The sequence below is a fragment of the Grus americana genome, chromosome 8 (genome assembly GCF_028858705.1).
Source record: "Grus americana isolate bGruAme1 chromosome 8, bGruAme1.mat, whole genome shotgun sequence".
NCBI classification, from domain to species: Eukaryota; Metazoa; Chordata; class Aves; order Gruiformes; family Gruidae; genus Grus; species Grus americana.
This window is the reverse complement of record NC_072859.1, coordinates 12,888,272-13,176,629: the sequence shown is the minus strand read 5'-3', so window position 1 is coordinate 13,176,629 and position 288,358 is coordinate 12,888,272. Positions and strand designations below refer to the sequence as shown.

General features: G+C 40.5%; 1 protein-coding gene and 1 long non-coding RNA gene across 8 annotated transcripts; one reads left to right on the top strand and one right to left on the bottom strand.

The window, feature by feature from the left end:
- The first annotated feature begins 120,507 nt into the window (after window positions 1–120,507).
- On the top strand, window positions 120,508–279,059 carry NTNG1 (netrin G1). Of its 7 annotated transcripts, XM_054833880.1 has the most exons (10): window positions 120,508–121,119; window positions 127,201–127,908; window positions 189,286–189,926; window positions 218,661–218,833; window positions 229,175–229,201; window positions 239,278–239,343; window positions 241,233–241,292; window positions 246,430–246,597; window positions 252,173–252,310; window positions 277,802–279,059. In XM_054833880.1, exons 2-10 carry the CDS (start codon window positions 127,663–127,665, stop codon window positions 278,026–278,028), a joined length of 1,746 nt encoding a protein of 581 aa, XP_054689855.1. In that variant the 5' UTR covers window positions 120,508–121,119; window positions 127,201–127,662; the 3' UTR covers window positions 278,029–279,059. The 7 variants fall into 7 exon arrangements, with proteins under 7 accessions (XP_054689855.1, XP_054689857.1, XP_054689856.1 ...); XM_054833882.1 differs by lacking the exon at window positions 252,173–252,310 and having other exon boundaries at window positions 277,802–279,058; XM_054833881.1 differs by lacking the exons at window positions 239,278–239,343; window positions 241,233–241,292 and having other exon boundaries at window positions 277,802–279,058.
- Window positions 205,678–207,229, bottom strand: LOC129209458 (uncharacterized). The gene is made up of 3 exons (XR_008578084.1): window positions 207,206–207,229; window positions 206,165–206,249; window positions 205,678–206,094 (listed from the first exon to the last, which is right to left on the bottom strand). It is a non-coding gene; the product is annotated as an uncharacterized LOC129209458 (long non-coding RNA).
- Window positions 279,060–288,358: the final 9,299 nt, after the last annotated feature.

Sequence of the window (288,358 nt, the reverse complement as noted above, 5' to 3'; positions counted from 1 at the left end):
AGAAGGAGGCTGGGTAAAAGCAACAATACTTTATACAAGCCCGCTGTACTCATCTTTTAACTCCAACCACAGCTGAAAGCAGATCGCAGTGCTTTTGTATTACATTGAAAAGGCAAAATAATTAGCAGAATATGATTTGTATCCTAATATTGTTCCCTCTGAAAAATCAATACTCCCATATATGGTCTCAGATAGTATTCAAGGGAGATTCAGGGAGTCCCACAGGGGAAGCTCGACACGTGCAGTAACGTTTGCAAGGTCAAGACCCTGTTCTTTTAACATATTCCACCAAGGTTAATGTGTTCTTGTACAAGATCCAGGACAAGGCCTATGAATCACTGGAGTCCTTCTCAAACCCCAGCTGCACAGAAAAGAACATTTAAGGCTGTAGATGCACAAACTGGTTATGACAATATATCTTTTAGCACAAGAAATATAAATGTTTGGGGGTTTTATGGTGAAAAGCTCAAACCAGTACGCATACCTCCAAGTAATCTGCAAGTTCTACATTTGCAAAAAAGCTTAGACGATCTGAACTTACGTTGAATGTTAGTGATAAAATATCTGATATATTTTTAGAGACAAAGCTACTTGCTGGAATGTTGCTTTCTCTGCCACTTGTAAACCTGTTTTGCTGGGAGTGTTTTATCACAGCAGAGATAGTGCTTTCCATTCTTTGTGGCTGCCTCTATATGAAAACCTTAAAGACAAATTAGTTGATTGATTTTAACAGCCCTGCAATTAGATATTGATTTATTGGCACTCAAGCATAGTTACAAACCTGATATTTAGAAAATGTCCCTTCCATGCAACTAAATTGAAGGAGGAAGCCTGTGAGCTAGAAATAATCCAGAGCCCATGACATGAAAACCTATGCTCTAACTCTTTAGGTTTAGCCACTGGTTTGGGTTTGCATGGCAAGGTTTTGGTAGCGGGGTGGGGCTACAGGGGTGGCTTCTGTGAGAAGCTGCTAGAAGCTTCCCCTGTGTCTGACAGAGCCAATGCCAGCCGGCTCCAAGACGGACCCGCTGCTGGCCAAGGCCAAGCCAATCAGCGCCTCTGTGATAACATATTTAAGAAGAAAAAAAAACAGTTAGAGAGAGCTTTTGCAGCCAGAGAGAGGAGTGAGAAGATGTAAGAAACTCTGCAGACACCAAGGTCAGTGCAGATGGAGGGGGAGGAGGTGCTGCAGGTGCCCAAGCAGAGATCCCCCAGCAGCCCGTGGTGAAGACCATGGTGAAGCAGGCTGTCCCCCTGCAGCCCATGGAGGAAGGATGAGGGGGTGTAGAGATTCCACCTGCAGCCTGTGGAGGACCCCATGCCGGAGCAGGTGGAAGCACCTGAAGGAGACTGTGGCCCATGGGAAGCCCACGCTGGAGCAAGCTCCTGGCCGGACCTGTGGACCCGTGGAGAGAGGAGCCCACGGCAAAGCAGGTTTGCTGGCAGGACTTGTGACCCCGTGGGGGACCCCACGCTGGAGCAGTTTGCTCCTGAAGGTCTGCACCCCATGGAAGGGACCACGCTGGAGCAGTTCATGAAGGACTGTAGCCTGTGGGAGAGACTCATGTTGGAGAAGTTTGTGAAGGACTGTCTCCCGTGAGAGGGACTCCATGCTGGAGCAGGGGAATGATGAGAGGAGTCCTCCCCCTGAGGATGAAGAAGCGGCAGAAACACCGTGTGATGAACTGACCGTAACCCCCATTCCCCGTCCCCCTGTGCTGCTGAGGGGGGCAGAGGTTGAAGCCGGGAGTGAAGTTGAGCCCGGGAAGATGGGAGGGGTGGGGGGAGGTGTTTTAAGATTTGATTTTATTTCTCATTCCTCTACTCTGTTTTGCTCAGTAATAAATTAGATGAATTTCCTCTCTCAGTTCAGTCTGTTTTGCTCATGACGATAATTAGTGAGTGATCTCTCCCTGTCCTTATCTCGACCCATAAGCTTTTCATTATACTTTTTCTCCCCTGTTTGGTGAATGAGGGGAGTGAGAGAGCAGCTCTAGTGGGCACCTGGCCCCTAGCCAGGGTCAACCTACCACAGCCAGCAACAAGAGAGAGGTTCTAAATCTTTGGTTTTGTTGTTTTGGCGTTTTATTATTATTTTGATAGAGACGGTGGATAGAGTTTCCTCCAAGAGAAAAAAAATGAGAGGAAAAGTAAATAAGTCATGAGGGCATGATTTAGTTTGGAAGAGGTCATGTAAGAATAGTACCCTGGTTTGCCCAAAGCTAAAATTTAACTATCATAACTGTAAGCATCAGATTTGAAAAGGATGAATGGGTGAGAGCGCTCAGGAGGGGGTTTCTTCCATTTTCTCTGCTTTTGGGAAGAGGGATATGTGAGAAGAATACAAATCTACTGATTCATACCTATCTATTAGTCATACCTCTGTTGTGCTAGTTGCTTATTCTGTAGACATTCTCTGTTGTATAAATAAGGTGCACTGCCTCAGGGCTTAATATAGTTTGTCTTTATACCTTTGTTTTCTAGTTTTCCTTCTAACCCCTGATCATTCTGCACTTTCCTTCACGTATTCTGTAATTCAGCTAAAGAATTTGGTAACACAAAAAGTTTGCGGCATTCACTAGTACTTTCCAATTAAGAATTTCTGGATTTTTAACTAGTGGATGGCCATCCATTTCCCTAAAGGAAAATATATGTTTCTTTTATTATTTTTTCAAATATTTTCATTGAATGTAACAATAGAAGTAATACAGAGATATTGCTATCTTTTTAAAAAATGTATTATGAGAACAGATGTTTACTTCTAAAACTACTCTTCATGAAAGGGTCATTTGAAATTTCTCCATGTACACAACCTTTAAAAAAAAAGAAAAAAGTTTTGCATCTTGACTAACACATGAAGCAGTATGTTTTTAAACAAGTTTTAACTTTTTTTTCCTCTTTGAACAACCAATTTAAGGAAAAATATTTGCTTAGCTACAATTTTTGATGTAAAAAAAACCATTCTGAATTACACTATACATTTGAGCAAGCTTCAAAGAAAACATTGGGGAGGGCCATATAGGACAACATTCAAAACTTCCTTGCTGGGGATTTCTAATCTCTCTGCATATATTATTTAAAGCTTTGCAAAAGACTAGTCTGCAGTGCTGAACAATTATTTTGCATGTACTAGTTCAAATATTCCATCTTCTGGTTGATTGTGTTTTCTTTTTTGATTTACTAGCAGTTATTTTTTTTTAGTAAAAAAGAAAATTGTATGCATTAATTTAACCTAAAGCACAGAAGTTACTATAACGTCGGTATTTTTACCCCAATATCTCCACATACTGTATGAATGCCGAAGAAATCTGATGATTTACGTAGCCAAACTTGCAGTCAGAAACTCATTAGCGATACGTGATTTGACAAGGAAGAGATTTAACAGTGTTAAGTGATTGTTTCTGCATTAACCTTTACATTTCAAGTCAAGGGTACAATAACCTTAGCTGATGTGTTTTTGAACTTATTAGTTGTGATTGGTGCAGAAATATAATGCTGGTGTACTTTACCTCATGTTGATACTGAGGTTTTCTAACTCCAGTGTGCTCTGTTCTTTTAACCCTGACATGAAAATATGTAAATAAAAGAGTTAACATGCTAATTTGCTTCTGGAAATTATAGCATTTTTTTTCAAGTAAAAACATGGGGGTACAGGCATTGCCTTTTTCTCAAATTTTAATGAAACCTCATAATAGGCCTTGTATAAATATTGGCAAATCAATATTTCTCCAAAGCAAAACAGTCTAAAATCAGAAATGGTTATTCAAGGGAAATATGCCCTAGCTTCATTCAGAGATTTGTCCAAGTACAACTCAAAAAACATTCTTTAGGATTTAGATCCATGAACATTCACCCATGGCAAGAGCTCCCCGATGACCAGGCAGACCAGTTTTGTGTGCCAGTTTTGTAGAACACAACATTTATAACTATGCTGATAATAGTATCATCATGTTCTTGGTTCTACCTAGTTAAAAGGAAAGAATGATACAGTACTAATCTGAAAGTGAGTTCCCTGGCTGGGAAACATATACATAAATACTCCTCTCTCCAATGAATACTGCACAGTTGCAGTCTCCTGGACTTGGAAGCAAGAGTAACCATCTAAGCATTGGTGGTACTCAACACAGACCCTTCCAGTGACTACCTGATTTCAGATGGAGTAGATCTGAAACCAATGAAACTTCCAACATCATCCCTCAGAGAGGGGGATGTCACAAATTTGGCCAGATCATTACTGCTTCAGCAACATTGAAGTCAATGGGAGTTTCTTCCACTTACTTCAATAGACACTGGATCAATTATATAGAAAGACACTGAGTGGAAGCCAAAATCTTAGACTTAGAGAAAGCATGCTCTCTCTTCATCTGGTCACTTTTTCCTTTGACTCTTTGCCAGGCACCAAGCTGCTGTTTCCAGACTCTCTTTATGAAAAAAGATACACCTCTGTTGTATTTGACTGGCTTCTGATGTGTTTAATAATTGCTACAGAAATTGCCTATGCATTCATCCATCATGTCTCAGTCTGGTTGTGTCCATTGTATGTAAACCTAGTCATCTTTTACTGCAGTTCCCATTCTTGAGGGAAAGGGGAAAGTAACATTTTTAGTTTAGTTTTCCTGGCTTTATTTTTTTTTCCCAAATAAAATTTCTCTCCCTCATGACAAGAGCACCTGATCTTTGAGTCTAGCCTAAGGAATATTCTTTGATATATTAATTGTCTTGGCTAGAGGTATTCAACTCCCTGCCTGTTTTGCGTCCTGAGTTTAAAGAGAAAAGGTTTGCCTATTCTTTTAATTCTCTTAACATTAATTCAAGTCTGTGTCAAACATGATTCACTGACAGATTAAAGTAAGTCTGTCACAGTGAGATTACCATGAGCATAAAAAGTTGCTCAGCATGTGCCATTTTCCTTTGCTGTGGGCTCAGATGAAAGTATAGGAAACACAAAGATAGATTTGGCTTGGTACAAGATACAGGGCATCTTTTATTTATCCAACGCAAACTAATGGGGAAAAACCTGAAATCATATTTAACATTTTCTATAATTCATTTAAAGTCTATTTAAAAATCCTGTGTCTTTGCCAAGGTCAGAGGGGTTTAGTTTGAGAAAGTGGTAGGGTACAGGGGAGGTAGGCTTGAGGGTTTCTTTAATACTGTTGAAACTGAACTGAAATACACCAATCCAATCTGAACCGGGATATCTCCCAGGAAACATTTTATGAAAGCAAGTAACAATATTTTACATTTATCTGATAGAATATAAGAATAAAATTTGAATAAAATAAAAATGTGACTAGTATTAAGTAATATTTAACCAGGCATTAAATAGTAAGGAAATTTTAAGTTTGAATCTTTCAGCAGAAAAGTTATGAAATAAATATTGAACTACAAAAAGAGAACAATGATGAAATACCTTACCATAGTTTTTATTTCATAAATATCAAAGTTTCCTTTTAAGTCTTTTCAAACAATATGGTCTCTTCTTTGTATAGATTTTGTTGGGTTTGCTTTGTTTTGGGGGGGGGGGGTGTTAAATGATTATTGAAATAAGCAGAAATACTCCCAATATTTACAATGAGTTTGGAATTAATTTGATCAGCTGGAATTTCAAAGTAATCAAACTAATCAAGAAAGTTCTGAAACTGATACTCTAGTGCACTGGAACAGCCACATCTCCTTCTATGTTCCATTAAATACTCAAACTGTTTACCTCTGACAAAATCACTTTCATTCAAAGGAATTATTAATATCATTAGAGCAAGAAACCTCATAGACAAGTAGTAATCGTCATTACTAGCTGATCGTATTTCATATTGCCAGCAACATGTCAGGTCATTTTGACACTAACTGTAAACTACTAGTCCAGGGATAATAGCTATTAACACAGGAGCTATGAGTCAGGATGAAAAGGCTTTTGGTGTCACTCATTTGCATCTGCGATTCACCCCCTGGTACCTGCTTTCCACAGAGAAAACATGATTGGATACATTTGACCTTCCTCCATTCCTAATGCACAGAAAAGAAATCAGAGAGGCATTATAATTCAATCTGGCTCTAATCCATACACAAAGAGAAGAAAAAAATCCATTATAATTACGACCTAGTCAAGTTGGTTTTCACTGCTCTGAATCAGGGTATAAGATGATCAAAAACAATTCCTATCTTCATCAAACCATGCCCTGTTAAGAAATGTGCCATTAGACAGAGGATAACCTGTGACTCTGAACTTTGTCGTTTACATGATTAAGTTTCCTTGTAGTTTAATATGTTAGCAAAATGCCTACACCTTTGAAAGTAAGTGTATCAGTACAAAAAAAAGCACACTGAGAGGTAAGATGAAAGTTTGCATTAGCAAGACATTTCATGGAAAGGAGACACTGAGTAACCCCATACTGTGATTTGGCAGGTTGGTGGGAGGAATTTGAAAATATCCCTGGGCCATCTATGGAAAACAACAGAAAAGAATGTTTGTAAGAATTCATTCTATATCTTCCCATTTTGGATAACATTCTCCCTCAGTATAATTTCTTTGATTCTGTAACATCTACGTTGCCTACATGAGAGACTTCAGGCAGGTTTTGGTCATTACATGATGTTGTTCCACACTGCAGAGAAGCAGCTAATGAAAAATGACGAGTCATGTTCCAGTTCTTGTGCTTCCCTTTTATTCTTTAAAAGTTTTCTTAACTGGCCTCAGTACAGGATAAGATGGGTCTTAGGAAGAAATGACTTCATGTCACAAGAGACTGTGACTGCTCATTAACTGCTTAGGTCATTATGGAGGATTCCCTGTGCTGCCAAAAGAGAAATCTACATAGACTAATCTGTTTTTTCAGCCAATTATAGGAAAAAGAAAATTCAATTTAACAACTAATTTTGAAAAAATTACTTTCTTTTAAAAATGTATTTTCCCCTATTTTATTTGTACTTAGGAATGAAGAACACTTTTAATTTATCAGAAAAAGGACAGGAAAGGCAGGGGTTTTTTTATAGCTTTCTAATATGTATGGGATGATAATATATTGTACTACTGACACCTCTTAAGATCAAGGGGATTGAAAGAACTACTACAAGCACCAAAAGATAAACCATAATCATTGGCTATAAATAAAGGCAATTTCCCTCAGGTCCTTAGTGACTATTCTAGTTTTGTGGGTTTTTCTTTTCATTCCCTCAAATGTTTATAATTTTTTACTTCTCTAAGTTTATAAAATTTTCAAAGATGTCAAGTCTCAGCATGGCACCATTCAAAATACAGAAGTTTTGTGGAAAGTATCAGGCAGGGAGCAAAGGTCCTATTTTTTCTGATCAAACTCTATGGCAGACCTCTCACTGACTTCAAATGCTCAAGCTCCATCTCCTTACTTGTTAGTCAATCTGAGTGGTAGACTGATCCAAGCAGTAAAGGTGTTAGCACCATATGGTTCCCTGAATAATACAGCACATTTGCTTTAACGTTTGTTATTTTCAGCAACATGTTTAGACTCAAATTATTAAACAAATATGCGTAGGCTGTACTCATCCTACCATTGCGTCCATTTTCTCACTTATTCTTCCACTAGGTTCTTTGTAATGCAAGTTTTTGCAAGTCTTATTTCTCTAGACAAAAATCTGAACCCATTAAACCCCAAGCTTTTAGGACCTGGGATTCTGAATTTGTGAGAATGAGTTTTGATGAAAAAAAGAATCTGTTGAGTTATGCTCATAGAAGTGGGAAACAGAAATATATCAAGTGACTTCTATGTTTAATCAAAACAGTCATATTTTGGTTTTGAAATGCCAAATACTGATAATATTCAGTACTGTGCTTTATCACCCATTCCATCCCATATTAATATAAAATTCAGTACTCAAAGTACTGTACAATCTGAACAAAAGATATACAATGGAAGATGAGAGTATTACCATATTCAGTAGCTTTTCTTGCACAATATTTTTTGTGAAGACTTGGTTTTTTTAATTCACTTAATATACTCTGAATTACTCCCTTGTTCCAACAATGAAATATCTAGAAACTTTCAGAGACTAAAACCAACATACTACATAAATCAATGATGTTTGCAAACTTGCTTTGTCTTAGTAACATTTCTCTTCCCCAAGGCTGGACCTTCATGAGGCAGTTGCCCTAAAAGAGAACAAGCTTCAATAAGGCAGCAAAGAAAGGGTAGATATCCTTAGGATATCTTAATTTGATGAAATCTATAATTTGGTGACCCAGATAGGGCTCTATATAAATGTGAAGGTCTGTCACGTAGTTGGATCAGAGCTGCACTGCCCATAGTGAATGCTGTCACAATCAAAAAAGGCCAGGAAATTCCACATTAATCTGGTCTTATTTGAGACTACTGTGAAAAAAGTCATTCACATAAATGAACATTCTTCTAGCCAGATTCAAGTCAGTGCTGCTTGAAAACATAGACGACGCAGAAGGTCAAAGAATGGTGCACATATATATATTACCCAATTCTCTACTTGCTTAGTTCTTATTTAAGATTAAATATCGAATACTACCTTTAAATAAGCATGAAATATTGCAGGTGACAACAAATACAGAAGCATTATCATATGGCCCAATAATATTTATCATCATTTTAACTATTCAAGTAGCTCGTTTAAAGTCTGGATGTAGTCAAAACACAATCTTCACCTGAGATGAGCATAAGAGCCCTGGCTCTGTCTTAATTCACAAGAATGAAGCCTTATTCCTGGATGATTGCTTCATCTAATAGCTGACCTGAGATCCACTGGGGTTGTATAGCATAAGGAGAGGACTGGTTAGCAAAGAGCAACCAGACCACGCTGCTTCCTTAGCTAGAGGAAGAGCACTGCCAGTCTGACTGACAGCCACCCTACACCAACAAGGATAATGTCTTTCATAGTGAAAAGTTTTGAAGGAAAATAGAGAATAACAAATTCATAGGAATTAATAATTTAAAACCTAGTTTGCTGTGAATTCTCTTCTTCAGCTGCTGAATGTTATAGCTTTCTGTATACTCAGAGCAATTATTTTTAAATTCAGATTACATATTTCCACTAGGGTCCAGATTCTGAAGTGCTTATTCAGAAACTGGTTTAGGTAAAAGTCCTACTGAAGCTGCTGGGAATTTTATTTCAGTTGAGACTGCATAAATATTGAGTGCAGATTTCTGGATTTCATCCTCTAGAGTAATGGACTGTGTAAACTAGAATGATTGGAGGGTCTAGTAAGTAACCAGGCTCTTTTAAGTAATTAATATTATTCTTATGAAAACACTTATCACTGTGCTTTCTTTTTTCATTATAAATTACAATCTTGTTTCTCTCTAGAAATTTAAAATGTTTCTGCAGACATAGAAAATTTAAATGAACATAAAAAGATAAGCTTTTTTCCATTTATTTCCACAACAGAATGTCAACATTCTGTTGTGAATTAACCTGAATTTCTTATCTGCTTATCAACTATAGAAATATTGTTGAAATTTATAAGCTGACTTTATATTAAACCAATTCAACACTTTAAATTTCATCATGGAGTTATATGATCTACCTCCATACTTACTACATAAAAAAATTAAGAGAAATTCCTCTTTTCATCTGCTCCCCTGATTATAGCTTTAGTATTCCCAAAACTAGTTCTTCCCAATGAACAATTGTAACTTCAAGGAAAATGATGTGGTGGGAACCATGTGATATCACAGATAATTAATCTCCTTTGCTTTCCTTGGATCTTCTTAAATCCCTTCTTCCTATAGAAATATTTGCCCCAGGAGGAGGACAGGGGAAAAGCATGAAGAAGCTGAAAATTCTGCCTGGAATGTCTTAGTTCATTGATGGTCATCTTCCCACCTCCTTCATTACGTTATACACAATCTATATACTCTCTATTTTGTATCTATCCAATTCACGACAGAGAAGTAGCATTCTACCCATCTCAAAGTGGATTTTTATTCTCAGAGACCTGGCATTACTGTTGTCCTAGCCATGTCTGATGGAAGTTGTGTTTGAATTAAGCAACTCTGCTTACCATAAGCAAAACTTGACTGCCTCTTGCACGTGCTTGTTTATTAAATGTTAAATCAAGGAACATTTTCCAAAGTCATTGCAGGGTTTTGTTGATTCCCCTCCTCCCCCATATAATATATCTTGAAATTTAGTCAAAGTGTAAATAAATGTCAGCATAAGGCCAGAGATGTAAACATTGACAGGGCAACTATCATTGTGCTTTCTCTCAGCTGTTGCTCAACTGTGTGCAGTCACTAATGGGCCTGAATAAGGAAGGGGGGGGGGGGGGGCAGGAAGGCCCTAGAGAACTTGGTGTGGTTGTTCAAAAAGTTGTGAAACTTGTCAGCATTACATTGGGACGGGGAGTAAGCCATCAATGAAATATTACAGGGCAAAAACCATAATTCCTCAATTTGTGTCGTAAGCGTAGGGGTGTCTCTTACTTTCTTTTATCCTGAACATAGACAAGCATAGATTTTGAATTGTATCTCAATAACAGTTAAATCAGGGATCAGACATCAAGAAGAGGATTGCTTTGTGTAAATCTTTAAACTAAATTAGTCTTTTTTCCTCACATCCAAATATTATAGAGATTTCAAATTCTTTTATTAACATATAACATGACGAGCTGGCATGCTACCATGTATCATATTTTAAAGATGATTTCATAACCATAACAAATGCAAGAAAAATGTTGCTTGCTTGCTTGCTTTCTGGAAAGGATGAGCTTGAAAAGCCTCTCTGCTGTAAGTACAATAGCTGTAATTTTTTTCTGTAGCTTGCATTGATCCATGGGTACGAGCAAAAGAAAGCTATTTTAAAAAGACAGTGTGACCAAATATATTTGCTTTTCTTAATTTGTCAATAAATCAGAAATGTAATTCCAATAATTTTCATTAACAAGAAATGCCTACTTTCCAGCAGGAAAGTACTTCTACAATTTAGGTTGCTCAGCTCTGGCAACTACACATTTTTCAGACCTGTATATTCATTCACAGATATGCTTACCAAAGCAATACTGAGCTTACCTGTGCACACAGATTTGAGACCAAAGCCACTATAACTATCTTTTATTTAAGAATACTTTGTTGGGGAACAGAACTAAGAACATATTTCTCAGGTCTTTATAAAGGATTTATGAGGTAAAGTAATAGCCAAATCATTTCCACACAGCTACCAATATGACTCTTTAAAACTTACTCTAAAAATATTATTATGCAAGTAACTGCTTAGTAAAACTATTCTCCCTAGCGTCGAGGTCATCTTGGCATAGAAAGTGGGAAAGCCATCACAAACACATTGACAATTACACAACTATGAGGTCACAGCTGATGATCTGTGAGGAGCTGGGTATAAGCTGGAGAGCACCAGAACCATCCCTTCTCTGCTCCTCCCTGGCTCACCGTGCTCTAGGCTACCATAGGAATTGATCTTACTTTTGTGACATGAAAGAAGAAAATATATTGTTACCAATATCTATAAATGAAGCAATACTAGCAGATTAGATTACTGAGCTAAGTATTTTGAAGGATTGGTATTTTACAAGATGGTAAAATATTGCTCACATAAAATGGAACAAAGACAGCAATCAACTGTAATAAGTATTTGTTGTTTGGACATTCTTGTTTATTTTTTAACAATGCTCTGGTTCACCTTATCTTGAAAACATTGTAAATATTTGCAGGAAAGTTAGCATGCAAAAATACAGCAAAAAGATATGTCATTCTAAACCAAATAGTACTTCCCTAAAAGCATACAGCATTGAAGTACTTCAACTCCAACTCCTCTTGAAGCAATTACATCTTTTGATTTAGTTTAACGGTAACTCCATTAGGCCTTTTTCTGGTTCATTAAGCAGCAAAAGACTAATCACAGGCTGTCTAGATTTGAACCAAAGCTTCCCAAAATATGGAGAATGTTTCAAAAACAGAACATAAACCCATTTAATCAGAGATGTCTTTCAGGTTACATAGCACTGTTTTTAAAATTGGCTTTTCTCCATCTAAAAATAAAAGTGGCTGCACTGGACTGAATAGAGAAAGGCCAAAGTGACCAGGGACCAAGCAGAATAGAAGCAGAAGGGGGTTGTAAGCAGCTCTGTTTGCCGGAGTTTCATGGCTCTGAGCTGGTTCCAGGTGCTCTCCCCCATTACAGCAGACTGCACAGACCCTCAAGTGCATCCTTACAGAAGCTGCAGGTTCCCAGCTCCTTGCTGCCACCTCCCTGCTGATAACTGTGGGCTGAGAGCTTCCCTTGGCCAAGGCCGTCCCTCAGCCACACAAGACTCCTGAAACAAAGGCAACAGCCAGGAGGAAAATATGTAACATGATGATGTGCATTTGCCTGTTGATTTGGCACCCAGAAGAGTAGCATCAGCTGCAAGGACTGCTCAGCTCCCCTTCCCAGGTCACGCCACTGGCCCAGGCCTATGTGTTTCTGGGTGCTGAATTTGGTAGTGTTCCAGGCTTAGCTTCAAGTGGCCACCCAGGCTTAGACAGGAAGGTGGTGGGCATCCCAGTGCCTCCCTTCGCACAGTCCCCTACCCTCTCGCTAACCAGCCCTGTGAGGTGTGCCAGTGAGCCCCAGCACCGCAGGATGGGTGTGGAGCGTGAGCAAGGCACCAGGAGCACCGAGGCTGTGGGGTACACTGGTACAACGGGGTGCTGCAGCACCAGCCAAGCGGGCTCCCTACGCACAGACGTCAGGTCCACCAGCGTGGGGCACCTTGCTGAGATGCACTCACAGACAGCTGAAAAAAAACCAGTTTAACATAGCCATGGATATTAGGTGTTTTCCTCCCATAGAGTGTGGGGAGCCTCTGGGACCCTTTTACCAAGCTGCTACCACTGAAAACCTGAGGAAGAAGCTGGGGAAGTGAAACAGGGTACCTGAGCTGGAGCCAGGGTGATCGTCAGGTCTCCCTTGGCACCAAGTCCTCTAAGAGGGAAGCAGCACCGATCTAAAGCTGACCCACCTGAACTGTATTAATTTACTGCAGTATCAAAATGATACCAAAGTCTTTCATAGTAATATACTTTTTTCCCTTATATCATTCAGTTTACAGTGCATCCACATATGCTTTCCAGAAAAAGACTAAGCTTTTTATCCTTCGAATAAAGTTAGTTGTTGCCATCTAATTGCAAGAATAAATTTTAAGTTGCTTCTTATATTCTTTGTCTATAATTTAACTATGCTGAAGATTTCAGAGCAGACCAAACTAGACAGGTGGATCATTTTTTTGTGCTGTATATTTTCAAACGTTAATAGTATCATTTGCATGCTAAAGAAATGAAATTTTGATTTTACAGAGGCCACTAAGGATTAATTTAATGATTTGGGTAGAGTTTAGACTGCTTCCCAGGGGGAGTGAAGGTTAAAAGGTACATCTTGCTAAATATTTAAAATCTTCAACCTTTTCGGTAGAGAGCCAACTGATTTGAAATCCAATGTTCTGTTACTTATATAGCAAAGTTTTAACTTGCTTAGAGTTTCTACTTCTGATCTACAAAACCTGAGGTGTTGTATGTGCCTGACTTTTTATGTAGCCATTTATATTTTAAACCATCACTTGATGCATTTTCAGCATTCTTATCAAATTCCCCGAGACTTTCTGCTCCCATTGTGAAGAGACTTCTCTCTCCCATCGTACCTTTTCCCTTTCAGTTCAAGATACAGCTCCAGTCATAACCAAACAAATGTAGCTGTTGAATAGCTCGTTCCAGCAGCTCACAGAAAAAAAAAATTAGGAAAAAAGTAACTTCGTATTGGTAAATATGTGTTTTTGGAGCTTCTGTATACATTGATTAGTTGACATCTAGTATTCCCCTCCAACACGCTGTCAAAACACAGAGTCAGTCCATATGCATGAAGTTTTTGGCAGCAAAGCACACTTTGTAGAGCATCAGGTTTCTTTTTCTATCAGACAAACTCTCCTTTCACTATAAATGATACATTACAAGAAATCTGTCAAAAATACAACTGAGTCATCTTTGTAAATACCTCCAGGGGACATCTTTAGATTAGTTTATAAAGAATGTACAAGTAAGTTATATGTACAAGCAAGACATTATCTTCTTGAATATATGCAATGATCTCATACAACAAGTAGCAAGAATATTTGGTTATTCAGTAAAAACACTGAAAGGACAACAGCCCAAAGAGAAAAACTGCCTGCTACCGCTGATTTGCACCACAGAAAGACATTACCATGTAATGCCTAGTACTGATTTCATGTACTCCAGGTGCATAGATCTGGCGTTTGTTAAGTCTCAGCTCTCTTCACGTGGTATCTTTCTTGGCCCTTAACGTCTCAAACACAGCCAGGTTTTCAGACTTGGAAGCTTTCATAACTTCTTAGAGGGGTTTTCTTTGATAATAAGCTAAAAAGTCTACCATTTAGCCTACTATGCTTTAGTCTTTGTGCAGATTTTCAAGATAATTCTCTTCTGACAACCTGTAACTCTGAAGTTCTTGGGAGTTACACCTATTGAATTCAGTGGGTGAACACTGGAGGGGGGTGCCATGCTGAGTAAGATACAGATGAGCTATTTGTAGAGGAAGGGGCCCCCTCAGCAATAACACCACAAACAGAGTCTGTCCCTTCGAACACACTATCCTATGTGATTTAAAACATACGAAGGCATTCCCTACAAGAGTTCCAAAATCAAGAAAATTTGGCACAGTACAAAGGTAAAATTTTGGTCTTTTTCAGACGCTTTAGAAAATCCAGCTGGGCGCATACCTACCTTTTCTAAAAATAGTTCTCTGGTCTTACCACCCCCAAAGTAGCATAAAAATGTACTGTCATACAAAACTGAAGTACAAGTACGTGAGATTGTATGTATTATTAGTAATGATATTCTATAATAATTATTCTAAAAATACAGACATTGTTATTGAATTCTGTGGCACAATGAGTCCATGTAAGTTCCCAAATACTGATTTCCTTACATTTTTGCTCACAGCAACAGCCAAAGACAAGGGTGAAGAACCATCCTTCTATGGCTGAAACACATAGGGAGCCATGTCTTTGACATAAGCTTAACAAGAACAATCATGATGCTTTTGAATCATCTTTAAAATAAGTCATAAATTAAGATGATTGAACTTTAATATTTTCATTTTTACTAAGACTTCAATTTTACTTCTGTGAATATATTCTGGGAGTGACATTTATGAAAAAAGGTTTGATGATGGAGCTTATCATATCAAGGAAATTCAGGACATAATCAGTAATTAATTAGTAGCAGTTAATTTTAAATAGTTTAAGGTTCTTTGGTAAAGACATACTGTTGTTATACTACGTGCTTCCTCCTTCTAATGCAATAGATTTTAATTCTTTGTCTTGACATTAAAATGCGTATTTCCAGAATTATTAAAAAAAAAAATCAGGATTTTTTTCTTTAAAAGGAAAAAACGCATACAGCCATTCTGATTGCCAGAATTTGAGTCAGCTACAATATGCTGTATGTGATACCTTGATAAAGTCCATGAGCCAGGAACTGCAATGAACAGAATCACAAGTTGAGTCATGAGAGAGGGCTGAAGTGATTTAAGAATCTTTTACTTTCCAAACAAAAAAAAAAAATTAAGCCTGCTTCTAATTTCCTAACTAAATTCATTGTGATTAGTAGATGGATGGCAGAGCTAGCTTGTAAGCCAGGGTGATTTGTAGATGGATGGCAGATCTGGCTTGATATTAAATACATCAAGGAGGAAATTAGGTTAGAAAAATCAATGGCTGCTTATGGATACTAAAATCAAAATAAAACTTTTGGGGAATAGAGGCATGAGGCAAGCTTCCAAAACTGCCCTATTAAGAACTTCTGGACCTAGAGTTGCCTTTATTTAAACAGCCAGAGAAGTATGCCTGCTCCTGTCTTTGGCAAAGGCTACAGCAATGTCCACTGGTCATTTAAATTAATCCCAACTGTGCAATTCTTTTAAAATATAAATTCACTTTAAAGAGTAAGTAAATATACGCAAACTAAATCTGACTGTCCTCTACTTATAGCAATGGAAACTAGGAGTAGTTTTGTTAAATGCACGTAGATTATAGGAGATGAAAGCCTGACACAGTCAAACTTACTATCTGATCAGTAACATCAAAAAAAAAAAAAAAAGAAAAAACAGAACCCCAAAAGACTCGCCAAACAGCCTCACGCATACAAAAGCAAAGTATTACTGCATTGCGTTGAGACTGCCAGAGATACCTCTGCAAACCTAGAAATGCTTTCAGAATAGTCGCTCTAATTTAAATTTGGTTATCAGTACTTTGATTTTTAAAGTGTTGCCTGTGGTCAGCAACTGGTAGAGCTGCACTCACCAGATCCTAAAAGGTACGCAGAGTAAACCAGTTTGCACTCTATGAGCTAAAACTGTGACAGGCTGCTAGAGGGTAAGTCCCAGCTTTATCCCAAATCGTCCTTACCTGCTTTAGAAAATGAAGTAAAACCATCCTAATTGCTGGTAACGAATACCTGAGATATGAGGGTGTGAATAAGCCTCTAGCAGCAAACTAGACTCAGGATTAGTGGGGAAAACCCCTCCCCTTCCTCTCTGTCCAAGTGTTTTCCACAGAAACGGAAGCTTTGCTGTCTTTTAAATTCTGTCTCTCTGGACATGTATTCCCTCCTAATTTTGTAGTTCACCTGGCTCCAGATCTACTGACTAGAGAGAACCCTAAATTTAATCAACTTCTGATCAATTCCAGTATTCAGAGAACATAAAAGGAAGCAAGAAACCAACTCTCAATTCTGTTACTCAACTTCTCTAAATGCAGAAGCACATTGCAGAAATTGTATGCTCAGTGACAAAGATTCAGAATTACTGAGAGCTGAGCCACACATGACAACTCATAACAATAATGTTAGCAACTGAGAATGGGAAGTGTAATCTGTCATTTTTGAAATATTGTGCCTATATTCAGCATTTGCATTTCATTTCAGTTGCAAAACAATGCTTTGCAAATTTGTTTTTAAATGACTGTATACTGTGGATATTTCTGTTAAAATATGCTCAAAACCCTGTATCATTTATGATGAATGGATTTCTGCCTTCATGAGAACATAGAAATACTAAACAATATTTAGCAAATTCAAATTAAATGTTCAGTTGAAAAGCATGGGGGAATAAATGTCATAAAGATCAAGACCTGCTGCTTTTATGAAATAATCATTCCATAAAAATGTGGATTTACTGTTCTGCAGACATAGATTTCATCAGTGCCTCCATACCAGATAACAGCTGCACATTTAACATCACTTGTTTGTATAAAAAGATTTTGTCAAGCTTTTGAATTCATTTGACAGACTTATTTGTCCAATGATGTATTCTTCAACTGAAATTGATTAGCAAATATATGAGAATCATATAATCATTTAATCAGCACAAATGATCAGTCCACAGCCTTCTATCATAATGCTTAACAACAAAAAAAGAATCCCAAAAAACCACAGCAAAACCAGACCTGTTGCTAAGCTAGAATTGGATCAGAGATGGGAGAACATGAGTGACTTTTAGAAACCTAAATAGATATATATAAATCCCAGACAGCTGCACAATGCTTAATATTCCAAATTGGATGGAGCAAGTTCTGCTTATCCTACTCCTGAATACAGTCTAACGGAACTATAGAAAAACACTGTAAAGTAAATTAGAAATTTCTGATTCTGAGATTCCTTGTGTAAAGTAGTCATTATAGGGAAGCTAACTCTTAGGTCAAATGTGAATGAACAAAATGTATGAGGTTCCATTTCAATCACTAACAGCCACAGCACCAACTCAGTAAAATCAGACTAGCAAGTAACATAGCACCTAACAGACTGGAACATTGAGAAGCAATGAAACAGGATAGCTGGGTCTTGCAAAACCTCTTCATTTTGATTTTTTGTGCTTTCTTTTATAGAATCATAAAACCATAAAGGAACATTTAAAAAAAAGATGCCTGGAAGACATCTCAAGCAGTCATCTGCTGTACTGCTGGGCCCCACCATCAGTCCTGACAGGCTTCTGTTCTGAAAGTCTCCATCACTGAAATTCCACAACCTACAAAGGCAACCGTTTCCCATGTCAAAACTGTCTAGCTTTGACACTAACAGGATTCATCCCCATGCCTAATGTCAGTCTTTCTTGCTACAATGTAAGATGATTATTTCCTGTCTCATTCACTGTGGACATGGAGAATGGATTGTTCCTTTCTGCTTTGCAGCAGCATTTTCTGTCTTTTAAGATATATCCCTCTTCAGTCTTCTCTTCCCCAGCTCATTCCATTATTCTTTGTAAAGCTTGTATTTCCATATACCCAATAGTTCTCTTTTCTGTTCTGTCGTATCTCCCTTTTTGTCTGTATCTATCCTGAATTGCAGTGTGCAAACCACCTCACTGCAGCTGAGGCTTGCTTAGTAACTCCAAAAGATTACCTTCTACATCTGGCAGGGTGCATTGCTGCTCATAGCAGTTTCACAGCCTTAGCTGGATTGTGTTTCCCTACGCTGCTTATGACAACTCTTTCCAGCCACAGCAAAAGTAGCAAGTTTGCCTTTTTAGACAAACTAGAGCCATGTTCATCTCATGATCCACTGGAAGCCCATAATTGCTTCCTGCAGAACTTCTTAGTAGCCAGCTGTTCCTGCTCCAGCTTTCACTCCCACAGAGCATAACCATCAGACTTCATCCATCATCTTCACAGTATTTATCCAATTTTTCAAGATAATTTTTGGATTCTGTTTCCATCCTCCAACACATCCAGATTCTCTTCCAGATATGCTCCAGATTTAGAAAGCTGGCACACCATTCTGTCCTCTAGCTCATTCATTAAAACCTAAATAAACGCATACAGGAAAGAATCAGACCCAAGACACATAACTGAACAGCCGTGTTGAACATTGCCTTCCATTTTGACCCTAGACCACCAAGTGACTCTGTGGATATCAATTTCCAACCGGTTTTGCACCTGTCTGTAGTAACTTCATCTGCATTGTGCTTCCCTAGATTATCCTGAAATTACTTTCCTTAAAAGATCTGCTACATCATTGTAACTGCTTTTTCAATTAGACCAGACTTTCAGAAAAAGTCATTTAGGAGTTCTCTGTGGCAGCTGAAAACTATCTTTGCAAAATGTCTTGGTTCCTTTAGTGCACTTGTTGGAGGTGGGTTTTTTTTGATTGCTTGGGAGGACCAGGTTGTTTCTGCTCTGAAAGGTAAGAACCTTTCCAGAGATCACAAACTCTATCATTCCTTGGCTGTCCTCATTCAAACTAACTCCAGCTTTAATATTAATCAGCCAGAATTTGCCTAGCACATACAATCAAGTCTACAAAAGTATCTTTCTCTAAATATTTCTTTTCTCTTATGAAGTAAAAGAAGAGACACCATCAGATTGAAAGAATCTGATTGATTTGTACCCTACTATACTCCTTTCCCAACTCAGTCAGTTAAACCTCCCCCCATCACACCATTATGTGCCTTGGGTTACTCTGTCCACTGCTCACCAAAATCTTCACCCTGACCTTTCTGGTTTGGCAGTTCATAGTGAACCCCCACCCCAATAAGTGCTCACATTGCTCTTCTCTTTAGCTGTCACCCAAAGATCACTTTCACAGGTGTTTTGTCCTCCTTGTTCTCTGCCTTAGAACAGATGTACACATATTTGATACATAGAGCAACGCCTCCTTCCTTGCAGACCTCTTTTTTTTCTTTCAAGGTTTGTCTGTGTTGAATAAGCTCCTCATGTATTACATACTTGTCACATAACTTACTCCATAAACCCAAACATTCTCTACTTTCTATAGGTCTAACAAAGACATCAAAGGTGATTTGAAGACTGACCAGCTATCATTCTCTATCTCTTCCTTGAGCTTGTCATAAAAAAAATATAAACTTCTAATTTTTAGTCCTGGTCCAGGCGTAATCCCACTTACTTGCAGATTCTTATAATCTTTCCCCCATGGGCCTTTAAATTAAGGACTGCACTGAGGTCAGGGAGCTCATGAACACTGGTGTAATTTCCAAGCCAAACCAAGGGATAGTGCTCCAGCAGAAGAGCAAACAAAAATGACGATTTAAGGTGAAGCACTATCACTTTACCTGTGGTTATTCGCCATCTGCTACTTCTCTCTGCTTTATCACACCTGACATATAAATGACAGAAAAATGCAGCAATATACAGAAATGAGAAAAAATTAGAAGGAACTAGTGGTCACAACCCCCTAGGCTCACATGTGTTATAGGATTCCATTAAAAGTTCCACCAGCATGATATTATTTACATCACTTCTGCATTCAGTTAATCACTGCAGGGATATGAGATTTATAGTATTCATTTTGAAATTCACGAGGTTGCTTTCTTGTTAAAAATGGGAAGAAAAAGAAATTTTATACTCAAAGTATTTTACAAAATGTGTGTATAGATATTGAATAGATATTGGTTTATTAACTGAAAAAAATGAAGTGTTCATATGAAAGGCGTATGAAAAGACTTATTGACACAAAGTAGTTAGGACAAAAATATTGATTCTGTACACCGCCAGCAAGTTTAACCTCCTACTGCATTATACTTCCACAATGCCTGTGAAAGCATATGTGATAAGCTCTGTGCCCAAATTCTTCTCACATTACTTTTGTTGGGCTTTTTTAAGGAAAGATCATAATGGAATAATTATGTTATTGGTTGAAACAACACTTTCACCTAGTTCAGAGACTCCACAGATGGAGCCAAGATTGAAGTCAGACTTTTAATAGAAACTCACGGACAGAAAACCCCATTTTAAAAGATTGCAAGCAGAAACTCCTCTTCTTTTCAGAAATTGTGAAGTTCAAGACAGGAGTACCACCCCCACACATACTTCCAGATCTCAAAAGCATCAAAATAAGCTTATGCATCAGCCTTCAAATCTTGCAACAGAAAAACTTTAAAGTAAAATTCTTGTCTTTCATTGACTCGAATCAAAGAAAATTCCAAAGAGCCACAGCTTATTTAAATTTAGCTTCTACCACACAAAATTTTTTACTATATTTTTAAGTCCATTAATGCTGTAGGAGTGAATCCACAGTATATGCAAAATTATAGCAAAACAAACAGCATTTAAAATGAAGGTGCAGATGCAAAAATGAACAATAATTTTGTAGTAAAATAACCCTGGAAGTGTGCACACAGGCAGGGCAAATAGAAAAGCAGGCAGAACTTTCTCTGTACTTCTATTTCCATTCAAGTCAGAGATTTTTTTTTTTTTTTTTTAATAGGATCAGCATTACCTTATATATTGCTTTTCCCTCACATAGGAAACTAGCCTGGGGCTGATAGAGACATTACTTATGCATGAGGTTGAAAAGTGAAGGCACCAGCCTCCCCATGAAGCCCCCTGGACAGGTCCTCCCTGGCCCCAGCTACCGGAGCTGGCTGGCAGGAATGCCTCCTGGGGCCCCTGAAAGCCCAGCCACAGCTCAGAGCCCTCATCCTCACATCAGGGTCTTCATGCTGCATAAAAATCAACTTGAGAAGTTTTTAAATTCTCTTTCTCGTGGAATTATAATTGCATGGCAACCAGAAGACAAGACCACCACCACCATCTTTTTATGTGGTTTTTTTTTTTTTTTTAGGTAATCATATTAAAAACAAGCAAATGGGCTATTTCACAAACAAAGCAACCCTGATTACAGGGACCACTCCTCAGCTACAGAGCACAGAGTCCACATTAGTTTTCTGCTGCTTGTCCTGCTTTGATTAAAAGCTACAACCACTAAATCTGATGATGAAAATCAGAGTAAACCAACACTGCTTACTTAAGCCAATTAAGCCAACTTAATTTTCACCTGCTGAGGATATAGTCTCAATAATTTTTATTCATTTAAATTATCAGACAAGTAACTCATTTATACCCACATATTTATCACCCACTTTGTCTGTATTCTGTGACCTCAGGCTGTTTTATGAAAACCATTTTTTTTTTAATATTATTCTAGTACCATCATTAATGACAAAAAGTATGATCACTGTTTCCCTGTCTGCTGAAAAGCCCATTTAGACAGGTAGTCCTCCTGAGTAGAAAAATCACTTATCTGGTAAAACTATTAATTTCTTTTCATCTTGCTCCACCTGTGAAAGACACTGTGTGAATCATATGTACAGAGATAATTTTTCACCACCATCACAGCTGGTATTGTGCTATTTTAACCACACCCCTCATGAGGTAGAGTTGTTTCCCAGTGTGCCATTATAAAACAAAGTAAGATTATGTTACTGAAATAAGTTTCTGTAAAACAGAAAACATTTTGTATTTCAGTGATCTGAAGAACATGTCAGTTTATGAATATTACAGCCTGCTGTGACTTGCTCTATCACTTCTTCAAAATTTCGATTACTTCCCATCGAAACAGAAATCTGCAGGAGCCTAGGATCTCTACAACGTCTTCCTTTGAAGTACTTTATGCAGCACTTTGCAGTGCTTTGCATTTGGTGTTTTCCAAGTCAGGTGTTTGTGTCAGTAGTTTTGCCTTTTAATTACTCATCATTTCCCTTACCTGGGTAGGTCACAAGGGGCTAGTGGCTTTATCTGACCCTATCACAGGGCCACATAAAGATCCTGAAACTGAGGCAGGGTGATCTTCACAAGAAACCTTGTTATTTCACAAGAAGTGGATTGATTTCTCCAGCATAGAGGCGCACAGCAGCATCTACAAGAAGAATAGAAGAAAACTGGCAAACTGACATTCTTTTGAAGTTTCACAGACAACCTACTTCCTTGATTTCCTACTACAACAACGCAGCAGGGTGACTTGTCTTCCTGTCACCAGCCTGTTCCACTATTTCACCTCTTCTATCTTAAAAACACAGCGTGTCCCCAATGCTTCCAACAGTAGCTCTGTTGTCCCAAACACAGAGTCAGTCATCTTTCGGTACATGATGCACTCTGGCACAAGCCCCAAGATTCACAAGGCAAGGACAGTGCAAAGGAAGGAGGTGAGGGCTCTTCTCAAAGACAGGGAGAACTGAAGAGCCCACGTGTGGAGAGTTACACTGCAGCTGAGAAAAGAAACACCTGACAGCTCTGCAAATCACTAAATGGAGGAACCTAGGAAAATAAATTGAAGCAGTGCTTAAACAAAAGGTGACATTCAGGAAGAATTTTGTGCTGGTTCTTAGGTACAAGATATCTGTTCCTTGTGGCCAACAACATATCTGAGGTAAACTATTAGAAGGGGCAAATCACACCTTTCATCTCTGAGTTTGCCACTTTCTTTTCCCCTTCCGTCAGTTCCCTCTTTCTGCTTTGGCTTATCTGCCTTTAATTACTATGGATTTCCATCTATTATTGCCCAGTCTCTCAGTTTTGCAACATTGAGTATTTCAAAACTCTGAACAAAGTTTTAAATGCTAGAATCTGATGATTTTGTGAGAAGGTCAACTTCTAGTTTACAGGAAAAAAGAAAAAATCCTCATAAGTACAGAGAGAAGCTGAAAATACATCCCCTATAAAGCTCAAAAGCTCCATTAGAAAGAACAGGAAGTTTCTTAAACATCCTGTAAGTTATGGGCTCAATTTTGAGGTCCTTATTAATTTTTGAATGTTTGTCAGTGGCTACATTTTCCCTGCATAGTTTTCTGCCTCATTTATAGCTCACCCAGCTGCATTCCAAAAAGTAGATTAAAAGCAGTAAAAACACAAGTTTGCAGTTTCTTTCCTGTCCTTCCCTCTTCTCTATTATTCAGGTTTGACTGCTTCAAACATAAGCTCATGCAATACTTTTGCATACTCTCCCTAGTACTATGAAAATAGTGTGTTGTAATGTAAGTCGCAAATAATTGTTACTTTGATCAGAAACAAACAAGATCCAGTCATGCCCCTATTTTCTTCCAAAAGGGGGGAAAAACCCCACACCAAAACCAAATAAAACAAGACCTTGCAATCATAATAAATGTTACGATGTTTCTGTGATGAGAGCACATACTTGCAGGGCTGTTCGTTTCACTGGAAAGCAGAGGGTAACTCCTGGCACCCTGGACTGCCACACGCGCTGGACGGCCTCTGCCAGCTTCCATTCTATGGCCGTTACAGAACACAGGGTCCTGAGCATTACAGGAACTAAGTCTCAGCTACTAAAACTACGGAACTTTTTTTTTTGCATTCCCCTAGATACAAGGATAAACCAATGATACCGCTTGTTAAAGCCACTGGAATCCTCTCTTTATATGAAAAATGTTAATTCTTCTCAAAATTATACTTTATATGCAGATGAATTTTCACAGCAGAGTTCATTAATGAGGATGCTTTTTTTTTAAGCAGTTACTGTCAATTGTGAAGTTTCTGAAATTACAGTTGACAACAATTTTGCATTTTTATTCCTAACATTTTATATTGTCTGTATGCTGTTTTGGCAGTCATAAAGCATGGGTTCAGGTTTCATAATCTCTTTGTAATCACTGCCTATTAAAGTCATGATAGTTGTATTCAAAACAAGTCTATTCATACATGTGCTGAGTGCATGATTCTGCAATTTCTCTCCTTTGATACATTTGAGGAGAGGGGTATTGGTCCATCTTTGTGTAGAATAACTCCTTCTTCCAGGAGAGACACGCTCAGTTCTGCAGAAATGTCGTCACCTTAGTAATGATTCGGAGGGTCAGGCCTATAATGTCATCCTGCACCCTGGTACATCACAGCACTAATGGGTTCCACATAATAATTGCTGAGTCTTCAGGCTAAAAACTACTTATCGCTTTTCTTTCACCTCATTCCCTTCTTATGCCTGGATCCACTTTTGTGCAGAACAGGATCATTTATGTTTGGAGCTCATTCCCCTTTGCTTTATTACCTACCTCGGTAGCACCTGGGTCATTCTTGGTGCCATACAAACAAGAGATAATAATGCATCATATTCATTTTCTTTGATGGAAAGCATGATTCATCCCCTCATCCCAGATGCAATGATGTGTCCCTGAACAGATGAAATCATGCGGGCTTGGTTAGGTAAATTCTATCAGAGAAAGCCAATTAGTTCGAGGTATATTTGTGGGAAGAATGCTTTTAATCACAGCTTTTAGAAGCCTAAACTATGGTGTTAAATAATAGTCAGAGACAAAGCAATACTGATTGCATGGGCTGATGTGGAAAACAATGAATCCATTTGAGAATCTGAAGGACATTTTACATTGTTACATATTATACTCCAATATTCATGTTGCTTTGCATGTTCAAAATTTCCTTTCCCAATATCTGTCAATAGCTATTCTTCCTTCCGTCAGTGGGATGATATATGTTAAAGTATAACTCAGATTGGCTACACACTATGGGTGGAATTTACATACATTTTTCTTTTATAATCTGATAAGATCTTGGTATGATACATGGGTTTTCAGTAACAGTAAAACAGAGGATGAGAAAAATAAAACAAGAAACCAGACCAAAACATTTTCACATTGGGAAAATTAGCAGCAACTCTGATTCAGTGGAGTTCAGCAGTGCTGCTATAGATCTGCAATAAGAAAGATCAGAACAGGAGTAGAGTCACATGTGATCTAAGCTTAGCTCTTTTGAAAATAAGTATATTTTACTGACCAATCGTTATAAATTGTCACAAATAGATACAATCTTAGCTGAAATTTCTCCAAATGCTAACTAGGTTTAGGGAAAAATTAGAGTTTCTATTCTATAGTACATTCTGAGGTTTGGGTCTATAATCAAACGATGCATGAAGATAACATCTATGTCATTTTAGCTTTTTCAAAACATTTAATTTAGATGTGACCACTTTGATATTTATTACAAAAATAATAAAAGAGCTGAAAGGAACCTTAAGAAGTCATCCCATTTATGCCCTGAAACTTGATACAAGGTCAACTATAACTATGCTGTCCATGCAAGATATTTGCCTAAACTATAATTAAAATTCTGCAGTAAAGGGCACTTCACAGCCTCCACATCTAGCCTTTTTTGGTTCTTAAATATCCATATAATTAACACATTTTTACTTAATCTAAATCAGATTTTCTTAAAATTAAGGTAATTACTCCCTTTTTCATAGCCTTTTAATACTTTTAAACTATTGAAACTTCTCCCTCCGGCCTCTCTTTTCTGGGCTAAACAAATATAATATCTTTTACTTTTCAAGCATTTTGTAAATCTTGAATATTTTGTGTGGTGTGTTATACATATATATTTGTATCAACCCTAAAATTATAACAGTGCAATAAAGTGGTTTTTGAACTTGCTGAAAAAAAAAAAACACCCCACAATTTTATAGTATTCCAAGTGTGTTGGGTTTGCGTGGCAAGGTTTTGGTAGCGGGGTGGGGCTACAGGGGTGGCTTCTGTGAGAAGCTGCCAGAAGCTTCCCCCATGTCTCATACAGCCCATGCCAGTCAGCTCCAAGACAGACCCACCGCTGGCCAAGGCCAAGCCCATCAGTGATGGTGGCAGCATCTCTAGGATAACATAGTTAAGGAGGGGAAAACAACATCAAGAGCAACTACAGCCAGAGAGAGGGGTGAGAATATGCGAAAGAAACAACTCTGCAGACACCAAGGTCAGTGAAGCAGCAGGAGGAAGAGGAGCTCCAGGCACCAGAGCAGAGATCCCCCTGCAGCCCATGGAGAAGACCATGGTGAGGCAGGCTGTCCTCCTGTAGCCCATGGAGGTCCACAGTGGAGCAGATATCCACCTGCAGCTCATGAAGGGCCCCACATCAGAGCAGATGGAGGCACCTGAAGGAGGCTGTGACCCCATGGGAAGCCTGCACTGGAGCAGGCTCCCAGCAGGACCTGTGGCCCCACAGAGAGAGGAGCACATGCTGGAGCAGGTTTGCTGGCAGGACTTGCACCCCCCTGGGGGACCCACACTGGAGCAGCCTGTTCCTGAAGGACTGCACTCTGTGGAAGGGACCCATGCTGGAGCAGTTCATGAAGAACTGCAGCCTGTGGGAAGGACTCAACATTGGAGAAGTTGGTGGAGGACTGTCTCCCATGGGAAGGACCCCATGCTGGAGCCAAGGACAGAGTGTGAGGAGCCCTCCCCCTGAGGAGGAAGAAGCAGCAGAGACAACGTGTGATCAACTGACCACAGCCCCCGTTCTCTGTCCCTCTGTGCCGCTTGGAGGGGGAGGACAGAGAAATAGGGAGTGAAGTTGAGCCCAGAAAAAAAGGGAGGGGTGGGGGAAGGTGGTTTTTTAAGATTTGTTTTTATTTCTCATTATCCTACTCTGAATTGATTGATAATAAATTAATTTTCATAGAATCATAGAATGGTTTGGGTTGGAAGGGACCTTAAAGATCATCTAGTTCCAAGCCACCTGCTGCAGGCAGGGACACCCTCCACTAGACCACGTTGCCCAAAGCCTCATCCAACCTGGTCTTAAACGCTTCCAGGGATGGGGCATCCACAACTTCTTTGGGCAACCTGTTCCAGTGTCTCACCACTCTCACAGTAAAGAATTTCTTTCTAACATCTCATCTAAATCGACCCTCCTTCAGCTTAATTTTCCCAAGCTGAGTCTGTTTTGCCCATGACAATAATTGGTGAGTGATCTTTCCCTGTCCTTATCTCAACCCAGAAGCCCTTTGTTATATTTTTCTCTCCCCTGTCCAGATGAAGAGGGGAGTGACAGAGTGGCTTTGGTGGCTACCTGGCATGTAGCCACGGTCAACCCACCACACCATAAAAAATGTTATTACCTAAGTACGTTCCTGTGAAAACCTGCAAACAGTTGGCATTTCTGAATTGGTATTTTCCAATGAAAAACAAAGCACCAGAAAAAAACCAAAACCCACAGGAGGTGCTCTCTACTGGCAACATTTAAAAGGCCCAAGCATATCTTCAAATATAGATTATTTACTCAAACTTGGTATTATTTGTTGCAAACATTAACAGTTAGGCCTGCATCAGGCAATAAGCTATTCAGATTCATATGCTACCAAAACTGTTTGTAATAACAGTCCTACATCCTGGTTCCACTAGTGCTAAATCACATTGCCTTTTCTAAAGGAAATTACCCTTTCTTCCTAACCAGACTCTTACAAAAGACAGTACTGCTTAAAAAAAGTTTGCAGGAATACCCTCAAATTACCTCAAATTCAAATTATTTAATCATTTTTTCCACCAAAATCAAAGGGTTTTGACTAAAACAAAAGCCTGCCTCTGAACAATTTTCTTTCACAAACCTGAACTCTGGCTAACAGAATTTCACCAAGACAAAAGCCATCACTACTCCAAACTTCTGGTCTATTATGCCATAAATCATATATTTATATAGACAGCCTCTTTCTTTTAGGGTTCAAAGAGGAAAACAGAGGAACTAGACAATTTTAGATGAATTGACTTAACATCAATGTACAGAAAAAATCTGGAACTTTTATTAAAAAGTAAGTACTTGGACAGTAACAAGGAGGTTAACAGCAGCCAACGTGTTGGTCAAGAACGAATGTCAAATCAGTCGAGTTTCCTTGCAGGACAGACTGTGTGAACAGGAAAGAAAGAGTAGGTGTCATATACCTTGTTTTTAGTAAAGCTTTTGACACAGTTTTGCATGGCATTCTCATAGGAAAGCTTTAGAAATTACTATTAGATGGATGCAAAATTAACCAGATAACTGACACAGAGTCAAGAGGGACTGCAGGTAACATTGACAAGCAAGATTAGAGTTTGAAATAATCTTGACAGAGGAAATAATCTTAAAAAGACAACAAAATTCCAAAGTGACAAATACAAGTTGCTGCATGTACGCAAGAAAGATGAGCTGTGCGAAGGGAGGTGCCTGCCCAGGGAACTGTGTTGCAGGGAAGGATCTGGGAGATGCTGCAAGTTCATAAACCGAAGGGGAGTCAATACCACTACAAATGCTGTTTCAGGATGTATGAGGGTAAGCAAAGCCTGCAAAACACACCACCTGGGATTCCTCCCACCTAACCTGACATAATTAATAGTTGGCCATCTACACTATTCGCACAGGTTCTCATAATTTTGAAGATGCTAAAGAGATCATATAAAAAAGAGATAAGCTCTTTCTTTTACCTGCAGCTGGCAGTTCCAATGAGGCTATCCTCTCTTCAAAGTCAAGGAAGAGAAACAGAGTCCTGCAGTCACTTGGAAATGTATCACTTGTATGAGTGACTGAAACCCTTTCAATATTTATTCAGGCACCCTAGTTTTTATCATCACTATCAAGTCCAGAGTAATAAAAAATTGATCACAGAGCTAATAAAATAAAGTTACTATGTGTTGTTTGTCTAAGTTGGTCATAAAATCTGACCAAGGGGATCAGGCCCCAGATACAGAGTAATTAAGTAAAAAATGGATGTCCTGTTTGGCATTAGAATTAAGTGAGCAAGGTACGAAGGAAAGCTCATGGCTTGTGCCAGGTTACGGGGGAAAGGTTAAAATTCAAGCTTTTCTTGGAAAGATTATGTAGCTCCTTTGACCTATTGTCTAAAGTGAACTGATTTCAGTGAAAAAGCACTGAAAAAATTTAGTATAGGTCAGATTCTTAGCTCATTTTTTTCCTCTCTCATTTGCTGTATTTCAGTCATCTTCCTTTTAAATCTGATCTTTTCAAGTGGGTCAGATAAAGTATATCTGTTGCACTCAAGTTCTTGTGGGCTGATTCAACCTGACCCTAAATCAACAAGTCTGAGTCACTGCCTGTGCAATCCTTTTAAATCTGTATTACAGGACCAGCTTCACTGAAGCTAGTACAGAAAGCTGGAAACTGGGACTCCAAACTCCATAGGTTGTGTTTCTACTCTCGCCCTCACCAGGGAGGCTTCTTCTGGGGCAGAAAGGGGCATCTCTTCTTCAGTGTGTTCAGGAGGGAATGCATGTGGGTCTGATGATGTTTTCCCACAGCCACCAAAATCTGCTGATGAGCTGTACTCTGTGTGTGCTGCGGAAGAGCTCTGACTCAGCTTCCCTATGTATTCTCCTCTAGGCATCTGATTTATTGTTGCATGACTTGAACTTGGCTGTCTGGTAGGGCAGAGAGGAGGAGCAGGTTTAGAGGTGAGGCTCAAATACATATGGTCCTTAAAGAAAAAGATAAAAATCACATCTGAAGAGTAGGGTTCAGCAGAATAATCTTTCATTTCATACCCACTGAGCTGGAGGAACCGGAGCTTCACTATGTGCCAACAAACACACAAACACCCTTGCCCCAGGCACTGTGGGCTGTTGGAGCAAGACACCTGAACAGTGTGAGTTTGCCACTGTCCAGTCATCTTAACACACCTTTGCAGCTTACTTGGGGTTTTGAATAAGTTTCCAAGGATCAGGTGGCTCCTTGTTAAATATTTCCAACACAGGAAAAAATTAAAATATACTTTTTTCTTTTCATGACATCATTTTTCCTGATATGCAGATCAAATTGGCTCATATTGTATAGCATGACTCTACCATCTTTTTTCACACTAGCTAATGTCATATTTTTTTAAGCAAACACTGTTGAACTCATGTTATCTGTACTCTTTAACATTGGTAAAGCAGCAGAGTTTAGCTCTTAGTCAAGATACTTTAAAATGAAAAGCATCAGACCAAAAATCAATCCCAGCACAGACAGTGGTTAAGTATATCCCATTCACAGCTACTCTGCTCCTTGGAAGTCACATAAATTGTCAGGTCATATAATTTGGCCAAACAGTTATCTAAGAGTGACTTGGTCTAAAATACGAACGATACTCAGCAGCTCCACAGTTATTTTCAGCTGCTGAAAAAGTTGTCAGTGACAGTTGTCTTACTATACTTCATTTGAATGAATTTACTTGGACAGTAAAAAAAAAAAAAAAAACAACCACCCCAAAAAAACTATACTGCATTATTTCCTCTGGAAAGCTCTGGAGTCTTAATATTTGCTGATGCTATACATTTAATTGAATAGAATTTGGTGATAGAAAAGATGAAATATTTTGGAAACTGTGTTGACATTTTGCACTTGGTGGGGAGGATACATCAATAAAATAGGATTTGAGCACTGGAAGTCAATAAAGAATGTGAGTGGAATTAAAATTCTACATTGCAGAGAAGTACCTCTGATTTCTATTGAAACTGGAAGAGGAATCATTATTCTGAGCATGATGCTGTTATACCACAACTTTATCCACCACGGTCTCCTCAAGGTGGCCTTTGACTTGGTTTGAGCTTGTGCAGGTAAAAGATTCCCCTGCAAGAACCAAATGAATGTCATAAAAGACCTCACAAATTCAGAGTGGAAACATTTTGTAGGTAAGAACAGAATACTGAAAGAAAGTGAAACAACTTTCAAAAAAGTTCCAGTACTTCACACAAAAACACAGAATACATTTCTCAAAGCAAAAAAGATTTTTATGCTATGACAATCTTGCTGTCTCAATAGGGCAGCTGGACATAGTCACAATACCAGGGCAAAAGTACCACCTCAAGCCTTCCGCACTCTGAGAGAATAAAGAGTTGTCATTTCTGGGACAGGGTCACATACACTTGGTTACAATGGAGGAAGCATGACAATTTCAGAGCTCCTAACGCACTTCCTGATGCCCAATCTGCATGCAGTACCAAGAGCAAGAACTGCTGCTGCCTTTGCTGGAGGAGAAACCACTGGGGCAACAGCTGTTACTACTGGAATGAAACTAGAAAAGCACAATATTGAAAGATAGAAAGATACAAATATTTACATCAAACAAAAATGAGGTAGAAAAAAGACCTACTACTACTTTGTGAGGCCCCAGGCTGCCAGAGCAGATAGTTCTCCATGCCACATGAGAATGTACAGGCAGTAAAAGTCAGCTTGCAAATATGAACCATCACCAGTAATAATAGTTTCCTGTTAAAACTGGCAGGAAGGTCAATTTAATCCTTTCAGTATTTCACATGGAACAAAGTTAATAAGAGAATCGGAAAAAAAAAAATCTTGTCTATTCTGTAAATTAGGCTACTGTCAGCATTGTTTTGCTGTGCTCTAATGTTCTGCTCGCTCTTCTTTAAAAATGTATATTTTAATGAAATAATAATTGAAATAGAAATAATAGTAATATCTGTCCTGACAGACTATGCAAGAAGGAAGAGGTTCCTTGACACTGGAATATTTCTGATATGATATATGTGAAGTTTGTAAAAGGATCTTTGTCATTTTGCACTCCTTTCAAAGCTGGGTTATGTTTGAGGTGTCATAGCTGGTCCCGGTGAGCCAAATAAGTGTCTAATAACACAACAAAGTTTCAGCTACTCAGGATAAATAAATCAAATTCTCTACAATACAAAGTTTGTAAGTATGGATAACTAAAATGTGGACCCAAAGACTGGTGAGATGTTCCTTTATTTCAAGCATGCAAGAACTTGAATGTGAACCATGATATTTCACTTTTACCTAAAAGAAAGGCTTCTCAGTGATATTCAATTGCCATTTAATCAACTGGAATGATCAAAGACCAAACAGTGCTACCATGCAGTCAAATATGAAAAAAATAAGAGGAACACATAAAACAAAACAGCAAAGATCCATCTGCTGTAAAGTATCAATTTTTTCCACAAAGCTTTTGAAGAGCCTTTTCATTTTTAAATGGCTTCCACCAGTGAATTACAACTTTTGACCTTTATGTGTACACTGCCTATGTTTCAAGGTACAAATACAAAGTAGCATTAAAAACATTAATAACTTCAAGCTCATTTTCAGCAAAGCACGCATATGTTTCTATGAGCAAGCTTAAGCACAGCTACTACATTCTACGAGTTAAGCACGTGTCAGCATGTTTTGCTAAAGCAGAACCTGTGTGCATACTGAAATTCGCATGCATATAGCTTTGATTCAACCCTCATAATATCAATTTAATCTGGATCTAATAGAAGTGGATCAACACCAAATCAAGACTACTTGTAATTATGCAGGACCCAGAAAGTACTTCCTTAGACTTTCCATTTTCAGACTGAGATTGCAGGGATGAGCATGAGGGGAAAAAACCCTCTTTTTATTTTATAATGTGAGATGGCCTGATAAGAAAATGAGGAAGACTATCAAATGTAGAAATTCACGCTACAGTTTTTAAATGAGCAATTTGCACTGAACTTTTAGTTTTCCAAATATTCTCTATATCTGAGTACACTTCCGACTTTTCAGCACCACAGGCCTTTGGTTATTCACATCCAATTCCCTTCACATGAGTTAACACCTGCAAAAAAGGAACTGGCCTTTCCTCCACCATGTTGTGGCTTGCCACCTACCCTCTGGGCTTGTCCAGAACTGTCTCACCTTCTCTGCAGATTGCTAATGACTATTCCCAAATTCCACTAAACTCTTGAGTTTATTAACTCACTGGGAGGTTTAGTGCATCTTCATACAAGAGAAATACTCAAAACTGCCTGTTATGTGAATTTCTATTTTTCATGTGAAATTTAAAGTGGCAATCATACTTTGTCAGCTACAGAACACATGTACATGTGATCAGTCCTGACAGAGATCAGCCACGACAGCCACTTTGTGGTGATAATGGTCTCAAGCAAATGAACTTTGCAGTCCTGGGCTCATATACCAAATAGGAGTTAAATGGCAATCATCATAAATACAGTAGTATATAATACTCTTCATATTACTAACAAGGGGTTTAAAACGTAAGTAGTGTTATACAGTTTTCAGTGCACTGGAATCCAGCTAGTAGCAAAATAACAGCATTAAACCTTCCTTGTTGAAACTGCACTCTCTAAAACAGTCTCACGTAGGGACCTCTGAAAACGAGCCTCTGAAGCACGAGCCATGCCCCAGCACCATGTGCTCTCCTCCACTTCTATTATCTTTCCAGCTTACATCAGTGAGGAAACTAAGTTTGATACCAGTCATTTAAAAAATACACACCACTTGGTAATACCAAGTCAGGTTCTTCTGTCAGTAATTTTTGTGCAAGTCCACATAGACTTCACTGACTGAAGCAGTAATTCTAGATTTCTAGCAGTTCAGCTGAGAGCTAAATTTGACCAAATTCTCAGCAGGACTTTTAGCAGAATTGGACCCTTTTTGTTAGGTGTAGGATCAAGAACAAATGCGTTAGAACAGACCCTGTAGGCTGAAAAGCTTTCTTTCTTTCCCAGCAAAATTAAGTAAATATTACAGTATTTGCCCTGTATCAACTATAAATCATGGATACTTCAGGTCTTTTAAAAAAGATTGGATAGATTCAGATCTGCTAACAGTGTATCAGATACCATTCTTACCATATCCTTGTTCTCAAAGGACCTGTCAAATGATTCTTAGAGAATATCTTCTGAAGCCAAATTTACCTCAGGGATTATAGTTTTCTGTCAACACATTATATAATTTGTTTTCAGAACTGTCCTATTCAAGGGCAGAACCAGAGCATATGCTGTAGCATACCTCCCCCATGCACTGCTTCTCCTGCTCCTTCCAGTTGGTGGCTTTCACAGAGATTAATTTAGCAAGTATATAGTAAAAATCTGGATAAAATAAGATTTTACTGGATTTGGGCCAACTGACTAGATATAGCACTGCTTTGTCCCTATTCAGCAACTAACATACTTGACAATCAATCTAATATTTACTCCTGTCTAGAACTGATGAAGGCCAAACCTTTAAAAGTTTTTGGATGTGAAATATCTGAGGTCTGCCTGATTTCTGCCCCAAACACCTGGAAACAGCACCTTCCTTAGTATAAGGGTTACTAATATCAGTCTGGTGGTTTATCCAAAAGGAAATAAACCTTTAAAATTGTAATGTTTTTTCCTTACATCCTAGCAAACCCATGCACAAATTTTACATTGAAAACATAAATATCAGATATCTACACATAAAAACATGAGATATTTTTGCTTTGTCTATTTTTCTTTAAAACCTCTCTTTCCAAGGCAAAAGTCTCTAAAAGTCACCCCCATGCCAGATCTTACTCTACTCACATTTTCTTTAATAAGTCAGCTACTCATCCAATAGCTCCAACCCAGCAAATTAAAACCTGAAAGGCTATCATATCATGGTTTCCCTTATTCCTGCCTCTCTAGATTCTCTTCTTTCTCCATTTAATCCTTCACAGTCTCATCTCTATTTGTCTCCAAATTTCTGTGGTCGTTCCACAAGGCTCCTTTTGTCTTCAGCCCTTATTCCTGCTGGTTTGATCAGAAGTGCTAGTTTAGTTTTTGCCTTGATACTGACAATCAAAAGCTATGGATATAAGGGGTACAAAAGGCGAGCTAAAAATCTTAATCACTAATAATCTTAACCAAGTTCTAGCTGTCAGATGAAGCTCTGGTGAGAAATTCACTCTGAGCAGGTACAACAACAGACAATGCTGAAATGCACAAGTATTGGGAGAATAACAAAAAAAATCTACGGAAATTAAGATCCCATATTATAACAGGTTATGACACATTGCAACTTGAAACATGGTTGAGATTTCTCTTTGTTCTCTTAAACCTCTGTTTTGTTATGCCACCACCACATACCCCTATTAATAAAAATATTTTAAAAAATATTTCAGCAAATTTAATAAAGTTTTGGTGGGAGCCACTATCCTTTAGCTGAGAGCCATCTAGAATCACTGCATTCTCCAATCAGTTTTGGACAGAGTTTGGCCTTTTCAATCTCCAATTACTCTGACACCCTTTTTTTTTTTTTTTGGCAGGGGGGCGGGGCTTGCATCCTACACCCAGCCAGAACACTCCTGTGAAAATAATTCCATGCCTGGCACTGTACTCATTGCTCTTTGCACAGTAACAACTATCTCCCTATTCAGATATTTATTTGAACACAACATATCTATCAAGGCTATATAATTCATTTAATGCCTGAGCTCTATTAAGTAAGTGCCCTATAACATGATATAATTATATAATTATATGTAACACAGCAAGATCTAACTAGCAGGTACCTAATCCTGCAAAAGCATAGTTCTTGCCCTCCACTCCTCCATCTGTCATCCCAGACAGACCAGCTGGGCGTTTCTTTTTGGGGCGCTCTCTTTCACAACAGGACCAACATCATCCCCTAGCCAATCTCACCTTCCTGGGATCTAAGGGATATCTCCAGATTTGATAGTCCCTAAAAGATTTCTAATTACATGAATTTGCTCCATCATATTTAGCATCCACAGTATCCCACAGAAAGAGTTCAAGGGCTTAATTCCCTTCATAATGCACAATTTTTAAACTGCCACTTGATAGGGACCCACGGCTATTCAGCAGTATGGAAATCAGTAGCTCAAACAAGAAAGCACAGTTTTCACAGTAGGGTCTGTCCATTCAACAGCCCAGCCCCAATATCTGTGACATAAAGCTCATCTTCATATATACTGTATATCATTGTGCAATAACTTGTTCATGCAGATACGCAGCAAGACCACAAATGTCCGGTCCTGGGCATGTCTATTAGTCTGACAGAAGCCTCAGTGCATGTAATGGTGTATCCTGATTAACGTATGCTCCGCTACCTGCTCCCATTGCTCCCTCAAAATTTTCATCATCCCAACATAGAGATAAAACCCTGTAATCCTTATACCTCGCGTCCTACCTGTCAGAGTACAACAACTTTACATCTGAAACAGTCAGTTACCGGCTTGCAACGGTGATGCATCATTTGATGATTACACCAAAACTTTCAGAGTACTACTGGGCATTTGCCTTCATGTCGTAACTTTAAACTCCATTTCTTCCTCTTTGTGAAGACTTTTCCATATCAAGCATCCCACTAGGTGTCCCAGGTCATCAGGGCCATGTCCCTGGATCCCTTTGCATGGGAAGGGCTGACATGGGAACCTGCTGCACACAGGGAGCCAGGGGCTGCCAAGGGCCTTCGTACTCCTCCCTCCTTGAAACCTTGCTCATTGCCCTCCATCGCAATTAAACACTTCTCCCCATGACATACCTTTGTGCAAAATTAAAATCATTACAATCAGACACATTGCATAGTTAAGTTATGAACTGTAGAAACTACCTACGGTATTTCCAGTAATACTTTGGGTCTATAAAATGATCATTACTGAAGTTTTTACCTGCCTATGCCACTCCTTATAACCTTCTTATTTTGCAGGCTTAGTATTAAGAGGATATCACCAGTTTCTTATTGTAACCTATGCAAAGGGTTTATTATCTAACTTTCTGCAACTGGCTTCAGAGCCAATATTTCTGTTAGAAAAGACACTGACAGAAGCAGTTTCTTGGTTAAAAAAAAAAATTTGTTTAGTGTTTCTTCACAAATGAGATCACTTTATATCCTATTTATTCTGTCTCCCCACTGAGGAAGCCTTGGGACAGTATTTGTAAACATTGCTCACATATGGAAACGTTGGTATCTGGGGGATTTTTTGTTTTCTTTTGGAGGGCGTGTTGTTTGGGTTTGTTTTCAAGAGGTTTATGTTTAGTTTTTACTCTTTCGGCTAATACTCTTGGACACTACATTTAATACTTAAATCTTTCACATGATGATAGTAATAGGAAAACTTGGCCAGTCACAGCTGAGCGAATTCACCTTGAACTTTCTCTCTCTAAATGCCTGTCACAAATGTTAGTTTGTAAAGAGGGCAGTGAGCACAAGGACTGCTTTCCATCCCTAAACTTAAATTTGTTTTGAGCATGGCTTAGTCCCACTGTAAGACCTTCTTAATAAACCACTGAGCATTTGTAATTATTGGGATTTTATTCAGGTTTTTCTATGAAGCAGTCCTTCCTTTGAGATAACAGGATGCTCAAAAAGAATTTAATTCTCTACAGCTCAATAGGTACAGCAGAGGGATCTTCTCTCTCTGTTTTGCTTTAGCTTTGCATTTTGAACAACACAGTGTGAAGCAGACTTAATTACCAGCTTACATGCCCTCTTCTTGGATTTCTTTTACAGAAGGAGAAAGTTTGGAGGACGGTTGTCCTTGCAATCCCATGGGGGGTGGGGGGTAGAGACAGAAAGAAAAAGCAATCTCTTGGCTCATTTTTTGGAAACTAAAGTTTAGTTACTCTTAAATTCTTAGTTTTCTTTTTTCCCCTCCCCAAGATATGAACTTTATTTGGCATAATATGAAGAACACACCTTCAAACATGCCATGTATTTTATTTACCTCTCTTTAAAAAACTCAAAAATTGGTTAGTCATTCAATTTTAGGAAATAAAAAAAAAACAAACCAAACAATACCTTCTTTCTTTTATTAACTGGGCAACTTAAAATTATTTCATTTCCACCAAGCTCTCATCTTCTTCCTTAATACATGTAAGAGAGTTTTTAAAATCTTAAGTTATATTCATATAGATCATTGCCATACTCTCCTTCAGACCCTTAAATCCACTAAAGCTCCCATTGCTTCAGCACACTCATAGCTCGATCCCCTCATTTATGCACCCACAGTACCATTTCTTATTAATTCTTTATTCCCAACACCACTTGGTGCATCTGTCATGGGTAGGTGCTGTTAATGAATCTGAGTGGGTATAAGGCACTATTTCCTTCTCTTAGATCCCCTTAGGGGTAATTCTGATCAGAGTGAATTAATGAATAATGATTTGTATGATCACAACATTTATGCATCAGAAGGGAAAAAACAGAATACAACAAAAACATGCCAACTATTACATGTCAAATTCTAACGTGGAAACATTTTGCACTGATCTGTTGCTCTGCATTTTTCAATTCTTTTGTTGGGACCACTAACACTGGTTAGAGTTCCAGTGATACTGCCAGTTTGCCTTAGAATCACATGATTACTATCCTTCTATTCCTAGGATAATTTTTAGTGCTTGATGTGGGGGGGTTTGTTTCTTTTTTTGGATTTATACACAACAGAAAAATCCTTTGCAGAGCCATCCCTTTTTAGTTTTTCATCTTCTGACTTAGAGAGACTGTAGCTCTGAGTCTTATAGTTTGAGGTAGAAATGAATTAATTTATTTTGTGATTTAAAAAAATTAATAATTAAATCAATTTATACTACAGGTGTTACATCATTTGAGACTTTTTTAAAAAAACCTACTCTATTTTTTGCCAATCTTCTCATATCTCTTACTCTGCTTATCTTTGCATATTTAAATCTGCAGAATCATGTATTGCCATACCCATCAATCTCAATTCCCGGGGCCCCTGAAAGTATTAGTTATTTATTCCACTCAAGTCTGTCTTCAGGTCTTACTGAGAATTATTATCAATACTGCTAGGAGATTCAAGACAATTCCATGAAAGTGGCATAAACATGGTATCCCAAAGCTGGGTTTGGCTATAAAAATATTCTGAGACTGACTTGTACACATTTCACAGCCTGAAGAATTTATAATTTTCAAGTTTTTTCTGCCAGCATGAATTTTCAATTGTGGGGTTATGACAGAGCCTTTGAAAAAAGAAAAAAGTGGTGGACCATTTACTTTTGCAAGAATCCAAAACATCCAAAACAATCAATGCAAAAGAAATGTGAGAAGTAGTAGTTTCAAAGAGTCATATGAGTGAAAAATGGGGAAAAAAGTCGTAGGACTACATCTTTGATGGGATATGGTATACATTGTGTGCAGTTTTGAGCTCCAGAATAAAAGGATATAAAAATATTAGAATGTGTCCAAAGGAGAGCAACAGAAATGATGAAAGGACTAGAGGGCATAACTTATGAAGACTAGCTGAGGATACTAGGTTTGTCCAGCTTAGAGAAGAGGAAACCGAGGCGTGACCTCATTGCTGTGTACGACTTCCTTATGAGGGGGAACAGAGAGGGAGGTGCTGATCTTCTCTCTCTGGCATCCCATGATAGGATACAAGGGAATGGATTAAAGCTGTGTCAGGCAAAGTTCAGATTAGGTATTAGGAAAAAGTTCTTCACTGAGAGGGTGGTCAAGCACTGGAGCAAGCTCCTCTGGGAAGTGGTCATGGTCCCGAGCCTATTGGTGCTCAAGAAGCATTTAGACAATGCTCTTAGATATCTGGTTTACTATGATGCCCTCCGTGGAGTCAGACTCAATGATCCTCATGGGCCCCTTACAACTCAGGATATTCTATGATTCTGTGAAGAGACCACTGCTACTTTGGGCTTTATATGCAAATAATGTACCATAAGCACAGAGCTGATAGTCCATTTCTTGATGACTAGTCAGACTGCACAAACTGGACAAGGTCAGAAAGCAAAAAAACCCACCACAAGAAAAACCCCCACCAAACAGAAAACCAACCAAATCCCGAAACCACACCAAAGTGTAAATTACTAGTTGGGAGATTTCTTAAGTGATTAAATAGCAAATCTCTAAATAGCCTAGTTAAGTACTGTTCGTGGCAGAAGTACCTCAGCATGTTCAAAACATGTAATCCTAACTGGCTATCAACATATGGTGGTGATGATTTTGTTGGGGGTTTTTTGTTTGGGGTTTTTTTTTTTTTGGTTGGTTGGGGTTTTTTTTGGGGGGGAGGGAGGGTGGTTTTGGTTTTTAATCCTTTCTTGAAGGTGTTGTTTCCTTTTTCAAACCTAGTTCATTATTTTGAAATTCAGTTTACTGATAGGAGCCCAATGACTAGGCTCAGCTAGGAAGTCTTTTTATCATGTCTAAACACTAGAGAAAAAATTGCAATGACATGTGTGACATATGACACAAGTACAAGTTGGATCAAATTAAGAATATGATAAAAATAGCTGAATACCTGACAAAGTGTCCTGAGATAGAGGGAAATAGGTCATCTAGACCCCCTGCATAAACTAGACAGACTCAAGAGAAACCTACAGATAGTACAGCAGGGAAGGGAAAAGATAAACTGATTGACCTCTTACACACTCTTCTTTCATCTCTAATATTTTTAACTCAGTATTTTCCACAGAAACAAACTCTGAAAATGGGTGTCCTGTTTCCAGTTATAGTTATTTGACTGCACTGTACTTCTATTTAAATTAAGTACTTGGAGTGAAGCTAGTGTAAAGCCAGTCAGAATCAGGATGGGATTCCTAGAGTTGTGAATTTGTGATCATATATTTCTCCCCTCATGCCAAAAATGAAGATTCATGACTTTGGCTCAAAAAAACCCAAAACTCAGAATTAATATTGTAGAGGCAAATGAAAGTATTCCCATTAGCTTTAACAAACTTAAGCTACTCAAGATTTCTTTTATGAAGTTCTTAAGGTTAGAGCTACAAACAGAAGACAAATAACACACTATAGCATGGGAGAAATTGATTAGTTATTAATGACTTGAAACAGTTAAAATTCTGTTAATTGAAGGAAGATTCAGGGAAGGAATATGCAAATGTATACACATTTGGTGGAGAACTCTTTAATAGGGGTACTTGCTTATAAGTGTATACAGATGAATAACCTTGAAAAAGTTCCTGAAAGTTTTTTTGCCATAATTGAGGAAAAAAAAAAATTGAAGAACATCCTGCAATTGCATACCTCAAAGTCTTTCTGAATGCAATTGCTCATCATCCTTCCAAGGCATGGTTTTCAGTAAAAGATAAGCAATCAGTAATAGTAACTGTGACTTTCTGGAAGCCCCAACTTAGAGATTCTCTGGGAGTTATGTGATAGTGCCAGAAATTCTAAAGGTCTGGCAAGAAAACCTAATTAGTAGAGCAGTATTGCAGTAGTTCATAGTACTATAGTTTGATTTCGCCAACAACATAGAGTATGAAGGGAATAATTCAAAATGGATCTAGGTAGAAGTAAGCAGCAACTTTTTGTTGTTACATTAGATTTCAAAAGGGTAGGTATAAAAATATATATCTTGTGATAAGTATTCTTGAGTGGCAATATCATAGACAAAAATCTTTATTTTGACTCTATAACTTGAAAATACAAGTATTTTATGAGTAAATATTTTAAATATAAACATTCCCAATTTTTCAGTCCTTAAACATGTCACAAACGTACTTTTATAATTTTAGAATTTTTACTTTGGGAAAACAACTCTGATTATTAATAGCATGGTCTACATCTAATGTTCACCAAGCTCTTACATTCATTGCTTTAGAGAGAATTTTAAATACAGATTATGTGGTCTCTACCTTGTAACAGTTTCTGCGTAATGACCTTGTACTGCAGGGAATTTCATTAGCATGTGCCCTGATCTTGTCCTCCAAACCCTCATTGCTTTAGACAAGCATGGATTTAATTGAGAGAAAACCAAGCTGTGACTGTGGCTCAGGTGTGAAGGCTGTTTCCCTCAGCAAATTAAATCCAATGTAATGATTGAGCTTTCTTTTCCTTACTGTCCGCTTACAAGATATTTAATACTGCATATTAATTATTATGTTGGGCTGTCTTACTATGATGTTGTTTTTCCAATCCTTTTGTGGGAGATTGATGCACAGATAAAACTGACTAGTTAATGTACTGTGAGGATGATTAACACCTTGAGGATGGATCACAAGGTTATTATAAGTCACCGATTTCTATGACTTCTACTTTAAACCATGATACTCAACAAATGGTAGCCCCTGATGATACCATGTTGTATTTGACTGAGCCCTGTAGTCCTTGCACCACAGGCTTCTGCAGAAAGGTCTGATTATCTCCTGTCCTCCATACTTGTGGGGAGCTCTCAAAGTACCATCAACTCCTACATTCATATCCAATTCCTATTTGTCAGTAGCACTGATCAAAGTACTCAGAAGTAATAGCCTCAATCAAAACTTCATTTATGGCACCTCCAACCCTTTTCTGTACAGCTGTATAAACTGTACAGCTATGATCCAGCTGTCCGCCTTTGAAAAAGCTGAGAAAGGATGCAGCCTACTGGAGATATTGCCCCAGCAGAATGGATATAATAAGTCTGAAAAAAAGCCGGGCGCTTTCAGTATGGAAGTGTTTCAGTAGCATGAATCTGAACTGCCAGGCCTGATCTACCGCAGATATGCATTACAGCCGCTAAATGTGCATGAAAGAGCCAAACATCTCTAATATACCATATGAGTATATTCCATGCATGCACACATGTACACAGACACACACACACACACCAAATTCATGAATATAAAAGGTGGAGTACTATTTCTCAGTTCCAATCATCTGGAGCAAAACAATATAATCTTTCTGCTGGAAATGTAAGCAGTAGCTATACCTGCATGCAAATCCTGTTTATCACTACTGCCATCAAGTTTATGGGCACATAAATTTCTTTTCATAATACTTTTTCATCAGAGATCAATAAGCAGCCAGTAGCAAATCACCAAAAGAGAAATGAATTTATATAATTGACTTGCTACATTACGTCCAGGAAATCATTCTAAAAAGTTTCCTATACAGCATGCAAAGTCTCAATTCTAAGGAATTTAGTAAATGACAGGAATTTAAGGAAGATCAGCTGTAGTAAATCTACAGAGCCTTTTATCTCTAAGGATTGAACCCAAACACATTATTTATCTTACACGGCAAGATCTTTGGTCCATGGACAATATCGTTAAGCATGTTAGAGTCAAGCAGATAGGGCCAGCTATTGATAAGATTATTATAAAATAAATGGATTTATAATCCTATAAATTATACCCCAGTACACTGATATGTACTTAATGGTAAAAAAAGGAAGTTTATTAGCTAGCCTATCGCCATGGAGTCATAGTGTTTAGACAATATGGCATTTTTGTCACCCACTGGGTCAGAAACTTACAAAGGGACATAGTGTTAACTGTTGGCTGGAAAGAGAGGCTCTTATTCTGTCCTGTGTGCCCACTTAGCATCAACCATTAATAAACAGCCAGAAGCATTAAAAATACTACAACATATTTCATGCCTTTTGTGAAGAAGAGTAGTCCTATAAAAAAGAGGTGGGACTAAAAAGTACCGAGATCTAGAGAGAATGGGACTGGCAACTTGGAAGAACCCTAGGCTGAGTTGCTCTAAGCCAGACTCTTGTAAAACCATTTGAGCCTTGACCTCAGTCACTCAGAGAACAACCTGCACTGAGCAAAGATGTGCTGTTACAGATGGAAGCTTAGATGTATCCAAGCAGTTTTAATGCAAATCTTCATGCTCTTTGTTTTGTAGGGTGAATTTAAACTGAAACTGAAGTTTAAAAGTTTCCATATTTCTGCTCCAGAAACCTGTATTAAAATAGAAGTCTTCCAATAGAAACAGAAAGAAGCTGAGAACAAAGTGAATGGCTCTAGAATGCCAATAAAATACTCTTCTCTCCTGAGCCAAACTCTAAGGAGTAAATAAGCTGTATACTCTTAAATACCTGAATTGACAAAAAATAAATCTCATCATAACCAGAAAGACTGTTATAAACTCAATTTCATTCCTTCCCCACTTCTCTAGTGCTCCTCTCCATTTCACTTTTTCCATGTGCATTCTGTGCTTGCTATTTGGTAAACTCAAGCCTTCAGAAAAAGCATTGATCTTATGTTGTTTGGGTTTGGTTTTGTTTTTTTTTTAAAAAGTCTTTCAGCATTTTATTTGCCTCATTTTTCTCAATTCTAAAAAAAGGTGTTTCTACACATCAAATGACACATTCCTAAAAAGCTTAGCAAGAGCTACAGTTCTGAACGGACCTCAGTGAATAAAATCCTCAATGAACAGAACTGGTCTTAAAAACAAACAAACAAAACCCCACACACCAAAAACCAAAACACACCATCCAAAAAAAAACCCCAAAACCAAAAACCCCTCCCTCCCCAACAAATGAAAAAACAACCAAATTTTAAAAAAAACACAAACAAATGCACCCCAATTAAGACTCCATTGGCCATGGGGCGGCAGCAGCCATATTAAACTGGTATTTATTTATAAAAATTGACTTGGATTACTCAGCTGACATAAGTGGCATAGGCCATTGCTTTCAAAAGGAAAGAGACCAGTCTGCCTTCGCTGAAAATCTAGCTCTATGCTTCAGACAAACTTGCTATGCACTCCGTATAAGATGACGGTATCCTTGCACACTACATTACAAGTGCTCCTCCTCTCAAGTTAATCCCCTAAACTACGCAAAAGGCTGTTTGTAGTCCTACTAACAAGAACAGCACAGAAGTTGGCTGAAGTGACCTTAACCATGCACCTCCATCACTCAGAATTCTCTGCTTTCATTGACATTCAGCCTTGACAGTGCATTTGACAGCTTTTTAAACTTTGTGACAATATTGCAGGGTTTTTTTAAGCATATATAAAAATATATATAAAAAATACACAAAATCACAGACTATATATATACACATAACATGTATACAATGTTCTTTTAATGCTCTTCATCCTTGAATTACTCCTGTGTTCTCAAATTTCTTAGCACTTTAACAAGGTCTTCTGGCTGGGAATAATAGAAATTGCAAAGCAAAAGATCAGATACTTCCTCTCTGAGATTTCCTGAAAAGCCCCAAGTGACTGAACTGAAGGACAACAGAGGAAACTAAAGACAAGGAAAGCAAGAAATCCTGTTGAATCAATAATAGACTATTTCACTCAGAAGTACTCTGAAGAGACTGCTCCTGGGTCATGAGCCTAGGCAGGTTTTTGAACACCCTCCTCTTTGGAGGATTTAGCCTTTTGGCTTTCCCAGTTCAGTGTAAAAGTCATCTAGCTGCCAAGACTGTAAGGTGGTATCTCAATCAATATCTGCTTTAAATATTTCTGGTAGGCACTCTGCTCTGGTTGACAACAATCTAATATTTGTGTGTGTGTGCTGATTTCAGCCACAATTTTCATGCTATTGAATGTTCCACAGGGAAAAAATATTTATGGAAGATTAGTATTCTGGTATGAGGCTTATTTTTAAAAACTTCTTCAAAACATTTTCATAGCATCTAGAAATGAGTTAAGAACTTCCTTTTTCTTTCACTACTGTCAGGAAGAAATAATAGCTTTTCAAACACAAGTTTTATATATATATAAAATGTAGTAAAATGTTTTACAATAAATAAAAATAGCATATTTTCAAGAAATAAAAGAATTATTTTTTATTGGCAGCCCAGTCCTTGTTCGGGCTGGCAAAATGTAAAATTTAGGCTGGTCTTAAAGAGCTAAGGATCTAACCTGTTGTTTCCCCAGAGTGGAAGAACACTTTTATACTTCTAAAATGCAAAAGGGAGGTATCTAACAACTCCACGTGCCATTAAGAAGCATAGGTTTACTCTTCATCTCAAAGAGGTGGGTGACAACCAAAGTTCATGGAATTCCTCCTGGATTAATGACTAGATGGGCAAGGCCAGCGGCCTTTCACTAATCCCAGGAACATATCCAGCATCAACATTTTATTGATGGTTTTATTCTTTTAAAATATTTCTCTTATTAAATGCACTTCTATTTTTACTCTTATCTCCAGGTAGGTGGAGAGCTTTAGGTCACAATTTAGTAAAGCATTTAAATGGGTATGCAAGTCCTAAGATATTTGGTGAGAATGCTTAAACATGCTTAAAATTAAACATATACTTTCCTGTACCAGAATGTTTTCCCGCATTTGTTCTTCAGTGCTCTTTACAGGTGAGTCGCTGTTTTGCAGTATTTTCAAGTAATTGTATAGCTGTTATCAGACTAGTTTAATTGGCATGTTCTATGGTAATAGCTAATGTGGGATGCATAAATGTTTACATCTATATATATTTTCATCTATTCCCCTCTTTTTTATCAATATTATTTCTGTGTACATTTTCATGGCAGAGAATTGCTGAGCTATGAGAAAATAATGGGAACAAATAATGACTACAGGAAAACTGCAGGTGAGTGGCTAAAATGGGGCTACTGTAAGCATTTGCAGTTTTAATACAGCTAGTAGCACGTCAAAAATATTTATCAGTATTTGAAGCTTAGTGTGCTGCTGTCCCACACTGTCCAAGGAAAGCAAGCTGCTCTGAGGAATCTGGGACTAGCCATTTATTTTAGGCCACAGTCAACCACCTTCCCCAAAACACCCTTTCCGCAGAATTACAGCATCCATTTAAAGCTTCAGTCACAAATGTATCTGAGTACAAGTTATGTTTACATCTTTAAGAAGGAACTAAAGCAGGACAGTTTCAGACAATGCCACTAAACGTGAAGCCACACAGGACGTACATTTTGCTGGCTTACTGCACTTCATTAGCACTCAGAATTGAATATGAGCTACTTCGCCCTTTTTTGGAAGCTGCAGGAACAGCCCAGACTTCCAGGCCGGTGGGATTTCTCCTCCTTTATTATAAGCCTGACTTTATTATCCTGTTAACTGTTGCTCCAAACCAACTGCTTATTGCTCAAATACATAAGTTTATACAACCTCAGGGATGCTGCTTAAAAATAAGTTGCTCCACAAAACGTTTAGATATCATGCCACTGGCTCCAGAATCATCATCTCATTTGAGCTAGTTAGTGAAAGGAGAGACAAAAAATTCCAGTTACTTAGAATACAGGATTAGATTCACTGCCCAGTCATCAATCCCTCTGCTTAGGTCCAGAATCACAAATATCCTGCAGCCTCTCCATCGCAGAGGAGAGACCAACATCTTCACCAGGCAAGGACAGTGCTGGTACAGAAGCAGATGGCTCCTGTTTGACCAAGAGAGACGTGATTCAGCACCTGTCCCTGGGCAGAAGAAACTCATTTGGCAGAGTGCTGCAGCAGAGCCTTGAACAGGCTTGTAAAGCCACCCTCCTGTCAGAGAGCAGCTTCTCTGCAATGCAGCTGCTCTCCAAGGGTGCAAACTGGTGCCAAATTGCTTAAGGCCAGATTCATAGCTAAGATTCAGTTTGCGTTTGATTTATTTTGTTTTCCATTACACTCTTGCTGCTCTTTCTTTTTTCCAGACAGCAACCTATGATTTTAATAGAAGATGCCTTGTTAAATGCTGTTTAACACTATGAATACACCCATAGGATCTATTTTGCCTATTTTAAAGTGGTGCTATAAAGCTTCTGAACCTGTATCTCGATTATTAATGCTTTCTTTACTTAATAGATTACAGGTGAACTAGTCAGCCCAGGTTCCTGCAATAACTATAGGGAACTAGTGAATATACATTTATAAATATTTTCTACAAATGAGTTGTTATACCCATACAGTCACACATCTCCAACATGGATGTGCCTAAATGAAAACCAGAAGTTCAAGAGGCTTCATGCTGCTGGAGCACTTGAGGAACTAGTTTGAGAGAGACCATTTCACAAGTCCCTTGGTATGTGTTAGCATGCTGCACAGAACCGCACATGTACATGTGACAAGGATTCATATCTGGAAACAACGTATGTTGCACAGTAAATCACTTGTGGAGACACACCCTATCTGTCATTATTGGAGGATATCTATAGTTCTTGTCTAGTTCACTGGAGGATGCGTCTCCTATGCAAGAGCACTTTGTGTGGCTGCAGACTTTGAGTATATGAGAAATACCAAGTGGTGCTGCACGTGTTCATAGAACTCATTCCTCAAGCTTGCTCCGCAGGAAAGGAATAACTGCAGATAGCATTTTTTTTTTCCTCTCCTTTTTTTGCCAACCGTGGAAGCAAATTAGAACACACTTGCCTCAAGCATTTGTCAGTGTTATCTGAAATTGTTAAGCTGAAGCTTAATTTGTTGCAAAATTTTTATGTAGTAACAGTAATGGCTATTTTATTTTTAACCAACTAAAACAATATTATAATAATGCTATAAGTCAAACAAAACACACTTTAAAAGTCATAGCAGATGTTTTTTCCAAGCCGATTGTAACCACTTCGAAAAAAGATTGGGAATGCTATGGAATGCAAGAGTAAAAAAGTTCCCATAGTGGTATCCTTTGAAAAGATATCCAGAATTACTGCACAAAGAATGATAAACTATTACAGTAACATTTTGACAGCAGATGTCAAAATCACATGTAGAGGCAGTGGCAGAGAAAACTTATGTTGTGCATTTGAAATCCAACACCGTAACAAGCAAGGCAGGCCCTGGGATTAGATCCTCTCATTTCCAAGGCTGATTATGAATGAAATCATGGGTTTGTTTCTTGCCTGTCAGAAATACTTTTGTTTCTGTTTTGATTGGTATTTTGGTTTCCTTCAATTCTGGTTTTCTCCTTTTGAAATGACACCACATGGACTTATTACTTATTCTGGGCTAGGTCAGTACAAGCCTGATTACACACTGCACTCCAGGAGTTTCACCGACTTCTACAAGTACCCCTGCGTTATGTCAACATTAAACCCACAATATGATGTGAATCTCTTAAGTTTGTGAAACACCAAATCCAAACTATTATTTTTATTCTTCACATTTTGCTGCCTGAAAACTAAGATGAAGTTTTCTCATCCTTTCTCCCTATCCTTCTTCTATGAAAACCACAAGAATGGGATTTTTGCAAGTACTATCCAGTAATAATAGCCTACAAAAATAACCCTTTCAAATAGTGATCGACTTAGAAAATTAGTCAAGACCTAGAAATGCAGAAGATGCAGGCAAGAGCATAAAACTCCATGGGTTTTCCTGGAAGAGGTAATTCTTCAGTCACTTACAGCAAAACTGAGGCATCCAACCATCAGAAGCTACTTTTTTTAAAAAGTCATAACTAACCTCTCTCTCTCATATTCCTGCATGTAAAATAGAGGTAATGACACTGACCAGTGTTTGTAAAGAACCTGAGATTCCAAGAGAAAAAGCTCTCTCCAGGTGCCAGGCAGGACCAGGTAACCTAAGTAACCACATCATCTACCTTTTACTGCACATCCTTATTTAAAGGGAGAGATGGGACCGTACAGTTATTCCACTGACAGCCTTCCCTGTTCAATAAGGAACTACAGAAGTGGGGAGCAATGTTATTTCTATTCTCTACAAAAAAAAAAAAAAAATCACAAAACAGGAAAGACTATACCTAACTTTCAGACAACCCAGGCTATCCATGGGATGTACAGAAGTTAGAGATGAGAGGTATCTATTATACAGAGATACAGGTTATGAGTGAAAGGGGTCTCAAAAAGAAAAACCTTTGGATTTAACGGATGGCAGGTTATCACTGATTAAGCTAGGTGACCTAATCTTTGAACCCCAGGCATCAAGATGGATGAGTAATTATTTGTCAGGCAGATGTTGCTCTCTCAATACTCCTGTTTCTCCAGGTATTAAAAGGTTCACCGTAAGACAAATTTAGGATATTCCCTTAGGTTAATGAATACCCACAGGAAAAATGTGATCATTTTAATGTACTTCTACGTAGAGAGGATGATATTCTCTATTAGGATAAATCTAGTGAGCCCAAAGCTGTGCCAGAAGAGAATCTGACTCCCAGTGTTTATCTTACTGCAAATTGGAGATAGCATAGCAGAAAGTTCTGCTTGATTACTGTACTGGCTATATTCAGGCAAATTATTCAACAATGCAATAGAAACTGAGAAGTAATGCACACCATATAAGCTGTATGTAACAGTTTACATCTAAATTGTTTAGCAACGTAATTATAAGAATCTACAGAACGAAATTAAAAGTTTTTAAAGACTACAGCTGAAGTCTTGAAAGTACATATTGAAAGCGTGTTACGGTTTTCTACGAGTCAAAGCACCGTTTTAGCAAAACCACAAATTATTTATAACAATGGGTAAAGTGTATCATTAATAATAATCACAGTTCTATATATGGGTTGAACTCTTTCAGCCAGAGGATCACTGAGTGTTTTACTGTCTCTATTCATGGCACAAACCCACTGTCTGCATAAGTGGGCTTTCATTCTGGAAAACGTTGAAGAAATAATTGATTGCAAGGCTCATCCTCATTCTCGATTGTACCGATGACTTTTGTGCATGACATCAGCTAAGCTATTAGCTTGCCTGCATTCTCCCCAGTGCAGGCTTGTGCTCTTAGGAACTCCTCATGACATCCCAGAATTTTTGTGTTGTTACAAAGGAAGTAACAAACTAAGTTAAATATAATAAATTGAGTAAAGGCAGACCACAGTCTGCCACAGAGAACCCTTGGGCCCTGTGGTGACCTCCTGACTTCTTGCAGCTGAAAGCGAGTTTTGAGCAGAGTTTTTTTGTTATCAACATTACCAGGAAGTAAAACCAAGGACTCGGGGCCGGGGGTGTGTGTGGAGGGGTGGGGGGCAAGGAGCAAAGTTTCTCCCAACAATTAATCAACTCAACGATTATTTGCTGTGAAAAAGATACATGCTTCAAATAAAACAGAGAATGATGCAAAATACACCAAAGAGATTTGTAATAGTGTGTTAACAGATTAATAATAATTTTCTTACTCCCCCAAATGTATTTATGCTTATAACAACATACACAGCATAATTACAAAATGTGATAACCAATTCTAAATGAATTCAACAAGGAATGCAAATCTGCATAGCAGGAGCTCACTCCCAGCACTTCCAGATCGAACAGATGCAAGACCAGGCTTTCATAGGAGCCCAGGGGGTTATTTTCAAGGGCTCAGCACCCTCAGTTGTGAACAGATTTTCAATATGCCAAGGTCATATTTAGACTCTTTCATGATTGCTAGATCCACAGAAGCAGGTCCCCTCCCCAGCTCCCCGTTGCCCTGGCAGTGCCACAGAGCTCAGGACTCTGCATGCACACACACCCCCCACAGAGCTCTTTGGCCGAATATGGTCACTTTGTTTTGGTGCCTAAACTGAGGATGAGCTGTTGAGGAAGTCTGGCTTGTATTGCGGATAATGACTTTTTGTTTAAAAATCTGGTCCACAGAGCATTGTTTGGATTACTGACAAGAATCTCCTTTCTCATCTAAATCCAGACAGACCAACTGGGTGACCTGCTGTGCTACATGGAAACCGAAAGCTTATTGCTCTGAAGCGTGTACTGGCCAAGCATCCTAAGTATAAATGAATACGTGTTGTCATTTTTCCTCTTCAGTTTATTTGTAAAATTCTCAGGTCTCCCATCCTTCTAGAAGAGGTTATGTGGTGCTACAGTAACACCTACAGCCTTTACAAATGAGCTCTGTGATATTGTATTACTGCATTACTACCACAACCAAAGATTCTAACTGATACTGGGTCCTAACATGCTAATTGTAGCACAAAGGATGTTGAGATAAGCTCACATATCCAAAGATTTATTAGTAGGCTCCATAGCTAATGGCATACATTGACTCTAATGGTTAAAGTTACTTTAGTGGAAAAAAAAAAGTACAGCAAAAGGACAAAGAGAAAAGGGAAATTGAATCTCTGTCCAGTGGCCAGCTGGGGGGAGATGAACATCCTGCCCCAGGCATCCTTGCCAGTCCAGCAGGTTGCCTAACCCCAATACATCTCCCACAGTAACTATCTTGTTTTCATCAGGACCTGATCAAACTTCCAACAGGTTCCTCCTGCTTATGATGCTGCTTGCACTGAATGGAACGCGTGTTCATCAGGGGCAGGTGCTGCACACCAGCTAGTTTGCAATCTTTACACATGTGTATCATTGGGTCCCCTGCAGTAAACCAAGAGCTAGAGCCAACTGTCAGGAAAAAGGGGTGGGCAGTGAGAGACAAAGTCTCTCACTTCCCATGAGAAGTGTCAGCCCCCTGTATGGGGTTTGCAGGTGCACAGCCAGGAGAAAGGCAGCACAAGAGCAAGGGGCAAACACTGCTGCAGCAGCTCAGGGAGAGGGCGCAGAGCTGCAGAGACGAGGCAGGCTGCAGCAGTGCGCGGGGACTGTGGCAGGACAAAGGCTAAGGCACAGTGTGGCACAGGCAGTGTTTGGTCACCAAGAGACAGATTGTTCCTTGAAAGAGCTAAGGCTCTCATTATGAAAATGGCCTTAAAGGGTTAGATGGAAACAGGAAAGTACAACATATTGCCCAAAGTTTCACTCCTGTTCAAGCAAGGGAAAGGGAGCCAAAGCAACATTATCTCAGCTGAGCATCCCAGCCAAGACAGAGCATTTTCTTGTGCCTTCCAGGTCATTCCAAATCTGTGTCACTTATATAGCAGTGACTCTACACAAATATTTTCCACACTTTCACAATGTACTCGCTCTGCCAGCACTCCAAAATGAGCAGAAGCCTGAGGGAGGAGCAGCAGCAAGTGTGGACACATCTGTACTAATGCTAAAGAAAAATCTACATACAGTGTGGGAGAAAGAACAAACTGCAATGCTTATTTTGTGCTTTGTACATGTTTCCTGAAAAGTTTCAAGGCCTAAAAAGAGACTTTGAGAGGTATTGCTATATCTATATTTCAAGGTAATATAATTCATATACGTTTATCCTTCAGCATCAGGATGAGCATACAGACTCAGAAGTTTCCAGACAATAAAAAGACATGATGTTTTCAACTACACAAAGTTATGTTTTCTCCTTGGAGATGAAAAAAAATAATACTGGAAGACAGTGAAATTCCTGATTAGCCAATAAAACAATGAACACCTTATCAAGCACGTATTTCCAGCTGCTGAATATAAGGATCTTTCAAGAGCTGATACTTTGCCAGGTCACTTCTTAGTAGGTGCTGTAAAACTGTATCCACCAAAGCCCTCATATATCAGAAATGGGCTGTGAAAGATGCAGTTAACGGTTACAAAACTCCACTAGGAAATAGTTACTATAAGCACTAATGCACTGTGGATGTTCTGCTCTCTAAGCTCATAAGTACTATCCATGCCAACTCAAAACACCTTTGTTGAATCTTTACAAAATCCCCAGTCATTCATGCAAACCCCATAGGACCAATCAACACCACACAGCAGGTAACAACTCCAACAATTACACCATTACCACAACTAGAAGCTACCAGCTGCACAGTACTAAGGGGAACACATTGCTTTTGAGACATGAAGAACTATTTCTACATGATGATGCCCTGCCCACCATGGATGGCTCTCCACACTTCAAACGGCACAAGGACTTGTACATTGTGTTATTCTGTAGGGTGTAGACACACCTAAAATGTCATTCAGAGCAAAGATTAGGTGAAACAGACCCTATGTTCATCTCTTCTTTGTACCAGAAGTTATGGGAAAGGCAGCAATGAATTGCTATCACTGTATTATGAGAACAGTGTAAACTAATGTTTTCTTCATTAAGAACCTTTGCTTTTTTTTTTTAAATAACTGTGCATAAATCTAGGGATCTGTTACAAGTTATAAAAATCTCTCTGATCCTCAGAGAATGCTTTGCTCAGTTAGTTGCTGTAAATCCACAGGAACCTCAGTTAAGCCCAATGGGTAAATCACTGTGGAAAAAGATGCCAAGGCCCTTGGACACACACATTTAGAGAGGACAGGGGAAGCCAGGCACCTGTTTCTGATTTTTAGGGAAACTTTCTTTGACTTGCAGTAAAGCCAGCTTGTCAGAAGACAAAAGGAATCTGTACTCCATGGCTTACAAAGACAGCCCCCATCCCAAGGAGTTTACAGGTGTGTTGCTGTGTTTGTAGAGTACCTGGCTACAACAGAGTACAAGTCAATAACTTGTGCTCCTCAGCAATGTTGCAGTAAAAAAAGACTACATTTCTCTGCCATGTTACAGGGTATGTCTTGATGTACTTTCCTCACTCCTCCACTTATCTCCTGAGAGTGTGGTAAAACTCAGAGATTAACAGGAGAGTGGGAGTGAATACTGTGTAAGGACTCTAAGCTTTAATTTTTGACAGGCTGCTCCTGTTTCTCCTTCCCCACTGCTCCCTGCATAGGTGTGAGAAGGCCCTTGCAGACCTGCGCTCCTCAGCTTACACATCCACTCCCTCACAGGCGGATGGTGCCCCAAGCACCAGCCTCCTTCAAGGGCTTCTGCCTTCAGCCTGCTGAACAGGATGGGTAAAGCCAACCTCTTTGTCCTCAGAGACAGCCACGGGATGGGAGCTTGAGCCTCTTGACTAGACTAAATCCTACAGGCACAGAGACACTGCCATCAACCCAGAGGCAGCCATTCACAGGGGGAGCAGTTAGTCCTTACCTAGGAAAGGAAGCCTTGGCTCAGGAACAGCTCACTTCCTGTGGACACCCCCTGCAAAACCCCAAAGCCCTTACCTGGATTTCTTGGCCAATGGCCCCTTTCTGCTCTCTCTGCCACAGGTCACACCCTCCTGGAAAATGGGTTCAAGGCAGAGCTGGCTTCACAACCCACCCTCAAGGAAAGTCACCTGGGCTGAAAGCACATCTGAACATCAGCCTTTGTAGTTCAGCAACTTCTGTGGTGATGAGGTCTCCTTGTTTCCTGGGCTGGGATGAGGGGGGATCTTGTTCTTCCTCAGCAAAGCTCCTGGCTGAGGGCATGGCCCCACATGCCACCTCAACATCCCAGCATGATCCCACAGTAACCTCTCCCCCTCAGAAAGCTCCAGCCCTTCTCCCATATCTGCTATGCTCATTAAAGTCATTAAAACACTGAAGGCGAAAAACTGACATTTTCTTCTTCTTTCCAACTCAAGGGAACCACATCTTCCCATGGGATCCACTGAGGCAGGAGGGAGAGGCGAGGAGGGCCAGGCCCCAGAAAGGCAGGAGGAACAGGGCACAAAATGGCGGGGGACACTGCCTGGCCCAGGGCACATGCCAGAGGCACACCTCAGCAGCATCACAACATATCCCAAGCTCTCAAAGGACAAAAAACACATTTCCAACTCTGGCACAGACTCCTGCATATTTGACAAAATATCCTTAATCTCTTTGCCTTTAGTCCTCTTCAGTAAAACAATGTAGTGCATTGCTGTGCAGCTCAAGACAGGTCAGGCTCTGGTCTCGGCAGCGGGGGCTCAGTCAGGAGTGTCCCAAACCAGCAGTTATACTGGGCTATATTCCCTGGTTTAAGTTTCTCAATCTTCTTTCAAAGAGCCTGCCATGTTTTATTTGTGAAGTAGTGAGGCAGGTATAACAGGCCTGTTAGTTTAACAGTAATGAAACCCCAGGCTTCCACTGCTGGTAAATCAGCCATGATCAGCATAAAAGATTTTTTTTTTATTTCATCTTGTTGTAATGTTTTCAAATTACCTTAACACACTGGCATGACAATTTTCTAAAATTACCGTAACTGTTACTATAAAAATGCTAGAAGATATTACTCCTCTTTTTCTTCTTTTTTTCCCCGCCCCCAAACGAACTGCAAGCAACAGTGTTGTAGAAAAAGGACAGACAAACAACTGGAAATTGGCAAAAAAGTGAATATCTTTTAAAAAAATTACTAAATCCCACTTTCATTTCTGTAAGATTGTTAAATACTTATTTCTTCTGTTTGGTGGTAAGGCAAGTGCTTAACAAATATAATCTGTGTACTAGGCCTGGGAGAGCCCTATTTGTGATACAGACAAGATTTTTATCTCAGTTCCCTCAAACAAAGCCATAACAACAACTGACTTCTGTGGTGCTCCTCTACATTTATCCTAGCACAACTGAGCCTAGACCCTGGCCCTGGAATTGTTAACAGAGACTCAAAGGCAGCCCTTATTAATCTTGAGAATAGTCACATGTTAGTAAAGTGGGTACGTGAAATCATGCAAAGTGCCTCTTCGATAATGCTGTTTATGAATCTACATTGTGTTTGGTTCATAATGGATAGCTTCAGCTCTGGTTTGGCACTACGGAAGAGTTCTTAGAGAATGCAACAGAGGAGATCCATAGGATAGCTATGTTACTGGAACAAATAAAATCACTTTGAAGAAGAGAAAACATCCAAATGGACAAGATGAGATGACAACAATTACACAGTGACCAGCAGTTTTGTGACAGATACCGAAAAAAGAAAGAGATCTCTACAGCACAGAAGGAACTTATGCTGACAATGCTTTTAAGAAAACCTTTCAGAAAATACCCTTTGTTCTAGGACCAAAATGTTTTCCAGGACCATTACATCTTCCAGGCTCCTCATCCCCTTCATTTTTAATTAGCTTTTTTCTTAGCTGTGCTTGGTTCCATTTCCTCTGTAATAGCTGTCTTTACTGCTGTCCTCATACCGGAGACGTTAGCAGGCAATCAGTGCTCTTGGAACAGGGACTTGGATTACAAAGGCACAGAGAAGCAGATTTATGGGCCAGGCTTCTCCTGCCTTTGGGCAGTAAGCTGATCGAGTAAGGGGGGGTCTACTCAAAATTGATCAACAGGCACACCTGGCTGTACCTAGATATCTACCTACAGATAGCAGCAGAGCCGGTTCAAAGAAATGAGGCAAATACTTGAAAATGTATTCTTTTAAGAGTAAACATAACTCCTCAAGCAGAGTTCAAGTCACCACAGCCACAAGGTTAGATGTTGTTAGTTATACTTTTGTAATGCCATTCATTTATTTTTTTTTTTTAAGTGATTCCTGGCTTCTACCCCTGCATCTTAGCCCAGAACCTAACCTCTAGCTTTCTGACAGGAATAAATCAACCCTCTTTTCTGCTATCTCCCTTCCATTATGCTCCAAAACTCTTAATATTCTCAAATGGTTGATCCTGGGGATTTTGGTTTCATTTCTTCAAATCCTTGGGAATATTCCATAATGCTGTAGTCTTATCCCCCCAGCTACAATTGTCTGCTCTCTCCCAAATGGATTTTTAGCCAGTAGCAAGAATTCTGTAGTAACCAAGAAGAATATGCCAATATGGTAGAAGTAGACACCAATTAACATCCGGCAGGCATTTTTGCTGTTCTCATTGCACGTGAGCACAAACTTGGTAGAAGTCACAGATTATGTGCTCTCCATTTTCATAGATCACTCAGTTCTGCTGTCACTTCTGGTGAGATGCATACCAGAGGGAAATAAGAACCACCACCTTCTTTTTACCACTGACGGAGGGCATTACAGAGTGCACCATTCCCAAAGGCAGCCGGGTTCACAAGCAACTGCAGACGTTTCTTTCTCAAGGAGCTGATGCTGTTCTTCCCTACGGTTCCCTACCATAGCTCTTTGTAAGCACTATAGCAGACAAGAACATGGAAAAAAAGCACATTGCATACAGAAAGCTCTCTGCAAACAGTTGGGGGGGACGGACATGCACCTACACCAAACAAACCCCCCAAAAAACCCAAACACACACACAACTGACTATCCAAACTACCCATGCAAAAGCAAAAAGAGAGGACAAAAAGCACCTAAGACCACAAAAAAGTTAGTGTCATAGATTCTCCAAAATCCCTAAGCTCAGATCAGTAAACCATTTCCCTCTCCAGAATTACCTTATTTATGACACATTTCCATGTTCTCTAGTCTCTACTAACCCCAGGAGATATTGAAATATGCAAAAATCATCATCAGTTTCTCAAGCCTTCGGTATTTCTGAATCTTAACTATAGGTTCACTTTAATTCTATTTTTATCTGAACTAGTCTGCCCATATCTAATGGCTTAGTTATATTCAAAAAAAACTCCTCTCTTTCTAATTTTAGAAGAGATTGCAACTCTCTTCTCTACATTTCTAAGTGTTTTAAGGTCTCCACGCTACAGGTTTTTCCTCCCTCCCATGTTAGTAAGGAAAGATGTAGTTTCTGTTTTAAACTGCTTAATTACACAGTCATTTTGTAAAATATTTGGCAGTAGTAACTTCCCAAAATTATGATCTTGCAATTATGCATCTTAAGTTGTAATGACAGAAGACCAATCCAGTTGCTGCAAAATTAAGAACATTGGCATCAGAGGGCTGTCTCCCTGAGCCTGTTTACTCTTATCTACTGATCTTTTAGAATTCTTATCAAGAGCATGATAAATTATTAAGATGTATGACAACAAAGACTCCTCCTTGAATGATACTACAAAGACATTCTTCTAATACTAAAATTCTGCTCATTACCAAAGAAATTGAAGGAGGCAGGAAGATGAAGGAGGGTGCTGTATAAGATTCATTTCAGAAAGATGGGTGCTTAACGTCCTCCAAGGAAAGAGGAGAACCAGTCAGGGGAGAATGCCAAATCTAAGGCATTTCACCTTCACGCTATCCCCATCTTCCATTCAGATAGCGACTGTGGAAACTGCTGAAGGAAAAGGTTATGGTCCAATATTCTGTTGGCAAAGTGCAGTCACTGTCATTTATTTTATCATCATAATAGCCCTTGGCAGGCTATCCTTCCCAGCAATACAACAAACATTTTAAATGCTTTTTTAGCTAAGCAGTTTGGAGAGCTGTGCAAAAAATAAACCACAAGTAAGCAGTTTCAACCCAAGAGTTAAAGCAACAGTAATTATTGCTTAATTCCCACTCATTTGCAGCTCCTGTTGTGGCAGCACAAAGGAAGTAGCCAGTGGGGATTCATTGCTTAGGCACAGGTGACACGCCAAAGTGATCAGCTGCTCAGTTGTCAACTAAGATGATCAACAAATTTTCACTGAAGGGATGCATATGCTTAGTGGAATGGAGTTGATAAGCCTTTGGGATGAGGAGACAGTGATTGACAATGAATATTAATTGACTAATGAAAAGACCTGCAGGTTGCTGCTAAGCAAAAGTTTCAGACCACTTGCACGAGTGTGTACTGGGCTTTAATCAATGGCAAGCTTTCAGCCCACAAGGTTTTCTTAACTTTCATTTTGTACTTAGAATTTCGATCTTCTTCTAGAATACTGTGCATATATGATCATTTTTCTACATGTTGAAATCATACCTTTTTCAAGAACATTCTCAGATCACTTACATAGAGGACATATACCTTGCTGCTGACTGTAGGAAAAGAGTGGTGTTGTGGAGAGGGATCAAGGAGAGAAGACAAGAAGTGCTGTGTTACAACTAGTAGCTTGGACTGGAAGTGATTTTATCCCTAGCACTGCGCTCAGATCTGGGACCAGTCACAGCTTCAGTCTTTCTGCTCCTCTGGGTCTCAGTCTCTAGCGTGTGATAAGCCTTCAAGACCCTGAAAAGAATATTTTCTCCAGATCAAAAGGTTACTATCATTCATCTGTAGTCTTCCTACTTTAATGGGGATAGGACTCAGCTATAAATGCATGTGACCCCCATAAGTAGCAAAGGAAGTCAAATCTAGAGAGTTAAACACACAGTTCACCTGGTAGGTACTAAATAGATACACAAGCCTAGACCCAACTGCTCCACGGCACATGTTCTCGGAATGATACACACTAATACAGCAGAGGAGCTAAACTGATTAAAGAAGCACAGACTTTGCCCTTCAAACTATGACTGAATGCACTCAACTAGACATAGAATAGTTCTGAGAAGTAATGTGTTCTTCACAATAAAGTAAGCTTAAAGAACTGCAACTGACTCACTGGACACCCAGTCTAGTCCCAGCTCCACATTACATGATTGTCTCATTGGCTGACTAATTTCCAGTTTAAAAGTAAATCTACCTTCCTTTTTGGCAGGAAGGTGACAGTGCATGTGCTGCACCCACCAACAGGAATGCAGAGGCACAGCCAAGCCTGGCTGCTTTGCCCTTCCCGGGGAGAGTCAGGGGAAAGATCTTGCTTCCATATTCAGCCCCTCTCTGCTTTCACCTGCAGCCATATGGCTTGATTTCCCACTTACTAGTCTTGCTGGAAGGATGCTCCAGGCCCTCACTCCAGGAAGATTAGAAACCCATTTCTAAATCAGTCTAAACAGTCACAATTTATCCTTTTTTTTTTTCTACTCTTGATATTAAACATGCATGTCAATTCCAGTCTTCATGTATTTGTGATTCTCCATTGTATTTCCCTCCATATACTTTTAAAGAATACCCTTCCAAATATTTTCCTGCTAACCAAAATGATGAAATATAGTGCATTCCCTTTGTCAGTCACCTTATCAATGCATGATACTAGTTTAATCTACCATTGGTGACCTAATTCTGACTATATACTATTTATTTTCCTCTTCCAAACACGTACCACTATTTTTTTCTTTTTAAAATTTGTTAGGGAATTGCAAGCTATTTCAGGGTCAAAGAAGGCTGTACTAGTTAAGTGGCTAAATACTGTACTTTTCTAAAATGATTGAATTTATTTAACTGACGTTAAGTGCCTGTTCTGTGCTGCAGTTAAATAACCAGCCTGAATGACAATCTGGTTATCAGTTAAAAACCTTTTAAATGTCACTCCTGCAAATCTCTCTTCTGATCCTGCCTCTGCAAGAGAAAGAGCTACAGGAATGATTGGGCTGCTTGAGAACATGCCCCACGAACCTGATCTTGCAAGGTGATGAGTCATTAATTCCAACTGAATTTAATGAGTTCAAGTTTTCAGCAGGTTTTGGGTTATAGCCCCCAAACTCAGAACCGAACACTTTGGTGAGATCTTTTCAGGGAACATCCACTGCGCAGAGCAGCCATGGAGAACAGGAAGATTGAAGAGTTTACAGAAGAATAGGTAAAAGGACAGAAAAACTGGAGAAAAATAATTTGAACATAAATCTTTAAACATCTAAAAACCCAGACTAGCAGCCAATGCATATGTTGAATAAATGAGCCATTTTTCTTACTCAAATAATCACAGCAGCATGCATTTGGGTGCCTGTTTGAAGAGATTAGGGCAGTGATAATAATAATAGAGTTGGTAAACAACTAGTCTGCGTATATTAGTATTCCGCATCTTTTATTACTTAACCCTTTGGAATAGCAATTAGTCTTCAGTTTAATTGACCAAATAAAGTTGGTAGAAAATTTAAAACATCTTTTCCAAATGACAAAACCAAGGGATTTTATTGATCATAAAGGTTTTTAATGCAAACTGAGGACTGCTGAGGTAGCAGAACTGTCTACAATAGGTTAGAGTGTAGAGCGATAAACTTCCCATCTCCTATCAAGCCTTCAGTGTGCTGTTCACTATGCAGTCTTTATCTTCACATGCTGACACATGTAATCTAACATTCTCACTTTGCCACAGTAGGAGCAATTGCTTGACAATTTGATTATGGTTTCCTGTCAGCTCATACACAGAATATTCTTTCAGCTTTCAAGAATTGCAAAATATTTTGATTTTACAATGATAATAATCTTCTGGGGAAAACATCATTTAAAATATTGATTTCTGATAGCAAACCTACTCCAGATCTGCATGCAGAAACCACTCTGAACATCTAGAAGCTGATATGCTGCACATGAGAAGAGAGGCAGAAATGACAGTAATGTGCAAATAACAGAGGGAGAGGGGTGGTGAATGAAAGCAGTTACTGTCTGGCAGGTGCTCTGCGCCCTGTGCAAAATGAGTGGATGGTCCCAGTCTGGGCTGTGGGAGGCAGGCATCCTCCCCACAAAATCCAAGACACTCTGAGCATAGAGACCAAATCCTGAAAGAACACGAGGATACCGTTATCTCTAAAAATGGCTTGGGCAAATCCTGGGCGAGGTACACGGGCATAGGGATTGGTGGAAGACATGCCTGGTTGCTGCCTTTTTGGTTGTAACACTGAGACAATTGAGCACTTCACAGCAATTGCTGTCAGCCTAGCATGTTTGGTTTTTCAGGACAATATGTTATATAGCTCTTTATATGTGGGTTGCAGCCAAAAAGCTATTGCCTAAGTCAGAGGTTGGGGACAAAACTGAAGTGATGCTACCTTTGCATTGCCTCTGTCCTGCGCTGGCTTGGTATTGAATTGGTCCCCTCACAGTTTGTTCCATTTTACGTTTAATGTCAAAACCCCCAGTGGGTCAAGGTGATATCTAACACCATGCAGCAAAGTCTCAGTCAAACCCTTTGGCTCCGTCCGTGTCCTAGAAGCTCAGCGTTCACACAGATCTCTTGGTACGAGCCAGCGATGCCAGGTGGGCTGCGCTAGCAAAACAGCCAGAGCAGCTGCACCACGCTTGGTAAACTAAGCCCATGCAGTTATATGTTTGTTGCCTTCAAATAAAATTTCAAGAAACATTTTTGTAAAAAAAGAACACCTGAATGTCAAGTGGTATAGAGGTCTACATCCTGAGGGACAAATTGTGCAAACAGTTTAGAGACCAGTTCCTTTCGCCATATAGTCTGGACCTCTATCTCTAATGGAAGCAAATGGAAGGCACACATCTAAATAGTTTTACCTCTATGGCTGTTGAGCATTTGTGAAAACATTACCCTAAAAGCCAAATTGCCTTGTCACAACAAAGTCAAAGCAGACCTTTTACTTGCTTAAAATGTAAAGTTTATTTTTTTGTTTAAATTGCTATTTTCATCAAGACATCAAAATACATTTTCTTTTCTTTCTTCTTGCTGTCATTGTCCCTGAGATATGACAGTTACATGAAAGAGAACAAGGTAATGACTACAAAGAGTGATGCAAGCCAGGGCAGTCTCGGATGTCTAGAATCAGACTGAAAAGCAAAGACATTAAAATGGAAGAGATATCACTGAAAATAATCCTATTACTGAAACTGCACGACTAACAATAATTTATATGCACCCAGGAACATATGTGCACCCCCAGAAAAAAAAAAATCAATCACTTCACCTGGAATTCAGCCACTCAGCACTATAATATTCATGCATACAAGCTGTTAGCTACCATTAATCAAAAAGCTTTTAACTAATTACTTAAACTTTTAAACAACCATTTTATGAATTTACACTAAATCACCAAATTACCATCATATCATATTTTATCAATAGGTATTCAGCTAATATCTTCCATTCTGCCAAATGCTAGAGACAATCTAGGTGTGTCAGATCTGTCAGATTACACAGCCAGTACCGTGAAAACCTTTGCACACCTGAAGAGCTGTGACATGCTGTGAGACAGAGAAGCCACGTGGACCTCTGCAGACTTAGAGTTTAGCTCCCTTACATCTAAGGGGATCACAAGAAATCTCCAGATACAAATCATCCAAAAGAAAGTCATCATCTGCACTTGCACTACAGTATACCACAATTCACTGAAGTCACTTAACTGTTGACTAGGAGGAAGAGCTTAGGAAACAGCCTCCTTTATATTACACTAAATAGTTTCTGTCTTCCACCAAACACAGAAATGGACAAAAAGCTCCTCTCAACCTTGGTAGACGAGACTGTCTAACCTACTGCACTACAGTTTAAAGAGGTATGATTTAGTTGTAGCCAGCTGATTCCGCTGTAGCCGGTCTTGCCAAGAGTGTTAAAACACCATTACTATTTCAAGATACATTTTTTTGGTAAAACAAAAGAAATAGGATAGCTTCCATGAGAAAGGAGTATAAACTACTAAAGTAGACTACTTTGACACATGGAGTTTCAAATTAGATTAATTTTAATTATTGTATTTTTTAAATGTAATTATGTATACATTTTATAAGAAATGCTGACTTACACATACAAATGGAATGAAAAATGGAAACCAACGGACAGCAAAACATAGCTCAGCTCTGAATTCATACAAAACTTTATCTTTAAAGTGATCCAAAATTTAAACTGAAGTGCTGTTCTAGATGGTGTCTAAATGGCTGAAGGGGCTTCTTTTCTCTTTGTTCTAGCTTAACTTTTTGGTGATCAATCTAGCATTTCTCAACAAACTGCTCTTTTCAGAAGAGAGACAATGTCTGAGGCTGCACTGCCCAACAGTGTAGATATGAGAAGGTGACAAAACACTTCTGCAGAATTTTTTCTTCCACAATTCTGTTTTCAGTACTACGCAGATACCCTTCCCAGAAACTGCACGGAAACCATGAATTGAGTGGCATCAAAACCACATCTTTGGTCCTTTGCAGTCAGATCTAATAAACATTGGGAATATCTAGAGATTACAAAAAAGAACTGCCTCTCATCTCTCTGGTTGACTCCCCAAAGCACATAATTTGTTTTATAAATGAAGAAAATATATTTTTATAATTGCACTAGGTGTGGAATATAGATGCCTCTTTATTTATGCTAATAATTAAAAATAAATGTCAGGCCTACCACAGCCCTGATCATTTAAGTCACTTTAATGATACATGAAATATAAAAGACGACTTCACTAAAGGTCTCTAAAGAGAAAAGGGCAACACCACTAAATAAAGAAGGATTATCATGCTGGAGCAAACTTGAACAGAGATGGCATTCATACAAAATGCAATTTACTTTGACAGTAATTTTCTGTATTTCCCCTTCTATTATGGAAGATATATATGTTTGAATAAGAGGGTTTTTTCTACGAGAAGCCAGCTGTTCATTCTCTTTGGACTGCAGTTAAGTCATATAGTCCTGTGTTAATGGCTTCATCATTTATTACATAAGAAAAACGATTATGATGTCATCAATTTGTCATTCAGAGCCCTACTGCAGGGTCAAGTAACTGAAGAAAGCATCTTGAGAAACTGAACTGCAGCGTGCCTTGGGAAAAATCATTGCTTTCAGAATTTTGCGGGAGGTTTATTTTGTTTAAATGGAGAACAAAAAAAAAGTGAGAAAAGGTACAAGCAGTTCCTCAGAGGTCTATGCTTTTATGTGGATGCTATAGAGACTTATTTCAAATGTCCATTTTCGGTCTCTGTGCATTAGAGTTCTTGAATACACTGTCTACCTTTAAACCAAGACCAGTTCTCTTTTTCCTGCCTCTTTATTCAGAGCAGTCAAGCATGATTACAAACGTCCTCACAGGATTTTAATTCCAAAAAGGTTTGAGGAAATATTTAATCCACTACACATCAGAGTTTTTTTCCTTCTAAAAAGCTTTGTCCCTTTGTGGTGGGCATTATCTAGCTTATCATGTCAACAGCACGTGCAAGTACTGCTGTCCCTGAAAAACCTCAGTGCGAGCAGGCAGAAGGGAGGGTGCCACTGTCTCCTGACTGCTGTGCAAGGACAGACCCTGGGTGCAGGAGAGAGAATTGATCCTCCTCAGAAGGGTCAGGGCTTATTCCAGGTCGAGGTACTTCCAAGTGAGATGTGAGTGAGACCAGGTGACGTTGTGCTGCCAGCCCACCTGCTGCACAGATAAACAGTGACTCTGACCCCAAAGCGGGAGACAAGGTGCTTCTTCCCCACCAACCCCAGGAGAAGGCTGTATTAATATGGCTCCTTATGTTCCTGATCACCACTCAGGCAGGCAGGTGACCTGCAGCAGGACGGGAACATCCACTTTCATTTAATCCTACAGACAGATGAGTGCTGGCAAGGTCTCACCCAGAGGTTCTCAATCTCAGGAGAACTACATTCCTCCCAAGGAGCTCTTCTGGCCCCAAAGTTCTTGGAGGCTATTGGAAATCAAATATAATTTGACAAAGATTGATTAAAAAAAAGAGTAACTAACAATATGGAAAGGTCAATAATGAGACGGTGGGCTGACAGAGAGAATATGAAACAAATCAGGCTGAAGAACCATTCCAACAGATTCACTGCTCCAGAAGAGGTGCTTACGGTTAGGTGTGAGAATATTTGAGATAGAAAAGTTAAGGTAATTGACACACTACGTCTATTAGCACAATCCTATAAAATCATGCATTGATCTTCAAGGTCGGAATATTTTTCTTTCCTTCCCAGTTGTAATACTCAAAATAATACTTAATTGATCGTTGCTATACACAGATTGTCTTTTGCCTTCCAGATATTAACCAATTATATATAAACACCTCTGAGATACAAACAGCTTGGCACCATTATTCCTCCTTTTTAGAGGGTCATAAAATATACCTAACGAACTTTGTTAGAATATGGGTGTCCAAAGCTCTTATCCAGGCCTCTAATGATTAGACCCCACGGCTTCTTTTACAAATAGGTGTGGCTACAGGACCATGCTTTGCTTGGAGATTAACTATAGCATTTCATGGAGCTGTCCTTACTTACTATGCATCTGCAACAGAAACCCATTAAGGCACTGAACCACATTAGTTGTCTTTATTGCCAGTATTGTGGCATTTAAAAATTTTTTCAACTGTCTGAAACTGCGTAGATTGCAATTCAGTCCCTTCTCTGCACGGAGAGGACAATGCTCAGCTTTTAGACATGGTTATACTGAATGCTTCCCATGTGTGGGGTTGACCAACGCTGCGGAGAAAAGAACCACGCAGCTCTAATTGAATTTATGTTTGCCATCATTGAAATTCTTGAAGTTATTTCAAATATGCAGTCTTAAAAGTGAAAAAGAGTTGACCCCATTAACTGCATTATCTTTGGATTCTATATATCCCCAACAGAGCAGGTGAGAGTTCACCTTAAACTCCTACCCAAAATAAGAGGCCATGCAAAGATATGCAATTAAAATGAATGCGTTCAGTCACATAGAGTTTAAATGTGAATGATGGACGCACGACCATTTCAGAATTCTTATTCCACCCCAAAAATTAATACGGTGAAGGCAGATAATTAACAAATCTATTTCCAGAGATTGTTTCTGAGTGATCATGGATGATTATAAATACTAGTTTTAGTTCCTGTACTTTGACCTCCAGGGACCTCAAATCACTCCAGAAGGAGAACTCTAAGGACAAAACATGAATCTAATCAGGTACCATTGTGAACCATCCCCAGCAAAAACAGGTACTGTTTGGCACTGTAGGAAGACATCGCTGATGGCACTATAGGAAGTTAGACCTCAATGTCCACTGAGGTTCTAATCTGAAAACTTTGGATATATTCCATGGAAGTCAGTATAGCCTAAAAGAAACCAATTATCATCTTTTCGTCTCTGATTTACAGATTTGTGATACACTAGTGAGAGGAGAATACAGTGTGAATCAGTATGCTCCTGCTTTGTACCGCCCTCAGGGGAAAGCAAAGTCAGAAGCATCCCTCTTTCCCTTAGTCTACGCAGACCAAAGTCAGAAGTGTCACCACCTCCTTGCCCCTCATCCCAGTAAGACCAGCCCAGTTTTACAGCTCCCAGCTCCACAGCCCTGGGCTAGCAGCTGTCTCAGGCCTTTACTAACATTAGTGCTCTACGTTCATTTCCACGCACCCTATTTTCAGACTCTAAACCCTGTTAGCGCAGTCTTCTGGAATAAGTTTATCTTTATTATTTTCCCCCTCGCTACAAACCACGTAGATGTGGAGCAGCCCTTTTGGGGAGTACTCTTTTAGCAACCGCAGTGGCTCATGGTGTGCATATGTAAAAATCAGAAGCAGGAACATGTCTATCTTTATTTTAATGTTGTTGTTATTCTCTGCCTAGCTTTTATAAATTACTTCCCTCTATTGGCAACCATTTACATCCAAAAAAAGCATCTCTCAAACCATAGCAGTGTTGACTTTTTTGCTTTACCAGTGTGCTCTCATACTTATGTTCTTACAAAGTAAAATTAGTATAAGTGGCAGCATGTTTCCACAAGGCACAGCAATGAAGCTGTCATATCAGGAAAGCTGGTTTGTCTCACTAAAAAAATTACAGAGAATACAAGCCACAGAAGGCTTTTGCTGAGAAACCATCTGCTTTAACTATCAAAGCATTTCCTGCTATCTTATGCTATTGCAGGGGTAAGGACTACAACGGATTTCTTCCCCTGTCAAGCAGTCTCCTTGCACAAGAGCCTGAGCTCCAGACAGCTTAGATATGACTCTTATCCATGTTTTATAAAACTATCTTAAAGACTGAAAAGCATTGGAGAACTAGTGAGGAGAAATCTTCCCCTTGGCACTGAGAGCAGGAGTGAGTAGCTACAGGGTGGCAAGGACCAAGCTTCATCACCTGAGGACAGAACCATCTCTGCATTCAGGAGTCCAGAATTTCTCACAACTTCTCCAGCCTGACAGCCCTCCAGCTTCAGGGGACTACCTATGTGCAGGTAGTTATTAAACTACTATTCATACTGACTCAAAGAGAAAAAACAAGGCAGACAAGCAAGCAATGGCAGTAGCTGCTATTTAATAGTCACGACCCTATCAAGGACTGTTCATCTACACTTTCCACACTCTCCCTCCTGCTGAGCATCTCTCAGATCTGTTGCAATAACTGTTCTCCTGTAAGGAGTTCCCTTGGGGCCCTGCACCGTTGTTGTGGTTTAACCCAGCAGGCAGCTAAACACCACACAGCGTTCACTCACTCCCCCCACCCCAATGGGATGGGGGAGAGAATCGGGGGGGGGGGGGGGGGGGGGGGGGGGGGGGGAAGTAAAATGCATGGGTTGAGATAAAGACAGTTTAATAGAGCAGAAAAGGAAGGGGAAAATAATGATAAAAGAATATACAAAACAAGTGATGCAGAGCACAATTGCTCACCACCCAGCAAAAATGCCCAGTCAGTTCCCACGCAGTGGTCCCCTGACTAACTTCCCCCCTAGTTTATATGCTGAGTATGACATCATATGTTATGGAATATCCCTTTGGCCAGTTGGGCTCAGCTGTCCTGGCCGCGTCCCCTCCCAGCTTCTTGGGTGCCTCCCACCTTCTCACTGGCAGGGCAGTATAGGAAGTTAGAAAGTCCTTGACTTAGTTGTAAACACTGCTCAGCAACAACTGAAACATCTGTGTGTTATCAACACGATTCTCATCCTAAATCAGCTGCTAGGAAGAAAATTAACTCTATTGCAGCCAAAACCAGGGCAACGGTCCTCCACTAGCCTCCTCCAGTGGCCAGCATTTCATTTATGCTTTGTTTCTCAATGGCTACAAACTGGCCTTTTTTTTTTTTTTCTTTCTTAAATCCCAGACCAAGTTCATGCCATTCTATCCAGTTGGTGTCTGTCCAGTAGTCTATGTGAACTGTCAATATGAGGAAAAACTTCTTCACTCTGAGGGTGACAGAGCACTGGAACAGGCTGCCCAGAGAGGTTGTGGAGTCTCCTTCTCTGGAGATATTCAAAACTGCCTGGACGCAATCCTGTGCAACCTGCTCTAGGTGATCCTGCTTTAGCAGGGGCATTCAACTAGATCTCCAGAGGTCCCTTCCAAACTCTACCATTCTGATTCTGTGAAACAAGTTGGTGACCATTTTCCAGTTTTGCAGCAATAAATCCATTATCCCAGGTGGCATCCATGCTTGTCCAACCAGAATGAGCATTTAATCTAAAGTCCACCAAGTTCCAAATCTCAGGAGCTACTCTGAGGTGATTGTGGCAATGAGGAAGAGCTCAACCAAACCATGCTTGTTTTCTGAACGCAGCATCTGCGTCTACCATAAAGACCAGTTTACCTAGAGATATCAAGAGATGGGTGGAGGAAGGGATGCCAGATCATCTGTTGACTATACCTTGTCTGCAGAAACCCCTGGTGTAAAGCCAGTAATACCAGCAATCTCACACTTATCAGAACAGCTACCATTGCCCATTGGAGCTGCTCTTAGTTTATCTGTGGTAAGGCAGCCAGGCCAGAGCTGTATTTAAAATAAGGATGTGCTGTGAGGGTACCGGTATTTCCCTGCTGGTGAAGGGTTCCTGATACAAAAAGAGCTAAGCAACACGCGCCTGTCCCACCCTGCCGTGCTGTCGCTTCCACTAGAGGTGGCATCAGCTCCCCTACTGTCAGATCCCCCCTTCCCACACAGAAAGGGCTTTCGTGCTGTTTCCATTAAACGTAAAAGCTCAGGAGTAACTCAAACCGTCAGGATTTATTCTGAACTACCTTTGCCTGTAATAAATACAAGTCCCGTTCTCTCATGGTTAAACAAAATGAAATGCATGCAGTGAAAAAAATTAAAACTGTTGAGCCATTAGATGACTCATAATTATGTGCATAAATGTTCAGATTTTAATGGTGAAAGGTATGAGTGTTAGTAATTAATATTAGATGTTGCCAGTAAAGATTAAGCTTAGTTATCAGAACACTGGTTGACCTCTTGAAACTCCAGATCATTGCAAATGAGATCCTTTTTTCATTACACAGTTAAGTGTTCACATACAGCATCCTATTTCTGATGAACATAGCAAGGAGACGGGGTATTTCTTACACTGATTTCCCTACAGGTTTGAGAAGCCTGAAGTGGGGAAGAAGGAATTTAAACAACTATCTGCTGACAAGTTAGTTTATACCATAATTACTGTCATAAATTATTTTTACCTGAATATTCTACTCTCTATTCTAGTTATGAAAGGGTGAGGGGTTTTTATTTTTTGGACTGAACATTTAAACTACTTAACATATCATTTACATACCCGGCAGTGTAATTCTTGGTCTTGTTTCCAATAGGACTTCTGGAGAATTCGGGAAAAATAGTTAATATCTGTTCCCCAAGTGACAATTTTTGGCTGCTGAGCATACAGCCCACAGCAGCAGACCATGTGTTGGATGGTGTCTAGGGAAAAAGAGAAAGGTATCCTCTGCTGCAAACCACTGCTAATGCTAAAAGTAGCCACCATGTTATTCTCTTGCCTACTGCTTGTTTTTATTTCCAGCAGAGAGCAGTACCCTGTCTTACATAACGTTTAATTCAGCCCAACTGCTGGTGGGTGGATGGCTGTATCCTTCCTTTTCTTTCTAGAGACATGATCTGCTCTGGAGCCCATCAGGCACATAAGGGAGGGTCACCTGCTGACAGCCACAGCGGCGCGTATCGACCCTTCGCAGCCTCTGTGGCACCGACTGGAGCAGCTGTGGACGTTCCCTCTTTTATGCAGCTCATGGAATGAGCACACAGCGAAGGAGCACCGCTTGGGAAGAGGACAAGGGCAACAGGCCAGGAGAATCCAGGAAGAGCCACAGACGCCTCTACCTGTCAGTGCACTAATACCTGGAACCACCCCGACGCCACGCTGCGGGCACAGCAGCGAAGGAGCGGATCCCAGCCCACGAAACACCGTAGCTCTGCTGAGTCTGTGTGGGGACCCGCAAAGCAAGAGCAGGCTCTGCTTCCCCAGCTCTCCTCGTGTCTCACCAGTACTTCCAGAGCAAGACCATCCAGACCCACCTACTGCCTGTTTTGACATGGCGCTGTCACCAAGTTTTCTCCAGTTTAAGTTTATGGTGATATGCAAAGCACTGACAAAGATGTAAGCTATGAAAAGCAATTAATTTGCATTGGCCATTCAAACCTGACAGCTCTGCTTGAATAACCTGGTTGCTCAAGCCTCTCCCCCCACCCCCTTTTTTCTGCAGCATTAGATCACCCTGAAATGGTGGAAAATGGGATTCATTTCATGAACACACAAATAAAAGTGATTTCTTTTACATACCAGAACAACATTTTAAAGTGAAAGAGGAGAAAATTGCATTAAACACACTCAACTATATTTGCTAAATTATTAATCTAACAAAAGCCAAGCAAAGAACATACATTCTGGAAATACTGCATTTTTTATTAATTAGCTGAAAAGAAAGAAGTCTCCTGGTAGCTTGCTCTATAACTCACTATTGCTTAGGAATGAGGATTTCTAAATAAGAAAGATAAATTGCTTTATAATTAGCATAAATTGTAATTCATCACGTATGTGAACTAACAGGTATATTAATATCACTATTTCTACAAATACTCCTTGTAAAAGCCCACCCATCGTACATTATACAAAGGAATCACGCCGGGCTTTATGCCATGCAAAACAGTCCCCATGGCTGAAGCAGCTCCTGAGGTTCAGAAAATTTAAAGGTTGTACTTGGGAAAGCAATAGTTCCTCCTCACACGATAGCCTTGAAAGGCTGTTTCTGACCATCCTTCCCAACAACTTGCCCTCATAAATACAGTGCCAAACCAAAGCTTACTACATTTTTGGATACCTGAATAAGGCAATGGTTTTACCAGCTGACGGGCAGCCGTTCGGCATGCTGCACTGCACAGCGGTCACCGCTGGCCTCCAGCCTGGACCAGGCTCCTGGACCAGGCAGAGGACTCGGCTGTTTCTCTCCTCAGCTGTAATGTCCCCAGGGAGTTTCCCTGGGGAGGCAGGCAAGGTCTTTCCCAGGTGCTGAGGCAGTACTCATCAGGATATGTAATGGAGTTCAAGAGTCTTCTTCCTACTACAGAGTCTCTAGATAAAGGAAGCATTAAACCAAATGGAAAGCCATCCACCCTACAGGCTTTCCAGCAATTCCTCTGGCTCCTACCATAAAGCCACAGACAGGAGCTAGGTTTATAAGTCTGTCCCATTCCTGGTTTAGGAATAGGTTTACTACAGTTTCTCAGATAGCCTCCTACCCAATATTGCTGCTAAAAGCAATTAAAAAAAAGGCAAAACACCCCCCTCCTATCCCTTCCCAATTAAAATCCATGTTCCAGAGTCCACCAGCCTTTGAACACAGATGCTCTTTTTCAATTTGTTTTTGTAGAATTTGAAAGAAAGTATGGTAGAAGCTTATTTAGCTTCTGTAATACATATTTACCTAGTATCATTCAAGTCCCTCTTGGAGAGGGACCCCAAGTTGGCCCTGCTTTGAGCTAGCAGCTGGAAGAGCAATGTAGTGTTTGCAGCACTACTTACAGAAACCGTATTAAATACGTCGTGTGCCCTGCAATACTCTCAGGAACAGTTATCTGGTAACAGTGCAGTATTACTGAGTCAGTTACTAGGTGTCAGACAGCAGAAAACCAGACATAGCATTGCATGACCTGGCAAGTTGAAATTGGAGAATTCGATATCTATTTGTACATCAAAGTACCTAGACAGTAGGTCACCTGATTGTCCTGTTAGATTGTTTGCTGCAGTTGTCATCTGCTAGAAGTTTTATTTGTAATTTTTTGCTTCTTCACTTTTCCTTTTGTCATTAGCAAACTCTCTTCCAGCTCAAAGGCATAAGCAAGATTTTTTGATAGACACAGCTGCTGATGGCAGCAGAGACACCTGGTATGGTTCATACCCAGCACACTCCCAGCAGACAGGCATGGCAGAAGGTCCACAGAACTTGGGACAAGCGGGCACCAGTATTCCCTGCGCAGCTGCTTCCCACTTGTGCGTGGAGTGGGGTGCCAGGTTGCCAGCGCCCATGTTCCTACGCCACCGTTCCACCCAGCTGCTAGACGGGAGCGAGGGCTGATGCGACAGCTCAGATGATGGGCTGTACCACCTCTGCAGCAGGGGCAAGTCAGTCCCGTTCTTTCAATATCAACATTGCTGCACCAGTTTGTGCCAGAGCTGGGCATTGCCTTCACTAGCACAGAAATACTTTAGATAAATGATTTATTAAAAACTTTGCCTGTACTGTATTAAATAACATACACTTCTCCCCGACTAATGCCTCTATAGCGTATGCAAGTGTTTTTGTTCACCTAAAATACAAAATAAACCAAATACTAGCTGAAGACCAAACTCCTCATTAGTTAAGGAAGAGGTGGGGCGGGAAGGCAAGTTTGACATTAGCTTTTAGGATTAATACCAGTTTTGAAGTGCCACTTAGCAAGATATAGCTTTCCTTCAAATTTATTGTCTGCTCTTTCCTTTTATAATTCTTATGTCTGCAAGGGTATAAGCTTGGACACTTCCAAGTTCAGACCTAGAAACTATCTGTTCAGTCATTGCTTTTTTGACCTTTATGGGTATAGCTACATAAATGATATAATAAAAGCCCTTATTTTAAAAGCTTTTTCTCATTAGTGTCTACTCTCAGGTCTATAAATCACTGAGCTGTACATGTGATTGCGCCCTGCCATACAACTGAGTACAGAAGTAGACAAATGAAGCTGTTACCAACCAATACTATTTGACATTTTTAACCCATACATTTTGAGAACTTTTTAATTACATATTTACTATGATTTCTGATTAAACCAAAATTGCTTTCAACAGCACATAATAAATCACACCACAGAACTATTCGCATTGTTCCCAAATGTAGCGAGATGATTTGTTTGCCACGTTTGTGACTGAAGCCCATCTTCCATTAAGAAAATAGTAAATTGAATTACTTCAAGATGCTCATATCACTCCAGATCTTTCCATGACTTGCTCTACCCTATCTTGCTTACCCTCCACGGGAGGATTTCTACATCTTCTCCAGGTAAAAGACGACTGAACAGCAGGTATGTGCGCAGCATCGCCTGCCAGTGAAGGTGGCTGTATCTGCTGCTCTGCAGCAGAGCCCCTGTACAGCTAGGAGGATTGTGGTTTGTGGTCGGCTTTCATCCTGATCAAAGCATTACAACAAAAAAATTCAGAAATGATCCTGCTAAAGAGGACAGACTCTCCACAGCCAAATACTTTAATGGGAAATAAAGTAACAAGTAACTTATTCTCTTCATCGGTCCAGGTCTTGCTTCTGTAAGAGGTGGCTTTTAGACTTTTCTCACTGCCCCAAGCGATACAGCTCTTATTTCTCCCTCATTTCCAATAAACACTTCAATGAAGCTGCAGCCAACTTCTAGAAATACATAGACATGAAGAAAAATTACTTGACTTCTAAGTATTTTATGTAAAATCCAGAATTAATGACCACGATATTGAAAAAATCCTTTCACAGTGATCTAAAAGAAGTCTCATTTGATCCTTTTATCATCCAGAATATGCAAATACCTGTATTAAATACAGTTACAATCACTTTTGCTCTCATGGGTCTGTATCCTTATATTTCATTGCAATGAAAAATATGGCCATTGCCAACTAAAGAATAGGAACAGTAATTCATGGCGAAAAAGTCAACTTTTCTTTAGTGCTCTTTATATATGCAACAGCTCTTTCCCTCTCCTGTGAGGGTGTTGTAGCCATATCTCAGTATTTTGGAAAATAATGCCACTCAACTGTTGTGCAATTCTTCAAGACACAATCTAGAGTTCTTACTGGGAAGGGGTTTTATTTACTGATTTACAGGAGATTACAAGACAAGCAATACAGACTAATAAAGGATAAAGTGTGCTTGCTCAGCATTAATTTGTGCTTTAAAAAGCACTCTTCGTACAAAGCATTTGGGATTTTACTACCCTGTGCCAGCCTAGTTAATATAACACTCACTTTGGGACACAGGAAGGCTGGGGAACAGTTCCTGTAATTCCTTTTTGAGTAACGGGGGAAGAGACATACACAATGTGGAGCACACCGGCCTTACAGAGACTCTTGGGCACAAAACGACTAGCAGTCCAGGGCACAACGGGAGCAGCCACAACAAGGCTGAGCTATAGCATGCTGACTTGTTGGAGCGCGAGAGTTATTAACATCACACAAATGCTGCGGTTCGCACAACTACTATGAGAGAAATAGCTGTCGTCCTATGTCACAGGCTGTACCCTTCAGCCAGGTACGACAGCTGAGCTCCCTTCTGCTCCTGAGTTTATGGGGAATTTCTGGGGAAGAAAGGGAGCTATAAACAATCCAAATCCACCTCCTCAACCAAAACAAGAGTAAATTCCCTGGGTTGTTTACTCTATCTTGAGAGAAGGTCAGGTTTATCACTGCTCTCCCCTGGCAAGTTGTCATTAGAAAATACAAAGCCATTAGCCAAGAAGAAAGCAGTGGCACTGCCCTCTTTGAAACTTCACGGCACAGCTACACCTAGGTAACAACATTGGAGGACAAAACCTCAGAATCAGGTTTCTAAATTTATCATGCAAAACAGGTACTTTGAAATCCTGGAAAACAGAATTTTTAAACTCTCCCGCTATCTCAGCCGTTGGTTTCATGCCTTTCTAGGGGAATCACACCACAAAGGAATTTTAATCAGACACTTCTCCTTTACTCCACAACCTATCTTCAAGCTGAATGGCAGGAAACAATCAATGCCTTGATGAATAAACTGTCAATCAAAGCATATCCCTACATGTGGTTACCCTGAGCTTCCTCAGCCAGAGGAGCAGTGTGAAAGAATGCTCCCGTTATTAACCCCCTCTGCACTGCAGCGTCAGGGATGGGATGATGAATCCATTTCCCATCTACCCTCAGCACCACTGATCAAATCAATTCTCACAACAATCATCTTTTGGTTTAGTCCCTCGCTCTGCCACTTCGGACACCCTGACAAAGACATTTTTCAGATGATTCTTTTTCTACTGAGCCATTTCTAGCATGATAAGTGCTAATCATACTGATCCATTTGCAATATAAAATATTCAATTAAGCTGCACACAATATTAATGGTGATTACTAGAGATCAAATTGAGGGGCAGCCAGAAGGGACTTATCTATGCTCAAGTCTGGTGACCTCTTCATTGCTTGCCAGGGAACGTGAAGGAACAGATTAATCAAACACAATGGCCATATGTTTACAATTTTATTTTTTTTTTAGCAATCAGACTTCCATAGTCAGAAAAGCACTGACAAGTTGAAGCGTGATTTTCTCAGCACTCGTGGCTCAAAATCTCATGTTTGTAACCAAACTGTAGCTCTACCAGTCAGCACAGCTCAAAGGGAGGACACAAGCAGCGTGCAAGGATTACTCCCAGGATGCGTTCCCCCGGTGCTGGACACCCTTCTGACCAAATCACGCTGTTTTAGGGTTGCCGCACTCAGGGTGGGACAGAAAGGCAGATGTGTAAGCAAGACATCAGAGAACTACTCCAAGAGCATCAATGTCTGGCTTACACTTAGTGACTTTTTACATGAAAATGTGAGACATTCTTAACACGAGACCTTTGACTGAAATACCTCTACCATTTACAATAAGATTTATAACCTGACAATTATTCCCCCCCACCCCCAGCTTCATTAAGGGGGAGATGGGGAAGAATAAACATCCTGATGAGAAGAACCTTACATTAATGGATTGACAGAGAGAGTTTTGTGGATGATTATACAACTGAACTTATTCATTTTTAATCATAATGTATTAACCTGTGGTAGAGAAGGCCAAAGTCAGCAATGCATTTAAGGAAGTCTTTAAATCAAAGCAGACAAACAGCCACACTACTGGCTACTACCATCAGATCATTAAGATGCTTAGAATTAATCACAGGCTTAACATATTGTTGGATTGTGGCCTCACCACTGGCAGAGCAGAGAAGCAGGAAATCCACAATATTTAACTTGTATCTTACAAATACGTTTTGTCATCGCAGGATTCTGACCTGTTCGGAAAAACAAGTTCCTACATTGCTCTGGAGTGAAGGTTGTGGATTTAAATTTAGGAATTTCACTTGCAGTGAGTGACATTTGAGTAGGATAGTCAGACAGCGTGGTTTACAGGAATACATCCCAGCCTGGATGGCTGCCGTTGTGTCCCAGCAAATTATGTAGAACAAGGATTTTGACCCAGTTCTGGCATGACTGTTGTTTAAAGCTCAACCTGCAGCTGACTGACTCTCCTCTCTTTACCTCTTTCTCTTTCCAATGCATTTGTCTATTTTTAACAGGATTTTCTGTTCTAGGCATGCTGCAAGGGACCCTTCCTGATGAAGTGGATGTATTCACCAGCACCTGGCGCATTTTAAACCCTGGAACAGCCAGACAGTGCAGTGACCATCTCTCTGCAAATGCCGTTATAGCAACAAAAGCAGCGTCCCTGCAGGCAGAAACCGTCCCTTGGGAGGGGAGAGCAGGAGAGAAGACAGGTTAATTGGGCCCAGTTTTCCTAAGGGTCAGCTACTTATGCTGCTAGAAATCTAGCACGCTGCACCATGCAGACTGGAAAGCAGCAGGTTCACAAATAAGCGAGCCGAGTCACAATCCTGCCACTGAACTGCCAAAGGATTGCCTCAAAAGCCCCATCACACGGGCCCAAACAACAGGTGGTTTTGTGGAGCCTAAGGATTAGCCACTTAATCTTCTTAAAGAATGAAACAGAACAGCCATAGAAGGCTCTCACAGAGGAAGATCACAAAGTTCATCAGTTGAGATGTGATTATAAGAGACCTAATCAGTTTAGCCACAAAGTAGATGATACTATTTGTTCTTTGGAAAGCTGCTCAGCTTACTCAGAGATTCTCTTTTCTCCCCTTTCCCTGTCCTTGTCCCCCTTCTGTTTAGTCCCTTTCGTCCACGTACACAGATTAACATGTTAGGGTAACTATTTCAGTTTAACCAAGGAAAAACAAGTACATATTAAAAACATTTCCTACGTACCAGTGGTATTCCAACACAGTACAGTAAGAGCCTTAAAAATCTAGGGAAGGTTCACTCCAAAATTATCATTTCCATTTAGACTTCTCACATCTATTTGCATCTACGTTCACCGCATCGCTGCACTCAGTTTTCAATGGAAACCAGCTCCAGGGTTTGCACAGCAGGCAGTGTCACGAAACTGCCGAGATGCCGTACATCTGCACGGGCAGGCCAGCCGGAAATCAGTCAGCCCGCAGGAGACACCTATAGTGTCAATGCTGTAGCAAGGCAAAGCACTGTTAGCATGTCCTCTCCATGCCCAGGCTTCTCCAGAAACTCTGATCTGCCAGGGAATTCTTCGCATGCCCACACGCTTATTTAAATAAGACCTTACATACTGCACAGCAGCATGCTCCTCAAGAGAAAGTCAATCCTTTTGTCTTACTACAAGCGATCTTTAGCTACAAACAGACATAGCACCTAGGGGACAATTGAAAATGGAAGCTTTCTTAACAGCATGATCATTGCCCCTTGTTTTCCATAGTCCAGCCTCAGTCCTAAACTACAGTTCCAGGGAACTTTCTCTTAAGTTTACCAGAACACAAGCAGTAATAGCTCAGGAGTTATTATCTGAACACACACTTGTGGGGGTTGGACTAAAATCAAAAGTTTGTTTCACTTACCAGTCAGCAAACAACAAGCTCTCTGTAACTCCTCCAGCTGTGCAGGCTTCACAGCTACATCCAGAAGTTGCAGCCATTTACACTCCCAGGAACTCCATAACCCTACTACTATTTTAAACACTTTGTTTTACTAAAGCCTGTTCTTAAAATCGCTTGCTTAGCAAGAGCTGCCTTGAGGGTTCCCTGATATCAATTAGGAAATGGCCTGATTGGCCACAGCAAAATCATCCCCACCTGCAGATTGATAAGGATAGGTGAGTCAATCGGCTGCCAGACTTTGGGCCTCCTTTGGTCATCTCATAGGCTAAAGAGCCTTTACCACCTGCAATTAATTCCATGTCAGGGCACTTAGATACATTAAGCCCCTACTTGGGGGCAAATCCTAACAGTTCGTTTTTGCTATGTTCTTATTTTGTTTTCTTTTCACACTCACTGAATCGATATCATGAAGATGTGTAAGAGAGCTGTAAAAATCATAGGATATATTGGTGGATCTTAATAAGCTAAACAAAGAAAACTTTAGAGTCTAACAGGAAACCTAAATTGATGTAACTTGCATGATAAAATGTTAGTGTCCATTCATTTTTATTGGATTTTCAGCCATCTCTAAATTTGATTTAAGCTTAAAGTTGCAGAAGGCTTCTCTGTTTGCTACTTTACAAAAGTCATCTCATATTAACTCTAAAATAATAATAATAATAGACCATTGGGACCAACTTAAATGAATCTACAGACCTGCTCAGCTGCTTTCCCAGGATCTGCCCCAGTTCCCTGTGCAAGGGTAGCTAGCGCGGGTTACAGCCACGTGTAGGAGAGGCAGAGAAGGGCAGAAGTAGCTGGTCGCCTGGTTCCAGGATCACCGCATCTGCGTGCAGTCAGGTTTTTCATGTGTATTGGTGCACCTGGTTAAGAAATTATCTGATAGAGGTTTTTAGTAACACTTCCATACACAAGAGAAGACTTGGTGGGAACCACCTCTTTAATAACTGAGAGAGATTTTATTAAAGTGCAACATTTATAGCTATTCTTATCTTTAAAGAAGGAGTCCGTAAACAGAGTGCTTTATCTATACCTTTCACAGAATACTGATTCAAGACAAGTTAAATCAGTTCTCCACTTTCACGGTCTTACGCCTGAGCTGGTACTATTTATTACGCAGACCTAGCAACACTTTGACTCTGGACCACTACACTGCAACAATCATGTCTGGCTTTTTTTTTTCTGCTTTTTTTTTTAGGTTTCCTATTTTTCCATTCCTAGGAAGATTTACAATCAGTACTACCTACATTTTCTTTGATCTTAGTTCAAGAAAGAACTTGCACGTATTCTCCGGCCCACTTCCTCTCAGGGAAACAGGTATACATATGTATTGTGTTTAAGTGTTCTCCTAAGGATATTTCCTCAAGTCAGGACTTGAACTGAGGTCCATAGCATGTGGTTTTCAATCATATATTTCTTATACATACATTTCTTTGTGACTGAGATGACATAACTAGACATTGGCTCCTGTGAACAGGCCATTGATGTTGTCATCTCAGAGGAGTGGCATTAGCCTGAGAAAACTCACAGTATCAACCCATCCTCCTAAGGTCACTGGGAAATTCAAAGGAATTCTGAATATGAGAATGTTGTTTATGTAGCTATGTAGAGCATTCTACTTGCTGGATATTATTTCTGAGATTAAATTAAAACCATAAAAAACTGTCGTGCATTCCTATAGTCTCTTCAGGCAGGGCTTTATGATCAACTCTGATGGTATTTTACATGCATAGAAAAAAATGCAAGTAAACTTGCCTAACTAGGCAGCCAGACTTATGCTAAAACACAATTTTTTTTCAGTGAGCTGTTAAATAAAAAGACATGAGAGAAACTGAATCTGTAGTCTTTATTGAAAAACAAAACCAGTACTTGTCTAAAAATGTTCAGTGTTACAGGAATTGTATGAAGGGAACCAAAATCTGAATCCAAAACTACTTTTCTTTAATATACACCATACTCTAGATTGCCTGTCAAGCTGGGGAACACTGCAGATATGAATGCAGCCAGTGCATATGCTGGCTTTCTAAATAAAACCTGTCAGCTTCATATTCAAGGGTCTGTTTTCCATGTCTGTCTTCTCAAGCTAACCTCTCTCAGCACTCTACTGTAAATTAAAAACCAAAGTTCCCAGGAGTGCGGCTGTGGCTCAAGAGCAGGGACAACACTACAGATTTGTGATGACTTCCACTGTCTCAGGCATGGGCTTACGTGGGCAGTTAGGAAGAGGTGTGGGGACGAGCCCCTCTGCGCCGCTCCCAGGGCTGTGTGGCGGAGCGCTCCGCGCCATCCCCTCCACAAACCAGCTGCGCACATCTGAGCTATTTCAGCCCTGACATCCGAGTCCTTTCAGCCCCTGGTGCTGATCTCAGACTGTATTTTTGGGACGGCCCCTACTATAAATTATCGATTATGGCTGAAATTGAAACCAATGACAACAGTCCCAATGAATTTTCAGGATTTTTGCCACTCAGCTAGAAGGGTCACTTTGTGTTTGTGAGTCACACCTTTTACCAATTAATTGAAAAGTCTCTTCTCCCCCTTCCGTAGAGACTTGTCAAGGAAGGTCTTGATTAGGTAGTCAGCTACCACTAAAGTAGCAGGTTCATTTATTTCAAAGCCCATTTGAGCTCCTACAGTTCCCAGACTGCCGCCCATACCAATCGATACAACCTCAGTATTTCTCTGAGCTCCTCCACCTAACGCCATCGCCTCCCGTCTGATTCAGTTTCACAGATCTCTTAGGACATGGTTTTCCTTTCTGCCCCATGCGTACCTAACACATGCTCTGTGCCTGGAGCTCCAGGTACCGCAAAAATTCAGCTTGGAATTACTAACTCTGAATGTGAACCGGTCCAGAGGCCATTTCCAGCTCATGTGTGTGAGATCCACGAGCTCGGTGCCAGTAAAGGACCGTATGTGCCATCCTCTGCCGGCTGACGTGTTCTCGGTTCGGTGCATTGGAGTGACAGTCTCGCCGGCAGCTGCAGGCTCCACGCGGAGGGCTTGGGATCTGAGGCAGAAATCATGAACTGGACTTTACTCAAGAGGAACCCGGGCAGACGGCGCAGTGCAAGGTGATGTGTTGATGGTAATCTGCATTACTAAGCCGGTAAGTGGCTTGCAGCAGTTAGAGGGTTTTCACAGTATTTATCTTAAGACCTTGATGTAATGAACTGCAATACTGAAAGTTAATAAGCTTATGTACGTGGATCATGATTTCTAGACCTTTCTAAGAAAAGGGGGCTCAACCTTCAATCTGATCAGTGGCAAATTGAAATAGGTGTGCTTTAAATACAACAGTACAACATCAAGATAAGCCTGCTGGATCCTTCCCTTCACAGAGACGCTGTGGAAATGAGGCCTAAATTCATACCTTGAGAAGCCAAACAGTTAAATTACAGTATTATCTTCTTAAATGAAATACTTTGTTAAAGGAATAAAACAGGATAGAATCAATTTTTATTGCTCTATCATGCCTCTAAACCGATTGCAGCTGTAATAAAATTAGGGATCCCATTTCATTTAAAGCAAGGAAAGTAATTTTATTTACTTTTTTCAGTCACGCCCCCACACAAGCGCACGCACGCACAGAGCAATCAGCTGCTGCACTTGTTAGCTCGCTGATTAAATACTTTGTCACTTAACTCTGAACTAATTAAAGAGAATTGAAGCTGCTTGTGCGTCAGCCAACATGGCATTAACTTTAACTGAAATTCCTATGCTTCACTCATTTCTCGTCTGCAGAGCTGGGGGAGGGAGATCCTTTTTGCTTCTTTCAGGCAGCAGTTCTACTAACAGATCTGCTGAGATCTCAGCTGCTGAGACTTCTTCGGTCAATAACTTTTGATAGCTGTACTAAAACAATAAAATTTCCCTGCATCTGCAGTCTTGTCAGCTTTGCCACCCACAAGTGCTGAGTGTGTGCGCAGTGGAAGACGGCTAACAGTTCAAAACCGTGGTTCTAGCTGGTATCTGATGCACGCTAGCGATGTTGGAGGGCATGTGGACCCTGGTTATTTAACTGCTGAAAGTGTTTGTTTGTCAAAATAATCACTAATTGTTAGAACTTGTTCAAAGTCCTAGCCCCTGGATGTCTACTAATTTGTGGAAATCATAGCTATGTTTTTAAGGGTTTGGGTTTTGTTTTTGTTTCTTTGGTTTTTTGTTTTATTTTGAGACATAAATCCTAAAGCTTCAAAGTCTAGGCACTAATTAAAAAGTTTTCCAAATCTTTACATTTGAAAAGTCATGATTTCCAAGCCAACATCAGGATTCCTGAGAACTTGAATCACCAATTTCAAATTTTGTCACCAAAGCAGAATTATAGCCCAGGGAAAAAACATAGCCCAGAAAAGCCGTCTCATTCCAAAGTTAACTGCCCTAAACATATGCATTTGTCCTCTACCCTCGAAATGAAATACACTGTAATGACAAATGAAGTATAGGTTGGTTAGCTATGTAGGTATCTGTCTGTGTTTGTAGTTTATAGAGCTGATAAATTAATCTAGGCTGACACTTAGACTATACATGTTTCACCATCACGTTTTTTGGAATATAATCAAACAGATGGTGCATGAACATCACAATATATTCTCAGGTTCCCAGAAGGAGTTAACAATGTTTTTTAGAATGGCAGCTCATGATATATCATAACTAAGGTTGCATCACTCTTTTCTCTATAAACTGTGATTTTCAAGGGTTTATGATGTAACCATAAAAATTCACTCAAGCTAAAAAAATAGCCTGAAACCAAGAGCTCAGTTTTTGTTGAGAAATGTCAAGCAAGCCATCCCACCATTATAGAGTTTTCTTTTTTTAAATTTTCCCCATGCATTCATATAAATTGGAGAGGAGGGAAGGGAGAGGTCCTAACACTATATAAGTTCTGTAAAGAAGATAAATACTTTGTACTTTTATGTCAAATTTTAAAGAGGTTTAGTACACGCCAAACAGTTTTTTATTACATTTGGTTTTTAGTACATGCCAAACAGTTTTATATTACAGCCGATGAAAGCTGGGAAGCTCGAAATAAAGAACAATACTCTTTCTTGGCCAAAGCATTTTTTTTAAATGTCTGAATTGGAGGGACTTTAGAGTCCAGAAATTAGGCTTTTAAAATACCCTTATAGGTAGCACACCCCAAGGTTTGTTTTCTCCATGTCATCTGCCAGTTTCAAATACTTTAGTCTCTGCCCCTAGGATATTTAAAAGCAACAGTAAAAAAAAAAAAAACAACCCAAAGAGTTCATTAATATCAGCCTTAGCTGGTGCTGTCAGGCTGCAGAAGCATCATCTTGCTCCTGCTACAAGATGGGTTGACTCCTCTTTTGTTTCACCTCCCTTTCGCAGGTGAAAACAGAAGCAAAATAAGGTCTGGAGAAGGAAAGTATGAGTCTTTCCTTGACCTTTCAAATCTTTGGTCACTCTGGCAAAATTTTGTTTGGAATTTTATTTTGGATGGATCCAGGTATGTGCATACAGACACATGCCCATATGCCTTTAGTTACTGTACTTTGTTTTAAATATATCAAGCCTGCCCTGCCAAGCATCCCTTGTTGCCTGTCTCCGTGTTTCATTCCACTCTGTCGTCCCTGAGGCTTACACTGGTAGATCTAGATTTTTGGGGAGCTATGCAAAGTAAGATGTGTAGGGCCATATCCACCTCAAAACCTGCTCTCCTTAATTCCACAAGCTAAGCTGTGTGTCATTTCTTTTTTGAAGTGCTGCAGGTTAGACAGCAGATGAGATGAGAAAGGTAACAAAACCATGCAGCACTTCAGAGCTGCCTCCCCTATCATTGCACTCTCTGCTGTCTCTCCAGTTTCCATCTCCCTCATGTTCCGTGTCATTTTTTCTTATGGTTGTGTTTTGGGGTTTTTTTTTCTGTCTGAGTCTGTAAAATGGGGCTTCTCTGTAAAATTCCTCAGACACCCACATGAATAATTCCCCGCGCACATTGTATAAACGTGGCTTTGGTAGGAAGGCACGTGGTGACATGACTGTGCCGGCAACGTCACAGTCCCTGGCAAGCACAGCGCGAACAAAGCCCCCGAAGCTGCTCGTGAGCTGTGCTGCGGGTGCCAGCCCCGGACAGGCAGCACGGCACAGGGAGCCGGGCAAAATTCCTGGAGGGCTGGCAAATTGTAGCAAATTCTCTCAACTGCAGAACAAAACTACCTGCAGTGGGAGGCCTGGGACACGTCACTAGCGCTGCTGAGACACAGCTCAGCGCTGCCGTGCAGACTACGGCTGACTCGCTTTGCTTTGCCTGGCTGAAACATCGGCTTGTCCCAAACAGACTCCGCACGCCCCTGTCAGGAATGCGAGCGGCATAAAAGCCACAGGAGTGTACAGGCCAGAAAGGACTGGCCCGTAAACGGACAAAACTGAGGAAAACCAATCATCACAGTCTTATACCCTTGCTCTCCTGCTGTCCTGAGACCCCAGGAGGCCACGGAGCTAAAGGAGCGCAGCAGAGGCCAGCACAGTGCCCGACAGTGGCCCGGCCATGCATTACGTACCCCATGGCAGCCCTGGGGCTCAGCGCTGGTCCCGCGCGGTACGTCGCTGGCTGCTCTGACTTTCATGCATCTCAACACCAGGACAATCCCCAGCTATTCCTTTAAGGCAAGTTCTGGTTGGGCTGCAACAAAACTGAGGTCAAAGACGGGCTTCAGAGGACAGATTTAATACAAGATAAAAGTTATATGCGCATGAGACTAGAAAAAAAGTTATATGTTATGAGACTAGGAAAAAAGCTTGACATCTGTTGCAAACCAGCATTAATTAGGTATTACTTTAAATGATGAATCCTGGCCCGTTCCCATGTGAACAGTTGGCAAACGTACTGTTACAATCAGGTTGGATTTGGGGGGTTAAGGGCATTGGGGTTTTTTGATCAAAATACTTTGTTATAATCACAGTTTATTAAGACTTTTTTATTAGTTTATTAGGACTTTTGCTTGTTGTCTGTGCAAGCTACACTGAGTGTCTCACATCCCCCTAAATAGTACTTCTATTGAATATAACACAATGGCATTAGAGGTAAAAAAGCCTTTTGAAAGTGTAGGCTTAATTTGCACTCTTTGTGATCATTTAAGTGATGAAAGACTTTTGTCCACAGCACCCTTGTTTATTCAGATGGTTGATTGCTACACAATCACGATTTCTTTTGTTTTCCTCATTCAGCATATGTTCCATGCCTTGTAAACTGCATACCTGTGAGAAGCACCCTATCTTGTTTAGAATAGAGAGATTTGTACATACTGTGCTCTTTTTCTGAACAGATTTGCCTGGAACGCTTTCAGGCTGACATTAACAAGATAAGGCAATATGCAATAGATGTGCTATACTACTTAGAATCATCTTGGAGCTTAATTGTGTGCAAGTCTGGGCTGGGTTTTTTCATTTAATGCAGGCCCACACCTATCTATGATGTTAGTGATGGTCAGTGATTTTTTACTAACAAATTTCGAACAAAGTTTTCCCTTGATCTTTCCCATGCCAGAGAAAGTGAAATCTGTTGCCTTGGCATACTGAGGGAAAAACTTGGTTCAGCAGTTCCTAAATTATATTATCATAAGGATACTGCAGTTCTTAATGGTTCCTTGTATGCATAGCTGTAGGATAGAATAAGAAAATTTAGAGTTAAATGCTTCAAAAACCTGATAGTTCACTTTATATGCTCAGTGCTTATCCAGTGAAATCAAGAGAAACTATTCGCACCATTGACAGCAGAATTTGTTCTTATCTATAATATTCCAGAAAAAAAATTAAAAATCAGAGTAAGATTGGCTTTGATGACAAACCATTTGGGGCAAAGACTGTCTTCTCGCACAGTACCCAAGACACGTTGAACCTGAGACATGACTCCAGCTTTCAGGAACTGGCACAAACAGGAGTAAGAGAACGATGCCCATTACGTGACATCCTGTGGTATCTTTGCTGACACCTTGCATATGGACTACGTATTGCCTGAACCCCTTAGAAGAGGTAAAACACCAAGATACCTGTTTTCACCAGCCTACCGTGCACGTCATTTAATATTTTTAAGATCCTTACTTTGACAATTGCAATTTGTCACTACATAAAATATGGGAAATGTCACTTATTTTAAAAGGCTATATTTAACACACACAGAAACTGCATTCAAATGCAGTTAAGGTTGTGACAAGCCATGAAATGTGTAAAATTACAAATAATGCAAAATGGGCTGCTTAGTCAGAGAAATTAAAGGTTTCAAAGTGCATGAAACCTTTGCCTCCTTCCCATGGAAGGCAGCAGTGTAGAGCTGCTGGCAGGCTGAACAGCTGGTAGCGTGCTATGGCGTTAGTAAAGAAAAAATGTTTCTTTTTGCTCTCTCTTTCTATCTAAAATTATCTTCAATTTTACTATAATGCAGTGCAAGTATCAAGTTTATTCTTAGCAGCATGTCTCTTCAGTCATGTTGTGAAAGTAATTGTAACAAAGGGAACGTGAAAAGTACTACTAGTAAGAATAATGTCTTACTTTTACGCAGATGATTTCATCCAGGAGGGTTCCTAGTTGCTCTGCAAACCATTGGCACGTCCTGTCCTCAGCCCCTGAAGGATCCTGGCGGCTCAGCACAGATGAAGAAATCTTCATGACGAAAATCACAGCCTCTCTGTGAATCTGAGATCTGAAATTTGCTTTTACCTTTACCACTGCAAAATGCTTTACCTCTTGTCGTACTCATCTCCCCACGGCTTCCGGAAAATTATCTCAGGTCCTTGCCATTTCTTCTGAAATCTTAGGTCTTCTGGTGGAACGGTGGCCCAGATGCTTTCAGCCTCTGCACGCTTCCTGTATGCCTGTGGCTGTTAAACCTGTGAAAAGGACACTGGAAAAGACTGCAAGACAGACGGACGGGCTCAGAGAAGGCAAGCTTTCTGAGGACAGTTTGTACTCAAAGGTCATGGGTCCTTTTCCTGGTGTAAGTGAAACACATCTGGATCAGTCGTTCTTTCAATAGCAGAAGGAAATTTGGGCACACTGGTGTGGCAATAGGACTCCCTCAGGAGCATTTCTTTAGGCTTTATCACTTCTGTTTTATGCAACTATTGTCCACTAAAGTATCTGGTTATCTTTGTGGTTGGCTGTGATAACTCTATACCTTAATAAAATGCAATATTATGAGACAATTTCACTCACTTCCACAAAGTATTATACCATGCTAAAATTCTTGCTGCAGTCACAAATGAAGCCGTGTAATTACCTGCTTAGAATCTCTGAGGGGGGAAAAATATAAATTAGTAAATCACTATGTAATTATAATGTTCCGTTTCTTCCAAACAATGGTACCTTCGGCAGGCTCCAACACTGGTTTAGCGGCAAGTTCTTCTCAAAGGTATTTTGACGCTGAGTGGAAAAGTCTGATCATTATCTTCCAAAAGCAGGACTTCAGGTTTGAAAGCAGTCTGCCCCATAGAGCACCCTTCAGTCTAGGAAAGAAGTTGGGCAGCATATAGAAGGGTCGAGAAGTGAGATGTAAAAGTGCCCATGGATGCAGGAAGACAGAAGTGGCCATCAGATCAAACACAGACAAAATGTTCCAAACTGGCCAAGAGGATTCCCCTGGAGCAGAATAGAAAGGATAGAGAGAAAACCTAATGAACACACGTGTAAAACAAGGCAAACGCGTGCAGGTGTCTGCACGTGCACCTGGGTGGACACTCAACCTCCTGTGCAACCAGCATCATCTTGGGGGAAAAGTAAACCTTTGCACTGACAAAACCATGCAGCTTCCTCCCTTTTGGCTTTTATCATTTATTCAGTTTTCTGGCTAGAAATAAATGGTTTGGCCCCAATAAATTGTCAAGAGAAGTAACATCTGTTATGGAAGGCAAATTGGCAAGGACTACATTAAAGTGGGATTTGAATAATGGTTGTTTTCCTCAAAAATTTAGACTATTTCCAATTTTTTTATAACTACAGATATAATTAATGAATTCATTTAAAATCAGGCCACACACTGTTTTTATTCCTGGGCTTGGACTTCAGCTATAAAGTTATATCTGAACATACATTTGATGAGAATCAGGCCTAAATTGCAGTGTACAAAATTCTCCCCTAAACCAGAGAGGACTCACTTAGGGCTTTATTTGCCTCAATTTTATATTTGTTTCTCACCTTAATAAATTCTGTGGAGTTGTTTCAGATTTATCTGTATGTCCTTACAAAGAAAATCCTTGTACGAAGTTGGGTCCCAGATAGCAGCTTGCTGTCTTGTTCTAAATTTACTTCTCACATTGACCTAGTATTCTTAGTCCTATTTCTATGCCTAATTTTCACCAGAAGTATATCAGCCACAAATGTGATAAATACACATGCATATGCTGTATTTCTATTTATTATACCATGGAAAAGTACTTTATTCTGTAATAAAAACAAGCGTATATATAGTAGGAAGCATTAAAATGTAGGATCAGTCACTATATTTTGAAGAAACACTTCCTCTTTCAGCCTGTGCAAGCCTATACCTATTCTAATAACCACCACATCAGGAAAGTGCTTGCAGTCATGTATATTCCTGATACCTACACCTTTACTGGAACAGCGCAGCGCAAACAACATAGGCAGCAACATAAATTCTCTTTTTTATGCATTCTGTTAATATATGGAAATGTTACATTTGCGTTTAATCCAGACTCCTTTAAAAGAGCTGAGAGGACACAGGAAGGAATACATGCTTGGCCCTGCACAAGTGTCTAATTCCTGCTCGGGACTTCGGTTTACGTTACCAAAACTCGAAGATGAAGTTACAGTCACAGCATATGCACGTACTGCGGGGAAATAACTTATGGGCATGTATGAGAAAAGCTGCTCTTGTCCTTCCCCTCATTGTTCTCTTGGCCTCTTCTCCCCGTTTTATAAGCTCCAAACAATAGTGTTACAATGAATGTATTTTTTTTTGCTAAATTACAACTGTTTTGAATTTAGCACCTTGGGCGATTACCCAGGGGAGCTGCCATCTTCCTGTCCTTTTGCAGTCCTCAGGTGAGACTTTTGCCCAAAGGAGCCCTACCACTTGCTAAAGCGTAATTCACATTTTTTGTCGTGAGTGAGTCAGTGCTGCTCCTGGTAAGCCAAAGCGTAAACATGTCAGTCGGTGCACTCTACAGCTTTACAAGATGTTTTCCCCACCGTGATTTGTTGGTAAATTAATAGGAAGTATTTCAAATGTATCAACCAACGCATTTTACCAATAAGGAAACCCAAGGTTTCCCAGGTCGTACTGATTCTTCCCCACGGGAAGCTCAAACCTGGGTAGGGCACACCGGGCAGCGGTCTCGCACCCGACCGAGGGCGAAGCTGCCGAAACCGCCCCCCCAGCACCGCCTGCTCCGGCTGCCGCTGCCGCTCCACACAGGCACGCGGGCCGCACAACGCCCCGGGAAGGGGCAGGAGAGGCTGGAGCTGGGCGAGCGGGGGCCGCCCTCTCAGTTTCAGGGGCACTCCAGGACAGGTGCCACCAGCGCCTGGCCCAGATCGCACCGGGGGGGTGTTCACCGGCTGGGGCCAGCGCCGCTTGGACGGACACCGTTGCGCCTTGCCCGCGCGCCAAACCGAATCTCTGCCTGCGCCAGAGTTCACGCCGCTAGTGGTGGTTTGCCATCGCTGCATTAGATTTTCAGAAAAAGCGGGGCAGACTGCAGCTTCAGGTTTAGTGCTATCACTTTCAAATGTATTTTAACATGGTTGAACAATGTAAGTTTAGTTCTTGTTCCAATTTCACATCTTTTTGGCTGAGAGATTCTTTCTGTGGAACATACAGCATTGTCAATATATTACTTATCTGCAGAAACAACTCAATTTTCTTGAAAGGTCTTTATCTTCCAGGCAGGACAACTGAAGAATAATTGCTTCAAAGTAACATTTCGAAATAGTTCTTATTTTAAATAAAAATTTGAAACAATTATTTTTATTTTTGCTTGCTGATTTTAAATGGGAAATTGGATTTTAACATGTGAAATTGCTTGTGACTGATGGAGCAGTCAGCGCCTCCTGCTCTGGCTTTTCTAATCTAAAACTTTTTGGAAGTTTTTTCTCTTGTGGAGCTGTTGAAAATAACAACTTTTGTTCTGATTTGAACCTGAGGTAGTACCAAATTATAACTATTCTCCCATGAAAGGACGATTCAGTTTCAGACAAGGGGTGGGAGCAGGGAGGGGGCAGTAAATTGCTGCCATGGGTAAGCACTGGAACTGCTAGTGTTTTTCTGACTTTTTTGCTTTTTACTGCCATATATACTCATCTGCGTGTTTTACCTGAGCAGACTGCCTTTCTTAACAAGAATTATGTACCCAGTTTATTCCAGTTCCAGACTAATGCAGGTTTTACAGCCAGCATTTAAAGGCACAGGTTTCCATTTTGCATCTAATTAGGGAAATAAAGCGGAAGAGTCAGCAACGCCCTACAACGCCTGCGAGAAGACCCTTGCCCAGCCTGGCTACGTGCCCCGTCACATCCAAGGCACATCTGACAGAGAGGTACGGCAAGCGTTGCCAGCGACACGAGAGCACCAATTCACAAGGCAGAGGGGAGACCATATAAATGGCTCCTGAAACCCCTGCCACTGAGCCACGAGGAAAGGCAGCTTCTTCCAGGAACAGGATCTGAAGCCATAAGGTAACCCTGGAGCCCAGCCACCACGTTAGTGTTCCATCAGGAACGCAGCTCCAGCCCCGGGGAGGGGGAAGGGGTGGGCAGCCTGCACCCCGCACCACTCCAGCCGCCTTCTCCTTACGCCTAGGAAAGACGTAGGAAGAGGGAAGGTGCTGGTCAAACAGTACCTCCAAGGGCCGGTGCGTAGCTCTATCGCCCGCCCAGAGAGCGGTGTAGCATTTATAAAAGCAGAGCTGCCCACAGGGCAGGCGATGTGCCGGGGCCTCTGTGGGCACCCATGTGGGGAGGGCAGCTGCCCCAACCCCTGGCCCCCAGCTCCTGCCCCGCTCCTGCGCAGGCACCCTGGTCGGCGCGTCACAGCGGTAATGCCACCACCAACAGCCACGTCAAGGCGTTTCAGCTCCGGCGGGGACGCTCCTGCTGCTCTCCCCCAGTAAAAACGTCTGCAAGAGGAAGGGTCGGAGATCCAACGCAGCCCCTCAGGAGCAATCCCAGTGCCGGCGCGGGAGGCGGCCCGCTCCAGCCGCAAACGTGCGGCCAAGGTCCCGGGGACAGGGATTGCTAAAGAGCCCGCAGCATTTTCTGCAAGTGTGGGAGTGTTAAACATAACAGTATCTGGGAGAAATTTCAGTTTGGATAAACTAAATTACTGCTGGATTTACAGTCAGATGCAGAATTATTTTTTCTTTCTCTGCCAAACTGTTCTGTGGTATTTCTGAGCTACTGCGGCCCAGACCAGAAGCAGGTGAAATGATTCCTGTCTCAGGATGAAAAGTGCCTTTTCATTCTCTTTTTTTTTTAACTCACAGAGCAGCTAAAATTGAAATCTAGAAGTTGTGGTATGATACCTATTCGCTCTATTTTGTATACAATTAGAGCAGTAATGTGTAAGACTGAAGTGCTGTTATGGTATACTCGATTATTTCTAACAGTACCTGTGTGGGGGTGACCATCAGCTGGGCTCTGGGATGAGTAAATCCATTATATTCTAAAAGGAGCTGCAGAGGGGTTATTCTCCAGCCGGAAACTTGTTATCTCTCTTGTTGAAGAATTTTTGTCTTCAGTATTGTTTCTTTTCTTGTAGATTTGCCACTGTAACCCTTGGCATTCAATGGGTCATGTACGGAGCAGTTAACCTAAAGGGGGCACTTACAGGTTTTTTTAAAGGATGATAAGCTACTTCCTTACTGTCCGCATGAAATTGCTTGATATTATGTTATTAAACACACTCTGCTTAATTTCTCTGTGCAAAACAAAGTAGGTAAAAATATTAGAACTGGAAAATGCTTTTCGTGAAGCTTCTGCTTGTGACCTGCAAAATACAGTAAGTTTTTAGGATATATGGGCAGCTATTAAATTGAATGAGGCATTTCAGATATACTTTATGCATTGCACCAAAGTCTGACCATCTTAAAAAAAAAAAAAAAAAAGGTGCTTCACTTGATATACTCATACAAATGGAATCATAATAAAGGGAACCTGAAACTTAATTTAAATATTTGTAAAGGTTTGTGAAGTTCTCCTGTAAATACCACTATGGAAGAAAAAGAAAAAATATTTGATGCAGCAATACTAACTTACAAACCACCCTATTCTCTGATGGAAAGCGAGAGAGAGTGGGACTGCCTGAGTTGTGCTTCTTATTGGCTCCTGTATCATTGATTCCTTTTGGCACTTTCTATCTAGAACACAATTAAGTTGTTCAATCTTCATCATCATGCTACCTGCCAAGCTTTGCAGTGCCTGAATTGTGCTGCTTTGTTTGGAAAGAATTAAAAATTATGTACTAGAAGGGGTGAAAGTGTTTGATGCTCAGGTTTCAGAATGAGCGGCTGTTCTCATAGTTATCTATCGGAGTATCAAGAATGCATTATTGTTGCACATGCAACAATATATAAGTATTCATGAATAAGTATATAAGAATTCATGAAAACTACATGAGAGCCAAAACAAGTGTAGATCATGATTTTTGCTTTTAAAGTCTGTGCTCATGTTTAGATAAACTTTTCATTACCATGGCATCACCCATCTGATTCTTCTCAAAATCCACAGGTTGTCATCAAGACAGAAGTTACTGTACGGGAGGTAGAGCAGTCCTAGCTCCTTTACTTCATAAAATCTTGCAGATATCAAAGCCAACAAGAAATTGTAGCCATGACTCTTCTAAAAATTACTCAAAATTAGGTTACTTATTCCCAGAAGATGAAGTCATTGCTCACCAATGGAGGTACATGGACAGTAACAGACTCCTCTAACAAAGAGCAGATCAGCTGGTGATATAAAACACTGGCTAGGACATTTGCTGCTGTCCTGATCCTACTGCATGAGTTGTGAGATGAGGAGTACTCTGCAATCAGATTTTAAGAGCAGTATGCCTGAAAAATAACCGAGAATTGTGGACAGCCATAAGTAGGCAATCTCTAAGCAACATATACTGTCAGCGTGCCTCTGCCTAGAGGGGCTGCTGTCAGGACTTTATTCCCACAGATAATTACACAGAGGTGCGACTTGAAGCAATAAAAACGTGCTTTTAATTGTTCGTGATTAGAAGGGGAACCCAAGCAGCGGCGCAAATAACAACAGGCAAAGAGAGCGTGAGCATTGCGTTGAAGAGGCAGTGTTGTTCCAAGGCTGACAGAGAACCGAGACCAAAATTTGCCAGTGTTTTCCAGCTGAAACTGCTGATCTAATAAAAGACATTATCTGTCTAAAACCCTTGCCCATTTAAATCCTTAGAACATCAGCACTACAATAACAATACTATTAGGCTCTTACGTATACATATACACATATATCTCCATTATAAAGGCTTGTATTGATAAGCAGATTGTTCAGGATATTTCTTAAGGTTTTTAGCATAGTAATGATCATCACGTTATCAAGGAGGGGCGTGACAGAAAGAAGAATTTTTTTAGCTCATTTACCATGAATAATGATCTATCCTTATGAATTATGATTTATGACTAGCTGGGGAAAATGTTTAAGTTAGAGCTACAGCAGCTACCTCTCATCCAGGACAGATATAACTATCAAATTCCTTCCTTTATTTGCAGTTAAAACTATAAGAACAGCACCAAAAATGCAGATACGTGGTGTTCAAAACCAGCCCAAGGGATGAAGGCAGATTAAGAAGTCCTTCGTAGACTGTACTTCGATCCCACTTCTCAATTGCTGAATACCTCCGTAACGCCAAAAAGCCACAGCCCAAACCCCAAACACCCCATTTGGAAGATCAGTTTCCATGGTCCCCAAAGCACAGATGGTAAAATTTAATCTGAGGACTGAGGTGTTTGTACGGCATTGAGGAAAAAGCATACCTGCTCGCAGGGAACTAGCTTCTGCAAGGCAAAGTCCTCTCTTTCTCTCTTTTTCCCTCTCCCCCGCGCTTTTCTTTATAGTGAGAGGATAACTGAAATTGCTTGCACTCACTTTGCACAAGTTCAGCCTGCACTAAAGCAACAAAGAGTAAAAGCACTAAATCCTCACACTAGTGTTTGTTTGGCAAGACCTGCAGTGAGAACAGGGACCTAAACAGCAGCAAAACGACTTCCCAAACACTTCCCAGCTTCCCACTCCACACCGGATCCACTTTCCCACCTGGCAGGGCCCAGGACTTTTGGAAGGACAAAGAAGATGCTCAGCCCTGCGGCAGTCGGGTGCTTCTGCCAGCCAGGGTTTAGGCACAGGGCTGGGCGAGGGAGTCGGCACTGCTGACTCAGCACTCATCCGTGCAGCAGGTCACTCCGGCGCAGGAGCCAGCAGTGACCATGGGCTGCAGAATTAGGACCAGGCAGAGGAAGAATGAGGGTCATTAAAACACAGCTAAAAAAAAATAATAATTCAGCCTGGCAAGCTTGGAAACCGCTGTAGTCAGTAGAAATTCATAAAATAAATCTTATTGTAAAATATATCTTTCTGGGGTTTTCTTTTTATAGCAAGCTTTATTTTTTGAAAATTGATATTCGGTCTTATGAGATATTTACAGCTCTTACGAGCACAGCGATTCCTGCTTTCCCTACTGTTTTGATGTTAGAACTTGATGAACACCTTTGGATGCGTCGATCTTTATTATCAACCGCAACTACATTAAAAACTCAAAGGAAAAAGATGTTGGCTCACCTGTTTGCAAGAGACATTCATTACAACATGCAGAGAATTGGGCTGCACACAAACTCTAATCACAATAAGTAGGAGGCCGGAAATATTTGCCATTGCAAAAACAAAATAAAATCCCCAAATCAGGGACTCTCATTTTTATTATTTATTGTAAAACAGCTGAGGTGATTTTACTCTGCAGACACCGAACTCCATGCCCATGAAGCCAATTAGCATAGTCACTGTTTGTTCATTACTCAAACCTATGTCCTCCAATTTACACTACCCATATGCTGGGCTAATTTTGTACAGCATAAGAAGCCAGAGAAAGGTGCCAGATCACTAATACGTAAAAATTACAAATACTGCAGTGGCTCAGCTGACAGGCAGGACTGCTTCCAGGATGGAGCTCTGGACCAGTCTGTCACAAAATTTGCCCTGCCCATATGAATCCTTTAAATCATTTTTTCGCAGGCTAAAATTGGATTTTAGCAATGTGAGGGGGCAGAAGAGGAAGGTTTTTCCACGATAACTGATTTTGGTGGTGACTGTGCAGAATTGTATAGGAGGTATTGCAGAGATTGAGAGAGATCACTCTCTAACAGGCTGAAGGGGCATGCGCGTGTAAACACACATTTATCACAGAAATAATGCTTATAACATGGAAAATAGTTTTCCACACCAGTCCTCTACTCTGTGCCACACGCCCACGGTATATAACACACGAGAGCCGTACGATTAAGCCTACATAAACAAGAAGGCGTCGCAGAGGCGCTGCCCAGGCGAGGTCTGACAAGGGAAGCCCAGGTTTCCCCCAGGGCGGAGGGGAAAAGCATCTCCCTGGTTTTAGACCCTTAGACGCTGTTTGTGATGCACGGGGAACCTCACCAGCATCAACAAGGGCATGGAGATTTTCACGGCTGATATAGAAGGCAGCAGCGAGACTTGTTAGTGTCTGGAGGAAGAAGTGTGTCTCCCCTGTTTAACCCCTTGGTGGCTTGCGGGAACTCTTGCCAAGGGGACACGGGCAAGCCCTGCCGGCCACTCGCCGAGTGGCCCAGTCTGGGTGGACACTTGCCCTCAGCCCTGCCAGCACACAGCCCTCTGCGAGGCAGAACAGGGCTTCAGGAGCCTCCTCTCCCCCCATCCCGGGTGGATTTGAGGCTGTGGCTGCTCTCCGCTCCCCGTCTTTCCAGCTGAGCTCCCCCCTGCTCCCACCCCACCGGGCGCTATCTGCACCCCCTCGTACACAGACATGCCAGTACTGTCTAAGGAAAAGCTCACTTCTGTCAACTACAGCAGAGAAATTCAGCAAAATTTAAACTTTCAAGCTAAGTAGAATATAGAGAGAAATTTCTGAAAATAAAAGCCAAGTGGTTGTGGTTTTTTCTTTCCCTTATTCCTACTAAGGAAGACAAAGTAGCGGTGCAGGGGCTATGTGAACTTCGCACCATGCATTACTGTTCATTACGGAGCCCCATCCGGCAGGGAACACCAATCAAACAGGCCACGGGAAAAGCAGAAGCACCATTAGCATCCCAACAACAACTAACAAGGGTGAGGCACAGTCCTCTGCGAGGGCAGGAATTCAGGTGCGCAGCCTCCTTCATCTTCATTATCCCGTAACACGACCGCACAGAGTTGTAAAGGAAGATCCTCCTGCCGAGACCAACCGCAGATGCAAACATAACTGTCTACAGAAATTAGCTAGGCAAATAGATCAGCAGAGTCATATCAAGGCTTGTGACCACTATTATATTTGGCTGCCGCAGCTTTCCTGATGGATATCAAACGCTAAGTGAAGGGAAGAAAAAAAAAAAAATCTGTTGCACCTTCCCTGTCAGCGAGCCATGTGCAATGCAGACTGTAAATAGCTGAGCTAATTTGTAGCTGTCACATTTATAAATGCCACCAAAGTGCCGAACAGAATGCAGAAATCCAGAGCCATGCGTTGTCCCTGATCGGCAAGAGCAATGCTACCGACCCCTGCTCCTTTTCTGCCAAAGGCCGCTGGGCTAATATGGCTGATAAGTGTAATTCAGAAGGCCAACTGTCAAAGCAGATGAAATGCATGTTTTCTTCCCAGCCTTGTAATGCAAATAAGTACGTCCTGCTGAAAAATGACAATTTCAGGTTTCCTTCTTGTACCCGAATGAAAAAGGTGCCGGTTCTCCAGACTTGCAGAGTCACAGTCTGTTTACGCGGAGGCCAGCGAGGGCAGCTAGCTACACTCTGAGCCTTGCCAATGTCCCCGGCCAACGCGCTTCCCGCCAGACCTCGAGCGCGCGGGCAGAGGTTGCATCAGGCGCAGCTTTGATGTACAGTTGGTCGGTCCACCAGGAACCAAATTGAAAGCTTATGTTCCCTATGCATACATTGCTGAATTCTGGAGAAAAATGTAAACCACCTGCTTGCTGCTAATTGGGAAAGTAATAAGACTGCTCAGAAGAAAAAAAAAAGAAAAACAACGTATTTTCACATCTCGTAACCTTGTCAAAAAGCCAGCGTCATCTGCTTTAGTGCACATACAAAAATATTGCTCACGTCTTGCCGCCGGTATGAGAATCTCATCACTTTGGAAAACATATTTAACATTATAGGAGTTTAAGCCTCTGCTGAAACCTTTTAAAAATGTCACATACAGCTCTTCAAAGCTCCAATCCCAGAGCCTTCCTGAGGATAATGGAGAAGTTAAATCAACTTTACTCTGGGATTACCTTGCCCCTCCAAGTCTCCCCTTGGTCAGAAGTAATTTATTAGAAGATTACCTCCATTAAAAACAATTCTCTATCCTCCTTGGAAGCATTTCCTTCCAAAGAGTAAAGAGCTTATGCTAGACTTTGAAAAGCTGGTTAATCAGAAGGACATCCGAGTTAATTTCTCTAATGTTCTTTTTGCAAAGTGCTGGCATCGCAGATGGTCTGCTCAGGTGTGTGGCCAACCATCCTGTCCATTTTTCCTCCATTTATTACAGACACAAATTCAGCCCCCACCAAAGATGTGCGCATCATACTGCTTTTAATAACGTCTCTGACGTGTGAGTGGTAGGTGAGCTATCTCATTAACAGCAACTGCTTTCAGCCTGTGTGTCAGTGATTTACAGTACAATGGCTAGAGCTCTCTTTGCATAGCTGTATGGGACAGTAAATAATACAACCTAGGAAAGTGTTAATGAATTCGTAAAGTATGCTAGCAGACAGGGTCAATGACATATTTATTATCTTAAAAAATAGATCAATCAGGCCTTGCTAGAACAGGATAAAAGGTAGTTCTGCCAGTAGAAACAAATGAAATCCCTATCTGTTAGCCTATGATATAGAGTAAGCAAAAAGAGCTTAAATACCAAGTTTTCCGTGCCAAGAAAACTGTTTCAGAGAATGCATAATTCAGTCCTTTAAAAGAGTGGAGATACTTTTTTTATCTGTTGAAATTATATATGTTTCTTGCTCAAGAACAATAAAATATGAAAACAGCAGAGGCCTTAGCTTGAGAGGAAGCAAGCCAAGGAACTGTTTGCCGTCTGCCTGCACACTGTCAAGCACGTACGTAGCGGTTCTCTATTTCCAGGTGCTCTCCAGGCTGCGCTGCCTCCGGTAGCCTGAGAGCAACCACTGCACGTGGGCAGAAAGGGGGTACTCCCTGCCCAAACCCCACAGCTCCCCGACAGGCCCTGACTCCCACAAGAACCCTGAGACAATGAGAAAATTGCATCAGCTGAGAAGGTAAAATGTTAATTCAAATACTTTGATGCTAAGCAGACTGGATTTTAGCTGCATTGCTTTAAAAAAATTAGCAGATATAAAGGGATCATAAAAGTGTAACTTCCGATTTCACACGCAGAAGTAGAGCTGGGTTTCATCAACGATGCACTGACATAAGGAGCACTAGAATAGAGGCTTTCCTCTCTTCCGACATCCCTGTTACTATTTGGTGGTATGAGCTGTAGCAGCGCAGCATCTCTCTGGCATTTCAGATGCATGTTCTACCTGCCCTCCTCCCTCCCCACCCTCCCAATACCCTGTCATTTACAAAAGGAAGGGTTTTGATTAATGAGTTCTTCCTGCCAAAAAGATAGCCTCGCAGGCAGCAGAATGAAAATAAGTTAGATTGTATGGAGCCCATAAACACAATCCTTCTGCACAAAAATCTCCAATTAGTAGCCAGGCGTACTTGCTTATGAGTCATTAATGAATACTTCTATATGCTGAACATTCATATCTTTCTGTTTGTGACACCGCCTCCAAGCTTGACCCCCTGTCATCACATCAAAAGGATCAAGGTTTTAAATGAGGTATTAGCAATTTCTTAAGCAGCTTTTTTTTTAAACAGCATGGAAAAACTATTGAACCGTGACTGTTCGGTCATAGATGACTATTGAAATCCCAACACATCATCTCCTCGGTCCTTCAGCAGCTGAAGGCACGAATGCCATGTGTTTCACCATATATAGCATTCCTGTATAAGAATGCGGGAATTTCTGGTTATTTAGGTCCTGGCCACGCAGTGAAGTCTTTGTGGGCAGCTTCCCTGCACTCACGTGGAGATTCGCGGGTACAGCAAAGCCAGGTTCCGTACAACAGCATCGGGGCAACTCGCCTGTAATTCACTTTGACTTCTAAAAGGCAGTTTGATTCCACCAGGTTTATAGATTAGAGAGAAATTTAATTAGTATGTCTTTTGTTCTACTCTTTGCTAGCCCTAAAACCACCTTTTTAATTATGTACAACTTACTCTGTATTTTAAAGTGAGGTAATTTGTAAATTTGGGTAAATCGCAGTCTTTTTAAAGTTACGATGGCTGACACCACTTGGTTCTTGGACCACATCGCTACCAACAATACCAGCGAGTACCACAAGAGTAGTAAACAAGGGGTCTGCGCGACATCTGCAAGCGGGGAAGCAGTTTGTTCTGCTCTCAGCCCTCCCCTGCACAGCCGGGTAAACCCGAAGGCTGCAGTACCCGTGGTACTCATCTGACTTGCCCTTCTCCCCCGAGCACTCCTCACCCACCCTAGGTGTGGTACCGCGTGATATTGGCCACGTTTAAATCCCAGTCGCTACGGTATTAGCATGCTGCCAGGTTTGGCAGAGCAGGGCTGGCCGCAGCATGAACCCAGCTTGTCCTGGTGCCGGGCACGACTCCTATCCCCTCCGCAAAGCTTCCAGGTTTCCATCCAACCCGCCAGCAGCTGTGACCCGGCTGGGTGGCCCCTCCTGAGGACATGCACCACTGTTCACCTTCCCCACCGATGAATCAGAGGATTTTGGTGCAATCTGGTTCACGCAAAAGCAAAGCAGTAAGATTCAGATACGTTCAGCTGGCCTCGCTGCCTAATAAATGCATGCTGTCAGAAGAAATCCAGTTCTTGTTATTTTGAGCCTTGCATAGGGTCATTGTATGATGATTGTTCCTTAGGGGGAAAAAAAAAAGCGCAATTTTCGTGGTAGATTGCTCCTTTTAGATATGAGAAGCCATGTAAGGCAGAGGATGTTAAAAAAAAATTGAAGAACGTGCAGAAGAGGCTCACATACATTATTTTAGACTGGAGGAAATACCTTATAGTGAGAGACCCGAACGGCTCAATCTGTTTATCTTATCAAGAAGAAGATTGAGTGGTGAGTTGATTACAACAGATAAGCACCTTGTGGGGAGAAAATACCAGGCACTAAAGGGATCTTAAATCTAGCAGGAAAAAGCGTAACAAGAAGCAAGGGCTGAAAGCTGAAGGCAGATTAATTCAAACTAAAAATTAAGAACATATTTTTAATTATGAATTCAGCGAGTTATTGAGCCTGATAGCAAACAGGGAGAAACTGAATGGTCTAACAGAAAGAGAAGGTTTGACTGGCCGATCTCAAGGTCCTTCTGGCCCCGCACTCTGAACTTCAGAGTGGTGCGGGGAACAGGGAAGCGTCCTGGTTTAAGAAAGGACAATTCATATTTCTTGTCAAAATAAAGAAAATTCACTCACCTATGCTTGATTCCTTTCTTCCACCGGCTGATGAAAGGGATATTGTTAATTTTGTTAATTAAGAATATTTCAACAGCTAAATCATTCATGTATTTTAATGCATATTTGTACTATAACTCCTAACGAAGTCACATCCAGAGAACATGTTAATAAGCACTGGGAAGTACAATTCTCTTCACATACTTAGAACTGGAACCAGATGAAGGAAGGTTTTAAAGATTTAAAGTTGGATGGGACAACTCAAAGAGGCAAGAAGAGAGGTAGCGTTGACCTCTGGAAGAGGCTGAGATGCACCCCTGGGTCCCCTGCGCATCCCGCGGGAATCCAGCCCACCTCACGCTGTGGACACACCACCTTGGCTGGGACAAACGTGCCAAGGGGTCCTCATCTCAGCCAGGCTAACAGAGCTGTGGCTTGCGGATCTCTTACATCTCTCACTGGCCACTTCTTGATGAGGCGCTTGGACAAGAGTGCCGGAGGAAGCATTTTGCTTATGTGAAAGCAACTATTTTTGTGCCTTTTCAGTTCCAGATCACTATATCTGCTGGAAAACTAGCGCTGAAAACTAAAGCCTGTATAGAAATTGACTGCTTAACTGTAGCACTCCCTGTTGTGCTATGGGGAGCTATAAAGCTAACAATATTTACCTCTGGTTTTATTCTTCTAGTCACTATAGATTTCAGCTGAAGCAATTGGTCTGGAAACCCTCATGCCAGTTACTGTGATCTCAATATATGCTGTACGTTTCTTTAAAATTCACACGTGCTGCAAAGAATGCAAAACATATCATAGAAACTACTACTTTTTAATTAGAAACTGCATTTAACTAAACAAAATATAATAAATTCTGCTCGGTTTTAACAATATAATCCAATGGACATTAGCGCTGTTACATTTATGTAAATGAGTCTAGGATTTTGCACAGTAAAACATGAAGAAGTCTTAATGTTTACTGAAGAGACAAGAGAAGGATCCACACTGTGATCATCCATCATACAAAACAGGTACTTTAGATACTACCTGCAACTTTGCCCAGCTGGACAACCTGGTGGGTGAAGAAGCTCGGTGCTTGGGAACAAAACACAGCACTCTCCCAACTCCGTATTAAGATTCCTGATTGTTCTCAAGAAGAAAATTACATTCACCAAGAATATAGCTTGGGTCGCTACCCCGGATGACAGCCAGGAAGCTTCACGAATCACCAGAAAACATTTGACCAACACTGCAAATTGCTCATGGTGAGAACTGAAATTATAAGACCTGTACGACTATCTCAGAAAAAGAGACAAACAGTATAGATGCTGCATAATAGCTTATGCAGTGTGAAGATCTCTTAAGTGTTCAGGATTTTAATATCTATAGTAAATGCTCTTTACTAATAAGCTTAAATAGCGATTTGAAGTTCCTGTGGACAAGAAGTCCTTTGAGGTCACACAGGACCAGGGAGCCTGCACTGATGGGCTACCTCAACTGAAAGACACCCACAGGAAAGGAGGAGAAGCTTTTACACCCAAATGACACATCAAAAAATCCATCTGCAAAACAAGATTTAAAGCAAACAGGAAATCAGAGATTTAAGCATTTAAGCAGGTATGGGATGAACACGTGTTTGGCTAAACAGAAGTCCTGTGCGTTGGTGAAGCTGTGGCAGAGCGTTGGGTTCAGATTAGCAGGAGAAGGTTAAAGTAGAGCAGCCCATTCCCATGGCCGCTGTCTTACGGGAGCAAAAAGCACATACTGAAGATGGCTCAACTTGTCTGTGATACCATCTCGTGTATTTAACACAGAAACAATGAGATGGTTAAGGGAAGTCTGACGATGCAAGTGTGGGATCACAGGCAGAGAAACCAGCAGGTCTCAGTACAATGTCAGGCAGAGAAGTGGAGGATGTTTCTATTCTACGGGCTTGGTCTCAGTTGATAAGATAGGGGAAAAGGTGAGACAGGAAAAGGTTGCAGCAATGATAAATTATCCACAGGAAAATCATTACCAGCTTTCAGATATGCAAAACATAGGTAGAAGTCTGGAATAATGAATTTGAGGATTACTCAGTTTAATTCCATCTGTAGCTCTGACTGTCATCTGATTTCCATAGGATAGAAAATATCAGAGAAAATAGAGCTAAAAGCCAGAACAGCAGAAAAAAACTGCCTTTGGCTTACAAAGAGCAACTGCAGGAAGTGGATGGCCGCAGCCTGGAAGGGGGAAGCTCCCGGGGAGCCGAGCACCGTTCAGAAATGTTTTTCAGGTTAACAGCTGCCATAAAAGATGGGGATTAATCACGGTCTCAGAAAGCAGCATGACAAAAGATCACGAAGCTGCAAAAGCAGAGTTTCAGGCCAGCTAGTTTTTGCCAGTGACGGCAGTTGTGCGGCGCGGGTGCAGCCCCCAGCCCGGGGCAGGGGAGGCGCGAGGGGAGCGGGGTACCCAGGGAACGCGCAGGAGCGGGGGGCGCAGGCTGGGGACCCGGGCAGCCTTCTGCAGCCCTGCCTGCCGTGATTTGTCACTTCTGCTGGAGCACGCTGGCTCCCAGGGAGCCGAGGGAAAACAACACGAGTGGGCTACTGCTCGAGTTGGTGGAATTACTCTCTTAACCATCACTTAGGTGACTTCCTAATCACCACGTAAGCAGCTGTATAATAGACCACTATTCTGAATGAGGTCTTCTCTGTCTCCTCTCAACTTCGATTTCATCTGGAAAAAAACTCCATAATGCTGAAGGCTTGATAGTCATTGCAAGAATAGTTGCTCTTTGCCCATCTATACTTTTAATATGCAACTGATGAGTAAGGCTGAGTCAGATTTACAATTAAGATATTTGGTCACGCAATTAATGATGAAATTATCTAACGTGTCAGTAGTGCAGCGTGGTTCCTATGGAGGCTGTCAGGAGTTCTACTTTTGACTTCAGCAGCAGCAGAAACAGCCTAATGGTGAACAATTTGGACTTTTCTACCGTAAAGCTTTTCTAATGCAATGAATAGCATGCTGTATCCTTGGTAGCACATCTTCGAGACTATCTGTTGGCATGGCTTAATTATCCAGTATCAGTTTTCAATTACAAGCATATGAATTCTGACATGGCTGTTAGAAGTCTAACAGCTCTTTACCCAAAATGTACATACATTTTCTGGTGTCCTTAGGCACAATTTTTCTTCTCCATCACAGCAAAATGTGACCTCTTTACTGGCATTAGCAGTGACATTGTAGTTCATAAACTATCCTTAGTTGGGGTTGAAAAGCATTGTAATGATGTGAAATATTTCCCTGGAAAAAATAGATTCTGCTTGCCAAGGCACTGCCTGACAGCTTCAACACTCGAGAATCAGAATGCTAAAGATATTTTAAGTCAAAGAAAGCTTATGGTAATAAAGTACAGCCTGGTATATAGTGGGAGAAGTCATTGTCTTAAGTGTGAAAATAGAAGAGGAGTCTGACTTAAACTACATTTTCTCTTAGTCTTATCATGCATCTTATTACATCTCTCCTGCAACTACAGTGACAGCAAGACCGGTTTAGAGCAAGCGTTCACCCTGACTGCAGTCCTGGAGTTCACAGCAAGTCCCAGCGTTCCCCCCAGACAGCAACCTCCTCTGCTTAACTAGGATGAGAAAAATGGTATTGGTAGGAGCAGGCTATGGAGAAAATTGTTCTTCTGGAGAAAAGCTTCCTAATTCTATTATGATTTTCATTATGTTTCCATTTTAAAATGTCCAAATGATAAACTCCTAAAAATACATAATGAAAATAGTCAGACCATTAACTACAGTCAAATGCAATACCACTATAATAAAACTTGCAGGTGCTCCTATAATCAGCAAAGCAACACGATTCAGATTAAACAAGGAAGAGGGCATTATTTGAAATCTTTTTACTCCTGCTTCCAAATATTTAGAAAATGCAGTTTTAATGCTGCAAATTATGTTTCTTTATGTTGTTATTTTCCTGAAATGGATGCTGTGACAGCAGTCAGCATTTCATAAGGCATGGTTTCCAACCAGCAAAATCTATTCTCAACAGGAAATATGCTCCACTTAGTCCAAATGTTCTGAGGACATCAAACATATTTGTATAAACATGCTGTATCATAATTGAGAGACTTGCTAGTACTCGGGATTTAGACAGCACTTTACAGCTTCAAGGTGCTGTACAAACATTTAACTTATTTATTAATTAAATTTTCTAACTGGGGACATAACCTAGATTTAGTTAGAAGAGAGCTGTGGATGAGAGGAGGTTGGGTAAACAGGTTTATCCTGTTTATGTAAAAGACCATACTGAGTTCTCTTAGAAGAGCTTCCTTACCAAAACAAAAACATAAAACTTCTCAAAAGCTTCTAATCCCTGGTGGGCCATCTAATAGGCAGCTTGGACCACCGGGCTGAGGGTTTCCGAGGTATTTGTCACCGATCTCCCCAGGTTCTCCCAGAGAAGCAAAGATGCTTTCCATTGGATTCAGTGGAATCTGGTCAGTATTTTAAAAAACTTCCTGTCACTCAGCCATCTCCTTCCCTACTTCATAAACTAGAGCACTGCGAACCAGCAGCCTCAGTACTCCTGCTCTAGCTTCTGGGTTTTATTACCACTCTCGGGGATATTTTCAAAGACTCAGTTAGTAGTTATGACCTAAATTTGAAAAAAAAAAAAAAAAAAATTTAGATTTGTAATTCCTATTAGCTACTGAACATTCAGTGACATCGACAGCCTCATTGCCCATCTCTAGCTGGGGTTTTGGTAAGAACCATTTACTTCACAACTGAATTTTGCCCGAACTCCAAAATCGCTCTGACTCAAACACAGTATAGCTAAAATCATCTGTCCTCCATGGGTTTATGTTCTGACAACACAGGAGAGTGAAACTCTCTCATCTGATATAGGAGTGTCTCTGCAACTTATTACTCTTTCATTGGCACATAGTAAATTGAGCTCTGGCAATAGCAATACTACTGGGAAATAAAGATAATTAAGAAACATAAAGCATGTCACTCTTCTTGAACCCAGTTGGAATCTTGGTTTTGTGTGTCTCTCTTGTAGGATTATGAGCCTAGTTTTAAGTCTGTATTCTCATAATTTTACATAATTGACCATTTGCAATCTTCTATAATCTAAAATGTCTAATAACTATGCACAGAAAGTGAGCCCTTTCCATAATATTTATAAATATTTCATATGAACTGGAGTTAATACAATTTATTTATAATGCATGGGAGTCTGCAGTGGGTTTATAAAAATAATGGGTGTTAACACGCAGTCATGATTTAATAATCAGAGACTAATTTCTAAAATACATATGGAGAGTGGCCGGTTCCAGTAATTGGTACTAGGACTGAGAGGTGCAGATATAGATGGATGACTGAGGTACGGATAATATACCATACAGGGCGGAGCAAAGATGGCATTAACAAGAACATCATACTCGTACCCTTATTGTTTTCAGTATCTGCCAGGACAAAACTAGAATAGCTTCTCCAGAAATGCCCAGACTGCTGAATTAATTCCATCCTCCTGCTAACAACCACTGTGGTAGATGATGATGTCACATACATTACGTCACTGGGTGCAATAACACCATCCAAGGATTCCTGCCTTCTCAGGATGCTGCCAAGGAGCCATCAAGCTACATGAACCACTGACCATCTATTAAATAATTGATTCAAAACTGTTGAAAGGGAAGAAAAGTTCTTTATCCGTTGCACAGTAAATACCTCTCTTATCCGATACATCAACATTACTTAAGCAATTCTCACATTTTAGAGAGCTACAGCGCAGATGGGAGTGAAGAAGCCTATCTGCAGGACAAAACAGATGAAGTTATTAGATCGACTGGAGAACACGCATACAGCTGAAATGGACCTCCTGGTTTTCATTTGCTGTGGATAAAAGGATGCAGAAATAAGCAAGTGGATGCATCTGATGGTGATAATGATAAAACCACAGCTGCAGTGAGATGACCACACACAACTATCCTAGAGAGCACCACGGCAAGGGACTTGCCACGTTAATGTCATTTTTGACACACATCTCAATTCACTTCCCGTACCCTTTTAGCAGCCTGTGTATGAAAGAAGATGGAACAGCGATTGTTCGTGCCGCTAGATGCTCATTTCTGCATTTGGGGGAGGGGAGAGGACCTTCACACCCACAAGTAGCCCATGAGACCGCTATTGCAGTCATGCACATGCTTCCTCCCTGCAGTTCCAGCTGCACATTGTTTATTATTCATTACGAGACTAATCACACTTTCTGTGATGGTCCAGTGACAAAATTACTCTAGATGTATTTCTTCATAATTTTTTGCACTACTCAGCATCAATAAACTGTGAATGTATTAGAAAACAATGTTTCTAATGGCTTTCTTTTAAAATACATTTCAGGTTGTTCATGTTGAGAAATGCTTATCTTTCGAAGTCTCAGATTGCTGGCCTGAGCAAAACAGGGTCTTTAAAAAAAAACCTAAAAACCCCCCAAAAAACTAATTCAGATCCAAATTTTAATAGAAGTTTTTTAAGAATCTGAATGGAGTAAGCAGCTATTTCAGGGCAGCGGAACCAAGTTTCTCAGAAGTAAATGGGTGTTCAGGCAACAACTTGTGACATAACACAGCTCTAAATATTGCAATTCCCTATTGTAAAAGACTTTGTGTTTTCTGTTTGGTAAGATATCCTGCCTATTTATTTACAAGAGAATGCAATTATAAAGACAAAAGAACCCTTAAGAACCAATACGAAATTATTCCCCTAAGTAGAGTTACCTACAACCTTCAGCATCTGCAGTTATAAGCTGTACTGCCTCGACTCTCACCGGAGTATTTAGCATCTTCCTGCTGGCTCCCCTGCCCCGGTTTGCCTGCTGGTGGTGCCCATTATGGGTTGTTCCAGCAGGGTCACTTCACATTCCAATCAGAGCAGCGTGTTTATATTTCCTGTAAAAATATCGGCTGGATCCATACCACTAAATATATACAAATGCAAAATAATATATTTATGACTGTCTATAAATAATACATTTTTTAAATGTTGCAATATATATTAGTCAAGCGCACAATGTTTCTCATTCTGGATATAATCTGTGATTTCAGCCATCGGGTGAAGAATATGAAAAATGAGAACAAGTATTTCGGTTTATGATCTTACCTATGTTGGCTATGCTCTTTGTGCTCTATTGCTTCAACGTCCAATCGTATGTTCCTCGTATAATCTTAATTACTATTTTTCTGTTCAGGAAAAAAAACATAGAGGGGCACTGCAAGCTGGACAGTCGGAAGGATACCTATGGCCAGTACTTAAGTTACAGCTTTAGCTGATGTAATTTCTGATCTGTGTGAGATGCTGGGCAGGACTGGAAGCCAGTGGCCAGACTCCCCAGAGCAGCAGATGCTAATGTCAAAACCATGCTCTCCTGGTCCTCAGTCCCTGTGAACCCAGAGCTGCAGATCTGCAAACAAAGCTGCTGAAATCAAAGAGCCAAAGAGGGTAGAAAGCCCGAAGGACACATTGCATGTGTCTTCGAAAGAGCCAGATCTGGGTTCTGCACCTCTTGAAAGCAGTTATAGCTTTAGCATCAACTACAGATGGATGCTAGATGCATCCCCTTGGCATTTAACTTCTGATTTCAGGAACTTTTCTTTCTAATTCTTTTTCTGTGTTTGTGCGTAAGTCTGAAAAAAATTAATTCTGCTAAATTATTTGCCTTTGGAGATCCTTTGTACTTTCTATTTTACCAGCAGACTGTATCCTTGCCCAGCTTTCCGCTCTTAACAAACCTCAGGTTCAGGTTGATCCAGTTTTGCTTTTCCGGAATTACTTGTCTATTGTAAGCAGTCCCTTTCAAGCTCTATTTTATAAGAGAAACCTCCAGGTTCACCTCTTTGTTCTCTGCACATGGCTTTTTGGAGCATGGTACAGCAAGTACCCATCCTCTCCTGTCCTGAAACCAGTCCCTGGGCCCCTCAAAAGGTCTGAGCCCACAGGAGGGGAGGGCACGCATGCACCCTTCCCCAGCGGCATCAAGGTCACAACTCTGTGTGATGTCTGATATAATACCTTTTCAGAGGATGTGTCAAGAAAACAAGGAAAAAGGGATTAGGAAAAAAAAACGAACCCAACAAACACTTAAACACAGAAACCTTACTCTTAAAAGGCCCTGGAGAAACACAGATCTCTGTGAAAACAAACTAAAGAACTCTCCGGAGATGCACTGCCCTGTGGTCCAAGCTCACAAGCCTGAGATGGGTCTGACCTCTTCCTGCCTTCCCTCTCCTCCAGCTCTTCTTCATGCCAACAGCCCAACTCATGCAGTCTTTGCTCCTTGGTCTTCTCCGCTCCACTGTTCTTGCTCAGAAGGACAACCCCGTCCCGAGGGAGGAGGCACTGCTGAGCGCCCCAGACCGCTCTCCCTCCCTCTCCAGCCATCTGGGACGTGGCGGCACCGTGCATACCCCGGGTCACCCCACCGGCTCCCCTCAGCCAGCTTTCACACACAACGCGCACCACCACCACGGAGCTGACGCACCTACACGGTGTCACGTCACCTGGGGGGAGCATTGTCCCTCCTGCTCTTTTTTTCAGATGGAAGCCCTACCAACACGTGGGAAGCAGAGCTCCTCGAGGTGTCTGAGCAACTGCGGCAGCCTGGGTGAGCAGCGCTGGGCTGAAGTGCCGGGGCCTCCTCGGGTCACCGAGCATACTTGTAATACAAGAGAATACAATAATAACGATGTATATGAGAATACATTTGTAAATGTTACTGATCAAACTTCAGATCAATAGATGCTTTGCATATCAGAGTACACACATAAACTTCAGTGCCAGCTTAAGCTTTTAGTCATTTAATTCATTTGTTGATTCATTTGTCTTTTCTATAATCTGATCTATTAGTCTGGTTCTCCAACATAAAAACTGTTATTGCAGCAAATGTCGCCATTTTAATTTGTAACCAGTGTCCCAGACGCATTCCATAAAATAATATTTTATTCCCTTAAAAGGAGAAGGGGAATTTTTCATTAATTAATTGGACAGTCTTGCACATTAAATATAGTAATAAATGTCTTGCAATGCAGGTGAAATTTAAAATATAAATAAAAGTTGTTGACTATAGGAATGTGAAAATCCTGATATTTATGTTTGTTTAGTAAACAAGTCTGCTAGAGGAAGAGAACAACTAGAGTCATCTTGGTCCTGACAACCCCCCTCCACTACCGCAAGGCTGAAGGAATCGCACGTCTGTGCGAAAGCGGGGGCGAGGAAATAAAACCAGCACCTCTCTCAAAAGCAGTTCAGCAGAGCCGTCCTGGGCAGGGCTCACCTGGAGCCCACCCCTAAGCCTTGAGGCTCCCAGTTGGGTCCTCTCTGTAATTAATCCTCCCTGATTTAAGTCTCTTACATGGGACGGATGAATCCTTGACTATCTCATCCCTCGCACTAGGGAGCCAAGGTAACTCGCTTCAACCAAGCACGTGCTTTTCTGTGCCTGAAGTGCCACGGACACCGTCCCTACTCTGGTCTCTACCACTTGGAACTTTCTTTGGCAGGAAGGTCAGCTGTATGCCAGAAAAATTTCTGTAAAGACATCTTTAAAAAAAAACCCCAACCCTAAAGCATTCACGTCACGCAAAACATTGCAAGTACACAGTAAGTGGCAGGATCTGAATTCACATTACTACTTCAAATATTCAGAGTGGATAAAACAACAACAAAAAATAATTCCAGATAAAGCAAGAAGTTAACTCTAGCAACTGTGCGAAACTTTTCTCACAAACTTGCTTTTTGCTCACAGTGGAGGCATATGGAACGATTATTCGTACATGTATCACGCACCAAAACTTCTGAGGTTAAAGTAAACGCTTTTGGATTAACAGGCAAGGGCTTGCCCGACGGCCGGTCTTTACGCTAATCTTTATCATGTGCCTAGAAAGCTAATCGACAGCGTGCCACCCAAAGGGTCACTCCACTCAGAACCGCTCCTGGAGACCCCAGACACCTTTCTCCATCTCTCTTCAGCCCCAGGGACCGCCCTGGGTCTGCACCACCCCAGGGCCGGCTGGCGGGGCGGCCAGAGGCTACGGCGGGCGCGAGGATGTGAAGGAGACAGTAAGGCTGAATGCGGGCACGCTTGCGTTTATGAGCTCAGTCAAGACGTGTTCTCTTTAGCACTAAAATACTCCTAGTATTAGCGTAATGACTTTCTCTAGAAAAAGGAACAATGCTGCAAATTAATATTGTTGGTAGCTATTTGAATATACATGGAAAGACCTTTCTCTACTATAAAATCACAGTGAGGATCTTTATTTACAGGGTATTCAGTTAATCATCTAACAGGACTGATTAATCTGTTTTTCACAGCCATGACAAATCCTTCAAATTCAGAAGGATGTATAGCTTTGTTTCTACAAGTAAATAGATGAGCTATTGTTTGCATGAACTTACAGTATAACATAGCCTCCTATGGAAAGTCAAGATTTTTTTTTTTTTTTGGGGGGGGGGGGGAGGTTGTTAAAGTAATTTTTAAACATGTACATGGGCACAGGACATTTAAAATGAGACTAAATAGTAGAGCACCCTTTAATTTATTCCCTCCCAAACACCATAGTAAATAAGATAGTATGTTGAAAGAGTTTGTACAAGTTTACAGCTACATTTTCAGACTTGAGGAAGAACTAAAATTGCCAAAGTTCTTTCAATATCCTGTTATACTGAGTATAAATATGAGTTTGTCAGACATACAAATCATTATTTCCCATTAAAAAAGCTGAAGGAAACTTCAGAAATAAATCAACTGATCTTATCTACCAATTTTGTGTAGAAAAGCATACTTCCAGTGCTTTGAACTACAAAAATATCTATATTATTGTTTATGTATTTCTGATACGAATCATAATTCAATCTGCTAAAATCTGTTTTGATGCGTAGATCCTATGCTATAAGCTAATAAAGCAATCGAACTGACCACACTCTTAGCAAGAGATTCAGCTTTACAATAAATGAAATGCCCATTCCTAAAATCCATTGCAAGCAAGCTGTTAATTTGTAGCTGCAGAGTTCCGCTCTGACAATTACAGAATGCTCTTGAAGTTACAATGTAACCAATTTTGTAGCAAATCCAGTCAAACAATTAATGTTTACATAATTTTAAAGTTGAAAACATAATTGGTAACCCTTCTGGTTACCTACAACAGTTGGTTAGTGCTGCCCTTCACTGGTTCGTGATGGTATACCACAAATCAAAACTAATGGTTACCTGACAAAGCGTGGTTCAGCCACATGAATACTGACCGAGTTCTCCCAACTCCTCTCTCCAGGAGCTCCACACTCCTATCAAATGAACACCCAAAAATGCCTCTTCATAACCCAGGTTTCCAAGTAGTAAATGCTTTTATATACCTTTTATATACCTAATTTCATTGGGAGGGATAAGATAATTTCAAATACTATCTTCTGCCCATTGTTCTTGTGTTTTTATTCCATGTCAGAGCGTTACTGTAATTCACTCCTGAATGCTAAATTATCCTCTTCCTCCATGAAAGAAATTAATCAACAATAGAAAAATGACAATCATCCCTGGAGTGTTTCTATTCAATATCAAAATATTGGGCTGATTAAAATTGGTACTAAGTAATGTCCGTACTTGTGCTGGAACGCATGTGGGATTTGGTAAATAACCGGTAGTCCTCAATACGTGCCTTTGCCCTGCTGAGGGAACAGAATATTGCTGTGTCAGAGACCCAGCTAACGTGATCGCCATTGTACCCAAACATTCAGCTCCATTTAGGAACAGAATTCATTCGAGTGGCTGGTTATTTCAGCTAGCTATCACATACATACTATGAGGGCTACACCTCTTAAAAAAAGCTGGTTTTGAAAAGGAAAGCTGTTTAGGGTAGTATTAACAGCTGGAAGATATCTGAAGACAGATGATGAATTACTGTTAATTACTGTATGCATTATATGTAGCAAGTCCAACCTTAGATGCATAACTCAGAAAAGAACAGTGTTAGGTTCTGTATGCAAACGTAAGAAGCAGCTCCTGACTCCAAGACTTGACAAGTCTATCTGCTTAAAAAACCTAAGCACATGAAATATTTTCCAAGTATAGAATTAAAAGATGGAACCTCCATTTCAAAAACAAGTTCAATGTTTTTGGACAAATAATCTATTCCTTTTTACAATATATTATGCTTACTGTTATGTTTGAAAAATGGCTGAAGCTTGCATTGGTGCTGGCCATTTCTATAGAACATTTCACTCAAAAGCTTTTTTTGCAAATGCAAAAAGCCCTTTGCTGTGCACATTTTTGATCAGTTGTATTGACAGCTGTACCGTACGCTACGGTCACCCATGCGGGTGAGTAGGCTCCCGCAGGAGTCGGCTCAGTTGCAGCGACATGAACCTCCGTGGAGCTCTAAGTGCCTGTGGGCTTCCAGCAGACAGAACGACCAAGCAGAAGGTGAACTGAGCAGAGAGAAATTCAGAAAATGGGGAAAAGCAAAGCACTTTGGACAGTACCATTCAGGGAGTTTGTCACTAAAAAGAGCTGACTCAGCCTAGCCTGGTTACTCTGAACCCATCTTATTAGGGCATCCTATTTCATTTGATTAATAAGTGTTGGCCCATGACTAGCAATGGGACTTCTATGATCTTTGTCTTCTACAGAAAGCATAATTGTAGTGTGAAAATGCTTTATCTAAATCTTTCATCTCCTCTCTTATTTCATGCTGGAATATTAAGGTTTACCTTTCCCAGAAGGTTTGACCCATTTCTGAGGACCCTCACGTCACCCACACTGCTAACCACAACCAATGAACTGAATAGTTAAACCTTCAGCAAAGATGAGAGTAATCTAAATCTTTCATCAGTTGGCTGGAATAGTACAAATAAAAGCAGAACAAATATAGAAACTATGAAGTCCTTACAAGACAGACTAATAAAACATCTCATGTTTTGTTACTCCTCCTCTATCACTACCTTTCCGCAAAAGTCGGCTCAGCCTCCTCTGGAAAGTCGGCTATTTCCAGAGTTTAGCGAACCACAGCTACATGCGGCTTCACTGAAGATGAGACAAACTACATTCTATCTTGTACCAGAAATCAGTGTTAAAATACGATCCAATTTGTTAAGCGGGGTTCAGGAGCACAGCTACAGCGTCCAGCGCAGCGGCTGCCGCCGGCTGTGCTAACGCAGTACGGAAGAGCAGTCACGCCGTAGGTGAGAGCAGCCGCGCTGCCAGCCGCAAGGCGGGACAGCCATTCAGAGCAATCCAACCCAAAGGCTTTGTCAGGAGCTTTCTCAGCTACTGCTGGTTTCTAGGAAATGATGAAACCTAAAAATACTGGGCTCCAAAGGGAGGAATCAATAGGTGAGGGAAGGGTGTACCTGGCTCTGCTACCCTGCACCACTCCGGTATCTTGTAGAGTCATTCTCCGGCCAACTGCAGGAGTGACTTTGACCCCAAGGAGGTCATTTCCTTCTTTCCACTGCAGAGATGAGGACTGATGCTCTCGTATCTCATGCTCGCTTCCCTCCGTTGCTAGGATTTTGCACATTCCTGTCTATATTTTGCTTTGGATACAGCTGCAAAGATTTTTATATTAGCCACTTCCCTTTTTTTAATAATTATCAACTATTTTTCTTCAGAAAAAAAAGTGTGAAGTATTTGTTATTTTCAAAGGAAAACATTTAGTTTAATGACATATCTGTTCACAAAACAAATCACCAATGACTGAAAATAGAATGTATGCTACCACTTTGTGAAAGTCATTTACAGCACAGAAAGACCACTTTGGCAGACACATTTATGTCTATACAAGATTAGATTTTGCATTTATTATGGGCATGTGGCATATTATTAATTATTAACACCAAAAATAAATGTTTATGTTTGCAGAAAAACAAGCTGCTAAATTCTGAAAAAATATTGTCAAGGATTTACACATTGTGTCATGTGTGTTATGTAAATGGAAACAGCAGAGATCCAGTGTTTATTATTAGAACAAAACATTTTTCATCCTGCAAGCGGAAATCCAGGCTGTAATTTACGTGCATCTCCAAATCAACAAGTCCGATACTCAAGAATAACCCATTTGTATATCAAATAACTGACTTTGCCTTCTCACCGAGGGCACACCTTGTGGAACTCCTTTGCCCGCGTTCCCTGGGGAACTGCATGGGAATTACAAAAACGCTTCTCCCAGAAGACTGAAACAGTTCGTTTTCTAGCCGAGACCCGAGGAATGAGTAATGGGGTCCCACGCCCCGCCAGCGGGAAACAATCCTGGTTAAATGAAAAACCTTGCTGATGAGGTAGTCTCTCTCCCAGATTTCATACATACCCAATTTCAAGATTTCAGACCAAGATGTCCTGTTCAGAGAAGCTCTCAGCCCTGAAACATGATTGGGAAAGATCTGCTTACCCTCTAAGGAGAAAAAGTCATTATCAAGCCGTATGGAAATGGAGGCAGGAGTAGGATGTCAGACTCGCATATCTCTTTATGTAGTGCGCATCAGCGCAACATCATACTCCCAGCTGGCTGCCCGGATTACCTTACTCGGGGGCTGGAGGGCTTTTGAGAGCGCTGCGTGCTTCCACTGGCCTTTTCCATTAAAGTTTCCCAGCGCTGCTAGCTGGGTCTGCTCCGGGCAGAGTGCTATGACGGAAGCCCTAGTCTAGACAAGGCACTTGTAGCTGCCAGCATTCTTCTGTTTTGCCATCCATCCCGCTCAGAGAAAACCTCTTGCAAACTCTACTGTGATGGAGGTTTCAGAGCAAGGGGTGACTTTTTTTTTTTCCCCTCCAGTAGCCTCCCGGCCCCCTGCCCTTCAGCTGTGTTGAAGCTCAAGCAGTGGCAAAACACTGCTTGGGAATGTCTGTCTTTTGGCTGCTTTGCTGAATAATCAGGATTTGTCCCCCTGCCTGCACAAATGCAGAACCCTTTTGATTTTGTCATTTATCTCAATACAGTTTTCCAATTGTTCTGCTGGAAATGACGCTGCTGGAGGCACTAAAGGTGCAAGCCCAGACCAACATTCAAATCCTCGCCAAACAATTGACTTTACAGGAGGTTAAACTACTGTGGGCACAGCAGCAATAAAGTGGACAGACGAGCTCTGCCTCTGGGAGACTTTGCTGTTTCTTGGCTATTTCTACCCCTGTCTCAGCTCAGCAGGAGGAGGCAGGGGCAAATTAGCACTCCCTCCTGCTCGTGCCTCTCACACCCTTTGCCTGCTGCTTCGCAAAGCCTCCTTCAGCTGGCGGCAAAAGAGGTCAGAAACGCATATACAGCACGCCAGAGGAGCGGAGCAGCACATGGAGCAGGCAGCGGCTCCGCAGCGCAGAAACGCACAGCAGCACCGAGCCGCTCTCCACACAGCGGGACCTTCCCTGCCACTGCTCAACCCCAAGCAACTGCAGCCGCTGCCTGCTCCCCGCTGCCTGCTCCCCGCTGCCCTGCCAGGGCACCGGCCTCCCCGTGGGGCAGCAACCAGACAGATCAGCCTCTTTGTTTTGAGGTCAGGCCTCAGCCGCTGCATCACGTCACATCTGTGTGTTTCACTTCAGGCCTCAGATACCGATACGCTGAAACGCTGGGTTTCAGGCAGGGATGCTCCCCGTGTCTCCGGACACGTTCCCAGGGACACCTGCTACTTCAGGCAAAGCCAGGGACTCTGCTGCTGCCCAGTGCAGCAGTCCTCTGCTGCGGGGCAATGCATTAATAAAATAATTCTGCTGCATCATTAGAGGTCAACTCCAACTAGAGCAGATAATAAAAGATTCATAATGGCACATAAGGGGATGCACTAAATATCCAAACCACAGCTCGAAATCATGCAAAGCTTGATTAGGTTTAGGACTTGGTTAAAATCTCACAGTTCAGTTGGTGTTTCTCGGAAAAGTTTGCAATCAGCAATATCACCTCTGTACCAGCAATTTACGCTGTTCCCAGTAGAAATTATGCCTCGTAGCAAGGAGTATCCTAACAGGCATAGGTGCTCCCGTGCTCCGGCCAGTAATCAAAAATTAATCCCTTTCCCTGATTCTGTCAGGGGCCAATATCAGCTATTACTGAAAAGACGTAAGACGTACTGCTGGAAGCACTTTCAAGGTAACACGTTCCCAGTGTTGTGACTTTCCATCCTTTGGTATTTAACGATTGGCTAAATCTTCACTGTAGCCAATTTCCAACCCAGTAAGGCAGGTAGTAGGACCTGCAGTAGTCTGTATGTTTTTAAATATTCTATTCAAACTTCGGTTAATCTTACTTTCTGTCTAAATATCAAATCTGCTTTAGGAATCCTGCTAAAGTCCAGTCCCAAGGTGTTGGCAGCGAGTTGCCCAGTCCATTTACATGTGAACAATTGTTACTCATTACCGAAGGGGCTGTCGGAAATTCAATACAGACATCCGTGCACTATTTTCAGTTTGATTATAAAGGCATCTTCTTTTCCCCATTTTACTCCAGCTTATGACTCTTAACAAGAACAAAAACAACACAGGCAAGTCTCCTCTAGCTGCCGAATTCCATCTGCTTTTCCATCCTTGCAACAGCCTTTGACAAAGAATTTAAATCAGATCCCTTTTTTCTGATGAGCTTAAAATTTGGCTGTGAAGTTTGGCCACATTCTCAGACTGGATTTGATTTTTGGCCATCATTTTTACCAGTACAGCACATCTCAGACTTGGTGACACTGCACTCGAACCAGCTGCTCCAGCTCTGATACAGAAGAGGCTAATATCATTAGCAGAAGAACTTAATGATGTTTGACATATCAAATGACTTGGTCCTGCCTTTAATCTTTGTGGCCAGCCAGTCCCACCAGCCAAGTGATGGTCTCAAGCAGACAGGCCAGAGACTCGGGTCGGAGGACAGAATGCTTCCGACACAGCCCCGTAGGTGAGGTTTAGGGCACATTACCTGAGCAGCACAAGGTGCAGAGCAGGTGCGTACGGCACGCTCGGCTCTGCTCTCCACCAAGTACAACGCTACTGCTAGCATTATCATAACAAAGAGCTGTGCTCTCCACACAAAAACAAGGCTTCCTCTCCCAATTCAAGTCTAAAGCAAGAGAGCCCTCCTCAAGCGCTCCCAAACCTTTCACCTTGGAGCATCTGCATACAGCTGACCCAGACCTGCCCACAGCCAGCCAAAGCCTCCACGCCTGGAGCACCTCGGAGGCAGGGGGTCCCCAATAGCAGCCACGGGGAGCAGGGCTGGTCCACCCGCACGTGCCACTGCAGGGACTTGGCTCAGCACGCACAGTGTCTTGCACTTTGCTGTACAGCCATCCATTTGTCTTGTAATTGGGGATACAACCCATTTCTTCCAATGGCAGTGAAACTCTGCCCCTCTCCTTTACAAAAGGCCCTATGGAGCCTCGAGACTGACATGCTTCCAGTTCAAGTGGTAAAAGAAAATTACTCGTTTTCGTCTTCTATCCTTTTGTACCAGCTCAAGGACAGTTTCCCTGCACCAGGAGGCTGCAAACAGAGCAAGAACTGCTTTGGGGGCTGAAAAACCCCGAAGCTGACTTTTCCCACCCCTTTGATCATTCCAGGCTTTCCCACACAAATGGCTTTTCCATGTATGTGGAACTTGCACTAACCCAGCCACAGAGAAGCCAGAGAAGGAATGGAAAGAGCGAAGAACCGCCACTGCCCACATAGGGAAACAAAAGCTGGGAGGATCTAGAACGCATCTTTTTTAACTTTGCTGGTTTAGCCGGCCGTAAGGGAAAGCAGTAAAATGTCCTTCTTAATGGCTCCTACCAATTATTTACACAACTTTCCATGGCCTAAATGGAGAACAAGTCTCTTACGCTACCAGAAATCCGCTGCCTCATTTCATCTGGTTAAGTCCTGGCATTGCAAAATGCCAAATCTTGTCAACCGCAAACAACGGCACTGTTGCCTACATAAACACATTAACACCTCTTAACGTGCAAAACACGCAAACAACGATAAACGCAGCTCCTGAGCGTTCACAATACAGCCGGCGTCCAACTGCCCAGAGCTGGCACCTGGAGTCCGTCAAATTCGGCAACCAGGTAGTTGCCGGGAGTAAGAACAATTCCTACACGGGACTTGCTAATCGTTACTAGTTTTAGATACTGTTTTACAGCCTGGAGAAGTCTAAAGGGAAGAACTGCGTGCGTACATCTCCCATTTAAATGGCAGAAGTGGAGCGGGTGGGCGCAGGAGGGAACCGGGCAGGCAGAGCAGAATGTGGGGCCGGAGTTTTCGCATCTTTCTGGAGCCCAGGAGGGCCGGTACGAGCAGGGCGGTCACAGCAGCACCACCACAGTACAAATAACGCTTTCTCTCTGTTTCGGTGGCACTTCGGTGCTGGGGGCAGAGGAAGGACCAGCGCTTTCCAGGCACGTCCAGCTCTGCGGAGGGACCCTCCGGCCAGGCGGGCGGGACGCTGCCCTGTCCCCGCGCCCCAGCGCCGCTGCGGCGGGGTGCTCGGGTCAGCCCGCCCGGGCTCCGGGCTCGGACAGCAGAAGCACTTACAGCGGTCTCCGCGTGTGCGTTACCAGGCTGAAGACGAAATTAAAAACTAAAAACATAAATAAGGCTGCTCCAGCGGGAAGGGAGCAGCCGCAGCCCCGCCGGACCCGGCGCTGCCGGGCTGGGCGGTTCCCGCCTCCGCCGGGGCTGCGGGCGGGGAGGGCAGCGGGGCCCCCTCGGGGACAGACGGCACCGGCGGTGCACACACACATCCCCCCCCCCCCCCCCGCGGCGGTCCGCTCGGCGGGGGCGGCGGGGCGGGGAGCGCGGCAGCGGGGGGGCGGGCGCGGCGGCGGCGCTAGGGCCGCGCGTCGCGCGGGCCCGGAGGTGGGGTAGCTGCCGCCGCCCCGCTCGCCGGCAGTCGCGGGGAGGTCGCTCCGAAGTGAGGAGGCGCCTCCGCCGCCCGAAGTTTGGCCGCGCCACCGGAGACCTCCGCGCCGCAGCCCCGGTCCCGGCCCGCGCTCCGCCCCGCCGCTCGCCCCGCGCCTCATGCCGCGGCTGCCGGCGCCTCGCGCGGGGACGCCCCCGCCCTGAGCGGCGGTGACGGGCGGGGAGCCCCGGCGGGCAGCACCTGCGCGGCGCTCGCGGCGATGATCGCGCGCCGCCCGCCACCCCGCCGAGCGCCGGAGGAGAGCGGCAGCCCGCCCGCCCAGCCGCACGCCCGCACCGCCGCCGCCGCGCACCGCCCGCCGCCCGCGCACCGCCAAACTTCGACGCCGACAAGTGCCTAGGGCCGGCGGCGGCCCCCGCCCGCGCCCCCGCCGAAGCCCCGCGCCCCGCCGGCAACTTTCCCGAGGGGAAGCAACCCCCGCCCGCCCCGCGGCCCCTCATGCCGCCGCCGAGGGAGCCCCAGCGCGTCCCGGCGCCGCGGCGGCTCCGCGCCTCCCCGCGGTGAGGCGAGGGCGAGCCCGAGCCCGCGCGGTGAGTACCGCGCGCCCGTAACTCCGCGCGCCCCGGGGCGGGATGGGACGAGGGGGCTGCGCGGCGCGGCGGGGGCTGCGCTGGGCTGGGCTCCGTGTGGTGTCCCCTCACCCTGCCGCCACCTCCCCCCCCCCGCCGCGGCTCGGACCGAGGGCGGATCGGCGCGGGCCGCGCGCCCCCTGCCGCCCGCGCGGAGCGGGGCCTGGAGCGGGGCCGGGCCGGGGCGGTACCTGCGCGGCGGTGCCTCCTCCGCGGAGCTCGGGCCGGGCCGCGCCGAGCCGGGCTTTGAGGGGCGCGGCCGCGGCGCGCGGGCGGTGGGAGAGCCCCGGGGGAGCGCCTCGAGGGAGGGGCGCGGGCACGTCCCTCGCGCCGGCTCCCGCCCCTCAGCGCGGATTTTCCCGCCCGGGGGGGGCGAGGAGGATCAAAAGCGCGTTTGCTGAGGGCGGGGGGAATAGCGCCCTGGCCGAGGAGCCCCGGACGGGTCACCGGTACCCAACCTGGAAACAGTTCCCTCCCTCGCATCGGAAATTGCAGGCGGCTTTTCTAAGCGGTTACACGCACAAACCCCCTAACGAAACCCCACGCGGCAGCGAGCAGCGCAGATCAGCTAAACCCGATAAACCAGATGCTTTTGCACTCCCAAAGTTGGTGCGTGTGCGGTTTTGGCCTCTGCTGAATATACTTGTATCGTTCTGCAATCAACTTTGCGATATTCCGGATCTGATGTGCTAGGAGCCAGCCTTACTTCTGCAGAGATGTTAGCAGAGGCAGTGAGTGAAACAAACGGTGGAGATGCTTTTAAAGAGGGAATAAATCACTGTCTTGCCTAAGGACAATGCGGTTGAGGATGAGCAGCTGTGGCCCAGTCAGTCAGTCAAGGGAAGAAAACCACAGTAGAACTTTCTCCGGTTTGTTTGGGTTTGGTTTTTTTTGGTGTGTGGCGTTTTTGTTTTGGTTTGGTTTTTTTATTTGGAAGAAAAATAAAGGTTAATTTCCGGCATATTTTTGGAGCTTTAAAGGATATTTACCAGAGAGATTCCAGCAGTTAGTGGCGATTCTCATGGAGTCGTGGAGTTTGTCATCAGCCCTCAGCCCTGTGACGCTGATAAGAAGTGGCACCAGCTTTCTAGCTACGTAGGTAAAGTCTGGCAGTAGCACAGACCACACTCGGGGTCCAGCAGGCATTCACCTCCGTTCAGCTTTGAGGCTAAGAAGTTACAGTTAGAAAGTCATCAGCTCACACGACCTGAAAGCTTGGTGGCCCTGTACCGCGGATACGCTGCCTGAGGAGCACGTATTACCTTATCGAGGGTGAAAACGAATGACCAAAGAAACCTGCAGCCACCCCAAACGCTAACTTACATTCTGAGAGGAGAAACTTGCGGAACAGATTAATGCTAGGTACAGAGATATTTAAGGCAATAAGCCACAATTATAAAGATTGTAGAGGAAAACCAAAGCAGCTAGGTATGAAAGCTCTAAAATTTAAATAGCTGAAGTGCTTTTACTCCATATGCTGACAGCTGATGATACCGGGCAAGTAATGGCAGCGATAGTGCGAGGTGTCACTCAGCAAAGAAGGATGTGGGAAAACCAGATGTATTTTCAGTACAGTGCCAGATCCCAGTGTTTTGGTAGCAGAACACTGTGTTTTATTTTCTTCAGCCAATAGGTATTGACATTTTAAATTCCTCCTGAGGCAAAGAAGTCTTTTTCTGCTAAATAGTTAAATAAGCTGAATAAAAATAGAATCTAAACTTTGTTTGGAGCAGCATCTGAGTCCAAAGGCACCACAGCAATTGTTTGGAATATACCATGTTTCATACAAGTATCGACAGAAAGTGTGTATTAAATCATTAAATATGGGTTCCCTTCTTGTTTGCATAGATGAATAATTTTGCATTTATAAAAGGGGTAGGGTTGCTGGTTTGTTTTTTTTTTTATAAATATCAGGGCTTTGTATGTACCAGGTTCTCAAGGCGTCCAGGTGTGGCAAGGTATAAAACACTTGGGTTTTACTAAATGTAAGTTGCAAGTATAAGGATTAGTTCTGTTTTGTAATACACATTATTTAATATGTTCTAAACTGTCTTTAAATAGTTAATAACTGGAGTGGACACAAAGGATCTTTTTACCTGAGCTTGATTAGATAATATTCATCTGCTGAAGCTGTTAGGGGTACAAACTTAAAACATGTTTCCTTTGGAAAAAGCGGTTCTGCAGATGCGGGTGTTGGCAGGTGACAGCCAGCACTCCTCTCCTTGCTTAATGATTTTAGCCGGTTCTCCTCAGGCTGCCATGCATTATAATAACGGGTTTGGCTCTCGTCCTTACTCGTGCGCAGTGGCAGCGTACCCTGTCAAATGCACGGTCTGTGGGAGAGGCGATCGCTTGTTATTTTATCGCCTCCTTCGCGGACCTGCTGTTTGCCAAAGAGGGAGGCCAGGAGCCCACCCATACGGTTTGCACGGCGACTTCCTGGCGGGGAGCTCGTGCAGGGTGTCCAGCCAACGCAGTTTGCGCGGAGGGAGTTATTTGGGGAAGAGGGTGGATTTTCATGGTGACGGAAGGAGGCAAAGGCGGCATGTTTGCTAACCCCTAACGAGATCTGAAGTTCTTCACTGGCACCGGCTCTGCCGAGGTGCATTTTAGCTGGTTTGTGAAGGGCTGCAGAATTAAAATGCTGCGAGGTGTGACTTACCTACCTGGAAAAGGATGCATGTGCTCAGAGCTGCCTTCGCAGCAGATTTTAGTCAGGGGGTCAGCTGCGTGCCGTTCCTCTCAAACGGCCGTAACGTACTCACTGCGGCCTGAACGCCCGGCACTTTGCAGATGGAGCGATGCTCTGGGGGAAGGCGGAGGCAGCAGAAGTGGCCTTCAGCACCGTTGCCTCACGGTGTTTTCCATATTGCAGAGGCTACGGCACATGGGAACGTTCAAGACCCAAAATGTGCCGTGGTTCCTCCCGCCGTCGCCCCACAAAGGAGATCTCCAGGAGCGGCTCGCTCTGGAGGCTTTGCATACATTAGCAGTTCGCGTTCCCTCACCCTCAGTCAGTGAGGACGCTGCTCCCTCTTTGCCACCCCCGTGGGCCTCCAACACCCAGGGTGCGCGACTAGCAGAGCACCGCGGGGTGCAGGGGATCGGGGCACCAGGCGTTAGTTATTCCTGAGATGTTTGATTGCTTTTTTGTAAGGTCAAATGCACAGGCATTACTGGGGACAAAAAAACGTCGCTTTGTGTTGCCCACAGCTAGAGGCTTAGCGCTGTGCGACTGGTACGGCTGTGAACTTCAGAAATGTTATTCTAAACGGGGTTTTTTACAGAATAATTCAAATAGATATGTCCTTAGCAATAGAGCACTGAAATGTAGAATGCGTATCGTGAGTGACTCTGCAGGAATAAATATAAGCAAGACAAATCGTAGAGCTCCGTCAGAAAAACCCCAGCAGTGCTCAGCACATGATCCTTAATGTGCTTTGGTCAATATCTTTCTCTGTATCAATGGAAGCTCATTAAAAGAAGATATTGCAGACTAACTGAGCCATGCCGTATTAGTTCTTGCCAAAGCTTGACATTTTTAATACATTAATAATATGTCTGTAATGTAATGGAAAACTATTAATCAGAACTGGTTATATGCCAGAAATTTAAGCTATAATTGGCTGCTTCTTGTCAGGAATGTCTGTCGTACACTGCTACAGCTGCCTAATGCTCCGATGTCTTGCACTCCTCTGCACTTTTTCCTTGTCAGTGCCCTAAATTCGATCAATGTTATAGTCTATAATTCTGTGTAACGACCATCATTATGACTCTGGCTTACTTTAATGAGAATTCGTTATCTGGGAAGTATTTTAGCACAGTGTGTTAAGGTAGTGGCTTGCTTCACATTATTTTAGTCCTATCCAGTCCTCTTTATTAGTGGATCTGAGCCTCAGCAGTGATAAAAGGTTACAGGTAACTGAAGGGCTAGCAAGGAAAATATTAATCAAATGTATTTTTGCCTGAATATACAGGCTCGTAGTCTAAGGATAATTAAACTAACTTCTTATTTCTACACAGAAACATGATATTCACCTACTGTTTATTCCAGCTATGACCAAGCCTTCTCTAATACAGAGTATCTTTTGATTTGTCACAAATTTAAAATAATTTGGCTCCTTTTTTAGCAGAGCAGTTGTTTCCCTTTTGTATAATGCCTGTTCTAAGGCGCGGGATTTGGGGGGTGTTTTTTTCCCCTGCAAAATAGTAAATTGCATTGGAAAGTACTAGAGGGAAAGAGCATGAGGTGCCTTTAGAATGACATGGAAAGTGTTCTCTGAATTACTGAATTCCAAGATAATAAGTAAACAAAAAAGAATGTAAGGTCGCTAGAAAGCAGTGGTGCTACACACTGTGCTGCTTAAAAAGATTTTATTTTAATTTGGTCTTAGATATTTCTGCTTTTGTGTCAAATTCAGATTCGAAGCTTAAATATATTTGAACTAATTGAGAATTGTCATTGCATGAGAATTCAGATATTCTCTGCATATTCTGATAAAATATATGAGAGTTGTATGGTAACACTTGATAAAACGAATATAATGGAAAATTGCATTTACGTCCATACGGCAATTATTGTAAATTACTTTGCTATGGAAACACAATTCAACCATCTGTTGGCATTTCATAGTGTCTGTAGTTTAGCTCAGTTTAAGATGAAGCATTATTTAAATATAGGGAGGCCGTTTGCGAATAGCTTTGAAGATAAGTTTTGAAAAGGCGTATTACCAAAGTGACATGCTAAGGAGCTCACCGGGTCACATACCACTTCCCATGGTTTTGGGGTACAGGACAGTTCATGACACTGGGCATAATTTTAGACGGGAAACAAGCAAAGCGGGCTGCAAAAAGTGGTGACTTAACGGCTGTTTCTTAACACGTCCGACGGGTTTGTTAGATTTTAGCATCCAGAGAGAGGAGGAGTGCAGAGGTGCTGCAGCGGCTGGCTGAAATCCTCCTCCTGCAGAGCGCCCAGGCTCCCCGTCCTCAGCTGGCACTGCTGACACCAGGCGCAGGCTGAGAGCAAGGAGTTGGAGTTCCTAGCCCTGGCTTTCTCCGTCCGCGTTTAGGGAACTTACTCCATCTTTGCAGTTTCCCTCATACATAATTTCTATTTTTACCTGTGTTTTTTAGCAAATGTATATTTTAAGTCTTTGTAATAACATCCTAGGGTTTTGTACCTGTAAAAATATGATTGTGGTAATACAAACTGAGAGAATTTCTAGTTGCTTTCTGAAAAGAGGAAAGGGGCTATAGCTGCTGTGAAACAAACACTGCGTACACAGGTACCCCCACCCCCAAACCTAGGAAAATAAGACTGCTATAACAGAGGGGGAAAGCATTCTTACAGTGAGCTACAAATGAACCGTTATCTTTATCAGTAGTTTATCATCAGTGTGATCAGTAAATCACAGTTCAAAGAAAAAAAGAAGGGAGCAAAGCTCTTCCAATGCTAATGAGAAATTTCAAGGAAACGGAAACATGCTTGCAATATCTTTGTTACTCTTCAAAAAAACCCAAACAAACAACAGAAAAAAAAACCACAAACTGAGAAATGTGTAAGTCTTTTGGAGCTCTCTGAGGTCCTCTTGGCGAGAGACTATCAGCACCTGGTAGCCCTGATACCCATCTCTGTGTCACTCCAATAAAAGAGCCTTCCTGCTGCTGCCCCGTGGCGCTGCGCTGCCTGCTCCCCTGCCTGCCTGCCTGCCCGGTCTGGGCTGTGGTTGGGTTCAGTAGTTTGCTCTCTGGTTTTGCTAGGGTGAAAATACAGTTTTGGAAGCAGAAACCCGTAACTCACCTGGAATGTCATAAATCTGTCTTTGTTAGAGAAGAGTTAAATCCTTCATGTCAAAATACTTTTCACTGTGAATGATTTTGGTAGCTTGTTCATTCTAGCACAGCACCCATGGTAAAGGTTATCCATATTATACCAATTTGCTTTATATTGCATCAAACCTCCAAAATGTCAACATATCATATATTTTTGTAATGCATTGATTCTTGGACAATAACCCTAACTCTTATTGTTTCTAAAAGGGTGCTGGTGCCAGAAGAAAAGAATGATTGATGGGAAACAGACACGAGCCTGTAGACACTCATCCTTTTGCTTCGGATACCGATTTATCAGTGCGTCTGGGCATCCTCTGCGAGCCCTGAACACAGAGGATCACTCAGGGTTATCGACAGTGTAGCTGAAGACCTGCAACTTCACAAATTATTATCTGCTATTGGACATCTTTTACAAGAAGCCCGGACAGATACGTTATAAGACAAAGGACAAGTGCTGCATTGCTGTGAAAGGCTGTCATCTGGGTCTCGGTGGCTTCTACCAAAGTCTTCAACTTAGTGAAACAAACGCCCTATCCTAATGCTTCACATTTGAGTTGGAACTTATTTTATAAAATATTTACATGTATATGTATGTATATGTATAATCTATAGACTGCACATACGCCAGTACTGCGCATCCTTACAAAGGTGACATAAAAGGATTTAGAAATGTATTTGTCAAGATTCCTGTCACTTCACGCCCTCTGGGTTACCGTATCCTCTGTGATGCAGCATTACCCTTCCGTGTGGGGACACTATGACGTGTGTAAGACTCAGATTTACACAGAAGAAGGAAAAGTATGGGATTACATGGCCTGCCAGCCAGAAGCCAGAGACATGATCAAATACGTAAAAGTGGCTCTGGATCCCCCAGACATAACGTGTGGAGATCCTCCTGAGACTTTCTGTGCAATGGTAAGGCAAGCTTTTCGTTTTGCATAATTAGTGGGTATATATTTGTGATAGATGGCTTCAAAATGGAAGCCCTAGAGCACATGTGTAATTATCCAAGAAAATCTGCATCATATTCTGAATGCGAAAGGTTCTGCTGAACAAAATGCTGAGCAGTCCATTAAGCTGGGCGATGAGATGTTCTACTTAAGGGGACCTAACTTGACTTTGTCTGAATTCAGTGGACCTCTTAGTCAACTTTTAATGACTGAAAAGATAGCAATGTAAAACTCCTAGCGTGCTAACCCGTAACTGGGGTGCGTTTCCCTGGATCACAAAAGACTTGAGTGAATTGGTTCCAATACGATAATCTGAAAGCATCATAGCGTGGTAAAATTCAGCATCATTTCCAAACATGAGACCGCTGTTAGAAACTCAAACTACAGAAGCTTAAATGGTGGTAGGAGCTGGGCTGGTGGAGTTTTCCTAGCAAGCCCACGCAGCCGCAGGCAGCACTGCTGGAGCCTCGCTGCCATGTGCAGCGGGTGCGTACCAGCAGGTCCATACCGGCGTGTATGGACAGTGCGGCAAGAAGCACCTTCAGGCGGGGGCCAGCTCTGCCAGCTACTGACAGCTTTCTTCTTTAACCAAAGCTGTAGGCATTCAAGCCAACTAAAAGAGACCAAAGTCAAGCTCCTTAATTTAGATGTTCCTAAAATTAGGGACTAGTTTTGGAAATGTTGGGCTTAGTAAATAGTTGTACAGGTATGAGAAACCAGGCAGACACTATATATATCAACCTTCTACAGCTGTGCTGCTCCCAAGTGTTTGATAGATTGTGCTGTAAGAGGTCATTTGAGTTAAAGGCAATCTTCAATTTGTAGGTAACTTGTTTCTCCTCACGATCACAGAGAATTCATGATAGATGTACTTACATCTATTAATAAAGCACTGGAAACGTACGTCACATTATCTACGTAATTTAATTTGAAAAACCAATGAGTTCTGGTAAGTGAGGTTATCATAACTGAGAAAAGTCTACAAGATATTTATTTGCCTGTGTACGAATCATCATTGCTGTGTGACAGCATCCCCGCAGGAAGGAAATTTGCTTTTAAATGCCTTATGGTATCATTTTCAACCACTACTGTTCTGTAAGGAGTTCAGGTCCAACCACACATACATTTAGGGCATTATGTGCATGCATGCAGCTGCTTCCCACGTACATTATGGTAATAGCCACGTGATAAATTGCGGAACTACATGCATAAATTACATTCACTGTGAACCTTTGACTGCATCACTTGCTCTCTGCCCACTAATCCATCTCTGCTGACATGGCTTTGACACTCTAAACGTCCAAGCAGCTTCAAGCAGCCACTGTTTGAAAACAAATAAAAGCAACATGCCTGGTGTAATATGGTCTTTTTCTTTTTTCTTTATCTTGAAACTTATTTTCTCCCTCAGAATAGTAATAGCTGTGGTTTAGCCCTCAATCGGTGACGTTTAGTAACTCATCATCTAGTGAATAAGAAAAGTTGTTCTTTCAATGCAAAAGAAACTGCCCAGCAAACTTGTTTCTTCCTTTTAACACAGATAAACATTGCAGCAGTTCCTGTCTTAAGTAATTTTTTAAGTTTCTGAACGCCTTGGTTATCAGTCCACTCTAGTTAGAATAATCATTTTAAACAAACAAACAAAAGACATTTTGATTAAATTTAAGTATTAAAAATGGTGCCAGAACTCCCCCTGAAAACGTTTGACCTAGCAAGGTCCTCGATGCTGTGATGCGGGATGAGAGTTGGCTTGGGAATGACCTGAGGTTACAGCTGTAGCTCGCCTGCTGCTTAAGCCCTTGAGATGCAGAAGGCCACCAGAACCTTGACAGGAGAAGCAGAGAAAGAAGAAGGACTGGGGAGAGGGAGAGAGTGTGCACAATGAGGGTGTGTATTCAGTGGTGTGAGTGTAGAGTGACTGACTCCTACGTGATAAACTGTTGTATTTGCTTTCAGTATGGATGTATATTGTACATATACACTATATGCAGACAGGCATTGGTAATGGCTTGACTTACTTGAAATATGAGGAAAATGACAGAAATATTTGACGTTCCTGAGGTACTGCACAGCAGCAGAGCACTCTCATCCCTGAAAATGCTTCATGTCTATTTGTACTATAGCTACATGTAGAAATTACACATTTCCTTCAACATGAGGTTTTACGTATTTGTAGGGCTGAGTCTTTGGCATTTCCCAATGAGGCGATCTTTTATTTTTGTGTTCACTTTGAGTTTTAGAAAAGGAGTTGAGAAGCTAGCACTGACATACTTGGAGAAGGTGGGCAGTGGCAAAAAGTGCATTGCTGTTAGGCATGTTCTTGCTCTAAAAATCCCAAATCTGAGCTGACAAGAGATCCAAAGGTTTCTTTTCAGCATGGTGAACTGCCGAACTGACCTACACAAATGCTTGGGTTTATTGTTGTGAGGATTCCATACTTGCGTGCTAAACCTGCGTACCAGTGTTTTGTTATTGAAATCAGGTTAACGCTGCCTTGGAGGAGATCAGGGTCCTTTTAGATATCTTAACAATAAGCAAGGGTACCAAACAGCTGAGCTTGCTTCTGCAGGAGGAGGAGGGGGAGGTTGAAGCAGCCTCCTGTTTTGTTTCCATATTGGTTCTCTGACCAGGCTTAGTAATTTCCTGTTCACCACAGACTATACCGACTGAGGTACTAGCTGCTGAGTGTGTGTCAGCTATCGGTGTAGTACAGGTTGTATCCCTGAAACACAACCAGACCGAGAGGTTCACCCAGGTCCTGCTGGGAGATTGTGGTAAAATCTAAGGCAGTCTGAGAGGGAGATGATAATACTCTGCAGTAACACACAATGCAATCCTGCATTGCAACGCACGCAAGCGTGCAATACAGGGGAGATGGGCAGTTAGCGGTAAAATTTGCCTCTTTCTTATTGCTGCGTATTCCCTGTGGAATTAAATGTTCTTATGAGTCCATTATGAATTTTTACTCAGTGAGCTTGTTTAATCAACAGACCGAATAACGAGGTTTTGCACACGCAAATTTGTTGCAAAACGCAGCGCTCCTGTAGTTGGTAACTAAACCCAGCGCGTGGCAGCTCACCACTTCTAAGTGCCTTTGGGTCGTCCCTCCAGGACAGCATCCATAGGTATTACAGGGAACATGCAGCAGGAAAACTATCCCACAATTGCTTTTGTGCAATCTATTCTGAGAATAACATTATAGTTTCTGGTGACATTCAGTATTGACAACTCGTGAGATTATTCTGAAACCTCAAACCCCTGGAGTCCTATGATTATGAGAGATTCTCAGCTTTCATTTAAAACATCATATTTATTTTCCTAGTCCTTCTGGTTGCAGAGAAAAGTTTGGAAATGAAACTGAGAAGCTCAAAAAGCAGAAGCCAAATAAATAGCCCTTCAAATTATTATTTGTTTAAAATCTCATAATCTTTAAAGTTGCTCAGGATTTTTAGAGCTTGGGGAAAGATTTTGCTCAAGAGGAGAGATGCATGAAAGAAACATCCAAACAAACGAGTGGCTTAGAGCAGTGAACGCTTACGGTTTCTGCCGAGGAGTTGCTTGTGTCCATAAGGAGGACGTGACAGCATCCTTCCCCAACAGGTAGTACTCCTCCTACCTGCAGGATAACCAGCCCCCTGCGGAGGGGTTCACTGGTCACCTCTGGCTTCCCTGCACGTTTGAAAGCAACCTCTAGCTGCTTAGAGCGAGGCATGCATGCTGGCAGATGACACACATTGCTTTCTGCGGCATTCCTTCGAGGAAATTTGGCCGTCCTTTGTCAGTGACAGCGTTGGACTGGCCGGTCATGGTGTTTGAGCCAGCGTGACCATTCCTGTGGGTCTGTAATTCATGACCTTTGAGCGTTTGGCGTTGGTAAGAGTGTATCTGGCAGCATGCGCTTACACTTATTTGGCCTGGCAGGAGAGGGAAGGGGAAGGAGAAGAGAAAGAAGCTACTTCACGTTTTCAGAACTGCAGGGTTCACTTTGCAGAGATACTGTAAGCAAATTTGAAAGTACATGGGGGTGCTAGTTCTTGTGGCCTGCAGCATTTCAGTTTACAAAACAAATCTGCTTTAAATCCCCAGGAGTGACTAACAGTCGGTGAAATCTGCTACTGCCCTCTTTGTATGCACTCGTTACAACTTCACAAAACTCTGTCCAGTTACAAAACGAAAGAAATCTGACTTTTCGTGACCGTCACCACCTTTTGCCCTACCAGAACAGCGCATAGGTGGCTTCTGACTTCTTCACTTCTAAAATGTTTGCTGGCTGTGCGCGGGGTCGGGACCCCCCGAGTCGCGCCCGGCCCTGGCGTGGGCTGGCCCCAGCGCCGAAACGCAGCCGATAGCGTGGGGTGGCACGCCAACCTTCGCCAGCATGCGCGTGGAAATTCATCGCGAACTTAACCAGGAGACTCCTAGTGGCTATTGCTGTGATGTGCAAATTACTGTGGTGTGAATTTACGTTACCAACCTATGTTTGCGGCTGAAATGGCGACATAAAAATACAATTTTCTGCTTATGTTTAGACCTAGCTATCATAACACCATCCCACATCCCAGTGGCTAAAAAATGATGAAATTATCGGCAGTTATCATTGCCTGCAGCTAATTTTTTTCATAGGTTAAACAGAAGCTTGAAAAGAAGCCTACAGACGGGAGTCCTGTGCATTTGTACAATTTATAGAGCAGAAAGGCTGATGACAGTAGAAATTTGAGCCCTTGAGTGCTACTCTGTATTTCATAGCCAATCAAAACTAAATTAAGAAACAAAGATTATTAACAAGTCTTCTGTGCATGTAATTCTGGCATAATATTATGAGGTGGACGTTAAATTTTTCCCTCTGAGACTTTCAGCATCATTAATATAGCATTCCTTTAATTACAAGTAGGCTCATATTCCTTAAAAAAGGGAAAATACTCCATAGCGTAGTTAGTGATACCATTATTATGTTTACTGAAATAATTAAATGAACAGATATTCTTCTGAGTAACATATAAATCAAAATGTGAAATAAAAATGTATTTTTTGGAAGCATTTTGACATGCATACATGCATTCTCGGGTAAGACATTTTAAACCAGTATTGAACAGTACCTTTAAGAGATGCTGATAAGAAAAAAAAAAAGGTTTTTTTCTTTTATGGGCTGAATAAGGCTGTACGATCTTTCATTTCAGTTCCATCTGTGCAATATTATTAGGTAGCATGGGGTAGAATGGGAACAGGGAGTTAAAGATGAGGCTATTGTTACTGTCTTGTTTAATGTGGATTTTCATAGTTGCATAATTTAAAAGTATTTACATCTCAAAGTTATTGCAGACTTTATTTACAATACCCGTGTTTGTGTATTTTGAACTCTTTTGAGCACATTTAACTAATACAAGTGTTGCTTTGTCATTGTTGGGAAAGAACCTTGTCCTTCAGGGAGCTGAGTTTTGATTCTGGTGTTTCCTCTTAAGTTACTGGGTATTTCATTTCATTTCTAGTACCACGAGACGTGTATGGTGAACTACAGCCCCCCCGCCCCTTCTCCTCTCCCCTGCTCGGGCAGGACACCTCCGCTACCCCACTGATATGGCCGTTCCCATCAAAGCACCGCGTTGGTCCTTACGTTCCAGCCTCAGAGCAGAGCAGCTAGCAGGACGAGAGGAAAATGGGAAGCGCACACAATGCCCTTTGCTCCTGCCGTCCCCCCCCCGCCGGTCCTACCTGTGCCTTTGGTGGCAGCCTGCCCGCAGGCTCTGCAGAGGCGCCTTGCTCCTCGGACCTCTTGGTTTCATGAAAGAGAAAAAAAATGGATATACTTAATGACAGCAGGAATTTTAAAAAAAAAAAAAAAAAAAAAAGGTTTGGTAAAATCTCTGCTTTCTTCCAACTGGAAGCAATCTAAAAATTAATAATTTCTCATAAATCTAAACTGAGGATTGCCAGTAAAACAGATTTGCATTTTATTCATCATCACACATCAAGATTCCCCAGTAAGTCATTAACAAAACTCTCTCCAGTTGCTATTTTTCTTTTTTCGTTGTTTTTCTCCTCAGTTACACTTTGGGTACTGGAACATTTTCAAACCTTAAACAAAGCAAAAGCACGCCCACAAGGTTCTTAAGTTGTTAAAAATATTTGGGGGTAAAACAGAGTTCCTAAACAAAGTCAAGGGCTTCTACTTAGTTTCAGTTGCAGAGTTTTAAGGCACACGTCACTACTATGTGTAAAAGTGCATCCTTTTAACGAGATGTATATTTTATAAATACGTTTCGTAGAAGCTGCTTAGCTGCTGCTTTTCACACTGCCTTTATTCCATTTGGTACTTGCTCTCCCATTCTGTTTTTTCCCCTGAAGTTAGCTGGAAATACTAGACATTTGTAGCTAACACAATGATCAATTTATTGTAGTAATAACTGATCTTAGAAAGCAAGGGAGCGCTGGGGGCGATTGTGGCTCTGCTGATGAGGTTCTCGCAAACACCTGAGCTGGTGTCCTCCCCACTGCCCTTGGCCCCCCGGGCCCCCCAAAGCGCCTTCCCTCACCCGCCGAGGGGGGTATCGGGGGGAGCTGCCCCCCAAGTACTCTGCGGGACTCTGCGGGAACTTGGGCTTTTGGTCTTGTTTGGGTGTGAAAACAGCAAGTTTAGAAGGAAATAAACAGCTTCCACTGTAAAATGGATACCCTGACATCCCCGGGGGAGTCTGAATGGCTTGCCGTCAGTGCGGCTGGACTGAAACATCCCCTCAGCAGCACCTTTAGTGCCGTCTTCTGCAATAAAACAATACTACTTTATAAATAAAAGCTTTACTAGCAATGTATTGTAATGTGAACCTCTTCTGGTGAGGCAGAGGTCATCTTGAGCCTGTGGCTCACTGCAGGGAGACTCTCCTAACAAACAAGATTTGCTGGGGTGCAGAGCAACAATGCAGTAAAGCCGCATCCCAACTGGCGCTCCTCGCCCGGGGTGGCACAGCACATCCCTCCCACCCTCCGGGGTGGCACAGCACATCCCTCCCACCCTCCCGGACTGAGGGGAGGCGGCAGCGGGTGACACCGCTCCTTCTCTGCTAGAAGCCCTGAACTGAGATTTTTTTTTTTTTTCCCCAGGGGAATAAGTCCCCCTTTCGGCATGGTGACCTTTGCTTTCTAACCCCCTGGTGTCAGGCAGGCAGCCTGGAGCAGCGGCGGTGCAGGATCGCGCCCCTCACGGGAGCAGCCAGTTTGCTTTCGCACGTTTTGGTCACGGGCACAATGCCCTGTGGTCCCACGTGAGCTGTGCAGCATTAGGCTTTCCAGGCTGCTGTCTCATTTTGAGGACAGTGTACAAGGAGTGTGATATTATATTTCCTCCTGCTGTGATGGACAAGTCTCAGAGTGCGAATTTTGGATTTACTTGGCAGAACTGAGCAGAGCTAGTTTTATGCTGCTCAGGTTTGTCCAAATTATCTGGACAAACACATTTTTCCTTCTTCATTTAGTACCTGTTTGTCTATAAACCCCAGAGTTTTGTGTTTCTTTCTTGCAGGGCTTGTACTTTGTAGCAGCTAAGAATCACTAGAAACCAAATGTAGGTTCTTGAGGCACTTCCATAAATAAAAATTTCCATTTGCAAGCATCTTAGTTGAAACAAAGCCAAGTGAACTTGGCCGAGAGTTCTGCAAACCCTGTGTACATCAGGACAACCAACCATTCTGGTTAGCGGGCTCCCCTGGAGTCCTTCAGAAGGCAGAAGTCAATAAGTTGACTCCCAAATAATGATTTTAACATTTAGACATTTGTTACTTATAAAGCAGCCAGTCCTATATACAGTCCAAGTTGCCACATGCAAACATTTAAGCCTGCAATATTCTGCCAGAGGATCCAAGAAAAAAATAAATGTACAGACTGAGTTGATAATCAGGCTCTCATCCCTTCTGCTCTGCGCTGTGGAGCAGAGGGGGAGAAATCCAGAGAAGCATTAGCAGTCCCTGTTGACAAAGCATGGAAATTACCCATCTCCTTACACAATGATGAAAACCTGTCATTTGTTTTTATCCACAGAGCTTAGGAAGGGCTGAATTTGTGGGAGCTGCTGAATTTTAGTATGAGTACCACTGCTGCTTTTTTTTTTTTTTTTTAAAACAACACTTTTTTGCCAAAGCTGCAATTTGATACATAAAACACCCCACATACCTGTTTAAGATTAGCTAAAACCAGGTAAGACATCTGTTAAACCAAATATTTCTTGACTTTTTTCAAGGCTTATAAGTACTAGCTGGATCTGAAAAGTCAAAAATAATCCCAGATACTATTAAGGTCATTGACTGCCGAGACGCACCCCCCCGTGCACACTGGGATGCTGATCTCACCAGCTGAAAAGTAGGAAGTAGTTCTGTACCCGATTTACTTGTAGAAACAATGGCTGTTGATACACATTTTCGGTAGGGAAGTTTTTGTTTTCACAGGTCACTTGCAGTGACACCATCTTGATCTACAAGTACAAATATAGCTAGGGACATGAAAATCCTTGGCATTGAGCTGGCTTGGCAACGTGCATAAGCGATTTCATGTAGCTTTGATGTTTGCTGTATCGTATTTTCTGTAAAATGGTTTTATTTCTTATATTCTAGTTCTTCAGGCAGATTGTTTAGCTAGAATTTAGGAATAAGAAAGGAGAGGAAAGAAAAGGGCGCAAATGAATTTTAATTATATTTATTACAAGCAAGAAATTGTACTATACCAGAGATATTTTATGTCAGGCTTCAGCCCAGAGAGAATTTTTATAGCTAAGTAGTTGTAAAACCTTTAAAAGAGGACACAATTATGATGAGAGGAGCATTTTCTTACATGTACATACTGTGTCTTTCTAGCATCCTGGTGCATTTTAGATTTTTATCTGTAAAACTGTCAGGAGCCATCATTTTAACTCATCAATTTGATTTTTACCATCTACACCTGCTCATAAGGCGCTTTCCTCCAGTGAAAACTAGAAACAGAGCTGCTTGTGGGTGACATTTACAAGTGACGGGGGGGGGGGGGGGGGGTTAAAAAAAAAAAAAAGGAATAGCAAACAACTACACAAAAGCCCTCATCTTTTAAAAACAACAATGTGCATAGCTATAGAAAAAAATACAGAATGTAATTTTCTGACTGCTAAACCAACTCTTTCTACATGTGCTATTTTCCCCATCTATTTTTATCGCAGCCTTCCAGACTCTGACATGCCTCTTGGCTTCCTTGACCATATGGATCTGCCAAGCGATACAAATACTGTAGGGATAGCCTGCAGAAATACCCTAGCAAGGCATCTCCCTTTGCAGGAGTTTGCTCAGACTTCCAGAAACATTAAGCAATGGGTTTACTGAATTTAAGGGGTTTGAGCATTCCAGCTTTCCCCACTAAAATTTTGGGGTAAATTTTTGCCAGCAGTTTGCACCTGGATTCCCCTTTTTCCTGAAAGAGAAGTGAGAGAAGCTTTTGAAAATAAAAGGTTAAGAACATACAAGCTTTTTGTTATCTGAAGGATTGGCTTTGATTTTTTTTAGAAATGTATTCTTCAACAACTAAAAAGCAGGTAGAGGTGAATATATTTCATGCCTAAGAGTGTGTGTTTGACTTTCCATAAACAGCACTTAAAATATGATCTTCCACTGAAATTAATGTGCCCTGTGTAAGTCAACAGAAGGACTTCTACTGATGGCAATGGATTGTGCCCAGACACCGTTTCCTTAGTATTGAATATTATTCTCTGCACTGTGCCAGTTTGAAACTCTCAACTGGAAACTTTAAAACCATCTTAAGTAAAAGCAAAATTAACAGTATGCCTTTATCTTTTCATCTTTTTCTTTTCAGTTATAAAATCTTTACTCATTATACTGGTGCTTGGTTTTGGATTACTTCACCCCTGTGAGCTTCAATGAAAGGCTGATTGTCCCTAGTGACAGGACAAGATTTGGTTAATGGGATACATTTTTTTTCTTGGGCACAGTTTTGGCAATTTTGGGGCATCCAAGAATGTACTGAAAGCATATTTTAGACCTTCTAGCTAGAAAGTGCAAGCTAGACTACACATATAGAATACATTTAGGGGTTTGCATATTAAAATGTATTATTTTAGCTTTATGCATCTCACGGCTTACGTATAAATAATTAAAAAGGACAGAAGACTATTACCAAATAATCTTCCCATAGTTCTCCATAATTGCACCATCATTGGTTGCAGCACTCAACATTAGCTAAGCATCATCGTTTATGAACTTCAGGTTTTATAGGTTTAAAAGCAAGTCTCCAAACAAGATTTCAACAGTTCCATTTGTTTGTTAATCAGAAAAGATGGGGATTTCAGCAAAACATTTTGTGAAATTTTAAGCTGTAATAGAGAGTATGCCATTTTTAAACATTAAACAATGGACAAGTGATTGATGTCTGAAATTCACAGGGGGGTTGTTTGTTTCCCAAAGCCATACATGCATTTGTTTCCCCTCCTTCTACAAGTTGTTCTTGCAAGTTCTCAGCTGGTGTAAAGCGGTGTATGGGCATCGAATGGGATGGTGCAGCCACTGCGGAGAAAGTGACTTCCGTACGTCTGCCACTTGCGCCGTCCCCGCACCTCTCCCTGGGGCCAGCTCCTCGCTCCAGCCTCAATGAAGTGGAGACTCTTGAAAGTGGCAGAGAAAAGGAAGACGGAAGAGAGAAATGGGGAGTTGCTCCAAAGAACACAAGAGCCTGCCTGCCTGCCTTCCTCCTGGCTGCATCCCCATCTTGTCGCACCTTAAGGGCTCTGCGGCTTGAGAAACCACCAGAGCCGACAGGTTTGTTCTAACTTACACTTCTGCCACCCCTTTTTGGGCAACAGTCTCTTAAAATGGTACAGACCCATACAGACCTCAGTTGTGGACCTTAGATGCGCACAGGTGAAATGTTTTTGAAATCCTTTTGAAGTCTTAAGGTTAAGGAGTTCAGCAGCAGGATGGGAGAAGCGCGTGCCGAAATGTGGATTGGTTTATGGGGACCCCCTCGTCATGCTGCTTTTCCTAGGCACAGTCTGCAGGAGAGTGAATATGTTGCAGGAGTGCAGAGAAAGCAGGCACAGCCTCTTTCAGGCAGCATTCAACTCTCCCGATCAATAATAATCTGACTAAGAATTTGGAGTAAATGTCATTCTGGTGATTTTATCTTGTCAAGAGCTTCATACTGGTAAGTGATGGGTTTGGAATGATAAAATTGCGCATAAGATCAGAAACCAAAAAAAAAAAAAAAATATCAGGCAGCAGAAGGGCCCCACTGAATTCAACCTTAGCCTCAGGTTTTTTTTCAGTTCTCATCCTCAAGGTCATTGCACCTATGCTAATGCAACTGTCAGCACCCTCCTCCTGCCAGGCCAGTTCCTTCTGATACCCCAAAAGAAGATTTGCAGGAGCTGACCAAGAAAAAATAATGCTTTTCACAAAATAACTACAGAGATGAATGGCACCTGTGATGACCTATTTTAAAACTCTTTTTTTTTTTAATGACACCACCTTACATGAGCTTCTCTAACCTCTTGTCATGTAAGACAGACACAGTTGGGGGATTTTTTGGCTCTCATCCTAGTCAATGTCCAAGGCCTCAGATGGTAGGTGTAAGGACGATGCTGAGCAAGCCTTTGGTGTCACTGCCTTTACTCTGGATTAATAATTGGTTTGTTTATAATTATAAGCTGTATAAACCCTTGCAGGAAGAGCAGAACATGTTTACCTTTACAATGATGGAATAAATCATAAATTGGAAACGCCTTTGGAATTCAAAAGCATCCCTCTTAACCAGGGATCAGATCCACAGTGTTTTACTGGGAAGCACGTCTGAATACCTGTGGTTCAGCTGTAGCAAAAGGCTGCTGCTGAAGAACAAGGGCGATAAACCTCCTCACTTGAGCTAGCGATGGCGGTCTGCAAGGTGACGCTGGTCTTGGTGGCAGACCCTGCCCTGTGATCCTACGCATGCCCAGAGCGTCCCAGGAGGCGTTGCAGCCCCTAAGCAACCCGTGCACATGGAGAGAAGGGTGTGGCAATGTTGCATCTCAGAAGACGATGACAGAGATCCCTTATATCTCTGTGCGGATCTTGGAGGATGCTTGGATAATTTGTTTGCAGGAGAAGTCAGCTTTTCTCCATGTAAGATATGCTTGGGAGATTCCAACAGTATCGTCACACAGACTTTGTTGGAAGACATTACCTGGCCCACAGACGTGAAGCAGAGAAACTTATAATTGAGCCTACAATACTGCTGTATCCAACAGTACACACGTCTACTTCAGCCTTCCACTTTGGAGATCACCACATGCCAGGTGGCTGGGTTCAGTTATTGTTAGTTTTAATAATTTATAGTTTTCTGACCTAGGTTTCTTAATGCTTTATGCAGAAAAAACAATACAGAAAGTAAACATATAACACAAAATGTGGGCACACTACAGGTAACTTACAGAACCTTAAGCTAATGAGAAATTAGAGTCCATTTCTACAGTACCTGTGGCTCAAAATCTTATTCTGCAATTAGTGGACCTCACAGGCATTGAGCAGATCTGCAGCCGTGGAAGAGAGCTATTTTCAAATTTGGTTTGGGTTTTTGTGGAATGTTTTTAGCTTTCCTCAATTCGATTCAGGTTCCAACTATTTTTTTTTTTATATAATTTTGGTTTTGTTAATTGTATGTGTAAAGGTCACAGAACTAAAGTTGTAAAAAAATCTAATTTTAACCTGCAGTTGATTTATGAAATGATACTCAATTCCTTGAGTTTGTGAAAATAACATATACCACTAATAATCTCTTGGAACTGATTTAACACCATATTCTATGGCAGTGCTAGGAAGAAGCCAAGGACTTGTAACAATCAGTCATTTGCAGTGACGTTTTTATTACTCTTTCAGAAATGCTGTGCTTTAATTGTCTCCCTGCTTCAAATCAACTGCTTAGTTTGCTTTAACATTAGTTTTTTCTCTGTAGTTATCATTGCCCTCGCTCTAAGAAACCTAAACTCTCTGTATATTCCTGACATGATAACTGCTAACAGGAACAGGAGCAGAGAACCTATCCATGTCCCTCTAATTTAAGGGAGTGAAAATGCTATATTGATTGCAAGTCACATTTTTATGGAGTTCACACCAAATTCCTTACAGACCTGCATCCCAAGCAATTCCCCCTTGATTCACTAGAATTGAGCTGAGAGAAAATCCATCCAAAATAATATACTTGTTTTTTCACTGTTATGAAGTTTGCAACAAGCTGCCCAATAGAGAAATGGCTTTGCTTTCAAGTATTAAAAAGACACTGTAGGCTCTTAATTTAGTAGCAATGTTGCTAGTGCTTTAGCGTCTTCTGCAGCGTGCCTCCAACGGATGAGCTGAAGAGCAACTATAAATAGCAATGTCATCTTTGTCAGCTTGTGAGGAAAAAGGGGTTGTTTGTTGGGGTTTCCCCCCCCTACATTTCCTGAAAAGACATATAGTAAGACATCTCTAATCTCTTCTCTTGCTCAGTACATAGATTTATCAGTTTGATGGGTTATTGAATCAAAACACTGATTTGTTGCCTGCTGGTTCATAACACAGCTCGGCGGACAACAGGAGCACAGCCCCAAGGTTGTGTCGTATATGATTGGCATCCCATAGTTCAGTGATTGTGTTAAGTGTTCAGCTTTACAGTTCAGACCTTTGAGGTGCCCTTCCCTTTTCAAGTGAGAGGCAATTTCCCCCCACCCCAAAATGTGCTTGCCTGAACCACCACCTGGTTGAACTGCTCAGACGTGCAGTCCCTGCACATCCCCCATGCATCTCAATGATGAGGGATTCCCTCCCAGTGTCCCAAATCCTTGGGAGATCCCTTTCACAGTTGAGCTGCTCCTTCACCGCTCTGTGTCTGATAACTAAGAAATCGTCTGAGGAGCAAATGGCTTTGTATGATTTGGTCTACCTGCTCTGTATTTTAAGCGAGTATGTGTCAGAAAAGCATTAAGTTTCACAAATCCCCAGGTTGGGGACCCGATGCAATGACAAGGAGGAGGGACTTGATGACTGCTGTGGCAGCACGGCTGGTCCACACGCTAAGAGGTTTTAATGGAGCAGATGGAATCTGCCCTGGATTCTAAATCACAGATGTATTCAGGCAAAATAAAGATTTTGGGGGGGGTGGAAAAAAAAAAAAAGTTGATTTTCAGGGCTTGCATGCGTTAAGGTTTGTTTGCTTGAGAATATTTTTGGAGGGTAATGTTAGATGCTAAGGGAGAGTTACAGCAAGACTTGTGACTAATGGATAAGGTGCAGTATGCTCTGTGATGCTACAAGAAAAATGCTGATGCAGTTAGCTGATATCAGAGAGATAAAATAGCACCAGCAATAAAAAACCCAAACTGAACAATTTTTTTTAAAGTTTTTGAGATCCCACCTTGGTATCATTCTAGAGGAAGTTTCTAACTAGCAGCCACACAAATAATTGCAGATTACAACGTCATACAATTCCATTAACTAGGTGAAGGAAAAATAGCAACATTTTCATTTTAATAAGATGTCTGCTCTCTCCTCCTCTGTACCGTGCATCTTAATGTACCTTGCTGTCTGCACTGACTTGGGGCTCCAAGGCTTTGTCATTTCTTGGCAATTCCATTCTCTAATTTCTTCTGACACATGGTGCTTAAATCCACAAGAAATGTGAGGTGAGGCAGAGAGGATTCCAGCAGACTGCCTCGCCATAAGAGGAGCACTCATTTGCATTATTCATTAGATAAAGGCACTGATTTGCATCTCATTTTGGTCGACTCCATTTCCAGGCAGAGGACGTAGAGAAATCACAGAATTGCTGAATTTTTATGGTATTAATAGTTTTCATTTGGGATTAAGTCTCCATTGTCTGCTGCCCTGTATTTTGTCCCACAGTTATCTTAAATACCTACAGAAGTGACATTCTTTTGTTCTTTTCATAATGAACTGTAGCGTTTTACAGCATAGTTAGGGGGTGCTAATTTGTTTATCATTGCAATTTTAAAAGTATTTTTTATTGAAGCCTTAATTCTATACTTTGTCATTATTTGTAATTAGATTATGGTTTTTTCCCTGTTGTTCTGAGGTTATGGTTCAAAAGCAAAAGCTTGCAAAGCAGCTGCAATGGTTATGTATGATCTGACAGTATTTACAATTTTTTCTTGCATTCAGTATTCTTAAGCAGTAAGCTTTTAAGAATTGTATGCCTTCTGTTAAGTAACAGGTTAACACAGCAAAGTTGAGAAATAGAATAGCCCTAGATAACTTTCAACACTGTTTTGTTATTTTCTAAGCTTTATAAACTAATTTACACTATGCTTAGCATTAATATTTTAGTCAGAAATCTGTATTGTAAAAAGGAGATAGCACTGTTCTGTCCGCAGCACATTGGGGGGATGCTTAATTTTGGCAGGGGTGCGCGTGACACTATTGAGCTCTTTCATCCTGTTGTTAAACACAGGAAACAGTCTGGGGAAATGAGGAATTCTAGAAGGCATAAACAGGTATCATTATTTCATATATATGCTTTTTGAGAAAATATACATGATAAACACCTTAGAAAACACTGCTGAAACCCAGAGCCGGTCCCTGACCCATCATTTACCTCCTAGGACAGCAAATGGCTAAAACGAATGGTGGCTTATTCTGACTCTCAAAGCCCTCAGTTAAGCTTGGTGCTTCTCTGGGCTGGGTATTGTACAAAAATAAAGGCAGGCATTGTCCCCCACTTTAAATAGCTTACAGTATAATTGAAAGACAAATGTAAAAAGTAATAAAAAAGTGGGGTTCTGAAGGCTGACTTTAGCAAGGTGAGGCATGAAGGCTGATGATTGTGCATTATTTCTAATTTTATGGTAATTATGGCATGGCTCCATGGCTGATGCTGTAGCTGTCTGATTTCTTGGGGGTGCCACACCAGACAAATTCACCTTGGGCTTGGAAAGTGGGAAAGGCGCTGGCCCTGAGCAGCAGTTGGTCAGGACACTTCATCTGTAGGCAGCATTACGGCAGATAATACAATGTAAATAGCATATGAAAATAGCTTATACTAGGACCCTACCTAATACGCAACTTAATTATAATTGAGTTTGCCACAAGTTAGTGACACAGCTGAATTTAAACAAATCACCTAGGTAATGTGCTGATTGCACTAACAGCAGTTGTTGTCAGGGGCAGAAGATGCCATATGGCTCCTCTTCTTTACCCAGGTCAAAATATTGTTAGGAAGAAGCTTAAATACATTGACACAAACGAGGAATTAGCTGATCTGGCTTTCTTCCAGCATGCAATGTGCGTACACGTCCTGGGGTCTGGCCGTTCCTGGGCACAGTGGGGGAGGCTACCCAGATTTTTCCAGAACGTACCAAGTGGAGGAGTATCATGGTACTTGAGGGCAAACAAAGGCAGCTGGCACTCGGTCGCATTGCTCAGGCACAGCTTAGCTCTCAGGGACATGCCCGGATTATGTTTGGGCAGTTTGTGAAAGGAAAAGAAAGTATAAATGACACTGAATGCAAGCCAGGAGGGAACGTAAAGGAGGAATGAAGCTAGAGCCAGGGCTGTACAAGGCAGGGTCTGGTTCAGCCCCAGGGAGGGCTTTTCATGTGAACAGGGACGAGTCAAACTCCCACTAATTGCAGTGAATTTGGTACAAGTCTTCTAAAGTTTGTACAGCTTTTTATTTTCCGATTTTGGGAACATACAAAACTATAGTATAAATTTTGCTGTGCTGTGACCAAGATGTTACCCCTCACATTCCCTTATGATTTCAGAATCTTGCCCATTTACAATAAATACCAAATGCTAAAACCAGTCATTAATAACATCGCAAAAGCTACTATTCCTGTAAGAGCAGTAGAGCCTGGTAGTACCACTGAATTTAAAAAAAAATCTTTCAGCACTTCTATTCTGAACTGTGTGACGCTTTTCTAGGTTGGATCAGGCTGAAGCACAGCAGAAGTGGAGTTTATGCTAGGTTAAATTGTTATTAACTACAAAATGTCATCCAAAGTATAGTGTTCTGCCAGTTTGAGTTATATATTTTCGTTATGCTTTTTGCTTTGAAAAATACACATTTGAAATTTTTAAGTGTGCCAAGTAGGCCAGATGCTGCCCTTCAGAAATAAAAATTGCCTTAACTGATTCTGTGATGATCCGGGTTGCAGAAGAGCCATAAAATTTCTGCCAGACTTAAAATACCTTTCCTTGAACACTGGTCCCGCTGTGCTGATCTTGCTGTCAGCAAGGGTTTGCAGATCCTTGGTTATGAAACACCTTGTCACCACTCACCCAGAAGCTTGCTCCCGCTCTGCTGTGAAGTTTGTTAAAGTACTTTGTTCAGATTTTGAAATATAGAGTGGATTTCCTAATGATTTTCTTAGGAAAAGGGTTGTGGACAGTCCTTTGATACAACTCAGGATAGGTATTCTGAGGCGTGTTACGGAAGCAGTGGATAAGCCAAAAGCTTCTTCACAATGGATTATTCTAAACAATATTTACCCTTAAAAATGTCCTTGTCTAGTGCAAAGTGAGGAGAGCAGCTGTTCAACATTTATTTTTATCTTCACTCTTTAATGGATATTAGACCTCTGCCTCTTTTGGGGCTTGCCACAGTATCCCTGACAAATTTACTGCACAGCTCTGCCTCATTCATTACAAAGCACCTATCTCATCTGCCACAGACTTCTCTGCACCCTCAGCACGCCTGGGACAGTTTGGAGCAAGCCCACCAAAGTTACTGTGGAAGCGCCTGGACCCTGGTTTGGATGCTTCGTGCTGCCTTGGCCATGCAAAGTAGCTGAAAAGCAGGCTTGAGGATGGAGCAGAGGATTTTTACCAGCCCAGAAAAATTCCTCCAGTGGCAGAGGATCAGCAAAGCCAGCTTGGTGCCATCTGCTCTTTGATCCTCCATTTCAGAAGCTCATTCAGGAGATGGACTGTGCCAACAGCTGGAAGATGTGAAGCAGACCTGAGAAAAACCCTTCTAGACAGTCAGTGCAGCCAATACACTGAAACTAACAAACACAAGCTAGAGCAGCCTTTGGCATGCTCTGAATTCTACCTACAGTTGTTCCAAGTCTTAATCTGGTTGAAATGCTTTTCAGGACTACTTTTCTCCCTCTTCATTTTTGGTTAGCATAAACTGGAAACCAAAATACATTAATTCACTCCACACTGTGGGTAACAATTTCTACAATATATTCATAAATTAAAAATGTGAAGCTGTTTCATGTAAGCTTCAAGAATGACAATTGAAATAAAACTGTTGGTCTAGCAGGTCATGCCAAGAGCAGATCTTAGGTGCTTCTTGGCACTATGAAGATACAGTCATTTGCTGCACAGATGACCCTACAGGATCCAGCCCTTCTAACACGCCTCACTAATTACAGAAAGCTGATCCTCATGTGTTCATCCCTCATGTGTGAAATTCTGAAAGCTGAATCAAATTAAGTTCCAAGTATATTTTCAGTTTATATTGAGAGATGCCACTGTTTCAGCAAGTCCAAGAGAAAAGGAATATTGCTTTCCTTCAAATAGTACGAACAACACTGCAAAGAGATTACATCTGTTACAAGAGGAAAATGCTATCTTTATGCCTTTTTGTAAAGCAGCCAACAGCTAATGGACAGGAAGTCTTTCAGAAAGTTTTGCAAATCCACATAATGTTCCTGAGTACTGGAGCATGCATTTGAATCGCAAATTTAACCAACAGAAGAAAAGCGAGGGGATTCGTGCAGCCAGATAACTCGCTGTTGGCTATGTATCTGAGAAGTATCAAAACCACAAGTCTTACCAGCTAAGAATAGCATTATCAAAAGTTTAAAATACTCCCTTCTGATGTTCCTTTTCAGTTCATAGCATGTATATCAGTGCTGCTTCTTGCCCTTTGGAGCAGACCAAAGCATTTGTAGGTGCATTGCTGTTGTAAGCATGGAGACCTGCAAGTGCATGGAGTTGGTTCCTCCTCCAGAGCAATGACTTGCATGTGACTGGGGAGGCTGACAGGAATCCTGTAGATGCATGATCTACATTACGAGGGCCAGAAATGAAGATGTACAGTGGTGGCTGATCACGCTACAGTTTCTTACCATGAGCTGAAGCACAGAGTGAAGTTGGAGGACTGTTTCTGAGAAGTGCAGATGTGCAGTCTCTGATGACTTTCATTGCACTTAATATTTGTGTAGTGGATTAAATGCATGATAGGGGTACTCTCTAAAACTTGAAGACCTCTGGCTCAATGTGATTTATATTGTGATCTTTCACTTTATCTGAAGTGCCTGTGACAATCCCTGTAGTTTGAGGAACATATAGTGAACAGGAGTGAACGCCTGCACCTCATCTCACACTAGTTCCACGGATGAGCTGGTGACTTCCCACGATACCACATTGCTTCTACACGCTTTAGTGTGCAAGCTCCTAATGAACACTACAATTGAGGATTCTCCCAGAGGAAAAATATAAGAAAATTATGGGAAACCATAAATCATATTTCCTTTACTGTCTCACTGTTCACTTTAGGTACCTTCAAAAGAATTAAATGTATTTTTAGAGCTTTAGAAGCTACACTCAATATGTCAAGAGCATGAAAGTTCCTGCTTTTGTACAGAATTCTTGAAAGATTGTCACTGTGGTAGCTTTCAAGGAATAGCTTGTGTTGGCCATGCCAGCTAAATTTAAAAGATTACTGTTACAACTCAGGCATTCTAATAAGTTAAAAAAAAAAAGTTGATGGTGCTGTTATAACAACTTAATATACTTCCCAAACGTCTTTGTGTTTCTTATCATTTCTCACATCTCCTTGTTCAGCTAAGCAGTCCACCCTTTTCAGGTTCTCTTTGCCTAAAAAATAAATAAATAAAATCTTCCCATCCCTTTCATCCTTTTTTGTCACAAGGGAACGGGAGTTCTCTGAACATCAAAATAGCATGAGAAAAACTGGCAGTAACGTTGTCTAAAAATTTATAGGAGTCTGCAGAAGAAGTCAGTCAGAGGGTAACATTATACTCTGCATTGGCACTTAACCATACATCATTTCCATAAGCTTCCTGAAGATGAGGATTTAACTGGTTGATTCCTGACTGAGCAGTTTCTATAGTGCTGCTATAAAAATTATTTATACAACCATATTATTTAGGAGCATTTGTATTTATGAGCCCTTCTTGTGCTAGCTAGGTGCTGTCCAAAGAGCTGGATGATCCCTTACCACAGATTCTCATTTTAAGGAGACAACAGGTACAGACAAGTTGTGGTGCACAAAGAACTAAGGCATTGACACCAGTCAGCATGACAGACAGTAGTCATAATACAGCACACAATTAATATTTAGTATCACATTTCCAGTAGTCATCACTGCAGAAGAGAGGCTTTTAAGGAGATAAACTTAAGGAGATTCATGATCTTACTTTACTGATGTTTATGGAGAACTCCTCCCAAATGTGAAAAGCAGCGTGGGAGAAGGTACAAGGATGCCTGTGTAATGAATAAGTAAATAAAAATCAAACAGGTGAGGAGTGAAGGCTCTTATCACCAGGCAGGGATAAGAGGGAAGAGTTAGCTTCCCAGTATCACACTGGAGATGAGTGGGGTGGGAACAGGCTGTGAAGGGTTTTGAAAGCGAGGGCAAGCAGCCGATGGTTCATGAGACGGAGAAGGGGGAGCTGGCACGCAACGACCGAAGCAATGAGCTAGAGAAATGATCTTTGCAGCAGCGTTCCGGATGGTTATCAGCAGGGCAAGATTGCATTTGTCAAGGCCAGAGAAAAGGTTGTTGCTGTAATCAAGACATGGTATGGCAAAAGCCTGAATGAGAGTTTAACAGGGAAGATGGATAGGAAAGACTGTATCGTGGAGATATGATAGTGATGTAGCATGGAAGCCATAAATCATCCGGTAGAGCCAGTGCACTCTCAGCAAGGTCAATTAGCCCATGATGAGCACTGTGCTGCCAAAGCTAGGCTGCTGCTGCTACCCGAGCTATCGGGTTTGTAACTATTGCAGGAGCATCTAAACAACAGATTTATAGCTAGCTCAGATCTCTACTCTGTGCAACTAAATGCAGCGTAAACATATTTAGCCTAAGTGTGACTTCCCAAATTAATCCGCCTGGCAGGCAGGAGGTGCAGCAGATCCTGCTTGCTTTAAATCACTCTTTGCAGAATGTTTCCTGCAATTCCGGTTTTCCTTCTTTGCTTGTGGTCCTGCTTTTGACTCACACTTTTCAATGTACATCACTTACAGTCTCTCTCCTATTGCTCATCAACTGCCCTACAGCAACCCTTTTTCCTCCCCCAGTACCTCCTGTTTAAAACTGAGGGTCAATTTCTACTTTGTCTTCCACCTTGTTGGGGAACAGTGTTTTGTCATGATAAAAAATGGCTGGTCAGCAGTGACAGGACAATTAAACTTATGAGGGTTTCAGATACCTACTTTCCAAAGCATATACTGCTCATTCCGAGGCATGCCTCTCTGAGTCGTTTGGCAGTCCCAGGCTGCACTGGTACAGGATCCTCGCTTTCCATCATGGGCCCAAACCATTCAATGCATTTACAATAAATAATTTTATATGCATGAGAATGTTTGAGAGCTTTCCAGTGACACTAATTGATAAACGCAGGGAATCTGGGTAGGGGGAAACATGGAATCCAAAATGCTTCTAAAAATGGGGATAAAAACCTTGCAAATTCTTGCTGTGGTTCTTTGCATCTGACTACCATAATTTTATTAATTTTTTTTCTGAATGGCCAGGTTACAATATTATCTTTAAAAATATTTTATATACTTGGGATGACATTTTCAGCAAGTTGTTAATTCTGTAACTGCCAGATGTTAAGCCTTTGAAGCAAAAAATTAAAACAAGTGTAATGTGCTTGATTGCATAAAATAAGACCAATCTAAATGCCTGTATAAACTTGCTAAATGTTAACAGTCAATGAGTTTACGAGAGACTAGAGCTACATTTACTATGCAGTATCTGTCCACAGACTGAAAGATTTAACGACTGAGAGAAAAGTAAAATTTAGTAGCTAGCTTCAAGCCATTCCTCACCAGCTCAGAAGGTTCATGTTTTTACAGCTGGGGCCCATGGAAGGTGTTCTGGGCAGCATTAGCCAAGCCAGAGATCTGCAGTGTATTCATCAGCAGGGGTGTGGAGCACTGCAGATACTGGCTGGTACCTGGGTGCTGGTCCTACGCCAACCCAAACTCCCGAGCTGTGGAGCCCGAGGTTTGATAGAAATGTCCATACTACATTATGACTGCACGATTAAAAACACATCTTGGATTCTGTTTCCCCCAATATTTATCCTGCTTCCTTTATTTCTCCTAATTTCATCCACATGGATTTCAACCCCTAAAGCACTTGCTTTCTTTACAAGATGCACAACATCTTCACAGACTAATATAAGAAAGGAGTGAAAGACATTTCAGCTGCAGAAGGGTTATTATATGTAGTGATTGACTATTGCGAGCATTAGAGAACATTAGATTTCTATCTAAAATTTGTATTTAGGCTTTCATCTCCATTTTATCTGCTTTAGACCAGCATGAGTGTGACTCTTCTCTAGAACGATGTGGAAGAGGGGACATGCAAGGTGCCTTTTTCTTAAGCTTTGAAACAAATTCAGGCTGTATTTAACAAGACAGCAACTCCTACCTAGCATCCTCAAAGAATACAAGCAAACCTGTTTCCCTCCCCCCTCCCAAAAAAAAAAAGGAGATGAGAAAGACCTCTACTCCATTTTTCTGCAGAGCTGGCACTTTAGAATGCTGGACAATTAGTGGTATGTTTATAAACGTCATTATAAAAGTGTTGTTTTCAGCAGAATAAATTCAAGGGTCTCACTCATCAATTTTAAATGAGAGTTGCAGAACTGCAAGGTCAAAGGTATGAGCTTATGCTGGTGCTGCTTTGAAAATGCCAAGAGAGGGATTTTCACCGTAACTCCACTTTGCCCCGGGGAAAAGCCTGCTCCATTATCTTTCTAAATTAAAATGGACACCAAAAAAGCAATGTTATATGAATTAAAAGAAGGGAGTTTACACTGTAGCTTGATTTGGAATAATTATAATTGTAGGGAAGTATTTTTCCAAGTACACTCTCCCTAATTAAACCCATGGAAATGCCTCATTTTCTGTTTATTGCCAAAGTGTGTTTCAAACTCCGGTAGAAATGCTTGATTGTAATTTCATTAGAATTCCATTTCTCCAGGCTATACAGGTGCAATGAAAGAAGAGGTAAAATTAATTAAAACTGTGGACATGTTTATACCCACTAGGTATCATAAAAGGTAGTGGCTGAGACATTTTTCAAGTAATTAACCAGACAGTTCTGCTTTTTCTAATGAGTTATTGCCTTTCCCTCTTTAATCTGTGTAAGATTTCATCACGGAGCTATTGTCAGGTGATGGGATTGCTCTTTACAATCAGCATCCCCCTTGCACTGCCACGCGCTAATCGAAATCACATCATCGCTGCAAAGAGGCAGTGACATGCAGTCGGCACATTTCCAAAGTCAGGCTTCATATGCCAAGGTCTGCCCATTATTTAGGCTAAAAAGGGGATAACACAATTTTCAGTTTAACCATATGTGGGTTAAATAGCCTGAGTGTTTATTCGAGGCATGGCACAGCTGCATGTAAAGCTCAGTTCTCAGTGAGGACACCATTTAATCAGGTTCATATGTGTTGGTGATGTTTACATTGTGGGGTTTTTTTTCATTCTGTTTCTCTTTTGTCAGGAGTTTGTCTTCTGGCCATGTTAAAATAATCACTAGTTTTCCTGAGGATGTGCAAATTGCCATGGTTGCATCCTCAGGCAATATTGTACATAAAGCTGTAATTATGGCATTTTCTGAGTTTTCAGTGCAAGTTAGGAACCAGAATTTGGCACATTTTGCTTCCCTGCAGTGGATATAAATGTGTCTCTCTGCTCTTCTCTTTGGGCTTCCAGTACCATAAGCACGACCTCCATATATCTGCTGTGTATCATACATATACAGCCCTGTGGCTATGGGAGGAGCAGGCCGTCATAGCATCCACAGCGCTTTCTGGGCTCAGATGTGGCAGCACACATCTTTGGTACCAAGGGCAGGGCAAACCTGGTTATATGAGCTTGTGAGGAGGCAACGATGAGCCCGTCACGCTCCTGGGACAAAGCAGTGATGCCATTGCCCCTCATGTAGGGCTCGTGGAAGAGCCACACTAACCCCGCGCTCCCCGCAGCTCTGCTCAGCATTATTAATAACCACAGCTGCTCTGTACCTCCAAGAGCATCATTGTGCATGAAATTTGTTCTCCATCCCACAGCCAAGAGAATGGGCTAGAGCCTGCATCATATAGCAAGTTGCGCCTTGTCTGCCTTTATAGTGTTTTACATGTCCCTTGCAGTCTGGTAGCACCGATGTAAATGGATAATCAAGTCCACCATGCTTTTTTAGGTTGGAATAGTAATTGATCATTTCTTATTTCCTATTTCAGTTGGTTTGTATTTTGCGATTGCTATTGATTAAATATTTCTTAATGGGCAATTTTTTTAAAATATTGCAATAAAAGGAGTCCATGTAAAATAGATCGCTGTGTATTTGACAAAATGGAACATGCTAACTGTACTCAGTTGCAAATGCCCATAGCAATGGACGTACTGGCAGCAAAAATAATTCAAAATGTTTGTGTCAGAATGACAACATTCACTGTACTTCCATTTAGAGTTAATGCCCTCCCTGAGCATATGTTTTTCTTGGTTTTTACTTAATGTTCCATTTTTATTAACTTTATATCATTTTAATGAATTTCTCTTCATAATATTGTAATATTCTCCTACTTTCAAAGTTACCCCTTACAAGGTCATCCCTGATACAGGACTAATGCATTTGACTAAAATGCACAAATAAGGTATGATACTCACATTAAAGCGTATGGGACTGTGCTGAGAATAACTCCTCAGTCCAAGCTTTATAAAAATAAAATAATAAAAAAAAAATCAGTAAAACCTTGGAGATGAAAGATAAAGTCATACACTTCTAGAACCAAATTCAGCTTGTGTGTACTTTGTACCTGCTGTTCTGGGGATGAATTTGACCTTTTGAGAGTTGAAAACAGTTTTTGAAACAGAGTTGTTACTTTTTCCTTTTCAAGTTTTAAATAGCCGTTTTATACTCTTTCAGTACTAAATTCTGCCTCCTGCAACAATGAACATAAATCCAGAATCTGCCTTGACCTAAATGGTGCTCACTTCCATTTTTACTTCATGTTTGTCTTTTTTTTTTTTTTTTTTACAGTGACCAGGCTTTCAGTTAAGCATTATAGAAGTATGTTCCATCAGTAATACGTTTTAAATATATTACCTTTCTGTTTCACTGATTTGTCTCATTCCATTATATAAAAGAACAAATAGAGCACGTCATTTACTACTTTTGTGCAAGTCACACTATGCTGTTGTATTTCTCCCTAAACAATACCAAGCTCTCATTTTTTCCTCCTGCAGAAGTCAGCCCAGACATCTAATCATTTCCATCACCTGATTTTGAGTCTTTTCGGTTTCTGCTATGTGCTATGGCAGGTGAAGTAAGCAAAAGTATATTTTAAGAGAAGGTACAACAATGATTTATGGAGTGGCATTTCACTATTTCCAGTGTTTCTGTCCTACACTTTTGCATCCTAATACTGTATTTTTTTCCTCTATGAAAGTTTCTGCTTCATATGCATTGTGCTGTCTCTGGTTCTTTTATTAACTTGAAAGGGCTTTGGCTTACCCCAGAAGATGTTTCAAAAATGGTTTAGTAGGCACTGAACTCCTCAAAGCTGAAGCAAAGATACTTAGAAATTAGTTTTAAGTGAAATACAATATGGACATTCGCAAATTTATCTAAGAAGAAGCTTTTCTGAGAAAGTTTTAGCAATTGATATTTTACATCACTTACTGGAAGAGATGTGTGCTTTAACATCTTGGAAAACAGTTGATGTGGCAGCCAGGTGCTTTTAAAGCATCTGGTGTCAAGCGCAATCTCTTATTATTCCTTTATGGATTAGGGTAACTTTGGAGTAATAGAGAGTCCTTTATTACTTAAACTTATTTTTAAGTGTCATTAGCAAATTATTAAACCACAAAATTATTTTTCTTCCACAGTACATATCAGCTTTTAGATTAGAAAAAGAGAAAATCTGATTGTAAGTACTCCAGCACTTTGGGCATGCTGCTGCTGCTGCCCCACGCACCAGGCTTGCCCTTTGACTTGATGCCTCACCATGTGCTACGGCCTTCCCCAGCGAGCTAAGGGGGCACAGCACACAACCTCACCAGCCTTCAGCTTTGAGATCTTGAGAGCCAGCATTACTGCATAACCGAGTCCAAACACTTCCACCAAGGGCATCCAGAACAGACCCATGGCATTAGGACCAGCTCCAGCAACAACACAACATCAAACAAGCAATTTCTGTCTTACTAACTTACTCCTCCCACGTCATCGCTTGCTGAGCACACTTCCAGTAGGAACACACACCAACACATGGAGCAGAGATTAGGATACAATGATTTCTACAGGTAGTCACAAGATTAGAAATAAACATACTGGCTACCCATAAAATGCTATCTATAAATTAATATCCACCAAATTCCAGGAGAGTAAAAAAACTACCCAAGTCCTATTCAAGTCATTTGAAACTTACCTTGCTTAGAAGTGACCACAAGCCATCACAGCCTTCCAAACCCATAACAACACCCACAGACTAGCCTTGACATGCTCACTTAAGCTCTTTAGTCATCACTGACCTTAATGAGGTAAATTTGTGGAGAGTCTCCAACAGAAAAATCATCCTAATTATCACCTCGTTCCTGAAAACTGGGTCTATAGTGAGAAGCTTGCACCATGGCTCTCAAAAGAAGTGAACCTAAAATACTGAGTTGAAAAATAAATGCATATTATGATACTCGCAATTCAGTTATTCAGAAATGGAGCATTCTGTCAGTATTGTGGTTTTATGTGATGAAAAATACATTTGTGCACTGCATTTTTAGACATCTTTTTAGAAGTAACTGCCGAGTGTTGAGATTACATATGATTCGAAGCATGCCTCTCTTTAGAAGGATAGTACTGCCTTAAAACACATTTTTAAGGGAACTAGAAGCAGAATGGTGGCACCTGAGAAAGATGTAGGTGGATAAAACTTCAAGGAATAAATCAAGCAGAGCAAATCCGCTGTCATCCTTGGATATCTGGAGTGGGATTTTTGATGCTTTCTCAGTGGAGGATACTTTAATTTTATAAAAAACTACGTATTTTATATGGTAAGAATCCAAACCCATAAATAAATAGGTATTGTAGAATAACACCCTGAAGCTTAACATTCAGACAAGCTAACTAAATCATGTTATTTGTACCTGTCCTCAGCCCACTCTTTCCCTAGCCCACATACATGTGTTTTTCTAGGTATGGGATCACTGAATTTTTATATAGCATGTAGGCAGTTATGGATGTAATTACCAGCGTGGCAGAAACAAGTTAGTTCTGATTAACGAAACTTTTCCACTGTAATTCACTAAGTGAGAATAAAAGCAAACAGAAAATAATTGTAACCTGTCTATGGCTAAATCTGACAAAGCTGCGCTATGCCAGCAAGGACTGGAAAGCAAGCAGTAGTCTGCATTTCTGTAGATCTCCTGTCTTGTCGTCTCTTGGGACCACAGTCCTCACCTGTTGCTGATACAGGCGAGAGACTCCATCACTTCCAGGAATGGAGGCTGAACATAGGCAAACATTTCAATAAAGTGAAAGTTGGTCTGGTAAAGCATCTGGAAGAGAGGTGGTAATCTTAAAAGTGTTTGTTGCTATTGCCCTTTCTACTGGCCGCGATCTCTGGAGGTTTTCTAGTTCCCCACAACCTGATATTTCAAATGTCTTTCAAACCTCGACCAGGTGGTTCAAGATAGCATGTCCTTTGCCGCCATCTCCTCCTGCCCATCCTCACGGTGGTTGGTGCCCGTTTCCCCGCAGCAGAGGCCACAGAGGGCACTCGCCCACCGCTTCAGCCTGAGCTCTCCTGGTTTAGCTTAAACCGCAGCCGCCGGAGCGGTCAGCTAAGCTGATGAATTTTGCACTGAAGCGAGCAGCCGGTCTAGTCTGCCAATTCTGCTGTGGGTCACTGACCTCCGGGGAGGGGCAGTGACTTACATCCCTCCAGCCAGAGTCACTGGGGAGTAGATGTCAAAGCCCTTCATGAGCTCCAAGTGTCATCGTGTCTGGCTCCAGCAGCATTTCATGTCTGTTGGTTTTGGATGGGTGCATTTATCTAAACAAAGCTCCTTCTCTGGGTTTTTTGTTTGCTTGTTGTTTTGGCATTTTCAGAAAGAGGGATGAAATTCCTTCAGCGTCAGCTCTCTGTATCCAGGACTAGTTATAAACAGACTAACCATGGAATAGTAAACTTGTGCTTTCTCATATCAACTTCTCACCCTCACTCGTTGTTTTACGTTGGCCTTGTGGGGACATCCCAGATGGCTCTCTCAGATATGCCCACGTGGAGCCGTGATATCTTTTTGTTTCCTTTCCTCGGTTCCTTCAGCAGTTGTGTTGATTTAAATCCATACACAGCCTTAAATTGCCGCAAGCTGTAGCCCTGCCTGTCCCACCCATGGCAGAATATAGTGTCTCACTAGCTGCAGAAACAACTCCCCATCTTTCTTCTGGACATCTTGCTAACCACTGTCAAAATTGTTTTGTTGCCCAGTCTCCTGCCAAGTCGCGTTCCCATTCAGGCAATGACTTACACTGTTTATTGTTCGGGAGGACCAGAGGCTATCGGGAGTCCTTGTTTTCTGCAATGCTGTAGCTTCCTGAGGCAGCTTGGGATGCCCCTTTCGTTCACCTGCAACTTAGTCCTGTTCCCGGTCGGTTGGTGTCAGCAGTAAGGCTTGTGCATGGCTGCGTACCGCGGGCACCCTCCAACGCCGGTGATGCCGGGGGGCCTGGGGCGCACGGGGTCTGTCGGAGACCTTCAGAGGCACGTGTGGCTCTGGGCCAGGAGCCCCAGCGCTGCAGCCAGATAGTTCTGGCTTTAGATAAAGTACAAAGTTGCATTTTTAAGGAATACAGTAAAAAGCCTTTATACTTTAAAACAAAATTACCGTGTTTCTTCTGTATCTGGTTGGTCTTGTCCTGTTTTTCCTCCTGAGATGGAGGTTTTTCACGGAGGCGGTAGCAGTTTGCGCTCCTGGGGAGGCCCAGTTTCACTCCCTCGGGGAGGCTGAGCTGTGATTGTGTATGACCTCATGTGCTGACCTCACTGTGCTGTTATTTACTTGAAATGAGCAACACGAGGAAATGTTTCCTTCCTCATTTTCGCTACTTTTACCCACAGATTTTTGCAGTAAAGGAGGTACAGTGTAACTGATGCAGCTATTTTAGGTTTGCATTCTTAGATATTTCAGAAATTTCTCTTTAGTCTAGGAGCTTGTGATGAAGTTCATTAGTTAACAGGCTAGAAATCTGACCTAAGGGGGTTGTATATTCAATTTTATTAAAGCCATCAGTATTTGGGAAACTCAGGATTACTGTGATTGGCAGTTCAAAAATACAATGATCTTTTGTGTCTACTGCATGTTATGCTGGAGAATATTTAAATCAATAATAATGCTATCAGAGCTGGAAATCAAATGCAAAATAATTCCCTGGGCTTCCCGTGTATAATGACATTTGCTCTTTTGATGAATTGCTAATGTATTCTTGGACAGAAGAGCTGGCAGCCCAGCCAGCTCCACTATATAAATGGCAGAGCGGGTAGAACGGGATTGTATTTACACTATTTACTGCTAACAAACCGTGCACCTTTCAACACGTTCTCGCTCTGCTATGAATTATTCCAATTCTGAAAAAAGCAACATCTAAATAAACTATAAGACTGGTCTTTTAAGAAATTACTGTTTTCTGCAAGGAAATGTTAGCTTGCTTTGTTTGTTTTGAAGTGACAGTACCAAATTGAAACATAATTATCTTTTTAAAAAGGCAGAAATGGTGTCAACTCTGGTGCCTGCCAAATCCTCCCAGCAATTTCCATTATTCTAACTGTAAAGCATTTTTTGTCTCTGTGTTCATGTCTCTCGTGTTCATTTCTGTTGCTCCACGCAAGAGAAGCAGCCTCACTAACCGGCAGGCAGACCTGCACTGGCAGCAATGAGATGATATATATGAAAGTACCATCCTATGTATAGATGATGAAGGGAGGAGAAAACAGAGAAAAAAAATCCTCTAATCTTTTAATTCTATACAGGTGGTAATGGGGGGGGGGTTTATCTTTAGCAGTAATTGGCTAAAACTCACTCAAATAACCAAGCACAGATAAATCTGAGGTGTTATTAAATAATGTTGCCATAAGGGCAAAAAAAAAGTGCACTGAATTTGAGTTTTATTACTGCGAATTATAAATTTTGTCAGCATTTAAAAAGAATACTAGTTTTGAGATTTTTTTCCTAAGCATACTGCTGTGCTATGATTTCTTTTCGTAGTGGATTCATACAAGTTTTAAAAGCATGAAGTATGTCTGATTCCCAAAGGACTCTGGCTTTGCTGGAAGATGACAGCTATAAGACTGTACAGAAAACTTTATATTAGTGTGGGCTCTAGTCATTTTTAGCAGATGCATCTTTTTATCTTGAGATTGGAAAAGAATATTAATTCTTTATTTAATTTATTATGCTCACCATCTTAAGTAATATAATCAAATATTCCACATTCTATTTGATACATGTGGACATATAGCTATATTTAATAGGCATGGTATGGAAAGATTTGAAACCTTAGTAGCCCTTTTCCAAAATCAAATACTTTTCTCCATGTTTACTTATTGGTTCTTCTTCTTGAGCTTGCCATTTAGACTGACTTATCTACCAGATATTACGGTAATATCACATTGAAGTTGCTTAGAGAAATCAAGAGAAAAAAATTAAATATATGCATTTCAAAACCAGAAACATACTTTCTGACTTTGTGCATTTTCTAATGAATGTGAATTTTCTAATTACTATGTTTTATTCCCTATGAGTGACTGAATGGCTGTGACCAAAAAACCAAAATAACAGAAACCTCACCAGGTAGAATGTAATCCTTCCAGAGAGAAGTTAGCAATTCACAAGACAGTAGGTTCAGGTAACACCTTGCTTTTCATTAGTTAAACTGAACATGTCCTGAAACTTCTGATTTCAATCTCACAACTGAATTACAGCAGCATTGGGTGTCTGGAAGTTTCTCTTTTTTTGCCAGTTCTTGCTAAATTGCAAACTGCTCAGCAAACCGCACAGTATTTCCCCATCTCCCCGTGACGAGTGCCTCTGGTGGGTTTCTCATGGTCGCTTTATGGCTCTGTCTCTGCAGTGCTAAATGGATCTATACAATGTCTGACATCGTAACGCTTCACTCTCAACTGAGAGTTCCCAGCAGAAAACCAGGAATTGTGAATAAGAGTAACCATGATTAGCTGTACGGAAATTGCATCCATTTGAGAAAAAAACAGTGATCTGGGTGACACTGAAATGAAAGGCAGGGTTCCCGTTGGACTGGGGATCTCTTTTGGTGTACAGTGGAACATTAAGTAGAATCATAGAATATCCTGAGTTGGAAGGGACCCATATGGATCATCGAGTCCAACTCCTGGCTCCACACAGGACCAGCCAAATCAGAGCGTATGACTGAGAGCATTCTCCAGACACTTCTTGAACTCAGTCAAGCTCGGTGCTGTGATCACTTCCCTGGGGAGCCTGTTCCAGTGCCCGACCACCCTCTTGGTGAAGAACCTTTTCCTGATATCCAACCTAAACCTCCCCTGTCACAGCTTCATTCCGTTCCCTTGGGTTCTATCACTGGTCACCAGAGGGAGGAGATCAGCGCCTGCCCCCTCGCTCCCCCTCGTGAGGAAGCTGTAGGCCGTGATGAGGTCTCCCCTCAGTCTCCTCTTCTCGAGGCTGAACAAACCAAGGGACTTCAGCCTCTCCTCACATGTCTTCCCCTCTAGACCCTTCACCATCTTTGTTGCCTTCCTTTGGAAACTCTCCAATAGTTTTATGTCCTTTTTGTACTGTGGCACCCAAAACTGCACGCAGTACTCAAGGTGAGGCTGAACCAGCACAGTGTCGAGTGGGACAATCCCTTCCCTAGAGCGGCTGGCAATGCCGTGCTTGATGCACCCCACAATAAGTAGGATACTCTCAACTGCATTCATCTGTAGATTAAGTGGATAAGTCACACCAGGTGTAGGACAAAGGGCCTTAACTGAATACTTTGATATATGATGCACCTACATCTTACTAGAACTCCTTGCCCAAATAATCTCAGCACTGAAAGAGTGACAGGAATAGCCCCTTTATGTCCCAAAGATAATGGGGACGTCAAACCTGGTGGTGGGGTTGCAGCTGCTTTGCTGGGTGAAGACATGCTCTGGTGGTGTCTTGTCCTGAGCTTGGGTTGCCTGGGAGGGAAAGGCAGAGCAATGCTTTTGGAGTTGATGCTGCACTGAGATAGATGTGTGCTTGCTACAGTGCCGTTGTTGAGGCTCAGACTGTTCCACCACTCAAATGCTGCTTTTACTTTTGCTGTTGATGCTCTGTACCTGTCATATTCAGATATTTTACAAGCTTAAGTCCTAAGGGTTTAGTGCAATTGTATGGCTAATATCTGCAGTCCAGGACACTCTACATTAATACAGCTCTGGTTGCCTTTGGTGTTTCTGTTAACTGTCACCAAATGCCACAAACCATACTTAAAAATCATCAACTCTGTGATACACAGTTAGTAAAACATCTCTCCAAAGGTGTGTTAGACTGCCAGAGAGGAACAAGCAGCACAGGGTTTCTTCATACCAAGCGCAGGCTTTCTTCTTCACGCCCATCAGAGTCTCTAACCTGACCAGCAAGCCGAAAAGCCAGGTGGCAGTGCCCCGGCAAGCCCGCCACGCCAGCAGCCAGTTTATCTTTCATTCATTTCTTTTCCACACATGAACCACGGGGACATGTGGAAGTTCGGTGATTCCTCTTTTCGCTTCCCTGCTTTCTCCGTTGCTCCAGAGCCCCGCACGCACAGGATGAGGCTCTTCATTTATGTAAATTGCCGAGCTCAAAACATCCCAAGTTGCTTGTCCCCGTTAAGGACTGCAGTATGCACTACTGCCGCTCTCCTATCACAGAATGATAGCCAATTTATTCCCTAACACGGCAAGCACGAATTTTATCAGGGTGATGGATTATGCAAGAGAATTTTTCACTGACATTCTTTTTCTCTTCCCCCCTGTTGATTCATTGTTTCAAAGGACCCATTATCTCTCCCATTTTCTATACCATTCCCCAAAAGGTCATATTACTGTTTCTGGAATTTTTTGAGGAAAAAAGTGGTTCTTTTTTTTTCAGATCTGAAAAAAGACTATTTTCACAGCTGTTAGTGAAAAGGTTAAGAGTGTGCCAGCAGCTCTGATGATTAGCACAGGCTGCTTCTGTGCGATTCTTTGTGGAGAGCTTGTACGCCGTCCTACATGTTTCTCCAGTTGTCATTGCAGAGCCTGGCAGAATCCGGGAAAACTTTATCTGTGAGAAAAGCAGCTGGGTGTCAAAGCAGTTTTGCTGATAAGATTCAGTCTGGTCCACCACTTGTGCTGATAGAGCTTTAAGGTGGCTAGTAAATAATAGATATATTTGTACTGCATGTGTTAGCTGCTGTTACACATGTAAGGCATGCAATCTCGCTGGCTTTTGGCTTTTTGTAATGAAGTGTTTATCAAAAACAACTTCTCTAATAGAAAAGCTTCTTTGGTCTCCATTTCAGGTGTCTAAACATTATGTGAGCTGTTCATTTAAAATATCTACATACCTGAGGGTTCAGATTATCAACAGGTCTATGATACGCACTTGCATTCACATGTTCAGAGCATTAAGCCCCCTTAGATGTAACTTTATCCCTGAACAGAGGTGCTTGGTAAGAAAGGGGGGGTGGAGAGCAGCCCCACTCGCTGTGCCCCTGCCACCTCACACTCCTGTGCTGGGGCTGGGGACAGGCTCCTCCTGCCCTGCCAGCGGAGCAGGAGCTCACACCCATGCGAGTGTGCATACAGCTCCCCAAGCCGCACCGAATCCACAAGTGACCGTGCTGCAGGAGTTTTAACCTATTTCTGAGCAGTCACTTAAACCGCGCAGGCAACATTTCTTTCTCACCGCATCTGACATGGGTGCCTTTGCTGAACGTCTCTTCCCTGACCATCAGTGTCATTCTCCATGGCAGGTTCTGTGAGAGATTTAAACATGAAACCAAACCCTGGTGTAAAGTGGGTGCTCTCCTGAGAGGGAGATGAAGAAGCTGCCAACTGTTCAGTGCCAACTGCTGTGGGCATCAAGCAGCTCTCTGCATCTGCCCCAGAAACACAGGCATGCACTTAAAATACCTAACCATTCTCACTGGAGACCATATCAGTCATATATTAGATATTCATCTTTCATTCCTGCCTATTACTAATTGATAGCTGAGGTCTTTAGCATGCATCATATCTCATTGCACATCATAGCTGTAACCAAGTTGAGAATACAAAGATTCCGTAGAGCTAAAGATTTGAATGAAGAGACTTTATAGATCTTAGTTTTACACGACACTGCCTTTTCTACAGTAATTACTATTCTCCAGCCGTTCAGGTCCATGCTCTGCTCTGATTTGCACGAGTTCAATCTAGACTAACATCAGTGGCTTTAGCAGAATTAGAAAAGGTTTGCTCTCATTTTCTCTATCAATGTTAGTATTTTTCAGAAACTGCTAATGGTCCCAGTGATCCAGGCCCCACCATGGTAAGGGTTATTGATGCATTTAGACAAAATTTGAGCTTCGGGAAGGGCAGAGACATAGGAGAGCAGGGGATGAGACAGGGTGAGCTTTGTACTTCCTCTCCTTCCTTCTGCACCTAGGCCCAGGATTGGTACTGGAGCTCTCCCTTGATGCCAAGTCTAGGGAAAGCAAGCCACTCTGAGGGGAAGACTATTGGTGGGGTTTCTCACTAACTTCCCTTAATAAACCATTTCTAATTGAGAAAGTTGCAGAAAGAAAAAATCTAGACTATTTGAATATCTCTTGGAGATAAGCTGAGCTGCAGAGTAGACTACATGCCCAAAGGAAGCTTGTAAGCTTTCTTCCAGTTTTATTGTCTTCTTTCTTACCTTTCTCTCTAAAAACTCCACAGAAAATTAACTTGAATGTTGATCCATCTGAACTTTAAGTTGACATCTGCATGAACTTGTTATCTGAAGTTTTGGGTCAGCTTCCTGGCTGCTGAATATACTTGAACATTTTTAATCTTGCTCTTGCCAGATTTCAGCAGCTTTGCAATAACATAGAGATGCAAAAAAAAAAAAAGAAAACGCCAATTTTTTCTGTTATCAATCAAGGGAAAGCACAGAAGGAAAGGAAATGAGAAGCAAAAAAAAGAGAAAGAAAAAGAAACGAGAAAAAGTGCAAGCACTATTATTTTTAGATCAGGCAGCTGCTTCTGATGGTTCACCTAAGGTAGTTTTCTGTTTCTCCGTAGGACTCAAATTCATTCCTCTCAAGACTTCTGTATTGATCCTCATTCTTTTCAGAGTTCCTGACCTTCCTCCTTTCCTGTCCCAGCCCAGCTGGTATGCTTTCATATGGCCTGGCTAGCTTCTCAGTGCTTGCATTTTACATTTCAGCAGGGATACCCTTAACATACTTAATCTACTCACTTATACCATAGCAACTGAACTGGTCAGAGATAGTCTGTAGATCTCTTCGGGGGTTTGGTTTCTTTTCAAAATAGATGTTTTCTATTGACATAAAAAGTCAGGTTGATTTTGCCACAGCTATGAAAATCTTACAAATAAAAGTCATGCTCTGTCTAGCGCTGCCACTCCTCACTTCTGTGTATCCCCTCTTAATTTTTATCTCCTACCCCCCAAAAAAAAAAATTCAAAGTGTTTTGTGTCTATATTTTTAACAACTTGTGTGCTAGATACAGAAATTATTAGTAATAGAAATTTTCTTTCACATAAAATTTTAAAATTTTGAGTTTGATATCCAGACTGAAATCTCAAACTCCTTCATGAGCTACAATTTGTGTCCTCTTCAAAGCACGACTGGAAACTGCCTGACCCCCCTTTCACAGTCTGTTCCCGTTCACTCTCTACAAGGGACGCTTCTGCACATCCTGTGCCTCGCTGTCCCCGTCACCATCTGAGAGCCCATCTGCCTGCCTTATGCCTCTGAGCAGGGAGGAGAAGATCCTGGAGGCTGTCTGAGGACAGTGTGGCTGTGGGCTCCCTGGGGCAGCAGGACCTGGATGTGAACTATGCCCGCAGGAGGCAGAAGGAGCTCTTGCTGGTACTAACAGATAAGAGCAGCCACAAAGAAATCCAAAGGAAGGGGCCAGGCATTGTGAGACGGGGAGGACAGAGGGAAGGAAGAGGTTTGCTTTCTAGACATTGCATTTTCTGTGGAAAGATCAGATAAAAAAAAAATTGGGAGTTGCCGATTCCTTCTTTGGCAAATGAAAATGGCAACAGGTGCTCTTTCAATGGCTGAGAAATTAGGAAAATTATTTTTTTACTTTCACACTACATGGAGAAGAAAAACGTAGATGTGTTTTGAAGCATGGCAGAGGAAGTGAAAACAAGACTTGTCTGGAGACAGTGCAGAGAAGAGCAGAAAATAATTCTTGAAGAGGAAAAATCTTCAATAAAATGTATGTTATGTTTTATTAGTTGTCCTAGGCTGTTTCTTCAACCACTGTTAAAATGTTCCTGTTCTCGCATTCCATTCCTCGCTCTAGCCCTATTTCTCTTATGATTTTTTCCCTTCTTTTTCCATTGCTCCTCATCCTCTTTCTTTGTGAGTAAGCAAGGTGATTAACAATCAATTTTCGTCTTGACGTATAACTGTTCAACAGTTACCTGTCAGACTTTTCCATCCTTTGGCCAGCCCTGCCTTTTTATATACCTGGTATAACATGTATAATGCGTAGTTAAATTTAAGTGATAGCTCTAATGACTCACAAGACAATTTCAGTGCCATTTGAGAAAAATGTCATGATGAGCATTTCTTGACAGTCCCTAGGGAGCATCCGCCCAATCTCAACTAGTTTGAGCTACCACCAGGGAAAGACAAGGAATTCCTTTCTTTTTCCCAGCATTTCAAAATGACAGCCAAGCTAAATAAACAGTATGAAGTAAATCCCATCCTTAAATATGTCTGATACTGAAAGTCAGAGTTGCCTGTATTTGTCCATGGAGGAGCTTATTTTCAGCCACATTTCTTTAGGCATTGCCAACATTAATTTTAGTAGTTAGGATTTGTAAAAAGAAAAGCTGTGTAAAAGAAAAGATTGTTAGAAGTGCGTCTGGAAGATAGGTGCATTACATTAATCCTTAGGGGAAACACTTTTGCTTCTATTTAAAAACACCTCTGCAGTGCCGCCATATAAACGTTACTGTGCGCAGCTGCCTCTAGCCTGCCTGCAGGGGAGTGAAACCTTCCTGCCTGCTTTTATTGCCCAACATGAAGGTGAGGTGAAGGAGACTTCTGAAATTCACTCACTTTGTAAAGTTTAAGTGTTACTTACTACTTCAGAGAAGGAAATGTGTTGTCTCAAAAAAAATTGTGTTACCCATCTTCATCTGGACTGAGTAAAATGGCACTAGGCTGACTTATGCTGGCTTAGGATCAGTCTGTGGTTTTCAAAATGACATGTCCTCCTAATTAATAAAGGAGAGCTAAGTTTACACAGCCTAAATTGAACCTGTGCCTAAACACATCTCTTCCTCCGCCACTTAATGTTCCCAGACCGCAATCGCTTGTCTGAGGCTTTGTGGTTAGTGGACTGGGTTTGCTGGGTGCGTTGTGTTAGGTTCTGTGGCTTGGGTTTGGTTTTGGTTTCTGAGTGTACATATTCTTGTTGTTCTGCTTTGACATTAATATTGTGTTTTGCTTTAGTCTGAACACATAGGAACAAACAACCTGATCTGCATAAAACATTTGTGTCACCTTTCCTTCCTGAAATTAGTATTCTTCAAAACAAACTAATATGCTTATATTGCATATAACATCCTAACTGTGACAGCCAAAAAAATGAGTACAGGAGGCACACCATTTGAAGCCGATTATATTAATTGCTATTCAGGTCATAGCTTAGATTAATTATTGTGTTTGTGTAGGAAGTTTGTTAAGAGGTTTCCTGATTCCTGTTCAGAAGATTGATTACTTGTTACATTTACCTTGTGGTTTCTGTGGGGAAAACATCTTTTAGGCTTCAACATTTGCAAACATACTGAGGCCAGGCAGGGCCACTGAGAAGTGAGGGTACCTGCACCTGCCACACTGAGAAGCCACGACATACATCTGCATTAATACCAAGTTAGAAAAGAGAAGATACATAAAACAGACATTTATTTTAAAGTGCTTGAGCCTAGAGATGGTAACGTAGCCTTAGGCACTGAGGTACCTCTTGTAATTACAGTAAGGAAAAGAAATTAAAAAGCATGCAGAAACATGCCAGTTGGCGGATTTGGTAGATGAGGCAAGTGATTACAAAAGAGCCCACCTGAATCCTTGCTGTATCCTTCACACCATTTGCAAAAATCCAAGTTTCCATGCCTTGAATCTCGTCATTTGACAACAGAGTGACCCAGGCTTTGCAGGGAAACGCAATGAATTCTTCGATGTTTCTCCTAGAAATTGGCTGGTTTGAGGCAGAAGTGGGAATATGAGGCTTCCTGTGGAAGAAAGCACAATGCTCCAGTTATTATCTGGAAAATTTTACAGGTATTTTTAGGTACATTAGTTTTAAAGAAATTCAAGAATACATTCAAGTATAAGTCAGATTAGGGAACATGCTTGGATCTGGTGAGGGATAAAGGCAAATGTGAACTATTAGATTTTCTTTCATCTCCTGTAGCACTCTTGATATATGTTAATTAACCAGATGGACTCTCAGTCCATATTTCCTGACCTGTTGTTCATCTTTTTTGTCCAAACAACAAACACATGATCATAAACAGCTGTTTGCAACACCCAAAGTATGAGGTACTGAAAAGACGACAAAGTAAAACAAATAAATCATAGCAATCATAGTTGCTCTAAATGTTTTAAAGATTGCCTTACAATATAGTGCTTAAATAATAATAGGACTAAGGTACTAGATTGTATAACTTTGCAACAGACACGAAGTTTGTCTTTGTTCATTCATATAATTCACTTTTTTCCTTTACTTCTAGTGAGGGATTAACACATCAGAAAAAAAATGTAATGTTTACTTTAAAATTCAAAATAATCACTAGAGCCTGATAAAAGATCTTAGCAAGCATTCAAGGTGGTAGTAGTGACAACGGAAGCTTTGTTTCCTACAAGTTTTCCCAGTGGAGCCAGTAGCAGCTCCAGTCAGAAAGGCTTTAGAGGTCCTGAGTACATGAGGACCCTTTTCTTTTTAGCAGTTAGGCTGAGATAAACTGTCAAGTACACTGTACTAAATGTGGTGATGATGGATATGACACAATAGCTCCAAACAGATAGTTAACTTACATTAGTTTTGACCTGCCACTAAATCTGTATATCCAGCAAACAAAATTCCGTGCAGTGATACCTGTCTCAATGCAGTGATTAGTGCATGCCCACACACTGGTCCATCCATTAAGTAAATTGATATTAAATTGTGAAATCTTTCACTCATTTGAAAAAAATATTTTAGAGGCATCAGGTAGGCTTATTTGTCAAACCCTGTAGGAGACTTACCTGCCAGAGTTGCCTAATGCTGGAGAAATACAGTATCAATGAACCAGACAACTGGTTTAGTTTTCAGGGCATTTGCTGTATCTCATGCTCTTCCTTCTCCATATTCTCATGCATTTAGTTTTTAAAATGGCATGTTAAGTAAAATTACTTAACATTGCAATCCATAAAAATAAATTATGGTCAAGTTCCATTAAGTGCCTGCTTCTGGTTCACAAACATATACTTTTTATAAGAGCATCTTCAGACTTTTGGGGAAGAGGGGAGGAAAAAGAGGACCTACAAAGTTGCACTTCCAGCTGCTCTGCATGAGAAGTTCTTGTCCTGGTCTTTACCTCTTGTTTTGTCATTTAGCATAATGTCCACTAAGATGGAGGAATGAGAGGAAATTAGGGAAAATGACTTAATGGTAATTCACTTTTTTGTAATCTAGTACTTTTCCATCCCATTTTCTTTACCCATCTTAAGACAGTGACCTTTTATTTTCTTATGCTTTTCTTCCTGTGGGCAAAATTTCTCGTTGTAGATAGGCTGCTGCCTCCAGACCGGACACTCAATTCTTTGCTTCATACACAGCAAAATTAAGGTGTGATTTTTGTGCATAAATGTAGTTATGCTATTTGGATTGTGTTAGCACATATTAAAAAAAAAAAAAAAAGAGGTAGGAATGAGGAGCCAGGACCTCTCGGAACTCCAAGTAATGTGTGATACCTTACCCTGTGCTTTCAGTGTTAATGTTACTAACACAGGATAGAGTCTCACTGCGTAGATGGGTGTTTTTCTGTTGTGGTTATTCCTTGATTTTCCTATGTGAGCATATCCACTGTGCTAGGACTAAGGATGGGTGAAATGTTGTGCATTTTGTTGCTGACTATAATGTTTGCCCTTCTGAGGGCATTAGCTCCTGGAATAAAGAAATTGGGACCATGACTAAAATAGTGACTATGGGTATGATTGGTCAGGAACAGAGTTATGAGGAAAGATTGGTACTTTTTGCAATAATATCATATTCTAGGAAAGGGAAAGGAACCATACCCAAATGCCTGAGAAAACCAGGAAAAGGGCTGAAGGGGAGAAGGAGGAAAAGGTACTTTTTAGCCAGAACCTTGCCTGGAAAGATGCTTGGCACTAAGTAAACTGCCTCTGGGTGGTTCATTCATAATGCCTGGTAAATGAAACCTTCCACATACTCATAGCAAATACGTAGGACTGCGTTAACAGCACACCTTCTCCATCGTCAATTTTCAAGAGGAACCAGAACTCCCAGTATCACCATACCATATAGGAAAAAAAGACCTGGCTGTGGCTTCCTGGCTTTTATATTCGGAGAAATGATCTGAAATAACTGAGGATCCAGGAGGAGGAGAACAGTAACAAAAAGAAGGGTTTGTTTGTTTTTTTAAAATTTTAATTGTTTTTTGCCTTTTTTTCTGATGACCTCAGTTCTTCACACTCCTCCTTTTCTGTTTCCTACCATTATCACCTCTCTATTTCAGTTTTATCCAGTGTTGTCGACAGTTATCACTAACTTGTGTCAAAATTTAGTTGTACTCTTCCCCCCCGCCCCCCGCCAAGTGACTTTCTTTTCAGACTACTTTCTTGTCCAAGGACACACCGCCAGGCCTACCTGTATAAATGCAGAGGTAAGGACTGCAGTGCCTTCCAGCTGGATTCCTGTAAGCAGGCACTCCTGCGACGCTCCGGTCACTGATCCCATTTATACAGCATCACATGTGGTTCACACAATCAGCTCCCAGGTATAGTTGCAGTGACTTCAGGGAGGCTACTTTGAGGAGCAAAGGCTCTCAGCTGTGAATAAAGAATTTACATTTTATTCTCTGGCCAGAAGGTTTGCAACAGCATGTGTCAGTAAATGCTTCCCGTGAAAAGTGTTGCCTGAGTGCTGCTCCTCTGTCCCTGAAACTTTCCACTTCTGAAGTAGTTAACCATTCTCTGGCACTTTGACAAGTAAAAATCCCAGTAATGGTACCAGCATCAGTTGTGATTGGTCAGGGAACCAAAACATAATTCATTTTACACATATTTGAGTGTCAAAATCTTCAGCTTCTAAAGTCCTAGTGCATTTTTCAGAGAAAATTGATTTTAATTAAAGACACTGTAGGAAAACTTAATACATGTTTAAGGATTTAATTTCCTAATTTTTTTGGTCTACTGCAGCTTTAACAAAGTCACAAAAGTTATTCCCACTTTAGCCTAACTTACACAGATTTCCCATAATATTTCATTGAAGATGAGAATGTAAGCAATATAGTCCTGATTTTAACTAGATTTTCACAGCGCTAAAGAGTAAACATATATTTTTCCAGAGTTTTTATTCAGCCACTATTGATACCATCCAGGAGGCTAAAGATGATCTTCCCTCAAGCTCTGGAGTAGTTTAGGGATGTAGCACAGAATCTACTTTGTGTGTAACAACTTCTGCATTACTCATGTAAGAGTAGAAAAAAACATGAGTTTCCTCTAAAATTGAAAAAGCAACTGTCCTGAAAAAAGGGGGTCGTATTGTCCTTACAAGTACTTGGTTTGTCTTGGATCATTGCAAAAATTAGGTCTTCCCCAGCCCTTCTTACTCATCTGCCCTACTAAAGGTTCAAAAATCCAAAATAAATCCTTCATGCAGCCTTCTCACCATTGACTTGACTTATACTGCAGCTGCCCTTTAAAGAAGTATTTTAAAAATACAAAGCATGAAACTGTTAAGTAGACTGGGGTGCTGCTTTTCTGGATGAATGGTATGTTTTCTTACAAGATCACTCTCACATTTAATTATTATTCTGGGTATTTCACCGGTTCAGCAAAGTTTCATTTCCAAAGTCTAGCGTACGCATGCATCATTACTGCCTGTTCTGCTAATGCCATGCAGGCAGCATGCTACAGCCTGCTCTCAAAGCAGCAGTTCGATTTGCAGAACATTCTGTCTATTTGTAATTTAATTAAACTCGCTTGGTGAATTATTTTAAATGTCATATTTCATAATTTGTGTGTTTTTTTAAAAATTCAGATATAATAAGGAATAATTAATTTTACATGAAGTGAAGTCCAGTAATAAAATAATTCTAAACAATAAAACACAGTGGGAGAGAAGTCCTCGTCTGAGATAACTAGAGGGGTACATCGCTTATCACAATAATTTCATTCTTTTAACCTTTACAATTATTCATCATTAAGAGATTTATTTTACTCAGAGTATCCCCCATTGAACACAGTGTGTCCCTTCATTATTTTTTCCTATTACTCCTTGTGGGAGAATTTAATCTTATAGACTCTTGCTGCTGTTTACATAATTTAGTGTCTTGGAGAAAATCTGCTTCAATTTAAATCCATGCAAAGATTCCCAGTCTTTAGTGGGAGTTAAGATGGACAGATGAAAGACTTGTCCATCCCAAACACCAGAGTAACAGCACCAAATATATATAAGGCCTAACCTTCTTGCTATTCCTTGCACTGCTTCCTGAAGTTTTCCTACTCTGGATTTATTCAGGAGTGTCGGATGTGGCTGTTCTGCATCCTCTTCTCCAAGGCACAGCAACAAGCAAACACCTGAGCCTTGCTAAGGGCAGTGCATGACAGCATGTCATTATAACAGTGACAAAAGAGCAACTGGCCATCAACAAAATAATAAAACTGACAATCAGATGTATGAAAACGCTGTCAAGATGGGGAATGCCTCGTGGCACAGGTTGTCTTCATCCCTGCTTGGGCAATGCCCCTCAGCAGACTGGAGGCTCGAACCCCTCAGTGACAGGCTACTGCAATACCAACGTATAAACAAACAGCAATAGTTAATACATTCAACAGCTCAGCAGAAAGCTTATTTTTTTATTTCTCTGTTTAGCTTAGACCATTATATTAATCTTGTTCGTGTAACTGAACTAAAAACATTTTACACAGACCCATGGTATTCAACACAGTTGTGACTCAGACTACAAGGTAAGCTGAAAATGGGCTGGCAGTCTCCTCAGCTGGGGATAGGAATGAATAGCAGGTTGAGAAATACTGGGTTTAGAATCTTTGACATATGCTTTTTAATGGCAAATGTGGGCTATTCAGTACAAAATCAGGATTTGAGCACTGTTACTACATATCTTATCCTAAGCTCTTCTGCAGAATGATGAGCTTTGTTATTGTTTAAAAAATAGTCAGAACCTCCACAAATCTGCCTTTTCAGACTGTTTATCTCTTGTAGTTACATCAGGCCATGCCTGGGACTGCCCTGCTAGCCTAGACTCAGCTAGTAAAGCCATGCATTTGTAGGTGGTATTGGAAAAAAAACAAAATCCCACTCATGATGGTGACTGACAAACATCAAGCATCTTAAATGAAGGTGCCCTGAAGGACATACAGCCTGCAGTGTAATTTAATTAAGATATCAAAGTGATAGCAATTATTTCATCTATGACAGCTATTCTATTATAAAGCATTTCTTTAATTAACAAAAGGTGATACCTGAGAAGGCAAGTGCTGCTGTGAAACACGCTTGCCTTACACTCAGAGAAACACAATTACTCTTCAGATTTACTCGAGCCATGCATTTGTTTTACTGCCTTTTTATCTGCCTTCAGGTGGGGCTGTGGCCACTGCTCCCCATTCCCACGGGCTCCCCACAGCCCCGGCACCGCAGGGACCTCGTCCTCAGCCCTACCCCATCTCCAGCCTCCAGAAGTGGACAGTGACTTAGTTTTTCTCACTCAAAAACTAGTGCAGGTCACTTTCCTCCACTGACATGGGGGAGAGCAGCTGACAGCAAAGCAGGCCAGCTTCAGAGAAGCGTGATGTATGCAGAACTAAAAGCTGCTGGGAAGTGACAGGATGATCTGGGACCTCATAAGTACTGGGATACCTCCTGGAGCTTTTATTCAATTGCAATTCAGGTTTTATTCAGTAAGAACATCTGTTGGTTTCAGTGAATTCTTGACTAGGAATTAAATTAATTGAATCTCAGGATAGGATTTGCCTCATTGAAAGGAACTTCAGAGAATTTAAATAAAACCATAAAGTCCTAATAAAATATTTTCTGTGGCATAAGGTTATTTTATAACATAATAAATATTTAAATATCCCTTCATATATTCAACATACAGTTTAAAATGGTTTTCTTCTTATGTGCTTGTAGATTAAAAAAAACCCAGAAGTTCCTATTTTTCAGCATCATATCCAAAATTTTGGCATCAGCCAAGTTTCCAGTCATCCACATGTATACAGGCAATTTCTCCGATTTTGGGGAGTAAAGGACCCTACAAAAAAAACGCTAAGTCAGTTAAAGCTGTTTGCAACCTTTTACGTGTGTGTATATATATAGAGAGAGAGATATCGTTACAATTCTAAGTTTCCAACTCTTACATCTGCAAAATAATGTTTACAAAATTAAGTCTAGAAACTCAGCCTAAGACATATTGGCACTTTAGAAAGGAACTAATGTCAGATGGAGGAACTGATTTTATAATCTAAAGCTAGGCAGTACTATGTTCCAAAATATATACAGATAAGTATAAAGATACAGATAGTGAGAGACACAAATGTTTGCAAGGAGGCAAGAGGGAAACAACAGATTATTTTTTTTTTAAATAGCTTCTATGACAAAGACAAGTACCTCTCAGCTTGCTTGTCGAATAAATTACACTAATAAATCATTTAAAATAACTTTAGTATGTCACTATGAGTTATTTAAAATCAAAGATAACTTAACAGGTTTGCTTTCTTCTGTACATTTTAATTGTTGGCCAACTTTTTGAATTTGCAAGTGCCCACATAAAGTATTATTTAACTAATGTATTCAAATGCTGTATAACAAAATTCACAAACGTAATCTCAAATCCATTTAAGATTATTTAGAGCCTCAAGTTGACCTAAGTTATCAGCTGAAATTTAGAGTTATTTCCCATGCATTTCACTGCAGCACTTTCAGTAAGTGCCCAATCAAAATGAGGATAAATGAATAAGAAATCTAAGGGCCTAAGTCTTCTGAAGTTGCTTTTTACTTTTTTTTATTTATTTTTGCATTAACATATCACAGATGGCCATGCTGAACAGGGTGATTTTGTATGCTGTCTAAAGACATTGTTATAAGCAGAGCTATGCCACTTCTTATACTTAAAAGACTTTATTAGGGCCTGAAAATACTCAGATGGTATATGCAAAGTATTTTTATATACAAAAAATGTCAATGCTGCATACCTTTAAAGAAAGGGGCATATGGCTTTGGTTTGTAGCCGAGTGCAGCCCTAAATTCTGCGTCGGAGGAAAGAATATCTCACCTTCTCTGAGGCCTTTTATTTTTGCACCCTTACAAATAGTGACTCATTTTATAGACAGCTATTTTTCATTCTAATAAGTGCACTTCATATAGCTCCTTTAGTTCAAACTGGGACCTAAAACTCCCTTTAAAGATAAGTGCTGAGCAGTACTAGATTGTTTAAATTACAGAGCAACTGTAGGAATACATAGAGGTATATCTATCATTGTGGCAAGACAACTTCGTGCTTTCCTGGATCGGGGTGCTGCCTTCTCCAGCCACAAGAGCATCTTACATCAGAAGCACAGCCAGGTGTTAGGGATCTGATGTCACCATCATGCCCCTCACTGAGACAGCTGGAGATGGAGCTGGTCTGTCCTGGTGCACTCCTGTCCCTGAGCATCCCTGACCTCAGGGCTGTGCAGCCAGGATATGGGCAGCCAGTGCAAGGTTTTGACCTTTCCTATACCACTGCAAGAAGCAGAGTCTGTTGGCAAGCAGTCCTACAGCCAACTGGCAAGTCATTAAACAGCGTTTTTTCTCAAAAATGGTTGACAGCCAGACAGGCTGGGGTAAAGAAATGTAATTTTTCAGATTTCAGATGGCAGCAGTTAATTGCATGACTTTATCAGAGGTGTTTCTCTTTATCACATCTTCTGTAAGACAAGCCTGTGATGGGTAGAACTGATAGGGAACATAATATGCTGTAATTTATTACTTCCCAGGGTGGTACAGTGGAAAGGAGCATACTTAAAGCTTCTCTTATCAACCTACTCTGTAATAGATTGAAATGTATTAGGATAAAAAAAAATCCCTGTCCTTAAACTTTACCTTCAGGCATCCCGGCAGGCAATTGTAGAAAGTCTTTTTTTTTTTTTCCACTATAGAAAAATTACATTCAGTTTCTCCTTGTGAGAAACTTCCCCACCTAATGCTTACCAAAAGTCAAGTATTTTTTAAGGGTATATTCATTCTACAAAGTTGATGAGTTACGATTGTCTCATCCTGGTATACGCACCCAGGCTGAGTCTCTGTAGAGGGTTAACAGCACAGATAAAGAATTGGCAGCACACCATCCACGTAGGCAAGCAGCATCGAAATGCCGAGCACCACTAGACAGCCCAGGCTGCCCTGTTCTTACTAATGGGGTTGCCTGAGCTAGCCCAATTAATGTGCCAATGGCTCCTCCTTGGTACAGTGGAGGCACATAGATGTTCAAAGTGAAGCCTCATATTGTAGCAGTCTTTCCCCAGCTCTGTGGTGAAAGAAGCCTCTTCATCTCCAGATCTGAATTACTTTACCATCAACTCAGTAAGCAAATTTGGCTCAGTTCAAGGGAGTTGCTTGCGTGCTACACATCTGATGTGTTAACTGAAGGTATTACTTATGTTATCATAAGCCTTTTTTGCGCTTAAGAGATGCTCTTGTTTTATTTCAGGTAGCAGATTCTCATTCAGACTTGGGAGGTACTTTGTGTCATCTGGGACAGTAACTGAGGCCATGGAACATTTCTGGGGACTAGTTTTATCCCCAGTTCCCACTGTTCGAGTTTCCCACCTGAGGCAGCAGAGCCGGGGAGGCAGCAGCAGGGATCATGTAGGTGTTTTGCCTCAACCCTCTGCATGGGACAGAGGAGCAGCTGCTTTCCTTCCCTGTGCCCTGCAATCCAGCCAGTTGGGATTTTCCAAATTTCAACATGCTATGATGAAATAAGTTTTGAAAGTGACAGGTTGTTAGGAGTCAGTGCAAACACATACCATACCTGAACTGTAAATTTGCAGATAACAGTCTCAGTACAAATTATTTTAGGAAATTATTGTATGTTTTTCAGGGCTGTGCAGTTATTTTTTGTTATGGATATAGGAAATAAAGGAAATTACACGAAAATCTCCAGCACAGAACTGAACAAAGTACCAGTTTATCACAAAGTTTGCAAGCCTTCCTCAAAAGATACTGTATGGTTTTTTGATTGAATTACTTATATTGGTGCAGTATCCTAATGTGGATTTGATGAGTGTCTTCGTCTCTTTCAAAGCACTATGTTCTATAATCTGAACGTGCAGAAACATCACACAATTCATCGTGAATACTAATAAGACATCCCTTCGCTGTATAATAAAATTCAACATTTAAATTTGTTTCTATAACAATTCCATGTTATGTAGGTATGCAGTGTGATTCATTAAAAATACTTATTTTATCATCCTGACAAACACAAATGAAGGGAAAACAATGTAGCCCACCTTTTAAGAGAAATGAGGTGAAATTGGATTTCACTTACAATTGTCATCTTTGTTTATGTTACTTTTCAGTCTTACTTTAAGTGGTTCACATACACGCAAGGGTCCTCTGAGCCTGGGAATTCTGTAACAAAAAATGATCAAATACAACAGAAATGAGTGCAGATTCTGTGGCAATAGTAAGACTTTTTTATATATTAAAAGCAGTGTTTCTGCATAACATCAGCAATTCTAATTGTGGTGTTTGACATTCAGTGTTAATCCACCGGCTCTAAATCTTATTAAAAATGGCAGTAGACACATTGGTAATACAGGAGCAGGTCAGAAATCGTCAAAAACAATACTGACGTTAAGAATCAAAAATAAAATGATGGTTATTGTAGAAATACAATTTTGCATGAAATCCACAGGCACAGAATCAATAACACTCTGGAGTGGGATGAACAGTGCCTACATATGCAGACAGTCCCAGAAGCACAGCTGAGACATCCCCAAGAAGAAAAGAATTTCTTCTGTCTCTTTAGTCCCTTTTATTTGTCGTCTGGCTCTGCAGTTTCTTTTCTCCATGGCATTAGTCATAGAATTAATACAAAGACAAAAAAAAAATTCTCTTTGAAAAAAAGACCTGTGGGGCAAAGGAAAAGGGTCTGTTCCTGGCTTAGCCACCACTTGTCTGAGCACTCATTCACCTCTCTGTCTGATCTCCCCCAGCTGTAACATTCTGGGCAGCTGAACATACCTGCTTGTAAGTCATGGAGAGATTTACAGCTAAAAAGTAACATGCAAAACATTACATAAACATGCAATATTACATTAACATGGATTGATAAAGTTTTCTTATAGCTTTAAGTGACCCAGTTTTGCTATCCTTATTCATAGCAAGTACACTACATTTCTACATCCTATTACGTGGGTAGTGTATTGAAACTGGTGCGATAGTGTGCAAAATAAGGGACTATCATAGCTGGGGAAGACAACCTGCCTCAGCTTAGCAAAGCTGTCTACTTTCAACAATAACAAAATAAAATATTGTTCAGATCAGAGGAATTAACTGTTTATTGAATGGCACTCTGTTTCTCTCATTGTGACGATTAGTAAAACATCAACTTACTATTTTGGTAATGCTCTCATGAATATACACATTACTTGCTGCAGCCTGTATAGGTGTTTGATTAGACCATCTCTTCGAAGAAGATTAGTTTATTTTGGAAGAAATAAAGCAAAATTTGAGATACTTTTTTTCTAACTATGCTTTGCACCACATTTGACAGAAGTTATTTAACTATTGCTACTAGTTAGGAATCCTCTCTAGCAGTCTTAAAAGTCTCCCACAGAGGAAGCAGGAATCACCCCAGGAAAACTGTTAAAGCCAGCAATGGTTTGTCACAGGCAACCATTAATGAATACCGTGGAGGATTTGGTATCCTGCTCATTGTCTTGCCATAATTCATGTTCAACATCCCACAGATTATGCAGAATGACTGTCTGTTGTAGCTGCACGTTTAGGCAAGCAGATAGCATCTTTTAAGTTAGTGGAAATTATAAGTGGGAAATAAATGGTGAGATCTGTTTCCTGAGGGTGAATACTTAAGCAAGGACTCTGACTTCACAAAGCCAGCTAGGTTTGGGGTTTGGTTTTGTTATTTCCCTTTTTAAGTTCCTAGTACAGGAGTTATGTGTTTTGGTGCATGAAAATAGTTTTGTATAAACTTCGTGTCAATCAGAATAGCTTGATACAGTGCATTTTGATAGCTCAGTCTTCATCATGACAGTTTGCCAGTATTCAGAGTAAAATATAAAACCTACAATCACAATGAGATAACATAACATACCTTCCATCAAACTCAGCTGTATTTCCCAGGTGTAGCATATTCTACAGTTCCACTTTTAGGAAAGAATAAAATTTTCAGATGAAGCAAAGAAAAAAATCTGAAGCATGTTTACACATATATGCACATATAGAGGAAAAAAAAAAACCCTGCCTGTAGAAAAAACAGCATTCTTCATACCTGAATTTAGATTGCAGGGATTGCAACAGAAATACCTTCAGTGCAGACCTCAGTAGCATTTGCAGGTGCTATGTTTACATCTGTAGGAAAGAAGATAAACTGAATTTGTTGTCCTAAATCCTGCTGCCCTTTGTAAGAATAAAATCATAACGATGCCTGGAGGTAACATATGTAGTGAAAGTCATTTTGTTGGGACAGAACTGGTTGTGCCCAAGTCCAATACGCATTTACGCCCCCAAAATAGTCTTTTACAGCATAAATAACACCTGCACATTCAAGTAGCTATTTGTATATGTAAATGACCTTTTAAATGATAAGCATGAGTATGACAGCACAGGCATAATTTAGCCTTTTGTTCACAATTTAGGGTGCATTTTCATGTTGCCCTGAAGCCAGTCAATCTACCTGCATGGCTTCGCTTCCATCCCCAGCTGTCACATCCCTTCTGGCAGTATCAGCACTCATCTGGCCAAGCAATACATCAGACCAGAGACTTGATTCAGTGGAAGACAAAGACTGAAGAAATAAGTACTTGCTTTCCAGATACATCAGCCCTCTCATCCAGCTCACCACACAGCAGCATAATTGTTAGGCGCAAAGGTGGGATCTCCAAGTTTGCAGGAAATTTGTCCTTGGAGAGAAGCTGCCAGCTCAGAGGTTGTCATCTCCCCAAGCAGGAGGGCAGGGGCAGGCAAGCGGGGAGGGGGCTGAGGGAGTAGCACACTGCTAGATTGCAGGCTGATGCTTGCTTGAGGCAGGGCTGAGCTCACAGCAAAGGTGCAGCTCTGAAGGAAAGAGATTTTTCCAGTGGATCCACTGGAAGTTGCTGGACTGGGAAGTGGCACAATGCAATTTCTTTTTCTTTTCTTCATTTTTTTCAAGGCCCCCATCCAAACCCAGAAGAGTTAAGTTTGTGCTATTTTAAAGAGTAGCCTCATTCTAATTTAGTATAAAATTAGCATTAGTGACTGGAAGCCCTTGGTCTGTTTTGCTGTGCCAGGAGGAAAAGGCAAGGCTGCAGGCGAATGAGTGGCTGTGAGGCCCCGGCAGGACAGGAACCCTCCGTGCGTGTCTGCATACGTGCAGCCTTACACACATCTTCACAAATGTGGCCTTCACACCACCTGTTTGAAACTATACGATACAGCTCTGTAACTGCTATTTGAGCATCACAGAATCTGAAAATTGCCAAATTATTAAGCAGTAATTATAAAGCATATGACCTATCATGTTGTTCAGTCAGCCAAGCCTAACAGGTAACTTCAGCTATTGCATGAACCACATGAATAAGTGCTGAAGATGTTTTTACATATTCCTAGCGGGACATTAGCATTTCAGACTTTCCACCACCTAGTCTGAACCTGCACAGAAGTCAATAATATAGAGGTTAAGTGGATGTCAGTTTAAAAAGGTTTTTTCTTCATATTTGCTTTATAGTAACTGCCTGTACTAGTGTGAACTTTACTTATTAGTCTATACTTAAATACAGAGGGAATAGACAAAAAAAGCTTTGCTTGTTTAGGAATAGTTTGTTATTTTGCACTGTACATTTCTGTATGTGCTTATGTAAAATACTTTTGACATTTAAATCAAAGACAGCAGTCTTCAGTTCCACTACAGTGAGACACTGTAGAACAGCTGTGTGCTATTAAAAAGCTGTGACAGTCTGCTTTGGTGGACAGTCAGATAATTCTTGAAGCTATGTTAATGAACTACATAGTGTTTTAGAAACTTTCGAGATTGAAAAATACCATGGCTAAGAGAAAAAAAAAAATAGGGGGTTTTGTGCATCTTTCTCAATAAGTAAATAATACATGCAACTTTATCATTAAACTACTAAGTGGCAATTTGATGACAGAACGTTTTAGTCTGGATGTATTAACGACAGAAGATTTTTAAACTGCAGTGTAAGCCCATACTGTAATATCCAAAATCTTACCATAAAAAGGTATAACTAACCAGTAACAGACTGGTGAAAACCAGTTTTCACTGTAACTCCCTTTAAAATAGAAAAACAAAAATAATGATAATTCTGTCCTTTAATGGAGACATTCAGACCCATCTAATTTTCATTTAAGTCATTACAAAACTGTACATTCATTTTTCAATAACTTTAGACTTTTTAATTGTGTTTCTTCACTGCTCATTTCTAACCTCATGCAAGAGTTAATATGTGCATGACTGTGACTGGTTTTCAGGGCTGTGATGAATGGTCTACATGAAGAGCTGTCCAAGTAAGATGCATTTGCTGAAATTAGCACAGGATAGGGTTGCACTGAAGGCTATTGTAGCTCATCAGTTAAACACCACATCAGTGCTCACTTCACTTGATTTACACAGAAATCAGATTGGAATTCTTGGCCTGTATCTGAAGGTGCTCAATTGCCAGGACTCGCGGCATCAGTACTTTGCATGAGCTTCCTCAGATATTACTCAAGACCTGCAGAAGGACAAGTAAACCCTTACCACAGGAGTAGGGGCCACAGGGCCAGAAGATGGAGCTTCCTTGGGAACCAGTTAGAAAGCGAAGAGCAGCCTTTTACAGAAGCCACAGCCATCACATCCCATCCCATCCGCCTCTACCGCTGTTGCAAGGCACATTTCTTCAGTTTACCTGTGGTCAATAAAAACATAGGACTAGTTACATTTACTTATTTATTCAATTGTGTTGCCTACTGGAAGAGAACCTTCTGCCACTTGCACACATCTCACCCATCGAGAGGAAGCACCAGCCAAGCGCCGCTCACAGTGATCACCCTGCCCCGCACGGCAGGGTTTGGGGGTCCACTCTCAGCAGCACAGTGTAGGATCCCACCCAAACCACAATGTTGCAGTTTCCTCATGCCATGAGTCTTCCTGAAGTTTTTCCCAACACAAAATTTCCATACTCTCATGATTTGATATCCCACTATCTGATTTCATACTTAGCTAATATAAATCTGCTCCACCATTGCCTAGGGCAAGCTGTGGAGCTTTGCATTTCTGTTACGTCCACCTCCTCACTCCTTGCATATCCCTCAGCAAGTGCCAGGAAGCAGCAGGAGCAGAGTCACCCAACACAGAGGCACACATGGGAGCAGAAGGCCACCCCAGCACCAGCCATGCCCTCACCAATGGGCACCATCCCACACAGCCTGAGCACGGCCAGGAGACACAGACAGTCCATCAGCAGTCCCAGACAAAATGTGTGGACAAAGCAAGGCCATCACGGAAACCCCATCACGTACAGCAAGAGACAGGGCTGCAACACAGGCCTAAGGCCCACCCAGGAGAAAAAACCAGATGAAGGCCTCAGCCTGAGGTTAAATGGGGCCCAGGGCCGGGGCCCAGGTGGGGCTGTCAGGGTCAGTAACACCTGCTGCCCTCAGGGGCTGGTCAGGGTCGTTAAGGCCTGCTGGGCCCTCCCTGCTCTCACAACACATTTCTCAGATTTTTTGCTAACCACAGATTTCCTTTGTGGACCAAAATTCTGAATGCAGTAATTTATAACTACAAAAAAAAGAAAAAAAAGATTTTTTTTTTTTGTGTTAGTGTTTCATAGGATCATACAATCATTTAGGTTGGAAAAGACCTTTAAGATCCAACCATTAACCTACCGCTGCTAACTGCACCACTAAACCATGTCCCCAAGCACCACACATCTACATGTCTTTTAAATACCTCTAGGGACAGCACCTCCACCACTTCCCTGGACAGCCTGTTCCAAGGCTTGGCAACCCTTTCGGTGAAGAAATTTTTCCTAATATCCAACCTAAACCTCCCCTGGCACAACTTGAGGCCATTTCCTCTCATCCTATTGCTTGTTACTTGGGAGAAGAGACCGACCCCCACCTTTCAGGTAGCTGTAGAGAGCAATAAGGTCTCCCCTCAGCCTCCTTTCCCCCAGGCTAAACGACCCCAGCTCCCTCAGCCACTCCTCATAAGATTTGTGCTCCAGACCCTTCACCAGCTTTGCTCTTCTCTGGATACATTCCAGCACTTCAATGTCTTTCTTGTAGTGAGGGGCCCAAAACTGAACACAGGACTCGAGGTGCAGCCTCACCAGTGCCAAGTACAGGGGGACGATCACTTCCCTAGTCCTGCTGGCCACACCATTTCTGGTACAGCACCCTGATCCCCCCTGTCACTGAGGTGATTTGATTTCTCAGTTTTTTGATGCTCACATTCCCTCTGTGATTGCCGTGGTAACTGAGACTGTCTGTCCGTGGTAACAGACCAACTTGCCTTTGTGCTGGCTGTCCCAGGGATGACACCTTTCAACTGCAGTGTTTGAGACATCTTTTTTCTACCCCCACAATGGCTCCCACTCTAAATTCATAGATAGTCCAAAATAATCAGAAAGTGAGCAAGAGGAGATCTGTATCACACCACAAAATGTAAGGTGGAGACACCTGAGGTTGTTGTTATGACAGTAGAAGCTATTCCCAGTTGAGGAGACACCCCCCCCCCAGATCTCTCACACAACTTCCTTGCTGGAGCTCCTGCAGGGTGGCAGGATGGCTGGAAAGGTGGCTCGGACAAAAATGCACCGACATGAGCTGAGCAGGATGCTGGAGATGGATACCCTCTGCTGCCTTGTCCAAGGAGTGCTCTCACGGATGGGCTGGTTTCTCCAGGACAAGTGCCAACGTGCTGAGAGAAAGGGATGCTGCGTCCCCTGGGATTTCAGGTTCTCAAAGCCAAATACGCCTCTGGTGTATAAAGAAACCCAAGTTTTCTTGGAACATTTGCCATATTGTTCAGCCAGAGCTCAGCACAATGGGGTCCCATCGTTATGCACCTCATGACATTGCAAAAGCTATAAATAGGAAAGTTATTATATTGCCAGATACCTGCTGATACAAGAGGAAAACACCAATATTGAGCTTCTGAAATAACAAAGCCACACTTGGGTCAGTGCCAGTAGATCTGCCTTAAGGTACCGTTATGCCAGAATGATCAAGTGGTCAAAATAACATCAGCAAGGTTGCCAAGTCAAAGATAGCCTCAGAAACGTAAACTTACCAACTAGGAATAAGTAGGCTCCCCCCAAAAAAAAAGTGGGTAGAGATATTTAGAGAAAACAAAACTCCATTTGCCTCATAAAGTAAATTGAAAAGCATTTTCAAAAACTAACTAAAGTAACTAAAAAGAGAGAGTGTTCTGCTAGGAATTCAGTGCCTTTGCCAAATGCACCAGTGCATTTGGTGCTGCAAATATTAAAATGTTTTGCTATGATACATTTGCAATTCAGAGTATTGGAGAAAGGCATGATCTAATAATTTGAGAGCTACTCTGAGTGCCAAGAATGCCTACACGTGATCTACCAAAAGACTTTGGAAGAAATAGTACAATATGATCAGGGATTACAGAGTTCATCATGCAAAAAAAAAAACCCAAAAAAATTCTCTCTAATTCTGCATCTATATGTAAATTTGGGATAGGATCCCATATCTCATGGAGGTGTTGTCATGAAGATTAATTAGCTAGATCTATGTTCCACAAGGCAAAGTGCCAGCTTTAGAGGCTTAAATATCTTTTTAAAATCTGAATTTTAAGAACCTGCTTGCACCGAGTTTGTTGCAGGATCAGGACCATAATCTACAATGTACTTTCAAGCTTAAAAGTGCACAAAGTTGTTAAGCGTTGTTATTTATTTTTGGCTAGTCAGATCCTCCCTGGTTTAATCTTTTTAAGTCTCCCCAGAAGTTATTGATTTAAACATGCTTTTATTTTCTTTTTGCTGGTTTTGGAGAATGTATATTGTTCAGCCTGCAGCTTAGAGTTCAAAGTGCTTGTCTGGCCATCCAGATGCCTCTCACTTGGGAGATCTGTGAAAGAGCATCAAATCTTCCACTGAGATTTTAGCACTTTTTCTTTCTCAACTTAAATCACTTTAACTTAAAATGCTGTCACTGCAGTGATGAAAGGCTATTGATGGTAAAATGTTCTTGTCTACAGCCATCCCTGTCTTCATCACAACAATAATTCTGCAGACATTGACTGAGATGCTCTCAAACCAGCTAATGGATGTAGTGAGTTTGATAACATCAATTATCATGCGACAGATCCTGTGCCTTGCCAATCCTCCACAACACTGTTTGCCCTTAGTAGGACAATGCCTAATGAGTAGTAGCTCCCAATTAATGGTTTCATAATCTGGCTCTGTCGTGGTAAACAAGTAATTCCTGGTTAGAAACTACATGCAGAATGTAAGCATGAGGCCAATTGCTGCTATTAGCTATTACTGTCTAATTAGTCGTCTACGATGTATAGTGTGGTACCAAGCGAACTACTTGTAATGATCTCTTGGAAAGGAAAACAGAAATACTCTATTTTTTCCAAAAAACGTGACTTGAATGCAGTAATTTACTGCACAACCTCACTCCAAATGTGAGTCAGGCTGTATTTATTTCTTGTCTTGTGCATCTGAGCTAACTACCTTGAGGCAGCAGTATAAAAATTGGTTGCTGTGACTCTCTTCTTGAAAATTTATTTTGCTCCTTCTTAAAATCTTGGCCTGCTTGACCTCAGCAGCCTTCACCAGTTTGAAAATGCAAGTTATAATCCTCTGTAGGGATTTAGCCAGGTGTCTATTACAGCATGTAATCTGTGATACAGCTTCCAATATTCACGCTGCAGAAAGGTTAAGCCCCTCTGTCTTTGTTCCCGAGTAAAAAAGTCCATGAGGTGTTAGTGTGGACAGGAAGCAGATTGAAAGAAGCAGCATCTTCAATCAAGCCCTAAGCCGGTGTGGATGCCACTGCGGAGCTGTCCTGATGAGAGATGGGCGCTTCACCGGAGTGGCAGCGCTTGGACTTTAACCCTCGAGCGGCAGCTGCAGCACGGCTGCCGGCTCCTCTGCTGACGTTCAAAGGTCATACTACTGCTAGATCGCTCTTAACCATGATCCTCACTCCAGGGTCACTGTCCTGTCCATCAGCAACTTGTTCCTGGAGATGCACTTGGTAAGACACGCTCCTGCCCGGCGGGAGCAAGGCCAGCCCCAGCACCCCATCCCAGGCAGGGACACTTCAGAGCACCTCAGGCGCCACTATAAAAGTTCCATCTGGCTGACACAGACAGACATCTCTGTGTGCTAAAACAAACTAAATCCATCTAATTGAGGAGAAACCCTACTGGGACCAGTCAGTCCTAGTCAGCAGCTTCTCAGGTAACTCTGCTTTTTCCAGCCAGGGCTGAGCGTGATCAAACCATGTGATACAGCCATGTGCCCTCGCTATGACTGCAAGACAGGTGCCTCTTCCTAAAGCCAAAACTTCTAGACTATGTCAATAGTTTTGGTAATGTTTTGAATTCCATGAGTGGCCTAAAACAAAATAAATAGCAACTTAATTTGCTTGTCTGCAAGGAGCTATATAATACCAATCTCCAACTGATATTAAATAAATTTATATTAAATAATTCCTCCATTACAGGAAAACAGTGGGTTTCTTTTAGATGGTTGTGGTGTTGGGAATGCCTCAGCTACCTTTTACTCTAATTGGCAGTAAAGTGTTTACAAGTATTTATTAGTGTTTAATTATTTAGATATCTCCTAATGGCTTAAATAGCATTTTGAAAAGTTACAGATATTTTCCACCTTGTCCAGCTGAAGAGCTGCTGCTTGGAAGGCTTAAATGAAGATTTATTTACAGCTGCCTGCTGGTCACAAAATTACTTACAGCTGCTAATGCTCCGGCCCTTTAGATGTCCCTAACACAGATTGGGCTTACTTATCACAAATTGGGGAAAGTTTCTCTGTTGTATTCATTTTACTGAAATAGAGGTCTTAAAGAAGATTATCACCGACATCAAGACATTAAAATATGTAACTAATCTGAGTTAAATTAATTGTTTTCGTACTAATGTGTACTAAGGGGCATTCGTGTAGGCTAAGATCCCTTTACGCTGTTTTGGTAATGTAAGTATGACTTAACACGCAAATTACATTTAAGATGAATTAGAAGCAGTTTAAAGCCAAGTTGCTGGTAGAGAAAATGGGAATCTGACTCCAAGCCTCTGAAGCAATAACCACGTTAAATATTTCAAAATTACATCAGTGACTGCCATGTCAGTAGGCAGAGGGCAACTTACCTAAACTCATAATTTCTCTCCCCCTCCCTGTGTTAGAATTCACGACATTTATTTTATCGGCTTATATCAGCTTAGATTTTTTTTTTCTCCTAATTTCCTCTCTAGAATACTGAACTCCACACAGGTTATTTTGGTGTCATCAAATCATTCGCCTCTTAAAAGAGAATTGCGTACTATAAAATTAAAAGAATAATTCAGTTTATTGGAGAGGATATGCCTGAAGCTTTTTATTAGGATTCTCATTTGCAGCGATGTCCTTACCCCGGGGTTTCAGCGGCGGGTTGTGCCACTGAAGTTACCGCTGGTCAGAGTTTCAGGTGCAGGACAGCGCTGTGATTCTGACCCATTGCTCACTATACCCTGCCATTAACTGGAATACCCTCATCTTTCTGAAAAAGCTTTGTGCCCACAGAGATGTAGACTTCCATTCAGTAGCAAGCTAGGGCTGATTTTTAGCATTTACTGCACCATTCTTTTAGGTTACCTTATTGCTCCCAGCTCTCATGATCTCACTGCATTTACGCTAGCTTGTGTTTTGTTAGAGTCCCATCTCCCAGCGTTCTCTGATTGTATTGGCACCTCAGCTTTTGCTAAAAAGGAAAAAGTGAAAGAAAAAGGAAGCAAAAGAAATCAACTCTTACATACAGAAAGAAACAATACATCCCACACAATCTGGGTTACCCGCTGGAAGCCATAAAACATGCCTGCTCCAGCATCCAGGGGCGAGCGGATCAGAGCAGATTTAGTTTTTTACATGAAGAATCACAACAGACTCAGCAGCTGCTTGTGGAGCAGGAAACCGAAGCCATCCCTCAGCATTGCTTTATGCACCTGTCTGGCTACCCAGGGCATTTATTTGCTGGGTTTCGATACCCATGACCTCCCAGTGAAGCTGCTGTTACCAAAGCGATGACAGAAGCATATACATTATAAGTATGCAGGCAGCCTCATGGTGACAGGTATAGAAGTGACCAGATTTTTCTAGTAAATCTCAGAAAGGTGTGATTTACACAATTCTAGCATTTTCTGCAAAATTGATATTTATGTATAGTCAAAGGGTCTGGAACCTTACAGATTTCACAATATGTCTATTTTCCCTAAGGAAAAGAAAGGGCCTAAGTAAGTTAGCAAATACTGGTGTTTGTATCTGATATATTAAATGGAGCTTAAATAATAAAAAATTCGGTGTTTTCTCTATTCTGCTTGAAACTTATTTTTTATTTTCACTGTTTTATTCAAAAGGAAGACATAGAAATAGCAACCGTGAGCTTGAAATCAGAGCTGTAACAGGGACTTATTATAGACATGTTTTGCAGGGTATTTCCAGTTACAGCTGCATGCTTTGAAGCTGTCAGTATAACAAGCAATGTGCTGCTTTTCAAATAACCCTTTCTGTTGTCTTGTAGTTTTTCTCCTAACTTTGAGTCCCAGTGAATCGTTGTCAGTTTTAGCATTCAGCTGTGTTAATGGGAAAGAGAGAGAAAGAAAATAGTATTTCCCTGCCCAGGTAAAAGGAAGTTGCCGGTGGGGAGGTCAAAGTGAGTGCAGAAGTCCTTTTGCTCATGTTTCGTGGGAGTACGTTAAGGAGCAGAGCAGTGGCCAAGGTGGAAACTCATGTTTGAAACCCATCTCTCACACTGGATGGCATTGAATCGCTTCATTGCCCTGAGGCTTTGAAATGGAGAGAAGCATAAGTGTAATTATAAGAAAAGAAAATGTTGATAATCATACCAGGGCTTGTTCTGTTTTCAGGGAAGGTGAGGGGAACTCTGATTAATGACAACAGCAGCTATGCTTAGCCTCTATCGAGCACTGCAAGGTGTAGGCACGTGCATCTTTTTCCCCAGCAGTGCTGCCCATCAGTGAAAGAGGCATGGCTGCTTCCACGACCTGTTTGTGAGGCGGAGGGAAGGATACAGAGCAGCGGTTGCTCTCTGGAACAAACGCAGAATGAACAAGTAGCAAAATATTAATGTACTGTTGAAAACCGAAATGAGATAGATGTGATTCAGTGCAGCCTACAGGGTCTGATATCTTGGCAACTGCTGCAAGATATCCCCAATCTGCAGCCAAAATAGCCTTTGTCAAGAAGCAGAAGATTGTAGTGTGCAAGTTAATGCATCAAAAGGCCAGGAAGAGAATAATTCACTTTCACCTTGCTACAGAGGACAAGCAGCAGTAAAAGCTGTGCACTATTGGCAAGCTTTCTTTTGTTGCTGTTTTTAACTCAACCCCCAGTTCAGAGCTCCAGCCACCTCGGCAGTGTTCCAGCTGGAGCTGCTGACATCTCCCACCTAATCAAGTGCTGGATTATCTTGTCCTGATAAATTGGAGCCGGTGCCTTGTGAAAAGTCTTTCCTGAAGTACTTTGCTATCCTGTAATAAGATGGCAGATGTCTGCATCAAGCCCCAGAGCTGGCAGAGCACTGTTTTTCTCGCGGCTTTTGGTGGTAAGTGTGTTTTAAGGCAAGCCAGTGCTAAGTTGGGAGCACGGTTAAGCATGATAAATTTCACATGCGGGCAAAAGGAAACTTGAAGATGTACTGGGTACTGGTTCATACCAAGTACATACGGGCTGCACTGCTGACCTCAAAACACTTGCCCTAAAAATTACTTCTTTTGTGAGCAGAGCTTTTGAGGAACATGTTTTCAAAAGAAATTCTCTTCAACTGCTGCATCTTTCTAGGAAGAGTTGGAGTTACTGAGCTATTAGAGCCTTGCTTACTGTTTTCAGTCTTTTGTGACTCGATCGCTGGTCCAAGTCATTCAGGGTAAACAAACTCTTTTCTTTCTCTAAAACATACCAAGAAAATGTTTCTGTTACAAAAGCAAGGGAGCTCTATATGTGTGTGTACTTTAACAGGTAAAACGGCCAGGATGAATCTCGTTAAGATAAAGGTATTCCTTGCAAGCATTTGTTTTTTCTTTCTTGGTTTCACTCCTGGAGAAAGAGCAGCAGTTCTCATGTGGCAGACAAGAAACCTCTTTCTGTGTCACAGTCACCTATACCATGTCTCTCGTAACACTGCTTTGCTCTTTTCCAGGGGAATCCCTACATGTGCAATAATGAATGCGATGCGAGTACCCAAGAACTGGCTCATCCTCCGGAACTGATGTTTGATCTCGAAGGAAGACATCCTTCCACATTCTGGCAGTCCACGACTTGGAAGGATTATCCAAAGCCTCTTCATGTTAATATTACGCTCTCCTGGAACAAAACCATTGAGCTTACAGATAACATAGTTATCACTTTTGAATCTGGCCGTCCAGACCAAATGATCCTGGAGAAATCGCTTGACTATGGACGAACATGGCAGCCCTACCAATACTATGCCACAGACTGCTTAGATGCTTTCCACATGGATCCAAAATCAGTGAGGGATTTATCACAGCACACAGTCCTAGAAATCATTTGCACAGAGGAATACTCTACTGGGTACATGACAAATAGTAAAATAATCCACTTTGAAATCAAAGATAGATTTGCTTTTTTTGCTGGACCTCGGCTTCATAACATGGCTTCTCTTTATGGCCAGCTTGACACGACCAAGAAGTTAAGAGATTTCTTTACCATCACGGATCTGAGGATAAGACTGCTTAGGCCAGCAACTGGAGAAATATATGTAGATGAGCAACACCTGGCACGCTACTTTTATGCAATTTCAGACATAAGGGTATACGGAAGGTAAGGGAATACATACCTTTAGAAACAGGCATGTTTGTTTGGTTTTAGAAGTTATTCAAAACTGTTTATGTCCCCAAACGTGATGAAATTTTCTGCCAAGTTGTGTTCATTGGAAATCTGGTGCAGTCGATGTCTGTTTCTGTTCATACGAGAAGTTTCTGACTCAGTAGCACGAAGTCCTGGGTGTTCACTGTCCCTAGCCTGGGATCTTAAGCCCTAGGTCTCATGAGCTGGATAATATTAACAGTTTCTTATGTTGGCTAAGAAACTTGCCCTAGCGTAAGGACATTTTCTGCTTTTTATGGTTGGAGCATCACCTGATGGCAGTTAACCAAAAAGAGAGATTCTGTTTTATCATTTGACTTTTTCAGGCCTTTCATGTAAGCTCTGATTGATACAGCAGCCCTTGTGCAGACCCTTCGCACTAGGTCCGGCTGTGAACTGCCTGTGAACAAGGAAGGCAGCAGAGATTAGAGTCCATTCCTTGTGCTTTAATTAGCTCTGAAATGCAGTGGAGCTGAAGTAAAATGAAAAAAAAAAAAACCACAACAGTGTTTTGGAGCGACTGATTTGAATATAACAAAGATGATTACTCAGCTGGGTTCAAGACAAATAGTCCCTCTGGGACAACCAGTGGCTGGTATCAGGTGCCGTAGTCCCGAAAATAATAACAGTGCAATAACATTCCTATCGGGAAATCTTCTTCCCAACTCAAACTAGCAATTGACTGATGACCTCTAGCAGGAGGGTGATACCCCTTACGTGTGTCTTGGGTACCAATTTGTTCAGAAGAAATAAATGGGACTTTCTCTATTAGCAATTCACTCACCTCTTCAATGTACCTTTTCCTTCTCCTCTGTTTCTCCTATAGAGTTCAAATCTTCCTTTTTAAAAAACTTTTTTTTTTTTTTAAGAGAAGGTAAGTATCAAAGCGAACAGAAAAGCTAATATATCTTAGGAGGCCAGGGCGTTTTTTGTAGACACAAGAGTGAGTGAAAAAAATATAGAGACAATGATCATATAAAACACTGGTGACTATATTTTTATTACTCCTGTAGTGAGTTTGCCATTTTCTACCTCTTTTATACAAGCCTTTCATGTTCATAAGCATTTCCATATTGCAAAAATTGATATATAAAATCAAAATAGAATCAAGTGACTGTGAGGTAATCTATTGAAAAATATTCCTTTAACTTTATATAAAGGAAGAATTGATGCCACATACAGATTTGAATGCCTGAGTGCTTTTGCAGTACCAATATATTTTTATATGACATCAAAATACATTTCTGAGGACCGTAGATTTAGCATGTAGTTACAGTCTTCTGTGGCAACACCAAATACATACGCATACATACAGAATCACTAACTGAACATGTGAAAGTGTAAGATAAATGTTGCTATTTTCAGAATTCGTATTGTAACTCTCATTACTTACATTGTAAATTATTTTTCAGAAGTCTCTTGAGAGGGCTAAGTGGATCATGGACAGCTTAAGATACTGTTTGAAATAATTTAGTAACATTAGCCTCAGTATATAAAAAAATAAGACATATGTTCTATTTAATGTGTATCCTTTCTCCATCGGGCCCCACGTAGGTTAGCTCTACAGAGGGATCATGTCAAAGCTCGGGATCTGAAGGTCCTTGCTCTTTAAGGAAAAGCTGCTCCCCATCTGAAAAACCCATTTGGAGCTTAGTCTGACTTCAGTTAGACTATCAGTACTTTATCAAAGAAAGCATCTGAAGGATTAAAAAAAAGAGTGCATTGCATGCAAATTAGAAACAGAAACCTTCTGAGCACATCTGGGGCAAGACATTCTTGTGAAAAATTATCTATAAAAATGAAGCGTGACTGTACAGAGAACTTATCTGATGCTGATGCTTGTTGTCTAAATGCTGCAGTAATTGGACACATGCTTTAGAAGAACTATCTGATGTGTAATAGTATCTCACTAGATTAGATTCACGTCAATTCTTATCACTCTTCTGCTAATGAGAAGAACAGCTCTTTAGGGATTTGGTGGCCTTTCCTTCAGTATGTAGTGAGCCCTCCTGGTTACAGACTTGATGGGCTTGCTTACTGCTAAGTAGCTGTGGGGCTGCAGCACACAGCCCCTGATCATTTAGTCACAGCAAAGGTAATTTGCAATACGCCCATTTCAGCTGGATTTAGATATTTTTGGTCTCCTACCAGAACCCTTATAGAGCCCCCCCAAAGAGTCTCCAAATCAGCGATAAGGTCGTGTACCCTGGCATGCCCTGAGCATGGGAACGCGAGGGAGGGGAGCAAGGGCTACCAGGGGTCGTGCTGCTGCTGCCGATTCAGCTGAGCTTTCCAGCCCTTGCAGTTCCTTTAGGTTGTTAACTGGAACTTAAGTTACTTTTTTATATTTATTTACTTATTTTTGCTACAATGTTTCACATTCTGGGCTTCCAGACCTAAATATTTATATACATTTAGTAAAGCTAGACTAGACTGTTCCATGAGGACAGGCTACAAAGGGACCTTACCGGGGAGTTTCCCATGTGGTGAATGGGTGATGCTGGCAGACATATTTTAAAGCTAGTCCTTTTACTGCAAAAAGTGCAGTAAGGTGAAAGATAGTTAAAATCACCAAAGCTAATAATAGAATATTTCTAAAGGCAGCATAAAATGTAATTTGTTTCACATTGTATTTTAAGGATCAATGACAGGGAAAAGCATCTATCTTAAAGATGCCATATTTAGTATACGAGATGCTGGAGTGGTTGATACTTCACAACGAATTATAGGTAGGAGATTTGCTCACTTAATATAGGGTTTGTTTTGTCATTGCTTTGCATTTTGGTGTGAAATAAGCCTGATGTATGTTGCATTAGAGATGAAAACCTGTGTACTCTCGCTGAACACCTTACCTCCTCTATTACCACCTGTTTATTCATCTTCAACTTACCACTTCCATTGTGTATTTATTAAGATAGTGAAAAAAAAAGAAATGTGGCTGTTAGCAATTTCAGGAACCCCATTGTGCTCACATTATTCAAGAAACCTAATAATCCACATGAACTAATTCTGACTTACTGATGGTCTGCTTCACTAAATCAGAGTGATTTTTTTTCTAGTGAATAATGGACGATGCAGTGTGCCAGTACCTTAATTAAAGAGAGCCTCTCTTAGTCTTGATCTCATTTTAATTTACAGGGTAATACTACAATAATATCACTAATGGAAGGTACATTAAAGGGCATCAAGTAGCATTAACTGTATTAAATTATGGCACTTGTGTTAATTAACTGCTGAAGCAAGATGGTCCTAACGGCTAGAAAGGTCGACTAATGCATAAATAAAGTCTTCTGGGATGGGAAACTAAGAAAGAGCAGACATTTTTCCCCTCATCTGGCCTTGCTGCAGGGAATCGGAGGGTGTCCTGTGTGGTAACCTCGAGAAGGTTTCTCTCACTTCGCTGCCTGCAGAGGTGTCCTGGACTGTCTGCGAGCTCTGCCTGTCTTCGATTGCACGTGAAGGACAGTCCTGGCAGTAAGCTGTGAGGCACAGCTCCCTTTTTGACATTTTTTGGTAGAAGTTCACTAAAATGCTGATAATAATTCCTTTGAAGTCAAGCAAAAGGTTCCTAGCAGATTTTGGATCAGGCTGCTAAAGGTTTAACCGTGTTTATTCCAAAGTGTTTTTGCTTTAACTGTTACAGTGTCAGTGACATGTATGTTTATACACTGTAAATGAACCGTAATTAGGGGTGCTAGCAAAAAAACATTGCCCCAGTGGGTGACAGAATGACTAGCTGGCTGAAACAAAGGATCTTATTGCTTTTGGGTGATTAGTTTTGATCTAAGAGCCACCAGTTTCCTTCTGACACCAGAATATTCAGTCTCTGTACAATGTTATTAAGCCCATTGGAATTTATTTTTATACTCTTCTCGCCTCGAAGCTTCTGTATTTGAGCCCCAGGGTTTTCCGACCCTGTCTCATCTACAGTTGCAGTTCCAACAGCAATAGAAACCTCTAATTCGCAGTACACAAGTGAAAAGTATCCTCACAGTTTTAACAGTTTCTTGCTCTCACATATCTCTTCTAATTTTAAATCCATCTCAGACTCTGAATAAATTACTCTAAAGGAAAACATATTTGCTACTTAGGGGGTTGAGGCTTTTTTGTCTTTTTAGGGAGCCTGCCCCTCCTACAGCTGGGACCCTGAACCACTCAGTATTGCTGTTGTGGACCTTGGGTAGGGAGGTGCCCATCCTCTTCCAAAGAGCTGATCTGTCCCTCTGAGCCTGGAGCTTGCACTGCAGCCTTCGTGGACGGTCACACCATCGAGGCTGAGTTCTACCAGCTTTCATCCTCTGGCTCGTTCTACAGATGCATCTGGTGGATGGATTAATTGGATTAAATCTGTACACTACTCTGGCATACACTTGACAAGGCTGTAATAATACCCCTCTGTAATTTACCCCAAAAGCAGACCTTTGTCCTAGGGAAGTGGTAATATATAGAAGTGCTTTAGTTTTATTTATAATAGAAAACGTTTTCATTACTGTTCAGCTCAGAACCAGACCATCACTATGAAGATATGTAGGCTTCAAGCTTTTGAGGATACAAATGAATACCATCCTTGTCTCTAGTATTTATTTACCATACTTGAATACTCTTTGCTTCACAAGAACACTTGCATAAGCAGCTTGTTCTCCTTTGAGATTCTCACTAGTATTTGGAGGGAATCTAGCAGTTTCTCCAATTAAATTAAGAACTCATTAGAGAACAGGAAAAAAAAGAAATGTATGTGTTTAAGAGCATGTCAATTTATCTTTAACTCCCAAGTGCAATTAGTTTTTTTAATATATCTACTGTAATAATACGTCACTAAGGAAAATAGTCCTTCATTTTCTGTAAACAAACCTAGGATCATCAGGAATTAAAATAATTAAATGGTCACTGTGTTTATTCACACATGAGCAGTCTCCAGTGGTTTACTCAGTACAGGTATCCTGGGTGGGTTTTACTCCTGCCCATGTTCAAATAATACTGGATTCCGCCCTCCATCCTGGTGACACATTCCTGTCCATCAGCTCAGAGTTGTCTCAGTCTTGCAGTGCCTGAAAGGAGAGTGGAGCATTAGTCTGGACGGCTGGCTAGGTCTCTAATTCTCCTATACACATTTGAAACTAGTGGGTTTAAATCACCAGGTTTCACTCACCACCTTTGCTCATTAGCATTTGATCATCTTTTCTTGGCTCATTTTGCAAGATGTCAAGTATTTCCATACTGATCTCCCCCAGCTGTCTTTCAAGGAAGCTCAGTATCATGCAGGATCAGGGTGTTTGAGGAGAGGCACCAAGTCTTTTTGTAGTATAATTCATTTTGCCATTGAACATTAAAGGAGTGGAGATGAAACTCCTGATGAAAGAAATGAGAATTTTTCTTTCTGTATTACTTTGTATGCTGAAAAGCTATCCAAAGAGCCTTTCTGAATAAATTCAGTGATTCCAATATCTTGCAGAAACTTTCTTTCCTTTAAGCTTTTCATTTCAAAAGAGTTCAATTTAATGCAAACACTGAAATAAGCTTAAGGATCTCCTGGATCACATATACAAATGATTCCTGGCACAGGGATGTCCTTCAGGTTGAAGTTAAAGCTGGAATGGTACAGCATATTATCATCTTAAAAGTTTAAAAATTTCCAACTATTTCATAAGTAACAGGAACTGCCAACTTGTAGGGTTGGGTTTTTTCCTTTTGTTTTTTAATTTAACATTCCGATCCCTTCCATGGGAAACAGCGTGATGCGGTTGCCTGTCATTAGTTTTGTCCATCTCAGTACCTAATTACACATGCTTAGGAGCTGATTTTTCCTGGATACTCCTGGCACGTGAAGTGCCTCAGAAGGTAGTAGTTGAACCCAGAATACCCATGTGCTTTCTGTTGATACGGGTGGTGTTTCTCTCTCTGTATTAATCTTTTTTGTTAGTTGTAGTAAATGAGCCATCGTTCAGCTATGATTTAGGGAAATATTTGAAAGTAAGAGAGTTAACTTTGCTGCCTTTCCTATTTCTCTCTAGTACAGTGCCATAGTAAGTGCCGTGTATCAGTCCCTATATAAGTTAAGTATTGAAACAAGAGACCAGACCTGATACTAGTTTCAGATGCCATTCTGTAAATCAGGGTTAATTTCAGTGAAGTTAACCCGTATTAAACCAATGAGTGTCAAATGCGTTCCACATAGGAGTGAGGGAAAACAAATGATGGATGGAGAGGAAGGGAGGACAAAAGGAAGGAAAGGAAGGAAGGAGGGAGGACAGAAGTAAGGAGACTGTCCCAGCTTCTGTTCAAAAGAAATGAGGGGGGAAAAAAACCACACCTCTCAGTCTTTTCATCCTCTCTCATCTTCATATAATAAGGCTGATGTACAGCAGCACAGTCCAGTGATACAGTCACATGGAGACACCCATTCAGAAAACTGGAAAGTGAATTAGTAAAGGTCAAGGTTTAATAGTCTCATTACGTGGAGTCTGTGAGAACCCTTCCTCCCCTTCACTCTTGAGTCCGTCTCTGGGATTAATGGGCCCCAGCGGTACTAGTGCACAAAGGGGATCATCATGGTTCTTACCTGGTCGCAGCGGGCCGTAGTGCAAATGAGTCGGCAACAGAGATCCTCAGTAAAACAAGTAAAACGTCTTGTTAACTGGGCTGAACAACAGGGTAAGTTTTCAACACTGCTGTAATTCTGTGTTCATAGAATATAACCTTGTTCATGGAAAAGTAAGAGAAGAGCTACAGAAAGAAATGGCAATGCTGTGAATTAGCAGGCAGTAATATGGTCAGGGAAAAGGAGACGAGGGGTTATGCTGCAGGTAGCATTCCTAAGAGAAAGTCTGGCTGCTGACACATTCAGGAATGCATAATGTTAGCTGCAGCCCTTTGCAGAACAACGGGCTCCATGCTGGTTAGATTCGTGGGACACTGTGGAAATGAAAGGATGCTGAATGGCAAGAGGCATCCTAATGGCGTTAGGAGGGAGCAGGAACTGGAGAACTTGTTGTTATACTACCACTCCTGTAGGAGACCACCTTTAATTTTTTGCAGCACACCGAGTCCTTGGAGCCTTAGAGTCCGTCCGTGGACAGCATCTGGTTGCTTACACAACAGTTTATCCAGACTTCTAAGCAAGTAGCAATTAATAAAAAGGAGTGATTGGTATGACTTTTCTGCTGGAAATGCTGCCATACTCAGGAGTAACATAGCTGTACCTCGCTGATGATTATTTTGACGTTTCTGGGGTGATGACCACTGTTTTAAAATAAGCCTAAAAACAAACATTTCAGAAACAATCTGATAATCCATAGCTTCATACTGTGGGTTAAGACTGATCAGGCCTTGGGACACACTATGGATAATGCAATACGTATGGTATATATGCATGCCCATAGCCCAGTGCTGGAGGGCAGTTTTCTGAAGTTATGCTCTTTCTTTGAATCCTTGAGTCTATCCTCTGACTTTGATGTTTGTGCAAATGTCAATAGTTGTCTGCTTCCTCCTTGTAAACTCCCTGGAAGACCTTGTGATTCTTTTCACTTTCACCCTTAAATCCATTTCTGTCTTTATGGGAGGAAAGCAGAATGTCTTTCCTCTCTGCCATGCAGTATCCTCGCTTCCACCCTCTCTAGATGCGTGTTGGCCGGTAATATGAGCCAGTATCTGATATATTAAGATTTATAAAGTACTTTGAAATACACTTAAGAAAGATTGGTAGAGAAGCACAATGGACTGTTATAATCTGTCCTCCCTGCACAGTCACTCATAAACAGACATGTAATGGGAGTGCTGGTACAAATGTTAATGATAGCAGTGCTGGCCCGATGACAGAGGGACATGGTGGTCCGTGTTTTACTGCCATCAGCATTTCTGTTACGCTGCATGTTAAACCTATTAACAACCAAAAAGATAAAATTTGATTACAATAAGGATATATACATTGAGATATGCGTCTTCACACTCAACTAATTAGTTGCTATCGACTGCTTTCACTTTGCTTGGTGACATGTGGTATATAAATCATTACAATATGTTAAATGCAAATGGTCGGTAATAGGGTAACCATCTGCTCACTGTTGGAAAGTTAGCAGAGGAATATAGTAAGCGATACTTCTAATAACATTGCTAAACTCACATCCCTGAAATACCAAATATCTAAAAACAGCTGCCTCCGCTAATGCCAACATTACTAATACGTCTCTTACCCTTTTCATTTGCAGAAGTAAACCACATATTGTAAGACGTAATTTTGTTCTTCAGCATGAACTTGACTTCAAGGCTAGAGTCGGTAACAGCAATGTGAGCCACCATATTTCAGAGCCTGAGCTTTTTCTTAGATTGTGTTGAGTGCTTTTGAACAGCCAATAAATAATCAGGCTGCCGGCTCTTCTCGGGACATCTTTTCGTCCCCAAATAGAATTAAACTCTCTTCCTCCCTTAACCCCTGCTGCCAGGCCTTTTTTCAGGGATGACATTATTTTGTAAGTGATAGATAGTTGGCACATTGCTGTCTGGTAACGTATTACACTAGAGACCATCAAAGGGTGCCTTCTATCTAATAATCTACCATGCCCTATGAGCGTTAAAGATCACCACTGCAAAGAGGGATCAATTATTGTGCCACAGACATGTATTATCAGGGGCTGTCACATACCTTCGTAATGAGCATTTCTGGATACCCAAGTGACAAAGTAATGCGTTGGAAAATTAGTAGTGGGACAAGAGTGAAGGACTGCCTGCCAAAGTTGAGGCTGTGCCTTCAAGCTAGAGCAGCTCCTTCTCTCCTTACCCATTCAGTCATCTGCTGGTCAGGGTCACTATCACAGTGCTGATGTGCTGGCTCCCCCATCAGTAATATATTGCATTATCACCTATCAGAGAGATTAATATGTTCCCGTACTGAATTCCCAAGACGTGGCGCTCAGCATTAAAGAAGCTGAGGAATTAATTCGGCTCCCACTGTCAGAATGGGAAAGAAGTTTCCGATTTCATCAAAGTCAGATGCTAGTGCTGCTGTGGCGCTCTTCAGCCAGTTTGGGAGGGAGGGGATGGAGTTTGTTTGGGGGGTTACATCTGGCATGGTGGTGTCTGATTTAAGGTTGTGCTTCCAGGGAAGCACCTGCAGGGGAAGAGGCTGCAGGAGAGCTCATTAGCCTGGCAGTTTCTCAGCCCCAGGATGAATTACAGAATAAGATGCTTGCTCTACAGGGTCTCAGAAACCTGCGGCTTGGTGTAGGTGTGCTGTCCTACAAAGCTTTCCAAGTTTAAAAAAATGTTACAGGGAGACGCTTTTGTGCTAACGCATTTACCTTTGTTGCCTTGCAAGAAAAGCGCTGGCTGAAGACTGCACACATTTGGTGACTCCATTTTGAATCACAGTGAACGCTTGCCTGTCTCAAAATGGGGTGTCTGCACTTTAAAGTTATCTGGAGTATTTATAGACAGAGCTGGTGTGATGAGCAGCACTTTATAATACCTCAAAGGCATGGTGCCAGAGCTGGGAATTTGATAAGCCAGGGTCCTGAATTGGATTCCAGCAATGGTCACAAGTTTTAGGAAGCTCTCATTTGAAATTGCAAGCAGGGGAAAAACAGGATTCTTTCTCTTTAATTGCATTAGTTTTATTGAACTGAAGCATTGCTTCAGTTCCCAGAACACTTTATATATATTTTAATGCAAGTTATCAGAGACAGAACGGTTGCAGGACTGGTTATTGTTTCTGACTTTTATATTTGGTAAAACTGATTTTACTCATTTTCCCATTTAACTCTCTCGTGCATTAAGAATCTTTAGACTTTGGAATGGTGTTTACTGAAGTTGCCATAAACACAGTAATTTTAACTTCTTTGATTTGGTAATACTGCTGTAGTGCTTTTATTTTGGCCTGTTCAGAAAAGTCAAGCCATGCCCTGTGAACATGAACTGGATTCCCGAACCTCTGGTAGCCTTTTGTGCAGGAGAGGGACCATGAAATTCATTTAGGTTTTACTTGATATATGTTGCTAGCATTCACTGTGGCACAAATGTCCTGGTCATCGGATGCTTCTCATCTCTTGTTTTGGGGGGAGAGGGAGGATTATTTGAGAGGCTTGGGGTTTTTAACCTTACATACCGTGGCTGTATTTTTATAGCCTCATCACATTTTAATTTGCACTAGATCTCCTCATTGTATTTATTGAACTGTGGGCCTCTTCTTCCCTTACTTAGAGCTAGAGGTGTTGATTTTGCCATGTAAGCACTACCAGGAGTTGACCTGAAAAAAGACATTTCAAACCATTGCCATTCCTGCCCCTAGTTAGAGCACAGCAGGTCCTGACACCTTCTGCCCCGCCACGGGAGCGGAGCCCGTGGGAAAAGGGTGCAGCGATGGCAGCTGGGACAGAGGACCGAGCTGCAGTATGAGAAGGTGTCTGTTTTGTCAGTGACCCACTTCGGGAAATCCTCCTTCCCTCCTCCCACACCCCGCATACTTCCAGCTGCTCATTTCTTACTGTCTTCGCTTCTCTTTCTGGTGATCATCACTCCTTCAGTTGTATCGCATGGGGAGTCGCTGCCCGTGTGGCTTGAAGAAGGAATGGAAACCTTCGGCAAGAACATCTCAATTTACAATGAAAAAGTAAACCTATTATACTTGGTCAGTGCAGAAAATTGCTTATCATTTAACAAGCTTCATTAAAGATACTGTGCTTATGGAACCATGCCTCCCTCCCTTTGAATGCCCCTGAAATAATTCTTCCAGCAGGACAGCAAAACAGCAAGGAGCCAGTTACATTTTTAATCACTTATGTCCCATAGGAATTGCAGTCTGCCAGCAAGGGCAGCTCCTTCCCCTCTGCAGCACGGAAAGAATTAAAAGATGGAAAGCTGTGGTTCCAGAATGGTGTGTGACAGTTATTAATGAGCTAAAGATCAAACAATCCGAGTGTCATTAACTGCTAATATTCTGCTACTGAAAACGTTTAACCCAATCCACAAGCTAGATCTCACCAAAAACAGTCTCATCCCCCTTTTCCATTTTTTTTTTTCCTGAATGGTGTGTGGAGAAACAGTTGGATGAAAGGAATAGGGAAAAGTAAAATAACATTTAATTTCTCCTCTGTTGTACATATCTCAAAAGAAAGTTTCAACAGTGTAGCATCCTTACACACCCAAACCAGTTGGCATCATTTTACCTTCTCATCGGGTAGATCAGTTAGTCACTGCAGAAGTAACCCTCAACGTGGTGATTCTTTCAGAACTTCGTCCTTTCTGGTGGATGATGGCAACAGCCTTAGTTCTGACATGTACAAATATCTCATGTTCTAGACTTGATGTCTTCAAATATACATCTGGACTTACATCTTTTTTACAGGGTCACTCTATCAAGAGATCAGATTCTGAAATCTCTCTCCATTCCAATGGCTACTTTTGGAGACTAATGCAGACTTTGGATTTTGTGGCCTATACGTTCATTTGTCTGTTAATGCTTCATAAAATATGCATGCTTTAAATAGGAGAGATGCAGGAGAATTACCAGAATTACAAAGGGTTATGCGTCTTGATTCCAAAGGCAGGTGAAGTATATACTTTTAACATAGTTCACTGGTTTTCTCACTCTACAGTCATAGCCAGGTTTTGACTAAGAAATGCACAATTAGTGTGTGGCTGACATATTCAGCCTGCCTGTGAATTGTGGAGAGAAGACACATATGCTCTAAAGACTTCAAACAAAGAGCATCACGTTAGATTTTGAGAGGCGTTTGGCATTTAAAATGAAACCACCTAAAGATGGTTTAGTGCTGGCTCTTGGAAAAAATTGGGCATTTTGTAAATTTTGACAGTGTTTTATTATACCAGGACTTTTGAAAAACCTCTTGCACGTATTAGGAGCACCAAAAAAAGGGCTTACTCCCAGAGAAAACATTCTGCAATTTAAAATGGGCTCAGTGTATGCTGTAACAGGAGAGGCGCCTTTTGGAGTGTTATGCAAATATTGCTGCAATGCAAACACGATTAATAGAACATAAAGTCCAGTCTCAATGCCCTGTATACAGGAGCTTCCTCTTAATTCCTAACACATAAAATGTGTACTTTTTTATATCCTCATAAGCTTAGCACATTTTAAAAGAAACCAGGTTTGAAAATTCAGCTGCTATAACTACATTAGACAAACAGGAGAGGGAAGGAATCACCGTGAGGCGTAGGGGACTTCATCCTAAGAGGCTCGGAGGCAGCAGCCCAGGGCCCTTGTCCTGCCTCGCAGCTGCAGGAGTGGGTGCCAGTAACACTGAGAGGGGAGCAGCGGTTTTGTCACGACTGTTATCGGAGTTCACAGTCCGCAGTGCGTGCATCTCAAGAGAAGTCTGTTACAGACTAAGACTTTTTTTCCTTATTTTATCACGTTCTTTATCTTCAGAGGTAGGTCAGCATCTGAAAACCCAGAGATTATCATGAAGGGGTAAAACTGAGACAAAACACAGGAGTGATTTGCATAGAAAAAAAAAAAAAGGAATAAAAATGTTGTATTCTGAAAGCTACATTCAACTTCTGTTACCAGAAACTTGGACAGGTGCCAGAAGCTTGTTCCCTTTGTGATATGATTGTTTGGCCACTAAGTCATTTGGTTCAGTCAATTTACTATATTATCACGATAACTCTGTATATAGCAGAAAATCCACAAAGTTCTGCCCTTTTACTCTCCAGAGGTTTTCTGCCCAACATGAAAGCAGAGAACAGCTTTAACAAGACCTGGGGGCACTTCTGAGTCCCGTGTAATGCTCCCCTCCTGGCTTGTGTAGGTCAACAGGAGGAGATGCTGAGCAGGCATGACAATAGATGAGGAAAGACGATGAGCAGTAATGGTGGGGACAGGAGATCATGACTGCTGTGGGCACCATCTTAAATCCCAGCGGAGCTGTCTCCTTCCTTCTCTGCAACACTGTATGAGAGGGAGAGCACAGCACTAAAACATATCAGACACAAACACTAACTCCTTCATACCCAGAAGTATCACTTAGAAAAAAATGTTTCCTATTAAAGTGACCATTATCCTTTTCTTCTTGGGTTTTTATTTGCACAGTTCAGGAGGTTTCTGATAATTATGCCCAGGTTCATTAAGGATAAAGCTCTGTGCCATGCAAGAGTTCTTGTGAGGATCCTCTCAGGGCACCTTGTCTTTTCCTGCTCATCAGCTCTTCAGGACAAATCCCTCCTCTTCTTTTCAATGGAGGGCAGCTCTCTGTCAGTGTGCAAACAAAAAACAATGCCTTTTGAACAGCAGTCTCCTTAAGGCCATGCCCTGAAGAATGCTTTAATGCATGGAAGCTGTTGTTCACCATCTGACTGTCTATGCCCTGAACAGGATCCTGTCCAATCTTGCTAGATCTATTCCATGTCATAAGCTGCTGCTTGAGAAGTAGATGCTGCTAGACATGCCTGTATTAATGACTACTTTTTTTTTCTTTTTTTTTTTTTTTCAAATCTAGGTTCTTTCTTTACCTGCATCTATTAGTTCTCTAGTATTGTTCACAGAGCTATGTATTTATTATATATACATATGTATCTATGCATACATTTTAATTCCAGATTAGCTCAAACATTCTTTGAGAACAGAAACAGCCTGTACATTTTCCATTGGAGTTTGAGGCTGAGGAAGCCTGCTTGACGTTTCAGGGAAAACTGAAAAGTTTGTATAGGATTTTAAAAGCTATGTTGTGCAAGATGGAGTTGCCAATGTTTGTTTTTCAATATAAATATATACTGATTGTTTTTGTCAGCAGTATTTCACAATTTGCTTTCCCCTATGACAGCCTTACATTATTCATAACTTGCCATCTATTCCTTAAATTTTCAGTTGTAAGAGTCTCCTGGTGGGGGTCGCAGAATATGAAGGGAAGTATTGATTTGAAACACTTGAAATATAAATGAAGTTGTTTAGCTCTTCTGGTACATGGAATATTATAGTCACTGGATCAAATTCAACCTCCCAGCATGTCTGTTTTCATAGACAACGAAGACGTGTTCCCAACCCCTAAGTGGACAGTGCAGCTCAGCTCTAGCCTCTGTCTGAACATTCTTTGATTTACCCAGTATTTGTTAAAAACAAACATGAATAATGAATGTTTCAGTGCACTTGAAGGCCAAAAGCAATCACTATTTTATTCTAGTCTGACATTAGGTCAGAATCTTAAGACTTTACTTTGAAGCTACTGGTCCTTTGTCACTTAAACTTAGGGAATAGTATCAAAGCAGTATCATCAACCCCATTTCACAAAGACGTACAAAGTCTCTTGTCCCATGTCACGTGAGTTAGGGGCTAGGGTAAGTATTAAACCTAGTGGCAGACCTGTTTTGGCACTGGGGGAAAACCAGTCAGCGTTGGTGGTACTGTGGCGGGCAGGTGTACGTGCATGTCCATACGTGTCTCCCACTCGCTGCTCCAAGGCCAGTGCCAGAAGCCAGGTCTCCTCTCCCTTTCCCCATCTAAAAGCTCCTTTCCAGCTGCATCTGATAAGCAAGTAGGACTGCCTAGCTCTGGCCACCCACCTCTGAGAAGACCAGACCATCCATTAGGAGTCATACCCACAGACCATCTATTAATGTAGTACCTTCAGAATTTTCATTGATACAAAGCCAGTAAATTTGACACATGATATCATTATCTCAAGCTTTCTAATACTGAAGAACATTTGTAATTTTCCCATCTTTGTATAATTCCACTGACTTTAATAAAACATAGTAAAATGTTTGCAGAATCTAGCTAGTTTAATGGCTTCAAGATAAGAATAAGCAGTGTCTACAATTAAACAGTAGTCATAAAGTATTTTGGAAAAAAAACCAAGCTTTCTCTACGCAAAGTCAGCAACTGAAGTGCAGTAGGTGAAAGAAGAATTGTTTTCCCAAATTAAAAGGAAAAGATACAGTTAGAACTTAATTTCCTAAGCTCTTTAAAATTAGTCCCAGCAAATAATTTCATTATGCTGTGTTGTTATACCAACAGGGCTAGAGGTAGGATGACCCCATAGCTCTTTTTCAGTATCTAAATTAGCTATAGGATGCTGAGTGGCTTTTGGCATATTTCAAACACTATGCACAGACACAAACCGCTCACTTTTCATCCACTTTTCTTCAGCAGGAGAAAGGATTAGTATTTTTGAAGTATAAGTTATTCACAGAAGAAACTTCTGTCAGGAATGGCTAAAAGTATCTTCAGAATTCAACCCACATTAATAAATACTTTAACTAATTTTTTCGAAAACTCAAAAAAGGCGTGATTTTTCCTTTGGAAATATTTTTGTTCAAAAAATTGTCAAAAAACAATTTCTAAAAAGGGATTTAAAACCTGAAAATAAAACCACCCATTTCATTTGAGACAAACGATTTTTTCCCTCCAGTTTTTTTTCAGTTCAGTCAGTGAACTGAAAAATCAATTATTCACACAGCTCAACTGGCAAATAATTCTTATCATAATAATTCCAGAGGGAATTATTCTGTGACAAGGAGCTTATATTGATGGAATTTAAAAGTTAAAAAAACTGAGGCTAGTATGATAAACAATGAGAAATGTTCTGTTCGGTTTTCTCACTTTTCTCTTTCAAATTATGACCTCCAATCGAGATGAAAAACTAAAAGAGAAAAAGGAAAAAAGAGAAACAAAAAAAGATCTATATATTTTACAGTGAATTTGGAGTTTCTGGTTTTGGTAATAAGCAGCCAGCGATTCCCAGTTATTTTAGATGGAGCCATGAGGCCTAAGCATTTTGAAAATCAACCCTAATGAGACGCAAGAAAACACCAGAACAAAACCACTTTTGAAATATTTAGTCAGCTTCGTTTGCTCTGAACAGTTCGTTATGCACCCTCGATTTTGATAGTTTAATCATGAATACCTTGGAACACACTCCAGAAAATAATACAGCTGCCTCGTGCCTTATAATTATCCTTAAAGTTCAAGGTGAGCAACATGATTTTTCAAAAAGGGATCAATTAACCTGCCCTCCTCATAAGCACGTTCTTCCCCTTCGCCTTGCGGCAGAGAGCAGTGGCTGGGACGGCGGCGCTCCCGCACGCAGCAGCCTGCCCGGGGCTTCTCTCTTTCTGGTAACGATGGCAGCGCCGCAGAGGGAGAGAGCGGATTCAAAGTCCTTCAGCTCAGTAACACCTAGAAGTAACATCAGCGATAACCATCAGAACAGCAAAACACCGGGGGGGAACGGCAGGACAGAGTTTACCTGCGTGAAACGGTGCCCTTCAGAGCGGTTGCAGCGATGATTCTTGGGCAGTGGCTTCTGTGCAGACAAGGAGCAAGGTATCAGCCTGAAAAGAGGAATATTAAGCTAGTTCTCAGAATCAAGCGTTAGTTTTGGGCTAGGCTGTGTATTCACAATTCAAAAATATTTTACATATTTATCATTTAAAAATACCTAGCAAGAGGACAGGCTGCTAAATCATATGCCAGAAGTTTTCGTGTCTGGATTCTCAGCATTCTCAAAAGAGAAAAACCTAAATTACATTTCTGCTATGTCCTCACTTATCCCAGTGGTTTTCCTAAATGTCCAGTCAGTGCCAAGACATTTCATGGTGATACTGAAAATTAAAATGTTCTTTACCTTTCCTCTGCACATCTGCTATAAAACAAGACAGATAAAAGAAAAGAAATCTAATTTTGAAGTACATGTCTTTTTAAAGCACTTAAGTCCTGGGCTTTTCAGGGACTGTCAGGTTGTGTGTAACTATATTTATTAACAGAACTTAACTGGAATGAGAACTCAGCCTTTGGTCTTTATGTGTGTTTTATTGCTGGTTGCGCGTATTGGTGGTACACCTGGAGCAAAAGCTGTAGCAAAAAACCCCAAGGATATGTTCAATATTCTTTTCTCTTTGGAGGAAAGTCTGACTTCTTTCTGGCAGTTTTCAGAGAGAGGTACGTGGGGTCTCCTGACCAACTGCCCAAAGCTCTCCTGCCGTCAGCTCCTACCGCATGCTCCCCTCTGCTTCCCAGGCGCCCCGCACGGTGCCAGCCGCTGAGGAGCCTGCCCAGCCGGGCGTTGCGTGGGAGCCACCGTGAGTTGGGTTGAACCAGCCGCCCTGGCAGGGTTAGACAACCTCCGTAAACGCTCCTGCTTTGCGTTGGCTTTTCTCTCAAGTGTGACTCATTTTGTTCTTGGAAGCAAATCTTTCCCTGGCTTCTGTCTTTGTTTGGAAGGGAGGTGGAAGTCTTCTCAGGGCTTTGTTTGATGTGTAAAACCTCTCACCTACAGACATAAACTTACCAAGAGGGCTTGAAAGCAGAGCTGGTCACAGCAGATACCTGTCAGAGAACGAGCAGAGGAGAAGGTTCCTCACTAAATCCTGATACCAGGACCCACAGAAAGGCCTTTCCCGTCACTGACTGCAGTAGGAACAGGACTGAGCTATTCATTGCGTTAAAGCTATCAGAGAGGTCTCACTTTGTCAAGTGAAACCTGGTGTCCAAGAGCATGCAAAGGGACACCCAGCGAGGACAGCGTCAGCGGCGCGCTCCTGCACTGAGTTAGGGCTTGCATCGACTGCTCCTCCCAGGAGTATAGCTCAGAGGAGCACAAGGCATATTTTCTCTCCCTCAGAGGCAACCCGCTACAGCCCATACCCCGTTCTTCCATATATACTGTCCCTGCAGCAGAAACTACTAGGGGCACAATCAAACCTTTAAATGAGTCCATAGGAAATCTCTTAAACAGAAATGCTTTAAAATCTTTTGAAAAGAGCAGCAGATGTACTGCTTCGCAGAACTGGTTTCCCTGGTGTCGAATTCTGCGCACACCATGGATATTTTTATGCTGCTTTTCTCTATTATAGTCCTCAAAAAGTTACTGAAATCAGTATGAAATTAACCTTGCTTGTTTCTCACGTAGCAGAAATGTTGCTCCCCTGACAATGGCTCATGAAAATACTTTATTCCCTGCTGAGACACAATAGGTGCTACATCCTGAGTCTTTCTCTAAGCCTGAAGTAAAGATATTTCTGCTTTGGCCAGGTCTGTCCAACATTAATTGTAGACACAAATTTGTAACAGCTCACTTGGGCTATCGCCACATGCGAGAATAAAATTTTTCCCATTGCGGAGAGTTAAGTAACATTTTTGAATGGTATTGTAAGCATGTCCACTTGGATGGTAATTTCATGACCACAATTTTAGACCTCCCACACAACAAATTGTTCCTTTTCAGTGTTGTGCTGGGAAAAAGAATTCAGGGTACCAGCTGGCAGCTGATACTGTGAAATACTACTTGCAAATAAAGACAGGAAGTTTGGTGTAATCACTAGCATCTTAGAGCAGCTTTCTTGGGATTGCTGCTGAGCAGATGTAGGACTGGTATTAATTAAATTAAGCCCAGAAAAATTGGTGTCTCAATAAACTTAAAAGTGGTGATGCACATTAACACAATGCCAGGAATTTCAAATCTAATGTTCAGATTTGTATTGGGAGAAAAAAGAAGTAACAGTGACTCCTAAAGATTTTTTAACTTCCGTTTTTAAATTTGTAAGCTATGGAACTTTGCAGTGATATATTGCTGCACCTTTCATCTGAAGTTTGTGTGCCACGTTCTTAACGATCTAGCAGGTTATGGTACAGACTTTTACAGCTGCTGTGATATAGTGGTTAAATTCTGCCTGGTGGTATTATGGTGGTTAAAATAGAAGGTGTGTCTAGGATATCTGTTGGCGTGTATTGACTTGCTGACTCACTGCCCAGCGGATGGATGGCAAACTAAGGCTGGCTAAGCAGGATGTTGGACAGCAGCAAAAAGATTTAACAAAAACTTTGCTTCCTTAATATCCTGATGGCAATGAGCAGTAGCCAAACCTCAGCCAGCACGCTCCTTAACTTTTTTGCACCATCAGACAGACAATGACAAGGTACGGCCAAGCAGATCGCATTATGCCAGCTGGTGGAGGGAGAGCTGCATTCTTGTCCCGGTAGCCCTTCTCTCTCTGATGTGTAACAGCATAAGCAGCTGAGGACATGTTTGGGGTTTTACCCTCTCCTAGTTTGTCTTGATATTTAGAACAAACCAATTGAAACACATGCGATACATCATGACAGCTCAGAATACCTAAACTGTGTAGTACCACTGCAACATGTGCTTCTCACTCTCCCGTCCCATCAATGTCTGCAAGAGCTGGATTGTTACATGAAGTACAGCAACTTAGTAGGTGAGACCAAGTGATTCCAGTGAGAAAGAAGGGAAATTTTTAGTGGGAGAGAAGGGAAAAGAGGGACCAATTGTAGCACTGACATACTTAGAGTTTATGTGTACTGCTTTTTCTCCATTCTTCAGTGGTAGTCTGGGAACCATGGAATCATAGAATGGTTTGGGTTGGAAGGGACCTCAAAGATCATCTAGTTCTAACACCCTGCTGTGGGCTGGGATGCCCTCCACTAGACCACGTTGCCCAAAGCCTCATCCAACCTGGCCTTGAACACTTCCAGGGAGGGGGCCTCCACAACCTCTCTGGGCAACCTGTTCCAGTGCCTCACCACTCTCATGGTAAAGAATTTCTAACATCTCATCTAAATCGACCCTCCTTCAGCTTAAACCCATTCCCCCTTGTCCTGTCACTACACTCCCTGATAAACAGTCCCTCTCCATCTTTCCTGTAGGCCCCTTCAGGTACTGGAAAGCCACAATTAGATCTCCCCAGAGCTTTCTTTTCTCCAGGCTGAACAATCCCAACTCCCTCAACCTGTCCTCATAGGAGAGGTGCTCCAGCCCTCTGATCATCCCTGTGGCCCTCCTCTGGACTCTCTCCAACAGCTCCATGTCTCTCCTGTACTGGGGCCCCCAGAGCTGGACGCAGTACTCCAGGTGGGGTCTCACAAGAGCGGAGCAGAGGGGCAGGATCACCTCCCTCGTCCTGCTGCTGAACCTACCAAAATAATCACTAGTGTTAAATGATCAGTTGGTAGCACTGGAAGAAACTGTCATTGTTCATCCTCACCTTAGTGAGAGATTTTACTTCCTCTCTGGGAGAGACATGACTGCCATGGTCCCCAGTTTTGGTGTCCTTCAGGTAGATAACAAAAGCTTCCTACTTCTGAGGCTAAAGATTAGGACAAAATGGATGCATGTGGTCAGTGTAAAATACCAGCATCCTACCTTCTCAGCAGCCGTGTCCCTGATAGCACATCATACCCCGGCTCCTTATCCTCCACCGACGCCCAGTTTCTGTCCCATGCTTGTTCAAGATCTCAGGCCTGCCATTGAAAATGATAAAAATATTATCTGCCATTATCTATAAATATAGCCACCAAGCCTAGGATAATATGAATGAAAGCTGGAAACAAAGTAGGCCACATTTCAGGCAGTGTGAACTAACATAATTTCATTGACTCTAGTGGAGCCAGATGGATTTACATCAGCTAGGAATCTGGCAAACTGTGTTCACGGGTGAAATTATTTGCGGAACATGCTGCTGGCAAACTCTAGCAGATTTTATAGCCACTCTCTTTATTGACACATTTCCATGAAAACTAATATCTCTGAAGAAAAAGCAAAAATGAGTTTTGGGAAGGGGATGGAAGTTAGCTCTCTACAGCAGCTAACAGCAGCTATATTTTCAGACAGATTTATTTCAGCTTTAATGCTTAGAGAATGTGAAATAAAAATTAGAAAAAGCATTTGGCCATTCCACTTGGCTAGGTGTATCTAAGTATTTAATATTAAAGATAGATATTTTTAATGTGGTAAACTGAAATAACTCAGACTCAGAATTAGCTGTTCTGTTCTACTAGGTATAAGCATTGTTGGATTATTTTTAGACTTTGGACCTAAGAGACTGAAGTAAGTCCGAAAATTTTCAGATCTGTTGGTCTGTAACATTTTTTTATCTAGCCAAGAAATCAGAACAGTTTCAAATGTTTAAATACTGAGGGTGTTTGTAAGAGGTTTAATAGGTCACTGCCTCCTCCTTTCTATATTTGAGTTCTGAGTGTTGCTGATCTAGCCTGTAAACATTTTCAGTTGCCTGTGTTTGTTTGGAAGGATGTCATCTAGTAAAGAGCTGCATTTCAGAAACATTTACCGTTTATTTGGCAAGGTAAGGTTGCCTGTGGCCCTCTGAAAGGGGCAGGGGGAAAGGAGCGGCGAAGGCAAAAGGACCTGCCCCACTAAGGTTTGGCTTCAAAAGGAAGACAATGTGCATCTACCTATCAGACAATGTGCTAATCAGATACAGACTGAGATATAAATCAATCCGTAGTGATCCTGTAGTTCTTGTACGTATTGACTAGCGTTTAACTTGACAGTAGTTCCCATTTAAATCATCAGAATATATAGAAATATTTACTAGCGTGTGAACACAATAAATCTTACAAACGCGTTAATGTTTATATTTAGCCCTTGCGTACTCTTATTGCTGGGCTGGCTTTGCGCAAGCAGTGGACGACTCCACGCTCTGCACGCTTCCTGTGAGGCTTGGAAAGCCCTCGCTCCTGCGGGAAAGGGAATTATGCTGCCCTCTTGGACTTTGTTTTCTTTTTTAATTTCAAGCTCTCCAAACTGCTTGGAAGTAGGCCACTGAGAAAGCAAAGCACACATGCTCTCCATGCCTGGGTTTTGCTGGTCCCCACTAGATATATTATAGTCAGGCTGAGGGAGAATAAGAAGCTATTTTCCCCAATTTTCCATACTACCTGTGGGAATCTAATTCAATTTCCTCCCAAATTTACCAGCGAAAACTAAACAGTAAAGAATAAAGTTGAAGAGGCTTCTGTAAATCTCTGGATTCTAAGGTACTAAGGTGCAGCAGGATTACTGAGAGCAGGTTAAACTTCTTTTCTAGCCACAAAGCTACTTACAGATTTAAGAAGCTTAAAAACCTGATCCAACATTAGTCCTTGCTTTGCAAATGAAAGAATAATATATCTACCTATACAAAATTATATTTGTTTTTATTGAATTTTTTTATCCTTTATTATTGATGTAGCCCCATTCCACAAAGGAATCTTTTTTTTTTTTTCTTTTTTTTTGGTGGGAGATTATGATGTATTAGATAAATTCAGGGAAAGGCACAGGGAAAAAGACTGGTGACCAAATGCGTTTCCAGAAATAAACAAATGAAAGAAAGGACTCACATTTCATTACTCTCATACAGTGGCTACATTTTACCAGCAGACCACAGGGGTCTTATTCATAACTTTCAGAAAAAGATGTAGTGCGTTTTTTAGACTCAGATTCCGTACAGCGACATGGACCTGAGATGCTGATATGGCTCCAAAAATACTGAGTAAAACCCAGAACTTACTTTTCTGCTTCACGTGAGCTGGAACATTTGTTCAGCAGACCTACTTGCAGCCAGCAACCCATGCCGCTGTTCGATTGCCAGCTGTCCTTAGGTTTTTTGACCCTTTTAGCTCAGAACTTCTTCAGACGGGTAGTCCCTGCAGTGAGCACTGCTGGCCTAGATTGCAGTAATTATCTTGTTACCTCTTTTATGTGTGTGTTCTCACTATCTGTTCCATCCTCTCAGAAATAAATTGGCCAGCAATCATTTTATTTCTTCACAATGGTGTCCTTTATACTTGTTTTCATCCCCACAAAATCTGCTTCAATAGTAAAGCTGTGTAGACATCTATTAAGCTTTGGAAATTAGGATAAGGACCAGCATACTTCGGGTTTTTTTGACATGACATGGAAAAATCCTATGATATAATGAATAATAATATTCAACAGACGTGACGTTTCTGAGACTGAGTCTCTATGAAAAGATGTTCCACTTGCTAGAGAGATTTAAAGGAAAAACAGATTTATCTAAGTATTTTCATGCTGTTCACCTTGTACAAGAGTTTTATCACTTACCTGTACAGACGGTTTCTCAAATTACGATGAATTTGTCTCAAAGTGTCAAAAAAAAACCTAAAACAACCCCAGAGATGTAAAACCTCAAAAATGAATGATTCAGATGCAAAGCTGACTTTATCCCAAATATTTCATGGTATATTGTAAAGGTATTTATATTTTAACTTTCGCTTTCTTGACCTACATCTCTTCCTCCTTCATGGCTGAGGTATCACTTAAAATGTATTTGCAACTTGGAATTTTCATCTTTGTCTACATTGTAATAGAAAACTAAATCTCACTGGTGGAGCTGCCTCAAGGTCATTAGTAAGCTTGAGAGGCATAATTTAGATGACAGCCTTAACATGTTTGATGTCGTGCTAAACACTGCCAAGTCCTTTAGGACAACTGTAACAAGGTGCTGGAAGTAGTTGCTAATACTGGGGAGCTGACTAAGGCTCCTAAGATTGCTAGCAGTGTTTTAAAATACCTAGTTAAAGCTGTGCAGGATGGTATTTTACGTTGTGTGTGCACCACATTGTGTGGGCAGTAATGGGAAGAGCAAACGTGCTGACCTCCGTGCAAGTTCAGGCTTTGCTTACCTGGGAGCAGAGACCTGACCCGTGGCACGTAAAAGTGAAGAGCCCATGCAGAGGGCTTACAAGCTGGTTTTAAGTTGATTTTCTAAACTTTGGCAATGACCTAGAATGATCCAAAGATGTATCTAAGTGAGGAACATATGGCTAGTCGTTAAAAATGTATCAAAGAGCTTCTCTTGCCTTTCTTTCTCATGAATGATCTCTTCAACATAAATGATCCCCTCACATGACCCTCTGTTTGTTGGGCGGCACTCACATGCGAGAGCATCAGCACGCTTTCAGCAATTACCTGGGTGGTATTTACAGCATTTTAATGTCAGTTGGCTGTACGTAAATAGAGCCTGTGAGGAACGCAGCGCACCCAGGGCTCCTGCTCCCACTACAACAGCACTGCTCCTTCAACACGCCGGAGTGCTTTCTGCGCCTTATGTAACTGCCAAAAATATCATTTCAATTGCTTTATGACAAAATAATGAGTCTGTCAAAGATGAGTGGTCAGAAAAACAAATTTGTTCTCCCACACAATTAGAGTTTATAGCGTTGGACAGCAATATCAATCTCCAGCGATTCAAAATTGAATTTGCACGTTGGAGGGAAATGTGTTCTTGCGTGTGCTGTAACCAGGCTGCTTAGCAGGAAATGTCCTCGCAGGTTGAACTGGAACGATGGATATCAGCTGAGCTGTGGAAACATCAGGATGGAAGTTTCCAAATGCAGACAACTGTTGTGGGGACATGGCATTCGCTTTCACAAGCTCAGCACTGACAGAGCTGCTCCCACAACGATCGACACAAAAAAGTCTGGAAAAACTGTCACCAGCTGTAACAGGCAGACGACTGTTCCCTTCAGGTAGAAAGAGCTGTTTCAAGGCCTGCATCTCCCCATACGTAACCTAATTGCTCGTGGAGTTGTTGATATTCATAAATACACGGACTGCAGACATTCTTTGTAAAGCCATGCAGAGCGTTAGAGCTCAGCAATGCCATCCATTCACGGCGAGCAGATGCTGTATCTCAGAACGGCACTTTGCCCTTAACGTTTGCTTTATCCTTACATGGGATTGTACCCTTAGGCTGTTTGCCAGTGCAGTGCAAAGGCTGTGGCATACGCTCTACATTTGCCGTACCTTAACCAGTACTCTCAAACCTGCTCTGCTTGCGGCTCCCTCAATCACCCCTTCTCAGTACACACACAAACCCATCTGACGTACCAAGCAGCTGCTACCCACCCACCGCTACCCAGTAACTGCATTTCTGGGCATGTGTACGTAATACCTTGTAACACACTTTGACTTTTTGGATTTCAAGGAACTATATAAGCATGAGATATTGTCATCTGAAACTTAGTACTCAGGATATGGTAGCGGTTTTTTAGCTTTTCAGAACTTCTTCATTCTTACACATGCAGCCAAAGTGACCACATTCCTCTAATGGAAGCATCTACAAGGGCTATACGAAATTTTATGTTTAATGTGCTTTGTGAGTAAATCTAATGAAGCCTTTTGTTACTATCTCAGATTTTAAGCAGTAACAGCTAGGAACCACCTTTCAAAGCAAGTGTTTAAAGAAATTACAAATGGTACCTAGGATTTTCAGTAATAGTTTGTCATCATGGATAGTAACATAAGGTAACAAAATATTTCCTTACCTCTGGAGCAGAAAAGAAAGGTAATCCTCCATAAAAAAGAGACGAGACAGATGAAGGACTCTGAGCTTGACAGTCTTCCATAGGAAGCTGATGTCCACATCCTGACAGTGATCTGCTTGGAGCTCAAGTCAGCTACCAGATCGGTGGTGCTCAGGTGATTCGCAGTTCTCTGAAATGCCTGAGGTCCAGACTCTGCTGCTTTGTTTTCCCACTGCTCACGATCTGATATGTCTCATCACAAGAGTGGTTCTCCCATGGTCCGTCTGGATGGTCCTTTTACCTAAATAGTCGTCTTTCTGTAACCTTAAATATTTCAATTCTCCTTACTGCTTATCCCGCAAATAGAACTAGCTTTTTATTGTACTCTAGTCGTCTCTTAGCCCCGCTATGCACATTTACCTCTGTCCCTCAGGCACAACAGGCATTTCTCTTCTTTGCAGAAGTCTCTGAGACTGTCCATACCTACCCTCTGATGAGGTCCCTGGGACAGATTGCCCAATTCCTAGTGCAGTCTTCCTAAAAACCCAGAAGTATACAAAATAGTATTTCCCTGTTTCAGTAAAAACATCTCTCCACATACAGCGTGGAATTTGGTATTGGCTTGTTTTCCCCCAGACACGGTACCCTCCAACTTATATTCAGTTTGTTTTCCACAGATGCTTTTTGTTATCTTTCAGTTTTAGCACTGTCTGCATTTGACACTTACTCAGTATTCAGCTACGTCCTTGATTTGCTGCGGAAATCATGATTAATCTCTCTGAGATCTGTGAAGTCACCTCAGCAAAAAAATGGTGCAAGTGAGAGGAGAATCAGAGCCTCTGTGGTTCAATCCTCTGAATACCGTTCTTTCCTGCTTATGCTTCTGCTCTTTTACTCCCTACGTGTAGTTACTGACACCAGCAAGAACTCCAGTTTAATCACTTCACGTTTCATGAATCTACAGATTTTTTCGTACTTGTATAACACTAACGATCATAAACCAAATGCAACTTTTTTGTTGCCTGTACACTAAGAAGGCAAAGGTAATCTTTTTTGCCACACAGACTGACCTTTTGTGGTTTGGGTTTTCTTTTTTAACATTTCTTTTTGTGCCCGCTTTGACTAGCTCTCATTAACTCTACATTTGACATTTTTAATATAAATTTATTTTTTTACCTTGATCTTTGCTCTTTAGCTAGCCTTGTAGAAAACCACAGCAACCACATTTGTTCCTTACCTTCTTCTCCTTGGAAATTGTACACAGCTAAGTTTGAATTATTCTGAGGGGTTTTAGGATTACTCTGTATTGTCAGCTCTTTTTCCGCTCAGTTGTTAATGTTAGGTTTTGACTATCTGTTCTCTGCCCACAAAGGTTTTAGATCAGTCCTTTATTTTTTTTCAGTGTTTAAATTTGATGTTTTCTCTCTTTCACTTTAAATCATACTCCTAGAAGGCTACATCTCTCTCCTCATTGCTGGGTTTCTTTTTCTGGGGGGGAGGGTTGGTTTTGGCATGGTTTTGGTTTTTAAGTGAGGGGAGTAGAGAGTTTGCTCTCCTTTCTCTTAAACATGGTATTATTTGGAATTTTCTTGTAAAGCAGGATGCCGCATTCTGGGGGATTCTGCTGGGAAGGCTTTTAAAAATACATATAAAACATCCAAATAAATTAATTTGCAGAGAGGCATTGATTGAATGAACCTGTGATTATTCTACCATTTTAGAGGAGGAAGAGCCATTTAGCAATTCCTCCATCTAGGAAGCTAAGCCGCTAAGACGTCCCTGTTGTCTGTTGGGTGTGTTTGTTCTGAATGCCTGTATGAGGGCTGATTGTTTTAAATCTCAGTTAATAGAGGTTTAGAATTTGACAGAAGGTCCTCAAATACTTCCACAAGAAAGTGCGTTTAGCTGTTTTTGTGAAAACCTGTCCGTATCTGGTATAAACATAGAGCTCCGAAATCTGTAGTTTTCCTTTGTCTGTTGGAGCGTGGTGGCTAAAATCACAGAAGATGCCTTCTGCAGAAAGTCTGCCCATTTCTGTACTGTGTGGGCAAGAAATTAAAAAACTGGGCACCAGAACAGGCAACAGAGCTATTCCATGCTGTCCAAGTTCTCTTGCCTGGGAAATAAGGAAAAGGAGGAGGCAACCTATGAAGAAGTGGATCACAGTGGATTTAGGGAATGTGGGAAATAAAAGGAAATGAATATGTATGAGAATTTATGGGAATTGTTTGTGTATGCATATATACAGCCATGCATATAAATGTATGCATATGTTTCGTATATATGTGAAGAGGCATGGGACAGGACTGGATAGAAGCAGGAGATGGAGAAGGCCAGAGTCCACCCACGTAAGCAAAATGGAGGAAGGGTCAGTCTGTTTCTTCAGGTGCATATTGCAAGTATGGCATCTAAGAATTTTGTCTAGCATATTCAATACATTTTGTTAATTTCAATTTAAAAGGTGCTGAACCTGGTTTTCTTTAGAATGAGCATTGCCCAACTAACAGCAGTTGCATCTGCCTCATTTCTAGCACAGAGGCGAATGCTCCACTACCTACTGTATTACCGATTCTTGTGGATTTTCTCCAGCCACCACTTATAAAAACTGCAAGCTTGCTTTACCCTGGGGATATATATGTATGTGGCCAGTTGCTTCAGGTCATATTCCTTCCAAATGGAAGTCAGCTTGACAGCTGTTAATTTGCACTTGGCCATTCCATGTGTTGTTTTGCTCTAATTATTGGTCACTGTATGGAACAGGTGACAAATGCCCGCATGAGAACCCTTTCAATCACTGGATGTACAATCATTAGGAAAACAAACAGACAGGGTCGTTAAATACTGGTTTTTCTCTCCAGCCCCAAACACAAACAGATTTTAGCCGGTTTTGACATCTGTTGGAAAGGGATGGAAAGAGGTGGCAATACCTTACTGTTTATGAAACTAGCTTCCCATTCCGTAAGTGTCCTAGTTTCAGGGAAAGAGGGGAATTTAAGGAAAACAGAATTGTTCTAAGACCAGATGCAGAATTTGGTTTAACTAATGATTTTGTCACAAGGTTCGATTAGGTGTTCTTTCCTGAGTAAAACTAAATGTGCCTACCAAAATATTTCATCTGACCTTCAGCTTCTACGACTATATCAAATTAAAGCAGGCAAAAAAATTTTCCTTTCCTGAACAAGAATGGCAAAACACCGTTATAGTGAGTTTCCCTTCTGCTCAAGTGTGGCATTGCAGAGGATATTTAATTGAAGTCTGTTTTCTCAGACTCCCAGGGCCTAATTTGGATCTTAATTTGGGCCAGACTCTTGAAGAACATAAGCAGAGGACTTGGTTTGTTCCTGGAAGTACTAACTCTTGAATTTTTGCAAGAGTATAAACCTGTCTGTAGTGAAAATTATGAATAATTTAGTTGATCTCAGTGGAGCTGCATTAGTGAAGACAAGAAAAGACTCAGCATCTTGGAGTCTTGGTGAAATTACTGCTTTTGGACCTGTGCAAGCTGAAGATAGTACAACATGCGTTTAAGTGATGTCTTGTAAAGCACGCTAAAACAGTAATACAGGCACCACACACAGAAACAGAGTGGTTGCCATAAGGCATGCTTTACTAAGACTTAATCTGAACTTAAACTCACTTCTAAATAATATCCCATTTTCTTTATTTTTGCCTTTTAAAAACAGGTGTAAGTGCAACCTTCACGCTACGGGCTGTAAAGAAGAAAACAAAAGACTACTTTGTGAATGCGAGCATAACACAACTGGCCCAGACTGCGGAAAGTGCAAGAAGAATTACCAGGGCCGACCGTGGAGCCCTGGTTCTTATCTGCCTATACCTAAGGGCACTGCTAATATCTGTAAGTAGTTCTGTATAATAAGGATTTTTCATTATTAGGATTCTGCCCTGTATCGTGACTCTGAGGGAAGATTAATGCTGGCAAAAGTTTGTCGTTTCTTTACGGTCCAGTGCATATAATTGGACAAGACGTCAAATTGCAAGTGTAATTTTAAGTATACATCATCTGTGCTCTCACATGGTTGTAAATAACTTGCATGAGAACTGCATACTTGTATCCATGGATACTAACAGAAAGGGCTGGACATGGCACAGAAAGGGCTAAGGAATAAAAAAAATAGGACCCTTCACGTAAAAAGCACCCACAGAGGAGAGGAACCAGTGGGACTACACGCAGTACTGCTCCAGCCATAGCGCCCTCAGCTCTCCAGTCAAACGTCCTTATTGCTGCGAGATCCAAACAGCCTCAGGTCAACCTGTGAGATGAGGTCATTGCTCATTTTTTATCCATTTAAAAAAGTGTAAAAAAATCTCAGATGAAATTTTTCCAGGTAATAACTAAAGATCTAAAGGTAGGTAAAGGAAGTTTTTACCTGATGTTGATCTGCAGTCCAGATTCGCGTGCAGTCTTTTAGGTCACCGTAAGCGTTGAAGGGGGAAGGCAAGGGCAAAACCTGAGGGGTTTTATCTCCTCGTTTCCAGCTAACAGCCATTCAACAACACACATACTCACTATTCCAGCACACTTTCGTATTATCCAAAGGAAGTTACTGACAGCTGCATTTCCTGGTCCTGGACAGGATTGGGTCAAAAAAACCACGGTGCTGAAAGAGAGGGCACGAAGACAAGTACGAGTATCAGTTCTTCCTTTCATGCATGTATGAAATACACAATGATTCAGAATCCTCCTGAACTGAGTAACAAACTTAAATTCCTTTGAAGAAAGGATTGAAGAAGATGAGGATAAATCACCAAACCTTTTGACAGAAGTTACCAGCTTCTTTTAAGAAGAGTCCCCAGTTATGCCCTGATTAAAAGGAAAACATTCATTGTAGAATATTAGAATATAACAATTTACTGAAAAGTTATTTGGGAGAAACAGAGCTACGTACTGCAGTTGAATGAAAAGTTTAAAACCAGGAGCAATGTGCAATGCTCAGAATGTTATCTAAGACTTCAAAGCAGCAGCTGTGAAGAATCAAAACTCAGAAATGAATATCATAGGAAGCAGGACCTTATCAGGTTAAATGTAAGAGTAATAGACCAAGTAACAAACCGTGAAGTGTGGGGGCATGAAATTATGATAAAATTCTTACTGAGCGGAAAAAAAATGAACTTCCAAAAAGCGGGGGAAAAACATTTTGTAAGAGTATTCACTTTTTCACATGTTATGAAAAGTGAGAGTGTGGCTCACAGAATTAATACTTCAAAGCTACGTCCGGAAAAAATGGTGAGATTTACCAGGTCGGTTTTATTTCTATATATTTCATATATATATGTACGCACATACATGTATGCACATATATACATTTATATATATAAAATGCAGTTGCTACCCCAGCAATCATCTAAACTACTGACAAGATACATCCGAACATGAAAACGGGGATCTTTCTAAATGCAGCTTTCTGTGTCAGTTCTCTCATTTCCAATCAGTTGAGCGCACACCAGACGGAACAGTGGAATTAGCGCCCACCGAAAGGATGCCCGCAGCTTGTTAAAACAACTTTCATCATTATTGAATTCCACCAGATATACATTTCCATCAAAAACCAAAATGTTTTGCAAATAATAGGTAGCCTTTTCTGGGTTTTATTATTACTACTATTATTATGATAGCATCATGAAAACATAACCTTGTTTGAGCTGACAAATGTTCCACTTACCCTCAAATTCTGACTTCAGCAGTGAGCAGCGGCAGGAATTTATGGCAAACAGGAAGAAGTATGAAGGATTTCATCTTTGCCTTCCCAGTTGCCAGCAATAAACTGGCTTTTTGAGCTGGACCCTCCATCGTACCCACAGTGGTTGCTAGCTGCTGAGAGGAGATCTCAGTGACATCTTATGGCAATACATTTCCCATTTTAATGACACAATAAGTGAAAGGTATTTCCGTTTGTTTGCTTCTGTTGTTTTTGTATGGTTAAGCCCGTACCTCCTTAGGTAGGAAGAAACAGAGAATGCTGCATCCCTATTTACATCCCTTATACCATTTACGATTATATAGACTTGACATGTCCACTCCTCCAATCCAAATGATGAATCTTAATCTATTTAATCTTATCATATATAAAACCTTGGCACATCTCTGGTCATCTGTGCTTTCTTCCTCTCTGCTGGATCTATGATGTCATTTTTTTCATTTGGTTAGGCTAAAACTACACGCGATATTCTAGACATGAGAACAACATGGATCTTTTACAGTGGCATAACAATGTGTCTGCTTTATATTTTGTTATTACAGGGACCAGCCCTTGAGTCCTTTTTAAAGACTGTGCCACAGTTAGTTACAACATTTCTTCTGGCATCAAGGCTGACATAAGTGACAGGTTATATGTTATGGCAGTTAGTTCAGAAATGTCATATTTGAGTTCCTTTAAAACACTTTTTGGGTGAACATCACCTTATGGCAATTTGTATCGTTAGATATTATTTACATCTAAAACACCTTTAGATGATGAAAGACATTGAGAAACTTCCTCAGATTGTGAGAATCTCTCTAACCTTCTTTGTTGTGAACATCAGTGAAAACAATTAATTTGGTATTCGGTACTTTTATACCTTGATTGCCTATCTACCCAAACATCTCGCTGGGAGGCCTCCTGCTTCTAGTGTGATTATTTTAACAAGAAAGAATTATTAACTTTTATGTCTGCAGCAAGTTTATTCTCAGAATACTGTGGTTTATATTTAACTTGATAAATTTTAGGCTTTTTTTCCCTATCTTTCTCCATTGAGATGACTTACGCTTTTGAAGGGTATCTTTCCAAAATCATCTTCCTTCTGCTGTTTTGGGTTGGGTGTTGGGTTTTTTTTTTTTGTTTATAAGAGAGTTGATGTTTATAATTTTTCTATAAAATTGATGGGTTATATGTGATTATTCTGACTCTCATACACTTTATCTCTAGCCTGCCTCCATGCTGTTTGCATTAAATCTTTTTTAGCTGTTCTTTTAATTTTTCTTTTAATGAACTTTCTCATTTTTATCTGCTCACTCTCTGAAAGTTAAATAGTACTTCAGTGGATTTTTTTTTTTTTTTTATCCTTTTCCTACTCAACAAGTATGTTGACTTTCAGTCCAGAAGTGGTTCTCTGATAACTACTTCTTCAGTCGGGCCTTATGTGCTACTCAGAATTAAATCAGCTTCTCTTGTTGTGGGTTGTCTGATTACTTGCTACAAACAGCAATCATTTATGGTATGTAAAAGCTTCATTTCTTTTGTCACTTCCTGATTTAATGCCGCATGTGTCGGAGCATGTTAAATTTTGCGTTATTGTGTAAACTCTGCACAGCCAATGTAATTTCACTTACCTTATTGCATTTATGTCACCATCTCCATGATGTGGTCAGTAATGCAGCCCTAGCATTATACTCTCCCTAGTCAGGCATGAATTCTGTAAACAGTTTCTGGAACATGTTAATAGAATTAACTTCTCTGGTTTGACCCTAAACTTCCCTTAATATTTTACTTTAATTCCCTGGAGACACTTGGTATAATCCACTAATACAGTGTCCCTTTGATACTCTTCCTTCCTCCAATTTCTGGAGTCTGTCTTTTCCATCGAAGACCAAAATATTTTAAATTTTAAATGGATTTGAGGTTTTTTTTACATGAGTGTGTTTAAATAAGGTACAGCTAAAAATAGTTGTATAAATGAAACACTCGGAAATTTTTTTCACTAAATAAAAAGATCTTTTTTCTTGAGATTCTCTGAATTTGGGAAATTTGCTCAGATTCAACAAAAAGCCTAATGTCCATTTCCAAATCTTTCCCAACTGGAACTTCTGCTGTTTCCATTGTTCTGCTTCTGCCATTTTTCTGTGACCAATAAGACTTTATTATACCTTTTCAAACTACAGCTCATGAAATACAAGACCATTCTAAATTATACTCCAGTCATAGCCTAAACCTTGATATAAAGCTGTTTTCTGTATCCTTCTCATTTCAAGTCAACATGAGTTTTTCAGGAGAGCGCAAAACGTTTTTTTCCCTCCTTTGCTTGTGAAAGACACCAAGTGCTCTGCTGTTTACTGGCACTAACAATATTTCCACATTTGTCTCCCGCATAGCATTTATTTTATATTTTCACTCTATTTTATTGACTATTTTGTGATTACATTTATTCCCTTGTGCTGCCACATTCCACGGATAGTTTGTTCTGCAATATGTTTTGACACTCAAAGTGAACTTATTGAATTTCTCTGTACTTGGTATTACAAGATAGCTTTTCTCCTCAGCAGTTGTATGTGTCTGACAGCACTAGCCCTTTTCTTCCCCCCGTTCTTTAGATCATCTTTGGCACTTATGTTCTTTGCTCCATCAGACAGAGCTGCCTAAGACTGTGTTGGGCTCCCATCCATCAAAGCCTGCTCGCTTTTTGTCAGTCCCTCCGCAGCCAATAACCTGTACCAGAAGTGCTTGACACTCACTGAAAACTGCCTCCCAGCTCTTACACGACTTCCCTAATTCGCAGTTCAACGTGAAAAAAAAGGATTGACCAGAACACAGGGAACATTGGTGGTTCTTTTCGATCAACAGTTAGGCAGATAGTCTCAATCAGTTTGCTGAATTTCTCCTGCCGTGGGTCCCCCTCTGATAGAACAGCCCCTCTCTCAGCAGCACAGCCTTAATCCTCCCTGAATGGGAAAAGACTTACGAGGCATCGCTGCAGCACAGCTGCCACAGAAACAGTTTCTGGCAAAAAATATGGCACTTGAAGTATTGCACTGATTACCCTCATCTGTGTTTGTAGTTTTCTCCATGAATATTTGCTGACACAAAACCATCTTGAAGGACCAGGGTAAATGAAGTTGGCCAAGAGGTGGTGTGATGGCAGCCTTTCTATTCAGGAATGTAAATAGCGTGTACCCCTGTAACTGGAAAGATCACACATCCCGCTGTCCTGGCAAAGCAGACTCATAAAGTAGATAGTGTCCCATATTCTAAGGGCCCTACTCTCCCAAACAACTGGAAGGAAGTTTCCAGTGTCTGCTTTCATGACTGAGGTAGAGGAGGTGAACCCACATCATCTCGATTTGAAGGAATGGGACACTCCTGCTTAAGAAGTAAAATGTTGCTCCTTGATGATTTTGATAACATCTTTCATAGAGAAGGAAGAAAGATACGAATTCGGTAATAAGTTAAAGAACAGAAAAGCCTCTTATTGTTCCTGTTTTATATTACATATTAATTTTGGCTCACGAAGCTTACAGAAGATGCAAAGCCACAGGAAGATGTAGCACAAAAGCTGTGTCAGGCTGGGAAACTTGGTGGTGGGAGCAAAACTGTAGTGTATCAAGAGCATTCAGGAAAACAGATGTGTCAGGAAAACCTGCAAATGATGAACTAACTTCCTTCCAGCTAGCAACGGCCAGCAAAACATTGCAGGTACATACCTAAAAGCCAGTGTGCTATAAATAACATGCTGTATTTTTTTAAAATGGGGCTTGAAAAATTATTCTTCAGCACACTATGCTTTTGCATGACCCTGCTGAGTTGGTTGGTTGTGCTGGTTATGGTGACATCTGTTACTGGGAAATGAATTGCTTCCATTCATAACTGGTTTCAAACAATTCTATTTTTGCCATGCACAGTGAAGAGGAGCAATGAAAGAGGGTTCTAATCCTTAAGCAGCAGTATGGGAAGGCAAAGTGTCTGTTATAAGATACTCAAAGTTCCAGAAATGGTCTGAGTTCCAGGTTTTTTGATGTTTCTAATATCTAATATTCTATCAATAAATTATGATTACTTGAAATAAAATCATTTGATCTCACTGGGAGTTTCCTAGACAGACAGTTTTTAAAACTGGCTTGGAGTCAGTAAAACAGCATGAGAAAAGACCCAAATTTTAAAAGGTGTTACCCAATAAACCAATAACTAAATATTTTCTCTGCCCCGTTTATTGGGAGAGAGGTGGAGAATAACAAACTTCATCTCAGCAGTTCTTTTTCTGGAAGTGAAAAATTTTCAATCTTTACAGAGCAAGCAACCACAAAATTAACAGTAGCAGGAATTCTAGGACTCTTGCAATGAAACACACGTAAAATTTCCTGAGAATTGTGTCTTTCAATGTGTATGGTCCTTTGGCTGAATACAGGTTTGGCAATACACGGAAAGTTTACTCCTGTGATCATAACAATCAGTCCCTTTGAGGGATTACAAGATGCTAGGTTCCTCCAGCTTCTCAGGGCTTAAATTACTAGAGAATTCAGAACTTCTGAAATTGATGCTGAGGATCTGATATTGCAATCATACCTCAGTGGAGGAGTCGCAAAGGGAAAAAAGACTCACTGCAGGGAGTCCTGTCATGCTGCAGCACAGATATTCTAGCAAAAGATCAAATGTGGCATTAACAGCCCTGCTCTGACTCTTTGCTATGGAATACAACTCTATATTTTGCTCCTGCTTAAGAGTTAAAATGTGCGGTGCAGAGTGCAATTACAAGGATGTCTCTTTTGTCAGAAAAGCTCTCGCACAGCTTTGATCAGCAATTAATACGAATCCAAACCTGCACGGCATTATTTACTACTGTATCCTGCCATGCCTGCATAGGAGGCAGTCTTACTTCTCAGTCTCTGGGCTGTATTCACCTCACCTGGATAATTCACTGAGCTCTTGGTGACGCTCTTTCCCTGAATGTGAGCGAGCTGGGTGTAGCATTTTGATAGCAGCAGGAGCCTGTCCCTGGCTCCCTGTCATACGGCAGGGGCACGTTCAACTTGTGATGGAGAAGAGGCAGAGAAGCCTGTAGGAAAGGTGGTAGCCAAGACCAAGCTGACTGAATCATTTCTTCATCCCACACGTACCCCCTGCCCAGGAAGAGACGTAGCCTGGCTGCATTAATTGCGCTGCTGGCAGGAAGCACACACAGGCGTTGGCGACGGAGCTGATGAGAGGGACCGCAGGGTATGACCCGCCCTGAGACTGGAAGCAGCAGCGTGGCCCTTCTCACCGAAAGCTGGATGCTGTTCCTTTGTGTTAGGGATTTCACGCTGACACAAACTATAGAAGAAATCAAAAACTTGCTTCCTTTGCTAGCATCTGATTTGCTTTTTTCTCCATTCTCAACAGTCAGCTCCATGGTAGCTAACAGCTAAAACAACCCATTTCTGGAAAAAGGGGAAACGAGAAAATTACAGGGCAGATGCGGAAGATCCTATGAAAGGAAAACACCAGATTTTTTTTCTCTCAAGTAATGCATGTATATTTAGATGCACTTATAGTGAACATGTAATATACTAAACCACCACCCTCAAGTCAAGTAAAAAAATAATAAATAGTGTTAGAGACTTTCTTCTGCAGTGTCTGCCATTTCAGGGGCAGTGGCTACCCCTGAACTTTCTTTGCATGCTTTACTTGCTGTTTCCTCGCTATAAAACTATTACCATTAATAACCATCCCAGTGATTTCAACTAGAAGATAATTTAGACTAAACATTCCTTTGGTTTAACAACTGAGTATACATAAATGCAGTCACTTGGTTTTATTTACTCTTTACGTCTAGCTGAATAGAGTTGTGCATCAAGAGAAGCAATAGGCCTGCTTCTTCATCTCTCTCTAGAACCTGTTCACACCATTTCCCTGCTGCAGAGTACTCACACATTTCAATAGCAGGCTGACTGGAAACGATCCACGTCACATAACGTACCGGTTTCCATCCAAAGGCCGGCAGCAGTGGACCTGTTGGTGTCCCCGGCGGTGGTGCCACGGGCAGAGCCGTGCGATCGGGCCCCCGCGTGCCTCCACTTTGGCAGCGAAGGGGAGGCAGAATCGCACCTCCTGTGCCTCGTTACCTAAGGACTTGCACCAAATACAGCTCAGCTGAATTCAAGAGCTAGCCTCAATATGTAGCTCCAGATCTCGCAAAAACACTCTTACTAAGAATAATTTTCCCATCATATGTGCGGTTTTCACAGAGTGTTAATAGATCCTGCTTCGTGGCCCTACATAACCAGCATTTTCCAGACAAACTTAGATGTGCCGTTCTCACTCTCTTTAGCAGAAAGGGCATAAAGTAGTGCGCTGTCAAGGCCAGTCACCGCACACAGGGACGATACCTGGTATTACAAAACTCAAGCTGGATACAGGGTACCACGCTAACCCAGAAACTCAGTACGCAAATATAAAAAACTTTTCAAACAGAACCCCGAGACAACTTTGCAAGGTCAATACAGAGCCCTTCAGGGTAGCAGGCATCTTTTTTTCATTATTCTCTGCCCAGGAAACATTTATCACTATGAATTCATTGAAAATTTTGAAATACAGTAAAATGAGGAGAGCAGACTTGTAGGAAAATCTCTCCTTTTGCTACAATCTGTTCAGGAGAGAAAGGAAAGGATATTTCTATGTGTGTGTAGGAGAGAAAGAGGTTTGAGGCGGGGGAGTATACCCAGAGGAAATACAAATACCATTTCACAGTGGAAGTGTGAGTGTGAGAATGCAGTATCTGTATTTTATCTAATATTTGTGCGATTTCCATCAGTATATAAAGGAAAATGAATCCTGCTAATTTAAAACAGCTACGATGACTTGCAAAAATGTAAACAAGCTGTTACTGAAATTTCAGGGAAAATTATTTGAAAATTGATTGCCTTTTTGACATTTAAGACAAAGGGATAGAAGTTGTCTTACATCATTCTAACTGAAAAAGGCACTTTTTCTTACTTTTAGAACTATAACAGCATTGTTCTATTATGATATTTTTATTTAGCTTTTAATACCTCATGATTCTAAATTTTTGGAAAATACGTGTTAATCTCAGCAGAAGTAGAAAAAATAAAGTTTGCAAACAACATCTGAGTGCGGGGCTCTGTTAGCGGCAGGTGCTGCGCCCAGTGTGGTGCCCAGCGCTCTGCCAGACCACAGCTTCCATAGGATGTGAAACCAGAGCCGCAGTGCTGATGTGTGCCCCAGGACTGTTATGGTGAAACACAAAAGATCTGTGCATGGTTGCCATTCTGCAAACACAGTTACTTCAGCGTTGTCTTAGCCATGCCACGAGTTAGAAACGTTCCCAGCCTGACTCTACAACCTTGCTTGCAGTGAATATCATTTATCCCCAAGACGTTCCTTCGCTCCAGTTTGCTTAATTGCCAAATGAGGTCCATGCCATCTCAGAGTAAGATGGAACTTCAGGATAAATGTTGAACGAACTATAGCAGATGTTTAATGGAGAAACAGACAGATTTCTGCAGTGAAATGCATACCATCAAAAGTCAATAAAACTTACAAAAGGCAAACTGTATTTAACTAAGACGATGCAAATATCCAGGATTTAAATAAAGATCTGCAATTTGTGACTTTAACCCAAGAGATTAGCAATAGCACCGTTAGCAATACCATTTAATCTAAAGAAAATGGCATTTCAGGAAAAATTCCATGTCCATATTTTTGTGCCACACACCTTTCAGGGCAGACCTGACAACAAGCTTCATGTTGGGACTGCATCATGCAACATGAGATCCTGCGTTGCTAATCCAGCAGAGGAGTTTTACTCCTCAGCAGCCCCACCTCTTCTGGTAAATCTCACCTGCCTCCAGAATGGTTTCCTTACATTAATTCAGCTTAGGAATTGAAACGAAAACAGGGGAAGGGGGGGAAAAAAAAAAAAATCAATGAGAGGTTTAGTCAATATGACCAACCTAATGCATTGGACTGTTTCGCTCAATTACCTTTCTTTTCCATAGCTTAATTTAGATAACCATCAGGTAAAAGAGGAAAAAAATAGCTATATACAGTTAATTCAACAGAGGGTATCAACTGATTTAAGCAGCTGGCCAAAGCAGTTAGCAATGCTTTTATCCCTTGGTGAAATTATTCTCCTAGATCTGCATAATACATGCATGACTGATATTTTTATCTAGACCATTAAACCTAATGGCTGGTTAGTTGAAATACAAAACTGTTCTGAACAAATTCATGAAGTTCAGAGAGCTGGTGTAGGTCCCAGAAATACCCATCTGTCAATACATTTTAGTAGTCCCTGCAGCCTCGTACTGAAAAATCTAAGACTCTGCATTTCTAAAGGGCCGGGTACACATTGGCAGTTGCTTGGTTTAACTATGTGTTGATATAATATTCTGAAAATTTGGAAGAAAATGTTTTCAGATTCATAGATATAATAGCTCAGCCACCTACAGCAAACAGCTAACTATACTTTTTTGTGTTTTCTTTCTCTACAGGTATACCCAGTATTTCCAGTATTGGTAGTAAGTAATAAAACCAGTATTGTTTTGCATTGTCATTCAGCTTCTTGGATCTAATTTCCCAACATCCCGTTCTGTTGCAGATAATGTTTCTCTAAAAAATGCGCTCTATAGTGCAGGGCCTGTATGTATACGTATTGGCCTTCCTCTGTTGCATTACCACGTAACTGTATTACGTGGTCAGAGAGAATGTCCCTACTGACAACACATCTGCCTTCAACTGCAGACTTTCTGATCAGTTCTGATCAGCACATAAAAACTGAGTGCTATAAAACTGAGTGTTACACAGAGAATTAAGACAATGTTCTACAGAAAATAGTTGTTGAGCACCTTTACAAAAAAAAAAAAGAGTGTTTGCTAATCACAGAGAAGTATAGGACCATTAATTTTCATGTGGGTGCGTGTGTGTGTAAATTCAAAGAGCAAATGGAAGAGTTTATAAATGGAAGAGGTTTCATTTTTATGAAATAGCTTAGCAAATGAAATGTATCTTCTGGAATCTTGAATTAACTCCAGTGGCCTTTGAACTGGGCTTTGCCCCACAAAATAATCAGAATTGTGTTCCTTCACAAAAACCTGCTTTCCTATATGCAATTAAAGCACCAAAATATTACACAAACTATAACAAAACCCTACCACCATTATGTAAAGAACTGGTATATCAGTGAAACAGATGATTAATGAAATAAAACACTTGAGGAGACTAAGTGCACAGTAGCTGAGCTGTGAGTCTAGCTGAGTTCCATAGCTGTGAAGTGTACACAGTCGTGACGCGTTAGCTGATTACAAATAAAGCAGGCAGCTAGAAACGGGATCCTGCTGCGGCTAACTGAAAGAACATTCCCCGCAGCCTCAGCTTTGCAGAGGCTTTAGGCACAACTTGTGTGATGCAGGACTATCACAATGATAAAACATCACAGTAGTAAAATGCAATTTGCCGTACCTGATAGCCAACTGAAAAGCTTCTAATAATTTAGGTAAAACTGCCTCGCTTCTTACGATGCGGGGTCAGGTCTGTCAATTTATAAGTCAGCTAGGTCTACTTCAGCTCAGGAATGGTGCTGATTTGTTAAGCTCTAGATGGCAAGTTAAATGCCATCAAAACTAGCCTTCTTGCAGATGAGAGCAGCGTTAACAGCTGAATGCCAGGGCATCTGTTTTGCAGCTTTAAATAGTGAAACAGCATCAATGACAGTAACATGCAAATGAAAGCCTTCAATCTTAATAACATCATTTTCCCACTGTAGTATCTCCTTTGGCGTTTGCATGACTACAGATGCACAGTGATACGCTATTTTCAAAACCTTGTGTTTATACATGTATTTTATAACCAAAGAAGATGAACTAAATGAAAGAGAAGTTTACGTCACTGTTCTCAGGAATATTCCTGCCACTAATAACAGAAATGGGATGAATGGGAAAATAGCTCTTTGAAGTCTGGTTGTGCTATAGTTTCTTAGTACTGTGTTGCATGGACAATATGGTTGTGTTTTCACTTCACACTCCATACAGCCTTCGTCACCACATCTACCATTTCTGAGCATCAGCAGATGTTGGCCTTTGAAAACTTAATAGGGAAACTCAAATACCTTTTACACAATGGTGACCTGAAAGGATGCATTGTTGACCTCTTTGTATTTTACTCTGGAGTGATTAGTACAGTTTATCTATTACAAATGGAGAAAATTTTGTTTAACATTCCATAGGAAATACAAGAGTTTCTGCAAGTCTATGCTTTATCTTTAATCTGCTGTAAATGCCTTGGAATAATATGTGGTAGAATTCAACAAATTTCTTTGCCTACCTGGAAAGGATAAAACACGAGCATCTCTTTGTGAGCACAAGTAAATACTGATACTCTGCTTGTTTTTTTCATGTGTTTTTTCTTAAATAGCTCAGGGGGAAAATAGTTCTACTTGCACAATGTTCTGAACATCTTTCCTATAAAATAGAAATAGCAGAATTATCGTTAAACAAGGATAGAACCCATAAATTTATCCTGGTCTCTAAGAGAATTTAACAGAAGTACAATTAACGCATAAAAACAAACAAGATTAATTAGTTGTGGCTGCTTTAATGGATTCTGCATGATTTCTTCTTTTGTCTATGCTAATACAATGTTTGTGTTCATATCAGCAGAGTTTTTCCCCATCTGGGGACAGGGAGTTACTCTCAGGAGATACAGTTTGGGTTTTATTTTGCCTGGCAGCAAACACTAAGGGGGGAGGCGGGGAGTGGGATTAGCTTTTGTGTGTGCTTCAAGCTTTTCCTAGTAAATAAGGAGGATGGGGTTGGGGCAGGTGGTTATGAAGACTAAACTGCCAGCATACAAAGAAGATGCCACTGCAAGCGATGTTCATTTAACACTTTTAAGACTGCAGTGAAAGCAAGCAAAGAAAAATAAAATATATTTACCTGTGTGCACATATATGTATCATTCTCTATTCCTTTTTTACCTCAAAGGATCTTGTATTAAAGCAGCTCATCATTAAAGTTTGAACACAAAGAAAGAGTGGTCATTAAGTAAACATCCTTTCTGATCATCTAGAAGAAAAAGAAAGAAAAAAAAAATCAGAGCTTTCCCATTAAGGTCATTTGTACCTGCTGTTGTCTATCAGTTGAATAATAGGTTCTCTGGTCATTTCCAGCATTCTTGATTCCAATGATGGCCCTTCCAGCATTTTTCAGCCATGTCTGGAAAAATACTGGTGATGAAAGTGTTAGCAATTAATGAGTCCCAAAACCATTTCATAATTGTAAGCAATGCTTATATACAGTATGTAAATATTCTGAAAGCTACCTTATTTTACTTGCTAAAATAATGATTGTACAATTTTACACAGACTAATGCATCAAAACGTTCATTATTGTGACCAAATACCAAAGTTACTGATCTGTACATGTATGCCTCCAAAAAGTTGACTTTTCTAAACTATAGCTTCTATCCTTATTCCTGTAAAGCATAACTCCACTAATTATGCTAAACAGTTTGTTATAAAGGGTATAATTAGATACAGGATAGGATAGACATGATGTGCAAATAGCTCTGTGTGGGTGATTATCACCTTAAAGCCTGCTGGTGGCAGATGAGTCAGAGTTTAGAGACAGACCGTGCACCCAAGTGCAAGATGCAATCACAATAATCAAATGGTATTTTCTGCTTTGTTCTCCAGGTTTTTGTTCTTCTTTATAGCCAATTTCAGATGAGGAGAATTTTTTTTAATGATAACAAATGCAAGACACAAAAGGAAAAAAAAAGACTGAATGGGCACTCTTATATTTTATTGTTTTCTTAACCTTGAAAGATCTAGTAGGTATTTTTCTGGAACTAAAATATTGTCAGGTTGAGTGTAGCTTTATTTGTTTTACATACTCATTATGAAATTTTTAGGTGGTAAATATATATCTTAAAAGGTCATGAGAGCAAATACTAGTGGATTTTTTTTCTTTTTTATAACAACACAAAGTATTTGCCCCCTTGCGGTACACGAGAAGTTCTCTCATTAAATTTACAGTGATGGGATCAAAGCCATTACAATGCCAAGCTCTGGCCTAGAGTATGTACACAACACCCACACATGCCAGTAGGATATAAACATGCATAACTAGGTTGGACATTACTTTTCTGTTATTATTCGAGGTCAAGTTTTACAGAGAGCGCTGTACTGTTGTGAGATCATTAAGATGTTTATCTCCTTAGAGCACGTAAATATTGTCTTCAGACTATATCTAGTATTTTGGACATACTAGCAAAATGTTCTCATTTCAATTCAATTTTATCCAAATCTGACTTTTTAATAAATAATAATGTTAATCAGGCTCCTAGTCTAAGGCAATCACCTTATCTAAGTAACTGATTATATCATCAAGCCAGTAACAGTATTTGTTTTCTCTCCTTTAATGCTTTGAAGCACTCAGAATTTTTCACATTAACAATTAGATTAAGCATTACATGACAACGTTACTGGGCTGAAAGAAAATTCTGATAGCCTATGTGGTACAATGCACTCGTTTGAACACTGGATCTGAAAGAATCTGTTAAATCAAAGACATTGTGAGTAATTTATTTACCTGGTAGGATTCATAACAGAGACAGTTTTCTTCTGTATAACTAGGAATTCACCCTTGAAGTTCAGTAAGCAGCGTGCCTGCGCTGAGCTCAGCGCTGAGCAGAAACCATCTGCAGAGTGATTTCTAGTGCAGGGCCAGAAACTGCCAGGGCTGCTCCAGGGAGCACTGACCGGTTGTTGGGGTGGGATTTGGGGGAGCCTTTCTTTCAGTTGGTGTTTTGCCAGATCCACCAATTTTAACAGATAAGAAGAGCCATTCTCACCAGTCTAGTAGACATGGCCACTTACAGCTCAGTATTGTTACTCATTCTTCATCCCAGTTTACCTTCATCACCTTGGGTTAGTTAAAAACAGTGCAGCAGTCAAATTGTCTTTTCAGTGCTTTTTTTTATTTGCTGTAATATAGTGGAAATTACTTAGTTCACAGTTATCTTTCCTTTAACCATTAATAGGACACTATAGAAAATAAGGTATTGACATTCCAATGTGTACCATGGTACCCGTGCAGAACACACTGCACTTGCAATATGCAAGTTTAGCAACAGCTACTCAGGGAAGTTTACAGAGAGCAGACATGATCCATGAAGATACTTAAAAATCTAATTATCTATAAAGCTCAGGGAGCAATTGCTAGCAAAAAATGCACTTCTATATTTTACCTTCTCTTTTTCTTTCTGTACCTTAGACATGTAATCAGTTTATTTCGTAGAGTATGAGGGAAAAATAAGGTTTCCAAATCAGCGTTCTGATTTAAAAAAAAAAAAAAATCTTGATTTACTGTTCTTCATCAGTTGTGAATTCCTGTACAATAATCCCAGTCGACCAGCCAATTTCAGCATCTTTGTAGGAAAAAGCAGAAATCAATCAAAATAAAAAGGAACAACCCCTGCAACCTGTCAACAGAATTTTTCTTTTTTTTTTGGTCAGGAGAAAGTACCTAAATATTTCCTTCCAAAAATACTTGAATTCATTGTGGACTTTTGCAAATATTTTAGTGGAAATGCTTACAATTGAAGAATACTCCCTCAGATGTCATTAGTTGGAGAATTAGCCAACACATTTGTTAAAATCAGTAGGTTTTTTTCTGATATCTGAAAGTTTCCAGAGCTGGATCATTGGATTTTTTTTTTTTTTTAAAGCCTCTAAAAAGATCACTTTCTTTTACTCTAAGACAACAAGTGGACATGTAAAGGACTAATTGCATTTAAATTCTTCCAACAGTTATAAAAGCTGTTATGGCTGAGGAGCTGCCATAAAACAACCACATCTTCACATTTATGCAGAATTCTCCTTTCTTCAAAGGAACAGGTATGAAACTTCCTACATTGCTCCAAAAAAGATTGCCTAACATTTGGCCAAGTATTTTTTTTTAAAAATTATTAAAATAAAGGGGTGATTAAAAAAAAAAAACCAACCAACCTTTTTCATCAGTTTTTCTTCCCTTTTGATGAGTTAGATTTTGCAGCGTTATGAAAGTGCTGGAAGGCAAATTTTATGTGGGGTAGGTTATCGTGACTTCAAACAGACCTTACGAGATAGAAATGCTGTAATAATGATAGTGTGATTGTTGCAATAAGTGATGGAATATGATCTGATATAAACACACCCAATTATTCCAGCAGTTACTAAATCTGCCATTGATTTCAGTGAGCACTGGTTTTTATTATTCCTAATTTTTGGTCTAACATTAATAACTAAACCCACTGTCATACATAAAGCTCCACTGTGCTCAGCAGACATCTATATTTTAAAACAGATATTTACTCTCAACTATTCATGGTTTAAAACAGGCAGTGGCAAGGCCAGTTTTCTATGACCAGAAACACGGACTTCTACTAGAATCATTAAGCTTACACTGACAATTTTTTTACTGCTTTTTTTGTGTTTTAAATAAAGTTGAAGGAAAGTTAAAAAACATCTTAATCAGAGTCTCTCACTAGGGTTTCGTTAGTGTTATTACAAATTAACTAAGTAATGATAGTTGTCGACACAAGTGCTCCCTGTCTGCCCTTAGAGTGACCAGTATTTAAGACTTACTGATTCATTTGTAGTAATTTTCAGCAAATGCTTTGTTTGTGGACCAGGTCAGCAGAAGCAGTTTAGGAGATGAAAATACACCAGTCTGCCATAGAGCGCAGATGCCCAGGCAGCACCGTGGTGTTCACACACTCCATCACCTGTGCTCTTCATCCCTGAGGAGGGATAGCCCCTCTCCATGGGAATACATTTTAATTTTACTGCCAGCTCAGTACTTTGTTGGAGTGAGAAACCAAAGTGCCGATTAATTTATGCCAACATCACAACAGGGTTTTTTTCATGTGCAGCTGTCTGGTTGGAATCAGGCTGAAACTACTCGTTCGTTTCCACTGTTTCCCCAATCTGAAACCATGAGGTAGCCCCTGGTGCAGACTGCCGTCCCAGTGAATAGCTGAGACCTGTTTTCTTTGTTTAATATCGTAGGTCGTTCCAATACTGTGTATCCAGAAAAAGGATTGGGAGAAAAAAACCACGAAATTATCACACACCTAATAAATATCATGCAATCAGTTTCTCCTTACTTCATTAAAGTAAGATTTTTTTCCAACAGTTGTCTGCATATAACTGGCTTTGGAACAATAGTAACTAAAACCGCAGAAACTTCCAATGCAAATTTAAAATGTCATATCTGATCTTCTGCTCAGTCATACAGCTCACATATCTCTACTCTTAAAGATGCCTACAGTAGCTTCACTTTTAAATAATAACACTGAAATGTATTTTTAGTGTCTCTTTTTCACATTTCTATAGCCTTGTTTGCCCAGAATAAGTGTCATAGAATATATTACAGTAGATTTATGTATCTTCTAGAATACCTACACCAAAATTCATTAATGATTCTGGCAAATAATTACTTAATTACAGAATACACTGTCCATACATGGAACTGTTCTGGAAAAGCTTAGTTTATCTAGTCAACTTCTCTATAAATAAAACCCTTAGTGGTAATCACTGAGGACTAGAAATATTTTCATAAGTTGCTGTAAAAGAATAACTAGCTGCTAAATGAATCCTCCCAGTGCCTGTTCAAAGGATGACTCATCTGCTCAACATACTTGTGGGAATGACAGTCAACGTTCTTTGACTTGGATGTCTCACAAACCTTTTTAGATAAAGCATTTAAAATTGTCTCCATTAAAAAAACCAACCAACCAAACAAAACCCCAGAAAATTTCAAAGATAAGGAGAAAGGCCTTTATCAAGAAACCTGTAATCTTGATGATAATCCATTCCATGAATAAGGATTTAAGAAAAAAATATTATCTTTACCAAAGATTAAAAAAAAAAAAAGGCAGCTAATAGAAACATTAACCACATTACCAACCGGCCCAGAGACACCAAAGACAGCAGCCAGGCTCAGCTGGATGTGACCCTGAACAACCTCATGTAACTCTGAAGTTGACCCTGCTGTGAGCAAAGGGTGGAACAAATGACATCCAAAAGTCCCTTCTAAGATGGTCATAATTATCACTAATAACTAGTAATAATCAGTAGTAAAAATACTTAATTAGTAATCTTCAGGCACTGTAAATATACTCTTTATTGTTTTGGATGTCCATTAAGAAACTCAGCTCAATGTAATCTAATTTAAAGGATCAGAGAATTTTTAATTATTTTGCAGTAAGTCACAACCTCCATTTTAAGTCAGTTTGCTAAAAGGAGCACAGATCTATAGCATTTATAGGATTGCTAAGAAATATGTGACACTGATTTTTCTGTCATACAAGTAATGATTTTATTTGGACAAGATAAGAGATTGCTTGGGGAAATCATCAGAGGATTATATATGAAATATTATTGATTATATGAATCAGATTATAGAAAATACCTGATTTCTTATATAGGACTTAAAGTTTATTAAATGACAGATATTCTAGAGGGTTAGTCCTAAGGCATTACAAAGCTCTGATGCTATTACTTTTGCTTCTGGTAATTCCTAGGCCATTTCACTTGAAGACCATTATGCATGTGAATTTTTGGAGTAGGCGTGCAGAAGTAGGATATTGGAAGCTCCGGTCTGAAATCTTACAGGTTTTCTCCAAGAACCCTGATATTGCACAATGGCTAAAAGACAAAAAGGCTGAGGGGACAGCAGGACAATGTAGTCAATAAGGATTGCTTTTCCTTTTTAAGGTCCTGCTTTTTATATGTATTCTGTAATGTCCAGTCCCTTTTAAATCTTCAGGTCAAACCTAAGTGTTCCTAAAACTACCAAAACTTTTAACAGTGAATGAACTCTGCAAGTAATTTGTCTGTGTGCGCTTAAACTTCTTTATCATAATCAGTCAGTCAGTTTTTCAGGAGGAGGAGGAGGAAGGTGGTATCTCAGGTGCATGGAATTAGAGTCTTTCAGTGGGCTAGGGTTATCATGCCACCTCAGTAAGTATGGCTTTTAGACCTTTTGTCATAGACTCTATTGCGTTTGCACTTCCTATGTGTGTGAATTGGTGGATCTGATCAGTAGAGGCAGGTTATTTTGGATCAATACATAGACTGTTTGAGAATCTACCGAACTGACTCAGTTTTTCTTTCTTCCATGTTCTTGATAAGGAAAAAGCACCAAAATGCAAGAATATGAGGTAATGATGTGATTATATCACAGTTTGACTGATTCAATTGCAGAAGACTACTTAACAGTGAATGGCACAGTGCAGGTCATCATCCTTTCCTTGTTTTCTATGTGGAAGGACTTTTGGGACAACCATCCCCACCCAGCCCATTTCTCTTCACCCTTGACAAATGGGTCAGAAGATACTATGGAAAAAAATCATGTCCTCCTTCCACATCAGATGTTTGAAGCCCCAGTCCTTTTGTCATAGTATCCCTGCAGGTCTTCCGCTAAGGTGGACATAACAGTGAAACACACCTTCTTCCAAAAGACCTATAAGCCTAGACCCTGAATGCCAACCAGGTTACGGTAACTGCAATCTATTCACTACCCAACTGAGCTCCTTGTAGGTAGAAACGAAGAAATAGCTCTCTCCCCACTAATATCGCTGCTACGTGGGCTAACGTGACTGTTAAGGAAAATCCCGTTCAGCTCAGAAAGGACACAACCACTGCAATACTCACAGAAGATGATAAAAATGTGGTCCAAATGTGATGTGCAAACCTAGGAAAAAAGATTATAACAGAAAAATAAGGAGAGTATAAATACCATTTCCCAGATCAGGGCCCAAAGAAAAGCTTCCTTTCCTCCTCCAGCAACCCCGTCCCCTTTATTTACTCTCAGCTCCAACACTGAGCACCATTCTGCTAAGGGTTATCACTCCCCTCCAGCCCCAAAGCACACTGACCAAAGGAGATGAAGCTCTAAAGAGACACGGCTAATTCTTTCACTGAGAGACAAAATGCTTCTACATGTAGGTAACGCGTTATGTAGGACCTTTAAGAAATGTAGACGTTTAATGTTCTTGCAAAAAAAAAAAATCAAGCTGTAAAATAGATCAGTAGAGGTGATAGGAAATAGATACAGCACACAAAAGTGTGAGAGCAAAAGAAAAGGCCCACTCTACTGGTAAATATATTTCTTCGGATAACAGAAATAGAATTCACTCAAAAAGGCCCTAAAACAGGATGTTACGGTAAGATATATGTCTTTGGTAAGAAATCCATATTTGTCTGATAATGTCATTTTATCTCTACAGAGCAGATTTAACAGAATATGTTCCTGTTTTGTTCCTGGTGTTAGAATCACATATATTGGTCTAGGATATCTTCTCATCAAGAAAAATTATATTTTAAACCACTGAAGAGAAATTGTTATGCACAGTATTTTATGTCCATTTGGTGTTTTGGGAATCATCAATTGCTTGTTTTCTTGTTCACTGTGGAGTCGTGTAATGTTCAAGTGCAACCTAGACTAGTCCAGTAATGGCTGTTTGTAATCTATGTCTTTGTCCATATGCTTGCCTGTTTAGAACAGTATCACAGATGTAAATAACAAAACCTGATTTTTCCTGATGCATGCAGATCCTCCAAAGTTTGATAGGATATGGCCGAATATTTCTTCCCTTGAGGTTTCTAAACCAAACCAAGGTAGGATGCCGTCAAATTCCTAGTGGTCTAAAATTACTGACATTGCTTTCGAGGAGTCCCACATGGTGGCAAAAGTAGTAACAATGATAATCAAACGCATTTTTCTTCTGGTGCTAAGTAATGCTATTCTGTGAGAAAATAATCATAAAACAAACCTTACCTGAAAGGTCTTCCAACACTCAGATTATGCACATCATCACTGCAAAAAGTCTGGAAAAGCAGATGCACAGGCTACACGTACTGATACACAGAAAGCCCTAGGTAACGTTGGACTAGTTTAGACAGCAGTCTCTATTTTGAGTAAGTTTCAAGATCCTTGAGTGAGAAAGATTATCATTGTCTACATCAAACCCATTTTTAATGTCTTGTTTCCACTTTGTTTTCCCAAGTGAGCTGAGAGGTATTGTCAGCTTGCATGCCGTCCACAATACAAGCAAGCTCTCCGCAGGAGAGACTCATAGCTTTCTGCAATTGAGTGCCACACAAAAAATTACTCACAGACTGCAGCATGATGATAAGTGTTGAAAGAGGCACAACAACTTTTTAAGATGACTAATAAAAGTAAGGTTCTTTGTTATTTGAAGTTGTATTCAGCTGTACTTCACATTTCAAAACGATTGTTCGTTATAAAAATGAACATCTTTTTGCTCTCCTTATTTACTGCCTTTTGCTCCCAAAAAAATGCCTGCAGAAATCTGGCCCGTGGCTTACTTTGATTGTACAAAGGATATACTTTCTGTGCTATATCACATACAGTTGGAGAATAAAAGTAATGAAAAGGTGATCTAGAAAAGACCTACTAAACTAAACAACATGTATTTGGAAGCTGTTAGGGAATTACATTGGAAGGGCTGTAATTAAATCCATTGATCACAATGACCAAATCAAAACATACGCATAAACGTATAATGTCTGTCATGTTACATGTGCAAGTTACTATGTGCCCAAAGTAGAAAATACTAATTGATCTGTGATGTCTGTAAGGATTAGTAATGTACTTTAGTTTGCATTATTCACTTATATTTTAAATTAAATATCCCTGGCGAAGTGTTCCTTGGCATTCCAATAACTTCATTTAGCCCATGTTACATTTTCCAAGCTTTTGCATGTGTTCCTTAAACAAACAAAAAAACCCCAGATTGATCTCTGCTCCTCTGCTCTCTGTAAGGATTAGCCTACATTATCCACAGGAATTTTAAATCAAAACATTCTCAGTGAAATGATACTTAGCATTTCTAATGCATTTCATAGCTTAATTCTACTGCTTGTGATCTAAGACTTCATTGCAAAATAAGTCTTGAACAGCAAAAAAATATTCAGTGTTTCTTCCCCAAAAATAAGAGTTTTAGTAAATTTAGTTTTGACATTTTGTTAGGGAGCACAAAACACAGAATCTTAAAAGCATTTCTATTCAGATTATGTGTTTGCAGCATATTGTTACAGCGTTTAACATTGATTGTAAATACTTCAAGCAAGGATAGTGTATGAAGAGAATAATTACAGAAATCTGCCTATACCTAATATTATTTTATTGTGTTTTCTTTGTTTATGCTATTAGGACAGAATAAATATGCACGTAAATTTAATAAAACCCTTCGCAGACCACTCTGGTTACCATATAGTCATTGGTCACGGGTTGAGAGAAACCACCAAAGTGTGTCAACGTGAATTACAGTCCCTGTCTTTATCTTGGATATTACAGCAAAAAGTGATTCAATACTTCGTAGTATCTACCTTATTTTCCCTAACTTTCACCCTTTCCTTACAAAAGAATAACCATTGTTAATGTTAATTTAAAAGCTAGAAAATAAAGAAGTTTATTTTAATCTTTTGATCTGTTCCTACATGATACCTTTTCTAATTTACTGTTCATTTTATTACCTGTCCAGTTGCTCCCAAATTAGCTATGTCAACTGTTTCTTCTGTTCAAGTTGCAAACCACAAGAGAGGTAGGAATTCTTGGATTCATACAGTGATTCCATAGTGCTCTGTGTTGTGAAAACATTGCACTGTATGAATCTGGAATATCTGTGAAGTGTACCCTTTGGCTTACTGGTGAGGCATCTTCATTGACAACAACAGAAGCATTAAGTCACATAAACATAAGCCATGCAAAGAAAATAATAAATCTGCTTCTTAGACAGTTGCTGCTGGCATATAAAGTGACATGGCATTTGTTTTTAAAGGAGTTAAATGTATGAATATGACCACTCAGACTGTTGCCTAGAAAGCAAATGTTTGCTAGAGTCTTGTTTTCCTCACTGATGTGCATAAATTGTAAAAGAGGATACGTAAGCAGATTAGTTGAGGGCAAGCGATACATTAAACATCATTGTCCATATCCTCCAGAAGTATCTGTAAATGCCATGGAGCATAATGCATAGTTCTGTCTTTTAATGCATTGTAAGTGTGCCTTACATCTTCATTTTATTGTAACACTGTGCAAATTCAGAGTGTAGGCATTGCATTTTGAACAGATGTTTCAGTGTTTTGTCAAAGTAATAGAATTATATGGGCATAATGAAGGATGCCAATATTGGCTCTGACTTACAGGCAGCCTGTTTCATTTGCATATCTGTCATTCACAGTCTGAACCCTGAGATCTTATCATTGTTCTCCCTCATCAATTTATCTGTAAAGAGTATGTATAAAGATGTTTTGTCTTTCTGTAGCTGTTGTGAATATCTCGTTATTCATGAAATACATATTAACAAGGAATAGGGATATTAACAAATGTTTGAACTTAGTTTGACCCATTTGATGAGATCATGATAACAAGCCGTGCTGTTTGTTATGAAGCAGGTCATTTCTAAGGTTACAATGAAATCTCCTTTGTTTGCCTTTTGTTAGGGTATAGAGGAGGAACACAGAGTTACTGGAAAATGAAAAAGAAAAAATATTTAAATGATTTCTGAATGCACTTTTCTTGGAATACTCTTTGTGGTTTTAATTAGAAGATGACTGATAGCTGTCTCATGCATTACCTGTCGTAGTTTAAAAGTTATGCTTCCCTTCCATGTGTGTTGACCATTGTTTCATGTGATGACGTTTCATGTTTTACTGGTCGCAGCTGAAGCTTCAGCTGAACCTTGTCTCCACAGCACATAGTATGTCATCTCAAAGGTGTAAATGCATAGCATTATAATGGGGAAAAAAGTATTTCATGTATAGAAACAAAACAATTAAATGATCAACCTCTTTATGAGCCTCCTTCAATGGGTAATTTTAACGTGCTTTCTACAACAGGATCAAGATTGTTGCAATAGAATCATTGTGTTGGAAGTAGTCTTTAAAGGCTCACACAGTCAATCCTGTGAGTTGGCAAGGGATTTGACAATTCCTCAATAATCCAAAGACAATTACCAAATCTAACATGGCTATCTCCTCTCTTTTTCCTTCACATTAAGCTATCTTTACCTCTCCTCTGAGGTTTTATTTTCCAAACCTTTGCTCCTTACTGTTATTCAGCTTTAAACTGTCTCCAGTTTATCTGGGTCTTTTCTGACACGTGGTACTCAGAACGGAGAGCAGCATTCTCTAGCACTGTAAGCTTATGCTGTTTCATTGTTGGTAAACCATTTGCAGCCTGATTTTGATAGTTTCCCCATCTCTTTCAGTGATTGCATGGCTTTGCCAGTGCATGAAAGTGGTTGGGCTGCTAGCCAGAGACATGTGCCTAAAAACCTTAAGCTGTGCAATCAGCAGGCTACTGTCTGGTCTTGGTGTGCTGGTTCCGGTGAACCACACCAGCTGGAAAGGCCATTCAGCATTGACAGGTATTAGCTTCCCAGCTGGCGTGATGCTGAACGCCATTCTACGTGTTGCGTTTGACTGGTTTAGGGTAGCGCCTCATGTAGCCAGTGGAGAAAATAATTCCAGTTCAATCATATGAGGACCCTTTACATAGCACAGAAGGATGTAAAAACGATTCAGCAATCAGGCCAACAGCAGTAAGCAAAATAAGTTCATATTGTTGTACTAGAAAATAGGGGGGAGGGGGGGGAAGCAAAAATTAGCAAAAAATTGATTTAATCGTTACTTGCCATACCTTTTTTTCTTCCTTTGCACCATTGCTAATCTTTGATCAGATGTTAGAGTGGTTTTGAGCTATTTTTTTTCCCTATACCATGTAGCATTTACCACTCTGATGATCAAGATTCCTAGAGCTTTCCTATATCTTAGTCTAAGTTAACTTTGAAACAAAGGCTTTCTTTTACACAGCAAAGTTGTTACAAAAGAGCAGTACGTATAGGAATGCAAACAAATATCAGAATTGGTCTCATTGTTTACCTTTAATGTTGATGAGCCACATCTGAACTTGAGTAGTCCTTCTGCATATGTTTAGGAGCATGTGTGTACATCAAACTAAGTCGTTCGTAATTATTAGATGTTTCTTCAGTCCAAATCACAACTTGGAGCAAGCCTTGTTACAGAGTGAATTACTTATGTGCAGCTTTGTTTCCTGTGCTTTTGTAACGGCTAATTGTGTGTAGTAGTAATATCATTGAAGGTCATATCACAAGTTCAGAGTGGAAGTAGTGTGGACATTCATTCACAGAATATTCTCAATTTCTTTCTGCTAGTTTAAACAAAAAAGATGATGTAGCATAGTCTGATTTACTGGTTCCTCTTTATAGTCTGTGTATTTTTGAAACAAAAATGTAGTGTTCTGCTGCTTGTTACTGGTTCAAAAAACAAGGTAAATTATTTCCTCTAAATTCACCTACAGCATGATTATGTTTAGCCACAAGTTTGACAAACATCCCAGTACGGTATAGCCTCACCAAAACAAATTGTCTAAAGGTAGCAGAAGACAGGTCCTTTGTCAGAGAGACTAAGACAGCATTGCTTCTGAATGTGAGATTCAGAAGGATCAGATTGCTTATCACTAACTAGTCTTTCTTGTATTAAAAATCAGACACACAAAAAACTTACAGTTGTAACAATTTTCCCTGTGACTCCTGTTTGCTAGTGCTCGTTTTACTTTTAGATCCGTTGTCTCTGCCCCACACAGACAGTTTTTACTCGAGCAGGACAGATATACTAGGGAAGAAATGCTGCTGGGTGGCTGGCTGAGATGCTGAATCATACTGGCCAGCTGAAAAGACAACAAACATTAACACTTTATCATCTCCCCCCTCAATTATGTCAAGTGGTAACGTACCGAGACAGATACACCAAATGTTTTACTGTACTGCTGCAGTTATAGGCATCAAAATTATCAGACTGGTGTGAACCAATGCTGAACATCGGTTTAGCAGTAGAACGTTGAAAAGAACAAGAATGCATATATGTTAACTAAGTGTGTATACGTAAATTGAATTAATGTTTCCTGGCAGCAGAAAGGCAGCTCTCAACATTGAAACATATGTTGTGCTAAGCATTGTACAGTATAAGATGCTATTTACAGTGTACTACATCAGACAACAGCCAAAGAAACATATGTGTATTAGGTGTGCATAACATACTCATAAACATATAGCACTATCGCTATTTCTTCATAAAAATACAGATAGACACAAATACCGTATCTGACACCCTATGCCAAGGATCAGCAGGCTCATTAGGTGCCCCAGCATAATGAGCAGCGTACCGTGGGAAGGGCAGCACAGGGGACTTACCCCTGTCACGTGCAGAAACATTTTACACCCTCTGCTATGGCTTTATCTAACACAGGCTAAGTTAACTTCAAACCCTTGAAGCCCGTCCAAGTTACTGCACCCAGTACTCCATTACTGCAGGAAACATACCATACTCTCTCTCACCAGCTAATAAACTACATCTCTAAAGCATCAGTGGTTTTGCTACAAATTGGAAGAGTGTTTGAGAATGTCAGTGCCCTAATGGCTAGATACCATCTCCTAATTTCCAGTTGAAATTTCTCAATGGCCAGTTAACACCCATTTGTTCTTGTGCCAGTGCTGTCCATTAGTGTGGATATTCACTGCGGATGGCAGAAGGCTATCTCCTTGATGTATTTATAGCCCAGTGGTATCCCCCGTCTTCAGTTTCCTGGACTAAACAAGCCAAATTATCCTAATCTTCACTTTTTAAATAGGCTCTCTACTTCTCTGATCATCCTAATAACCTTTCCCGCATTCATTCTGGGCTCATAATCTGAGTTGAGTGATCAGACTTACGCACGCTTTCTACACAAAGCGTAGCTGTGCCTTCTGTAATGATATTGACACATTTCTAGTTTTGACTTATTCTGCATAAAACCAAGCACCGCTTGTGATTAAAGACTAAAAGGCACCAGCATTCTTTGTTTAATGAAGGGGTTTTTTAAAAGCGGCTGTCATGCCAGCTGCATTTCAGATGGCTGCAGTAAGCGTGCTTTCTCTTCAGTACACATTTCGGAATTTTTATGATCTTTTCTCACCCAATTGTTTTTCATCTCAGAATATAAAAATGGGTTAATGCTTACCTGAGAAGTACAGGAGAAGTAGCTCTTAAATAGCACCTCTCTTCTTTCCTTTTCTTCTCTGTTGTTTTAGGAGGTGCTGGCCAAAATTGTCAAACTAGAGATTTGTTTGGTCTTGAAATAAAACAGTCAGGTTCCCAAGGTGCCTACCAGTTACAGTACCCAGAGTTCAGTAGTATTTTTGAATACTCACCATTTATGTCAGAACAAAGCTTTTATTTTACTTATAGTTGTGGATTTAAGCATGATGAAGTTTGACAATTTTGTCCACTGTGTTTAATATATTTAATATGAGGAAGTTTTTCCCATGTCTTGATTTATACTCATCTCAACTGTGCAAAAAGATGTGCATTTCTATCAGCGAAACTGAGCCTCCAGTACCCCTGAAAGGTTTACAACTGCAAATGCTTCAGTTCCATCAGGTCTGCCAACAACAGCCAACCTTCGATGTCATGCCATGGTCGTCGGGTCACGCTAACCTGCCTGAAACAAACTTCGCTTTCATTGCAGATAAACATCTGCTGTTGTCCATGTTACATTGATTAACATGTATGTGCCATTCATTCATACTTCTATTCATGGTTCATTTTTACTAAGCATGTAATGTGCTATTACTCTGCTGCTGTATACATTTTGTATACATTTCTGTTCTTCCTTGAAAGACTGCGAATGCTTCGGGCACTCCAACCGGTGCAGTTACATCGAGCTGCTCAATACGGTCATTTGCGTGAGCTGTAAGCACAACACTAGAGGTCAGCACTGTGAGTTATGCAGGCTGGGCTACTTCAGAAATGCTTCTGCAGAGCTGGACGATGAAAATGTGTGCATAGGTCAGTCCCGGGATAACTGCGGCTTTTCTTCTCAGCCTTTTCAGCTACTGGCAGCTGCTAGGGACCGCTGCTGCTTACTTGCCAGTTCAGCCAGAATGAGCTTTTTCAATGGATAAGAACAACTGTGTAGACTTTTCACCCCATTTCTGTTGCCCTTGTAGCCCCAAGGAGGTATTTTGAATCTCTATATGACAATGAACCTCTCTGGCTAAGGATCCTGGGAAAACTTTCCCAGGAAGCCCCCGAGAAGCTGATGGTGCTGTCCTTCAGCAGGAGGGAGCCGCACTGGAGTTGCGCATGTGAGAACTGAAGGGTTGAGTCATCAATACCTGTTCCCAGTCTAACTTTCAGAATTACTAGTACAGAGTCTTGAATACTTGCCTGGAGACTTGAAAAGTTGCCAGCTGCATCAATAGGACATGGGGAGTAGTGTTTATTAACCCCTTTTATTCGCTTTTAAATTTCATCAAAACATGTTGCAGCTAATTCCGCTCCCAGGCACAGGGCTGTAGATGCAGTGTTACCTCCCCTTTCCTTAGAAAGGAAAAACTGAAATTACGCCCACGTGGTTAGGAGCAGAATTTGCCAAATCAGTTTGACATGATGTCAATTTAGAAAAGGGATTCCTAGGTGAAAACAGTGCCTTAGACCTAGCATCTGCTAGAAATGTCCAAAACGCAGAATTAAAGAAAATTTCAGAACATAATAAAAAAAGCATATTAGGAAAAAAGAGAAGATCTTTATCACACTAGAAGAATATGCATTGTTCTCATGTCACCACAGACAGTTTATAGCAAAAGTTAGGACACTTTAGGTGAAGATTGAACGTAGTCAATAAGTAAGCCTCATACAACTGCTAGTTGTAGTTAACAGGTAGCCACACAAGGCACTGTTCTAATAACAGAGGTGGAAAATTTATTATATAATGTTTCTTATAGACATAAGCATCGATAGAAACTATTCTGGATTTTCATTGTAATTTTTTTTCTTTCCATTTTTCAGGAAGCAAAAAGAAAGAGTAGTTATAAGATTTTTTTTGATGCCAAAATAGACTATGGGTGTATAAATTATATTTTAATATTATTTATAATCCATTGCTAAGATTCAAGCCAGAAACTATTTAGGTTGCTATTATTTGTTTCAGCCTGCAGCTTGACAGATTTACATTTTATTTCGTGATAAACACCCAGATCCATCCACGCACTGCTTTTCACGTGTCCTTCTTTTAACTTTGCTTGGCAAGACATTCAGAAAATGCATGATCTCCTTTGACATGAATTAGTCTGAGCTAATAAGAATTTTAGTAGGTGAGTCATGATTTTCTATGACTGTGCTGAAGAGATTAACCCAATCAAATGTTCTTGGAAAAAACCCACTGTCCCTCATATTTGGTTGATGTGGATGATGGACATCATTGGTATGACATCAGAGCTGTATAATTTCAGCTGCCTAAATAGGCCTAATGAATACGACACTAAATTACTCTGCTTGGGATTTTTCATCAGCTCATTCAGTTAATTGTTTTCCCATGTACACCAAAATGCTAAGACAGCAGCTGTAGCTACACAAGACAAGGAAGTTAATAAACCAGGAGTCAAAAATAAGTAAATTTTAAATTAATTTGCAAGTGATGTATTTAGAATGTCTTAGTAAAACAACTGTGTACTTCAAAATTGCCCAGACTCTGCAGAAATAAAATTTTAAAACCTTACATTTAACAAGTCTTTAAAAAAAAGGCAATGTGATGCATTTGCCAACTTTCCCACCTTAATGCAAGCAGAATTCTCTTGGGCTCCCCTGAGAATGTACCATGTGAGATGACTATAGGATCAAACCCTGGATTGCTACATATTAGGTAGTTTGTTTTAAATAAACAATATTCTTGTTGGACTACGAGTTTCCAGGATCATAGCGATCATACTGCATACAAAACATACATATCCTAGCTGATTTGCCGACTTAAGATGACTTTTGTACTACTACTTGTTTAAAAGTCAGTGAAGCGAAGCAGATACCGAAGCGCTTTTCAGAAAACAGAGAAGTTTGTGCTTAAAGTGCTTAGGAACTGGGGCTCCTAAGATTTAATCCTGCGAAGCGTAGAGCATTTTCACCTCTGAGAGAGCTGATGGATTCACCATCCTTCTAGGTCAAGCACAAAGAGTCTTGCTCTATTGGAAACGCTCATTTCTCTTTTCTCTGAGTTTAAAAGCAGTGTTTTGGGTGTTACGTATGAGTGGAATGTTGGCATGAACATTTGAATAAGCAGATTTCCAGTGACATGTGCAAGTCTTATTCCCATATGAAAGTCTCATTTTTCCAGGCTAATTCTTTCCTCTTCAGCCATATATGTAGAAAAGTAAAAAATGTTTGGATAAGCTAGTTTAATGGTAGCTAACAGGGCTTTGGCTCAAAACTACTTATATAGTTTTCATAAATATATATGGTAAGTACATGGATAACAAATCTGTGAATCTTAGCTGATGCTAACTAAATGGAGAAAATGTTAAATGTTTCATTTTTAAAACTGACAAGTTACAAAGAATTGAAATACTGAGAAGGTTTTTACCAGTGAACCAAATGCAATGCATTATAGAGTGGGCTTAAATCTAATTTCATTATGCCCTTAATTTCTTTAGAAGCAAAATAAATTTTACTTCCTAAAATGAAATAGCAAAAATTTGTGGATTTGTCAGTTAACTGCAAAATTACTTCATATGGGCAACCGCAGTTTTTAAATAAATCAAGTTATTTTAAAGTTAAAAATCATTCACTTGACATGCTTGCAGTGAAAAAGAATTTAACAACTTGAAGAGCTTTTTATTTTTACAAGGTCTTGATAAAGTCCTAATAACTCTTTATTTCAGTGAATATGCACACTGGCAAGCATGGATAGCATGAAAACCACCAAGTAGACCCAGAGTAATGAAACATTTCCTTCATCTTACAACGTAAATACAGAAATGGTAATTATTGGCACACCCATAAGAAAGCCAACCTCGCAGTCACTTAGGCTGAAGCTTCAGTTCACACCTGTGAGACCTTTGAAACCCTAATGATATATGGTTAAGCGAACCCTGAGGGTTGTCCTGTAGCCACTGTCAACCCAGACTGATAAGCAGCAAGCCTGCCAGCTTCAGCCCATTTCCCCAACCTTCCTTTTTACTTATTTTCATTGTGTTTTGTTGGCAGCATCACATTGACATAGTGAATCTCAGTGAACAGATGAGTACTACTGTCATCTTCCCATCCTTCAAACAGCCACCTGATGGAAGTTAGGAGGAAAATTCCTTCCCAGTTCAGATCTGCAGGGGTTTTTTTCCCCACCCCGGAACCTGGTGTGTCGTCTGCTTATTAGGATGATCTGGGAATGGTAATTTTATGTTATTCAATGCCCCGTTGTAATGGCATTGGAGATACTGACTGCCTCCCAGTGGCACACTGGAATTGTGGCTTTTGAGCTTTTTAATGTCTGAAGTATTGGGCAGGTCTTGGGAATTGTTCCACAGCCTGTGATACTGTGCTGTACAACGAGCTTGGATGTTCGGTGGACCTCTCTAGGTTATATATCTATGGTACCAACTGAGTATTGGGACAGATGGAGGCTCAATTCAGTTGCTAAAGGTTACTGGGTCTGTATGGTGTTCTGATTTGATCTACTATTTTTGTAAAAGGTCCTGGCTTAAAGCTTTGTTTCCACTATCTACTTTCCCTTAAACAGCACAATATGGGCCTGGTACTTGTATTTATATGATAGAGTTCAGTAGGAAGGCTTTCACAGATTCAGGGTCAGGTTCTTGTTCTCTGGAAAATATAACATTATGTATCTATAAACATTCAGTATCATAGGCCATAGATATCTTTCACAAACACTTGTTTAACTCACCAACTCCATTATGTCCAACTAAGCTATTTTTAATGTACAAGAATCAGGCCCTCTGTTTTTAATAAAATTCCAAGCTTTTTGTCTTTCAAGGTTTTCTATAAACACTATCCAAGCAAATTTTGCTTCTTGCCTTCAATATGTATCTCAGTTTTATGCGTGTTTACATAAACATTTCATACATCTGATTAACATCAGAATTGCCAGCTTTTCAAATGGCACTCACTGTGCTATAATTCTGCTCAGCCTTGCACAGTATTTTTGGCGTGTCAGTTTTCAACTTCATTAATGAATGTTGCTAGCTAATTGACTCTATTATTATTGTGGAACTCTGTTTGCCAAAGGTAACTATTCTTCAGCATGCCAAATGTTCAAAGTGCCATCTGTAATTTATAGTTAATAAACACTGAGACAACAGATGACAAATGTCTTCCTGGTAATTTTTTTCCTGTTCCAGTTTTTCCTTTGGATTTTTTTTTTAAATTTTGTTATTTTACTTCCCAGTTCAACTCCATTTTGTCATTTACAATGTCGCTGAGGTTTAACCTAACGCTAGGGAACAATTGCCAAAGGTAGTCATCAAAGTAGCACTGATTCATAGGCATATAAAGCCAGACCCCCAGCAGGTTGCCCAGACCGAGGAATCCATTTGTCTATCTTTTGCCTTCAACAGCAGCAGAGATCAGATGCTGCCAAAATGTGTCTGTGGTCTCAGCTGACAGCGGAGTTACTCTGGGTCTACATGGGTCTACGTACAAAGAAGATGCAGCCCTTCACTTAAAAATAATAATAATAAACTGAAGAACAGGAGTGCCAAAAATGAGCTCTGCTAGCTACTGTCTCGCTTCTTTGTTCAGCTAGCTGCAAGCTGAACACAGATATTGTAATCACGTTAAAGAAAAGGGCTGTGAATGAACAACACAGTAAGTGTTGTGGGAGGAAATGGATTAGCCTAGTCATTCTTTAATTAGGGAACACACATGGAAAATATACAGTGGGGAATAAGCCTCATTGCATTTTCCATCTGCCCACTGGGAGGTGAGACAAACGAAAATGGTAGCATAAAGCCAGTTCTGATAAGTTTTGCATTACATTACTGCTCACCTCAAGCTTTTCATTGTGGAACATGTACAAGGTTTATTAACGTCACTGATAAATACAATCTCATCAATTTAATGGCAAATAGACACATAAATTATTATACTGCTCAAAACTATAAAGGAAGACTATCTTGGAAATAAGTGCATTTATGTAGCCCTGTAAAGCCATTCAGCACTTCTGAAAATATTGAATAATATAGATAAGTCTATTTTAATAATGCGAAACATTTCACCCTGATGGCACGTTGATATATCCATGCTATACAAAGTTTTTTCTAATGTTCATTAAATTGTCAAAAACATTCTTACCAAAAGAGAATCTGTTACAGTCACTTATCCTCAAAGAACATGGTATCTTCCGCCTTTATCTTTTCTGTTTACTTTGTCTCTTCACATCATAAAATGTCTCTTCCTGAAATGACATATGCAAACAAGTAAATGGACCTACAGTAGTTATATTCACTACTCTAGATATCCTTAATAGACAGTCTTCCTTTACCTTTAGCACTGGAAATGCACCCTTTATTGGTATTGAATGAATTATCACCATATGTAGACCTGAATCCGGTGTGTATGTGTTGTCTTGTTTCTGCAGACTGTTATTGTAACCCTTTTGGTTCAGTCCATGATCGCTGTAATGACAGAGGATTTTGTGAGTGTAAGGAGGGAACATCAGGGCCTAAATGTGATAAATGTCTGCCGGGATATATCTGGCACAGCTTGGGCTGCCAACGTAAGTAACTCTGAGAGTCGCCCCTCTCCTGCAACTTTGCTGCCTCTACATCTGTATGCTATCACGTGCAGCTACTTAAGAGCAGAAAACGAGCAAAACGCTCTACGAGCTGTAAGAATGCCACACTGCCTGAACCTTTTCGGAGGCTCCCAGATGCGGACAGTAAATTGACTGTGCCAGCCATTTATTTCAATGTGCTTTCAGTGTCCTCTCTCTCTCTCGCTAACGCCTGGAGGAGCTCCCGCTGAAATATGTAAATATGCGTGTCTTGCCAACTGTGAAATAAGTTTTGTATACTAAAACATCAGCATATTAACTCCAAATTTAAAAGTCTTACTAAAAGACAAAAGGTGATTTCTCTGCATGTTCACTTTTTTCTGTACTAAACTTCAACTTCTTGAGTAACTTAACTATGCTTTCATACCTTAAAACTGTCCCTGGACAATAAAACTGCAAAGCACTGGCTCATTACCTGTTATAATCAGTGAAAACTAGACAAAAGGTAAAGGCAAAAAAAATGGAGGTATGCTTAACATCCTTAAAAATGAGCGCTGAAATTTTGCGTAAATATTGCTAGAGCAGATGTTGTTTCAATGCTTAGCTGTATATTTAGCTTCTCTTCTGGTTAACAGGTCTTGTAAACAAGTGAGTGGAAATACCACATCGATATACACAGGATTAGACTGTTATTGCAAATTTCTTTTGTAACAAATTCTTAAGAGTTATTCTTTATAACTGTTTTGATCATCTACTTCCAGAAACTCTGGAGAGTCCTCTCATGTTTTTCTTTCACCTTTTCTCCCTGCCTCTCTGCATTCTTACACACACACATTAAAGAGATTTCTACAAGAGCTTGCATTTGATATTTAAGAGCGAGAAACAAGAGAACGTAATTACTAACACTGATTAACCAAATATTATAAAATTGGCCATATAGCCACACAAATGAAAATCTTACAGAATCATAGAATCTTAAGGCTGGAAAAGACCTCTAAGATCATCAAGTCCAGCCATCTTCTATCATAACTTAAAATAAAATAAAATAACTTAAAATAACTTAAAATAACTTAAAATAACTTAAAATAAAATAACTTAAAATAAAATAAAATAAAATAAAATAAAATAAAATAAAATAAAATAAAATAAAATAAAATAAAATAAAAGCTAGAGATTACTTCTGTCTCTCCAAGTGATGAGTACCTCTGAAGTAGAAAATCTGGACTTGTGACAGTTCAGCAAATATATCTGGAACAAAACCCAATAAAGAATTTCAGGAAAGATTGTGCTAATTAACCAATTAGCATTAAAGCTAGCACTTGAAGAGAAAGGAAGTTTGCATGGGCAATGCAGTTAAATGTTACCTGAGAAAACTGGACTTTCTCAGCTTCTGCCAGAAAGCTCCCATTTATATTTGGTCGGTTATTTAGAACGTACTTTTCACATGTGGTTGTTAACTGTATTCTCATTTTCTGGATGCTTGCACTTGAGTTTTGATTCACAAAATTATTGAGCACTTACAGTTGCAGCAGAAAGCAGGTGAAGTAGGGTTTCAAATCTCAGAGTTCTCTATTATTAATATTTTGAAAAATCAGATCCTAGGTATCTCAAAAAAGCAGCACTCGGAAATCATAGGATGTCCCTCTGCCTTGCACCCCTTACGTAGGAGGAGGTTGTCACCACCCCTGTACCTTACCCTAGGTGCTAGCAAAATAAGCATTTGAATTTGTGAAGCATTGAGATACTGTAGTGGCAGGAACCACGGGGAAAAAAAACATGAAAAAGCAAACCAATATGATTCTCTACAGTAGAATTTAAATATAATACAGGAAACACCACGTCCGCACAGTGAGTCTAAAAAGGCTATTAAGTAGCTGAGATATTGAACAGGTCTGGAGGTCTGTGGACCAAATTTTACAGTCATATAATTAATATAATAATATATATACACCATCTTATCAAACCAATTGCTTATTAAATCCCGTATTTCCTATCTTTTCAGGTTTGGACATTATAACCCCAATAATGTTCTTTTAATGAGGATTTTTTTTGAGCCCAACATATAATTAGTGTGATTTTAGCTGAATCAGAGTATTTGTAAAAGCTTTAGACAGTTTCTGGAAATGCAAGCTAGTGCCTTTATATTTGCTGACAAAACTAATTAAGTTTCCCTCACTGTGTTGTAATTTTCTGAACAAATCTCAGTCTGATTATGTAACTGTTAGATATTCTCCAAGTTTGACCAAATTATCTAATCAAATTCAGAAGAAAAACAACTAGATGCGGTTGTCAGTTTTATGGAACAGATATCAAATTGCCATATTTTACCAAGCACACACTGATTTAAATCTCCTTTCAAGTCTTTTCATGGAGGAACAGAATTCCAGTTCATTTAATTTTGTAGTGTGGCAATTTGAGCAAAGCTCAAAAAGATGTTTTGTCTGGACACGTAGTGTGTGGTTTTGATCTGGTTCCCTGAGATTGTGCTGTACAGAAATGCATATATGCAAAGGTGGATACACGCGCACACGCGACAGACCAATATGTGTTTGTTTCCTTTTTGTTATACATAACCTACTGGCATTATTAAGAAAATCTATTTTTATGGAGCTCTGTTGCTAAAAATCATTGACCTAGGGCAACCAAAAGCTTGACCTATAAATAAATAAGTTAAATCTATACCATAGCTAGTTTAATTACTTGTATGATTGTATTAGTAAATGGAGTGGCTTAGTTTTATATATTAGTAATCCTATTTGGGAAAAAACAACGCTAAAGGTCTTGTGGTGTTTTCTACGGCTCACAGTATGTCATTTGATAAATTACTGTTCATAGTCTACCTTATACCACACGTGGGCAAAAGACACAGAAGCTATTATCCTCAGAAGTACTCAGTTGGGTACCTCACTCTTACTGATTTCATCTAAAGCCTCTGAGGATCTAGGCAGAGCGCTCATCGCTTGTGTCTCTGTGCATACAGAGGTCAGGTGCAATTTCAGACTTTGCCTCCCAGATAAAAAGCACCGTGATAGCAGCTGTTATCTTCTTGAATTCAGGGTTTATGCTGCATAGACATAGCGGTCAGCAGGGTCTGGTTGGTACAGGAAGGTTTGCTGCCCTCAGAGAAAGAGGCACAATAGATGTGACTGTGCCTTGCGCTACTTCTAAGCCCCCCGCCCAGAACCATTCATGCCGCAGGCGTTGTGCGCGCAGGGAAGCTGCTGGGGTTCAGCTTTCCGCCTCCCCCCCAGATACTGACAACGGTTTTCTCACCAGCGTGCATACATAGATCAAAGCGCAAGGAATGAATTAAGAACAGAGCAGTCTGGTCCCGAAACCCTTTTAGAATTCCAGAAACATGAGAAAATACATAGCTATATTTCATTTTTCTATTTTATAGAAATTAAATGATTCTTTTTAAAAATGAACATAAAAACGGACAAAAAAGCTCTAAGCCTGGCAAGAAATTTAACCAGCAACTACAGCTGTTCTGGGCCAGTATTAAAATGAACAGAGTGCTTTGTGATAAGAGAAACCTGTAACAAAAGGTAGAAGCATTTACGCACAGAACTGCCTGAGTTTTAAAAAAATGGATGAAGGCAAAATATTAAGCAGGAGCATTCACTTGATTTTCTAAGTGTAATGCTCATAGTCTTGCATCTTTCATATTTCTTGGCCATGACATTTCAGGTGACTAAATTCTGTTGCATACATACAGGAACATTTAAAAACAGCACCTTTTAATTTCACGCGCACAAGAATTGATTCCAAAACCAGCGGCATATTTATCCAATCAGGCAAAGAAACAAGTGACTCTTTTGCCAATCTCGGTTTACCAGCACAACTTGAATTTCCATTAGGCATGATCACCCCACAGGGGAAAAGGTGAAGGAAGGTCCAATGATTAATATTATTCACTATTTCCCTTCATACAATCAATGAGCAAATAAAGGCGTGGAACCCGGAGCCCCACAAAGGCCGAGATCAAGTATAAGAGTTAGCAATAGTAGCTTGTACCTGAGTTAAATTCAGTGCATTATTTATTGTGAATCACTGTTTTAAATCATCTTGGTTCGGTGGTGTAAATCTTAAACAATTAGCAAATGAGTTTTCAGCCAGATGCCCTTACGTCAAGCTCTGAATAGTTTATTTTATTTTACCCTTTTTTGTTCATTTTAAATAGTTTGTATTAAAGCAGGCAAAGGATTACACTCTTTTCTTCAATGCTCGAACTGTGCTCAGTGCTTGTATCTGTCTTCCAGACTGAACTTGTATTACTCTGCAGCCTGTTAGATAATTCATATTCTGTCACAGTGTGCATTCGACTTATAATATGATTATTTAAATATAAGCTTTTTTGTGTGCATTTTATCATGTGTTACAAATGTTAGAAGCTGAGGCTTTTGATCAAAATCATCATGCAGATTGAATTGCCAAAGAAAATCAAACCTGAAATTGTAACCCTGGAACTTACATTAACATTTGCTTTTCGAAGGTTGTGTTTACAATTCACCAGAAAAGATACATTACCATCTATTTCTTAAAAAAAAAAAAGTCTGTCTTGAAAAAATACATCTTGCACTTCCTTCTAGACAGATTAAATACAGGAAAGTGATTGTCTCCCCCAGTGAAGGTTAGTGATCTCGCATACGTGTTTGTACAGAGATGTATGCTGTGAGTCCGGCAATACCTACACATAGAACTTGTGCCTGGGGAACTACACTCTGTAAAAAGAAACAGGCATCCGGAACTGGGATGCCCTGCCTTCCAGTTCACCTTTGCAACTGCCTGTGTGGGGAGCCATAGACAAGCCACCTATATCTTTTTGTATCTTTTTACCAGTAGGAGTGTTAATGCTTTTAGCTGGTCAGGATACAGTGGGATTTCACCTCCGCACAGGTGCCGTATGTGCTTTCAGTTCTGGTGTGTTCTGGTGCCAGGACTGGTGCTAGTAATGCACTGCCATGCTTGGAGCTGGAGGGAAGTAAAACCTAGAAAGAATTTATTGAAAAGGATAAAGTTCTGATGGGGCTGAACATTGCTTTCCCCAAGGAACCATCTGCCCCTGGTCTTTATAGATGAAATACTGATTTCACAATACCTATCTTACCTGATTCTTATACAGACTAAAGAAATTGTGTGTGTATAGGGGTTTGGATGTAAGAAGACTCTGCTTCAAATGGCTCCAAATTTAAATCCAGAATAGTTCTCCTTAACTCAATCCAGAATTCCACAGCTGCAACTCAAGGCAAAGTATGGCTTACAGATATAAGCCAAGCAAGGCAAGATTACAAACAAAATTACAGCATTATCAGGCCTGATTCTCAGATGATGAAAAACACTGATTCCACTCACCTCAGGGGAAGCATGCTGACGACTTATACGTGTAATGCCATACTGATAGCCTGGGTCATTTAAACCTGAGAAAAGACAATGTGTGTATTAACATATTCATCCCAAAATACATGACCCACAGAATAACCACACAGATACAGTGGTACGCAGAACATTGTTCACCAAAGTATGAATGTCATGGAATGGTATTATTTTTAATGGGATACTGGATTTGAAAGAGAAGAAATAAGGTTGATATCTCTCTGGGGAGAGGATATTTTAGCCAGAATAAACATGTCAGAACACACTGTATTTAACTAAAATTATTAAGTGAAGCATCTTTCCTCTATGAAGAGCACAAATGAGAAGATGAAAACATAGGATGCTTTCTCTATATAGTTAGTATACATAGTTACTGTAGCATGCCTCGGTTGGGGATCAAATCTCGAGTTGCTTTTAGTACCACTGCCTACAAAGCGTGTGGAATATTGTGGAAATGGAAGAACCTGCAGAAGGAATGGACTAGAAGAGCATTGGTGAGAGCACAAGGACATTATCTCAGCACCTCTGTGCTGGAAGGCTTCTACGAACAGGATGGGGATTGTGAATTGGGTAACACCTGTGTGTGGGGAAGCCAAAGAAAATAACAGGTCATAAGTCAACCAGAGAGTGAGGCATAGAAAGGGGGGCTAGTTAGCATAGTTAACATCTTATTAAGAGGCACCAGGCTGTTAACAGACTGCAGCTTTTCACTTCAGGAGATTTACTCTGATAACCTGGTGATCAGACTTGCTTTCTCTAAAGTGAAAATAAATGGTTCAGTAGCAACATTTATACACCTGACCTTTAATAGAACAATTTTTCCCCAGCAAGGTGAAGGATTGGATTGGAGCGAAGAGGTTGTTCTCTTGATCTTGCCCAGGTGTCAGCTTCAAAGCTGCTATTCCATGGCTGTGTACACTGCTCTAATTGCAAGTGCTGCAATCCCTCTTCTCCCAATTCCCAGCTATTTAGTCCCACACCCCTAGCAATCTCTCAAGCACTTCTTTGACCTTTCATTGAACCATTTCAGATCTAACTCGGCAGGACACTAACGTAAAAAGAAGAATAGTTTTCTGCTGCGTTAGTTCTGTGATATGGATCAGCAACGGGTTGAGCAGCAGGAGCACCCTAGGAGAGCACAACCCACTCGGCTGGGGAGCGACGCAACCCTGACAGCCAGCAGCCAGGCTGGACTAGGCTGCCATGCAACCGTAGCACGTCTGTGGCATCGGTATTCTCCTCTTCCCATCATTAGATCATTCACGTTGTAGTCTAGCAAGTTGCTGGTATTTTTACCAGACAAAGCCACAATTTCAGATGGATGAGCAGGTGGATAATTAGGGAAACTTCCTAAAAAACTTTTTCCTAAAAACAAATGTTCTTTACTCTCCCAAAAATAGTTTAAAAACTCACTAACTTACAGAAAAGCAAACGCTCTAAGATTCTCTTGTACATAATCTACTGAAGTAGAGCCATAACTTTTTAGAGACAGCAAAGCTAGGATTCTGCATGCACAGCCAAAATGAACAGTGGTGACGGACGTGAGCAGAGTGCATTTCAAAACAGCCCAACATAAAAGAGCAAGTACAATTTCTAGGGTCCTTCAGTATTTTTGGTGCTGTATCATAGAGAGTTCTGAACAACTAAATGTTAGGAAATTCATGAAAAGTTAAACAAGTAACATTATTTGTTTTCTTTAGTCAGATGATTTAAAAATGGTTAATATTTGATAGCACAATGATAAATATTTTAATATAGTATATTGCAGTCGGTTAGGAATAGATCAAAAAGATACAAAGTAGGCTCCACTAGATAAACTTTTATTAGGTACATGAAATAGAACATAAAGCTTGATAGCAATTACCATTTAATCTATTCACGTTTGGAAACGTATTGAAGAGGAAACTTATAACTCGGTTGTTATGAATTATTAAATGTTCATTTGAACAGTGATGAGCAGGACTGCTTTTTCTCTGAAAAAATCTGTCACGCTTTCCTTTTAAGCCTGCTCAGTGGCCATAACTTCTGTGTAATTTGCCTGCTCACTGCCTTTTTACGAGGACAGAAATAGAGAGATCAATAGCACCACAGACACGCCCAGGTGGGACGTTTTTATGAAGGGGCCTTAAAAGGATCATTTAGGAGTAAGTAAAGTAATCTCCATCCTACTTAACTGCAGATAAAAACTACTGACCCGAGGCATTAAACATAGTCGACGCTTCCTATCTGACATTGATGCAACTGATGGCTTTGCTGACACCAGCACATGCTGATTATTCAGACTGCAGTAGATATTGTTTCAGCTTCCTTGACCCGTGCAAATACAACTCTCCCAAGAGATCTTTCTGTTCAGCGATGGCAATATGAAAACCAAAGTTTAGTTTAGAAGGAACTGATAGGTTTTAACTTGTAAGGTGCTGACTGCCCCCCTAAGAGAAGCTAAACTCCCCCAGAATCACTAAAACTAAAAAAATGCTTTTTACATTATGCATTAATAAATGCATGCCATGGAAGTGGGTATACAAAGATTCAGTCTACCTGTAAATTTAAACTTTAAAAGGCTAGCTTCTACCTTCAATGGATTTCAGAGTTATTCTAGGTACAGGGGCACACCTGATGGTAAGGTGTGTTTCTGCCCTGAACTTGAACATCCTGAAAGGATGTAATCCTGATGTAATCAGCATTCCTAACTTCAGGCTTGTATTTCTACAGAGCTATTGTAGTATTTAACAACTAATGAACTCAAGGCTTTTTAATTACATACTACTACTACTTGAAGACCTTAGAAATTCTTCTGAAGGTCTTTACAGCCACAATACTTTTGTAATATAAGCAAACTTTATTACATGACTCTTCACTTGCTTTTCTAGCACCATTCTGCACGTGTAAGTCCTGACACAGTTCTTATGGGACTCAGTAGTAGTCTCTGACATTTATTCCTACCCTGTTTCCTATTAGTCAATCCATGATTATTCCATTAAAACAAAACAAAACCACCCAACCACCACAAAAACAACACACCTAAAACCTCTCTTATTGGTTTCTTTGAAAAACATTGGTGAGGGATCTTGTGAACTACTTTTTGGAGATTCAGATACGTTATCAACTTGATCATTTGCATCCATATCTTATTGATTCCTTAAAAAATCATCTACTAGGATTTTACACTATTATTTCCCTTTACGGAATGTTCACTCTTCCATGCTAATCATGCTCATCAATCTACCTGCTAATTCTATTCTTCATTACAATCTCCATCAACTTGCTTGCAGCAAAAGTTTTAGTTATGAGTCTTTAGTTCCTCTGCGTCTCCTTGGAGCTCTTTATAAAAATCACATCTGCCGTAGTCCCTTCTTATAGCTAATCAAGCCCATCTTGGCAATTAAATTAGTAAAATCAGAGGTAACAGTCAGAAATTTGTTTCTGCATTTTTTTCAAAATTCTTGGATCAATATTATTTGCTTCTTGTGATCTGATGCAACAGACTATGTTCCATTTTTTAAGAATAGTTTGTATAAACTTTGAGACAAACCTCCAGAGCATGCCCCTCTCAACATAGGCATAGCCTGGTAACCTCCTAAACCTCTTCCATAGTTAACACTTTGTAGATTTTTTCCCTTCCCTGTCCTACTCACCATTCGTTTGCCCTAGAGACTTCTTAGAAAGTTTCTGCTTCTCGTATAAAAAAATTAATTACTAATTTTTATGAGTTTTGTACATTGCTCAATCATTTCTGCCCTTCCTTAGTACTTTAGTTATGTTCATACAGCTAAATTCTGAGAGTCTATTCTTTTCTTTTTTCCTTCATTTCATCATAATTTCAACATTTTTCTTTACTGTTTGTAGATTTATTTCTTTATAAAGTTTTCTTCTGCTGCTGCTAACAATGCAATTTTTATAAAAATCCTTTCAAATCGTGGTCATCTTCTTGATAGTCACTTTACTCTGCATCTCTAATCTGACCAGCTCACCAAATCACCTGCAAGCATTCTGCCCCTTTAGCTTCTCCTGGCGTTTCTTTCTAATAAGTGCCTACACTATCATCTCCTCTTCTCCTAGATCCATACCCTGGAGACATGTACCAACCCTTCCACTAACTTCAATTTCATCTTAAAGTTAAACATGCACGTAAATATTTTGACAAGGAACATGTGTATGATAAAATCAGGAATAAAAGCTTGATCTTAGAAATGTCGGTCCAGCTTTTTGTCAGACCTTTGACTACCACCCTTTATAGCACAAAGTTTAGTCAAGCTATTCATATACATAAAAACCTCGAAAGTGAATACAGCTTTACAGGATGCAGCCAATATATATTTAGAGGGGACTGATAGCCCATACAAAAGTACCGTGATGTTCTGTAAAATATTAACAGTATTGTTCTTTAAATTTCTTTCATGCCTGCACAATTTTGAGATACAATTTTGTTGATTACAAACTGTTCTTCTCTCATATTGGACTACAGTCAATGACAAAATCATTAAAAGATACTTTTAATGGAAGCCAAGTCAAGCCTGTTATAATTATCTTGGCTTCTAAAGAGAATAATTAAATTGTTAATAAAACTTTTACCTATAATCATCAGGTGAGAAGAGCAAGATGTGACAGTGCTGGAAGTTTAAAGATTTCAATAGAGAAGGGGAAAGAGAGTTTGATTGTAATTCAGTTGTTGGTAATTAATGTCTATAGAAGATGACTTATAACAAATCAAAAATAATTATATTGAGACTGTGTTCATTAACATCACTGATTTCAATATACACCTGGGGTTCACAATGATTAAAGCATTATGCCCAAAACTATTTTGTATTTTGATAACTACAGCTTGGACAAGTACTTCTTTATATGGTATTTTTTCTTTCCAGTTACTGTCTTTTTGTTCAGATGGAAGCGGAAAACCATGTAGTAACAATTGCACTGATGCCACTGGCTCAATCTAGAGACAATATTTTGATTTGTATTTCTGTTTGCAGATCAATTTACCCGCTTCATTCCCTTTCTAGAGACCAAGTGGAGTAACTTTCCAACTCTTTCACACTTTTCAGACATTTATGAAACCCTGTGTATTTTCCAGATGTATAAAGAATAAAGCATGACAAAATCTGTCTGTTGATAAACCAAAATATTGCTCCAGCTTATGGAGCCAGTGGCCGGGCTCTATATTGAGCATCTCTGAACAGCCAAACAAAGACACCTTTATCTTTCTGCAATACCTGTGTGTTAGCCCCTGTTCTGACTCTATTTCCTGCTTAAATTTGAAGGCTTTTCTAATGGACCCATGAATCTATTCTTGCACTTCAAAACTGCTGGCTTATAAAGAGCTCAGCCATAATCTCTTTGGAGGAGGATTTCTCCCTTGAATAGTTATTCAGGTTAGCCTTAACAAGTATCACCAAGCAGCTATAGGTCAGGAATACACAAGGGCTGCAATCAAAAGAGCTACCAGCTTTGTTACCTACATCCACTAGCCAGCCCCCATATACGCTGACAGGTGCGGGAGGAACAAATGGCTCCAGTATCCTCGGTATAGAAATAGCTGTCCATAGGAGACAGTTCAGCAGGGTGTTCTGTTAATGAGATGCTGCATCGCTGAACTCTGAATGTTACACATACTTTAAATGGGAAATGAACTTCCCTTTTAAGCCAGAAGATCCTTGAAACAGGACTCTTACTTTGAAGAGTTTAGAATTTCATTTCCAAGGAGAGTAAAGAGCGTTTCACCACATGTAGCTCTCTCTTTAAAGAGCTGAAGCTGCATTTTGACAGTGAGGCAATAAGCACTGACTAGCGTCCAAGGAGAACAAGTTACTCTCACAAGGCTCAAAAACCTGGCTTACTTCCTACTGATTTCAAGAACAGGAGAATCCCACAATGAGATTTAAACTGGGGCCATTAGTGTAAGGAAATTCATAGTGAGGGCAAACATAGCATCCTTAAATCAGCCCCATTATGTTGACATTATGCGGCAGAGTGCAGTTCTCTGCAAGGAGGCTTTAGTTCTCAGTAAAAGCATCCTACTCTGCATATCTTTACAGACAGATTACAATAGTGTATAACAACACAAATGTCTCAAAAATTGAGCCAGATGTTTTGAAATGCCTCAGATTACATATGCACACATGCCATTTGGTACACAACTGGGGAGAAGCATGAAAGGCTGCATGTACACAGCATAACTTCTGCAACGGTTTGAAAATTTGGGTCGAGATTTACACCACCTATCAAAAGAAAGCCATATACTGCTATAATTTTTCTGCAATGACCTGAAAGCTTTGCTAGTTCATGCAAAACCATTACCAATTTGAAACACAACTGAAAAGATGCTTAGAGAAGTGTCCTCCAGTTATATCTTCTCTTTTATTCAGTGGCAACATGACAACTTAGCGATGATGCTGCAGCCCACGCTGCTCTGCACCATTAGAAGACCTTGACTGTTTTGCAAATACAAAACATGGAGCCAGCTAAGACGTGTTGAGCACCTCTCTCACCTCCTCCCACCCGTCCTGGCTTTGGCCCAAACCCTCTGTTCCAGTTCCAACCACTTCCCTTTAGCACTCATCTTTCTTGGCTTAACAGCTACTCATGCTGTAGCTTTCTTGCAGTCTTCAGAAAACCATCGTCCCACTCAGATCTGCCATGTTACCACTTAAGAAATGCTGTCTCACACAGGCAGCATGACACCTTTGCATTTCACATTCCTCTCATGCTCTCACTTCACTGGTCCAGTGTTTCAAACCTGAGCAGGAACCACGCTGGAGTCTCTGCTGCCTAAGATGGCACATCTGTGCAGAGGTTGGCCTTACGTGCTGGCTAGCTGTGCTCACCGTATGGCTTCATGGAGCAGGAGGCGACTTGGTATTTAGCATCAGTGTCTGACCCTTCACAAAGGTCCAGGTATACAAAAAGTCATCCTACCTGGACTTACAGCTTCTTCTCACCCTCCAGTATCACGTGCACCCATCAGCCGGCACTCTACACGGGCATGCAGCAAACACCAGCGCCCACCACAGAAGGCGATGTAAAGGAGTACACACGGTTCTGGAGGCGTTGTGATGGGAGAAGTCAGATTTCCATTGCCATGGCTGCCAAGGCTGCTGAAAGAGAAGGACAAGCATGTGACAGGAGTTGTGGGGGTTCAGGTTATGAAAGGTAGGGGTATGCTAGAGGGGATGGCTGGGGCAGAGGACAGGACTGGACCCAAAGAGATAAACTTGTCAGTAAATACAGCCTCATCCAAATTCTATTTAGCAGAAATCTGTTTCCATTTTCTCTGAGAGTTCTACAAAGAAATAGACATTATGTTTTAAAATAATATACAACATTCTAGAAATACATTTTCATAAAAAGTGAGCATTTCTTGTGTGACCCTTCTCTAAACCAAAGGCGAGTATATCAGTTTAACATTATAGGCACAGCTTCTCAGGAGCGTGACAAAATGACCAAGGTCTGGGCTTTTCAGTCTTAAGTGCGAGTCAAAGACTTTTTGAGTAACACAATTATTTCTTTTCATGATGAAGTTTAAGGGTATTGATACATTACATCTTTAGAAATATATAAGACACTAATGTTAGAGGAATTTAATTTGTCTAGATTAATGGAGATATCTTTGTTAGGTTTCAACTCTGGCATGACTTGACAATCTAAAAATTGGAGAAAATAATTTTAAATAAAATAAAGTAATACTTTGAAGTGAAATAATATTTTGCAGTTATCTATTCCTTGAAGATCTCAAGTTGTTTCAGTCTTCACTAATAATTAAATTTTAACACCTTTGTGCATGCAGATTGATAAACAGAAATATAAATATGTAAAATGCAAGAACCATATAAAGCACAGAGGGAAACAGTTCTTATTCATGAGTGTCTTTTAACTCTGGACTTTTTAATATCCTGAATTACCTTAACATTTTGGCATAGTAAGTAATATCAACATCCATGTTCAGGGCCATTATCTTTAGTCCATATGCATGTAGAAAGAACTTTTCAGACATTAACCCAAACGCACACATGTTGAGGGTTCTCTTTCGAAATCTAAGCCAGGTCTATTCTTACTCTGATGTTTTCTACATTGTAGCAAAACTGCAGAGTTGATGACATGAGATTAGTGCAATCCTATTACTATTGCAATAACTCAGTAGTAGTAGTCTGCATAATAATATTGTGAAAAATAGGTAGGTTGCCCGTATGCAGTCTTCATCTGTATTGGTCAATGTGTAATAGTGAATTATGAATTCTAATGGCATACTTAATCAAAACATCACTTTTCAAAAGACAAATAAATAATCAGAGCCTTTGAAAGTTTGTTAAGAAGCAATATAATTAAAGGCAATTATTTTAGTGTCTTGGTGTAAGCATATTTGGACATTTTTGCTGAATGATGTGATGTTATAAGTCAGTTTAAAAAGTGTTTTCACTAAAACACTGGTTAAGTCTATCACGTGGGTTACACCTGTGTTGCACACTGCAGAAAAACTAGTGTGCCTGAAGAGGATTGTGTTGGAAAGTGAGCATCTATTATCTATGTTTTCCCATCTAATGGCTGCTGTGTCATGAAGATAAATGCACAATGATACCTAGAGCAAGGCTGTGTGTAGCAATAAATATTGTTGATGAAAACTATTGTGAAACAGCTAATAACTTTAATTATTTGATACATTAATTTATTAGTTCTCATTTTTGCTGAGTGCTACATGCCAGCTGTTTGAGTCATCTTATTGATATTCTCATGAAAAGAGTAGGAAAGTAAAGCATTACACCAATTAAAACCCCACTTACATGAGAGCATATTATCACCCAGTATATCTCAGAAAGGAATTATGATATAAGAATCTGCCTGTTGAGTGTCATTTTTTAAAATTTTACTGTAATAATTAAAAATAGACAATAACAGACAGTATTTTTAAAGGCCAAGGTAAAGCAGAGGGGACAAAAAACATTTGCAAATCCTTACCATGTTCCCGATGTATGAATGTGAAGCTGCTAAAGTTCTGACTGGTGACATTGGAAGGAGGTACATACATGACATGGGTATTTCTAATTGTCAGACTATTTAAACATCTTATGCAATTGTGTATGATACTTAAGTGGACAAGATTGCATATTCCTTTTTTAAACTTAAGAGTTGATAAGCCTTTTTATAGCAGAGTCTCCAAACTCCCTTGGATACAGTAATCAACTCTGCTGTTGCATTGATCTAATAAAGAGCACAATTACCAAATAGAAATGGAATTCACAGGACGTGCATTCATTCCCTTCTTTTGTTAGCATTTGACATCCCTTGGCATCAACTTCTCCATTGTTCACCAGCAATAACAACTCTTACTCTGAAGAGATTTGAGAGACCTACAGGGCAGTGCTTTTATCCCCATTCTAGAGCTAGTTCAGCAAAAGTACTCTGAAGCATTTCATCCGCATTCAAAACAATAAGTCTATGTAGATTCAAGAAAGATCTTCTGATTCCCAGCATTGTTGCTTTAACAAAAAAAAAAAAAAAAGAAAAAAATCCCTCACATTTCATATGTTTTGTAGGAACTATAGAAAAGTTTTACCTTTACCTTTGCATTGTAACTAATGTTCACATAAACTCTGAATGTTCATCTCCTGAGACATTCTACGCCATTTACTCTGCACATTGGTGTTTTGGTCTCCTATAGTAGACTATTATCCTGATATCTTAAACCTGTTTTGAAAAATGCACACAAGAGGAATACGATGACCCATAAATATAAACTTGGCTGTACCTTTACTTGTGGTCACTGCAACATAGCTGATTATAAGTCACACATAAGTGTGACTCCCTTTTTTAAAGTTACATACCTGTTCATTTTAATATCTTTGATATTTATGATAGTGTAATTAAAGATTGCTGATGTTTCCATTACAAATGCTTTTTTATGTAGTTTAGAAGTTGCTCATAACATGTATTTCCAATAGATTTTGTTACTAAATGCCTCATGCAATTGGCTTTAAGCCAAAGTAGTAAGAAAGTTTGCAACTAATTATTTTAGATCACAAATAATTTTAGAATAACAGTGTTCAAAAATTATCTTGATATGAATATAATGTCTTCTTTGTAAAAAATAAATACAACTAAGTCTGATTTAAAAACCTAGCCATTGTAATGCAAAATTACTGCTTTGAATTCAAAGACTTGTCCTACACAGTGTTTACTACACACAGCAAGTATTGTAAAATAAAATTTGCAGAACCAGCCTTACTCCACCTGAGTGATATTAAACTGATTATTTAAAAACTAGCTCTTCCTTCACACCAAAACCAAGACATATGTTATTAAGCTACAACAACTATGCTGCTTTGGGCAATAAAAACTTTAAATAACTTGTCTCCTCTTCTTTATCAAACACATCATGAACACTTTTGCTCAAATTGCCAGAGAGTACACACACATGCACAAATATCTCCTATATTTGGGAAGCAAAAAATTAGCAGAGAATAATTTTTTAAAATATTGTCATTAAATAACATCAGATTACAATTTAATCTGAAAGTTCTCACTCAGTAGCTCTCTGAAATAATTTTGTTTTGTCTATGAAGAACTTCAGGATCCAAGGCCATGCAGGTGTTTTGAGAAACACCAATACATCCAATATTTGTCCTCAGATTAGTACTACTGTGGAATTAATGTCATTATTATTAGAAGCCACCAACACATTCTCTCGCTCTGTCTCTCTCCCCCCTTCCCTAAAAAATTTTAGGAAAATATTTATTAGAATAATTCTAGTCCCCTAAATCTTCAGGAAGTATTTTCCGTTGTGATTATCTTCTCTTATTTTGCTACCAAATAAAGTAATAAGTGTGTGGGACTATTTCATTGGTTTTGAAAATCTTCAAAGCAGCATTCGTTGAGAAGAGCAGCAGGAAGAAAAACTTTTGTCTTTGTAAACAAAGAGGAATTATTTGCATTCTTTTGCATCCAAAACATTATTGCAAGTCAAACACCCTAGCAGCTAAGGATGCAGGAACATTCAGCCTTTTATATAATTCACAATCATGTATTTGAATTGCTGACCTTTGCGTGCTCCTGCTTTGGTTTGCTCTCCAGGCTTTCTTCTGCCTTTTTGTGCTCTGTAAAAGCGATACGTGTTGCAGCTCTGTTTAATAGTTCTTGGGAACTTTCAAGAAAATACTGTTGTCGTGCACAAAGCTGAAAATGCTGCTGTTCAGGCAAAGCCCTCGGCTAGTTTTTTGGGTAGGACTGAACTGCCCGACCATAGGTGTGCAGTGCCACTGCTCAGGAGCAACGGCAGCTCACGGTTCTGCAGGGAGACAGTAAGCCGAGGGCAGGAGGGGACTGGTGAGGGGACGGGGGGCAGCAGGGCAGGGAGCTCCCCCACCAGCGCAGGGTCCCTCCCGCAGCAGCCGAGCCGAGCAGCTCCGGTGGCAGTGGCGGGGTCAGCCACAGCCTGCAGCCTGCCAAAGTGGCGAGACAGGTCTGGGGTCACACCAGGAGGACAAACGTGCAAGGCCAGGACGGGCCAAGCTCACCAGGTCGTTCGGGCAAGGACTACAGGGCCTGAGTTCAACTGCACTCCCAGGCTGGCGGGCAGAGCGTGCTTGAGTGGTGGCCCCAGATGAGGCTTTTCACCCTTCTTGCTCACAGCTCACGGGTTCCCACGGGATCAGGACAGACGTCGGATGCAGGCGGGGAAGCAACGTGCGGGGTGGAGGGGCTGCGGGCTGCCCGCGGCGGTCAGAGCCTGCCAGTACACCCGGGGCCCCACCAGCTGCCTGAGACAGGCAGACATCCCCTGGCAGGCCTCCCGCCACCACTCGACAAGCCTAAATCTCCCGTAGGTCTCACGACATACCTGCCAGCTCCGTGTAAACATCTGAAATGCCCTCAGGCAGCTCTAATGGCAGTAGCTGCTTGTATTTAGGGAACCAAATCCCACCCTCCAACCATTCACAGGGCCTTTTGATGACCACTTCATCTTCTGTATCTGAGGAGGTTTTGTGCTTGGCCAGTTTTTATTGATAGTGGTTACATCGAAGCCCTGACCTTGCTGTTGGCACTAGACAAAAAAAACCCTGTACTTTCAATTGCTTCTCTTCCTAGTTAAGGAAAGAGAAGACAGATCATGTAAGAATGTTCATTTATCTCCAGGAAGATAGAAATAATAGCACTGCAGCTTACAGCTTTGTAAGTGGAATATGAATGATAGGGGTATGTAGTCCCTTTTGAGCAACTAAAGCTATGATGTAGCTTGTTGCTCTCCTGAGATTATCCTAAAATATGATGAGGGTCATACCAACTCAGTGGTGCTCCTCCATAAGCAAAGCAATAAAAAGAATGGGGATTTTTCTTCTCCCACTTCGGGAATCATCCTCTTTTGGAGAAGTATAAAACTGGAACCATAAATATGGGAAAATTGAAGGGTTAATCAGTTATTTCCTGAAACTGAGGAAGATTGGAAAGTATTCTCTCAACCATAATTCTTAGATAACTAAATCTGGATTTGTTTTCAGCCGTTTTAACAAGCAATCTTGTATTGTTTCTGCCAAAGCTGCTATGGCTTCTCTATCGTGCAAGAGTATCAATTCCAAATTCAGTTCTCCCCCTTGTCCTTTTGACAAATTTGATGTATTTTTTCTCATTATCTCTTATTAATTAAATCCAAGGATTTTAGATTAAGAAGAAGGAAAATGAGAAAGCACAGACACAACCTGTGAAATAGAGTAACTTTCTACCTCTGCTATTCTTATACCGTGGTTAAAATAAAATTTGTTCTGTAGAGGATTTTGCACTTTCAGTAGTGAAATGTAATCAACTAAGCTTCCCCGTGCGGATGCTAGGATAAATTGCTACCTATTTACAGGAGAGAGGAATCACCATCCATTCTGTGGCTGTGTGCTGGGGAGAACTCTGAAGAGTAGCTGCATCTTCTTGTAGAAACTCTGAAGATTTTTCTTACAATTTGATTAGAGCTTGCTTAGCTTTGAAGTGAGAATTGTGCAGAAAGAACAGAAATTACATGTACGCAAACAATCTAAAAATTATACCAGAAGTTTTCAGCAAACACAGTACCTCCATTACCCACCTATTCATTTAATCCCTGATAACTAAATAAAACCGGTTTGATAAAAAAAAAATCAAGTGTCATTTCAGTTGTGCCTCTAACGGGCATTTCTAAGACAAGTCAAGATGGAGATGTCTGCCTTTAGAAACTACTCTCACTCGGTCAATGTTTATTTCCTTGTATTGATAGCAATATAATTAAACACAACATTGTTTCAACTTTGCACTGGAGATCTTTGTATTAATGTTTGTCACTTTATGACCATAATTTTGACATGGTATGATATGCTTTAGGCTTGTACTTGTCTACACTGATTTATTTTGTCTGAACTTCAGAATGTGACTTGGTAGATAAGCACAAACCAGTTTTCTTTTCATGCTATCAAAGCATCTACCTTGTCTTGATTTGACAGTATCCTAAGATAGTTTTACTGATCCCACTATGGCAAACGTTGAATTAGTGTCACTTCAAAAAACCTAATCATTATGAGTATCTCGTTTAAAAGAGCAATAGCAGTTTTTCATATCAGGTATGCCTGAGGTTTAAAACCACTGAAGAAGTCTGATCAACACTGACACGTGTATTCGTGGTAGCAAAACATGTAAAAACTATTTGGCAGAAACTGTGACTGGTAACAATAAAATAAATTCTAATAATTAACAGTAGATCTAATTGGGAAACAGAAATCTAAAGGGGAGAAATCTAAGTGACAAAACCTCCAAGTCAGTTACTAGCCACTGGTTATTTAAATGAGTAAGATACTTAAGTTATAAAAAATTGAGGTGTTGTCATGTGCTGTGCAACACTAATTGTAACAGCAATAGTTGTAATGTCTCAGAAGAAGCCTGACTACTTACAGGTTTTCCCCAGGCCCTTATATCTTCATTCCTAGTATTTACTTTATATGGGTGAAATCTCATGACTCAGTGGAGCTCCATATAGAGATCCTGAACGCATAACAAGTATATATTGTATTTTTAGCATTGTTTCCAAATAATGGAAATAATTTGTTGTTGCTAACTCTGGTAATTTGAAAATATTTTGATTGTGATCACTTATGTTCTGATACAACTAGAAACAATTTTAAACCTTTGCATCTGAATGAGACTAAGTGTTTTGCATTCCCCAATTCCATTAATGTCTATTTGATAAATGGTGGGAAAAATATTACTAATGCCTTCATGACTGCAGAGGTTTTCTTGTGCACGTTTGCTATGTGTACGTGTAGATGTCTGTATTCTTATTAGGCATACACACAAGCTTCCTCATTTGTTGCAATTTCTTTTATATTCTGTGATTGTTTTTACCATTTATTGATCAAATTATCACATTTTCAGAGAATGTTAGTTCTGTTTCTGTTAGTTACAGAATCTTTATCGTATTCTGAGGAACTAATTCTGTATTTGACAAGAAATCACTTGTGCTTGGCCTCAATTTACTGAACTTATTTATGTAGTAAGATGAAACCTCCTCATTTTTCCATGGCGTTTCGATGTGCTGTTCACAGCCCTCTATATATAGATCACCACTGCATGTATTGAAGCTACCTATGAACATCATTACTGAAAACGTGGCTTTCACTATGCTTGGTTTTTTACTCATTTATTATGCCAAGACAGAGTATTCCGTTAGCATGTGTGCTGAAAACTTCCTCATAAATGAATTCAAATAACATTCTTTACTAGATAAGAAGTACCAAGGAAACAGATGCACTAGAGAAAAAACAGCCAAGAATAATTTCTTCAGCCACTAGACCTGCATGCTTTCAAAGTTACGAACAATGGGTAGAATCCAAGGTCAAAAAATTCTCACGATTTCAGTAGTGCCATTCCCACAAACTACTGACAAACAGTATGGAAAATTCACTGCAGCAGAAGTAGGGCCAAAGCTTGCATCAGTGCTTTAGAATAGACCAAAATGTTGTGTAATATATTCAGAGCTCTCAACTCACCAACCTGTCCAGGACTATAATACCCATGATCTGGGAGACAAAAAGGAGAAAAGTGAAGAGATGGTTTTAAAAAGAGAGAGGGAGAGAGAAGTCTGTAACAAATGATACTACAAAAAGAGCGCACTGAAGAAAAATAGTGACGGGAGGGATCATACAGATCATTACTTGAAATGAAAGACTTCAGAATTCAAGAAAGGAAGCAAGGACCTTTAATAAAAAGTTTTCTTTCTGTGACTTTATCATTAATGGTCTTTATGCTGTTCCCACAAACAATGAAAATTTCATAATAAATCCAGATTTTGATGCAGAAAGTGAACACCACCCATCCCAGATCAAAAATGGTGTCCTTTTGAATACATTAATTTCTCCCCCCCCCCCCCTTTTCTTTTTTAAGTCAATAGTCTGTCCTTTCTCATATGCATGTGGCCGACCCATCTGAATGAAATACTACTTGTAGGCAAGCTGTACAAAAACTAAGGTAGCAAAAAGGTACAAAATTTATTTTCTCCCCTCTTGGATGGCCTTCAGGAGAGACAGGAGTGTAAAAGAAATTGTGCTTAAGTCCAATAGCGTATTATTTTTCTGCCTGAGCAGTAGGCAGACCAAAAGCCCTGTGCACGTGCTCTGGAGCTGCCCAGACGCAGCGACCAGAAAGAACATAAGCCAACAGCAGCACAATGTGGTGCCTGAGGTGGCCCTCCACATCGAAAAGGACTTGCATTTGTGTTACTGTGTCTATATTGCTGCCTCAGAACTAAAATCAGCCACAGTTGTCTGTCTCTTTCAAGAAACTGTAAAGGTATTAAAGTTGAGTTTTGGACAGACTCAGAAATTTTCATGTATTATTCAGATTTGAACATTTAAGAGGAAAGTAGACATTTATCAAACAACTGTGCTACTCTGAATACATTTCATTAAATACCCAGTATAAATTCTATGAAACACTAACACATCACTTACCCCTTAAGCTGGTTGAAAGACTGGATAGTTTCCCCTTGTTTTCCTTTTTTATTCCATTTCCAAATGTAATAACATTGGAATTACAAATCAAGAATAATCTGTGACTTGTGGCAAGGCATCTTTCATCATCATTCACAGAGGTCTTATCCTAAAAAAGAGGCCTCAATATTTTATTAATGATTACTTTGGAAAAGCTGTTTACATTTTAATTCAAAAATAATATCATCTCTTACTAATTGCAGGGAGTTGTCGGTTTGGAGCGGGGAGAGGATTTGCCCCGAGGACAGAAAAGCTTCAAGTAGCTAACTATTTCTATGTGTGGCTTTTTTCTGCTTCCTTTGTATAGTGTTTGAAGGATCCCATAACTGGACCATAGCTTAGATTGTAAATTGATGAATTATGAAAATGACATTAAATATTTTCCTTTAAATATTTCACTTCCTGCAGTAGCACAGATCCGGAGACTGTGCTCAGAAATATCCCCAAAAAAGGCCTGCACAGCTCTCCAGAGCAAATCAAATCTCTGTTTTGTTTCTTAAATGATCAATTTGATGTCCTTTCTTCTAATTAATCAAGATCTGCCAGCAAGCCCACAGCCAGTACAGCCACACAAGTCTTAATAGTCATGTGCAATTACTTCAGAATTAGTTCTTTTACTTGCATCACTTCTCTGTGTTTCATTCTTTAATCAGAACTTGACACCTGATGCCTTTCAGATTAATTCAAACTAATTTTTCATTACTGTTACTTTCAACGAAGAAGATAAGGCAGAGCTGGTTCAACACCTCTCAGCAGTGGAGGCAACATTTCACTGCTTGGAGAGCAAGAAGGGGCAAGGGCATGGTAGGTAGGAGAGGTACGACGGGCAGGAAAGCCCTGTATCGCCAGGCTCGCTGCTCCTGCTGCTTGGGGAAACAAAAATGCCGGGGCCAGGCACATGCTGGGGCTGCACCACCACCAGCACCAGCTGCAGCAGCTCTCCTTGGGCTTCAGCGCAGAGCAAGGGGTCTGCAAGGTCCTGGTTCTTCCTGCCCTGCTCAGCAGCTCCCAGGCCATTGCCTTCTCCGAGGAAAGCCCAGAGCCGCTTCTGAAATGCAATGTGTTATAACACGTATCCTAGCAAAATACTGCGTTAACATTAAAAACGTTGTTAATTTTCATAACAACAATTCATATACTTGCCTTGCTTTGATCTTGGCAGCATGTCAACTGCTTTTATTTAAGGCGTAAATTTTGGTTTGAATTCCAGTGAAAGTGCTCCAGTGAAAGTACTGTTCTTTATGTTGCTGATGTGCTACACTCATTAGCTATAGCTAATCCAATTCCTAAACTGAATAAACATAATTAGTTAATATTAAAGTTTTAAAAGTAATCCTGACCATGCTTTCAGGAAGGTAGAAATGGTATTAGGGTCAGGCAGAATAAAATTTAAACAAAATTGGCAAAGAATAATGAGATTTCATAACATTTTCAGAATTGTTTCATTTAATTGCCAAATCACCGCAGTTGCTATCTACATGGTACATATACGTGTGTACATGTGTGTGTGCAAGAGAAAGAGATACAAGGATGAAACTAAGGAAAAGAAAGCTGTGACAATACAAGCTTAACAATTCAAGAATTTTCAGCTACATGGTAGTTTGCTGAGACCATTAAAACCTGCTTGTTTTTACTTTAATGCGTAAATTACTTTAATGCCCACTTCAACGTGGGCAAACTTTTAGAAGCATGCAGGAATAATGAAAGAGAAGCTTTCAATCCATCCCTTCTTTAACTACATTTAAAAAACTTTCTAATGAGAAATAAACAGTCTAATGAGAAATAAAATCAGCATCTATAACATTCTATCCAGAATTTTATAGACAGGAATGATGAGAGGCATTTGATAGGAGCCTGCATGAGTGTGTCAGGCAGAACAGCCAGCATGTAGCAAAGCGCAACTTCAGCCACGCGTGTCCATCAATCTGTAGCTACAGATCAGAAGCTGGGCTGATGGCCTCTCAAAACAACAGGCTATAGGTACCAAAATAAGTTTAAAAATAGGAAAGCTATTGGAAAATAAATTTGGTTTACTGAATACTTGGAAAAATTTGGATAATATATTCAGGGCTAAACACGAAGCAAAATACCTCATCTGCTGCTTAAGAAGTAGTATTTAATTAACTATTGATTTCCACTCAATTATTCAAGGCCAACAATGGTCAGTATTGATGGGACAGATATTTCACCATTCGCATTACCTGAACTGTAGGAAGCATCCCAGCAATGAGTAGTCTAGAACAAGCAGATTCAGTAGCTGTCCCATCAGATAAAGTATTTTGATTTTGCATATTGATATGGCTAAATATATACAATATAAAAAGTCAGCTTTAAAGATACATAGCCTCAGTTATAAGAAACTGACCTTTAAAATACAGTTCATTTTTTCGGCCTGTTACCATTATATTTTTCTGGGTTGCTAATCTCATCATATTTATTTGGTGGTGGTTTACTGTTCCTTGTACATAATATAAACACTATTTTTTTGTAATGTATATATAGAACATTAAAATTCAGACATATGGCTGTCATCAGTAATGTGTGTTGTTTGTTGTAACTTAATATTCAAATTTTGACATTACAATTCAGAAACTGGACAAAAACGTTAAATCCATAGCTCTTTGTAAAAAACTTTGATTGCTAAAGGAATCACTGAAAAAATTATTTAACTGCTCTCTCTCAATTGCATCTAACACACTGCATTATTATTTGGCCCACTTGGATGCAGAACATAGAAAGCAGTTGTCACAGAGTGAGAAAACGATTTTTCTGAAAGCAAGCCAGGACGGATCAGATTACCAGTAAGGTTGCTGGTGCACAAAATTGTACAGATTTATGTAGAATTGCATCACTTAAGAACTTAGACTTTCAATTTTAGTTCTCATAATATTTGGGTTGCTTTTAAAACTAAGTAAATTAACATTTATAAAATTGTGTGTATATATACATATTTTAGCAATAAATAGCAATGTTTAAAGTAAAATTAACAATATTTTCCCTATTCTGAATTATTTATGGTATTTCCAGGGTAAGGTATGCATAAACAGCATATAATGTTGAGTCTGCTTCTAAGCCAAATAATCTTTTCCGTAATTCTCTGAGGGAAAATGTTTACTGTTACATTCTGCCTAGATAGTAGGTGCAACATCTTTACTAAAATTACCACTCTATGGAAGACAGAGTTGTAATCTAGCACATATTCTACTAGTGATATCATCTGGAATAAACCACAGATTGACAGATTTAAGTAGTATGTTCCTTATATCTCTACATATTTACCCAGTGAAATATTTCAATTGGTATTAAGTAATATAGAGTTGGCAATTTTTCAAATACGATATTATGCAGCTCTAAAACTTTTGCCTGTATTGTTTTCTCTTAATTCTTTTGTCAAATCTGACTTCTGAAGTTATTATATGGGGCTATAATATCTAAGATAGTTTTAAGATGCCAGTTACCCTGTACCAAAGCAGCAAAACTAATTAAGAAGAAATATTTGATCTGTAATGGAAATAACAACGTTATCTTTTATTTCCATATGTATAAACCACATAATCCCCATCGAACAGCATGCTGAATTTCCTGCCTGTGCTTGCCCTATCTTTTTTGCATAATTTTTTCTGATCATTAATACATGCAGTTCTTGATTATAAAACCCTGCCTTCTCATACAGATCTTTTTACTTCAGCAAAGGCATGTTGCATTTTTAACCACTGTTCATGCTTTCCAAAAGCTGTAGATACATTGCCCCTTTCAAATAATAAAACACACCCACCTACAGTTCCAGTTCAGTAGTAACTATAAAAATGCAGACACTGGCACAAGGCAGGTATTAACAGTCATATTACTTCATTATTACCCGTATTAATTTGTTAATTACTATTATCATAGTCAGTGGTCTGAAGCAAATTATATGGTTCTCCAAGACTGCAGCAAAAAAAAAGATGAGAAAATATCAACTAAAATAAAAAACTCAAAGTTGGAGCGTTTAAAAAACCGCATCCCCTGTTTACATGTCTCAGGAAGAGGGGGGAGGTAGTATTTTAATTCTGGTTTTAGTATGGAGTTTCTCCTGTAGGTGAACTTATATTTATTCTGCTTTTCTTTCCCTCCCTCCCCTGCTATCTTGCAGCAAACGTATGTGACAATGAACTACTGCACTGCCAGAACGGAGGAACGTGCATCAACAACGTGCGGTGCCAGTGCCCTCCGGCTTACACTGGCATTTTATGCGAGAAGTTGAAGTGTGAAAGGGATCCGGGAGGCTGCAGCCAAAACTCCGGCCAGGGGGCAATATCACAGGGGCCTCTGTTACTGCTGACTGCTCTACTAGGAGCAGCCGGACTCTGCACATGCTAGACTCCGTACGGTTGATGGCATCACATTCAGACTGCTTCAAGTGAGCGTGCCACATGAAAACAAAACAAGATCCGAGCGTTTGCTACTGAAATTTAAAAAGGAAAAAAAGAAAAAATAACCGCATACAAACTGAGAAGGCCTAACTGAACTAAGCCATATCAATCGGTTACGGACAGGGCTCTGAGTCAAGACTGTTCACCTCTGACTCGAGACAAGCCGGCAGCTGCCTGTTGTGTCAAACCAGTGCTAGCTGCAGAGCTGACACAGGACTGAGACGGCTTTGGCAGCCCCCAGGATGGGGAGAGAATTAAAAAAAACATTTGCTACTCCTATATGGTGCGCTACTGTACCTCCGCCCAGTGTGTGGACCGACCAAATAAAGGCATTCTTTGCTGTCAGTGCATTGTGGGTATAAGGAAATCTGTAAAAGCTGCCATATTGGCCTGCTTCAGTCCCCGACTCCTTTCCAACCTGTGCTTTAGTGAACGTTGCTCTGTAACCCTTGTTGGTTGAAAGATTTCTTTGTCTGATGTTAGTGATGCACATGTGTAACAGCCCCCTCGATAAAACTCAAGCCAGTCATATCCTTGTATACCTTAGCAGCACTGCATCGGTAAGATGCTGTGTTCACCTACTGTACAAGAGTGGCTATAGGACAAAAAGTGTATTTATCCTTTTGTATTCAAATGAAGTTATTTTTCTTGAAATAATGTACAATGTAGATTTTTTGTATTATTGCCTATTTGTGTTACCAGACAATTTGTTAATGTATTTAATTCTAATCAGATAAGAGAAAAATATTACTTTTTATTTAGTCCTTTTCTTTTTCCTTTCATTTAATTGTGCAGAGATTTCTCTGTATGGGCAACGTGCTGGCATCAAAGAATATCAGTTTACATATATAACAAGTGTAATAAGATTCCACCAAAGGACATTCTAAATGTTTTCTTGTTGCTTTAACACTGGAAGATTTCAAAGAATAAAAATTCCTGCATAAAGAGTTCCAGGATGACAGAGTGGTATTTCTTAAGGCCTTCTTAGAAAACAGAAACAAAACAAAAAAATTTGATCATTTTACCAGCTAGTATGTGGAAGAAAACCAGATTCAACAGTGGAAATTACATCAGAACAATCTAACCGGGTTTTATTTTTACTACTGACATTATTTTTGCAAACAATTTTAAATGTAAAGGGCATCATTTGCTTGAGGAAGATTTCATCAAATCCCAAGCTTGGAAGAGGTATGAAAACTTGAACAGTTCTCATCTTTGTTCTCTCAGTTCATCACAGAAATTATTCCGAGACTAATTTACAAGGTATTACAGAAGCTAGTCTTTAATTCATACCATTTTTGTGGATTCTGGCAGTAATGAAGTAGATATAGCCACAACTTATATTGTTTCTCCAAAAGCTTCATTAAAATGATATGTTTATATATGTACTAGTCTGCCTAAGAAACTGCAAAAACAGCAGCAATCACAAAAAAGCCAAGATTTAACTTTTAATAAAGTCAAATTTAATATTTAGAAGGAATGTCAAGATATACAGCAGCGAGTAGATAAAAAGTGCTGCCCCAGCAAATAAAGTTTGTTTCAAGTATTGCCCAAGGTGTAATAAATTCTTCTTTCTGCCTTTTATTAGGCCAATTACTGAGTGTGACAGAAAAGGATAGCAAGAATAGAGAGGCAAGCCAAAACCATAGCAGCATTTCAAAGTCCGGGGGGGGGAATCAAAAGGTAGCAAGACGGTGTGAATTCATTTCCTAGCAATTTTCATCATAATGGCTGTAAATATTTTACCAACATAATAGCCTAGTATGGAAAACAATTAATCAGCAAAAGAAAAATTCCTGAGAGAAATAAATTCTACCTGGATGCCTCTTCTAAGTGGTGAACAGAGCAGAATTTAGGGCACTGCCTTCTTGGCTAAGCTCTTTCCTCTGAGGGAACAAGTTTTGCAGGCCAGTACCCAGCCTCCAGAAATGGGTAGGCATATCAGGTCTTCATTTCTAAAAAAATCCTGTGCAGATGATGATGATGAAGACAACAAGCTACTGCTCATTCAGGCTGTCACCTTGGCCCTTGACGTAGAACGTTTGCTATTCACGCTGCCACTCTCTTTCGGTGGGCTAAATAAGATAAGGCAATGATAAATTAAGAGCTTGGCTCGTTGCCAGCCGTGGACTACATGAGATTGCATGTACATATTAGAAAGACATTCACAACAATAAACAGAAAATTATATTGCAGACTCAAAGAGGAATGTGAATGCTAATACAGGTGACATGCAGAGCCGGAGATTACCTATAATTAAGTGGATTTCTGATATTAAAATGTGGAATTTCAGTTTTCTCAAAGCTTATTAGCACAAACCAAATTCAGATTGTGTAATTATTGGAAGAGATGCACGTTAATTGTCATTATAAACTCAAGGCTTTGTGAAAGTGCTAAGAAAGCATGTTATGCATGTTTGGTTAGAAGGGATTCTGCCAGCAGTGCTCAAGTATAATGAATATCAGATCGCAATCAATTCAGCTGCATCCCAATTTCATATACTTATGATCTTCTAAACCAATGCAGAGTATATGGCTTTCCACATATTTAGCTACCATTTCATGCAATTTATCCTCCCTCACCTATTAATAAAATCACAATTTTGTACAGGAGTACACCCAGTGGAAAGTTTTCTTATCAATCATCCTTTTCTTCAGCTTCATTATTTTTTCTTCTAAACTTCACAGAACTTCACTAATTGAAAATTTCAAAAATAAGTTTCTGCTACTGTATTCCAAGTATATCTGTAAAATTATGTGTGCATATTTGAGAGAGGAGGAGATTTACATCTCTTAGCATCGCTTTACCTGCTTTTTTAATTCAGTGGAAAATGAAGGCAGAGCCTATACCCCATTTCAGAAGCTGTAAAGAACAACAGAATCCTTTTCCTGAAGATATGGTAGGAACTTCCCATGATAACGTGTAGTCGCAGTATCTGCTTTATTTTTCACCTGCAAATATATGCCCCTTCCAGTCTATTCTAGGTTTCTTGTACTGGGTATCCTGTCCCTGTGAATACCTGTAAAATAGCAAACACACACAATACTGAAAAAATAACAAGAGCAACACGATCACTAACCTAGGGTTTTGGTTCTGTATCAAAATGCAGCAAAAGGAACTTACTGCAGGATTATTATTTCCTGTATGATACTTCTTTCCTGGAAGGTTGAGCATCCAAGAACTGACCAGGCTTCACATTGCTTAGCTGCCAAGTTTATAGTTCAGAGGACAATGACCTTAAACCTAGCATTCATAATTAAATTTATGCAGTTATATCAGTTCCAGTTGCTTTGCTAAATCAGTCAGTCCTAGTCAGCTTGCAATTCCGGTGTTTATAACTAGAGAATTGGTTCTGATCCAGCATCCGCATGTGTTTAACATCTGAAAACGGGGCAACTTATGACATGGTGCTGCTCCCTAACAAAGGGGCCACAGAAATTTCCACTGCAAGCTAACCATCTTTCTCAAAGGGGACAGTAAGGGAGAGGCATCTTAGTGCTGCATAACTGTTTCAAAAACAAACTATCCAATGGAAAAAAAAAATCTAGTCAGACGCAAATTGACCCCAGATATTGCCCTCAAATGACAATTGATCTAATACTTTATCATGACTGAGCCACAGATAAGAAGTTATTTCACGTGGGGAACAGAACGAAAAAATAATGTGCAAAAGACTCCTCAAATTTTGAAAGAGCTCTTCTGCTTGCATATCATTTCATACATCTTTCTCATAACTCCAAGATGCCAGAGGGATTTGTTATAGCCTCATTGGGATTCTAGGTTTATTAAACCATTGAATTAACTAGATTCATCCATGCATGCAGTTTACTCACCTGTGAGAAATTTGAGTAATATTTTTCATAGAATATGCAAGACCAGATTTTCAGCCAACCTCCAGCCCAGCCTTCATGTTTGTCCTTGCAAATGCAAAGTCACAGATGTAAATATTAAGACGCAGTCAATCAATTCATTCCTAAGAAAAACTGTAACTTTAATTATTTATGGATACAAACATTTATCCACCAAAATGCAGATCTAGCATTATAAATCAGAAATTTTACATTAACCAATTTAATACCTTTCCCATCATCATACAGTATCAGAAAGGGGAGGATGTAAGAAGTGCACGCAAAACAAACAAGCAGAACAGCAGCATTTTGCACCATATGGTGCATTTCATTTAGTGAAATGAAAGTTCATCAGCAGTACAGTATGTTCACCAAGACACCATTTTTGCCACAATATGCAACAGATAAAATTGCAGTAAAAAGTGTATGTTCCCCTTCACTGTTTTTCTGGCCATCATTATCTATCCAGACCCAAATATATACACGATGAAATACTGCTCAAGAAATCTTATGGCCTCAAAGAGCACAGAGAAGACTAACGTTATGCAATCTGTAGAACTAAACAGATTGTAAAGGCTTCAGGGTTGAATTCCTGAATGCATTGCTAGCAAATACTCATTTCTGAGAAGGACCGGGAGAAAGATCACACCATGGAAGTGCACTGAACCCGAGTTTCACGACAGGCCTAGTTACAGAAAGCACAACAGTGCTGTGTTAGTTCTGCATCTGTCAGCAGCGACAACCGCATCTCACCCTGGGACGTACCCAGGCAGCATTCTCCCGTCAAAACTTGTGCATGTGTGCGCACTGGTGTGCACGTTCCAGTGACGGTCGCTAAGACACCTGCTACTTACACACAATGCTGCTCAATGGAGGTGCCGTACACGTGTTCAAGTTTACTGTTGTCACTGGAAAGACAATTTTTGTACTAGACATGAACCATTGTTGAGAACTGGAAGTAATAAGTGTATTCTGGGAAAGGAGGGTGAGGAGTGGGGTTTGGGGCTATTGCTTGTTTTGAGAAAATGAGACTGGGTTCAGATGAGCGTTTTCTGTTTCTCACATAGTGTCATTTTCACTCAAGTACTCTGTGCAGGTCGTTATGACATCCAAGAAACAAATTACTAGGAAGTTAATTCTGACATTTATACATCTGAACAAGACCTCTCAAGATTAATGACATCAGTTCAATCCTATACGCTGGCAGCCTTTACAGTTCAAGATTGCAAGACAGGCTCCAGACAGAGTACTCTTCTTCAAAGAGAAGGAATATTAGAGACAGCAATGGGGGTGAAAGGGACTTGAGAAGTCCTACATATGAGTGTAAAAAGTTAAAAACATATATACCCACACACCCCAAAACTGAAGCCAAAATCTCCCTAACTTGGGTGCCTTAGCACTCTAAATAGAAACTGCCTGATTTTCACAAGTACTCCATGCTCACAACTCCCAGATGTTGTCCCTGACTTATTACAACAAAAGTACAGTGAAGTAGACTCTTCTCCATTTTAGTGGAAGAGGAAATGAAAGTCTTTCTACATCATACTGTAATTCGCAAAGCAACTTATGTGATAATCTATGAAATCAGGGCAATCTTTAATATTTACAAGAGTTATGCAAGGTATATGGTAGAAATCTCAAGCGTAATATTCTTCAAACACTAATTTATTAAGGAAAAAAGTAACATTCTATTCTTTTGGAAAACTTTAAATATAATTAAAAATGAGGTTTAATAAAATTAATAAATTACCAACCTAATCCAAATGATGGAACTTATAGCTGCAGCCTGAAGACAGAACTCAGAAAGGAGTTTAAGCTTAAATTTATTCTCCAGAAGAAATATTGCAGGCTCACAAGTCAGATCTAATAGAGCAGAACTAAAGTCCAGTACCATCACTGGAGCCTAGATCTGGAAATACTACAATCACTCCAGATCTAACAGGCATGCTTAACTGTTAAGTTTGTATCTATAAATTCAACAAGCTTTGAGAATTCAGATTATTGGCCAACAAAGTTTGAGTCTCTAATGATCACAGTGGGGTTTTTGTAAGTTCTGTCAAGTTGCCTTTAGTTCTCTAGTCATGTGTGTTCCAAAATACCATTTATGGGACCACTGGTCACTCCAAAAATCATTTTGTAACCTTAAAATGGAGTCACCAATTTTACTCAATCTGTAATCAGACACTTATGACAATGCCATAGCAGTTCTATCTTTTAGACTGCAATATTAATTAGAAAATGGAGGGGAAATGTTAACATTGTCCTGTACATTGCATCATAGAATCATTTAGGTTGGAAAAGACCATTAAGATCATCAAGTCCAACTTAAACTATGTCCACACTTAAACCATGTCCCTAAGTGCTGCGTCTACACATCTTACATATTTTTGTTCTTCCTTAATGCAGAGGTAAATCACAACTCAAATCATAACACAAGTGACATTTTCTTTCTTTCATCCCCCTCATTTTCAGTCGTATTCAAACCTAGTTCCCTCATTTATTCTACAGAAATTTTAGTATTTTCCAGTTCTTCAATCTATTGCCCAAAACAAAATCATCTTAGCTATGTTGCTGAAGGTAACATAAGCAAACACAAAATTAAAAAAAAAAAATCTTTACATTAATCCCTTCAAAACAAAGTTGACGAAAATTAGTATAAAATCCCTTCAAACCATTTTGCTGCATACCACTATGCAAAATACCTTAACAATTATTTTCTATTTAACAAATCTAAAAGGGGTTTATTTACCCACTTGTGATATCACAAACCACTTCACATACACTCAGTTGACAACCCATGAAAGACAAAGATTCCTGCATGATCTGAACAGAACAACAATGTTCATACATAGTTCATAAAAGTGGTTCACAGCTACTATGCTAGATCCAAAGTTAATTAATGTAGTGCAGCAGGATACATCTGGAGGACAATATTGCCTGTAATGTAAGGCTCAGTACAAATCTTAAGAAAAAAAGGAGTAATTCTGCAAGTTCTCCAATTTCTGATCAGCTCTACAGCATGAATGGATTTTTTTTTTTTAAGAAAATGTTCTGGTTGGGGTATCAGTCGTTTTAAGATTAATGCATTCTCTACATTCAGAAGTGCAACACCACTCCTCCACAAAACTAGCAAAACCACATTATGGGATGTACGCTCATTCAGGCCCTTACTCGCCAGTTTGTGCAAGACATATTTTAAGTTCCCTGATTTTAAGAGGCCTCAATCTAGCTGATGCTTTCACACCTCTCAATGACTGTTTTCAGTGTTACCTGAACATGTAAATGAAAACATTTCAATCCTTGTACATCTACTGGGAACATGGTTCACTTTGCACCTGCAAATCATTGTGGATGCAAAATTAGTGGCTGCTGTCTATAATTGTTGTTTATAATTGACAGTACCAAGACATCTCGTTCAAAGGCTTGTGCTCTCTTGGACTAGATTCTGTAAACATGTTGAATGAAAAGATGTATTTTCTTACTGTAAGTAAATAAAACACAAGGCAAAATCATTCTTACAAGATTCTTGTGATACTCAAAATGTCAAAGCACTTCCATTTATCACATTTGAGATACTTCAAAAACCCTCAAGGAAGAGACAATAGGCCAGATTGTTATTCTCTACAACCTATAAATGCTCAGATACTTCGAACAGAAATTCTGTATCATTTATCTTTTAATAGACATGAGGAAACTGCGACCCAGAGAGGTAAATGGAGTGGCCTGAAACAACCCAGAAAGCAACCAGCAAAGGCAGGGAACGAGTTCAACACACTAAAGCTCCACATCGAATGTGAACAAAGTGCTACACTACGAGAGTATTGAAAACTTCTCAGTAGCTTTGGTTACAATTACCACTATATATAGTGTGTATATATATATAAAACACATAATATTGATATGCATAATGTAGATAACTATTTACAAAATATTACTTCACACCTCCTCATTTTAGAATGGCAATCAAACCAGTATGTGTTCTCACAAGTGACATGCAGGACAAATGGATGCCTCCCAAATGGTGTGAAATTGCCTGAACAGGTGACTGTGACACTTCGTTAAGGGTTATGAACACCAAGGTCATAAAGAAGTTACTTTTTCTATACTCTGTTTTGGGGGGGTGGGGGTGGGTTAATGAGCATTAATAACATATGGTGGATGATAAATAAAGGTAGAAATAATGGTTTTAACGATCATGATATCCCATAAATTATTTTCTAAAGCTTAACAGAAGTTATTTTAATGACAGGAGAATTTAATGTATTTGCAAAAATGCATTAATAAATTTGGACCTCAAGCACTAAAATAACTTAGTTTATTATTTACTTTTTGCTAGTTTTACTGACTTTATGCATAATAAATCTATTAAATTCTTCCTGGAAAACAGGCCTGCTAAATACATGCCCAGCTCAAAGCTGGCACATATGCCAAAAATCAGTAAGCTAAAACATATAATACCAATCACATTTATAAGTTGAGATTTGCTCACCTAATAGAGCTAAAAAGCATTCACAGGAAAGGGGATTCAAATACTCAGTTTTTAAAACAAAGTCTTCAGCTTCACAGTGTAGAAACTTAAAAGGTTAAATACAGAAATGAAGGCTGGAGCCCACACTGTAGGAGCAGAGGCTACTGAAAAGAAAATGTAGACCAGCAAGAGCAAGACTAAGTAGAATTAACAATTCTGTTCTCACTACCAGTCAGACACAAATTTTACCTCAGTCCCAAACAGAAGTGTATGTGAAAGCCACTGGAATCCAAAGGGAAACAAAGCAAAAAGCAAAAAATTCACTCTTCTCAAGAGCTACAATATTTGTGGGAAACCCAGCACTGGGAGAGTGAAAAGGAAAGAGAATCTAAGTTGCCCCCAGACTAAAAATATACTAGGATCTCAGGGAAAAAGCCAATCTAAATACCACATATATCTTCATAAATTCATAGACACAGCATTTGGCATTGTAATCTCTGATTTGGAAAGTGCAGACTTGAGCCTCACACCGACAGGATGCTCTCCACCTGAGGACTTCACCTCCTGTCTAGGTGAAACACTGCTCACAGATCTGCAGGAAGAGCCGAGGCCCATCAGCATCACCTCTGCTTTGTCTCTGGCTTCAGTTGTGAATTTAGCAGCACTAGTCTGGCCACCTTGACCAGATGTTCATGAAGCAGCTGCTTTTCAACACCTTTTGAGAAACCACATCACAGGCCACCCTCAGACCAAAGCAGAGCAAGCTCAGCGCAGGAAGAACCCCATCGCCAAGATCCGTATAAGGCCAGCAGTTACATCTGCTCTCCACCACGCACCTCATAAATCATTAAATGTAATTCTTATAAGGAGATAGAAAATTAAATGTGTTCAGAACATTTTCCCTCCAGGCCTTCTATTGGCATCCGCTGTTGCCATGTTCAACATGGGACTGAACTAGGCTCTGAATGACTACACTGACTCATTCAATGCATTGCTCGTTAACATCTCTTACCTCTAATTACTGTTGCTTGGTAGGATGGGAGAACCAGCATGTAGAGCACTCCAGTAATTACATTTATTGTACTGCTTTCTTTTGCCATCCTACAGCTTGCTTTCTTCCCTCATGTCAGAGCTTTTTCTATGCCCTCATAAAATATATTTATTACTTTGCTCTAGAGATCTCCCAAGGGCAAAAAGTAGGTGGATTGGTACTTATGAATTAGTCTTGGCAGTGCTCTTTTGCCTCCCTGGATCTGGTAGAGAGTCACAACCTCTTTTACAATTCTCTCATTGAGTAGGATGTAAGGAACGATGACTAAACTATGTAGATTTAGTGGTGAACAATTTTTTGACAGGTTTCTCGTTTACTGACAATATCTAGCATCTGAGTATCTCCCAGACGTTACTGTCTCATGACACTACTGCAAAGCAGGGAGGCATGCTATTTCCATTTTATTCATGGGGACTGAAGCTTGAAGATGTTGAGAGACTTACAAAGTCAATTACAGAAAGAGAGATTAATTCTGACATCTCGTCCACCGCATTAAGTACTGAGACCTACAGTTCCCTACTCCATCCAAATTACACAAATGTGAAGTTAAATAGCCTTCCATCTGCATGTATTTGCCACCCACTTACTTCAAATTATCTTATCCAACTCTATTTTACATTACACCTCCCAAAACATTGTCTTTGCCTACCATGCTTGGAGTTTCAATGTTGTGATAAGTAACTCACACATTTGATTTTGCTGGTTTGGGTTTTTCTCTTTTCCACTTCAGTCTAAGGCTAGAAGGAAACTGCAACTACTGTTTTTTGAAGGGATGTTATATATGAGTCAAAGTAATTGGAAGCATCTTAACAGTCTGAGAAATCAAAAGACGTGCATACAGAAAAAACAGTAAAACACTAAAATCCTCTTCCAAAAGACCAAGTTGGCTATGGTGGGGTTTTTTCTCTGC

What these genes read in the sequence shown, in the direction of transcription:
- NTNG1 (XM_054833880.1), top strand. Translation starts at nt 127,663, where the DNA reads ATGTATTTGTCAAGATTCCTGTCACTTCACGCCCTCTGGGTTACCGTA. An exon ending in TAAGGGCACTGCTAATATCT is followed by an intron (nt 218,834 to 229,174) that starts GTAAGTAGTTCT and finishes CTTTCTCTACAG; the next exon opens with GTATACCCAGTATTTCCAGT. An exon ending in CAGTATTTCCAGTATTGGTA is followed by an intron (nt 229,202 to 239,277) that starts GTAAGTAATAAA and finishes TGATGCATGCAG; the next exon opens with ATCCTCCAAAGTTTGATAGG.